Source organism: Gopherus flavomarginatus, chromosome 1, assembly GCF_025201925.1.
Source record: "Gopherus flavomarginatus isolate rGopFla2 chromosome 1, rGopFla2.mat.asm, whole genome shotgun sequence".
NCBI lineage: Eukaryota > Metazoa > Chordata > Testudines > Testudinidae > Gopherus > Gopherus flavomarginatus.
In genome coordinates this window covers 73,412,367-73,661,464 of record NC_066617.1, presented here as the reverse complement: position 1 = coordinate 73,661,464, position 249,098 = coordinate 73,412,367, and the positions used below count along the sequence as shown (strand labels likewise).

Sequence of the window (249,098 nt, the reverse complement as noted above, 5' to 3'; positions counted from 1 at the left end):
TGCAGTATGCTATAGACATGCCCTGTCCCTCTCCTTTCATTCACCACCAGGAGGATGGTGTAGAGCAGAGATTGGCAACCTTTGGCATGTGGCCCTCCAGAGTAAGCACCCTGAGGGGCTGGGCCGGTTTGTTTACCTACCACGTCTGCAGGTTCGGCCGATCGCGACTCCCACTGTCTGCGGTTCACCCTCAGGCCAATGGAGACTGTGGGAAGCAACGCAGCCCGAGGGATGTGGGAGCTGCGATTGGCCAAACCTGCAGATGCAGCAGGTGAACAAACCAACCCGGCCTGCCAGGGTGCTTACCCTGGCAAGCCGCATGCCAAAGGTTGCCGATCCCTGGTGTAGAGATAAGTGAATGAATCTGTGTGACTCAAATGACTATTTCACTTGTGATGAGACTGGCCACTTAATTGAATGAATGTGCATTGATGAGTATGTTTCCCTCCAGTCTAAGGGCTGCAGTGGTAACTGGAATCTTGTGTGGTATCTAATAAAAGCCACATAAACACACACAATATCCTCTCTACCTCTCTCATTAAATGGGAGGGTGGCATCTTGAACTGGAAATGAGAGCTCTGGTAATGAAACCTTAGGAAGCACCATTGGGATAGCTTTATCCATCTGTCAGATACACAGATATAAAATAGCCCTTGTAAGAATTGATGCCAGGGATTCCATGTCAAAGCTTGATCATTTCCTGAATTCTTTTGGTAGTTCAGGTCCAGGACTATTATATTTTTGTATTCTTTTGGGATAAGAAAATGGGACAAACTTAAATACACATTTAAAAGAATTGTGCACCTTTTCCCCCCCTCTAGTCTAAAGGACGGGCACAGGACTGATTATCATGGGATCATGCTTTAAGTTCCTGGGCAGAGGTGATAAACTTGTGGGTGAGGGATTGTAGAAGAGGATAGAACAAGAGGCCAAATCCTCTCCCAAGCATATCCCTTCTTGATGAGCTCAGTACCCAATGATCTTTCTTCCAGGAAAAAATAAAGCCTGCTCTCAGTCTTGTTAACATGAATGCAGGCATGGCATTTTGTAGCCATGTGTTGGATTTTATGGAGGAGAAGGATTGGTTGGATTTTCTAATTCTATTTAAGTTCTTATGCCACACTTATCAGTGTGGTATCTGAATGTCCTGTTGTCAGCCTCTTTTTTTCCCCTCTGTCTGGGCCAGACCCCCTACCCCTGGTAGAGGATGAATCTCTGTCCCTGTCTTTGGCTGTAGGCTTGAAAGGAAGGTCTTGGCTTGTACATTTTTTTTCCTTTTTAAGGTAGAGAGGACTTTGTCCTTTCATTAGATTAAGTAACAACTTTGTCCAAAGGCTCAACAAGATTTGTACCCCCATTACTCACTTTGCAACTTTAGAGACAGAGATAACTATCAGCTTCCCAAATTCTCAGAGTGAGAGACTGAATTCATAGGAAATGATCTTGCTCAAACAAATGAGGCATCTGCCCTGAACAAAAAGGCCAGAAACGTTTTTCTCAGGACTAGTTCAACTTCTTTATCCCTTGAATTTTCCAGACATTTGCTTCAGAAGAAAGTGTGGCAAAAAGGTGCCTACATGTGTGCAGTGGTGTTCAAGTTCTTTGTCCTCCACAGTTCCCTGAGAGGACTAGGATATGTTGAGCAAGGAGCTTAATAAACATAGGAATTTTCTGGCTAGGGAGTTCTGTAGTGTCAGGGATCCGGGCATAGGCATTCTGGCCAAATGATTACTGCTGGGCTGGCATCACAGAGTCAAGGGGCAGCCATGAGGGAGTGGTTGGCAAGCAAGGATCAGAGTAGTTGCAAGAGCCTACATCAGTAGGTAAGAGTCAGGGTCAGAGTCAGGCCAGATTGGAACCAAGAAGTAACTATCAGGCTGTAGTCGGAAACCAAAGATCTGCGAACAAGGTAAAATGAGATAAGATCTAGAGCTGCAGCAAGCCAGACGTCTGGGTGGTTGCCCAGACAACATCCTTCAGCATTCTCCAGGGTTAAACAGTAAGCATGGGCCAATCACTCTGGCCCCTTTGTTGCCACAATGGTCCTTAGATGTGGCTCTGCATGGCCTCCTGATGGTGATGTGAGAATGTCAGCTGGTCCAGGTGCCACAAACCCAAGTTCTAGTCCCCACAGATCCTTACATCTAGTTGCTGCTTAAGACATGGCTCTTTATGTTTGTCTTCACACTATGTGGTGTCAAACGTGAGTGTATTCTTTCTAAAGAAGGATTGAAGGAGGGAAAAAAAGAGAGCCCCAGAGTAGTAAGTAGTGGGGAAAGTGGAAAATCAGGCAGGAGACCTGTGAAAGCTGCAGCAGAAAGGTGGCATAGCTCTGTCTCGGTGCACTAATGGAGCCCATAGTACAAATGGTTCTGTTACAGAAGTTTAATTTTGGCAACTTAGGAGCTGGCCTTGGTGGATCCATAGATTTGAGTGATTCTGAATTGCTTCTGGTTAAACAGAGAAAGTACAAGAATAGCAGGTAAATTCCCAGATGTTTGCCATGGCTGATATCCTATGCCCTATCTATCATTGATGAGGAAAAGAAAGAATACTCCAAGTGAAAGAGGCTTTTGATGCCCATTTCAAAAGCAGACAATATTATATATGAAAGGGCCAAAGTCATTAGGAAGTGCCAGGAACAAGGGGGAAACAGCTGAGACTTTCATTACTGCAGTTCATAGTCTTAATGAACATTTCTTTTAACATTCTTATTTGCAGAAATAAAGAGACAAGAGAGGTGCCAGTATAAGAGACACCAGTTTATTAGCACAGCTTCGGTTAGACCCAGATCTCACTCTAGCAAAAGCTATAGCTGAAGTGAGAATGCAAGAAACCATAAAAGAACAGCAATATGACTTACATGCTAGCCGCATAGGGAAGACAGCATCAGACAATATTGATACAGTAAAAAGAAAAGACTCAAATGTGAAAGGACCAGTGAGGCCAAATTTACAACATAAGAACAGTGCACAACTAAAGAGTGGGAGAACAAAGAACCTTAATAGGAGAAAAAAGCTCTGGAAACTATGTCAAGACACCAGCCACCTCTGGCAAAATGCAAAAAGAGACAGGATGTAACAGTTGCCACAAAATGGGACATTTTGCAGCAGCAGGCGGGTCACCAAGAGAAGCTGAAACAATCCAAGAGGGAGTGTTACCCTGCTATGACAACAAGTCCATACCTCTAGGGCCTATGTCCTCAATAGAACAGACAACACCTTGGTAAACCCGGCATGAATCTCAACAGTTGAAACCTTAAATTTGAAATTGTCACTGGGGCAGTAGTCACTGCAGTTTGAATCTGGGCTGGAGCTCTGTAAAGAGCAAGTAAAATTTTATGTTAGGCTACTAACAATACATTGGATGTTTGTTATCCTGTTCCTTGGAAAACTGGAGAAAGGAGGGAAAGCTTTTAGTAAAATAATATATGTAATACAGGGTATTACAGTTCCCCTATTAGGGCTGCCAGCAATATCAGGATGACATGTAGAAGAGAAATTGGAATTCATTAATGGTAAGAAGCAAAGTATACAGAAGATGTAGCCACATGTCTTCACAGGGCTTGGAAAGCTGTCAGGGGAACAGAAAATAAAACTAGTGCCATCATTGACTTGCTTTGCTTTCACAGCCCCATCCCTTTACCATTGTTAGGGAAATTCAAAGAAAAATTAAAGAGAATGGAAGATATGGGGATTATTTCCCAGATAGAAGAACGAGTTGTAGTACCAAACCCCAATGGCAAAATCCAGATCTGTGTGCACCTTATACAATTTAATAAAAGAGTGTGCAGAGAAAGACGCATGCTTCCCATAGCTGACCAGACATTAACTCTGTTTTAAGAAGTCAAAATCATCTCAAAGTTAGATGCTACAGCAGGATTCTGACAAATCCCCCTTGCTATGTTCATCACACTGTTTGGAAGGTACTGTTTCAAATCATCATCCATTCAGCATGTGTTCAGCATAAGAACATTTCCAAAAGATAATCCTCTCAGACTGTGTCAGATTTGGCTACCATCCTTTGCCATGCAGATGATGTGTTGGTATATGGCAGAGAGAAAAATGAACATGATGAGAGACTACATGCAGTTTTAAGATGTTTCCAACAAACCAGCCTCAACTCATTTTGGGAAATTCTTATCAAATTTAGCTCATATAACAAAACCCTTAAGAGATCTCCTTAATGGTCAAAATATGTGCATCTGGGGTAGCTTGCAACAAAACATTTTCAATAAAATAAAAGAACTTCTGACATCTCCACCTGTTTTGTCACAATATTTGATAAACTATCCAACCACAGTAACAATAGATGCATCTTCCTATGGGTTAGGAGCAGTTCACACACAAGACTGGATAGAAGGTGACCAGAGACCTATTGAATTCACATCAAGAAGCCTCACAGAATCCAAATAGCGGTCTGCTCAAGTGGAGCAGGAAACTCTAGCAGTCATTTGGGCCTGTGAATGGCTCATCTGTGTATATCTATTTGGCTTGAATTTTAACTTACACAGACCACAAACCCTTACTGGCATTATTGAGTTCAAAACCACTGGATGACCTTCCACCTAGGATTTCAAAGACATCAACTGAGGCTGATGCAGTTTTCTTTTGATTTTGAACACAAACCAGGGAAAGCACTCATAGCTGCAGACTTTCTATCCAGGGTCCCAGTTGAGCAGCCACCAACGGAAGAAGAGAAGGCTTTAGAGACAAACGTCTACATTGACCTTGTTCTGGTGGCAATTCGTATCTGCCAGCTGACTTCAGCAAATTACAGATGTACACTTTTGATGGGAGCTTCTGCACCTGCTGCCTGGTGGAGGCAGAACTCCTAAAGCCTTCCTCAGCCTGGTATTTTCTGATTTCACCAGCTCTATATCTCTACAACTGTCCCCATTTTGGCACAGGAGACATTTTAGGATTGGCAGATACATTGAAAGGAGCTAACAGCAGTTTCACTTTTCAGGGGTTTGTGAGACTTTCTCTTTAACCTTTTCCCTCCAGTTTTGTTTGGTGATGTTTCTCACCTCTGCAGTTGGGCTTTGATTTGGACTGAAACTGGTTAATTTACATTCAAAACTATAAACCCAGGACATTTCCATTCTTCCCTGAAAAAGCTTGTGTTCACTCCCCTCATCTTTTTGCTGTATTCTCTGTTTGGGGGGAAAACACTAGCCAATCACTCCATTCCCCTCAACCTCTAATATCCTTTTTGGGAGGAGAGGGGGTTTGGCCTGTTGTTTCCCTCCCCCCACTTTTGGGCCCCTCAGAAGTGGTTGCTGGCCTGATCCCCATGTCCTCTGCCTTTGAGAATTTTGGCTAAGAGGCCAGTTCCTCTTAGGAAACTGACACTTCCAGACTGCACCACACATCAACTATGGAAACCCCAGGCCATTACAGAAGAATGAGTTATAACAAGTGGAAGCAAGAAAAGCTGGCTGAGATGCATATATAATGGCAATATATGCTCTTGTTACTACCTCTGTTAATTAAGTGAATTTTAATGCTTTCTATAACTCACTCTAATTTTGGGCTCATAGTATTTTTCTTGACACGAATTAAATCCTGCAATCAAGCTGATAAAATGATTTTTGGTTTATAAAGTCATTTCCTTGGATGACAATGTTTGCACTGGTGGTGACAATGACTGCAGGTGGCATTCATGAATTCTGCAATTGTTTTTGCTTTTTAGGCCAGTTAGAAATTATTGGATCCCACTTCTTCCTCCTCAATCTTTCAGGACCAAATGGAATAGCAACTGAGATTTGGAAGCTCAAAGCTTAAAGTGCTGACCTAGCATTGCAGGACTTCCTCCAGTGTTCTCAGGATAAGAGGATTTAAAGTACTTGAATGTCAAGCCAATGCTCCAATTTCACTCTTTTTGCAATAGCATGTTGGAAAGGGCTGATAAAGCAAAACCATTTGTACCAAATTATGATACTTTGCTTTTCATGGGCTTAATAAATTTAAGGGACAGGGGAATATTAGTGTTACATAGTTTCAAAATGACCTTAGGGAAATAAGCACAGAGTGAAGTTTTGGATTTTAAAAATAAAATAAAAACTACTGGAAACAGATTTTCCTGTGCTGGCAATTGGCTTTCCACCTCTTTTGTGGATTTCCACTTTCATCCCTGTGCCTTTTTTCCATACTGCCTGTATTCCTGGTGCCCTCTTTTAGCCCATTCTGCTGTGCCTCCTCCCTCTTCTTTTCCAGAGCTAACTTCTTCCATTAAAACTATGAAGTCTAGGCCTTCCCTCAGAAAATGTTATCAAAAGAATAAAAACACAGACCAAACAAAAATAATTTGTGGGGATGAGTGGGTGGGAGGCCTGATAACATCACTGCTCATTCACTTACTGATTGTTGCTTCTCATCTGCTTGGCTCTGATCCAAGTCCCATTGAAGTCCGTAGACTCATTAACTTCAGTGGGAGATGAATCAAGCCCTTTGTCTCTGTGCTTTGGGCTAGATTGGCCCCGGTACTGCACAGGTTCATTGAGTGATGGCAGAAGGAGATTGCAAAGAGTGCCCCTTTGCACACACTTCACAAGGGCCAGGGACAACCCGAGACCTTGTGTTTCAGGTTGGTTCTTGCTGTACCCTCTAGGAACCAAAATCTCTCCAGATGGGACAGGGAGGAAGTGTGGAGATAGTTTTATTCTTCTCCCCCTCAGTAGCTGGTAGATCTGATCAGCAACGACAAAAAGAATACACAACAGCATGCACACTCCCTGCACTTTCTCTCTCTGGGATGGTGTGGCTCTGCACTACCACACAACACAAGCTAGTTTTCAAAGTACAGACTTTGGCCTTTTGTGTTCAGGTTATAGGCTTTGTGTTTCTACTTGTTTGTAAAATATCTAGCTCACTTTTAGCACTATATGAATGAATAATAATCTGGTTTTGGAAACCCTGAAAGAAGGCCCAAGAATACTCTAATCCACTTTAACCATGATCAAACATATTTTATTTATGGGGAAAAACATGGGACAGTAAGTTCAAAGAAACGCATGAGTTCAAAGAAACCCATATTGTTAACATTTTGTACTGGATACTAAATGCAATTTGTATTATGGTAAAGTAGACTCAATTAAAAAAAGTTTAATAGGCAGGTTCTTTTATTGGGCATTATATTTGAACATGTCTGTTCTTATGTAAGAAGTTAATTTGATACATAACGTATTTGTTTAACAGACTGGTTTATCAGATTGGTTTTCTTTTTTTTTGGTTCATTTGATTTGATGGCTTACATGCTATCAGTCTGGCGGCTCCGCCTCGCAGCGCGCTTCGCCCAGCCCGGAGTGACACCCGGCGGAGGGGAAGCCTTTTCTCCTTCCCTCACTGAATCATATTTCTATGGGATTTTACTATGAGTATTAAGTCCTATTACTCCATGATATAGTACAAAGGCATGTAAGCCACCTCACTTAAAAGTTATCTATAGTTCTCAAAATATAGTGCATTCCATACTGTTGCAGAATCATATCATTCTAGTGAAAAAAAAAACATTGAGAAATCTGGCTTCTCCTAGTCTGCTTTCAAGGTATAGGATTTTTATTATTTCTTGCTGCTCTATTTTTTTCCTGCTTTGACTTTAATGAGGCTCTCTGTAGGATGGAGAGCTTCAAGAGTTCTTATCCAATAAGAGACAGAGAGAAAGCACTTGTTACAAGGTGGAGATTTTCTTTCAACTCCCTGTTATACTTAAATCACTGATGGTTCCCATCCCCTGCACAATACTTTTTCCCACAATGAATTAATATCCTATAATAATACTCCAAATTACATAGCACCTTTCATCTAGAAGAAGCAATACACAATGTGCTTTACACACTAATAAGGTTCATTAACTTATTAGTATTTCTTTTTGGTTTAATTCCATTTCTCTCATCAAAATAAAAATATATTAAAAGAGGTAATCCCATTCATTCTTAATAATTATGAACATGAACATTTCTGCATTCCTTTTACTTTACGGACAGTCTTTTGATAACTCCTTATGCTGACTTGCACTCTTAGATTGTACAGAATATTTGATTGCAATAGGTAATATAGACTCTGCATTCATAAGGCATACCTATGAACAGCTGACACATGGAAGCAAAAAGTAATGAGTTCAAAAAACAAACAAACCCCACAACTGATAACAGCATTGCAACTGACAGTTGATTCTAGGATTTCTAACACCACCTAGAAGTATATAAATATAATGAGGAGAAAATATTGGGAATAATCTAGGCAGTAGAACAAAAATGGACATGGTAAGAAATAATTTATTAATCTAAAATCATAAAGACTCTGGTAAGGATGATGATAAAGTCTTTTTCTATTTTAATGAATCTGTGTTATATTAACACTGTATTGTGAAATTGAACTCATTGCTGACAATGCAGGACACAATTCTGCTTTCCATCTAGGACAAGACTGTCATAAAGGACAAAAAAAATTTCCATGTGTATTTCAGAATATATTGTAGCTAAAGAAAGAACTTAAGTATTGATTCTCCTAAACAATGTTTGAAAAGCCATGCTAAGAGCCTAAATCAGTACATTTTAAAATTTGTTCAGTAATGAGCTTGATAAATGGTTGCATTTTTTCAGCGTTTAGTATTACAGTTAATTGTGGTACTGCTAAATTTTGAACTGAAGCTTTTTTTCTGAGTGAGGGTCAATATTTTTTTTTGTAGCCTTTGCAGTAGTGAAAGTGATAGTTCAGGTTGCAACTCCACTTTCATATAATCCCAGTTTTCACTCTGTCTTCCACAAATTTTCTTCTTTTAGTCACAACCCAATTATTTTTTTATTTTATTGTTATAATGTCTTATTGCAGGATCTAGGAACCTCAGCCCAAAATCAGGGTCCAGTTGTGCTAGGCACTCTAGCAACTGGTAACAGGAGATAGTCCTTGCCTTGGAAAACTGAAAATTTGGGTATAAGAGAGGATGCAACAGGTGGAAGAAACAGACAAACACAGATGGAGGATTGGTATGCTGTTAACAATACAGCGAACAGAGGTGAGCATGAAAGCAGAAGTCTCAGTTTGTCCAAACCTAAGTAATATCAGTCTATAGTGACTGTATAATGTTTTGAAAAAAAATGAGCAAATCAGTTCATTGTTGTAGACAAGACATAGACATTTTCTAAATGAAATATCAAAATGGTTTGTTTTATGTAGTTGAGGCCTGGCCTGACATGAGTAATTAACACCTGGAGGGAGGCATCATTTCTTGGAGGATAGAATTAGAGAGTTAGAAAGGTAAACAGATCATGAGGCTAAAAACAGAATGTTTGTATTAAATCAGATAAGTAAATAGGTCAGTAGGCTAAAATTAAAAACAGAATGTCAGAGCCAGCTAAGCTAAGAGTGAGAACTAGGGATGCCAGGCATCTGGTTTTCAACCGGAATGCCCATTTGAAAAGGGACCCTGGTGACTTTGGTTAGCACCACTGACCGGGCCATGAAAAGTCCAGTCAGCGGTGGAGGGCTGAGGAGAGAGTCTGCAGCAGCTTTCCCTGTGGAGCTCAGGGGCGGTGCGAGCCCTGGCAGGCAGGGGGCAGATCCCAGTGGGAAAGGCAACTAGCTGCAGGCTGGGGCCAGCACGGTTGACCCCAGACTGCAGCCACCGTGGTCACTGGGGTCTCCCTGCAGAGCGGGCATTGTGGCCTTTAGGAAGTGCATTCAGCCCCCTCCCTACCTGGCCCACTGCTCCCTGGCTGGCAGGAGCAGAGAGAGAAGCTGGCCCAGTACCGCAGGGGCTGCATGCAGCCAGTGGCAGGGGAGGGGTCCAGGGTGAGCAGCCACCACCTGCCCCGAGGCCCAGTAGCCTGCTTCATAGGGGCTGCTGCATCAGACTTGTCTCAGAACCATGCAACCAGTAGGTAAGGAGCTGTGGGCTGGTCTCCTCCCAGGGATGAATGAACTGCGCAGAACCATGGGGCTAAAGCTGGGCTGCTCTCCCTGGAAACAGGTCCAAGCAGAGTTGGGCAGCAGCTGGGCATGGAGGCCCCAGCCAGTGGCTAGATTCGGTGGGGATGAAAGAGAGGGTTTGGGAAGGTCAGTGCAAAAGGCGGGGGAGGGGGAGGAGCATGGGGCCTGCAGCAGCACTCTCCCTAGAGCTGCTGTGATTTGGGCTATGCTGGGGGTGCAGCAAGCTGGGGCAGCAGTATGGGGGGTTGTCATGGGGAATTCTATCCCTGCCCCCCCAGCATTCCAGAGAGCAGGAAAAACTTTTGTCCTCTGTGGGCTGGCCAAGCCATGTGTCCAGGATTCATGGCTGATAGAGCAGCCTCTGAGGCCCAGGAAATGCCAGGGAAATGCTGGTGTGACTGCTATTTAAGGGGCCACCTGACATCAGTACCTCCCGGAGCCCATGCAAACCACACCAGCCAGGGTCACCTGGAGCCCTCTCCTCTGCCCCAACCTCCTGTCCCAGCTTGGAGTTACTTCTTGCACCCCAACCTCTCATCCCTGGCCCCACCCCAGAGCCTGCACCCCCAGCTGGAGCCCTCACCCTCTCTCACATCCCAACCTCTTGCCCCAGCCCAGTGAAAGTGAGTGAGTGAGGGTGGAGGAGAGCGAGTGATGGAGAAATGGGGCATGGAATGAGCGCATGCGAGGCCTTGGGGAAAGGGTCTTCAGTTTTCTGAAATTAGAAGGTTGGGAACTCTTGTGAGAACACCCAGGGAACTATTTACTAATAATAGACAAGATAAATTAGGAATGGGTAAAGAGTGAGTTGAGCATGGACACTGCATGGACGGAATGTACTGCACAGGGATTGGTTCCTGAAAAGTAACCAAACTAATCCCAAAATATGTGATGCAATGTATAGTAAATGAAATGAAGTGTGTAAATATATATAAAGAAAGAACTTTTTTATGTAACTTTGGATGTGTGGTATGCCTGGCCTACACCCACCTGCTCCGCTTGAGTCTGATCAACTTAGTATAGTTTTGCTGTATGCCAAATAAAGGAACCTGAGAGATGAAATCAGGAGTAGAACTGAGTTTTTTGGATCCCAGAGAACTGGATAAAGTTTCTCCCAGAACTGGAGAAGGTGTTCTGGATACGCCAAGTGGAAGAGGTCTCGGGTGGAATCCCAACATTTTGAAAATGTCAATTTGAAATGTTTTGCCCTTTCTGAATTTTTTTGTTTTTCAGCCAAAACTATTTGCCAAATTTGACTCAAATTCACAAATAGCTTCAGTGCCCCTGAAAAATGATTTTTTTCAGCAATGTACTATTCACTAAAAAATTTCACCCAGTTCTAGTCACAACCCATACTCCTTATTAGCCATCCCAGTGGCCTCCTAAATACATTGGACAGGTGACAGCAAAGATCCCTATGGTGCCCAACAGACCAGAACCCTTGGGTCAGAAGAACAATTGCCCACAACTACCCCTTTGGGTTCTCTCAAAAAAGAAATGAAGTAATTCTATCCACCACCGCTAGGGTTCACAAGCAAGTCAACAAAAAATTGACAGTGTTGTCAAATGCTTCTGAAAGTTCTAAAAGAATTAGCATGGATATGGTATTTTCATCCACTGCTAGGTGGAGATCAATTAACGCAACCGGTACAGTTTTATTCCTATACCCAAACCTATAATGTGATTTGACCAGAATCAAGGAAATCTGAGGACTCAGGAAAATAACTTTCCATGCCATAGCCATCTTGGTGTCATTTCTCCATAATTAGAGATGGGATACCGGTCAGTAGTTAGCCAGACTGTCACAGTCAAGAGTTGGTTTCATGAACAGTGGCCTCATAACTGCTTCTTTAAGAATCATCGGAATCCTGCCATCGCATGAGGAAACAGACAATTCCAATCAACAATGGAACCAGTATGTCCCCACTATCTTTTACCAGCAAGGAAGGACAAGTGTCCACGTCACAAGTTATTGCAGGAAACCACCCTAGCATCTCTATCACCTCAGTGAGCAATACTGAAGCATAAGCAAAGATTCAGTATTTGTCTTCTTGAGAACACTGCTCTGTTTCCATGGCAATAGACAGCTCAGTCAGAACTTGGGCAACTTTGCAAAGTAACATGAAAAAGAAATCTGAAAGAAACACTTGACTATAACTGAATAGAAGCAGCCAAGATTCATCAAGCTTAAATACACTGAGAACAATTCCACAATATGAGACTTTGCAGATCCTATAAAGAAATCTTTCTTTGCTTCCTGCACTGCCTTGGCATTTGATCTTAAATCTGCATGTCTCGATCAGAGAGATTCTGCATGCAATTTCTGCCACCACGCACCACAGAAGGCAGACCATTAAAGCAGATACCTTACCCTGTTGGGATAGATGTACCTAATCCACAAACCAATAGAGCAAGTAGATGAAAAATCTATTGGAGTCCCGTAGAACTTCCTGAGTCACAAAGAAGAGACGAGAGGAGCCTGTCCTAATTATTTGCATCTGTCTTTATGAATTTTCACAACATATTTTTGTGGATTTTGTTGACCTCAGATAATCCATCAGTTTGGGGGGTTATAAATATGGTACAAATTGATCTTTATCCTGAGATCCCACACTTCCTGCATTAGGTGGAACATGAAATTTGTCCCCTGATCCATGAACACCCGAGAAAGTGGTCCAGTTTTTATGGTCTCACTGACTACCATTTCAACCAACCATCTGTGTTTGTTTTTTGCAGTGGAATGGCTCTAGGATAGTGAGTGGCCTTAGGATAGTGAATGGCATAAGCTAGTAAAACTAAAATGTAATGGTGTCCCTTTGTGCTCTTCTCAAAGGACCAAATTATGTCTAACTCAGTTTATTCAAATGGGTGTTAGCCAGTTTCTGAGCCCTTTGCATGGAGTGTCAATGGGTGTCCCAGAAAAAAAAAAACGTAAAGAGATGTTTAGTTAACCTGGTCCTGGGAAACTAAAGGTCCCTTTAAGTTTTTTTTCTGGGACACCCATTGACACTCCATGCAGAGGGCTCAGAAATTGGCTATCTCCTTCTACACCTCTTGCTAATAAAATTAGAATAACAGATGGTTTAGGGTGTTCATCACCAGATGTTCAGCATAGGGCAATTCAGGAGCTAGTCTTAATATCTCTTTTTGATGAGATCATGGTACTAGTAACTAATAATGAACCTTCACAGGTTGTATAATTTAAGCCACCCAATAGAAAACATCCTTTTGTAGCTCAAAGGCTGATATGATTTGGCCTGAACATCTTGGGTAACAGTTGTATTTATTATGCTTTGCATTGCATTGCAGTAGTGCTTAGACGACCTGCCTGATATTAAATCCTTATTATGCTGTATGCTAATACAAAGACATATAAAAGACAGTTCACACTCCAAAGAACATCAGCTAAAATGGCCAAGAATGGATATGGTCTGGAGGGGAAACATAGGCACAGGGATAGTGCTTCTATTTGTAAATAGAATTTCTTAAATTTCCCATCCCTTCATTGTTCATGTGCCAGCTCATGGCATCTGAGCAGAGCTGAGGGTTAGTGGAGTCTTACTAGATTCTAGGCTAGCTAGACTTACAAGATTGTTCAGATGTCATCTCTCAGGACATGACCATCATCTGGCCCAGACCTTCCCTGCTTTCCATCTCTGATCTTCAAGTTTTCTGACAGTGAGGTGAGTCAAATAATCAGTCTACATTAGGAGTTATGGAAGTCTGGCACACAATTGCTGACTCTGGGTTGGAGACACTAATTAGCTGATTTCCAGGTCCCACAGGGTATCTCAGCATATTTGATTAGATCTAAGGCATATTTTCTTATAATTCCTGCTGTGGAAATGTGGAGCTGCTGCCAAGAACTAATTCCATACATTTATAGAACACTACTCTTGACCTAGCCTCAAGACTGGTTGCCTAATTCAGGAAACCAGTACTGTACTCATTGTTTAATTAGTCTTCTCTTCAAACTCACTTGTTCAGAGTTGTGATTGCTTGTCAGTGCCCCAGAAGTGGCACTCTGTACTGACATCACTTGAAGGAGAAAGAAATTATTGACCTTTGACTGGAGTTCAAGCAGATTGTCAGGATAGATCAAAGCTTCATTGCCACTTTTCAGAATTGGTATGGGATACTAAAAAGTGCCCAGTATTGAGGGAGCCTGGGGCTATGCCACCTTGAAATACTTACATAGAATATTCCATAGCTCTAGACAAAGTCTACATCCCACAGATGTAGGTCTTTACTGACAAAACTACTTGAAAAGTTGCAGTTACACAGGTCAGTAAACTTTCCCCCTCATCTTGGATTACTAATGCCCCTGGCATGGGTAATGTATGCAGGAGGCTACAAGGGGATTGTATGGAGGCACACAGCCATTCAGAGCATCAGTTCAATTCAATGCTGCTTTTGAAGAATTAGTTAGCATCAATTAAGGTTTTTTGTTGTTTTTTGTTTGTTTAGAGTTTTTTTTTTTGGGGAGGGGGGGAAATCAAAAAGTATAACAGGGTGATCTGTCCTCTTTAAAGGCTAGTTGTTCCAAGGAATAGCTTCTTTAAGAACAGGCATTTTGGGACTGACAGTTATTGCAAGGATGACCAGACCAAGATGGGAATGGGAGACAGGTGACTGAATGATATGTCTATCTGCTGGGGTTTATACAGGAGTGCTCTTAGCTTGGTCAAAGGGAACCTAGAGAGACTTGGAGGGATGCTCCTCTGTGGTTGAAACTGCATGATGAGCTGGGAAGCCTGCCAGGATTCTAGCGCAGTTCTAAGGAGGGGTGTGGAGACTCGAGACTGTCTAGTAAGGGCAGAAGGCGCTTGCTCCCAGGGACATAGGCTGGGAAAGAGTTTAGGAGATATTTCCAGTAAGACCCAAGATCTGAAGTGGGACTGAGCCCTCCCCTACTCAAAGGGAACAGGTGAGCCAAGAGAGCTGAAGCCCTAAATCAAGGGTAATTGATGATCCCCGACAAAGGAATGGCCAAAGGATTTATGTATGTATCTTGCGAAGGCTTAATAAATCAGTCCCAAGAGGGGGAATATTTTAAATTTCCTTGGTGACTTGACTGGAGAACCAAGAGGGGAAATGGGACAGGGGGGTGCTCTGGACCTGCATCCTGAAACAGAGAGCTAGAATTTGACTGGTGGAGGTCTGGAAAAATACCATTGTGCAGCTCAAGAATCAAAGTTCAAGAATCAGGGATTTTGTGCAAGTAAGTGCTGCAGTTCAGACTTTATGCAAAGCAAAACTATATACACCATACTGCTGAAGCTGTCATTTCTCACCCCCAACCTCCCAGCACATCTTTTTTTCTTCTGAAAAGATGAATTTAAATACAAAAACCTGCATTAATTTTACATAACACTGTTAATTTTTAAAAAGTCAGGAAATGCAAAATGTAAAGTTTAACTAACCCATGTAGTGCAGTATTTTGGATGATTAGGTTAGTGTGAGTAGCAGGATGAGGACTGAGGATATCTGAGTTCATTCTTCTGTGTCACATTACTTCTAACAACATTCTACATTTGCTTCTTGAATTTCCCTTCTGAAAAAGTGTGTATTGATCTTTCTGGTCAAAATTTAATGAGAAAAGAGTTTCTGCATAATTCACTGAGAGAAATTTTACAATGAATTGAAATTTTAAGGGGGGAGTCAGATTACATGAAATGTAGAACAATTTCAGAATCACACAATTTTTTTCAGCAGTTTTACTCAGCTCTAGTTAACATTTTGTCTTCATTGCCCATATAAGACCTGTCTTCACCAATGATGTGCATTAATCAAACCCATTTTGCATTTAACTCTTATTTTTAAAGTCCAAAATATCGACATTTCTTTTTATTTAATCATCAGAATTCCCTCTTGTTTTTCCCCTCTAACTTTGCACAATTTAATCACCTTATGACTTCTAACAGTGCAATTTTATATCTGTTTGTTTAATTTATTCTTCTTCTACTTCCTATACATCAGTCACTCTAAGGAATGATTTTGACCCTAAAGTTTAGCTCAAAATACCTTCTGATATAATGTTAATGATTGTACACTGAGATTCACAACAATAACAATATTGATTTATGGTCTAATGAATTCTGCCAAATCTGTAAAAGATGTAATTATATATAGTTGACATATACACACACACACACACACACACACACACAAATGATCATGAGAAATATGGAGAGGAAGAAACATTTCAAAACTTGATTGAAACTCAATTATTAAACTTTTATTTAAAATCATTAGTGGTATTCATTGCACCCTAGTTTAAATTGATTTAAGATTACATTTTTGATTATATCATACTATTTTCAACTATTACTGTATTTTCTGTCATTCTTCCTGTTAACTATAGCATCTGTGAAATTGGGCAAATGCTGCTTTGCTTTAGAAAATTTAGTAGAAATAAAGGTTTGTGCCTCCATGTGAAATCTTTTCCTCTTTTGTATAGATCATAATTTCAGATAAGGGTACTTTTTTCTTTTCTCCTGTTTGCCCTTTCTTGTATTGATTCACAGTTGGTAGTTCTACTGCGTCTGAAACATGATACTTAAATTTGCAATAGGAATCCTTTTCTGTTAAGTGCAACTCTAATTTGGCTTCTAATTGCCAGAAAGCAATCTCTTCAAGTACAGTTCTATGACTTTGTCAACTTTTTCTGTTTGATAATGCATGATCTGCTTTCCTTTCAAAATATCTATCCTAAGGGGAGTTTTTTGTATTTTGCTGAGATTCATTCAGTTCCTGCAAGCTATCCTGAATTTCCAAATCTTCAACTACAGAAACACCTTTCCAATGAATATTTAACATGAATCTATGTTCTGTTGGTATGAGTGGAAATATTTTTCTATTTTGACTATATTTTTTGCTGTTAAGAATCACTTTGGTCCCAAACCTGAAGCTGCTGTACGCCTTGTCCTTAAACTCTCCCACTTCTGTGGGAATTTTAAGGGTACAAAAATGCAGGATTGGGCCTCTTTCACATTCTACAGTAGAAAGTAAAATGTGATCATCTGGGGGGAAGATTAAAATAGTGTTGCCAGTCAGGAAGAAGCTGATGGTAGAATATTGTTATATTTATTCCATTATTTTATTAAAGTGTTCCCTTCTGGGCTTTGAAATCAACTCTGTTATAATTTCATTCTGTATTTTGCTGTGAAATCTATCACTTGCTAAAAGTACAAGAAGGAATGATACCAAAAGAAATTAATTGTATTATATTTAGAAACTGGTGCACTGTGCAATTTTTTTTAGACTTGACTAAAGCGTTACATTATAAGGTGGACTGATTTTTCCCCACTCTGAAATATTTTCTCCAGCAATAAAACCAGTTTTTAAAAAAATAGACATAATACCCTATCCGGCATGGGATATGGACTGTAGGATTAGAAATCTCAAAAGTTTAGTTTGTGGGGTTCTGTCTCTGGTTTCTGCTGGAGAGATGGTTGTCTTATGAATAGACCCTGCATATGAGATTGCATGCATCCTAGTGGATCAGTAGCAGCCCTGTGACTCCAAGCTGGCTCTGTCTTTGGTGTCCCAGCTCAGGGTTTCCCACCAGGAGGGCGGGGGGAAGGGAGCTGCAGAAATGTATTACAGCTGTAAGCTGCATCCAAGAGATGAATGTAGTGTTTCTCATCTCTATTTACCATTTCAAACAAGAAAGCCTTTTTGCACTGCACCTGAGATCATGTCTGTACATTTTAGCAATGCAGGTCTGTTTTCATATGCTGTATTCGAGAAACGATGCCTCTGAAAGGTCTAAAATATAAATCTCCATCCAAAAAATAGCAAGTATAAAACATATTGGGCTAAATTCTCTTTTCGGTTGCAACAATCAGTTTCCAGTAGCGTTACATCGGATTTACAACTATGTACAGAATACTGATTTTGGCTTTTAGGAGTTGTAATCAGGTAGTTGTATCTGCGATTGGCAAGGATGTGTATAGTCTCAGTTACCGCTATTCCAGTAGAGCCTTCACGGGGTGCCCAGGTGACGACCCCAGACCTCTGCTGAGGTGGAAGGAAACCCCTCTATTGAGGAGGCCGCAGGAGTGACTTCTCGCCTCCCACAATCCTCTGCTGGGGTCTGAGGTATCTCTGCCCCTTGACCAGCCCCCAGCATGCGTGAAAACAAGAAGCACCAGTGAGCCAGGGAGGGAGGGAGGCCGGCCGTAGAAACCTGATGCCCTGTCACAGGGCTCTGCTGGGGTTGCCAGGTGGTGTTGGCGGGGGTGATCACTTTGCTGGGATGTTTGTGGGGCAGCTCCCTGCTCCAAATCCTCCCTTCCCCAGCCGCATGAAAACAAGGTGCGGCTCCCCTTTCCTAGCTGCCCGAAGACATGCGGCCGCCGCCTGTGCGCCTGAAGGGAAGCGGAGGGAGCGGGCTCCGCCAGCCGCAGGTGTATGCTTGGGCTGATCTGTGAGGCCTCCAGTGCCGCGGACTGATCCAGCCCTGCTGCTGCCGCTGCGCGCCATGTGCGTGCCTCCTGCCGCCCCTGGCGAGAGGCTGCTGGCGCGCTGTGCCCGAGAGCCAGGGGCCCTAGGCACAGGCCAGCTGTGTCTCCTGGGTACCTCGGAGAGCCGGCCAACTCTCTCTGCTGTCACCTGTAGCTTAGTGCCGCTTTCCCTGCATCGCTCAGATGAACAACCACTGCCAGCCCCGCTTCCTCCCTGCTGCTGTCCTTAAGGGAACAATTAAGTGTCACAGAAGCGGGGGCGGTATTGCCTTTTTCGGCTGAAGGCGGTATGTGTATTTGCTGCCGTCTCCCCCAGCTCCGCACCCTCAGAGAGGGCGGTGCGCGATGGAGTTTGCGGGAGAGTGGTGCTGAAGGGACAGCTCCCACGCCACCCTCCTTAGGGGAGGGGCTGGGTCTGAAAGACAAACCTGAGTCGCATTGTCACCTTCAGATTAGATTCTCCCCAACCAGCCGCTCGGATTACAGCAGCCAGCACCCAGTCCCTTAGGTGCTCTGAGCAGCCACCCATGGTTTTGCATTCTCTCGGTGATGGTTACTCTTCATTCCGATGTTGAAAGATTGCATGTATCCTGCAAAATGAGGGAAGCGAGATCTACCAGCAGGCGGTGGGGGCTGCTTTTATTCCTTTCGCAGTTCAGCACCAAGGGTGGTGGAATAGCCACCTGAACATGGGGAGAAAAACAACAAGTAGTTCTCGCCTGACAGGTCGGCGGAGGATCCGCCAACAGCTGCGAAGAAAACAGCGTCTGGTGTCTGAAGAGAAGCTTCTCTCTCTCTCTCCTCATTAAGGTATTTGAGAAGCCGGAGGGTAAGGGGGATACCGTGGAAAAATCCACGCCAACCTGGCTGTGATTCCGTCTGGTCTTCCTAAATATGAATGTATAGGTAAAATCCGTGGGGAGGTTAGTGCCTTGAGAAAGTAGCAGCCAGAGCTGCACGCTAACAGCTCCTATAAGGGTGTGCCTGCTGCCTGAGGTTTGGTTTTTCCTCCTAGAGACCAAACCTTCTCTTCTAAGTCCCTAATATAATAAAAGCTGGACCAATAGCAAATAATTTAACCGCTTGCTTTTATTCAGAGCTTGATCCAAGAAGCCCAGAAACGGAGAGGAAAAAGGGGTGGGGAAGGTGACTGATCCGTATCAAGGAGAAGCAGGGTTGTTTGGTTTCCCTCTGCTTTCTCTCTGTCTACATTGGGGGAAGGAAGAGGTGCAGGGGAAGAGTCTAGCTCACTGAGGGGGGAACAAGCCATCTGAAAGCAGGGGAGGCAAGGACTGGTTTGTAGAAGGGGGTGTGGGAACGGCAGTGCTTTGAATTCGTCAAGGATACAGCGAAAGGACGACGAGGTTTGTTTCAGGGTCGTTTGCAAACCAACTTTCCAGTCGCTGGTGCGAAGAGAAGCTCTAACAGCTGCTGTTGTAGGAAAGCGAGGAGGGAAATAGTGGGAAACCGAGGCGGAGACCCTGGGATGCCAGGGGAAGGCAGGTCCTATTGGAGGGGGGTTTGGGAAGAAAGAAAAGGCAGTTCTGGAGATTTGGCTCACAGTGGTGGAGGGAAAGGCGGCAAATTGGGGAAGAGAGGAAGGGTCGACCAAGGTGATGGGCACAGGAGGTGGGAGGAGGGTAAAGAGCAAGGAAGATGCGGGCTGCAGTGGGGTATTTTCGTGTAAGGGGGTAGTCTCAAGAGAATCAGGCTCCCTATCCCCCCTCCCATTTCCCGTCTTCCTCCAGTCCCGCTGGTCTCACGCTGACGGGTCTGTCTGTCTGTCCCCCCAGTCATGTCTGACCCAGAGAGATGGGAAAGCTCGAGGATAACGAGAGGGTGATCCTCAACGTGGGGGGCACCCGGCACGAGACCTACCGGAGCACGCTGAAGACCCTGCCGGGGACCCGGCTGGCTCTGCTCGCCCGCGAGTCCCAGAGCGAGTCCTCTGGCGCGGAAGAGCAGCCGCCTCCGCCGCCGGCTCCCCCGCCGCCGCCGCCTCCCCCCAACGTGCCCCCGCAGGTGCCGGGCGGCTGCCCGGAGGCCAGCAGCGGCGACAGCCCCCGGAACTGCGGCGGCCCCAGCGAGTTCTTCTTCGACCGGCACCCGGGGGTCTTCGCCTATGTGCTCAACTACTACCGCACCGGCAAGCTGCACTGCCCGGCCGACGTGTGCGGGCCGCTCTTCGAGGAGGAGCTCGCCTTCTGGGGCATCGACGAGACCGACGTGGAGCCCTGCTGCTGGATGACCTACCGCCAGCACCGCGACGCCGAGGAGGCGCTCGACATCTTCGAGACCCCCGACCTCATCAACGGCGAGCCGCCGCTCGACGGCGACGACGACGACCTGGCCGCCAAGAGGCTGGGCATCGAGGACGTGGGGGCGGCGGCCGGGCCCCCCGACGGCGTGGGCGGGCGCTGGAGACGGCTGCAGCCCCGGGTGTGGGCGCTCTTCGAGGACCCCTACTCCTCCCGGGCCGCCAGGGTGAGCGCGCGGCCCCGCGCAGGCGCGGAGTATGGGGGCCGGGGGTGTGACCCTGTCTCAGCTCCTTCCCCACCCTGGGGTGACCTGCCTCAGCATCTGAGCCCGGGGTGTGTGTGTGTGACCCTGCCTCAGCTCCTTCCCCACCCTGGGGTGACCTGCCTCAGCCCCTGAGCCTGGGGTGTGTGTGTGTGACCCTGCCTCAGCTCCTTCCTGCCTGGGGATGACCTGCCTCAGCTCCTTCCCCACCCTGGGGTGACCTGCCTCAGCCCCTGAGCCTGGGGTGTGCGTGTGTGACCCTGTCTCAGCTCCTTCCCCACCCTGGGGGTGACCTGCCTCAGCCCCTGAGCCCGGGGTGTGTGTGTGTGACCCTGTCTCATCTCCTTCCCCACCCTGGGGGTGACCTGCCTCAGCCCCTGAGCCTGGGGTGTGTGTGTGTGACCCTGCCTCAGCTCCTTCCCCACCCTGGGGTGACCTGCCTCAGCCCCTGAGCCCGGGGTGTGTGTGTGTGACCCTGCCTCAGCTCCTTCCTGCCTGGGGGTGACCTGCCTCAGCCCCTGAGCCCGGGGTGTCTGTGTGTGACCCTGCCTCAGCTCCTTCCCCACCCTGGGGTGACCTGCCTCAGCCCCTGAGCCCGGGGTGTGTGTGTGACCCTGCCTCAGCTCCTTCCCCACCCTGGGGTGACCTGCCTCAGCCCCTGAGCCCGGGGTGTGTGTGTGTGACCCTGCCTCAGCTCCTTCCTGCCTGGGGATGACCTGCCTCAGCTCCTTCCTGCCTGGGGGTGACCTGCCTCAGCCCCTGAGCCTGGGGTGTCTGTGTGTGACCCTGCCTCAGCTCCTTCCCCACCCTGGGGTGACCTGCCTCAGCCCCTGAGCCTGGGGTGTGCGTGTGTGACCCTGTCTCAGCTCCTTCCCCACCCTGGGGGTGACCTGCCTCAGCCCCTGAGCCCGGGGTGTGTGTGTGTGACCCTGTCTCATCTCCTTCCCCACCCTGGGGGTGACCTGCCTCAGCCCCTGAGCCTGGGGTGTGTGTGTGTGACCCTGCCTCAGCTCCTTCCCCACCCTGGGGTGACCTGCCTCAGCCCCTGAGCCCGGGGTGTGTGTGTGTGACCCTGCCTCAGCTCCTTCCTGCCTGGGGGTGACCTGCCTCAGCCCCTGAGCCCGGGGTGTCTGTGTGTGACCCTGCCTCAGCTCCTTCCCCACCCTGGGGTGACCTGCCTCAGCCCCTGAGCCCGGGGTGTGTGTGTGACCCTGCCTCAGCTCCTTCCCCACCCTGGGGTGACCTGCCTCAGCCCCTGAGCCCGGGGTGTGTGTGTGTGACCCTGCCTCAGCTCCTTCCTGCCTGGGGATGACCTGCCTCAGCTCCTTCCTGCCTGGGGGTGACCTGCCTCAGCCCCTGAGCCTGGGGTGTCTGTGTGTGACCCTGCCTCAGCTCCTTCCCCACCCTGGGGTGACCTGCCTCAGCCCCTGAGCCCGGGGTGTGTGTGTGTGACCCTGCCTCAGCTCCTTCCCCACCCTGGGGTGACCTGCCTCAGCCCCTGAGCCCGGGGTGTGTGTGTGACCCTGCCTCAGCTCCTTCCTGCCTGGGGGTGACCTGCCTCAGCCTCTGAGCCCGGGGTGTGTGTGTGTGACCCTGCCTCAGCTCCTTCCTGCCTGGGGGTGACCTGCCTCAGCCTCTGAGCCCGGGGTGTGTGTGTGTGACCCTGCCTCAGCTCCTTCCTGCCTGGGGGTGACCTGCCTCAGCCCCTGAGCCCGGGGTGTGTGTGTGTGACCCTGTCTCAGCTCCTTCCTGCCTGGGGGTGACCTGCCTCAGCCCCTGAGCCCGGGGTGTGTATGTGTGACCCTGCCTCAGCTCCTTCCTGCCTGGGGATGACCTGCCTCAGCTCCTTCCCCACCCTGGGGTGACCTGCCTCAGCCCCTGAGCCTGGGGTGTGCGTGTGTGACCCTGTCTCAGCTCCTTCCCCACCCTGGGGGTGACCTGCCTCAGCCCCTGAGCCGGGGTGTGTGTGTGTGACCCTGTCTCATCTCCTTCCCCACCCTGGGGGTGACCTGCCTCAGCCCCTGAGCCTGGGGTGTGTGTGTGTGACCCTGCCTCAGCTCCTTCCCCACCCTGGGGTGACCTGCCTCAGCCCCTGAGCCCGGGGTGTGTGTGTGTGACCCTGCCTCAGCTCCTTCCTGCCTGGGGGTGACCTGCCTCAGCCCCTGAGCCCGGGGTGTCTGTGTGTGACCCTGCCTCAGCTCCTTCCCCACCCTGGGGTGACCTGCCTCAGCCCCTGAGCCCGGGGTGTGTGTGTGACCCTGCCTCAGCTCCTTCCCCACCCTGGGGTGACCTGCCTCAGCCCCTGAGCCCGGGGTGTGTGTGTGTGACCCTGCCTCAGCTCCTTCCTGCCTGGGGATGACCTGCCTCAGCTCCTTCCTGCCTGGGGGTGACCTGCCTCAGCCCCTGAGCCTGGGGTGTCTGTGTGTGACCCTGCCTCAGCTCCTTCCCCACCCTGGGGTGACCTGCCTCAGCCCCTGAGCCTGGGGTGTGCGTGTGTGACCCTGTCTCAGCTCCTTCCCCACCCTGGGGGTGACCTGCCTCAGCCCCTGAGCCCGGGGTGTGTTGTGTGTGACCCTGTCTCATCTCCTTCCCCACCCTGGGGGTGACCTGCCTCAGCCCTGAGCCTGGGGTGTGTGTGTGTGACCCTGCCTCAGCTCCTTCCCCACCCTGGGGTGACCTGCCTCAGCCCCTGAGCCCGGGGTGTGTGTGTGTGACCCTGCCTCAGCTCCTTCCTGCCTGGGGGTGACCTGCCTCAGCCCCTGAGCCCGGGGTGTCTGTGTGTGACCCTGCCTCAGCTCCTTCCCCACCCTGGGGTGACCTGCCTCAGCCCTGAGCCCGGGGTGTGTGTGTGACCCTGCCTCAGCTCCTTCCCCACCCTGGGGTGACCTGCCTCAGCCCCTGAGCCCGGGGTGTGTGTGTGTGACCCTGCCTCAGCTCCTTCCTGCCTGGGGATGACCTGCCTCAGCTCCTTCCTGCCTGGGGGTGACCTGCCTCAGCCCCTGAGCCTGGGGTGTCTGTGTGTGACCCTGCCTCAGCTCCTTCCCCACCCTGGGGTGACCTGCCTCAGCCCCTGAGCCCGGGGTGTGTGTGTGTGACCCTGCCTCAGCTCCTTCCCCACCCTGGGGTGACCTGCCTCAGCCCCTGAGCCCGGGGTGTGTGTGTGACCCTGCCTCAGCTCCTTCCTGCCTGGGGGTGGACCTGCCTCAGCCTCTGAGCCCGGGGTGTGTGTGTGTGACCCTGCCTCAGCTCCTTCCTGCCTGGGGGTGACCTGCCTCAGCCTCTGAGCCCGGGGTGTGTGTGTGTGACCCTGCCTCAGCTCCTTCCTGCCTGGGGGTGACCTGCCTCAGCCCCTGAGCCCGGGGTGTGTGTGTGTGACCCTGTCTCAGCTCCTTCCTGCCTGGGGGTGACCTGCCTCAGCCCCTGAGCCCGGGGTGTGTATGTGTGACCCTGCCTCAGCTCCTTCCTGCCTGGGGGTGACCTGCCTCAGCCCCTGAGCCCGGAGTGTGTGTGTGTGACCCTGCCTCAGCTCCTTCCCCACCCTGGGGATGACCTGCCTCAGCCCCTGAGCCCGGGGTGTGTGTGTGTGACCCTGCCTCAGCTCCTTCCTGCCTGGGGGTGACCTGCCTCAGCCCCTGAGCCCGGGGTGTGTGTGTGTGACCCTGCCTCAGCTCCTTCCTGCCTGGGGGTGACCTGCCTCAGCCCCTGAGCCCGGGGTGTGTGTGTGTGACCCTGCCTCAGCGCCTTCCTGCCTGGGGGTGACCTGCCTCAGCCCCTGAGCCCGGGGTGTGTGTGTGTGACCCTGCCTCAGCTCCTTCCTGCCTGGGGGTGACCTGCCTCAGCCCCTGAGCCCGGGGTGTCTGTGTGTGACCCTGCCTCAGCTCCTTCCTGCCTGGGGGTGACCTGCCTCAGCCTCTGAGCCCCGGGGTGTGTGTGTGTGACCCTGCCTCAGCTCCTTCCTGCCTGGGGGTGACCTGCCTCAGCCTCTGAGCCCCGGGGTGTGTGTGTATGACCCTGCCTCTGCTCCTTCCTGCCTGGGGGTGACCTGCCTCAGCCCCTGAGCCCGAAGTGTGTGTGTGTGACCCTGCCTCAGCTCCTTCCCCACCCTGGGGTGACCTGCCTCAGCCCCTGAGCCCGGGGTGTGTGTGTGTGACTCTGCCTCAGCTCCTTCCTGCCTGGGGGTGACCTGCCTCAGCCTCTGAGCCCGGGGTGTGTATGTGTGACCCTGCCTCAGCTCCTTCCTGCCTGGGGGTGACCTGCCTCAGCCCCTGAGCCCGGGGTGTCTGTGTGTGACCCTGCCTCAGCTCCTTCCTGCCTGGGGGTGACCTGCCTCAGCCTCTGAGCCCGGGGTGTGTGTGTGTGACCCTGCCTCAGCTCCTTCCCCACCCTGGGGATGACCTGCCTCAGCCCCTGAGCCCGGGGTGTGTATGTGTGACCCTGCCTCAGCTCCTTCCTGCCTGGGGGTGACCTGCCTCAGCCCCTGAGCCCGGGGTGTCTGTGTGTGACCCTGCCTCAGCTCCTTCCTGCCTGGGATGACCTGCCTCAGCCCCTGAGCCCGGGGTGTGTGTGTGTGACCCTGCCTCAGCTCCTTCCTGCCTGGGGGTGACCTGCCTCAGCTCCTGAGCCCGAGGTGTGTGTGTGTGACCCTGCCTTAGCTCCTTCCTGCCTGGGATGACCTGCCTCAGCCCCTGAGCCTGGGGTGTGTGTGTGTGACCCTGCCTCAGCTCCTTCCTGCCTGGGGGTGACCTGCCTCAGCCCCTGAGCCCGAGGTGTGTGTGTGTGACCCTGCCTCAGCTCCTTCTCCATCCTGGGGTGACCTGCCTCAGCCCCTGAGCCCGGAGTGTGTATGTGTGACCCTGCCTTAGCTCCTTCCTGCCTGGGGGTGACCTGCCTCAGCCCCTGAGCCCCGGGGTGTGTGTGTGTGACCCTGCCTCAGCTCCTTCCTGCCTGAGGGTGACCTGCCTCAGCCTCTGAGCCCGGGGTGTGTGTGTGTGACCCTGCCTCAGCTCCTTCCTGCCTGGGGGTGACCTGCCTCAGCCCCTGAGCCAGGGGTGTGTGTGTGTGACCCTGCCTCAGCTCCTTCCTGCCTGGGGGTGACCTCCCTCAGCCCCTGAGCCTGGGGTGTGTGTGTGTGACCCTGCCTCAGCTCCTTCCCCACCCTGGGGGTGACCTGCCTCAGCCCCTGAGCCTGGGGTGTGTGTGTGTGACCCTGCCTCAGCTCCTTCCTGCCTGGGGGTGACCTCCCTCAGCCCCTGAGCCCGGGGTGTGTGTGTGTGACCCTGCCTTAGCTCCTTCCTGCCTGGGGATGACCTGCCTCAGCTCCTGAGCCCGGGGTGTGTGTGTGTGACCCTGCCTCAGCTCCTTCCTCACCCTGGGGGTGACCTGCCTCAGCCCCTGAGCCTGGGGTGTGTGTGTGTGACCCTGCCTCAGCTCCTTCCCCACCCTGGGGTGACCCTGCCTCAGCTCCTTCCTGCCTGGGGGTGACCTGCCTCAGCCTCTGAGCCCGGGGTGTGTGTGTGTGACCCTGCCTCAGCTCCTTCCTGCCTGGTGGTGACCTGCCTCAGCCCCTGAGCCTGGGGTGTGTGTGTGTGACCCTGCCTCAGCTCCTTCCTGCCTGGGGGTGACCTCCCTCAGCCCCTGAGCCCGGGGTGTGTGTGTGTGACCCTGCCTCAGCTCCTTCCCCACCCTGGGGGTGACCTGCCTCAGCCCCTGAGCCCGGGGTGTGTGTGTGTGACCCTGCCTCAGCTCCTTCCTGCCTGGGATGACCTGCCTCAGCCCCTGAGCCCGGAGTGTGTGTGTGTGACCCTGCCTCATCTCCTTCCTGCCTGGGATGACCTGCCTCAGCCCCTGAGCCCGGAGTGTGTGTGTGTGACTCTGCCTCAGCTCCTTCCTGCCTGGGGATGACCTGCCTCAGCCCCTGAGCCCGGGGTGTGTGTGTGTGACCCTGCCTCAGCTCCTTCCTGCCTGGGGATGACCTGCCTCAGCCCCTGAGCCCGGGGTGTGTATGTGTGACCCTGCCTCAGCTCCTTCCTGCCTGGGGATGACCTGCCTCAGCTCCTTCCCCACCCTGGGGGTGACCTGCCTCAGCCCCTGAGCCCGGGGTGTGTGTGTGACCCTGCCTTAGCTCCTTCCTGCCTGGGGATGACCTGCCTCAGCCCCTGAGCCCGGAGTGTGTGTGTGTGACCCTGCCTTAGCTCCTTCCTGCCTGGGGATGACCTGCCTCAGCTCCTTCCCCACCCTGGGGTGACCTGCCTCAGCCCCTGAGCCCCGGGGTGTGTATGTGTGACCCTGCCTCAGCTCCTTCCTGCCTGGGGATGACCTGCCTCAGCCCCTGAGCCCCGTGTGTTGGGGAGGGTTGCCAATTTTGGTGGGATGGATTCCTGGAGATTTCATCACCTGATATAATCTTTAATTCAAGCTTAATCTTTAACTCCTGGAGACTCCAGGTCAATCCTGGAGGGACCAAATCAGCCCTTGGTTCCCCAAGGTGTTTGTGTGTGTGGAGGAGTGGGGACCCTTGCTCAGTTTCTGGTCTCCCTTTGTGTGTAGGGGCGGGATCCTGGTTCAGGCCCTGGTCCCCTGGGGTGGGGTGTGAGGGTGTGGAACCTAACTCAGTGCCTGGTCCTCTGGGATGAAGGGTGTATGTGGGTGGGGGGCACCCCTGCCTCAGTCACTGGACTCCTGAGGGGTGTGTATGTATGTATGTGAGGGGGTACCTCTGCCTCAGTCACTGGACCCTTAGTATGTGAGTTGGGGTGTATGTGACCCTAAATCTGTACCTGTCCTCTGAAGGGATTGATGTGGGGATGAGTTGACCAAAGTTTATAGATTCCCACAAGAGTAGCAGGATCTGGTCCCTGCTAGAGAGTGACTCTGACTTATTCTTTTCCACCCTGCTCAGGCTTTGATTTTGGGGGTGACACTGTGTTAATAGTGAAGTGAGGGTGACTTGCTCCCTGTGATTTGTGAGGGTGTCCTTAGTTCTCTCCTTGCTTTGGTGTCTGGATCTGAGGGTGATTATACTTTAACAGGTGTGAGAGAGGGTGATCCTAGTTCACTCTAGTCCTTGGATTAGTCCTTGATTTCTGAGGGTGACCCTTACTCATTCTGTGATCTAGGACATAATTCTGAGGCAGTAAGTGATTTTACTAAATTATCTTGATTTAGACTGGAGGTTAGAATTTTGCCACAGATTATTTTCTGTTTTTGAGACCCTGATTTTAGTCTCATATTTTTGTTTCTTATTCAATCACCATGTGGATTCACTATCTGACCTATGGCTTTGGGCCTATTTAAGTCTCTGGAGTTCCTTCTGGTAAGGAAATCAGGTGCAGTTTTTGAAGAAAAAGAAATGGAGGTTTTCCCAGGTTTAATTTTTTTAACCCTTCCCCCTTCCACAACCACCTTCCCCAAACAATTTATTCCTTTTCTGTTTGTTGTAACTACAAGTGGTTTTGTTTTATGCAAGTGGAATAAGTGTTTTGCAAAATATGTATCAGGATTTCTTCTGAAAGGTTCAAACTTGGGCCTCATTCTGCAAATACTTCCAACTATGTTTAACTTAACTGTGGGAGTAGTCCTAGTGACTTCAATAAGATTACTCACCTTTGTAAAATTAAGCATGTGGTTAAGTATGTTGCTGAATCATATTTTAGGGCCTGATCCAGCTGCCATTGAAGTTAATGGGTTAATGCCTACTGACTCGAATGAGGGTAGGATTGGGTCGTTAGTGAGAGGAGAAACTATCCAGGCAGGAGATGCATTTCTCCCAGCTGCTCTGAGGCTCCCCAGTCACTCCTGTTCTTCATTGGTGGTAGCATTCCCAAGGAATCAAAGCTTCTGCCGCAGTTTGCTTTGTCTGTGCCACTGGCTTCAGATAATATTGAAATAAAATATAATAGATGATTAATGATAATGGAATAAATTCTTATTGTTGCTTACTAATGGGACATACACACACATTTATAATATTTCAGCAATATTATTTTGAAAGTAGAATGTGTTCTAGATGTCAGACTAATACCCGTCTTCATCAAAATGCCATTGGAAAACATCTTCAGACTATTCATTACTACATTTTCCTTTTAACTGTGCATTGAATCTGTAGTGGGTTTGTTTGGTTTTTTTGGAGACTTTCCAACATTCTTTGCCAGAGAGCTGACAAATATGAAGTAAAGGTTAAATGGCAGACACCAAGAGAAATGTGGAAAGGCAAATGTTGTCTATAATTGAGTCATAGTACCATAGTTCCTTCACATGTTTTTGATCCGCTTGAATTCCTCAATAATATCTTTCAATGCTGAGGACCAGAACACTTTATCATTAGTTGTTTGGTTGATATTAGTGGATTTGTTGAGTCTTAAAAATGAACTGTGTATTTATATTGTAACATAACATTGTAATCTGCTAATATTAATGTTATAGAAGAGACTGCATTTACTTCTCAGTGGATTTAACTCTTGATTTCTAGTTTTGAACTCTTGATTTCTGACTGGCTGCTTAATACTGACGTGAATAAGCCCATAGCTAGAGCTATAACGACATTGTTTTGCTTTTCTCAAGGCTGCTGTTGTTTATGGTGACCTTTCTGCTAAGAAGGCCACTTTGTGAATTGCTAGTGGCTTTCAGAGAAGAAAATAATTTTGTGTCTAAGTGCTAGTGAACACCTAATGAACGATTTCACTTAATCACCTCCCTGCCACTTTGGGGACCTCAGGCACTGGTACACCTTGGCCCCATATATTCTCTGTCTGTGGTTCATAATAGTCTAGTCTCCTCTGAGTTGTAATATTTTGATTGGTATTGTGTTTAGTATGTGGGTGCTGAGTGGTATTGATGGCCTGTGATATATAGGAGGTCAGACTCGGTGATCTATTGATTCCTTCTGGTCTCCAATGATGATTCTCTAGGTACATCAAGATTGAAAACAAAACAACAAAAACCGCAGCACTCATGGCAGTGAGTCCCAGAGCTTGGGTGAACTAAGTCTATTGCACAGGGGTCTAGTGCTATGGACTAAAAATAGCAATGTAGAGGTTCCCACTTGGGCTAGAGCCTGGGCTTTGAAACTCAGTGAGGGGAGAAGGTATCAGAGTCCAAGCAGATACATCTACCCTGATATTTTTAGTCCCCATAATGTGAGTCCCATGAGCCTGAGTCAGTTGATTTGCCTCAGAGACTGGCTGATGCTTGTTTTCTTTTTTTTCCCTTAGGCAATACAGACATAGTGCAAGACTCTAAGTGATGGCGACCTTACTCTGGAATTGAAATGCTATTGCTAATTTAGACACCATCTTTCCAGAAAGAAAGATAGCTTTCTGACGCTTCGGATAACTGCAATAATAGTTTGTGTAAACTCAAATAAACAATGTGTAAATCTATAAACATTTTAGGTGAAATCTTGGCTTCACTGAAATCAGTTGCAAAACTCCCATTGACTTCAGTGAGGTCAGGATTTCACACTTTGCAGTGTAGTTTATCTAGGGGGAGGGATAGCTCAGTGGTTTGAGCATTGGCTTATTAAACTCACGATGGTGAGTTCAATCCTTGAGGGGGCTATTTAGTGATCCGGGGCAAAAATCTGGCAATTGGTCTTGCTTTGAGTAGGAGGTTGGACTAGATGACCTCTTTAGGTCCCTTTCAATCCTGATATTCTATGATTATTGACCCATGAACCACTTATCTCAGATTATAGAGATACTTAGTGTTAAATGTTCATAATGACTATTATTTTTTAGGATTACTGAAATATGATGAAGAAAACTGGCATTTTATTTATTTTGATTAACAGGATAGTACTTAATATTTATGATTTTTGATTTCTAAATTGTGATCTCTAAACATAGAAATTTATAGAAATTCAAATATAAGTTGTCATGGTAACTTGTTGTGGTGTGTGTGTGAGAGAGATTTTAGCAAGACCATCAAATGATGTTATATAAATAGTGGAAGTAACTAGTTTGTTGATGAAAGATGCATTTGTCTCTATGATTCTAAAAATCTTCAACTTTAATCATAGTCTGATGATAACTGAGATTTATTACCTGATTTTCCAATATTCTGTTAAATGGCCTAAGAATGAGAAAGTATTGATATATTAACCGATGTTCCTTAAGAACTCATGTGTCCAAAATGGTGGTGGTGGGGCTTTGATTTTGTTTTGTTCTTTTAAAGAGATATATTAGTAAAACAATGATAAGATCCAGATATGTTGCAAGATAGAGCATGATCAGTATCATTCCTGCCGCTATATAGATATAAATGTGATATACACATGTGATGTCTTTTAAATGGGATTATGCAGAATACTTTTTTCAAAATTTCCAGATCTGTGCAACTTTTCCTACTGTGGTTCTCTTTTTGAACATTTTTCTTTAATTCCAGACATAAGTAATAGAGCAGGGGTAGGCAACCTATGGCACGGGTGCCAAAGTCGGCATGCGAGCTGATTTTCAGTGGCACTCACACTGCCCGGGTCCTGGCCACCGGTCTGGGGGGCTCTGCATTTTAATTTAATTTTGAATTAAGCTTCTTAAGCATTTAAAAATCCTTATTTACTTTACATACAACAATAGTTTAGTTATATATTATAGACTTATAGAAAGAGACCTTCTAAAAACATTAAAATGTATTACTGGCATGTGAAACCTTAAATTAGAGTGAATAAATGGAGACTCGACGCACCACTTCTGAAAGGTTGCCGACCCCTGTAATAGAGAAATCATTCCCAAAACAGCATTTTGCAAAATACTGTTATGTACATATAAGAAGACACTATGCTAAGACACTAGCATAGAAGGGACCAGTCATTTAACACATCTGTGTCTTGGTTTCCCCAGATGTGAGATAGGTATTATCCCTATCAAGTGTATTATGAGACTTAATTAATTCATATTTGTATCAGAGGGGTAGCCATGTTAGTCTGGATCTGTAAAAGCAGCAAAGAATCCTGTGGCACCTTCTAGACTAACAGATGTTTTGGAGCATGAGCTTTCGTGAGTGAATACCCACTTCTTTAGATGCATGTGGTGGAAATATCCAGGGGCAGGTATATATATGCTAGCAAGCAAGCTAGAGATAACGAGGTCAGTTCAATCAGGGAGGATGAGGCCCTGTTCTAGCAGTTGAGGTGTGAAAACCAAGAGAGGAGAAACTGGTTCTGTAGTTGGCAAGCCATTCACAGTCTTTGTTCAATCCTGAGCTGATGGTGTCAAATTTGCAGATGAACTGAAGCTCAGCAGTTTCTCTTTGAAGTCTGGTCCTGAAGTTTTTTTGCTGCAGGATGGCCACCTTAAGGTCTGCTATAGTGTGGCCAGGGAGGTTGAAGTGCTCTCCTACAGGTTTTTGTATATTGCCATTCTTAATGTCTGATTTGTGTCCATTTATCCTTTTCCGTAGAGACTGTCCAGTTTGGCCGATGTACATAGCAGAGGGGCATTGCTGGCATATGATGGCGTATATTACATTGGTGGATGTGCAGGTGAATGAACCAGTGATGGTGTGGCTGATCTGGTTAGGTCCTGTGATGGTGTCGCTGGTGTAGATATGTGGGCAGAGTTGGCATCGAGGTTTGTTGCATGGATTGGTTCCTGAGCTAGAGTTATTATGGTGCGGTGTGCAGTTACTGGTGAGAATATGTTTCAGGTTGGCAGGTTGTCTGTGGGCAAGGACTGGCCTGCCACCCTGAAACATATTCTCACCAGTAACTGCACACCGCACCATAATAACTCTAGCTCAGGAACCAATCCATGCAACAAACCTCGATGCCAACTCTGCCCACATATCTACACCAGCGACACCATCACAGGACCTAACCAGATCAGCCACACCATCACTGGTTCATTCACCTGCACATCCACCAATGTAATATACGCCATCATATGCCAGCAATGCCCCTCTGCTATGTACATCGGCCAAACTGGACAGTCTCTACGGAAAAGGATAAATGGACACAAATCAGACATTAAGAATGGCAATATACAAAAACCTGTAGGAGAGCACTTCAACCTCCCTGGCCACACTATAGCAGACCTTAAGGTGGCCATCCTGCAGCAAAAAAACTTCAGGACCAGACTTCAAAGAGAAACTGCTGAGCTTCAGTTCATCTGCAAATTTGACACCATCAGCTCAGGATTGAACAAAGACTGTGAATGGCTTGCCAACTACAGAACCAGTTTCTCCTCTCTTGGTTTTCACACCTCAACTGCTAGAACAGGGCCTCATCCTCCCTGATTGAACTGACCTCGTTATCTCTAGCTTGCTTGCTAGCATATATATACCTGCCCCTGGATATTTCCACCACATGCATCTAAAGAAGTGGGTATTCACCCACGAAAGCTCATGCTCCAAAACATCTGTTAGTCTAGAAGGTGCCACAGGATTCTTTTCATATTTGTAAATCACTTTGATATCCTTAGGAGGCAATTGCTATATAAGTGTAAAGTATTAATTGCAGTCAAGAAGAGCAAATTGCAAAGATGAATCTGAAAAATTTATAAGGAAATATTTGAGTCAAAATTAAGTGCTGAGTGTGAAGGAGTTCAAACAGAACCAGCCTTTGGGACCCAGAAAGCTTTTAGTTATCGGACACTCCCAGCTCCAACAGAGACTTACAAATGCCAGGGCTAGTTTCAGATTTCATGTTTAAAACCAAGTAAATTTTCTAGTCCATTTTCTTTTGAAATATAATCTTGAATATGTGATGCAATGTAAACAGATCATTAGGGTTTTTTACTTATTTTTCAGAAACATCCTGGGTTATTCACAGTCCCCACTATGGGCTTTCAGATCTGGCCTCAGGGTCTATTAAAACTGTGGCTATATGCCCCTCATTTTTTGAGAAGCCCATAAGTTCATTCACAGCTGTGGGGACAGTGGCTGCAAAATAGGGAAGTTGAACAATGTGACAGTCAGTATGGCCTATTTCACTAAATATGGTACATTTAAGGCCCTTTACATTCTAATCCTAACCTTTTGTAGCTGTAGTCAAGTCACATAACCCATAGTTTCCTTATCTCTAAAACAGAGACAATAATATTTGCCTGCTTTGCAGTGGGGAGGGTTATGACAGCTAATTAGGTAATGTTCATGAAGTGCTAATATTCATTGATATGCAAAAACTTCTGAGGGTCCTTACAACCTTTAGGAAAGAATCCTGTGGCACCTTATAGACTAACAGACGTTTTGGAGCATGAGCTTTCGTGGATGAATACCCACTTCCTCAGATGCGTGGGTATTCATCCACGAAAGCTCATGCTCCAAAACGTCTGTTAGTCTATAAGGTGCCACAGGATTCTTTGCTGCTTTTACAGATCCAGACTAACACGGCTACCCTCTGATACTTACAACCTTTAGGTCATCTGCAAAAATATTTCTTGCAGAACTTTCAAAGAAAAAAGGTATATCCACCAGCACTCTTGCTGAAGGGGGATGGTAGTCGTAAAGATACCACACTTTAATATAAAATTAGTCAGTTAAACTTCAAAGACTTACCTCACTAACCTTCTCCAAAATCCTCAAGCATTGTGATGTGACTGCAGTGGACAGGAATTAGTTACATTGAGCAAGATGGGAGAGGAGACACGTACAGGGGCAGCAGGTTTGTATAATTTTTGGTGGTGCCAGAACGGGTCCAAGTCCTGCACCCTCTGCCTTGTAAGCCAATATATATATATATTTTAAAATAATGTAAAAATGGACTGGAAACAGTACAGTTTTCCTATATTGCACAATGTGTGGGGGTATAGGGAGATGAGGGCTCTGGCTGAGGATGAGGGGCTTGGGGTATGGAAGGAGCTCAGGGCTAGGGCAGAGGGTTGGGCTGCAGGGGTGAGGACTGCAGGGTGGGATGAGGGGTTCATGAAGCAGGAGGAGGCTCAGGGCTGGGGCAGAGGGTTGGGGTGTAGAGGGTGAGGGCTCTGGCTGGGGATACAGGCTCTGGGGTAGGGCGAGGCTGGGGATGAGGAGTTTGGGGTGCAGGCAGGCTGCCCCGAGGCTGGGGCCAAAGAGGAGGACTCCACAGTCCCTCCAGCCCTCTCCCTGCCAGCAGCACACTCACCAGGCACCGTCACTGCACATGATCCTAGGGGCTGGGCTCTTGTCAGGTCCAGAAAGCCCCCTCGCCTCCCTGTGGTGAGTGCCAGAGGGTGGGGAGGGCTGCCATCACATGTGTGGCTCCTCCCCTCCCCCCTTTGCAGTGGTGCCATTCCCTTTTGTAGCTGTCAGCAGCTGGTGAGGGAGCATAGTGTGGAGCAGCAGGGCAGCCACCCACTGCCCAGGGCGCAGGTAGGGACACTTGGGGGGAGGTGTGCGGTGCAGCAGGTGGGGCCAGGGGAGAGACTCAGCCCTGAACATTGGTGGAGCCAGGCCTCCATGCCCTGAATTTGCTGGAGCACAGGCACTACGGGCCCATATAACTCGCTGCACCTGGACACGTGTTGTTTTGTAGACTCACTTCAAAATGCTAAAGTCCACTTGACTTATGGTATACTAGGGAGCCCTGTTATTAACGGCATCACTGCAGGAGTATCTTGATTCTTTATTTGATGAATTGGTCTCACTTCTGCAAGGTGTCTAATCTATAATAAGGCAACTGAGTACCCTTGGAAATTGTGCTGGTTATATCCTTAGGGTTAGGCTGTTAATGATGTACGAAGCTTTTAAAAAATTTGATTCTGGAAGTAAAATTGCTGGGCTAATCTGGTTGAAACATGGCAAGAAGAGGAGTAGGAAGTATGACAGAGTAAAAAAGAAAATGTTCACTCGCAAGGTAACAAACCTTTTTAATCTCAAATTATCGATTTCTCCTGCAACTGAAACAAATATATTTTCAGATCTTACCTTCTGAGCGCTTATGAGTCATATAGCCCTTTTCCATCTGGACATGATTACAGAAGTATTCTAAGGAAATAAAAAGGATCATAAAGAAATTTTGAGAGCTTTTTTTGTCATTCTGGTGAGCAAAATGCTAGTTTTGTTCAGTGGGAAAACAATACATTAGATTAAATTAGCTAGACCTAACCATTCTGTTTGAAATATTTAGTCTGTAGGGACAGTTGTTGCTTTTAAAGCAACAGGAAGAATTGTACTTTATGCAACAGTGGATGCAGCAGTATTACAGCAATTCATATCCAGCCAACAGATTACTGTACCCCAAGGGCTGATTGAATCATGTTGTAGATGACTCTTACTAGTCATCTTCTGGAATACTATTACAACACTACCACAATAGATTGAGAATGTCTGCTAGCGGGCTTGACTTAAAATTGTTGCTTAATAAATTACCTTACAGCAGCTGATTTGGTCTGCCCTAAATTTGGACCGTTTCTGTTTGTTTGTACCATCATATCAATAAGGTAAAATACGAGATTTCTGCCTGCCTAACTTCTGCCTTCTTTCTACAGCTGTTCTGCCTGCTGCTGCTCTTGTTTCCATGGAAACAAGCCAGCTCCTGACTTCCTGTTTCCAGTGCAAACATTCTTTCTCTTCAACTTATTCATCTTAGAAAAGCATTTTGCCATGGCTCTGACATAAATGCCACACAGATGATCTGTCCTGTCATTTCAGAAAGAAGATTTTATATCTGCATGCATGTGGCCAAATTCAAGTCTCAATTACTCTGGAATAATCTGAAGAAAATCCAGTGAAGTCAATGGATTTGTGAATTCACATTGGTGTAACTGAAAGCAGAAATTAGCCCAAAATATGTGCACTTGCACACCTAGCTAATGATAGTACAGTGTGAGATTTATTTTCACTTGGGTAATCTATTAGACAAAATTGTGTTCTGGTTTTTTTTTTTTAGTTAATACATAAAGGGCAATCACTTGTATTTTGACCTTGGAAAATATTTAAATGACAGAATAATAGTTACTTTGAAGAAGAGTACCCGTTTAGATGGAATGGCTGAAGTAGATTAAGGCAGGAGGAAGACCCTCCCCAGTTTTGGTGGCTGTTGTGATAGGTTTCAATACTATGTGCTGGCACAGTGTTGCATCCTCATATGGTCACAGGATGCAGCCAGGAAAAGAGAATGGGAACACAAGGAGAGATGTATTGGACAGGTGTTTGTGCCCTTAAGCTGCCCCATGGTCAGCTAAAAAGAAGGCTGTGTGAGTATGTGTGTGTGCAGCATGAGAAACTCAGCAGAGGCACCTCCCTGGTGCTACCTTTTCCAGTTTCTACGAGGATGGAAAATCTGTATTGATGCATAACACAGAAAGGTGAGAGGTCAGACAATTCTGAAATCCCTAATGCAGTTTCCTGCATTTAGAAGATTTTAAGATATTTTGCATAACATTCCTCTGTCCAGGGCTGTCTGTAAATTACATAACATTTTTTGGGGGTGACTTTCAAGACCCACCCACCACTTGTACCTCTTTGTAATACTGAAACACACATGCAAAATTAAGGACCCACTCACCTCCTAATGTGTTGTATAATTTATGGAAAGCCCCAGATTCCCTTCCTCACCCCTAAAGAGAGGAGAGGGAGCACCTGTGTGTGACCTCCTCTTCCTGTGAAGTTTTACCAGTTACTTTCTTACACCAGGAAAGGAGGGGAGGAAAGAGGAGTGAGAAATCTTTTAATAATAGATAGTATTTTATAGAGCTTTATATATTCAAAGCACTGTACAGGCATTTTAGAAAAGAGGGATACGCCAGTTCTTCCTGGCTATCAAGCACTGTTGCTGCTCTGTCATTGGTGAAGATGGTCGGGAGCTCCAGAGACTCTAGGTCTTGCTGTTGCTTACACTTCATATTTCTCAACTGATGGAGTGGAGAAGAGGGAAAGCCCTGGGGCCAGGTCATCTTGAGGGAGGGGTTCTTGCTTTCTCTCTCTCTCTCTCTCTCTCTCTCTCTCTGTTTAGCAGATGATGGGGAGATGTGTTCCCTTGTCCTCCTCTGTATTTAACTCCTCTTCATACCATTTGTCTGACGAGATTTATATATGCGCTTTTATAGCCAATGCAGAAATTTGTTTTTTTTTCCCTGGCAATTTACTTTTCATTGGTAATGAATTTACAAATAAACATATATTTAGGTTATAACATTTCATCTAATATAGAATTACAGTATACAACTCTGGTGTTGGGGATTTATATAGTAGCATAACTCCCCCACATAATAGTGATCAAACTGGTACAAAAATGTTTTTAAAATAATGTTAATTGGTTCTGTTAAGGGATTTTATACTAATAGCTTACAGCTCAACATACCGTCCTTATTTGTAAGTAACACCTGTTGGCTTCAATGGGAGTTTGACCCGAGTAAGGACTCTAGCACTAAGTCCTTTCATACAGCAGATACAATTTTAAGTGATGAAAAAATAAAGCTGTGAAATATGTACAAATATGTCAATATTAATAAACTTAATATCATGAATGTCAACAAAATAAAACAGAAATTTAAGTACAAAGGTGACTTGGGCTATTTACTTCATTACCGTAAAATATGCCATAGGAGGTTTTAATAACTATATACTAATTCTGATGGAAATACCTATACAGAAAGGATAACATGAAGTCACTTTTGTTTCTTACCACTTTCAATTTGTTTAATTTAAGTGTATTGCTAATACTTGATAACTAAAAACAATTTTAAAAGCAGTACATTACTGCACTTTTTTCCTTCAGTTAAACCTCTTTAACAATGAAAATATGTCACTTCTTAACACAAAACCAAAATTTCTGCTATTTGCATCTTGTTTTGGAGAACCTTTGACCAAAAAGATGACATTATAAGTGATAACCAAATTATCCATCTATATACCATTACTGCGTGTTATTTTCCTTCCTGCCTTTTAAGATGTCTGAATGCTCTGAGATGTTTCTGCGCATTTGGTTTTCATGCTGGCAGTTTAATTCAGTGTCTGTTCTTATCACAGCCTTCTACAGTCAGCTGGGATTCCAGTTTAATCATACATACACTCTACTTTTCTTCTGAGAATTAACACTGGGATGTTCCTTATTTTCCATTTTTTTTTAAATGAAACCTTGTTCCCTAACAGAGGTAAGTTTTTTTCTTTCTGGAGTGGGAGTATATGCACATGTCACATATATACAGGTGTGAAGGGGTCAGTTTACCACTGGCACCTCCTCGTGGCCAAGCATGGCACCTCTCTTTCCACTGCAGCCTTTCAGGGTGTATCAGAATCTTTCCCTCAGGGAGGGGCCTTCAGGGAATGGTTGTCTGGGAAATTCCTGCCTCCAGTCAGCCCTTTTCTCAGGTTCTCTTCCCTGGTCTGCCCACAAGGGAGCTGTTTTGCTCCATTTTTAAACTCCTCCTCCAGTTGTGCATGCCTTGTAGAAAGGTATTGCAGGGGAGTTGTGTCTGATCCCAGAGCAGCTCCTTAAACTCTTGTTGTCCAGTGTGGGGTTTGTATACCCCAACACATGTATGTATGTATGGGGCGAAATTGTATTTTTTTAATTTAATGGAATTATATTTGTTGCCTAATTTATAAGAGGTGATCTGAACAACCAGTGGTCAGACATTAAGTGTAAGCTCATTTGGAATTTTTTCTGTATTGAGTTTAATAGAACTGAGACTGTTGTCATTTTGGAGCATGTCATCGTTAGTACAAGTTCTTCATATTGCTGGATGTATTGTACATAGTAGCATCCTGCATCTTGGCAGAGGGTTAAAACTAGATGACCCTTGCAGTCCCTTCTAACCATATGGTTCTCGCTCATTGATATGCTACTGGAAAAGTGCTGTAGTCAGATGAGTAGTCTCTCTTAGCATGGTGATGAATACTGTGTACTGAATAATAACATGGTAGTATTTGTTCTTAATACTGTGTACATTACATATTTCACAATATAATTCTGCTTTAAATGAATGTAGTTTCTTAAGGGTATATCTCTGTCATTAGAGTAGTCTACAGCATATTATTTGGTGTGTCTGCTTATTGAACACTTCGTGCTGCTGGTTCAGAACAGCACTAATATGATGAGTTACAGCGTACTGACTGTACAAGAAATAACCTTTTCTTTTGCTATTTAGTTCATATCCTAAGGAAATACTTGTACTACAGAAACAACTGCCATCAAACTGGAATGACTGCCTTGAACAATAGTACAAGGATACTCTAAGCCTGTGAACCGGAATAAGGTGTGGGATTGAAAAAGAAACAGTTATGAGATACTGGAACTCAATGTACTGCTAAGAAAATTGTCCTTCAGAGAATTACCTTTGGGAATGTATGATGTGGAAGTTAAGCAGAGTGAGAAAAAAGACGGTGAGAGAAACTCTATTCAGACACGTGTTGTTACAATAAAAGGCATTGACAGGGCTCCTAATACTTTTGTAACAGTCTTCATCTGTGGCCTTCATTGCACTGAGACAGAATTTGGAGAATGGAGAAAGCATCAGGGCAATAGGTGATCTAAAATTGATGGAAGAACAATTTCCTCTAATCACACTTTTATTAGCCTGTTTAATTTCTCAGAATATAAATGGCTACAAAATATATTAATCTCTTATGGGCTGACTGGTATAAATTTAAGAGAAATCAAGTGTGCAATAACTAGTATTTAATATGACACCTGTTAATCAAAAATTTCACCTTTAAGGAGTGATGAAAATTCTTAAGGAATATCTATAGTGCATTGTTAAGTAAACATGTCTAGCTTAAACTTTGATTACTGCACAATTTAGGAAGAAGTAATTTTGAGCTTCTAGAAATTGCTAATAAAAGGCCATGAGAAGACTTCACCATTAGGCATTCTGAAGTAACATAAAAATACAATTTTTTTTTCAGGGGAGTCTTATATTTTCTGCAGAGAGACTGTGAAAGAGGTTTAGAGAGAGAGGCGCTGATATACTGGGACACCGGGAGAAGGATTTGGCAAAGACCCACGATGGAACAAGATACGAAGTGGTGCAGAGAGGCAGCAAGAGTTCTGGGCTGCTGATTCAGGGTCCCTGGACCAGAACCCAGAGGAGAGGGAGGGCCAGGGTTCAGTTACCAGTTCACCAAGGGAGATGGAATGGAAACTCCATTGCAAGGGGTAAAGACTATTGAAACTCCCTGATAACATGTTTAGAGACTAGTGAGTCTGGAGTTGGATTGAAGGCCAAATGTGAAGTTGATAGACTATTGTTTGGTGGACTATTGGTTTACTTTGGAAGGGGCAGGACTACATGTGACTCAGCTGGAGGGCCAAGTCACAAGACTTAGCAGACCACAGACAGAGCAACTGTCATAAAGATATGTAAAAGGAGAAGAGCCTACTACACCACACCCAACCACAGTGAGCGTGACTCACTAGCTGGTGCCTCCCACAGGAGAGGCAAGGGTTTCTGTTTGATCTTCCATGCACATCTGGAAGGTGGATTTTCCCTGTGCTTTAAATTCAAGGGAAAAGGTCACCCTTTGATTTTCCATACAAATTTCAAGGCATGATGCATTTCAAAGGAAATTATGGGTTCAATCCTGAGCTCTCTGGCTCTGATCCAGAAAAACATATCCATATGAGTAGTTCCTTTGACTTCAGTGGGGCTTCTCTTGTGCTTGAAGTTAAACATGTGCTTAAGTGCTTTGGTGGCTCAGGGTCTGAATCTTCAGCACCTTGCAAGAGAAATCCCTGTAATTCCAACTAATTTTTTTCTTCTTTTAAAGTGGGAAGCTCAATCCTCTCCTTAGTGTTATAGGGTGACCAGATGTTTGGATTTTATAGGAACAGTACCAATTTTTGGATCTTTTTCTTATATAGGCTCCTATTACCCTCTCACTCCCGTCCTGATTTTTCACATTTGCTGTCTGGTCACCCTACAGTGTTATGATGCTCCTTCTCTACATATCATATTGGACTTTTCAACTGAAGAGTGTATATAGCAGATAGACTTCAAAAGCTCTCTCAGCGGTAAAATCCTGACTTCAGTGGGCCAGTATTTCAGCCCTGGTGTTTGGATGCATATTCTACTAGGCACAAACAAATGTTTAGGTTAAGTAGCTGACATTTCTGAGTGTATACATTTCAGACATCTCTCTTCCTAGATTAGTGAGTTGATGGCGATCAGGCTTTGGGGAAATGCTGTATATGTTGTAGATTTGTAGTGGCCTTTTGACAGCAGGAAAAAGCTCTTTCATATCAGCTGGTAAGGTGGCCACACATCTGTCCTGCTTGCAGAAGTGCTGTTTATCATTCATTTCAGAAAAAAGCAAATGAAGCTAAGGTTGCAGTAATCAACAAATGTTCAGCAAAGTAGGTTTGATGCATTGCAGCTACAGGGCCTCTTTGAGAAGTCATTGCATATCTACGTTGATGCCTATATGATGGAACAAACGTGAGGGAGAATGAGTGAAAAAATGATAAATGGGAAAATTATGCCTCAGATAGAAAATGGACAATCTGTGGCTTTCTGGAATGAAGAGAGACTTATGGTCTAATAAATTCAGTTTGTCAAAATAAAGCTAAATCTAAAACCATTAAAAATAGCTTCAAGAGAAATCTTATACCGTATTGCATGAGCTTTTATCTGGTGACATTCGTAGCTTTAGGGAAGATGATGGATGCACTTTTTCAAAGTTGCAGGCTCATCCATGTGGGGCAATAGCTTTTATCATGCTCAACCTCACTTCCCTGACTTCTAAGTGCGAAGGGGGGTCTTTATAAAAGTACCCCTTTCTTTGTTGAATGAACTCATTGGATTTTGGAAGCAGCTAATCCAGCCTATATTCTACAGATAACAAGCTGCAGATCCCCCCAACGTGGTCTGAGTTCTAACGTCGCATTGAAAATTGTAAGTGTTGCTTACAAATTGCCTCTATTGAGGCACAAAAGCTCAACCATTCTTCCTGAATCACCCTTCCGCTGCATATCAGCATCTGGCTCAGCTGCTGAGCTGTTAAGGTCAATGGACTATATTTAATTTTTAACAATTCTGAATCACTGGTATAAAGAAAATCATTTTGTTACAGTTCAATAAGCAATAGCTATTATAAATGTCAGTGTATTGTTAATACTACCTTTTAATTTATTAGCACTGCATTAGCAGCTTTTCTTTGTAAAGCTAATAGCACACACCAGTTACAGATATGAAAAGCCAGTAAAATTTCAATGGCTTTGTAAACTCAAACTATTTAAATCTCGCAGGCATTCATCAGAAGAAATGTTTCCATTAGTCTCTAGAAAAGGCGTGGATTTAGTCAACTTTAGCTTTGTATTTTATCAGAATTGTGCATCACTACACTAGAATTCTGACATTCATATGAGAGAATGCTGCTCTTTGAAGTAACTTCTGCTTTCCCTAAAATATGAAGGGCTAACTTTTAAGAATGGTGTGAGAGAGTACTTATCTCCTGGTTTGTGTGGATACTGATTGTACATGAACTATATTTTGAATTAGCAATTATTGCAAGCCAACAAATATTGAAGGTTTTCTTCAAATTTATCAATAACGTTATTCTAAAACACAAGGTAATTGTAGTTTCCTCATCATCCCATGTCAAAAACCTCCACAGCAAAACCCAACCCCACTGTGTGACAGGGAATGTCATGGCAATAGTGGATGGTAAAATGAGTCAGAGAATTTTTTCACTGCAATTCTCTTACTGTATAGCCAAGTATGTTGCTAACATGGACAAGTGTATACACAATAAGAACAGGTATGAAATGTCGAGCTGTCAATCCCCAGCTGCAGTTGTGTATCTATACCTTTTTTTTAACCTGTAGTTTAAGATGTTAAAGCTAGTTTCCTCTTTATCATTAATGCTTCTGGTGGTCTGTGCTGTGAGCCATTAACACAAGGGGCTGTGTCCAGGATTTAGGACTGCTTGTCAGCAGAATGTACTTGTGCTTGTGTGTCTTGAGTCAAAACTCAAACATTATTTTAAGACAGAGCTTTGTGGTTCATGTGAACACCCTGCTCTATCACTTTAATACCATGATATTTTTCATCCAGGTGGATTAAAGTAATTTTTGTTAATAACAAAATACACTTGTTAATAAATGTGTCTTTTCTTTCTTCCATGTAGTGTATCTTAATAAAAATTTAAAGGAAAAATTTATATGCAATTTAAAGCTCTGATTGAGGAAAGAGCTTAAGTCCATGCCTAAGTCCCATTGAAGTAAATGGTACTTGGGCACATGTTTAAACCTAAGCAAATACTTAAGTGCTGTCCTGAATAGAGATGGACTTCAGCATGTGCTAAAGAGTTTTCCTGAATCAGAGATTCAAATAAAAGCCCTGCAAAGCTCTTAAAACTCATTTGTATCCATATCCTCATCCCCAATACAACAGCTGGGTAAGTGAGATCTGTCCAGCTTCATTTGTGGCTGAAGAAAGGAAATCTTTCCATCATCCACAGGTCTTTGATGTGTCAGTGAAGATGCTTCACAGCTGCTAGTTTAGCCTCAGAATTATAATAGTGTAGTAGTCCCTCTGATCTCCTTTTCATATGGCCTGTAGTTTTGACAGTGGACACCCTCCCATCTCCAAACCTCCTCCATATTACTAGAAGCACTTCTCTGTGGCACCCAGAGTGAGCTAAGACCCACGTCTCAGCCTCCCCCATTCCTGAATACTGGAACCACAGCAGCTTTGCTCTATTAAAGACTTCCATTGCTTGCAGAGGTGGGGCAGGATTTTGTCCTGGATATAATAAAAAATGCCATTAATTTAGTATAAATTTGAGAATTATATGGTCAATTATCTTCATTTCAGAAAATTTGACCCTGTGACATGCACTCTCAGGGAGCCCAGCAGAGAACGTAATGAATTGCTGCCACACTTTCTGCTAGCTCAACAATCAGAAAAAAGAATCCTGAATTTTTAAAAAAGTATAATATATAAAGACCAGGGCTAACATTTTCTGGCTTGGATGCCTATAACTGGCCCCCTAAATAAGTGATGCTGAGTAACTTCAATTCCTGTTAAGTTCAATGGGAGCTACAAGTTGTCAGTACTTTGAATAAAGTGCCTAACTAGGTATCTTCAATGCATACGCAGACCCTTGTGTCCTTGGGGAGTCTCATTGACTTCAGGGAGGTCTATACAGAACAGGAGGTTGTAAATTGCAGGATGAGGACCTACATTAGAAAACTTGGGTAAAGATTTACTTTCTGATAAACCAGTATTAAATCAGGATGGAAACAATTTGCCTGTTTGATAATACACTCCCGTAGTTATCACTGCTGGAGTCACAACTGATGTCACTTCTCAGAGTATATTCTTATTAAACTATTCCATAACAAACTAATGCTTTTTGGTATCCACCCTTATGGAAATGCCCTATACACTTTAATACTGAACAATATCCTTTCTATAGGTTTATTTCAAACCATCATAGACATTTTAATAGAGAATTACATCCCTGCTGTAGAATTCTATTGTGTGGTTTGAAATAAACCTATAGAAAGGTTATATTTCTCTGTAGTTTATTAATTTTTCTAGAACTCTGTGAAACCTATATCTTATTTATTTTCATTTATAATAGATACTGAAAAAGCACCTGTCCCATGGATGCAACTCCCTCTGTTGTAACTGGTGGTGCAGGGCAAGCACATTCACTGAAGGAAGTTCCAGCATAGACTAGACGCCTTGCTCATAAAGTTGAGTTATAATAAAATGAAAACTCATTGTACATACTTAAGGTGTCATAAAATGTCATATCCAGGTTGCAAAACAAAGAAAGGAACAGCTCGAACCTGGCATATGCACATTTGTCTTTTGTTGTGGGAATACAGAACAGAGAAAACCACAAACACCTGAAAACCAACATTTAAGCAGTACACAAAAAGGGAGAGTGCAGGCATTACTTTTTGCGGTGATTTCACCACCTATTAGCAGGGGAAGGTGTCTGGAGGCTGTGTTGGATGTAACAATGTCACTTTTCAGAAAGCTGGAGAGGCTGAAATGATATGTATGTGTGAAGCTATAGGATATTTTTAAAATACGTTTTCCTAGGGTAGAAATTTTGTCAAGTTGTTTATTTTTTTGAGGGGGGGAATGAAAACATCTATTCTGCAGAGACTCAGTGTTGTTAACATTTAATTCACTGTGATTTTCCCCCTTTTTCCTCCTCCTCCCCTCATGATAGGCTTGTCTGGTCCAGGATAGGAAGTGAGATTGGGACAGGGTGCTTGCCAGAGAGGAAGAATAGTTCAGAGGTAGGTGCTAGTGTGGGAGTCCAGAGAACAAGTTTAATTCCTTGCTCTGCCACAGAATTCATAATGCCTCTGTTCCTTATCTGTAAAATGGGGAAACTGTAATAGTACCTCCCTATATTGCTGGGGTGTTATGAGGATAAAAAACATTAAAAATGATACCCACAGTAATGAAAGGTATATAAGTACCTGAGATAAGGGAGCATGTGGGTTCAGTAGCTGACTTAAGCTCAGGACATTTGTCAAATGAGGTATAGCATACAGTTTCTGTCTCTGGGGGAAGGATCAGGCACTTCTCAAGGGAGGCTGGGGGTAATATATTCATCTGTGCCTTAAAGTTTAAGAATATAAACATGAGATGCTCAGAAACTGCATCAAAATAACATTATTATTGTTGCAAAGTTGAACACTCCAAAAGTAGGAAATGATCTACCTTAGCTCTTCATTCCAGCCCCATTCTCCTCCTTACCTAGCCTCTCCCAGTCTCCTTACTCAGCAAGTCCTAGTTTACACTTCCCCATTCCCTGTCTCACTCTTCCTCTGCTCCCGGTCCCTGTCTCCTTTCCAAACCATTCCTACTTCTCCCTACCCCACAGTTCCTTGTTCCCAGTCTCTTGCCAAGCCAGTTCCAAGTTCCCTCCTCCCAGCTCCTCATCTGAGCTGTCTCTCTGCTCCATGCTGTCCTCCAGTCACTTCTTACCCCTTCACCCACACTTCTCATCACCAGACTCTCAGTCAAAGCTTCCCTCCTTGGATTCCTCATCCAGTCTGTCCCCCACTAATATATTTGTCCAGCCAATCCCAGTTCTCTCACCACGTCCTGGTTCCTTGTCAGATCTCTCTGCCCTTCCTCCTCCCCATCCCATTCACCCATTGCCAATCACAGTGTCCTTGTCCAGCCAGCCCCAGTTTTTCCCCCGGATCCTCATCCAATCTCAATCCCCTCCCCCAACGGGTTCCCTGAATTATCCTTTCCTGGGTCCCAATTCCCTTGCTCAGACAATCCCAGTTTTCCTCTGATTTCCGCTCCAGTTCCAGGCTTCTTGACTCAAACTACTCCTCCTGCCCTACCCCTCCCACAGGTCCAACTGCATTTGGATCAGGCAGCTTCCTCTTCCATGCAGCCTGGACTCAGTGTGTGTCTGTGGGAGAGACATTGAGAGCATAGGAGAGACAGCTTCCCCACTTTCTATTTAAACCTAGGACCAGGCATAGCCCACAGCAGCCCATAGCTGCAGTTGCAGAAAAGTCCTGCTGAGTCCTGGGAATCTTCAGGGAAACTAGCTGGGAAAGCTGTAGCAATTCTCTACTGAGCATATATAAGCTGCAGTTTTTCAAAGGCTTATAGATTGGCCAAATTTAGGAGGATTTTCATGTGGACTACAAAAGGAAAATCTCTGATACAGAGGCTACCCCCTGCCAAACTCTAAGTCCCTGCTCCAAAGCATAGGGGGCACGAAAGCTATTCTAAGAAAAGGTCACCGGAATTTAACATAGGCAAGAAATTGTATTTTACTTTAGTCTCTTTCTTGAAAATGTATGAATTGTTGAAGCTGAAATTTTCCAGAAAATCTCACACTGAGACAGACACCCAACATGGAAAATTTCAGGCCAAATGGTTAAAATTTGACAAAGGTACAAGCAACTGAAAATTGGATCTTATAATGTTGAAGTTGCCCAACACTTCCTAACAGGCAGTGCTACCAGCTTCACCTATAATTGATTAAGAAGATGTATATTTTCAAAAATCTCTTGTTGATTGTTAGTTTGTCTTTCTGAAATCACTTTTCAGCTACAGATTCATTCTGACATTCTGTCATAGATGACATGTGGGAATGCCACCCTTGTAATCATCTCGGAGCTTGAAGGTTATATTGGTTGTTATGGCTTGTAATCTTTAAGTCATGATTTGAGGTCTTCAGTAACTCAGCCAAAGGTCAGCAGTCTATTACAGGGGTGGGGATGGTTCTGTGGCCTGCAATGTTCAGGAGGTCAGACTAGATGATCGCGATAGTCCCTTCTGACCTTTGAGTCTGAGTCTGAAACTTGGTACTTACAAACATGCTGTTTGATTTCTCAGCTAGCCTGGAAGCTGAGATGTAGCTAATGTGAGAAAGGCACAGAGCTAGCGAGGACTGTCCCAGGTAAAAAAAAAATAATAATAATCGCAGCAGTTGACTCTCCACACCAGGAGAATTCTGATCAATTACTGAAGGTCAGGTTGGGGACCTGTACAGTTGTGTGCTGCTTTGTAATAGGTCTGTTAACTGTTTTATTAGAGTATTAGAAAATTGATTTGGTTAGCTAGGTGAGAGCAGCAATTGAGTTGATCTAAAACTGGATAAGAAGCTTTTTCAAGGAGTAGGTGTCACCTACACTTCAGTTCTCAAATAATAAATATTTCACATAACAGGAAAGTAACACTCTGTGAATTGCTTAGGGATTCAAGACAGATGCAAGCCAGTTAAAATGCTGTTTCTATGCTGGAAAAATATCAAACAACATTTGGCAAATATTAAATGCTTCAACTGTATAAAGCACACAGCTTGTCACAACTGAGTTTGTTCCAAAAGCTGAGCAAGAGAAAGATGCTAATTAACTAAGTCTTCACTAGTCCTGTACAGTTAAAAGACTATTTCACTCAGCTCATTCCTTTGAACTCGAATCCAGTTTCTGTGCCTACCTGAAAAGGACTGCACCTGTAGCCCTGCTAGAAATAAATGATAGTTTTTGAGAATTTGTTCTCATGCTTTTGAATTTTGGACAGTTTAATCTTTAGTATGTTTTCAGCACTTGACTAGAGGCAGCATATTTGAAATATTTTGTAGAATCCATATATGTAAACTTTCTCATTATGTGAATGAAGCATGACAAAGTAATCTTGTATTTCTCTAGGTTATGCATTCAGTAGTGCAGACTGTATAACCTAGATACGTTTCAAAAGTTATCAATTTAGATTGTCACTCTGTTCTTTCCAAAGGTTGCATTCTCAGCAGTCTTATGAGTTTGAAGTGTCTTTTTGGAAAATCTTTAGTGTCATTCTTTCAGCACTTCCTATTTGTTATGACATCCTCTAAAGCAGCAAAGGATTTCCCAGAACATATAGGGAATCCTGACAGACTGAACCACAGTGGTGAATTGACAAACTAGCACACTAGAGATTTCCAGTGCTTCTATAAATAGCTTTAATTAGGAAACCAATCTGAAAGATATATTAGGACCTAGAGGAAAGACTTTGTTTGAGGGAAAACCTAATGAGTAACCGCTGAAGAAGACTGATGCCTTTGAAATGACACCTAATTAAGAAGAAAGACCAGGGGAGAGAAATGAAAAGGTGGCAGGGGAGGAGGAGAAGAATTTTGAAGACCAAAAAGAGGTTCAGAGGATTAGGGAATAGCATTGCCGTGAAATGTAGGTTATGTTGATTATAGCTACTTCCTGATTTGTTTTACTCTGCTGCCTAGGGAAGAGAAAAATACATGTTAACATTTTTATAGGGTAAAATATTTGCATTTATCATAGACCCTGGGAATTCTTGAGCTGATTAGTAAAAAGCATTTAGGAGGAGAAAAAAATTTAATGCCTGTTAATGTAGAGCTGTAAAGTATTCTTGGACAGAATTATACACACAGAGATTATTGAACATTGAGAAAGCATTTTTTTTTTGAAAAAAATCTTTGTTCAGTGCACTTATGGGCCTGATCCAAAACCATACAGATGTGAATTGAAAGACTCCCATTGACTTCAGTAGGCTTTATATCACTGTCCTGTATGTATGTTTTTTCCATCTTGGCCTCTAGTCATGCCCCCTCCTGAGTGTCCTCATTAGCTATCAGTCAAAGTTTCCTTCCTTGGGTTCCTTAGCTAATCTCAGTGCCTGCCCTCCCTTGGCTCCTTGTCCACCCTTTTGGCCTAGCCAGTACCAGTTCTCCTCCTGCACAGTAGCTCCTCATCAAAACTGTCTCCCCTCCTCTCACATCTCCTCCCCACCCCATACTATGGATTGTCTGTCATATTCTTGTCCCACCAGATCAATCCTGCACCCCAGCTCCTCCTCTAATCTCAATCTTCCCTCCACCTACCGGCTCCCAGTCTCCTTGCCTAGCCAGTCTCAGTCTCTGCTCTGGTTGTCAGTCTCCTCTCACTGCAAAGCCCAGACTCAGTTTCCCACTCCTCTCCCAGCTAGTATCCAGTCCCAGGTTCCACCCTTCCAGCCCCCAATGTCCTTTTCCAAATCCATTCCCTTCACACTCCCTACACGTCCAGCTCTTTTTGCTTCTGCTTTTGAATCAGGCAGCTTTCTCCTCCTCTGTGCTGCTTGGCTCTACCAGTGGTGGTTACTGAGAGCATAGGAGAGACGGTTTGCTTTCAGTTCAGGTGCCTGGACCTAGCATGGTCTGCTGCAGTCCAGAGCTGCAACTGCAAAGAGATTTTTGCTCAGAGCTGGGCTGGAGGATATTAAATAGAAGCTATTAAAATTAGACATTTTAAAATCAGCAGTTCCAGGTGACTTGCACCTCAGAGTTTTAAAAGAATGGATGAGAATCTTGCTGGACCTTTAATGTTGATTTTCAAGAAGTCTTCAAATACTGGGGAAGTTCCAGAAAGATAATGTGCCCATTTTGAAAAAGGGTAACTGGGATAAACTGAATAATTATAGGCCTGTCAGCCTCACATCAATCCTAGGCAAGATAATGGAGAGATTGATACAGGACTTGATTAAAGGAGGATGATGTAATTAATGTGAATCCACATGGGTTCATGGAAAGTAGATCCTGCCAAATTATCCTGATTTTTTTTCATGAGATTACAGGTTTGGTGATAAAGGTTAATTTGACAGGTACCACACAACATTTTGATAATTTTATATTGTTCTAGGTTTTTTTAACATGGTATACATTAAATGGATTAAAATCTGTCTAACTGATAGCTCTCAAAATATAATTGTAAATGGGGAATCATTATCTAGCAGGTGTGTTTCCAGTGGGGTCCTGCATGGATCGGTTCTTGGCCCTATGCTATTTGACATTTTTATTAATGATCTGGAAAAAAACATAATGTCATCACTGATGAAGTTTGCTGATGACACAAAAATGGAGGAGTGGGAAATAATGAAGAGGTCAGGTCACTGATTCAGAGCAATCTGGATTGCTTGGTAAACTGAGTGCAAGCAAACAGTATATGTTTTAATATGGGTAAATGTAAATGTATACATATGGGAGCAAAGAATGCAGGCCATAGTCACAGGATGCGGGGACTCTATCCTGGGCAGCAGTGACTCTGATAAGGATTTGGAGGCTGTGGTGGATAATCAACTGAACATGAGCTCCGAGTGTGATGCTGTGGCCAAAAGAGCTATTGCAATCGTGGGATGCATAAACAGAGAAATCTCAAATAGGAGTAAAGAGGCTATTTCACCTTTATAGTGGGCATTGGTGCAACCATTGCTGGAATACTCTGACCAGTTCTGGTGCCCACAATTCAGGAAGGATATTGATAAATTGGAGAGGGTTCAGAGAAGAGCCATGAGAATGATTAAAGGATTAGAAAATCAGCTTATGGTGGTAGACTCAAAGGGTATGTCTACACTACCCACTAGATCGGTGGGCAGTGATCGATTTATTGCATCTAGTGTAAACGTGATAAAATCGATCCTCGATCGCTCTGCTATCGACTCCGGTACTCTGCCACGTTCGAGAGGCGGAAGCGGAGTTGACGGGGGAGCGGCAGCGGTCAACTCGCTGCCGTCCTCACGGCCAGGTAAATTGACCTAAGATATGCTGACTTCAGCTATGCTATTTGTGTAGCTGAAGTTTTGCATATCTTAGGTCGACTCCCCCCTCTAGTGTAGCCAAAGAGCTTAATGTATTTAGCTTAACAAAGAGAAGGTTAAGGGGTGACTTGATCACAGTCTGTAAGTATTTACACGAGGAATAGATATTTAATAATGGGCACTTCAATCTAGCAGAGAAAGGTACAGCATGATCTAGTGGCTGCAAGTTGAAGCTAGACAAAGTCAGACTGGAAATAAGGTGTACATTTTTAACAGTGAAAATAATTAAGCATTGGAACAATTTACCAATGGTCGTGGTGGATTCTCCATCACTGGCAATTTTAAAATCAAGATTGGATCTTTTTTTGTAAAAGATCTGCTCTAGGCATTATGTTGGGGGAAGTTCTGTGCTATAACAAGTGGTCATATTAGATGATCACAGTGGTCCCTTTTGGCCTTGGAATCTATGAATCTATACTCAGTGTGGAAAGAATCTTCAAGGAATCTAGCTGGGAAAACTCTAGCAAGTCTCTCCTGAACACATGCAAACTGCAAATCTTCAGAGGCTTGTAACTTGGCCAGATTTGGACTGATTGTAATGGAAATGGCAAAAGGCACATCACTGACATGAAGGCCAACACCTGCCAAATTTCAAGTCCCTGCTCCAAACTGTGCATGGGTGTGGGTATGGGGCACGGGGGTGGGAGGGGCAGCACTAAAAGAACGGTCACCAGACTTTTTTATGGGGGCAAACACAGAATTTCTCGAAAACACAGAATCTCTTTGGCTGAAATTTTCCTGAAAAAAATCACCTGGAAGCAGACATCCAATGTGAAAAATTTCAGGCCATGTTGTTAACATTTGGCAGCATTATAAGCAACTGAAAATAGGGTAGTGTAATAGGAATTGCTGGGCAACTTTAATTGGTGCTAATAATAATTTTTATATAATTTTTATAATTTTATAATTATTTCCCCCACTTTCTGCTTACTCTTGTAAAGTTACAGGGCTCTAGACTGCAGTAGCGTGTACTGATGATACCTTGGACTTCTAAAAAGCTGGTTGAAGAGAAAAGAGACTTTGAAATCTTTTTAAACATAGAGATTTTTTTCCTTTCATACCAAGAGGGACTTTAGATGAATCTGTCTTCAGCAGAGAACAAGGTGGAGTCAAGATCTGATTCACAATGCAGGCCAAGTTATTAAAACAGGCCAGGTAGAATCTGCACTTAAGTAAATCAAACTTCAAAGAGGGATGTCTGATGAAGTGGGCATTCACCCACGAAAGTTCATGCTCCCAATACATCTGTTAGTCTATAAGGTGCCACAGGACTCTTTGTTGCTTTTACAGATCCAGACTAACATGGCTACCCCTCTGATACCAGACTTAAATGTTTCTTTTCAGAGACGGCTACCTTTCAGTGGTGAATAAACTGATGTCTCTGAATAGTTTGTGTCAATTAGGGCATGTCTACACTAGAAATGAAAGTCGACCAATATTAGGTCAACTTACAGCAACTGCAGTGGTGCATGTCCACACCTCCCTCCTTGGCTTGGTGGTGCATGTCCTCACCAGAAGCGCTTCCACTGATCTAAGAAAGGCAGTGTGGGGAGCTGAGATCCTGATCTCTCAGCTCTGCAGGCTCCTGGGCTCATTCTGGGCTGCCCCCTCAGGGTCCATTCTCACCCTGGTTTCCAGCCAGGAGCGGGGTCCAGCCCCCCAGTTCTCCAGGGAAGGGGACAACTGGGCTCTAGCTGCCCAGCTTTCTTGTCAATTTCATGGCTCCTGTTGTGAAAGCGACAAGAGAGCTAACAGCAGCAGATGTAAGGGATGCAATGTCTACACAGACACTGCCTTGCCCTAACTACACCGATGTAAGATTCACGCCTCTCATGCAGGTGTTGTTGTTATGTCGGTGTAGTAGGGCACTTACATCAGTGGGACCAAGGCTGTAGTGTAGACACTGACATAGGTTGACATAAGCTGCTTTATGTCCACCTAACTGTGTAGTGTAGCCTAGCCCCAAATTAAACACTTTTGGTTGAAAAGTAATATGTGTTCTATTTTCTATGTACTATTAAACCTGGAAAGAGCTGGAAACTTATTGTTAATGACCTGCTGATGGTCAGCTCAATTCAGCTGATTGTCAGTTTAGTTCTCAAGTTTATCTTTCTAGGGTGCACTAGTCTGTCTGAACTTGGCTTTAGGCTAAGTATGTATGTCAGCCATAGTGCAGTGGTTGAGATTTCAAAGCTGACCAGGGGATTTTGCCCCACTATTAAAATTAAGAAGAATTGTGAAGTGGGGTCCTCTATTTGGCTTTGAAAATCTCAGCCAATCTACAACTCGTGTTTGTTTTTAAAGATGGAAAAGGATAGCAATCAGTTTGTCATTTATACTTCTGTAGCTGATATTTCTTTTAGAGTGTTCCAGTGAATGAAATGTCTAGTTCTTTTGAGGTCAGTGCTCTGAACACCTCAGCAGAACAGAAAAAGTCAAGTTAACAAAGCCAAAGAATCCATGATGGACTGCAGATTACTTCCATTTTTGTCATGCTTTCCTTTATTTTGGTGAGATTCCACAAAGTTAGCTGTATTCTCTTTCTCTTCCTGGGGGAATAAAATATTTCAGTATGTCCTATGGTTAGTGCCAGCGTTCCAAAGTCTATCAATAGAGGAGTTATTTTTGTAAATTTACAAACTTTAAATACAGCTGTAATGAAATGGAGTTTTTACAGTGCACAGATTAAATGGTCAATATTATGATGATGCTGAGAAGCCCTTCTTGCTTTCATCATCTTGTGCTGCACTGTCTTCTCTACACTGCTGCTGGCTTCAAGGCAAGCTTTAATTGCGCTGGTTCCCTTTTACATCTGCAGCACGATTCCAAGGCCAGAAGGAACCATTATAATCATCTAGTCTGACTTGCTGTATAGCATAGGCTTTAGAATATGATTAACATATGCAACAATTTGAATGAACAATTTACTGCAATTTGCCATACAGTATTGACAGAGTTACCAAGGAGTATAAACTAAATGTATTTCAAAGGCTAAACACACTCTTACTATGAAGAAACAAAGTGATAAGAAAAAAAAACAACCTCTGCCTCTTGAGACTGACGGTTCATTTTCACTTTGTTTTCCTAAAGACCATCTTTGAAGCTGGAAGACAACTGTTTGCTTGACTGAATTTAATGGCTTCCCCATTTGAGAGGAAACAATTTGCAGAGCATCAGAGCTTGATTGATTGGTTGACTAAATGTCACTGGAAATGTCATAAAGATAAAAACAACTTGCTTTAAATTTCAAAGCAACAGGTCATGTGAGTGGGGATCTAACCAAGGTCATGCAGTAGAAGCTGTTTGATATAATTTTATTTAATTTGATACTAACATAATATTTCCCATCAAATAAGGAAGGTTGTGAGAGGTGAAACTTCCTGCCTTACTAGCCTGTGATTCAAATGGGGCAAGTTCCCTTATGTGCAGAGGCTTCTTTAATTAAATTTGTTCCTAAATCTGTAGCATTATTGCATTTTCAATATCTGTAACTATTTAGAATTCTATTTAGCAAAGAAATTAATGTTTCATGGTTTTGGCCTCTGGAGGACACACAGACTTTCATGGTTTGCCTGTTGCAGAGCCTGAGTTTGATTCTGGAGTTAAAATAATCTGCTTTGCTGAGTCTGCAGCCAGTCAGCCAGAAACACTAGCATCAAGAGGCATGAACTTCCTCATTCTTCTTAATGGACCAATATCTCTGAAACCCAATTATGATCATGCCTATACCAACATTTTTAATCACTGAACTGATGGTCAAAAGTTTATTGACTATTGTTAGATATTAGTTATTTTATCATATCGGAAACCTTGAGGTTCCATTCATTTGAAGGGCTTGGTGAATAAGGCTAAAATTAAATATACAAAGAGAATAATATCCTAACAGATACTCTCTTGATTAATCAGATACTTGAGATGTTTAATAGTGTACTTAAAAATAACAGTGGTGGTTACATTGCTGCCAGCTAAACCGCAAATGTTTCTGGTGTTGTAGCTTGCAAGATTTTGTGAGATTTCTACAAAACATCATCTCAGAGCAGCAGTAATTAATATCCTAATAAATAAAAATATCTGAATGACTCCTCTTGTGCCATATAATGATATCTGGCATCCCCCACTACTCCACTAAAAGTCTGGATTAAGGCAATCCAGGGCTTTAGGCATGCTATGACATTAGACCTCCATGACTCTACCTCCATAGCTTCACCTCAACCCCACTTGGATTGGTGATGACAGAGAGCTTTTCATCTCAGCAGAGTCCCTTTCTTTCCCCTAGGGGTAGCAGCAAAGTTTCTCCCACTCAGAACAAATATACCTGCCAGCAAAAATTTCCTCTACCCTCCAGAAAAACAGCAGTGGCAGTAGGAGAGACTCCCAATATTTACCCCAGCAGTCAGGCTGTATATACTCGGGTCAGCAGGCTTTGCCTGTTGCACTGTTCTTCTCCAGCCACACAGTGTTCTGCTGGGGTGGTGCTGGAAGAGCTTTCAGGTCAATGGGTCTTGGAATTAACCCTCCCTGGAGATACATGGGACCAGGGCCGTCCTTAGGATTTATGGTGCCCTAGGCGGGATTATTAAACTGTTGCCCCTGTGCCTGTCTTGCTCTTAGCAACACAAACATAAGCTTACAGTATTGGAAAACTTGCCACAGGCATGTTACTAAAACCAGTTTAACTTAATTAAGCACACTGTAATACTGATGAACTAACACTAAAAAGTCGCACTATAGAAAAAATTCTGATTTGACAGAATGATGCAAATATATTTTTTTAAATTTGTCAACATTTTATTGGAAATTTATATGAAGAGGTATTGAAACAAGGATTAGTTTTTAATTAAAAGCAGTCTTTCTGGCTTTTTTGGCTGCAAAATCAGTAATAATGTCATCGTATGACAAAGACAAAGTGATGTCTTGTTCGATTGTAAGAATAGCAAGACCAGTCAAGGTTCCTGACTCATTGTAGAGTGCAGATAGTTTTTAATGAGCTTTAGTTTTGAGAAGCTCTATTCTCCTGATGCTACTGTTACAGGAATTGTCAGTAGAATATGAGTGGCAAGTTTGCTGGTATGAATAAACTGTACAATGTCCATCACTGATTTTGCATGTGGCAACAACTCAGTTCTTCGTACAGTTCAAGTCCATTTAAATCAAAATGATCACCATGCTTCAGGAGGCTCTGTAGGTCAGGGATCCACAATGTGGTGCCCGCGGGTGCCATGGCGCCCACAGGGGCTTCTCAGTGCACCCACATACTGGCCGGAGGACGAGCATCTGCAGAAATGTCGCCGAAATTCGGTGGCATTTTGGCACCAATGCCTCTGGATGACCCTGCTTGCCGTCGAATTTAGGCAGCATTTCTGCGGATGCTCGTCCACCACCACAGTCCTTCGTCTGGTGCACGCCAAACGAAAAAGGTTGGTGACCACTGCTCTAGGTTCTTGCACTTTGTCATTAGTTGCTCTTGTTTTCCTATTTCGTTGAATTTAGTCCCACTCAGCCTGCTGCCAGCTGAGTGAATGGAACCCCAGGCCGACAGCGGGTTGAGTGGCTCAGCTGGGGTCTCAGCCGCCTGCCTGCTCAGCCTGCTGCCAGCCTGGGGTTCCTTGGGTGTCTCCAGGCCAGCAGCGGGTGCTGAGTGGGGCTGGCAGCTGGGACCCTGAGTGGCAATGGGGCAGCAGCCGGAATCCCAGAGCAGCGGCGGGCTGAGCCATTCAGCCCACCACTGCATGTCATCAAAAATCAGCTCATGTGTCACCTTTGGCACATGTGCCATAGGTTGCCGACCCCTGCTCTATACACTAGTAAGGAGATGAGCATATTACAGTTGTTGGAGGGCTCTATTTAGCAGTAACAGGCTATAGGAAAGTCAGTCAACATTTTTTGTTTCTCTGATGAAAACTGGCCCACTCCCTTCCCCATTCCAAAATTGTCACAAATAATTGTCAACAACTTAATTTTCTGTTTTTGGCTAAGATATTGATTTTTTTAAAAAAAAATATATATTGAAATTGAATTCAGGATTCTTAGCAAGCATTTTTAGCAAAAAAAATTTGCTCAATGACAATCAAAATGGCAACACAGTACTGCTTTCATGCTTGGCTCACCCCCCCAGCCTGCTGGTTCAACAGCTGCAGTAGAAGAGGAGAGGTGGAAAACTGCAGGACCCCAAAAATCCACATCTTGGGGTGCAGAGCGGCAACAGCAGCAGCAAATCCTCAGGTCTGATCACACACCAATGGGCACCACCGCCAGCTCAACGGACCATGGTGAAGTTAGCACAGCATCTGATCTCAGGGACAGGGCACCCATGGAGCCACAGCAGCTCATCCTGCCCTGTGCAGCTCCCCCCGGATGAGATGGATCACTGCCAGTCCGGGGGAGAGATGCACTCCCCAGCTAGGGTGACCAGATCCAGATGTCCTGATTTTATAGGGCCAGTCTCAATATTTGGGGCTTTGTCTTATATAGGCACCAATTACCCCCACCTAGGGTGACCAGACCGCAAGTATGAAAAATCAGAATGGGAGGTGGGGTGCAATAGGAGCCTATATAAGAAAAAGACCCAACATATGGGACTGTCTCTATAAAAGTGGGACATCTGCTCACCCTACCGCAACCCTCTGTCCTGATTTTTCGCACATGCTATCTGGCTATCCCCAGCCCAGCCCTGTGTGACCATTCCAATCCTGGCTGCCTGCAAGGAAGTGAGTCACTTTCACTGTCATTCCTCAGCAGGTAGGCAGCCAGCCTCACCTCCCTCCCAGCACCTCACCCAACACAGCCCTGACAGCCCTCACGCCAGGGGAAAGAGTCACACTCACAGGTGAGCATAGGCAGCAAGTTTGTATAATTTTTGGTGGTGCCCAAAATGGTGGTGCCCGCCCCCCTCCCCCCACGCTGTCGCCCTGTAAGCCGATATAAAATGAAGCTACAATGCGTTGGCACCACAAGATTACAAGGGTCAATTAAAAGTGTAAACTCAGAAGCAGCACTTGCCTGCTTCAATATACAGTATTATATTTTGTTGCACTTGTGAAAAAGTGGGAATGTTCTAAATGTTTTCTCTGAATACTGTGTGGGTGCCTCAGTTTCCCCTGCAAGATGCCAATTAAAGGTGCTGGGGACAGAGATCAGAAGAGATCCAGAAGAGACACAAAGGCTAGAGGAGGGAGTGTCAGTTTGGAGCTGGCTGGGGAAATGGGGAGAGGCCCAGAACTTGGGTCTAGGGTCCCCACCCTCCAAGATGGACCTGACTGAGGGGTCCTGTTTTCTGTACCTACAAGCTTTGTTTTAGACTGTGATCCTGTCATCTGATAAACCTTCTGTTTTACTGGCTGGCTGACAGTCACGTCTGACTGCAGAGTTGGGATGCAGGGACCTCTGGTTGCCCCAGGACCTGCCTGGACAGACTTGCTGCGGAAAGCGCACAGTGTGGAAGGGCATGCTGAATGCTCTGAGGTCAGACCCAGGAAGGTGTAAGCATCTTGCTCTGGAGACAGTATGCCCAGAGAGAGGAGGCTCCCCCAGAGTCCTGACTGGCTTTGTATGGAGTAGTTCCAAAGCATCCCAGCATCCTCTTCCACACCATGCACTTCCCGGAAGTCCAAACAGGCACTGACACTCTCTCCTCTGGCCTATGTCTCTTTTCCAGGCATTAGGAGGCCACCAGATTTCTTTGTTCTCCAACACCTTCAGTTGACACCTTGCAGGAGAGCGACCCAGGCCATCAGTTGCCCAGAGACAGGGTTTCAGCCATTCTCTGTGCAAACGGCATCACACTGGCACTCTAGGGCTCTAAAACAATCACACATCCTTATCCCACCATCTAGATCCTTGAGAAATGCATAGGGGAAACTGAGGCACCCACACAGTATTCAGAGAAAACATTAAGAACATTCCCACTTTGTAACACTTGTATACTTTAAAGGGTGTAAAATAATCAAGTATTGTGCTAAACACAATGATACTCCAAACTGACCACCAAATTTAAGTTGCATGTTTTTCCCCTCAAGTGAGGGCTCTGGGATGGGGCTAGCGATGAGGGGTTCACACTGCAGCAGAGTGGTCAGGGTTGGGGTGCTGGGGGCGCAGGCTCTGGGGTTGGGCAGGGCTCAGGATAAGGAACTTGGGATGCAGACAGGTGCCCAGGGCTGGGGCCAGAGAGGACTCTCCCCCCTCCTTACTGGCAGAAGCAAGCTCCAGGGAAGGGACCCCTCCTCTCTCTCCTGCCCCCCACCCGCAGCACACTCACTCTGCACCACAGTCACTGCACATGCTCCTAGTGACTCTCTCAGGTCCAGAAAGCACACTCGCTTCCCCTTGATGGGTACCAGGGCGGGGGGGTTGCCATCATGTGTGGCCTCCCCATCCCTGCTGCTGCCACTGAGTGCTGGGGGGGCGGGGGAGAGAGCTCCCAAGCATGTGTGTGCCTCCTTCCCCCTCCTCTCTTCCTCTTCCCCTCCCCCAGTGCTCCAAGAGGCTGCCTCCCAATGATCTCTATAGCCTTAGGCAAAAGCAGCCCAAACAAAGGAGAGAGGCACTGGCTCTTTTCTTTCAGCCAGGGAAGTTCTGAGGTGGGGGCAGAGGAGAAACCCAGCTCCAAATATTGGTGGAGCACAGCCCCCAGCCTTGAATATTCCTGGTGCTTGAGCACCTCGATCCCCTATAAGCTGCCATCCCTGCAGGTGAGTTCCTTCCCCTACCCCTTCCCAGAGACTTCCCAGCAGCCAATCTCCTCCCTCACACTGTGCTGCATTCGGCTCTCTCTAGGACCCAGCAGCCCTGCTCTTACATTCTCCACTGCTTCCCCTCTGTCTGGGTTCCCTGCAGAGCGGTGCCCCCAGACCTTTTGGTACCCTAGGCGGCTGCCTATTCTGCCTATGGCTAAGGACGGCCCTGTATGGGACAATGCATGCCTTTCTGAGCTATAATTTCTGACTGTCTTCAGACTCAGGTCGACATCTCTGCATTGGTTACACTTGGGTCATATTTCCAAGCTTTTCTCCACAACTATGAGAGAGAAGTCTTTAAGCTAAAAAAAGACGGTTACTCAGCTTTGTAACTGTTGTTCTTCGAGATGTGTTGCTCATATCTATTCCAGTTAGGTGTGTGCGCCGCGCGTGCACATTCATCGGAAAACTTTTACCCTAGCAACTCAGTGGGCCGGCAGGTCGCCCCCTAGAGTGGCGCCGTCATGGTGCTCGATATATACCCCTGCCGGCCCACCCGCTCCTCAGTTCCTTCTTGCCGGCTACTCCGACAGTGGGGAAGGAGGGCGGGTGTGGAATGGATATGAGCAACACATCTCGAAGAACAACAGTTACAAAGGTGAGTAACCGTCTTTTCTTCTTCGAGTGATTGCTCATATCCATTCCAGTTAGGTGAATCCCAAGCCTTACTTAGGCGGTGGGGTCGGAGTGAAATGTGGCAGAATGAAAACTGCTGAGCCAGAGGCTACAGCATCTCTTGACTGTTGAACCAGGGCATACTGCGAAGCAAAGGTATGGACCGAGGACCAATGGAGCTGCGCGACAGATCTCGTGGGTAGGAACACGAGCCAGCAAGGCGGCAGATGAAGCCTGAGCCCTGGTAGAATGCACGGTGATGTGGCTTGGGGAAATATGAGCCAAATCATAACAAGTGTGGATGTACGCCATCACCCAAGATGAGATCCTCCGAGAGGAAAACAAGCAAGCCTTCCCTTTGGTCTGCTACCGTGACAGAGCTGGGGCACCTTACGAAATGGTTCTGTCAGCACAATATAAATGCGAGCACTCTACAGATGTCCAGGGAATGCAGTTGTTGCGCTCATTGCATTGAGCTGTGGGTAACATGAAAGGCCGAAACCACCTTAGGGAGGAAAGCCGGGTGTGGTCATAACTGCACCTTGTCTTTGTGAAACCTAGTGTACGGCGGAACCACCGTAAGAGCTCTGAGCTCGGAGACTCGTCTGGCCGATGTAACAGCTACGAGGAAAGTTGTCGTCCAAGACAGGTATAGCAGAGGGCCAGTCGCGAATGGCTCGAATGGGGGAGACATAAGTCTGGTTAAAACTAGGTTGAGGTCCCAGGTTGGGGCTGGGCGGGGCACCTGAGGGTGCAAGTGCTCCAAGCCCTTGAGGGACCTCGAACCCATAGAGTGCGAGAACACGGAACGTCCACCTTAGCCTGGCTGGAAGGTAGAGATGGCTGCTAAGTGTACCCTCAGCGATGATACCGCCAGGTCCTGCCGCTGAAGACCAAAGGCAGGCCAAATAGAGGGGATCGAGACCTCAGTAGGAGCAAGATCGAGCGTATTGCACCTGTAGAAGAAACACTTCCACTCGGCCAGGTACGTTGACCAGGTGGAAGGCCTCCTGCCACCCCGGCTCAGTTACGCAGCAGCCACACCGTGAGGCGAAGAGGCTGCAGGTCCGGGTGACGAAGCCTGTCGTGGCCCTGAGTGATGAGGTCTGGGTGGGGTGGCAGGGTAATTGGGTTGGTTATTGACAGGCCGAGCAACATGGTATATCAGTGCTGCCTGGACCATGCTGGAGTGATCATGATGATGCGCGCTCTGCCCCTGCGGAGTTTGAGTAGGACCTAATGAACCAGTGGGAACAGTGGGAAGGCATAAAGGAGTTGGCCTTTCCACGGCATCAGGAATGCGTCCAAGATCGATCCCGAGGGGAGACCTTGGAAGGAGCAGAACATCTGGCATTTTCTGCTCTCGCGGTGAGCGAACAGGTCTATGTGAGGAAAAATCTCCACTTCTGGAAAACAGAACGCCTCACATGGGGCAGAGTGACCACTCGAAAGACAGGAAAGACCTGCTGAGTCAAAGCGCCAAGGCGTTCCGAACGCCTGGGAGAAAGGACATCACCAGCTCCATCGAGTGGGCCATGCAAAAGTCCCAGAAATGGATGGCCTCCTGACAAAGGGGGGGAGGACCATGTCCCTCCCTGGTTATTTATGAAGCACATGGTCGTTGTGTGGGCTGTAAACCCCGAGATACCACAGCCTCGCAGCTGCCGCTGGAACCCCTGGCACGCCAGGCGGACTACTCTCATTTTTGGGGCATTGATGTGGAATGCCAGCTCCCGAGAAGACCAAAGGCCTTAAGCTCGGAGGTGACCATGAGCACTCGAGCAGAGAGATGACGCGTCCGTCGTCAGGGGCAGTGAGGGCTGGGGCGGATGGAACCGCATCCCTGCCCACACCAGGGAGGGAGTTAGCCATCACTCTAGGGAGCCTAAGGTGCTCGAGGGAACGGTGACTACCATGACCATTGGCTCCCTGTCCGGGCGGTACGCCGAGGTGAGCCGGACTTGGAGAGGACGGAGGCGGAGCTTGGCATGTTTGGTTACAAACTTGCGGGCCGCCATGGACCCAGGAGACTGAGACAAGTGCGAGCCGAGGTCGTTGGGAAAGTCTGCAGACCTCGGATGATTGTTGCCATCGCCTAAAACCGCGGCTGTGATAAGCAGGCTCCGGCTAGGTCGTAGACCAGGATAGCCCCTAGGAAGTCCAACCTCTGCGTGGGAACCAGAGTGGATTGCTCTATAGTAATCATCAGGCCTAAACCTGTGAATAAGACCGTGACGATGCCCACGTGCTGAGTGGTTTGTGTCTCGGAGTCTCCTCGGATAAGCGAATCGTCCAGATATGGAAAAAACGCATATCCGACATCAGCGAAGGTAGGCGGCGACTATGGCGATATACTTGCTCAATACCTGTGGGGCTGCAGAAAGGCCAACAGTAGGACCGTAAACCAGAAGTACTGATGGTTGGCTAGAAAGCGGAGGTATCTCCTGTGCGGAGGGAAGATGGCGTTGTGAAAGTACGCGTCCTTCATATCGAGGGCGGCATAGCAGTCCCCAGGAGGCAAGGATGGGATAATGGTTCCCAGGGATACCATGCGGAACTTCAACCTTATCCTAAACTGGTTGAGTCTGCGCAGGACTAGGAAGGTCTGAGACCTCCGTTTGAGTGGGGGACTAGGGCATAACGGGAGTAAACCCCCTTGTCCCTTTCGTCTGTTGGCGTCTGCACCTCTTGTACGAGGAATTGCTCGTGAGAGGGTGTCATAAACAGATAGCTAAGGGTTAATGTCTCTTTCACCTGAAGCACCTGACCAGAGGACCAATCAGAAAACCGGATTTTTTCAACTTTGGGTGGAGGGAATTGTGTGTCTGAGTCTTTGTTTTCTGCCTGCCTGCTTTTCTCTGAGCTTTGGAGAAGTAGTTTCTTTTTTCTAGTCTTCTGTTTCTAAGTGTAAGGACAAAGAGATCAGATAGTAAGTTCTATGGTTTCTTTTCTTTGGTATTTGCATGAATATAAGTGCTGGAGTGCTTTGATTTGTATTCTTTTTGAATAAGGCTGTTTATTCAATATTCTTTTAAGCAATTGACCCTGTGTTGTATCATCTTAATACAGAAAGAACATTTGTACTTATTTTTCTTTCTTTTTATATAAAGCTTTCTTTTAAGACCTGTTGAAGTTTTTCTTTACTTCAGGGAAATTGAGTCTGTACTCACCAGGGAATTGGTGGGAGGAAGAAATCAAGGGGAGATTTGTGTGTTGGATCGCTAGCCTGATTTTGCATTCCCTCTGGGGGAATAGGAAAGTACTTTTTGTTTCCAGGATTGGGAACGGAGAGGGGGAGTCCCTCTGTGTAGTTTCACAAAGCTTGTGTCGGTGTATCTCTCCAGGAGCACCTGGAGGGGGGAAGGGAAAAAGGATTATTTCCCTTGGTTGTGAGACTCAAGGGATTTGGGTCTTGGGGTCCCCAGGGAAGGTTTTTCAGAGGGACCAGAGTGCCCCAAAACACTCTAATTTTTTGGGTGGTGGCAGCAGGTACCAGGTCCAAGCTGGTAACTAAGCTTGGAGGTTTTCATGCTAACCCCCATATTTTGGACGCTAAGGTCCAAATCTGGGACTAAGGTTATTACAGAGGGGTCCCTGAAGGGAGACAGGGTTGGAACAGATTAGAGGTGGTACCCATGCTCCACCGTGCGCAGGACCCAGCGATTTGAAATTAACTGGGGCCACGCCAGGAGAAAGCGGGATTGGGATCCCGGCCTGTGACTGGTACACCGCGCTCAGGCGCACCTTGGAAGATTCGTCTTTGGTCCCAGTGGTAATTGCGAGGGACCTTGACCTTGGCTCTTCAGGGGTCCTGACATTTGTCTGCGACCACCTTGGCCTCGCCGTTTGCCAAAGTCCTGTCTCTGGCTAGGCACAGAGTATGGCAGCTGGGGACAGAAAGGTCTGCGTTTGGCCGCTGGCATATGCATGCTGAGAGAGCACATTAGGACCCTATTGTCCATCAGGCTTCGCAGCCTGGGCATGTCTTTGCCGCGAAGAGGCCTCTACCAACAAAGGGTAAGTCCTGAATGGCATACTGCAGCTCTGGCCGGAGGTTTGAAACTTGAAGCCATGAGATGTACCTCATGGCGACACCAAAGGCCAGAGTCCTGGCTGCTGAGTCTGTTGCGTCCAACGAGGCCCGGAGGGACGCTCTGGGTACCTTTTTCCCCCGTCCTCCAAGACGGCAGCGAACTCTTGGCTGGAGTTTTGAGGGAGAAACTCCATAAACTAAACTACCTTCACCCAGGTGCTATAATTATAGCAGCTAAGCAAGGCTTGTTGCTTTGCTACCCAGAGCTGCAGGGCCTCTGCAGAGTACACCTGGCGGCCAAGTAGGTTCATTCGCCAAGCCTCCTTCGGTTTCAGGGCTGGCACCCGCTGGCCATGCCAATACCTCTCCTTAACAGACTGAAAGACTAGTGAGCAGAGAGGAGAGCGGACAGTTGAGTAGTCGTATCCCTTAGAGAGCACCATACCGGGTCCTCTACCTCTGGGACCTCCTCCACCTCAGGTTGTCGGGGAGTGTATCAGAATCGTGGTCCTGAGCATAAGATCTGCGCATGTGGGATGACACGGATGCGTGTCTGGATGGCCATGGAGGTACTAAAAAAAGGCATGGGCAGAGTCTCTGACTCTATCGGACCTTGCCCAACTCGGCACCGGGGACCGGCACCGGGAGGCGTACCGGTACCTGGAACGAGATCCAGACCTGCAACCTGAACGGTGCCGGGAGGTCGACCGAGATCTCGAGGCTCGGGGAGAGGCTACGGGAGTCACGGTACCTGTCGCGGTGCCGGGAGTTGGAACGGTGCCGATAGTAGCGGGTCGGCGAACGGGATACCGACCGGTGCGGCGAGTGCGACCAGTACCAATGAGGAAACAGCACCGGGACTGCAAGCGGTGTCGGGTGTGCCGACGGGACCTGGAGCGTCTGCAGGACCGTGATCATGAACGGTGCCGCTCCGCTGTGCTGACAGAGGACGGTCATATGAAGAGACTGTATTACCCGCACCGGCGGTGCCGGGGTCAGGCAGCATCGACTCTGTCATGGCAATGAGATCCCTCACCGTTGGTAATGTCTCCGGCGTGGAGGGAACAGCAGGCTCGACCACAGTGCATACTGGGGAGCTGTCAGGCACCGGATTCGACGGTCCTCGTGGGACCGGGATCGACGGTACCGAGGTCGTCAGAGCTTCGGTAGGTGTCGGTGCCGGGCGATCCGACTTAGACGAGCTCTCTGGCTGCGGTACAGTTGGCACGGAAGCAGCAGGAGCAATAAGCTCAACCACGGCGCGTGCCGGGGAGCCGTCAGGCACCGGATTCGATGGCCCTTGTGGGACCGGGATTGACGGTGCCGACGTTGTCGGTGCCTCAGCCGGTGTCGGTGCTGGGCGATCCGACTTAGACGAGCTCTCTGGCTGCGGTGCAGTTGGCACGGAAGCAGCAGGAGCAGTAAGCTCAACCACGGCGCGTGCCGGGGAGCCGTCAGGCACCGGATTCGACGGCCCTTGTGGGACCGGGATTGACGGTGCCGACGTCATCGGTGCCTCTGCAGGTGTCGGTGCCGGGCAATCCGACTTAGACGAGCTCTCTGGCTGCGATGCGGGTGGCACGGAAGCAGCAGGAGCAGGGGGCTCAACCACAGCGCGTGCTGGGGAGCCGTCTGGCACCATCAGGAATTGTAGGCTCTCTCGACCTCAGAGGAAGGGAGCGGTGCCGAGTTGACTTCGGTGCCGGCGACGGCCGATGCCGAAAGGCCTTAGCAGTACCGGCGGGGTCCGGTGCCGAGGAGGCGCTTCTGCCAGCCGCTTGATCATCGCTCGGTGCCAAAGGTGGAGGGGAAAGTGAAAGTCCTGCTCCTTTTTGTTCTCGGCTTAAAAGCCTTGCAAATAGGGCACTTAGCTGTCAGGTGTGATTCCCTGAGGCACTTCAAACTGGAGTCGTGTGGATCTCCCTTCGGCATCGGCTTCTGGCAGACCGAGCCCATTTTAAAACCCGGTGAGCCGTGCATGGGCTCTGGCACCGGGTGCAGGGAAGGAGCTACTTCCTGAACCCTGCTAACTATTACTAAACTAACTATGTTAGCAAAGAAAAAAAAACGTATAACTATACAAATATATATATAAAAGGATTATAACTGCATAACTATATACGAGAACTACGAGTAGCTAGGGAAGTGGAGGTCAGCTAAGCCGCGCTCCACTGTTCCAACGACCGACACGGGCGGTAAGAAGGAACTGAGGAGCGGGTGGGCCGGCAGGGGTATATATCGAGCACCATGACGGCGCCACTCTAGGAGGCGACCTGCCGGCCCACTGAGTTGCTAGGGTAAAAGTTTTCCGACGAATGTGCACGCGCGGTGCACACACCTAACTGGAATGGATATGAGCAATCACTCGAAGAAGAACCAGGTATAATAGTATATGTGACCTTTTTTTGGATAGCTGTAGTTTCTGGAGTCATGTGAATAAGTGTGAGTCTTAGGGCATGGCTACACTTGCAAATGTAGAGCACTTTGAGTTAAACCAGCCTTCAGAGAGCGCAGTAGGGAAAGCTCTGCAATCTGTCCACACTGACAGTGGCAACTGCTCTGGCATGGCCACATTTGTGATACTTGCAGTGGCATTGGGAGCGGTGCATTATGGGCAACTATCCCACAGAGCACCTTTTCCCATTCTGGTGCTGTGGCTTGTGGGAAGGGGGAGGGGGTTGTGGGGCATTCTGGGTCCTGTCCCAATGTCCTGTGATGCATCGTTTTGCATCCCAGAAATCCCTATGCTTCCGTCCACGTTTGGCGCCATCTTTCAATATTTTTTGTACTGCGCGCTCTGCCTTCCCTTTTGGTCTGCAGGAATGGAGCCTGAAGTGCTGAGGAATATGCTGATGGGTCTTGCCAGCACATCACATTTGGCAGTCGAGTTACTTCTTAAGCTACAAACTGACAGTGAGGAGTCCAACAATGATGTCGACTCGCGTAATGCATATGACACGAGATTGTTTATGGTATTCATGGACATGCTCACCACCATGGAATGCTGCTTTTGGGCTCGAGAAACAAGCATTGGATGGTGGGATCACATAGTCATTCAAGTCTGGGATGATGAGCAGTGGCGGCAGAACTTTTGGATGAGAAAAGCCGCTTTCATAGGACGGTGTGATGAACTTGTCCCAGCCCTGCAGTGCAAAGACATGAGATTGAGAGCTGCCCAGCCAGTGGAGAAGTGGGTGGCTATTGCAATCTGGAAGCTGGCAACTCTAGACAGCTACTGATTGGTTGCCTACCAGTTTGGAGTGGGAAAGTCTACCACTAGAATTGTGTTGATGCAAGTTTGCATTAATCGCATCCTGCTCAGAAGAACCATGACTCTGGGTAATGTGCATGACACTGTGGCTTGCTTTGCACAAATGGGTTTCCCTAACTGTGGACGGGCAATAGATGGGAGGCATATTCCAATTTTGGCACCAGCCCACCTAGCCCCCGAGTATGTTAATTGGAAGGGGTATTTCTCAATGGCTCTCCAAACGCTTGAGGATCACTGTGGGTGTTTCATTGAGATTAACACAAGCTGGCCTGGAAAGGTTCATGACGCATGCATCTTTCTGAACACTGGCCTGTTCAGAAAGCTGCAAGCCAGGACTTTTTTCCCAGACCAGAAGATCTCCATAGATGAAATCAAAATGCCCATTGTGATCCTTGGAGACCCCGCTTACCATTTAATGCCGTGGCTCATGAAACCCTACATAGGGAGCCTTGACAGCAGCAAGGAGTGGTTCAACAATAGGCTGAGCCAGTGCAGAATGACTGTGGTGTGTGCCTTTGGCTGTTTAAAGGGCCGCTGGTGCTCTCTGTACAGGAAGCTGGATCTGGCCAATGACAACATCCTGGCAGTTATATCTGCGTGCTGTGCCCTTCATAACATTTGTGAAGGAAAGGGTGAAAGATTCACTCAGGCATGGACCTTTGGAGGTTCAACACCTGGAGGCTGAATTTGAAAAGCCCGAGATCAGGGCTATTAGAGGGACCCAGCATGGGGCTGCAAGGATTAGGAATGCCTTGAGGGAGCAAGTTGAGGCTGAAAGCCACCAGTAATGTCTGGTGTTTGCATGGGAGTGAAGTGCAGTGGTTCCAGTGTTTGTAGGAATCTGTGTTTGCTACGCTGACTTGCAGTGCCTGTTTTCCTGGGCTAAGATATCTTTTACTTTATGCAATAATAAAGAATGTTTTCAAAGCCAAAAAATCCATTTATTGAAAATTAAAATTCATTTATTGAAAAGAAACACAACTGCTTGGGAAACAGAATGGGCAAGAGGGTGAGGTGGGAAACGGTACAATCACAGATTTGTGTATGTCCTGTTATCATACTCAGCCTTCCTGTCTGGAGTGCTGTGCAATGAGTGCTGCACTTCAGGATGGCTATACTGCATGGTGATGGGGGTTGAGTGCAATGGGTAAGGGTTGTAGTTCTCAGAGCTGGGTGGTGAAGTTACAAGTGTTGGAGGAAGCTGGTGGCAATAAGAACCCAGATGTTGGGGAAAGTGGGTTGGAGGTGACATGGGGGCACAAGGGAAAGAGTTTTGGGACAAGAGCTGCAGGGGCGGGCTGGCGCGGTAGTGCTCTGCCTGCATGACTATGAGCACCTGGATCAAGTCTGCTTGGCGCTCCATGATACTTATCAGCTGATCCGTGCTTTACTGGCAGAACTCCACGCTTTTGTGCCGGCGATCCGCTTTCCACTGGTGGATCCTCCTTTCACTCTCCCTCCACTCCTGTGCTTTTAGATTCTTGTTAAGCATGTCTTTTTTGCTTCCTCGTGGCCTCTCCTGATTCTTTGCAGTCTCTCAGCCAGTGATAACACAGAAGGCTGAGATCACAAGCTTGCAAAATGCAGCACTTAACAGAGACAGCATTGTTCACACCAGACAGAGCAATGATTTCCCCTGTACTTAAGGAGGGCAAGCACAGTCTACACAATAGCATAATTTGCCCATCCCAAAGTGAGCACACATAACCCAGGGTCAAGGACTGATAGTTTCATGGCTGTACTGGTTTTCTGTGCCTTGGGGCGAGCCAACAGCTGCAGGGGGCCACTATACTGAACACTGTCCCCACATTTCCCACAGGAGTTCATCCTGGAAGATATCTTGCTGCTGAGGGTGACCTGGGAAGCAAGGGAGGGTCTTCTGCTAAAATGCAGCTTCTGCACTGGCCCATATGCAGCTTGCCTGTGTGCAGCAATGGTCCCTCCCCCCACAGCACAGTGGAATGGACATGTTAGCTTGACTGGGACAGGGACCAAGTGGCTGTCCCAAGAAACGTATGCAAGCACATTGCCCAAGTTCTGACTGAGACCTTTGAAGAGGTCACTGAGGCCGATTACCGCAAGAGAGCATATCAATGCCCTATTCTGCATCTAGGCATGCACGTAACCCTAACCCTCCTCGCCCCAAGAGCCCGCACCAAATAACTTCCTTCCCAAAATAAAAGCCACTTACTGAGAACCTCCTCTGGTGTTTGTCCTTCCCCAAGCACCAGCCACCGCAACTGGCTACCTTTCTCCTGGCTTGAGAACAGCTCCTGGCTGCATGCATCTAGGGATTCTGACGTGTCTTCCTCTGCCTCAACACCCTCGCTCCCGCTTTGCTCCTCCTCCTGCCTTGTTGAACTGGTCTCTGAAGTGTCCAAGGTGGTGCTCAGAGTGGAAGTGGGTCGCCTCCAAGTATCGTGTCCAGCTCTTTGTAGAAACGGCAAGTCGCAGGGGCACCAGCGGAGTGATGGTTTGCCTCGCAGGCTTTGCGGTACGTATTCCGCAGCTCCTTCACTTTAACTCTGCACTGCAGTGCGTCCTGGTCATGGCCCTTTCCATCATGGCCCTTGATATGTGCCCGAAGGTATCATAATTCCTACGGCTGGAGTGCAGCTGGGACTGGACAGCTTCCTCCCCCCAAACACTGATGAGGTCCAGCACCTCACCATTGCTCCACACTGGGGATCGCCTGGCACATAGAGGCATGGTCATCTGGAAAGATTCGCTGAGAGCACTCCATGCCTGGCTGAGCAAAGAGGAAGGGGATTTTCAAAATTCCCAGAGAATTTAAAGGGCAGGTCTGGCAGTTGGCCACCTGAGGGCAGGGCAGTAAAGTTCAAACTGATGACCAGAGTGGCTAGAACAGGCATTAACAGAACGCCCACGGTGTTCTCACTGGCACTGTGGTGCTCCAGTAGGGGAGCTTCAAAAGTTATTCCACTTGCCGAGGTGGAGTACCAGGAGTGCTCTAGCTGTGGAATCAGAGCGCTCTATGTGCCTTGCCAGTGTGAACGCGTCATGAGTTAGAACACACTGGGCTGCTTTAATGCACTCTAACTCGCAAGTGTAACCATGCCCTTAGCTTTCATTTGCAAAGAAAAACTGGAAAACACGAACCCTCAAGGCTCAAACACCAGGAAACATAAGGACCTAAAATCTATTCATTTGTAAAATCTAATTATTTTTAAACCAATCTTATGATTTCTGAGTGCTTGGATTTGCAATTCTGGTCTGATATAGTCACGTGGAACTGGGGCTCTAGGGACAGGCCTATATCTCCTATGCCTTAATCTGGCCATGTCTCCCTGTGTTTTTGCCTAAATCCCCTGTAGAAATTTGACAGTTTTGGAGTTCAAGTTTAAGTTGTAAGGTTTACTTTTGTAGTAGGTGAATTATAAGTTAATGGATCACCTAATCTGAGAACTTCTATCTTTTTGTTTTTTGGTTTTAACTGCAATATTCTTTTACAGCCTGTTTTGTAAATGGCTTTCTAGTCACAGAAATTTGAAATAAGTACATGTACAGATGTAATATACTTACAAAACCAGAATGGGGTATCTGTATTATAGATTAAGGATTCACTACACATTGTTCAAGTGTGGATGCTCTTATTCTGGAATAAGAGTACCGTCTTCCTGTAAAATGTAGCTACTAAGAAATACCAATTAACAAATGATTCCATAATATATCAATCTTCTTCAGCTAAGAAAATCTGCTATACATTGTAATTAGACTGAAGTTATTTTTCATTCACATTGGTGCTGCTGTATAACCATGTTGGGTCAGATGAATCTCAGCTGATATAACAAGGTGTGATAGATGAGCAAGACCCACTGTTCCAAAGAAGTATGCATCCCTGGGAAAGGCAGAGAGTTATTCCACCATCATACCATGGTAGATCCCAGAAACAGTGTCTCTTGATTGTAATATGTGTCAACTCCCTGACTGCTTTAGTGTGGCAAATAGCTGCAGAATGCCCATATTTTGTGCATTTATTACATATTTCAGCTTTAGCTGGACACACAACTTGAGCTATGAAATTTTCCGCATCTTGTGCATTTCATTCGAAATGCCTTATAGTTAGTTTGGGATTCCTGCATAGCCTCAGGGCTTTTATGGAAATGACTTTTAGCACTCATGCTGTGTCTGTTTACAGCTTCTAAGCTAGTTTCAAGATTGTCTGGTTTGGAAAGTTTGTTTTTGTGCTGGTTCACAAGTTCAGACTGCTTTGATATTTGGGTAGTAGCATGTAGATTTAAAGCTGTCATATGAAATACATTTATCTCTAAGTCCAATGATTACTCTATCTCTGACATTTTCATGTTTTTCAGTTCCAAAATCACAATTTTCAACCAATGCATGTAGAGCTCCTATAAAAGATCCAGCACTTTCTCCTGGTTCTTGAATTCTCTGATGAAAACATGCTCTTTCATAAACCATGTTTCTCTGTGGTATAAAGTATGCATCAAATATAGCTGGAACTTTTTCACAGTCATCTTTGTGACTGTCTTCATTAAAAGCAAAAGACATAAAGATATCCTCTGTCTGCTTCCCCATAGCATAAATTGAAGATGATACCTGGAGAATTCCATTTTCCTGGTGGAGCTTTGTAGCAATCTTGCAAAATACTTCGTGGAGTCTGTCCATTGTGAAGGTCTATCAGTGCTGAAGTTCTCTGTAGCATTGAGAGTGGCATGTTGTTGAGACTGATCCTGCAGGCTTTGTTGCTTTGTTCTTTCTGTTTGGAACCTTTGTTCCTGTTTTGCTTCTGTTTCTGTTCTCCTCTTTTACTAGTTTACTTCTGAGACCATGTCATGTACACCTTGTACATCTTAGATTGCAAGGCTGCTATTAGTAAGCCAGGTTGTTGTACCAGATATGGACTTGCTACGGAGCATCCTCCCCAGAGAGATACACCAGATGTGTTCACTATAATATCCTTTAATGCATTGCCAGGTATATCTGTATGCACAGCTGAGGTATGTTGCACACGTCACCTAGTGGCTAAATAGTATAATATAGTTTAACATTCTATTACAAGCTCCAAATGTGGAAGGAATCAAAAAATAAAACAATTATGTTCCTTTAAGATCTTGCCTGTGTAACCATGCTCTAAAGATGTAGCATGGAGGAGTGCTGGTAAAGCTGATTTTTATATCCTGGAACTAGTCACACAACATAGGTCAGGTTTACTCCATCAGATTGCAGGATCATTTTAACTGATGACTCTAGCTACTGCTGCAGTCTGCATTGTAGCGAGAATAGGAATGGCCACCTAAGCAGGGTTTTGCCCAAATTAGCCCTACACTTTGACCTTTTGACCTTGAGTTGAAGTTCCAGTTATAGCTGATAGAAATTTTTCATTTGAAATATTTTTCAACAAAAATGGCTTTTTCATGAAAATTCACTGTCCAATTCACTGTCCAATTCACTGTCCAATTCTGGGGGTTGTGAAACCCCAAAGCCCAAAATCTTTTTAGTTATTACAAAAAACCTCAAGCTTCTGAAGAGAATTTTTGTTCAAGAGCATAAACACTTATGTATTAAATATATTCTGAATATGGGGGCAGAGTCTCTGTCTTAATCCTCTGCCCTTAACACTGTCTGCTAAGTACTGGAGCAAAGAATTTGATCCCATTCAGCTATCTGTTTAGTGTTGTAAAGCGTAAACACAAATGCGTATGGAAGAAGTTTGAGGTGAGAGCCCATTGTTGGACAAGAATGTAAGTGGATCAATGTGCCCATCACGTAGAGATTGTTTGGTATTAATATCACTGCTCAAAGGACTGTCAAGGTTAACAGTCTTTAACAGCTGTTCTAGTCGGAGTGTTAAATTCCTGATGGCTGAATGTTTGATCTGACAACTGCGGTGATGTATATTTTCCTAGTGTTCAAAATATTATGGAACTCTTCCTCTGTAAAGCAAACATCTGACCTCACTAAAGGGACAGAGAAATGATGAAATAATGCAAACATGTAACCTGGATGTGTGAGATTTAAAAAAAAAAAAAGTTCCTGTATTGAAGCAGCCTATACTGACAAAGCAAAAAACATAAACTATTTTCACCTGTAAAAGGGGATATATTCTTGTGAGCAAAGTGACCAGGTGTGATTTCTCAGAATGTCCCAGTGTTTTGGAGGTGCCAGGTTTATCCTGGCAATTTATACTGAAAGAGGTGTTTTAGTTTCAGTGTAATCATTCAGCTGGCTGACTTCCCCATGGCTGGCTGTTAGTGACCTGGCCCCTGCTACATCTTCGTTCCCCCATGGCAGCCTTTCTACCTTCCAAGTGAACTTAGGGCCAAGTTGGATCTGTGTATCACTTCCGTGTAGTATCTATAATGGAGTAGAACATGGGATGCACCAATTTTTGACAGACTGTTCTTTCTAACACCCCCAATATCATAGCATTCTAGAGCATGTGTCATTCATTAGGTAGATACTGTGTCAGGGCAGTTGAACTCCAAATTATCTTTTAAGGTATGGAGAGTACTAGTCTTTCTGCAGAGGAAGAGAGGTTATGCCACTTGTGGTGAGAAGAAGACACGAAGGTCCAGACACTAGAAGGCAAATGGATAATCAGGAAGTGTGAGTGTGTGGTTGAAAAGTCATGATCAGACACCTCCGCTAAGATGTCCTCAACACAATCTCTTACTATGGATACCTTTCTATTCACTCCAGCAATGACAAGCACTTTCAACCACTTGCCCTTGAGCTGCCAACACGCTTGCAACAGAAATCCCTTATAACTGCCAAATGCACTCATAGCACCCAATGACAAGCTCACCCATGCAACCCCAACAGCTGCTAGCCTACCCCCACCTAAATACAGTGTGCTAGTTTTCTGTTTAAAATATCTGGTCATGTACCAGTGAATAACTGGTAGGGATATAGCCACAATCAGTTTAAATTATAGGCTTTATTTAGATGGTAAGTTCTCTGGAACAAGGACTGTCTCTTACTATGCATACATATACAGTCTACACAATGAGGCCCTATTATTGGGTGTGACCTCTAGGCACTATTTTAGTATGAATAACACTCTGTGCTATGGAAAAGTGGGGGAGAGGATGTGCTATGGAAGTTCTCCAATCTAAAGGAAAACCAGGACTATCACAGCTGGAAAGTCATAAGTAATGAGGTTGATAACAGTGTATCAGATAGGTTGGGTAGTTCCCTAGAATAACTGACTTTTTGACACTGAAAGGATAACTTGAGCTGGGTTTTGAACATTCACTTCTCTGCAAACATAGACTCTTGCTTATTGAGTATGTAAAGCATTCTGCCACGAAGTAAGCTTTTCACTTTGGTTTAGTAATATGTTTGGGGGGTGTAAAGGGAGTGTCTGGGGGGGGCGGGGAAGAAAGTGAAGAACAGAAAACATACACTAGTTCTATATTCTCTGACTCTTTCTCTCTATGTGTTAATATCTGTCAGTCTTCCTGTCTATAATATATGTGTATGTATTACAATTTTCTTACCCAGGTATTCAGTTACTTTAAATACAAATTGGTGACTTTAAAGGAAATAGGAATTGGCAAATGACTATTCTAATCAGGCAACAGCATTTCTTAACTCCAACATATTTTTCTCTTTTGCTATAATACAATAAAGCTAGTAATCTGAATATATTGTCTATTCAATGTAATGTGATAACTATTATAATAATCAGTGCAGTGCCAGTCACTTAAGGATGGCGTAATCAATCTGAATAGTAGTCTTTCTTCTAAAACAATTTTCACTCCCACTGTAATGTCTTTTAATAACAATATGACATGAAGTTATGCCTAAATGCACTGTAGAAAAAATATTGCTGACACTTTCAAATTAGTTTTATATCTAATTAAATGTCTATCATAACATATCAGGCATGTGGGGATGTCCAATTGGATTCAGGGGGCTGGGGCAAAGCAATTTCAGGGGCTCCTTCCATAAAAAAAAGTTGTAATACTATAGAATACTATATTTTTGTAGACAGTGGCATAGGCAGGTTCTAACATCAGGGGGAATGAACACATAAAAAAAGGTACCACCTAACATATCAAATTACTAATTATATCCACTCCCTCCCACTTCCTACCCCCCTCAGAACACCCAACACCCCCCCCACTCCTTGTCCCCTGGGACCCCTGTCCCTAACTGCCCCCCTAAAACCTTACCTGTCCCCTGACTGCCCCAACCCTTTTCCACACCCCTGCCCCCAGACAGACTGCCAGGACTTCCACACCTATCCAACCATTCCCTGCCCGCTGACAAGACCCCCAATATACACCAAGACACACCCTATAATCCAAACTGTGTGTGGGAGGGAGAGGAACCACACACTGCTCCTGCCATTGAGGGTACATGGGTAGCTGCTTCTGCCCTAGCACCTGGATTTAGTGTTTAGCCAGAAGCCTTTGCAAGCAGGCCTAGGGATACTGCTATCAAAGGGAACACTTGATTTTAAGAGTCTGATCCAAACAGACCTAGCAGAGAACACAACAGCTCTGCCTCTGCTATCCCAGCACAGAGCCCATAAACAAGAGAGGCAGAGACGCGCTTCATACAGTGCATGGAGTGGAGAGGGAGTACAGACAAGGGACAGGGCATGGAGAAAAACCACAGAGAGGGAGAGAAGGAGAAAGTGAGGAAGAAGGAGAAGCCAGGAGATTGTGTCTCTGGAGGGAAGGCCTGGGGAGGGGCATTTGGATGCAGCATGTTAATAAGACTCTTGCAAACACAAGGGAAAGAAGCAGGGAAGGAATTGCAGAGGACAGGCGGGGCTACTCGCTCAGTCTCCCCTGTGGGGCCCTGTGGCATTGGGTAGCAGGACCCAGGAAATGAAAAATCTCTTAACTACACAGAATTGTTAACTGCTCCGAAATCCTTTTGTGCCATGGCTGCAAGCTTAGAAGAGCTTAAGCTGTGAGATGCATGGACTTCCTCAATAAATATCTCTTGTGCAGTGCCTGAAGTGGGTTTGCATTGTATTACCCAGATGAAAAGCCCAGCAGAGAAAGTTTGCAACTTTCCCAGCTCTTTCAGCAGTGTTTGGGGCCTTTAAATCACTCAGGCTGCATCACAGCTCAGGCAAGCAGGCTGGGTAAAGTGCAGGCTGCCCAGGCCATCTGATAGTACTTCCCACTGAAGGCTGCTTTTATATGGTTGTTTTGCTGTTGGTCAGGGGCCCAGACTCCCTCCCATCTAACCCCCCTTGCTCTCTGACTGCCCCAGACCCTCCCCCGAACCATCTAACCCTCCCCCTGCTCCCTGACTGCTCCCCGAGGTCTCCTCTCACCACTAGGCAGCTAGAGCTGCTGGCTGCGTCTGCAGCCCAAGTTAAACACGCTGCCAGCACGCAGCCCCGCCCCCGCAGCCTGCCGAGGCAGCTCGAGGGGGGGGTCTAACTGCTGGAGGCCCAATGGGAGCAGCTCAATCAGGCCCCGGCAGCCAATCAGCAGCGCCGCACTTTGCAGGGGGTATGGGGAGGGGAGAAGAATCCCGGACCTTTCTACCTTCTTACAAATTCCTACTAAGGCCCCACTTAGGGAGAATGTGCTCAGTGGGGGAGTGGCGGTCCCGCCTGTTCTCCCCCTAGCGACGCTCCTGTGGGGGCCCCTGCAAGACACAGGGCCTGGGGCAAATTGCCCTACACCCCCCCCCACGGCAGCCCTGATTGGATTTGTCTGTTATCTTCATTGAGATGCAACGTATGGGCCAGAGGTGTTAAGGTAACTCGCTGTCCAACAATAAACAGTGTTAAACGAGGTCTGGGATTTGGTATACAAAGGACCTCAGCCTCCTTAGTCCACTGACAAATACACTATCAAAAATCTTCTAAACATTTTATTAAACTTACAGAAAAGAGGGGAAAACAGTTAAAGTATTTGAAATGTAAAGCATTAAATAAGGTTTTCATTTTCATAACACTCCTTGTTTCCATTCCTTTTTCCTGTAGCTGGAGAGAGTTTTAGAAGGAACCCCCCTTTCTATGACAGTCTTAGATGGCATCAAAGATGGTAATAACTTTGGAAAAAGAAAAGAAGTTAGCTGAGGTGAGCTGGAGCTCTTGCTGCTGCTGCTGTTAAAGTCCAATCCTATATCATCTCAGGAGGTGTTTGGGATTCAGCTGGAGCTGGTACAGGTAGTGTTTTTTATCTAGGGCCCTCTGCCTGGCCCAGCCTGGTCAGGACATCTTTCAAGATCAGACAAAGGTCTGGCATCCCAAGAAATGATAGGAATGGCAGTCTTGATGGTGAAGCTTGCTTCATCAGTCTCCATAAGTTCTCTTCTTTCTGTACTCTCTCCCCAAAGTCTCCTTCTTTAAGGACACATAAAGGGAGTGATGGATGGAATAGCCCATCCCCAAATTATTTTGTCCACCAATTAGCCCTATTAACTGACATCGGTTTTGGTTCATTAATCTGGTTGCACATCTTCTGTTTTTACCATGCATGATTTCAGCATAGTCCTGAATTATATCAATGTGGTCTTTTTTTGTTTGGACTAATTTAGTTTCCCTGTCTGGTTCTCTTGCACCTGTTTAACATTCATTATAGGAAGCAACTTGACTTATTTTCCATCAACATTTGTTATTATAGCTATTGTATCATTTTATAAACTTTTACATATTTTTTACAATTGATCTCACAATTAGGGCAAATTTTTAGGCCCAATTATCACAATGTGTCTTAAAGAGCAGGTGAACTTCCATTGAGGCAGGGAGATGTCATAAAGCAAATTATTGCATCCATCAATGTGATATGTTTAATGTATCACATTGACTCTTCCTTCCTTACTGAAATGTTAAATACAGAGTTGCCGTTCAGACCAAGACTGAACATTAATAATATGACATTTTTATGTGACGCTGATCAGACGGGATGCCATGGAACTAGATGTGTTAAAGTAGGAATATTGAGTGTGTGAGGTCTGTAGGAGTGGGAGAAGCTCTACATGGAAGTTTATAATAATAATAATCTTTGAAACCTCAGCCTGCAGGCTTCCACTAGGCTAGCAGGGAAATTCAATTGCCTAGATTTTGGGTAGGGATTAAGTATAGATCCTCCTGATGCACATTTTAAAATTACTGGCCCAGGCCTGTGAAGCTCACCATATCCAAACCCTACGGGTGTTTTTTTGGCTAGATTGCAGTTTTTTGAGTGAACAATTCAGTGCTTTGGGCTAAAGGTTGGGGTGTTTGTTGTTTTGCTTTTTGAATTAAAAATGATTTTTCTGTCTGGTGTGCGTTTAATTTCTTATAGGAATTAAATTTTCTTTTAGGACTGAATTAGAAATGGCTATAATACACCTTTTTTGAACACTTGGGGTTGGAGAGGGAACATTTTTGGGGTGAAATTTTATGTGGACCTCACTACGTAGATATAGTGTCAATATAGATATAGATATTGAGTCAATAGTGACACTGACTGTCTTTACAAACCTCTCTAATGAATAAAACTACCTGTATATGAGACTTTCTTTATATTAGCACAAAAGGTCATCTGTTTTTGAGAAGGAAAACAGAGGCAAATGCACCAATCAGAATCCATCTTCCTGGTGCCAATATTTTGTCAGATTCATATGTGTGATTTTCAAAGCAAGTGTATAATAATCTATTTTAAAAGTTGAAGGAACTAAGTGCCAAAATCCTATTGAACATCTATGGGATTTAGATACCAAACACCTCTGTAAGGCTTTTTTTTTTTGACAACCCCAGCTGATTAGTCTAAATTTAATTAAATGTATAGGCTGTGGTGTAAATTGGGACAGCTCCTTTGACATTAATGGCGCTACACTGATTTACAACAGTGGAGAACTTGGCCTTTAGTTTATATGGCTGTATCAGAAAAACTATAATGAAGATTTCATGGTTTATTTTAACTATTTTTCTCACTATCAGTAGCATGTATTAAGTAAAACCTCCATTTTGTAAATGTAAAACACCTTGTCTTTCAATTTTATTATATGCCCAAACACACTCAAAAAAACTAAAAAAGTTTCAGGTATTAACAGGTAGTTGCTTCCTTCAGCCTTTCACTGGAAAACTTCCATTCCTGCTTTGTTGTACTTGGATATGGAGAACATTTTAATTCCTTGACAGAAGTTGTGTACTACTTGGCAAACTCTGAATGTATCTTTTTTTATGCTGTTTTGTACTGTACCAACACAAGTCTATCATTATCAGTTATAGGCAGGTGCTTGAGATGTTGACAATTAATGTGGATTAATAGGTCAGTAAATCATCCTGAATTAATTTAATTTGGGATGGAAGCTGATCTCTTATCATGTTTAATATGACTATGACTAACATTAAGTTTAATGTCAACCTCCCATTAAAAGTCATTGTCGCAACTCATGAAGGCATCTCCTAGGTCTGTTTAGGTTGCCAATTACATGTGCTTGCCTCTTAGCTTGACACTTCCTTTTACAATTCTGTTGTTAAAATAAATCATTTTTCAAGTATATTTTGGTCACGCTGTTTATTCTTTTTCTCCCAAGGAACAGTTAAGAGTTCAAGCCCTGTTTCATTTCACTCCCTTCTCCCACTACAGTCCTATTTTTAGATCAAGCCTAGTCAAAAAGCTTGACGGTACTTCTAACTAAGCCTGAGTGAAGCCAAAGGGACTGATTTAGTTATTCAGGCTAGAAGAGGAGCTGAGCTGCTCAGACTGATGATACACATACTGAAAATAAATAACATGATATATTAGGTCATTACTGCCTCCAGGGATTACTGACAAAGTCTTGCTGGCATGGCTTTTCCATTTTCATGGGCACATAGCTGAGCCAGATCAGGCCTGAACGCAGCTTGAGCCCTCATTGACTTGTCTGCATCAGCTTCTTTTGTCGTTAAGATCCTTTTATATTTTCCCTCAAGACAAGTATACTTATATAGAAAAGTATAATAATCTATTTTAAAAGTATTTTGTGAGGGTTCCATTTGCCCTGCATATTAATATTGGTTTTAGACCAGCTTTCAGGGACTAAAATAAACTACAATACATATATGATGCCATAGGGGGCTATCTTTAAAGCAGAACCTCCCTCTGATTACAATGTGGGGAGGGAAGAGTTTGCTGAAGGTGCTGTTCTACTCTGAAAAATGTCATGTTGTCTTACTGTACAGATCAGCTCCCTGTGTTCCTGATAATCCTAGATGCTTGCTTCAGTGACTAAAATTAACATGGAACCCCACAATGCACTTTTAGAGAGTCACCTTTGTTGGCAGTAAAACTGATGCACAATATGGCCCCTTGGTAATGAGGGCCTGAACAGTTGTACACTCATGTGCTAGTGAATTTAGTTTTTGAGCTTTCTGAGACTAGCAGATGGTTCTAGTTTTCAGTCTGTGGGAGGTTATTTTTGTTTGGGGGTTTTTATTACTATTATTTTCAGGAAGGAAGAAATGCCAGCATGTAAAATATCCAGATGTTTGCTACATATTATAAGGAAGAATCATATTAAACTAACTGACAGTGCCAAATTACGAAGTATCATTTTTCTTGGTTACTATTTGTGTAGTCCTCACTGATTTATAATTACATTATTTCTTTCTAATAAAGTGAACTTGAAATCTCTGTTCTTTGTCACAGAAGGAGGCATTGAAATAATTCTATTTGAACTGTAGTTCAGGTTACACGGGCAATAAAAACCCAGCTTGGATAAATGTGTGTACATTTCCTTGACTCTTAAGGCATTTTTCTTAACATGCAGAAAACTTAAGCAGCATTCCAAAATGTACAAAGAGAAGGAGATTGCAACCTGGCATTGCTGTTAAGGAAATTTTACTGCTTTCTTATTCCCCAATATATCCTGTCTGCTTTGGAAGGTCATATTGTCTGTACAGTTTTCTCCATATGGCAACATTAGTAAGTCATAACCACCAAAATATGTCCATGTTACCCAAGTATGTATATAAAGAATGCTTCAGGGCAAACATGAATTATTGTGATGCTATTTGGATCGCCATATCATCCAGTATGCATCAGCACTTCTGTCCTATTTTTCAGGATTTAACTCAGCTCCATAAATTCATCCTGATTTGAAATGTGACAGACAAGATCTTTGTATGTGAGCATATTAATTTTGTTTAATTGATTTATTTAAATCAGTTGCTCATGAAAATGAGAGTGATGGCTTTGGCTTGCACAACATATGCATTCTCCCCATGTGTGGCTATGTCACTGCACCTCAACCCAGTGCCCTTATTCTGCCATTTGTAGGTCTCTCCTGAGCAACCATTCTGTATTTTGCTGAAAGGAATGATGGACAAAATTCCTTTGAGTATTAAAATATGAGAACAGCAATCTTAGTTTCACCTGTATCATAAGCAAAAATTGATTCGAAATCTACAGAAGAGAAAGACTTATAAAGACACTGAACCATTAGGTCTGCCAGTTTGGCCATTGTATTTGCTTTTTGTAAATCACAATATTTATGATTTAAGGTCCTTCTTGCACTTATCTAATTCAAAACCACATTATGGAAAATAAGTCTTGCAAATTTTTTGTTGAAAAAATCAGGTAGATTGGTGTCTTGAGTATTACTTTGAGGGGAAAATGAGAATAAGATGTTTAGTGGAATTTTCAACAAATGTGTTCTAATCATTCCAAGTATCCAAATTCATCTGGGAGGGTGAGGATTTATCGATAACTTCTACTAACCCTAAAAATTTGGAATGATTTGCCAAGGGTCACTGATAATATTTAAACATCAAGATTGGATATTTTTCTGAAAGATATGCTTTAGAAAATATTTTGGGGCAAGTTCTATGGCCTGTGTTACGTAGGAGGTCAGACTGTATGATCACAGTGCTCCCTTCTGGTCTTGGAATCTATGAATGAATCTAAAGATATATGTGCCTTGAGATGGCTACTGTATACTGTACATATATGCAGTAGATTGTGATGACTGGAGCCATTACTGTCTGAGTTCAGCCTGTATGAATATAACTTATGTGGCTGTTGGCTGACAAAAAGTCTGCAGGTTTCAGCTGTGGAGGACGATTACAATATTTTTGGTGGGGAGGGATATCCGTTTGTTCAGCAGCCATGAATATATGATTAGATATTACAGAGCAGAGTCTCGGCTTCCAGCCAGTCCAGTTACCAGGACTGACAATCAGGTTTTTAATCTGCCTGCTTTTCAATTATGCCTCTCTGTCAGGACTAGAGATGGAGGCAGATGGCTTTCAAGAGCAGAGATATAAGCAGAATATAAGTCAAAAGTAGCTAAAATTTTTTACAAAATACCCCCCTGTGGCCAGTGTAGACAGCTTCTGTGAATGTGAATTTCTGTGTGGTGGGGAAAGGAAGAGAATCTACACTTTATACAAAAATATAAACCAAACTAAACACTCACTGAGTCCATCTGCTGGAATAACTTCCATTTATTGTACAGCTGTATGCAAGGATGCTAAAGGAAACAAGAATCAGGAGTTCTTCTTTGAGTGATTGCTCATATCCATTCCAGTTAAGTGTGCACGCCCCGCGTGCACGTTCGTCAGAAGACTTTTTACCCTAGCAACACTCGGTGGGTCGGCTGGGCACCCCCTGAAGTGGCGCTGCTGTGGCACCGGATATATAGCCCTGCTGACCCAGCCACCCCTCAGTTCCTTCTTACCGCCTGTGTCAGTCCTTGGAACAGTGGAGCACAGCTTAGCTGACCTCCACTTCCCTAGCTACTCGTAGTTCTCTCGTTCATTATTGTGTACGTAGTTGTAAACTTTTTATATAGTTAATTTATCTGTTTATAGCATAGTTAGTGTAATATAGTTCAGATGGGTTAGAGGATTAGCCCCTTCCCAGCACCCAGTGCCAGGGCCCATGCCCGGTTCACCGGGTTTCAAACTCTACTTGGCCTGTTGCAAGCCGATGCCGACAGGAGATCCACACGACTCCTGTCTGAAGTGCCTCGGGGAATCGCACCTGACAGCTAAGTGCCACATTTGCAAGGCTTTCAAGCCACGGACAAAAAAGGAGCAGGACTTCAGACTTAAACAGCTCTGCATGGAGGCGGCTCTCACCCCTCCGCCTTCGGCACTGAGCGCTGGTCAATCGGTGGGCAGAAGCGCCTCCTCGGCACCGGACTGTGCCGGTACTACCAAGGCATCTCGGCACCGGCCGTTGTCGGCACCGAAGTCGACTCCACGCTGCTTCCTCTCCCCGAGGTCGAGAAAGACGAAGACTCCTGCTGCTTCTGTACCGCCTGCACCGCAGTCAGAGAGCTCGTCTCAGTTGGATCGCCCGGCACAAACACCCGCTGCGGCACCGACAACGTCGGCACCATCGATTCTGGTCCCACAAGTGCCGTCGAGTCTGGTGCCTGTTAGCTCCCCAGTGCATGCCGCGGTAGAGCTCACTATCCCATCCACGCCGGAGACATTCTCAACGGTGAAGAATCTGATTGCCATGACAGAGCCGACGCTGCCTCTACCCCCGGCACCGCCGGTGTGGGTAATACAGTCTATAGGCAAGCCAGCCTTGATAAGACCACCTTCTGTCAGCACGGCGGACCGGCACCACTCAAGATCATGGTCCCACAGACGTTCTAGGTCCAGACGGTGCTCCTGCTCCCAACGCCGCTCGCAGTCCCGGCACTGTTCTCCTCCTTGGTACTGGTCGTACTTGCGGCACCGGTCGGCATCCCGTTCGCCAGCATGCTACTCTCGGCACCGTGACTCCCGTAGCCGCTCCCGACGTCGAGCCTCGAGATCTCGGTCAACCTCCCGGCACCGCTCCGGTCGCAGGTCCTGATCTCATTCTGGTACCGGTATGCCTCCTGGTACCAGTCTCCGGTGTTGAGTAGAGCAAGGTCTGCCAGGGATAGAAACTCTGCCCAGGGCTTCTCCGCTCCTCCATGGCCATCCAGACACACTTCAGTGTCATCCCACGCGGACAGCTCTTATGCTCTGGACCGCGATTCGGATGTGCCCACTGGAGTGTTTCAGGAGGCCCAGACCCAGGACCAAGGCCCACATCAGTGGTCCTTCTGGACACCTTGGGCATATCACCAGGCCCAGGGTGCTCCAGTAGTTCCATCTCGCTCTGCCCCATCAGAGCACCGAGTGCCAGAGGCCACAGCTAACCGTCCCCCTCCAGCTGGTACAGAGGAAGCACCAGTCCATCCACCGGTCTCCCCGGTCCCACTGGGGAAGGAGGTGGCTCTAGAGCAAGAGGCCACACAGGACCCGCTCATCCCCGGCATTTCCTCTTCCTCTTCTCTGGATGAGGCGGTGGCAGGAACATCCTCCTTGGGCCCTCCTCCAATCGACCTGAGAGCTCATCAGGACCTACTCAGGAGGGTAGCACTCAATATGAACCTCCAGGTGGAGGAGGTCCCAGAGGTAGAGGACCCGGTAGTGAGCATTCTGTCGGTGGATACCCCCACCAGAGTGGCTCTACCATTTATTCGGACCATCCAAACCAATGCCGACACTATATGGCAATCCCCAGCCTCTATCCCTCCTGCGGCCAGGGGAGTCGATCGTAAATACATAGTACTCTCTAGGGGGTACGAGTATTTGTATGTCCATCCTCCTCCCTGCTCACTAGTAGTTCAGTCCGTGACTGAGAGGGAGCGCCATGGCCAACAGGCGCCAGCCCCAAAGTCGAAAGAGGCTAGGCGAATGGACCTGCTCAGCCAAAAAGTGTATTCGGCAGGCGCCCTACAGCTCCGGGTGGCAAATCAACAAGCCCTGCTCAGCCGCTATAATTACAACACCTGGGTGGAGGTGGGTAGGTTTGCGGAGCTACTCCCTCAAGACTCCCGCCAAGAGTTCGCTGCCTTCTTGGAGGAACGGAAAAAGGTGGCCAGAACTTCCCTCCAGGCCTCGCTAGATGCAGCCGATTTAGCAGCCAGGACTCTGGCCTCAGGCGTTACCATGAGACGCATCTCTTGGGTGCAGGTTTCCAACCTCCCACTGGAGCTGCAGTATACCATCCAGGACTTGCCGTTTGATGGCAAAGGTTTTTTTTCGGAAAAGACTGACCCTAGACTGCAAAGCCTGAAGGACAATAGGGTCATAATGCATTCTCTAGGCATGCATACACCAGTGACTCAACGCAGGCCTTTCCGTCCCCAGCCTCACCACCCATACTTTGTGCCTAGACACAGACAAGACTTGGGCAGGCGGCGCAGACGAGGTGGGCGTAGACGCCAGTCAGGACCCCAAGGGGGCCAAAACCAAGGTCCCTCGAAACCACCAGCGGGACCAAATTCCAACTTTTGAAGGTGCGTCCGAGGACGGCATACCAGTTACAAGCCAGGATCCTTTTCCTCCCTTCTCCAACCAGCTCTCCTACTTCCTCCGGGCGTGGTCCCAGTTAACCTCAGATCTCTGGGTCCTACGCACGGTGGAATATGGATACCACCTCCAATTTGTTTCAACCCCGTCCCTCTTCAGAGACTCCTTTCATGAGCAATTCCTCTTGCAAGAGGTGCGGACGATCCTCGCCATGGGAGTGATACAGGAGGTACCAAACGATGAAAAGGGCAAGGGGTTTTACTCCCGTTATTTCTTAATCCCCAAGTCAAAGGGAGGTCTTAGACCTATTCTAGACCTGCGAGGACTCAACAAGTTTATGATAAAGTTGAAGTTCCGCATGGTATCCCTGGGGACCATTATCCCGTCCTTGGATCCTGGAGACTGGTATGCTGCCCTCGATATGAAGGACGCGTACTTTCACATCGCCATCTTTCCTGCGCACAGGAGGTACCTTCGCTTCATAGCCGACCGTCAGCACTTCCAGTTTATGGTCCTGCCCTTTGGCCTTTCTGCGCCCCAAGGGTATTTACAAAGTGTATGGCCGTAGTCGCCGCATATCTCCGCCGACGTCGGATACACGTATTTCCATATCTGGATGATTGGCTGATCCAAGGAACCTCCGAGACACAAGACACCCAGCATGTGGGCATCGTCAGGGGTCTATTCACACGTCTAGGCCTGATGATCACTATGGAGAAATCCACTCTGGTTCCTATGCAGAGGCTAGACTTCATAGGAACTACCCTGAACTCCAATCTAGCCAAGGCCTCCTTACCACAGCCGCGGTTTCAGGCAATGGCAACAATCATCCGAGGTCTGCAGAATTTCCCGACGACCTCGGCTCGCACTTGTCTCAGTCTCCTAGGTCACATGGCTGTCTGCACATTCGTGACCAAATACGCCAGACTCCGCCTCCGTCCTCTCCAAACTTGGCTCAATTTGGTATACCGCCCGGGCAGGGACCCAACAGACACGATAGTCACCATTCCCCCGAGCATTCTAGGCTCCCTAGTCTGGTGGCTAACTCCCCCCTGGTGTGTGCAGGGCTGCCATTCCATCCACCCCAACCCTCAATGTCCCTGATGACAGATGTGTCATCTCTCGGCTGGGGTGCTCACGTCGGACACCTTCGTACACAAGGCCTCTGGTCATCTCAGGAACTGGCGCTACACATAAATGTCCGAGAGCTGAAAGCAGTCCGCCTGGCGTGCCAGGCGTTCCAGCAACATCTTCAAGGCCGTTGTGTCTCAGTGTTTACAGACAATACAATGGCCATGTATTACATAAACAAACAGGGAGGGACTCGATCTTTCCCCCTTTGTCAGGAGACCATCCGACTCTGGGACTTTTGCATAGCCCACTCGATAGATCTGGTAGCATCCTTTCTCCCAGGGGTTCGGAACACTCTAGCGGATCAACTGAGCAGATCCTTCCTGTGCCACGAGTGGTCAATACGCCTGGCTGTTATTCATTCGGTCTTCCAGAAGTGGGAATTTCCCCACATAGACCTGTTCGCCTCCCGTGCGAACAGGAAATGCCAGATGTTCTGCTCCTTCCAGGGTCTTTCACCGAGGTCAATCTCGGACGCATTCCTAATGCTGTGGAAGAACCAGCTACTCTATGCCTTCCCACTGTTCCTGCTGGCTCACAAGGTTCTGCTAAAACTCCGCAGGGACAGAGCGCACCTAATCATGATCGCTCCAGCGTGGCCCAGGCAACACTGGTACACCATGCTGCTAGACCTGTCGATAGCCAACCCAATTACCCTGCCACTCCACTCATAACCTCATAACGCAGGACCACGGCAGTCTTCGCCACCCAGACCTTCAGGCCCTTCACCTCACGGCGTGGCTGCTGCGTGGCTAAACCAGTCAGAGTTGCGTTGCTCTGCTTCAGTACAACAAGTACTCCTGGGTAGCAGGAAGCCTTCCACTCGGTCAACGTGTCTGGCCAAGTGGAAGCGTTTCTCCTGCTGGTGCGGAACGCAGAATGTTACTCCCACTGAGGTCGCGATCCCTAGCATCTTGGACTACCTCTGGTCTCTTAAGCAGCAGGGCCTGGCGGTATCTTCATTGAGGGTGCACTTGGCGGCCATCTCTACCTTCCACCCAGGGGAGAGTGGCCACTCCATGTTCTCGCACCCTATAGTTACTAGATTTCTCAAGGGCCTGGAATGCCTATACCCCCAAGTACGCCACGCTGCCCCTACCTGGGGAACTCAACCTAGTCTTAAACAGACTTATGTCTACACCATTTGAGCCGTTGGCAACTTGCTCGCTGCTATACCTGTCCTGGAAGACAGTTTTCCTTGTAGCCATTACATTGGCCAGGCGAGTCTCCAAGCTTCGAGTGCTCATGGTGGACCCACCATATACTGTCTTTCACAAAGACAAAGTGCAGTTGCAGCCACACCCAGCGTTCCTCCCTAAGGTGGTATCAGCCTTCCATACCAATCAGGACATCTTCCTTCTGGTCTTCTTTCCGAAGCCACACTCATCTCGACGGGAACAACAATTGCACTCCCTAGATGTCCGTAAGGTGCTCGCATTTTATATTGAATGGACGAAGCCCTTTCGTAAATCGCCCTAACTCTTTGTTGCAGTGGCTGACCGAATGAAGGGCCTACCTGTCTCCTCCCAGAGAATCTCCTCTTGAGTGACAGCGTGCATCCACACTTGCTATGATTTGGCTCATGTTCCCTCAGGCCATCTCACCGCACATTCTACCAGGGCTCAGGCTTCATCGGCTGCCTTCCTGGCTCATGTACCAATCCACGAAATATGTCGCGCAGCTACCTGGTCCTCGGTCCACACCTTTGCTTCGCATTATGCTCTGGTTCAACAGTCTAGAGATGATGCAACCTTTGGCTCACCAGTTTTGCATTCTGCCACATCTCACTCCGACCCCACCACCTAGGTAAGGCTTGGGAATCACCTAACTGGAATGGATATGAGCAATCACTCGAAGAAGAAAAGACGGTTACTCACCTTTGTAACTGTTGTTCTTTGAGATGTGTTGCTCATATCCATTCCAAACCCACCCTCCTTCCCCACTGTCGGAGTAGCCGGCAAGAAGGAACTGAGGGGTGGCTGGGTCGACAGGGGTATATATCCGGTGCCATAGCCGCACCACTCCAGGGGGGCCCCAAGCTGACCCACCGAGTGTTGCTAGGGTAGAAAGTCTTCCGACGAACATGCACGCGGCGCGCACACACCTAACTGGAATGGATATGAGCAACACATCTCGAAGAACAACAGTTACAAAGGTGAGTAACTGTCTTTTTTGGATGCCGGAAGGAGATGAGTCCATGTCTGATGGGTAAATAGATTGTACTATTTTTGTGGGCTCTGGTGGCTGAGCAGTATTGCTGCTGAATAGCTTGGCCTTCGCTGAAGCCAGAAAAACTCATGCCTTTGACACTGAAGAGTTGACATACATGATATGAGGATGCTGTGCCAATTTTGGAAGTTTGTTTCAGGGCAGTTTGATGTCTGGCAACTGTAGGGGTATAATCTACTAGAATGTGGACCAAGGGGATCCTGTGGATATAGTGTACTTAGATTTTCAGAAAGCCTTTGACAAGTTCCCTCACCAAAGGCTCTTACGCAGAGTAAGCACGGGATAAGAGGGAAGGTGCTCTTATGGATTGGTAACTGGTTAAAAAATAGGAAACACAAGGTAGCTACAAATAGTTAGTTTTCAGAATGGAGAGAGGTAAATAGTGGTGTCCCCCAGGGGTCTGTTCTGGGACCAGTCCTATTCAACATATTCATAAATGATCTGGAAAAAGGGGTAAACATTGAAGTGGCAAAATTTGCAGATGATACAAAATTACTAAAGAAAGTTAAGACCCAGGCAGACTGCCAAGAGCTACAAAAGGATCTCTTAAAACTGGGTGACTGGACAACAAAATGGCAGATGAAATTTAATGTTGATAAATGCAAAGTAGTTCTCTGAAAACATCCACTCAATGTGCAGCGGCAGTCAAAAAAAGCAAACAGAATGCTTGGAATAATTAAGAGAGGGATAGATAATAGGATAGAAAATATCACATTGCCTCTATATAAATCCATGGAACGCCCACATCTTAAATGCTGTGTGCAGATGTGGTCATCTCATCTCAAAAAAGATACATTGGAATTGGAAAAGGTTCAGAAAAGGTAAATAAAAATGATTAGGGATATGGAACGGCTTCCATATGAGGAGAGATTAATAAGGCTGGGACTTTTCAGCTTGGAAAAGAGATGGATAAGGGGAGATATGATTGAGGTCTATAAAATCATGACTGGTATAGAGAAAGTAGATGAGGAAGTGTTGTTTACTACTTCTCATAACACAAGAACTAGGGGTCACAAAATGAAATTAATAGGCAGCAGGTTTAAAACAAATAAAAGGAAGTATTTCTTATCACAATGCATGGTCAACCTGTGGAACGCCTTGTCAGAAGATGTTGTGAAGGCCAAGACCATAACAGGGTTAAAAAAAGAACTAGATAAGTTCTTGGAGGATAGGTCCATCAGTGGCTATTGGCCAGGATGGGCAGGAATGGTGTCTGGGAATGAGTGACAGGATGGATCCCTTGATTATTATCTGTTCTGTTTATTGCCTCTGGGGCACCTGGCACTGGCCACTGTTGGAAAACAGGATACTGGGCTAGATGGACCTTTGGTCTGACCCAGTAGGGTCATTCTTATGTTCTTATGTAGTTGTAGAAAGGAGACCATAACTGCATGTGTGGGGATTGGGGGCGGAGGGTTATAGTAAAGCAGTGTTTCCCAAACTTGGGACGCCGCTTGTCTAGGTAAGCTCCTGGTGGGCTGGGCTGGTTTGTTTACCTGCCCTGTCTGCAGGTTCTGCTGATCGCGGCTCCCACTGGCCGCAGTTTGCTGCTCCAGACCAATGGGAGCTGCTGGAAGTGGCAGCCACTATTTTCCCTTGGCCCACGCCGCTTCCAGCAGCTTCCACTGGCATAGAGCAGAACCCGCGGACGGGGCAGGTAAACAAACTGGCCTGGCCCTCCAGGAGCTTTTCCTACACAAGCGGCGTCCCAAGTTTGAGAAACACTGTAGTAAAGGAATAGTAAGGAAAGGGTAGAGGGGCACCCAGCTGCCCATTCAGTGCATGGGATGGATGCACAAAGGGGTAGAATTAAGGTTGCACAGTCAACTGCAAATATGACAATTCCTAACTTTTGAGTGCTTGATTTTGCAATCTAAATAAAGTAGTTTTATGTATTTTTTGTATGGAATATAGAATATTCTGTGCAAAATGATATTGAAAAGAACTGATTATAGAAGGAAAATATTTCAGAATTTCTCAGTTATGACCAAAAAACCCCTCTCACATATGCAAAATAGTTGCAAAGATGACTATCCTATCTATCTATCTATCTATCTATCTAGTGAAGAACCTTCTAATTTTGTCTCTTTGGGTAAAACACCAAAATAATGCAAGTCTTACTGTTCAAAAACTATACTTTCTGTGTCCAAATCTTTTTAGCCCTTCTCCAGATTTAACAAATAAAACAAAAACATGAGAGGATACTATCAGTTAATATAGGAAACCAGCTTGACACAGCTTTAAAGTCTATCATAGGGAATATTTTTCTTAGTTCAACTTTTAGTGTTTTTACATCAATCTTTTCAACAATGAGTATTATCTTTTGAAAAATGCAGCATTTACACTAAATCTTACACATACACAAAATAGTTGTTCGGGCAGTTGTATTCCTGTCAGTTATGATATCTATACCAAAAGCCTTTTGCAGCTTTGAGAGGGATAATTCCCTGAAGAGTTACTTGGTCTTTTTTGTAAATTCTTTCACTGTCTGAAACTAACTAATCAATTCAACATACAATCCTTTATTTAAACTTTGGAATTATCTTTCTGTCAAATAGTCCTGTTTAAAGTATACTTTCACTCTAAAAAAATGACCATGTAAAATGGAACCTTCTTACTCAACAGATCTTTTTTCGGGTTGGGAGGGAATTTTCCTCCAGGGCAGATTGGCAGAGGCTATGGAGGTTTTTCGCCTTCCTCTACAGCGTGGGGCATGGGTCACTTGCTGGTGGATTCTCTGCAGCTTGAGGTCTTAAAACCACAATTTGAAGACTTCAATAACTCGGACATAGGTTAGGGGTTTGTTATAGAAGTGGATGGGTAGGGTTCTGTGGCCTGCTTTGTGCAGTGGGTCGGACTAGATGATCACATTGGTCCCTTCTGACCCTAGAGTCTATGAGATCTGTTCTTCATGCATATTAAGAGACATATCTGTTTACATTAGTGACAAAAATATTTTTTCTACCTTTCATTCACTGCACAGCTGTGAAAAAGTCCATTCTTTTTTGTGCATCAACAGCAGAATTGTTTACTTATATAATCCCAATGGGGCTTACCGTTTGTTGGTGATACTAGTCAGTCTTGCCCAGCACAGCCATGGAGGCTCACGTAGACACAGTTCCCCTTGCAACAGTGACCTCAGGACAAAAACTGCCCCAAAGTCTTCTGACTGGATTGTTGGTTTGGGCTCCCTTTGTCATAGAAAAGAAAACCCTATTCTTCAAGATGTTGCCAGTGGAGACTGGCAAAGTTCTTAGAATACTACCTAATTTCCAATTACTTCACTCCTGGAAACTGGGAGCTTTCAAGTTGCCAGAGGAATAGGAGGCAAGGTGGGACTAGAATGTTTGAAGTATTTCTCTTGAACATCTGTCTAACTTTTCCCAGGATCATTCCTATTTTTAGGTAGCTGTACTAGGAAATCTGTAAGGGTGCTATTCAGTATACACTGCCTGCTGTCCAGTTTCATGAGCTCAGGATCGTCCTGTTTGTTTGTGCCTCATAGGTGACAACCTTACCTTGAGGAGAGCAAGGAGGGTTGGGTGGTTGGGAATGAGATTTTTATCTGGAGGCTAATGGAAACTGAGAGAGTTTGTGTTGTGCACAGAAATGTCCGGGTACATGACTTGAGGCTATTAGGTAGTTGGCAGGGGGATCAATTTGAATACCATTAGAGTGATCAAGTTATGGACAATTATACGTATTCAGTGTTTTCTGAGGATGTCATAGGTCTCATCCCCACTCTGAACTTTAGGGTACAGATGTGGGGACCTGCATGAACACTTCTAAGCTTAACTACCAGCTTAGATCTGGTCTCGCTGCCACCATCCAGATTTCTGAGTACCTGGAAAACTCTCTTCCCCCACAAAAACCTTCCCCTCCCTGGGTAGCCTTGGGAGACTCCTTCACCAAGTCCCTGGTGAACACTGATCCAAATCCCTGGGATCTTAAAACAAGAAGAATTTAACTATCCCCCCTCCTTTCCCTCCCCCCCCCCCCCCGCAATTTCTGGTGAGTCCAGATCCAATCCCCTTGGATCTTAAAACAAGGAAAAATCGATCAGGTTCTTAAAAAGAAAGCTTTTTATTAAGGAAAAGAAAGGTGAAAAAAAACAACCTCTGGGAAGCAGCATACAGCTGACCTCACAGACAACAGATTTAAAACACAGACTCTTCCCCTGGGCAAAAACCTTAATACACACAAGAATACCCAATTTGATAATTCTCCTAATTGCACCAAGACAAGTTACAAAAGAAAATAAACATAAACATATTTATCCCTTTCTAAAACTTACTACTCTGATAAGAGGCTGGTTCCTTGATCTTTCTCACTCTGGCTGAAACTGAAACTCTAAGCAAAGGAAAACTTCCCTCCTTCCTTTTGAAACATTTTGTTCCCCCATTGGTCCCTCTGGTCAGGTGTCAGCTAGGCTAGGTGAACTTCTTAACCCTTTACAGGTAAAAGAGGCATTAACCCTTAACTATCTGTTTATGACAGAGGATAAAGACAGTAGACTGAGAAAAATACATTGGGCTTAATCCTATACTCCTTGCACACTCAAAACCCCCATTGAAGACAAGATGAAGTTTTTATAATTGTAAGCATTACATGAAAAAAGTACTGACAGCTTTTTCTTCTGAACTTAAATTCCACTTTATGAGTGGTTTTGCTGTATGAGTTTTACCTTGTCAAGGTAATATCTTCTTACATTTTAGTCTACTGTGTAATCTGAGTGCTGCTTTTTTAGTAGTGTTGCTATATAGACTGAAAAATGAGAATATTCCCCAAATCCCTTTAATCTGTTTCCATGTGAAATTGTACATTTTGAGAGTCTTCGTCAATGAAGCATTAGATGCATAAAACTGTGAAATACATGAAAAACCTAAAAGCATCATATAAAAAATTGAATCTCTAAATGTATAAAACTCATACTGCACATCATCCAGCTGCACATTTAACAGTTTTCCCTGAGCATTAGGCAGCTACAGCTGGAAAGATCATGAATATTTTATCCTGGGAGATGAAAAGTAACCATGTCGCAATCAGAGGCCTTCTGCATTTTTTTATTTTGTTTGTTCCCTTTTTTGTTTTTTTTTTCTGGATGAATCAGCCTTTTATCCTCTCAAAACTAACTCAATGGGAATCATTTTAGATGGTAACGCATATTGCTGAGGACAGAACTCATCTGCAGTGGGTTCCCTCAGTGATGAACTACGTTAAGATGCAGCTCATGACTGTCCCTAGCAGATGTTTGTTTCTTCAGTCAGTGGGGGCTCTATGAAAAAAATGCCAAGAAAAGGGAGGATTGAAAATGTAACGCTGAATGTCAGAAATAAAATGTTGTCTAAACCCTTAGCGCTGTCTTTAGTTGTAATGATGATCTGCAACCTTCTGATTTGGGCAAAACTACAGGAATGAGAGAGGGTCATAAATTTTGGCTTTTTATTATTTATTATTTTGTATTACCATAGTGCCTAAGAGCCCCAGTGATGGACCAGGACCCCACTGTGCTAGGTGCTGAACAAAAAGATGGTTCCTGCCCCAAAGAGCTTACAGTCTAAGTATAAGACAAGAAACAACAGATGAATAGAGAGAGATGGAGGAATACAAGGAAACAATATTGGTCAGCACAATAGTAAGCTAACTGTTGTCACGTTTTTTGTAGGCCACGGGAGTTTTAGGAACAGATTTGAAGGAGAACTGTGCAGGGGCTCTGCAGATATTTATGGGGAATACCTCCCAAGTATGAGAGGCAACATGGGAGAAAGCATGAAGGTGCTTGTTTGAAAATGTATTAGGTGGGCGATAGAGGCTGTCATCATGGTGAGGCAGAAGTTGACCTTTCAGTACTGAATGAGAGATGATAGGTAGCATGGGGATAAGCTTTGAAAGGGAAGACAAGTTGCTTAAGTTTGATACAATGGAGAAGGGGAAGCCAGTGAAAGCATATGACGAGATGGCTAACTAGTCAAAGCTAAGAGAATGATCTTTGCAGCAGCATTCTGAATGGATATGAGCTGAATGGATATGAGCTGGGCAAGATTGCATGTGTGAAGGCCAGAGAAAAGGATTTTGCAGTAATTGAGACTCAAGATGATGTGTGCCTGGATGAGCATTTTCACTATGTGGATAGATTGGAAATTTTAGAGATGTAACGCAGGAAATATCTGCAAGACTTTGACACAGACCTCTTTCTAAGTCCTCACATTCATTATGAGTCAAAGATGACAATCAAATAATAGGTCTGAGTAATAGCCAGGATGGTGGTGGTGTTCACAGTGATTGTGAAACTCTTTGACAGGCTAATATATTGAGGAGAAATTGGCCACCCACTGAAGATGTCCTTTCTAGTACTGTGATGGGCTAGATTATTCTGAGGAGAAATCATGCTGGTAAACTCTCAGACAAACAGATTTTGTCTGATTCAGCAAGTAGACTATGGTGCAGTACACATTGATAATGCATTATTTTTGTCTGAAGAATTATTTCAGTGCCAAACTGGAGTTTCTTACACAGCTCATCCACTGACAGAGATAACTCTGTTACCTCAGTTTATATTATTTAAATTTATTTTTTTTTGAAGCAATGTTTTGTGGCTTTTCTTCCTGAAGGCACTTTAAGGCTTCTTGCCCACTGTTTTTCAGTCCTTTTAAAATAAAGTTCTTTTTAGCTGTTTTTCATTTTGTAAGTCTGTTTAACTTACAGTCTACTCTTCTTATTCCTTTTAATCTAAGTGTGATGGTATCTTTCTCCAATTTAAACCTTAGAGTCCAAAAGTTGGGGTACCAGCATGAATTCCTCTAAGCTCAATTACCAGCTTAGAACCTGTAGCGCTGTCACCAATCAGGAATTCCAGTGCCTGATACACTCTGGTCCCCCCAAAACCTTCCCTGGGGACCCCCAAGACCCAGACCCCCTGGATCACCAGGAAAGTAAACTCTTTCCTTCACCAGTGCCTTTCCTAGGCTTCCCTCCCTGGGTTACCCTGGAATGTTACTGTGATTCAAACCCCTTGAATCTTAAAACAGGGAGGGATGTTCCTTCCCCCCTCCCCTTCTCCCTCACCCAGAGGCAATACAGATTCAAGCTCCCTGAACCTAAAACAAAGGGATTCCACCCTTCTCCCCTCCCTTCTCTTTCTTCCCTGTTAAGTAAAAACTCAATTCCCTTGAGCCTCAACAAGGAAAAAAAGAAATCATACAGGTCTTAAAAACAAAACTTTTAATAAAAAGAAAAGAGAATAAAGAAAATCACTGTAAATTCAAGATGGAATATTACAGGGTCTTTCAGCTTATAGAAACTGGAGAAAAAAGCCTTCTCCAACAGAAATACAGTTTAAAATATTTCAGCCAAATACACATTAGAACTCTACCAGCCAGATACACATTTGCAAATAAAGGAAAAAAACAATTAAATGTCTATAACCGCCTTCCTTACTAAATACTTACTATTCTGAATATATAAGAGACTGTGGCAGGGAGATTGGCAAGAAACCTGGTTGCATGTCTAGTCCCTTCCAGGACTCAGAGAGAACAAAGCCAAACCCAAAAACACAAACAAAGGTTTCCCTCCCCCGAGGTTTGAAAGTATCTTGTCCCCTGATTGGTCCTCTGGTCAGGTGTTGCAGGTCACTATTTGTTAACCCTTTACAGGTGAAAGAGACATTAACCCTTAACTATCTGTTTATGACACAAAACGTTCTCTCTTTGGGGCTAGATGTCAGGGAAGTTAACTGAGCATGCCAGCACAATCTCCCAAGATGTTATTTCACATACATAGTTGCTACAATAGGAATAAAGAAATGATCTCTGCATGTTGTAGCTAGAAGCACTGGGGAGGAAAGCCTTCAGCAGGTGACAATATTTATTTATTATGGGATGCTGAAATCAGGCAATCATGCTGCAGCTGTAGTTCTAAGGAGGCCATCTGACCTTCTGGGGGTAGAGCAGATTAATATATTTTTAGTGTATTGAACCATTAGTAATTAAACTTTAAAAATGGTTCTTTCAAACAAAGTATTAATGCCTCAAGATAGTGGAGAGTGCCTAGGAATAGCCATAATTGGTGCTCCATTCTCTAGGGGGCAGATCTTCAGCTGGTGTAAATTAAGAATGCAAGAACATAACAGCTACCACACTAGGTCAGACCTAGCCCAGTATCCTGTGTCCGAGAGTGGCCAGTACCAGAGCTTCAAGGAGAGTGTACAGAACAGGGCAATTTTGGAGTAATCCTCCCCATCTTCCACTCCCGGCTTCTGGCAGTCAGAGGTAGGGTCACCTCAAGCATGGGACTGCATGTCTGACCATCTTAGCAAATAGTCATTGATGGAATTTATCTAGTTCTTCTTTTAAGCCAGTTAAACTTTTGACCATCACAACATCCCATGATAATGAGTTCCACAGGTTGTGCATTGTGTGAAAAAAGTATTTCCTCTTGTTTGTATTAAATCTGATGCTTATTAATTTAATCAACTGACCCCTGGGTTTTTGTATTGTGGTGAAGGGTACATAATACTTGTCGATTCACTTTTTCCACACCATTTATTATTTGATAGATCTCTATCATATCCCCCCTTATTGACCTCTCTTTTTTAAGATGAACAGCCCTAGTCCTTTTAGTCTCTCGTTGTTTGGAAGCTCTTCCATCACCTTGGTCATCTTTGTTGCCCTTTTCCAGTTCCACTATATCCAGGATTCAAGGTGTGGGCACACCATGGATTTATATAATGGCATTCTGAAAATTTCTGTCTTATTTTCGATTCCTATCATAATAGGTCCTAACATTCTGTCAGCCCTTTTGCTTGCTGTTGTGCACTGAACAAAAGTTTTCTGAGACCTATCCAGTAACTCCAAGATCTCTTTCTTGAGTGATAGCAGCTAATTTAGAACATATGTATAGTTGGGATTATTTTTTTCAGTATGCATTATTACTTTGATGAATGTTGAATTTAATCTGCCATTTTGTGGCACAATCACCCATTTTGTGTGATCTCCCTGTAACTCTTTGCAGTCAGCTTTGGACTTAACTATCTTGAATAATTTTGTATAATCTGCAAACTTTGCCACTTCACTGTTCGCTCCCTTTTCCAGATCATTTATGGATGTGTTGAACAGCACAGGTCCCAGTACAGATTCTTGGGGGACTCCAAATTGTTATGGTTCCATTGACTTCAATGACAAGTTTAACCAGCTGAGGATTTTCCCCTAGCTCTTGTTCTCCATTGCTCGAGAAAAATGCACAGTACAATTTTGTTCTAAATATATCTTCCCTACCTGTCAGTACAAGGGATGAGCCATGGAACTTCAAACCACATCCACAACTTCTCATTTGAAACTTTGAAACTCAGATAATGCCCTCCCTGCTGTATGCTTAAAACATCCAGGAAAGATGTACTGATTTCTGAGTTTAAAAAAAATTGCAACACTTTGGATACACACATTGCAGCTCAAAAATTTGACCATATTTATAAGGGAGAAGATTAAGATGCCATGTCTCAACCTGAGTATAAGGAAGTCCACAGCTGGGCCACTCTAGGGAATTAATTGTGATTCAGATCTCAACAGGCTATCAGTCACATAATCCCTGTCCCCCTAATCACATGATTTATAAGGAAAATCAGACATGGGTAGAGCTGAGCCTGAACTCCCCTTACTCACCTTGCGGAGGTACCAAAGGAAGTAAATAGTTCGCTCTCAAAGATTTAAATATGAAATCAAAATGAATACACATTATTGCTTACAGCTTTTCCTTTGACTTTTCATTTATACTGAATACCTCTCTTGAAAGGAATAGATCTGATGAGGAAACTCTCCAATATAGCATTGCACAGAATCATTACGTGATACTCTCTTCCAGAGGTGTAGCGAGCGCCCTCCGTACCCTCCGACCGGAGGGGGCCCTGCAAGGAAGGGGCCCCCTAAAAGTGGCAAAAAAATGTAAGGTATAACTAGGTAAGTGACATTTATTGACGCTATTGCACAATCCATGTCGGTTTTACTGACAAAACCGTGAAGTCAGTATGAGACATCATAATGCTATTGCCTACATCAGTTGTCTGTCGGTCAGTTTCGAATTTTAGTTGGACCCATTCAAAGAATGTGTATTTGCGTTCATAATGGCGGTCGGCGGATAAATGTTATTAATTTAGTTGTTTAGTTTTTTATCGTTTCCAACGCAGAAGCGTGCTTTGTGATGTCTAAGAGAATGTATAAGAGCGGAGCTAGTAAATGAAAGGCAGCAAAAGATGCCGAGAAGGAACTTGAGAAAATTCCAAAGTTGTCAACATATTTTGCGCTGCAATCCAACGTACAGGTACAGGCACATGAAACGGACAGCGCTAGCAGCGACGAATCGTATCCAGAAGTATCCAGAAGTGCTTCAAGTGAGGTCGAAGGTGAAGCCAGTTGTTCTACCAAACAAACTGTGACAGATATTCCAGCTGCTACCGGGAAAGAAGTATCTGAATCTGAACTACTGACTGATGATCCAGGAGATTGGCCGTCCATAATATCGGACAGGCAAGTGTGTGACATTGTTGCACGTGGCGCACCGCAGCAGAATGAAAGTTACGAATTTCCATTTAACGAGGAAAGACGGAGGTTCACAAGTACTCATTTCTATCGAACCATGGCAAATGGCGAGAAAATAAGACGTTCATGGTTAATGTACTCAGTTCAGAAAGATGCCATTTTTTGTTTTTGTTGTAAATTATTTGTCACTGGCGACATACCGCTATGTCATGGAACATCTGCTTGGAAAGCACTGTCAAAAAGGCTTCAGCAGCATGAAACAGGCAAAGGTCATCAAGACTGTATGGTGAAATGGTTTGACCTTCGGTCAGGCATAGTAAACCATACATCTATTGACCAACTCGAATTGCAGGCTTTTCTGAAAGAAAGAGAAATGTTGTCAAACGCATGGTTGATGTCGTTATTTTCTTGTCCGAAAGAAACTTGGCATTTCGAAGAAGTAATGAAAAGCTCAGCGATCCTTCGAATGGCAACTTTTTGGGACTGTTTGAATTGCTTGCAAAGTATGAAACTGTCCTCAGCGAACTTTTACTGAGGATTAAGAAGGCAGAGACACATATTCAGTACCTCAGTCCACAGATCCAAAATGAGCTGATTCAACTTGTTGCCAGTAACATTCAAAAGGCCAACATAGTGCAGCTTAAAAAAGCAAAATATTATTCAGTTATTTTGGACTGTACTCCAGACGTGTCACATGAAGAACAGATGTCTGTGGTGTTACGCTTTGTTGAATGCAACGGTGAAGATGGTGTCAATATTCGTGAAGCGTTTGTTGGTTTTCTTAATGTTCATGATACAACTGGCGAGGGCTTATTGGAAGCGTTTCTTGAAAAGGCAAACAACTTAGGAATAGACATTGCTGACATGAGAGGCCAAGCTTATGATAACGCGCAAATATGAGAGGAAAGAATAAAGGAGTTCAAGCCCGCATGCTAGAAATAAATGACCGTGCCTTGTATATACCATGTGGAGCTCACACTTGGAATCTTGTGATCTCAGACGCGGCAAAGTCATCGAAATATGCCGTTGACTTTTTCGGTCTGATTAACAGAATATACGTTATCTTTTCTTCTTCACCTTCACGTTGGGATATACTTCAAGAACATATGCCAATATCTGTTAAAGGGTTATCGGACACTCGTTGGGAGTCGAGAATTGATGCTGTGAAGCCATTGCGTTATCACCTTGAAGAATTGTGCAATGCTTTGTCATCTTTGCGAGAATATGCGCTCGAAAAGAAAGATGGCAATACAGCAACAGAAGCCGGTGCGCTTTTAGACCATGTTACTACGTGGCCTTTTGTTCTGACTGTGTACACGTGGTACGATATACTATTTCACGTCAATAAAACCAGCAAATTAATTCAGTCACCAGATGTGTCAATTGACATACTGCAGGCAGAAGTCAGTGCTACAATGAAGTTTTTGGAAGACTATCGAAATACAGGATATAACTCTGTGGTCACAAATGCATGTGAAATAGCAGAGCATATGGGTATTGAGCAGGTGTTTCCAGAAACCAGGGTGCGACTTAAGAAGAGAATGTTTGATTACGAATGTGCTGATGATTCGAGTCGTCTTTCTGCCGAAGAAAAATTCAAATAGCAGTTCTTTCTTGTTCTCACTGATCAGGCCATATCTTCTGTTTCGTCATGATTTGACCAACTCGTGGAGTGGTATAAGTTGTTTGGACTTCTGTACAACGCTAACAGCCTGAAGCAGTGTCACAGAGAAAATGAACTGGAGAATCACAGCAAAAATTTTGAAAGAAAAATGGGAGACATTGATGCCAACGAACTCATAATGGAATTGAATCGTTTTATTTATGTCATCGAGAAAGAGAGAGGACTTGTCACAGCAAACAATTTTTTAACGTACATATACAAGAACAGCCTTCAGGAGATATATCCGAATCTTTGCATTTGCATCAGAATTCTTCTGACCACACCAGTTACTGTCGCTGGTGCTGAAAGGAGCTTCAGCAGAATGAAACTGATCAAGAATATCCTGCGCTCAACCATGACAGATGACAGGTTTCTGCGCTTGCAGTTATTTCAGTCGAAAACAAGATTGCCAGATCTCTGGACTATGACACATTGATTAACCAATTTGCGGAGAACAAGGCTCGAAAGAAGCGCTTTGCGTAAATACGGAATACATGTACACTGTAGGCCTATGTATACATAATATGAACCCTGTATATTGTATAAAATAAATACCGCATTCCAGTTTCTGCATTGTAAGAGGCCCCGGACATATGTTCGGAGGGGGCCACGTTCTTTGTTGCTACGGCCCTGCTCTCTTCACATCTCTTTCAGAATTTACACAAACCAATCCCATTTGTCTTGGTGCATAAACTTCAGAATATTGCAAATGTTCACAAGCCTTTAGGCTTTTCTCTTATAAACATATGTTTATGCCAATAGAATATCACGGAGTATTCTCCATATTATTACATTCATGCCCCCAATCAACACTGAATCAGAATGTAAAACAGATGGAATTTATTTGCTCATGAATTATGCAAAATTGTAGTTCCTGCGTTTTCACTGGCAAATGAGCTAATGGCTATATGGGTGGGCTGTGTACTAATGCTGGACTATGATTGCTTTGATTCACTATCTCTGCTTTCAAGTACACCTGTTCTCCATTGTGATTTTCAGCTGGAAAATCTGCCATCTGGATTGAGATCAGTTTTTTGAATAAAAAATGAATGGATATAAATTTAGGTCAGAACAATTTTCTCAGCCAAAAAAACCCAACAAATTCGTTTTCTGTACGGAACTTAGTAACAATAAATAATTTGCGTAGAAAGACAACTTACTGATATAGAGTAAATAATTTCATATTGCATGCTAATGGATCATGGAAGCTGAAAATAAAGGATATATGCAAAGCGTGTCAGCAAACTACTTTAAATTTTGCAGATTTCATTTGATCAAAACACATGGCTTGGCTCAAAGTTACTGTTTATTAAAATCCTACTTTCTTTCAACTGAATGGCTAAAAGAAAATTATAATGTTACTACTGTAATTATATTTGATACTAAAGAACTAAATAGAGAATAATGCAAACCAGTAGATGATAGGGCATACCACCTGATCATTACCTAACTTTGCTCACACACACATTTACTGCTTAACTAACTTTATTATGGTTGGGGAAGGCCTCTTTTGACTTAAAAAAAAATCTTTTTGGTTTGGAAAAAAACAGACTCAGATTTAATTTCTCCACAACCCAGTACAGTAGCAGAACAAATACAGGAATTTGTAGTAGTCTGATTTACATAAGTTCAAATAGTATAAGTAATTGGACAGTATACTTCATAGCTGGAAGAATAATCTTTGATCTTGTTTTGTCTCCTCTTGTGAGCACAAACAGTTCCTGATTCTAAATATGATTTATTGAAAGCAATCATTACTATGTACAGAGTAATATGAATATCCAATATTAGGAAAATTAATGACTCTTGCTCTTCCAAGTTCTGAGGAGTTAGACTGCAAAAATGAAGACCTGAACCAAATTATGCCTTTGTTTACACTTGTGCAACCCGTTGCCTTTAGTGGGATTGTAGTTGTGTAACTGACACTGGAATACGGCCCATGATTTAGCCTTAACAAGCAAACTGTGTGATTAAAAATGTTTCCCTGTGTGTTAACGCTTCATTCTAGTCACTGTTCAGCTATGGTCAATATTTCATGTCATTCTTTTATTTTGCTGGGTGGTTGTATTTAGAAGCTGATTGCAATGGGTTTAAAGAAAACAAAGTGTCTTCAAGGGGGACTGTGTTCCTGCCAATATGGAATCATGCATTAATGATGAGCCCCGCTGACAGCTGCTCATTCACATTTGTCTTCATTATGTAAAGCACCGTCTGTCAGGAATGAACACTGTCTGACTTACAGTAGAACCGTTTAGTGAGTATCAACCACTGGTCCTAAACTATTAATAAAGTGAAAAGATTATCTGGTGACAAATACACACAAAAAGAAGAATTAGAAAACTCTTGAGTTTCCCACTGATTTGAAATAAAGAGGCATCAGCACATTCCTACTGTGTTTACTGCAGTTGACTGCTTTCATAGGAAATCTGGTAGGACCCCAATTTAGCAAAGTACATCTGTTGCTTCTCTGAACTACACACTCAGGTTTGGTCTATACAGCAAGCTAGTGTGTGTCAAGCCGAGTTGTTACTCTCCAGTATACTAGCTTGTCATGCTAATGTCCCATGTGGTCATTACTACAGTGCAGTGAAACTCCTGCCACACACTGGGACTTTCACTGAGCTGTAGTTGTGACCACATCGGATGTTACTGCTCAGCAAGCAAGTGCACTGTAGAGTCACACATTCTGTCTTGCCCTGCACTGACCCACAGTGTAGACAAGCCTTAGATAAACATTCAGCATCAAAGCACTAGATTAGTGATACAAGCCAATAGAAAGATGCTTAGGGTACATCTACACAGTATTTTGGAGCCTGTGGGAGCGAGCATCCCAGCCCAAGCTGATTGACTCAGGCTAGCATGACTTGTGCTAGCCCTCTAAAAATGACTGCGTAGACAATGCTTTGAAGTGTTGACTTGTGCTGAAGCTCTGGCTCTGAAGCCCTCTCCCATCCTCAGGTTTCAGAGCATGAGCTCCAGACTCAGCAGCAACTTCAAAGCGCAGCCCATGCAGCCATTTTTAGAGGTCTAGCACAAGCCCTGCTAGCCTGAATTGATCAGCTTGGGCTAGGAGGCTCATTCCCACAAGCTCCAAAATGCTGTGTAGACATACCCTCATTGACTCCAATGGGCTTAGGATCATGTTCATTCTGAGCTATTGTTTTGGTTTTGGAAACAGAGTGAAGATACCCAGACTCCTCTTTCCTAGGAATTCAGGTTGAAATTATTCACATCCATCATTTTGGAACCAACAAGCTCTGAAAGTAAATAATAAAAGATTAGGAAGAACAGAATAGAAAAGAACGATAATGGCTAGTTTGAAATGGAGTAATTATACTGCTTGTTGTTTTATAATAGGAATGTAATGTGGAAATATTTTCAACTAAGGAATGCAAAATAAGTGTCTTTGACCTTAATCTGAGAGATTAATTTGGAGAAAATTCCATGGAGAAATAAAATACACGGAGAAAACTAAATGCAGTGATACACTAGGGTGTTTACAATCTCAGTGTCAGTTCATATGTAACAAGAAGAAAAAAGACAAATTTGCAATAGGGACTTGAATTCCAGTCTTGATCCAGAAGGTTGGGATTCCACATGTGCCAACATACACCATTTTTGCAGTGACCTTTAATGGATACAAAAGAATGTTATTCAAATTGAGACTTGGTAAAATGAAGTAAGGAATCATGACAACAGTGGTTGGAGGAATTGTAAAGCAGGTCATTTTTTTTCACTAGTTGTGAGGGTTGCTATAATATTAAGGATTGAAAGTCTGTACAATTCTTGATACCAAAATATATGAAAATCCCAAATTATGCATCCTTGGGGATGTTAATATAATTTACCTAATCCCAAACTAAGGTGTTACTAAGAACTATAGTATAATAACTAAGAAATAAACACTGCATAATTGAAAACCTTTCTCATGACTAATATAGCTATGGATGTCTATAAGAAGTACTATATGCATATAGAAAAAGTATCCTTTCAGCTATCTGAAGTAGTCTACAGTGCTAAGGTCACCGTTTGTAGAACAGAGTTACAACAGAACCTCAGTTATGAACACTTCAGGGATGGAGGTTATTTGTAACTCTGAAATGTTCCTAATGCTGAAGAAAATGTTATGGTTGTTCTTTCAAAAGTTTACAACCGAACATTGACTTAATACGGATTTGAAAACTTTACTATGCAGAAGAAAAATTCTGCCTTCCCTTTATTTTTTTTAGTGGTTTATGATTAACACATTATTGTACTGTATTTGCTATATATATATTTTTGTCTCTGATGCTGCCTGATTGTGTACCAAGTGAGGTGTGTTGTTGTGTTGTTGACTGGTCAGTTTGTAACTCTGGTGTTCATAACTCTAAAGTTCTATTGTATGTGAGTCCCTAGAATTGGAATTTCTAGTACCTCTCCTTCCTTGGTGAATTTTCCAGGTCCTTGATGAGATGCATCTGTGCTCACTTTTTCTTTGGCATAGTCTGAGTCAAGAACCAGGATAATGATACTTTTTGTAGTGAGAGGAATGGAAAACAGAGCCCTTTTGTTAGATCATTTTTATCCTGGCAATGTGCTACCAACAGTTCTGGTGGTGGCAACATGGTAAACTGTGTCCTGAAGCAACCTTGAAACCAAAACAGGAACAAGATGACTCAGCAAGTGAATATGCTAGTCATAAAGCATTCAGTGTTTCTAGTCCTTTCAGAGTCATCAGTTACTGTTCACAGGGGATTTAGGATAAAAAGGTAAAGAACAGGGTGGCTGAGGCAGAAATGTGAGTCATTTGTGAACTACTATTGTTGCTGGTTGCCTTCATTTAAGGAATGTGCAAAATACCGATCTCCCTTCACGACAAGTGATTCTATCACATTAATAGTTACTCAAGCTATTCTAGCAGCACTTTTCCAGTATTCAGGATGGACTAATATGCTGTTTGCTCTCTTACAATACATCTAAAATATGAATTTTTTTCTTTGTGATGATTTCATATTTTTCACATTTATGTTCACTCTCCTTTGCTTAGTTTAGCCTTGCCTGACAGTTTTCATCTCCTGATGCAGATACACAGAATTAGCTTAGTGTATTGACATGGATCAGCCATGGTATTCAGCGCACAAATCCTCTGGGCACATAGGTATTTCCCATGTTGCTTTTGCTGCTGAGTTTTCATGTATTTATTTTTGCATTCAGCTAACTGAAAAATACTGTTTAACACAAAACTTCAAATGTTGGCTCACATTCCACTTATATTACTCACGTGAGTAGCCCACTGAATTGGGGCAACTTTAATTCTGGAATTGTGTAATTGTAAGGTTGCAAAGTTAAGCACTCTGAAGTTCTTTTAATGTAGGTTTTCTGGCTGCATTTTAATATAAAATACTGGTTTCTGCAAAAAATTTTCATGCCCTCTCACTTCATCTCTTTCTGGTATGATGTGAAACTTGTTTATCAGGCTGCTTCTCTTCCCAATGGTAGCTACACTTTGCTGCTGAAGCGTATCTCTACACAGCAAAGACAAAGCCCATGCCAGTCGACTCAAGCTCAGGGGGCTTGGGCTGAGGGGCTGGTTCTTGCTGTGTAGACTGGGCATGGAAGTCTAAACAGCAATGAAACAGCCCCGCAGCCTGAGCCTCATGAGCCCAAGTCAGCTGGCATAGACCAGCCAAGGGTTTTTCTTTGCTATGTAGACATAAACATACAGGGCTTGATCTTGCAATGATCTCTGTGCCAGTAGATCCCTGCACCCATGCAGAGACCCATTGACTTCAACTGAAGTCAGCAAGGTTCTGCATGGCAACATTGAACTTGTTGCAGATTCATGTGCTTAAATTTAATTATTATATGTATAAGACTTTTAAGAATGAAGTCCATAGTGTGTGTGAGAAGTTTTAGAATCCTTTGCAGTGAAATAGTATATAAATATAAAGGCATTATTCTGAGAAAGGGAACATGACAAATACTGTATGCATTGTTTTTAAGGGTGTAAATTGTGTAGACTGCAATAAAATCCATTTGGGGGAAAAATCTTTACCAAGTTTTCTGAAACCATAAAAAGACTTATTCAGTGAGCCTTTGCCTTTGACAATTCTTCATATATTCCATGGCTTAGTAACTAAATTAGTGTTCTGTGTTTTAGTTTGTTTATTTTTAAGCAAGAGAAAACCCAGAAAAAGTTATAACAAGGCAGAGAGAAAGAACTCTCAGGAGAAGAGAAAAAATTGTCACCAGATCATCAAAGATTTTAATGTGATGATGAGAAGTTGTGACTTGAATAAAGAATAAGGTTGGGTTGTAACTAACAGCTTTCAGGATAGTGTTTGTCTGCTGATATAGAGCTAGAGGAATGATGTACTTTGCTCACCCTTTATTTATTCTCCCAGTATCTAATTTTATTCCATATTTTAAATGTTTTCTTCTGTTAAAATATTTTATTTGGCTCCTTTTTCTTTCATAATGTTATTTTTAGCTTGAAATCAACAGGAAAAAATGCAGAGACTGCTACAAAATCTTAGATGGCTCAACAGAGCAGGTATGAAGAACTTCTGTTAACAAGTCTGTTCCTTACTTATGCTTTAGATACATATTATAAGAATATTCTCACTAATTCTTATCAAAGAAGATTCTTCCCACTGTGGGTGCTATGTTTGGAGGATGGTTTGTTTCTTTTGTCCTTCTGAAATGCCACTGCTAAAGGGTGGGTTGTAGAGAGGGTATTCACTTATCCCACTGGTCTATTCCAGCATCTAGGTGAGAAACACTCACATAGAAAATGTTATAAAAATGTCAGCATTTGAAAATGGATACCACAATTATTTCTTATGCTCTATTTAAGAGAAACATTAGGATTTCAGATACTGCTGCATGGTAACTATTAATAACTCCTACACAAGGTACAGTTGGGCAATGCCTGTATTTGAGCTAGGGATGTGATTTCCTGCTTCACGCACTCACTCATGCCCGTCACCCCAATCGGGGTATGGGCCACCAACCACAGATCTCCAGAGTCCTCTATCCTGGGCCATTCCAGGTATAGCCCATTTTTTTGCTATCAGCCTGAAGGTCGCGTCGCCAGGTGTTTCTTGGACGGCCTCTTTTCCGCTTGCCTTGGGGGTTCCACCGCAGTGCCTGTCTGGTGATGTTAGTTGGCTGCTTATGTAGTGTATGTCCTATCCAACCCCACCTTCTCCTTCTGATTTCTTCCTCTGCTGGGAGCTGACAGGTCCTCTCCAAGAGGTGGATGTTACTGATGGTGTCTGGCCAGCGGATCTGGAGAATCCTTCTGAGGCAGCTATTAATGAAGGTCTGGATCTTCCTGATGGTTGTTTTGGTTGTCCTCCAGGTTTCAGCTCCATACAGTAGGACTGATTTCACATTGGAGTTGAACAGTCGAATTTTTATTGCCAAAGACAGCTCTCTGGAGCTCCAGATGTTCTTGAGCTGTAAGAAGGCTGCTCTTGCCTTACCAATCCTTACTTTGATGTCTGCGTCTGTGCCACCCTGCTGGTCGATGATGCTACCTAGGTAGGTGAAGGACTGCACTTCTTTCAGGGGGCTTCCATTCAGTGTGACTGGGTCATTGCTGATGGAGTTAATCCTAAGGATCTTGGTCTTGTCCTTGTGAATGTTGAGGCCAACCTGTGATGACGTGGCTGCCACTACGTTGGTCTTCTCTTGCATCTGCTGTTTACTGTGCGAAAGGAGTGCAAGGTCGTCAGCAAAGTCCAGGTCATCAATCTGGGTCCACAACGTCCACTGGATTCCATTCCTACGCTCGTAAGTGGATGTCTTCATAATCCAATCGATGACGAAGAGAAAGAGAAGTGGTGACAACAAGCATGCTTGCCTGACTCCAGTTTGCACCTGGAAGCTGTTAGTAAGCTGCCCTCCATGGATCACTCTACAGTGTATACCGTCATATGAGTTCTTGATCAGGTTGACCACCTTTGCTGGGATGCCGTAGTGCCGAAGAAGCTTCCAGAGGGTCTCTCGATCCATGCTATCGAATGCTTTCTCATAATCAACAAAGTTGATGTACAACGAGGAGTTCCACTCCATAGACTGCTCGACTATGATGCGAAGCATTGCTATCTGGTCCGTGCATGATCTATTCTGCCGGAAACCTGCCTGTTCATCTCGTAGCTGTGGATCGACGGCATCCTTCATTCTGTCTAAGAGGACTCAGTTGAAGACCTTCCCTGGCACCAACAGGAGTGTGATTCCTCTATAATTGGCACAGTTGCTAAGGTCTCCTTTCTTGGGGATTTTGATGAGATATCCCTCTTTCCAGTCTACCGGAATCACTTCTTCTTCCCATATCTTCTCAAAGAGGGGATACAGCATTTCCACTGAAGCATCCAGGTCTGCTTTCAGGGCCTCTGCTGGGATGTCATCAGGTCCAGCCGCCTTCCTATTCTTCATCATGGTGATGGCTTTTCTGATCTCATCTCTGGTTGGTTTATTGCAATTAATTGGGAGGTCCTCGTTGGCTGGGTTCATGTCTGGTGGATTTGGTGGTGCTGGTCTGTTCAGGAGTTCCTCAAAGTGCTCCGCCCATCTGTTCATCTGTTGTTCTATTCCTGTTATAGCCTTTCCCTGCTTGTCTTTAACGGGACGTTCTGGCTTGCTGAACTTTCCAGACAGTCGCTTGATAGTATCATACAGCTGTTTCATATTACCACTGTATGCTGCCTGCTCCGCTTCTGCTGCCAGTTCATCCACATACTCTCTCTTGTCCTTCCTGATATTCCTCTTCACTGCTCTATGGGCTTCAGCATACTCTTTTTGACCTTTGGCCTTTGCTGCTCTAGCCTTGCTGTTATTGACTGCTGCCTTCTTCTTCTTTCTGTCTTCTATCTTGATCAAGGTCTCTGCTGTGATCCACTCTTTCTGCTGGTGTTTCTTAATTCCAAGCACTTCCTGGCATACTGACCTAAGTGTCTCTCTCACTTTCTGCCATCTGTTTAGTACACTGTCTTCCTCTTCCTCAGACCGATCCTGTAATACTGAAAACTTATTCTTCAGCGTCAGTCCAAAATCTTCCTTGGTCTTATGGTCCTTCAGAAGGCTGACGTTGTACTTCACTCTTCTGTCTGACGCATCTATCCAGTTCTTTTTCAGCTTCAGCTTCAGTCTGGCCACCACTAAGTGATGGTCGGATGCCGCGTCTGCTCCTCTTCTAACGCTAACGTCCTGCAAGGATCTTCTGAACTTCTTGCTAATGCAGACATGATCGATCTGATTTTCTGTCATGCCTGCTGGTGATACCCAGGTACTCTTGTGGATCCGCTTGTGAGGAAAGATGCTACCTCCTATGACCAGGTTGTTAAGTGCACACAGATCCACAAATCTCTCTCCATTCTCACTCATCTCTCCCAGAGCATGGGTCCCCATGACTTGTTCGTATCCTGTGTTGTCAGGTCCAATTTTGGCATTAAAGTCTCCCATAAGGATGATGATGTCTTTGTCTGGGAGAATCTCTAACATTTTCTGGAGTCTGTTGTAAAAATAATCTTTGTCCTCCTCTTCGCTGCCATTAGTTGGAGCGTAGCACTGAACAACATTCATCTTAATCCTCTTCATTTTAGTTCTGAAGGATGCTGTGATGATCCTGGGACCATGTGCCTCCCAACCAATCAGTGCTCTCTGTGCCTGCTTGGACAACATGAAGCCTACTCCCTGTGTGTGGGGTGCGTCGCTCTCTTCATGTCCTGAATACAGCAACAGCTCTCCTGTCAACAGTCTTCTCTGCCCCGCTTGTGTCCATCTTGTCTTGCTAATGCCTAATAGGGTCAGGTTGTTGCTTCTCATCTCTGCTGCAACCTGCGCCGTCTTTCCTGACTCGTACATGGTCCTCACTTCCATGTGCCTATGGTAATCCTCCTGGTTGCAAGAAGGGTAATCGGCTTAGTGGCTTCCTCACGGCTTTTACCACCCAGCGTCATGCATCTTCGAGTTGAAGACCGTTCTTTTTCCAGGGTAAAAGTCTCTGTTGTCTCTATTGTTGGCATTTCTGTAGCAGGTTGATTTTTTACAAGGTGGAGTTGCTAGCCCCACGCCCAACCCTCCTCCTTTATCCTGACTTGGGACAGGCAGATGGCCCCAAAGGACCTCTCTGGTGGAGTTATTTCCTGCTTGCTTAGACATATCTGCCCTAGCTCTGCTCAAGCTAGTGCACTAAGAATAGTATGGTAGCTGCGGTAAGTGGCAGCCTGGGCTAATTGCCCCAAGTACATACTCACAGGTCCAGGTGGGCTTGTACTTGGGGCAGCCCATGCCGTTGCTTGCCTGCTGTGATACTGTAGCTACACTCCTATTTTTAGCACACTAGCTCGAACAGAGCTAGTGTGGATATGTGTACACGAGCTGGGAATCACACCCCTCAGGTATCATGTAGTTGTAGCCTAAAAGAGAGGCTGTGACCCTGCAAAGGGATTCACCAAGTTGAGGGCTCTGCCTCAATAAGTGTAAAGGTTCGATGGTTCAGAGTGAATGAAGAAGTTGTATAGCATTTATTTTCAAGTAGCTATTTAGCTAAATTTCATGTGTTTTATTGTTCCTCATTCTGTGGGCCACTGCCATCTGTTCTGTCCACCTGTTGCATGCTGTTTGTCATAAAAGTGGTGAGATCTCTGGAGCAGAGACTGTCTTCTTTGTTACATGTTTGTTCAGTGCCTCACACAATGGTGCACTCGTCTTTGGGTGGATTCCTAGGCGTTAGTGTAATAGTAGGTGAAAAGGAGACTGCACACAGTCAATCTTCCAGCACTTTAAAATAATTTATTTAAAAATGTTATTTGAAAATCAGTATTTTATTTCCACAGAAAAAAATTACTTATTTGCAAATAGAGGATTACATTGTGGTCAATCTAGCTTAGTGGTGCAGGGCATGGTCTCTGAGCAGAAAGGATGGGAGCAGAGGGACCCCATCACACATAGGTACTTGTTTGGATCCTGCATTTATCCATGCAGATGGAGACCCTGATGGGGGAGCTGCTGTAATGGTTCGACAGGCTGGGAGAAGGAGGAGATATTACAATGGCTGGTGGAACTGCATAAGGAAATGCAGAAAACCTTGTAGACCTTCCTGTAGTCCCACAATTTGGAGAGACTGTCTATGCTTGCATGGCAGGCTGAGCAGCAAAAAAGCCTGCAGGAATTTATAAGGGAGTGAGACCAGGTTCAGCAACAACTACTATAAAGTGCAATCAGCCCTGCAGCTGGGATCAGCAATCAAGCATGGGGGTAGGCCTCTGCAAATGACCCCAACACAGTTTTGGTCATATATGAGAGAGGCTATTGGGTCAGGATGGAATAAAAGAATCTGGTCCCTATGGCAAACATCCTATTTAATAGGGGAAGCTCAGGTTGCTTACATGACTCTCAGTGATGAGCAGGCAAGGGATTACAAAGTGATGAAAGTGCCATCCTAAACTTGGTTGGCTTTTCCACAGAGAAGTATCAGTAAGGATTCTGAACCGTGTAGACTGGGGGATTACAGCCCTGAGCATTTGCCTGAAAATTGGCAGCCTGGGCCAAATGTTGATTGAGGCCGGATACCCAAAGTGTGGGTGATATGATGGATGCTGTTATTCTTGAACAGTTCATTTAGTATCATGGAGAATACCCAGGTATGGGTCAGGTGGCATAAATCCATTACCCTAGATGCAGCAGTTAAATTAACAGAAGAGTTCATAGAGGTGGACATTCCCAGTGGGGGACAGCAGTTTAAAGGACCAGATGTGGGAAGGAAGACCAGAGAACTTACGGTCAGAAAGGGTGCCAAGACTAACAGGGAAGGGCCCAGGGAACACCAACTGGATTGAGGGCTGTCATGTGTTAGCTGTGTGGGTGGCAGAAACATATACAAAAAGATTGCTGTATATGGAGTGTGGGTTTACAGAATTCTGTGGTTGGGTTGGGACTTCTGAGCAGGAAGAAAGAAGGAAATTACTGAACATTTCTGTAATGTTGGGGAGGAGGTATTAAAGAGGTGTGGTGGACACAGCCTCACTCTGTTCACTAATAAGGGGAAAGTTGGCGAAACCCCATTGGATACTTACTGGAGCAAAACTGAGGCTTGAATATATATATGGGGACATGAAATTCTGCCCCATGGCATAGGTGCCCCTTGAAGTTTGAGAGAAGCTTAAAAGGAAGTGAGTTGGATAGTGGGTGGGTCGCTGCCACTCCCAATTAATGCACAGGCGGTAAACCCTTCCCATTAGGGAATTAGAGGGGTGTCCAGGATCCCCAGAGGGAACTAATGAAACCCATGGCAAAGGAAAAAGAGCCGTTAAATATAGAAGGGTTAGAAAATATTACACAGGAGAAAACAAGCCAAAGAGAAAATAAAGAAAGGGGAGTACCCCTAGAGATGAAGGGAGAGGAAAAAAAAGACAAGGAAATAGGTTCGGGGTAAAGCTAACCTGAGCTCATTAACAGCAGTCAAGTGGCTGTCTAAACTCCCACCTGTGGAATGCCAGAGGAGGGTATCCAAAAAGGAGTTAGAGGATTTGCAGGACAAGCGACCACAGGTAATCAGGAGGAGAAGGGTCACCAGCAGACCCCTGAATAAAACAGAGGGTGAGAATGTGGGGAGGGGACTCCAGGTTATCCCTGGTGTGAGGACCTCTGGACCAAAGTGGTATTATGAGGATGACCTCCACTCAGGAAATGTGATTTTTTGTGTGTGTGTGGGTGGAGAATGGGTGGACTCTAAAAGGGAATCTTAGATGATCACCCTGTGGGCAAAGAAAGGCTGAAGCTGAATAGCACCTCTGGTAAAGGCAGAAGAGTCTGGAGAAAGAAACACCTTTCTGACAGGCAAGGGGAAGAGGTGTGTGACAACTGAACCAGGACGCTGGTCACTTTTTAACCAGTTAGGCCCTGGGGAGGGCTAGATTCACCAGAGAAGTTCCTGATTACCTTCCCAGACCCATCTGATCTGGTAATGTGCTAATTATCCCACTAACAAGGAGAGGAGCGAGCGGGTGAGGTTGGGTGAGGGTGAGAGCCGGCTGGCTGAGCTCTGTGGGAGGAGACACTTTCCCTGCCTCCCTCTTGTTTTCTGAGAAGGAGTAGAAAACCTGGATAAAATTGTAAATACTGATGTGATTGCCCTAGTATGTAAAAGGTGGTGGAGGGAAATGCTGTAAATAAACTGCATGGTGGTATCTATGAGAGAGAAGGTCACTTAGCAGTCTGTGCAAGGCAAAGAGGAGGGGAGTAGAAGAACCCCATCATAGAGGGGAAGAAGGCTCCAAAAAGCTGCTATATCTCCAGCAGGTAGGTGGAAGGGGATGGAGCTACCCCAACTCACCAGTCAGTATAGCTGTCCCAGTGTATGTATGTTGTGCTGGGCATAGACTCAGTGCATTTAACTCCCTTTCTAGAGCAGTGGGGGAACTGGGACGGAGATTCTAAGGTCCAGAAGTTATGTGCATGTGACAAGAATGACTGGGTGAAATTTCATGGTCTATGTGTAAGGGGACTGTTATCCCCTTACTAACATTCAGTGGGGGTGTTTGGTTGCTAGCTCCCAGCACTAAAAGGGGAGGGATTGATGGCAAATCAGGACCCTGAGACTGACAGTCCCCAGGAACAATGGCGAGAGGCCAATGCTCCAGGTCAGCCTGATAGACAGGGCAGGCAGGCTAATCAAAGAGACAGAAGGCCAGGGTGGGTCCCGTCCTCTCTGTGAGCTGAAATTGCCTGGGTCAGACAGAGTGGGGCTGAGCTAAAGAGAGAGCAGGGGCCCAAGCTAAGCTGCTAGGAGCAGAGCTGCAGCCCAAAAAGCCAGAGCACAGCCCAGAGAGAGAGACCCTGCCCTGGGAGGGGAGCTGCAGCAACCAGAGCCAGAGGGGCCAGACAAGCAGCCCAGGAAGCAGGTGAGAGCTGAGAGAGAGGCACAGAAGCAGCCTGCAGAGCAGACCTGCCCTGGGAGCAGAGCTGTAGCAACTGGAGCCAGAGAGGCCAGAGAAGCAGCCCAGGGAGCTGAAGGCAGAGCAGCAGCAGCAGCAGCCATGCTGAGGCAGTGTGAAGCTGGGGCTGGAGCAGTCGGGAGCTGGGTGTGGTGAGCAGCTGGGGAGTGCGAGGGGGACCCTGGGCAGTGGGCCCAGCACAGGGAGATGCCTCAGCCAAGAACTCTGCAGGCCAGACTTGGAGGGGGATCATAACCCTGACAGAGCGGGGGTGACACTGGGGAGAAGGGTCCCTGCCACCCAGAGCCTGAGAGTGTGTGGCCACCGCCAGAGCAAGAGTCCAACCCGCAGTGTCCCTGCAGCACAGCCAGGGCCTGAGAAGGAGGCCTGGGACCTACAAGGAACAGACTGTGAACTGCCCTGACATTCCAGAGAGACAATTTGTAATGTTCTCTGCCACAGAGCAGGGTGATGTGTTTTCCTTAAACCTTTTCCATTTTTCCTTATTCTTTTTTTTAAATTATTGTTAATTAAATAACTTGTATTTGCTTTAAATTGTATGATGTGATCAGTGGGTCAGGGAGGTGCACAGTGCAAAGAGAGCACCCCGGAGTGGGGACATCCTAGCTCCTGTCCTAGGTGACCACAGCAGGGTTGGGGGTTGAGCCTCTCAGGAATCCTGGGCCCAGCCTTGTTGGGGTTACAAGGACTCTGCCAGACAGGAGAGTGGAAGGGGAGTCCTCAAGGGCAGGGAGGCTTCTGGGTAAAGGAAGTGGGAGTGAGGACTCAGATCCTTTTGCCAGCCCACTTCACCGGGGTAGTGCAGAAACCAGGAAAGTTCCCCACAATAGCCAGACAATTCCACCACTTACATATATTATGCAGGTGATCAGACTAGATGATGATAAAAGTTTTTTCTGTCATTAAACTCTATGAATTGTGACTCTTCAGTCATAATCTTCCTCCCAAACTGTTCTTGGGGCTATGCAGTAATATACGACCTCTTACTGTGGGCTCATCCAAAGGTCTGAATGAGCCCTTAGTTTTTAAAATACATTATTTTTCTCCTCCCTGTTCAGTGAGTATACCACTGCCTCACTCACTGCACATCATGCAGTTAGTGTGCCAAGAGCCACAATTTCCTTTTGGTTACAATAATGTAAATCCAGATGTGGAGTTGCTCTGGATTTACTGTACTGTAATTGTGAACAGAACTTGGTCCAGAGTGGGACAGAGAATCTCAGTATTCCTGCTTCATGCACCATGTTGTCCTGTGAACCTGTTTATGGTCAACCTGTCTACTGAAGGATAGGGGTCCTGGAAATAGTAGTATGCTATCTTGAAATGAAAAATTACACCATAATGCCTACACATACTAATCTCTACAGAAACCCAATACAGCTACCATGTTAAGGGCTTCATTCTAATTTATAATAAGGCCCTTATACATGGCACTTACAGTGAGAGTAACACAGTACAGTGCCAGAGTGGTGTAAAGGGGCCTTAGTGTAACAGAAAATGCAGCCTACACTTATGGTATGCTGCTGCTTAGCTTTTGAGGCATTGCAGCAGGAATGGAGTGTTTCTCCACTCTGCTGGATGTAAACAAGGGGCAGATACTCTCTGACTCCCTTCAGATCATTAATTGAAGGGGATGGGGAAGAGGTCCTTTCCTGGCATCCTCATCTTCACAGACAGAAGATATAAGAACAGCCTTCCTGACCCACAGTGGTACATGGGGACAGGTCACACTCGAGACACAAAGAAGGGGTTGGAAGTGGGGAAGGAGCAGGCCTTAGGGAATTTGGGGGCAACAAAGGTGGCATTTTGGAAGGGTGGAAGTTCTTTGATGATTGGACTTCAATAGAACTTGAACTGGAATGTAATGTGCATTAGGTGGCCTGCTTCCAATCCCTGTGAATGAATTCTGCAAGGTCAGATTAATGGATTATGTGAGATAAACCCTTCAAGGTCCATTCAGTTCTAATTGCTCCCACCCAATGTAGAATGCTGACTTAAACTTGTCTCCATGAAATCAAATAGGACCAAATGAATGGCTTACAATGAATACTCAGAGTGGCTGTAGCATGCAAGCTTCCTGTGAAATGGTTTAGAGTGAAGCAAAAAAGCAACAAAGGGGAAGGAAAAGCCCTATTGCAATGGGTTTATATGATCTAAACAGCATTATAATATCTGAATGATTTTAGGCAGAAGTGGCATGTGGAATTGGAGAGATTTGCATAAGTACTAACTTGCCTCCAGTGTTAGCTACAGCTGACTAAACAATTAGTATGGAAATACTGTAATGTCAAATCTATGGCCACAAACTGTATGAAAATGTTTGCATATAAGTTCATGAACTGTTCTTTTTTGCTGTCCTTCTGAGCCTGTTTTCCTTCCATTCTCCTTGTCTCTGCATTGCCTTGCATTGAAGGGAGCACTGCACTTGGAGGCTGGACTCTTTAAATAAAATCTTTCAGTCCGGAATTACTTTACTTCTGAAATAGAAAAACTTTAATGTTGGCAATGGAAGAAAACTAAGGCAAAACATTTAGGGCTTTCCCAGTCTAGAGAGAAGCCTCGTCCTCTCTGAATAACTGTGTATATGATGATACATCTGAAAGCCTATTTTAGAGGAAAAAGGAAATGGCTTATTATTAAAGTGAAGAAATGGGAGTCAGATCTGGCTTTACTCCCAGCTGTGCCACAAGTCTCAGCTTCAGGTTTAATTTTTTGTGTGTCTGTTTCCACATCTGAAAAAATGAGATAACACCACAGAGTGCTGTTGTGAGGCTGAATTCATTCATGTGTATGAAGTGCTCTGAGAATGTTGGATGGTATTGGGTGGGTATAACCTGTAATTTAGTTCAGTGTAAAAGACTACCTTATTAAAACTAGAGTGTCTGACTAGCATGATATAATCACTGAAGTTTTACCAGCATCTCTACATATGTTATAATAATGATCCTTTATATATAAAATGGAGAAGAGTAAGAAATAAACTTCAATCCAATCTCACCCAGGAGAGGTCAATTTTTATAGGAAGGACTGCCCCTTTGTATATGTTATGCTAATGTTGGAATCCTGTAGTCAATTATATTATGAATGTCCCAATATTAGTAAGAGAGACAAGGTGAGGGAGGTAATCTCTTTTATTGGACCAAGTTCTGTTGGGGGTGAGAGACAAACTTTGGATCTTGTCTTTCCCATAGACAGAAGTTGGTCCAATTAAAGAGATTACCTGACCCACCTTGTCTCTTTAATATCCTGAGACTGATACTGTTATTGGATGCAGTGTTGTAGGAGTAACATGAACTGTAGTGCATTTAGCTGCATAACTGTTAAAATGCTTTTTCCCGTTAAATTTCTAAGGATGCTGTTGTCTATAGAGACATGCAGCCATTTTGTGTTCAAGTCATTGCAGACTGTAAGAGTGGAAAAGCACCCATGCTTGACTTTTGTTTTTTCTTTCTTTGGTCCTCTGAGTCTGACAAATTATCCGTTTGCTCTTTGTGGTATGAAAAAAAATAACATTGTGGATATGGTAAATTCTTCTTGTTCCTTATAACAAGAACATAGCTGCTATCTAAATCTGATCTAAAATTTTCCAGTTACTTATTTTTCTGTGTGAAAATGCCAATTCATCATCAAAACTTTCTCTGGGAATGTGTTGAATTTGATGAAATTTTGTTTTGGAATACAAATGGGGAAAAATTATTTTGATAAGATCAAAATGTTGAAACTTATCAGAATGGAACATTTCAATTTTTCATTTTGAAACAACTTTTTGAAATTTATTTTATTTTTTTAAAACTTTTTAAGAATCGAAATCAAAATGAAATGTTTAGAATTCATCACAATGTTTAGATTGACTCAGTTAAAAAATGTTGTGAGAAATTTCAAAGGGTTTTTTGTCTTTATTCCAATTTGGACAAAAACATTTCAAAATGTTGGAATTTCCTATGGAACAGAAATTAAATTTTGACCAACTCTGCTGCTGACCCTTGATGGTACCTGTTCTGACAACACAAAGGGTGTATATGTTATAAAATTATATGCTGCCTGTTGAACTTCAGCTGAAGCCTACCTAAATTTAATCCTTCTGTATTTGAATATAGCAGTTCTCTTCACGTCTACGCAGGTATATCACTTGGTTTCTCCACAGCTGCATTATGCTGGGTATTTATTACAGCTGATTAAACATTCGATTTTGTTTTTCCATGCAAAACTTGGACTTTTTGGCAAAAAACAAACAAAAACAAAACATCAAAACCAAACACTGTAATAATTTGGCCAAAACCAAATATTTCAATTTGAAAATGCTGCCATGATTTATAGATTCCAAGGCCCGAAGGGACCATTGTAATAATCTAGGCTTACCTCCCATATAACACAGGGCAAAGAACTTCCCCTACATAATTCCTGTTTTAGACAAACATCCAATCAAGATTTAAAAAATTGCCAGTCATAGAGAGTCTACCACAATCCTTAATAAACTGTTTCAATGGTTAATTACTCTCACTGTTAATTTTTTTTACTTTTATTTCCAGTCTGAATTTGTTTAGCTTCAACGTTCAGCCACTGGATCATGCTATCCATTTGTATGCTAGACTGAAGAGTCCAGTGTTAAATATTTGTTTCCATATAAGTGCTTATAGATGTAATAAAGTCACCTCTTAACCTTCTCTTTGATAAGCTAAATAGATTGAGCTCCTGGAGTCTGTAACTGTAAGGTATTTTTAATCTTTTAATCATTCTCATGGCTCTTGTCTGAACCTTTTCCAATTTATCAACATCCTTTTTGCATTGTGGGCACCAGAACTGGACACTATTCCAGCAATAGTTGCACCAGTGCCAAATACTATGCCTCATAGGTGTTGGTTTTGGATATCTTATGCTCCCATTTTTTACTGTGGTCTGATCTCTGTAGGTGGTTTGCATCTCCATGAAGCACCATAGTCTCCATTCATAGTGAGGAGAGGTGCTTGCACCATGGGAGTCCCTACCCATGGTGTGTTATGGAAGATATAGTCCAGCTGTTCTCATACAGGAGAATGGGGACATGAGGAAACTGAACTAAATTTCTTATGCAACATCATAGTGGGATTTCTGAAATGAAATATTTTGAGTTTGGGGCATTTGGTTTTTCAATGAAAAATTTAAAATTTTCAGGGAAAGCAGATACTCTTCACACATTAACATGTACACACAAAGACCCAGAAAAAGTGTTTACCTGAAAACTCAGTTTTCCATTGAAAAACCATTTCAAAGAAAAATTTTCAACCAGCCCTAGTATTAAGATTAAATACACCAGTGGCTATAATTTTCTTTGAATTAGAACATTTGTTAAATGTATCTTCTACATTATCCCAATTCCCAGTGAAATGGTTAATGGCAAGTCTATGCAAATGAAACAAACAACTACAAAATATTCGGTTAGCTGTAAATTAATAGAATGCATATTAGTTGTTAAACCTCTGGGAGGTTATTACCATAGGAAAAGAAGGATGGAATGCTATGTACATTATCCTGGGCACTGTGTGGGAAATCTACTTCATGTCTGACCTTGCAGAAGAACAAATACAGAGGAAAAAAAATCTGAAGGCAACTCTGTTTTTACACCTAGGAAGGGATTTTCAACACTCATCATTAGTCTAGCTTTGTTCCCCTTGAATTCAATGGTAAAGCTCCTTTACTCTTCAGTTGAAGGTGGAGTTAGGCCACTACTTTGTGTTTTCAAAAATTCTGCCCCAAACACGTGACTTATTGTAGGTGTTTGCTAATATTGTTGCACCCAAAAAGTTGGAAATATAGAGTGAGTGTAAGGAGGAAGATGTTCTGAGTGAGGAGGGAAACTCTTAACATTTTTTAAAAATTGTGTAAGTGCCTAAGGAGCTTTATATGTGTGCATGATAATACTGTAAGTCAAAATAAATAAAGAGGTAAATAACCTGAGCATGTAGGCTTTTTGAATGCAAAATAATTCTATTGATTTCAAGGAGAACCAGTAACCATATTTATTATAATCAGCTGCTATAAAAAGTCCTGCATGCATTTGGTAGATGAGCCTGCTGTACAAGTTCCAAGAAGTATGAAATGAATTCATACAGATAACTGACTCAGCCTCACATTGATAGGCATGGCAGGTTGTGCCAATCATTCTATTCTTTAGGGATCAGATGAAGACATGATTTCGGATGTCATGCTTTGGGTGTATAACCAATGTTCCTATTATCAATCATCCACAAATTATATTCAGATAGGTATTATTATGTCTCTGAGTATGATCTGTGAGTTGTTGGAGGACAAATAAGCTAAAAACATGCCAAACACTTCTGGGACATTTTCCTAAACATATTTTATTAATAAAATATATTATGTTGCTTGTTGATTCGTATTATGGCTGGAGTTACAGACTTTAAAAATCATGTCAGTATATTGACCACACATAAATCAACAGTAAAAGGGATTTTGTAATATATGAAGATAACTGCCATATCAGGAGCCTAAAGCTTAAGAGCTGAGTAGAACTGCAACTAAAATAGTCTTCTGAAGATTCAGAGTAACTAGCAGTCTAAAAACGGGTGATTGCACATCTACCTGGCATCATAAATATACAAGAGATGAACACAACTTCCAGAACCTTGGCCATTTGCTTTGGCTGTGTGAAGGGACACATACTAATTGGGCTGCAGGACTTGCTCTCCTCCTTTTAGATCTCTAATCCTAAATGTGCAAAGGAGGGAAATTATTTTAGGAAAAGCTTAACCTGTATTTTAACATATGTAAAGCCAATGATGAGAGAATTAATTTTGCCTTATTTAGAATCAACTTGAAAATCATGGGTTCTAAATTTAGATAAGATCTCAAAAGAGCTGAAGTTCAAGCAGGTTCTAACAAAATGGGAGTCTGAAGTGCCTAGCATCAGGTGAAAAACTACACTTTGGCTTTGCCGTCGCCTTCACCTACTCCCTGTATTCCTCTTCCACAGACATACTCATTCCCCCTGCCCTCATATTCCTCTCCATTCCCATGGTCCCTCCCCAACCCATCCTAAGGATTGTGAAAGTGGCTCTCCTGCTGACAAACCACAGGAAACTTCTTCCCAGATTGTACCTCTTCCATTGTGGAGATGCAAACTGGCTTTGTCAGCCCAGTTTGGCTGCTACTTTGCTCTCTCTTTGTTCCTTCTCACCATTTCTTGGCACCTAATAACAAGGGAGATCAGGACGAGGAGTGGCTTGCTGCTGAATTATACTAACAAACCAAGTTTGAACCACCCCTGTGCCTCCCACACAGGCACTGTGTGGATCTGATGAACCTCATTGTAGTGAGGCGGCCTGGTTCCCAGGCGCCCCGGAGGACCAAGAGCCCAGCCGGAGGCCAGACTGGGCGGAGCTACGGGGCTCTGGGCCCGCCCCACAAAGGGTCAGGCGCCGACCCGGAAGTACAAAGGCGGGCCCTCCGAGCTCAGTAAGGCCCCAGCCGTCAGCCAGGCCAGACGTCCGTGACCGAGCTCTGGCTGGGGAGGCCGCAGAACGCAGCAGCCGACCCAGCCTCTCCCTTGCTTGCTACTCGGAGGAGGACTGGCCAAGCCTGCCCCGCTCCTGCTACCCGGAGGAGGACTGGCTGAGCCTGCCCCGCTCCCGCTATCTGGAGGAGGAGCCGACCCCGACGGTGGCCGTCTACCCGGAGGACCCACTGAGCCCACCTTTGGACACGTACTCTGAGGACCCGATGGTGGTTGACCCCTCTGCCGACACGACGACGACTCAGGTATTCGAGGAGGGGGAGAGTGGAAGTAGCCCGGGGGCAGCCGACCCCAGTCTGGCTGCAGCACTGCCAGAACCGATGTAAGTGTGTTGCGGCCAGGATCCCCACTGACCCAGCAGCAGACTGCCTGCCGCTGTTAGGCCCCCGGGCTGGGACACAGTGGAGTTGGAGGGCCTGCGCCCCCCCCGCCACCCTTCCAAGGATGGCAGACTCCCCCTCCCTCTGGCCTGAGGAGGCCTTTAAACCTACTTGAACTGCTGCTCAGCCCTGCCTGAGGGTCTGAGCCCTGTACCTGTGTTTGTTGCCTGCCCTGAGTCAGGGCTTGGGCTTTATAGACTTACAGACTTGAACTGCTGGGTGTATAGTGAGGCGGCCTGGTTCCCAGGCACCCCGGAGGGCGAAGAGCGACCCTCACCCTACAGGGGAACCCTTACACTCATGCTCTTCACTCTGCAGAACAGCTGCTTCACTAGACTGTGGAGAGAAAGAGGTGTTGCAGCACACTAGATAGTTCTCTCAGAGCACAGAGAATCCCCTCTCCATAAGCTAGAGCAGGTGCATCAGGTGGCGAGAGCAGGGTAGCACTGGTGTTCCCTGTTGCCACCACCATTTTAATGTGCATACCCTCAATGCCATCCCATAGTCCAGTTCACACACTGCTTCTCCCAGCATCTTCAGTCCCTCTCCGGATATCTCCTGCCTCCACTCTGACCACCATGTCCCCGCACTCCAGCTCATTCCTTTATTTCTATTTCTTCCCCTCTCCCCTACCAATGGCACTTTTTAATTTTTTGGGTAAGTCTTGTGATTTGTAGAAGAGCATGCCATTGACAAAATGTCTCTCTTCTCTTGGCTTCCTTTGATAAAACTCAATTTAGTTATGACAAATTACAGCAATAATTTGTAAATTACAGTAATAATTTTGTTTATTCAAGAGATTGTAAATATGAGATATGGGGTGAAATTTGAAGACTATGAAACATTTATATTTTAAGAAGCATGAGGAAAAACTAATCAAAATTCCAAAAAGGTAGCATTTAAATGTTTACTCTGCTGAAGCTACTAAACTTTTTTATATAATTAATATTATCACATTTAATTGTCCCTTGAAGATTTATTCTACTAGGTTTGGAGATTAATAATTAAAGTACAAAAGAGTGAGATTTTTAATAATGCTTTATGTTGAAATCGCAGTAAAACCTTAACTTTGGAATCACTACTAGTACTTCCAGTACTATTCTGTATTTTTATTAATGACTTACAGAATTTGCAGATGATACCAAGCTGGAAGGAGTAGCAAGCACTGTGGAAGAGAGGTTTAGAATTCAAAATGACCTTGATAAACTGGAGAATTGGTCTGGCATCAACAAGATGAAATTCAGTAAAGAGAAACACAAAGTACTTCACTGAGGAAGTAAAAATCAAATGCACAACAAGACTGGGAATAACTGACTAAGTGGTAGTACTGCTGAATAGGATCTGGGTGTTATAGTGGATCACAAATTAAAGATGAGCCAACAGTGTAATGCAGTTGTGAAAAAGGCTAATATAATTCTGAGGTGTATTCACAGGAGTGTTGTACGTAATACATGGGAGGTAATTGTCCTGATCTTTTTGGGAGTTGTGAGGCCTCAGCTGGAGTACTCTGTCCAGTTTTGAGTGCAACACTTTAGCAAAGGTGTGGATAAATTGAAGAAAATCCAGAGGAGAGCAATGAAAATGATCAAAGGTTTAAAAAACTTAACCTTATGAGGAAAGGTTAAAAAGAATCTGGGCATGGTTAGTCTTGAGAAAAGAGGACTGAGGATGGACCTGTTAAGTCTTCAAATCTGTTAAGGGTGTTATAAAGAGGATGATGATCAATTACACTGGTCTACGATTTTTGAGAAGTCGTCTGCTTCAGAGATAAAATGTGCTATTTATTATGTATTTTGATGTGCTGAATTCAAATATGACAATTAAAACAACTGATTAGCTACTGTTTCTAAGATATTTAAGTTTTTACATTTTATGTCTATGTATAGACATGTAGATAGTAGAGTTTTAATCATAAATTATAAACCTAGGTCTTTTCAGGTGTTTATGGTTGCTTTACATGATAATATTTCACCTGTCCTGTTTATGTAACACTTTAAAAATCAGCAAAAGGGTTATATAAATAAAATTTATTATGAAACAAAAGGCAAAAAACTATTATGTAGATAGTTTAGTCCTATTCAGTGTCTACTCGGCGCTTCTTGGCTTGTCTCTTGTATTCATTAAATGGAGCATCTCTTGTCACTGTCCAGCAATAGTCTGCAAGCATTGATGGGCTCCATTTGCCCTGATAGCCTGCCAGGAGATTCCACTGCTGTAGTCTGGAGCCCAACAGCTCTGCCTTACTCTTGGGTAGTTCCAAATCCCTGACGAGGTCATTCAGTTCACCTTGTGTTATGAGGTGTGGTTCAGAGGAGGAGGATGGGAGAAAATGTGGGTTCTGTGACATTGATGGTTCAGGACCAGAAGTTTCATCCTCTCCTCTTCCTCGTCTGACTCAAGTGAGAAGGATTCTGGTGCATCAGGAACTGGCAGTCCTTCTCCGTGGGGTACTGGGCGTATAGCTGATGGAATGTTTGGATAATGCACAGTCCACTTTTTCTTCTTTGACACACCTTTCCCAACTGGACGCACCATGGAGAAGTAACAATTGCTGGTATGATCTGTTGGCTCTCTCCAAATCATTGGCACTGCAAGAGGCATAGATTTCCTTTTCCTGTTCAACCACTGGCAAAGATTTGTTGCACAAGTGTTGCAGCATATGTGTGGGGCCCACCTCTTGTCCTGATCTCCAATTTTGCAGCCAAAATAATGGTGATAGGCTTTCTTAACCATAGTGGTTATACTGCACTTTTGTGATGCAAAAGTCACTTCACCACAAACGTAGCACTGTTCACACAAGTACGAGGCATCGCTGCTCACTTTGGCTAAACAGAAATGTGTCCCTTTGCAAAATCAAACACTGACAACTAAGAGAGCGCGACACTGTATGATTTCTAGAGCTGATATAGGGCAATTTGTTCAGCAGAGTGATGTAAGCTTTGTTATGATTGCATCATCCATGACTTCTAGGAATAACATGATGCAATTCATATCATGTATGACGCAATACCAGCTTCAGATTGCATCATTCATTGTTTTGCCTAAAAAGCAAGTACTGTCCAAACCCAGTCATAGATTTATTCATAGATCCAGTCAAAGATGTATTTTAGTCATTTCTGGTTTAAATTGAGATCCCTTCCCTTTATAACTCACTTATCCTCTGCCATTCCCAAGTCAAGGGTCGTATATACTGACCCAATAGCATATCTTGAAAACTAGAGCCAATCAACAATTTTAAGCATCATTTTCGTTCTCAGTGACCCAGAATTAGTAAAGTTAGACTACATTTATTTCAGAAGCATTTTGGCTGTAGAGCACTGTTATTCTCCATGTCCACTGAAGGTAGGACAAAAAGTAATGGACCTAATTTGCAGCAAGGGAGATTTTAGTTTAATAGGAAAAACTTTCTAAATGACCTCTTGAGATTCTTGCCAGCCTATATTTCTACGATTCTATAATGTGACACATGAAATGGGCTTTCTTCCATCTGATTCACAAATTGTGTAGAAAATGCTCTAATTATTTAGTGAAACAGGAAAAACGGCCCCAAAAGTGAGAAAAAATTGCATTCTTTGCCCCAGATACGCTACTCCCCCGTCACTTGAACGGTAAAATCAAAGGGCAAAAAGGAAGTGACTGTTTGACATGGCCCCCTCATTGAAATACTGTGTTTAGACATCTTCCATCTGACTGCAGATACAGATGAGTTTATATAAACATTAGTACTTGTGAAATGTTAATTAGAATTGCAATTGTAATTTAAATACATAACATGATGCATTTTAGCCTGAGAAAAGTATAGATAATTTTGGCACAAATCTATTTTTAGAGTAGAGTGGAGTATTTACAAAGAAGCAAACAAAATTAAATTGGTAATGTTAGCTATTTTTGAGAAAATTATAAAGCAATGTCATTTCCATAATTTATCTCAAAACTTTCAAAAAATATACACCAAGCGATATTACAGTAATTCGGATATAATCTATAAATCCATATAATCTAATCTGTTTGCACAGGCAACACATTGTATAATTACTAAGTATTATATTACAGGGCCTTGACAAATAGATATTCTAAAACTCTGCCTCCCATCAAGTTTGGGCATGTCAAAATTAAAACTAAATTGACATATTTCAATTATCCAGGTTGATACAAGTAGAAATAGTTCAGTTATACATGGTTCTCTAATATTTTCCATGAAGTAACTAAACAATATTTGCATTAAATACACTACAGTTCATCTTAGAAATGTCTTCACTGATTTCATGTGATGACTAGTTCTTTTCCAACAAATTCACAAATCCAGTTTTTATGAATTCAAATTAGATTGTAAATTCTTTGGGGCCAGGACCATGTCACTTTGCAAAATGCTGCCCCAATACTACTTTGTTTCCTCAGATATTATCCATTTTTCATCAGTATAATGAAAACTGATACTTTCAGCTCTCTGATGCAATACTTGTATTAGTAATGTGCCATCACATTAAATTAGTTTGTTTATATGATCCTGTACTTTAAAAGAGCCTTCAAAAAGCTCAAGATTAGTGTTTCTCAAACTGGGATTGCTGCTTGGGTAGGGAAAGCCCCCGGCGGGCCGGGCCGGTTTGTTTACCTGCCCATTCTGCAGGTCCGGCCAATCGCTGCTCCCACTGGCTGCGGTTCGCTGCTTCGGGCCAATGGGAACTGCTGGAAGCAGCATAGGCCAAGGGATGTACTGGCCCCTGCTTCCAGCAGCTCCCATTGGCCTGCAGTGGCGAACTGCGGCCACTGGGGGCCGCGATCGGCTGGACCTGCGAATGGAGCAGGTAAACAAACTGGCCTGGCCCACCAAAGGCTTTCCCTACACAAGTGGCGACCCCAGTTTGAAAAACATTGCTTAAGATTCATGAGTCAATATATTTGTGAATAAAATCAACTGAAGCAGAAATGTCATTTTCTCAGAGATGCCTTTTTCTTTCAATATTTAAAATATTGTACACTGATGTGGGGGAAAAGCCCTTTTAAATTTAAGGACAACATATAAAAAGTAAAATGAATAAAAGCATAGAAATTATTTAAACAAAAATCTTGTGATAAATGCCCTTGTACTCGAGTACTTGTAGTATTGAGAGAGAGCTAAATGATCGTTTCTGAAGCTTTAAGTATTTGATCAAAGATAATTTATAATTCTATTTTTAAGAAATTGAGGACTGCAATATTTGAGTCCTTTTATTGCTTCTTCTGTTTGCTTAGCAGCAGCAAAAAAATGACAAACTAGCAAATTGAATAGATGTCACTCCTAGGCTACCCCTAAAATAGCTGCCGAAATTATTTATTCAATATAACTAATGCTGTAAAGTATATGGGCTTGGCTACACTGGAGAGTTGCAGCACTGGTGGTGGATTTACAGCGCTGCAACTTAGTAACTGTCCACACCTGCAAGGCACATCCAGTGCTGCAACTCCCTGGCTGCAGCGCTGGCTGTACATCTGGTCTGCTTGGGGTGTAATGATTGCAGCGCTGGTGATGCAGCGCTGCTCATCAAGTGTGGCCACCAAAAGCGCTGTTATTGGCCTCCAGGGTATTAGGAGGTATCCCAGAATGCCTGCTCACAACAAACCGGAAGAATGGCTGAACTCCGAGCTTCCCCGAGCTGCTTATCTAAAAAACAAACACAGCTGCTGTTTGCTCCAGTGAGCGAGTGGAGGCAGGCAGGGGAATTGCTTTGGAAGGTTCACAGCTGTTTGCTTGAAGAGAGAAGTCACACGGCAGAGTGGGAGGGGAGAGTCCGTGTTGAGCGGCTGCTTATATGGTCTGAAAGCTATTTAGGAGTGCATAATTTGCATTTAGTGAATAAGAGAGGGGTAGGGGAAGGGCTCGAAACTTTTAAATTGATTGCAGGTTGGTGATGTGTATGTTCTAATCCTTAGAACTTGCAGCAGGGAGCTGACAGATGCAAAAATCCACTCTCTCTCTCTCCCCCACATTCCCCCTCATCCCCCTCTTTTGAAAAGCACGTTGCAGCCACTTGAACGCTGGGGTAGCTGCCCACAATGCACCACTCCCAACAGCGCTGCAAATGCTGCATATGTGGCCACACTGCAGTGCTGGTAGCTTTCAGTGTGGCCACACTGCAGCGCTTTCCCTACACAGCTGTACGAAGACAGCTGTAACTCCCAGCGCTGTACAACTGTAAGTGTAGCCATACACTATGTTTAGTATTCAGTATTTTATTAGATTAGCATTTCCTTGGGGAATGAAGTGATTCCTACAATTATACATGGGGCCTGTTGCTGATCACATCTTGATTGTCTGGAGTTTATATGTGCCCCAAAAGGTTGTATAAATCAGCTTTACACCAGGAAGGTTGGTCAGATATACAAGTAGGGGAGCTGTACTGATTAGCCAGATGCATAAGGAGAGTTGGATGTTGTAGGGCTGCTTAGGAGCCAGGAAACTCATAAAACTGAAGTCCCTACTAGCCTAAGCAGCACTGCACACTTGAAAGGTCTGTAGCAAATTGCTCCTCCATCCTCCCAGCACAACTGAGGAGCTCTGCGGCCAACTATTTCCTGATGCTTCCCCATTGTGGTGTTGATTCTGCACCATACCCAGTGTTGGTCTGTGACTAAGCACAACTGAGCTTAGAATCTATAATTTTCCAGCTTTGCCTAGTTTATATAAAATGGGAGGAAAATCACTGAGATTGTAAAATCTCTTACAGGAGAAACTTGTGGCTGCAAAATCTTGATAAGAACATTGGTTGATTGTTTATGTCCTTGTTCCCCATCTTTATGCAAATTGACTGATATGTAAGTGTGTTGTGATTTTTCTTCAGGTTCCAAGTGTGCTGTATGTTTGGCACAAACTACCCAAACATTCCAATGGGTCCACGCCAGCACGCTGGCAGAGTTTAGGGGCATGTACATAAGGGCATACTTCTGTTTTCAGGAGAATGTGAGGAAGCAAAAATCCTTCTGGGATTCCCACTGTTCTTCCTGTCCATATTAATCTGTTTTAACAGTGAAGCTAAGTGAATGTTTATGACTCAGGGTGATTTCTGTGGAGTAGCATAGAAATGACGCTCCAATTATTTCTGCTGACATAAAGCTATCACTCCCTAATAACACTATGTCAAATGCATTGTTAAAGTACTATTTGAATTACCTTTGCCATTTGGGTAGAGTTTAGATTTGTCTGCACTCATGCATAGTTTAAATGAAAAATTATTTGCAGACCCTGAAAAGACATCTCGTGTGATGAGCTTTATTTATTCTGGAATATTCTTGGGAAAATTGTATCGGAGGCATTCTTTTATTCTGCTTTCTCTTATCAGCAGTTAAATAGGAGGGAGAGCAGAACCCTGCTGCTCCTTTTATAATGATGTTGACCCCGCCCAAGCAGTTAGCCAATATTTGGGGCCTTGCCAGGTTTTTTCCATTAGGAGGAGAAATTGATGATACCAATCAAGTATTTTTTTGGTGCAATCCTATTTATTTACAAAAAATGTACATACAGCCCTGTTTCCCTGAACGCAGTAGAATCATACAACAGTGGGCAGTTTCCTTGCTCAGAGCCTGCCTTTCCAGCACATTCTGTGTCCAAGAAACTCTGTCTCTCTTCTTTCTATAAAGGTCACATGTGAGACTTCTCCTCTTACTGTCTGCTGGCTTTCTTCTGTAGCACACACCCACAGCTTGCCAAACCAACCCCCAAATCCCTTGCGTTTACAATCAAGGGCTTGGCTACACTTGTGAGTTAGTGCACAATAAAGGAGCCCTATGTGCACTAGCTCACTCCCCGTCCACAATGGCAAGGCACATAGAGCGCTCTGACTCCACGGCTAGAGCACTGCTGGCAGGACTGGCACCAGGGTTTCTCACGCCCTAGGCACACGGCCATTTCGCGCTCCCCGCGCTGATCCCGCGGCTCCGGTGGAGCTGCCGCAGGCATTCCTGCGGAGGGTCCGTTGGTCTGTTGTTCCGGTGGAGCTGTCGCAGGCATGCCTGTGGGAAGTCCACCGGAGCCGCAGGAGCAGCCGACCATCCGCAGGCATGATTGCGGCAGCTCCACCGGAGCCGTGGACCAATGGACCCTCCGCAGGCATGCCTGCGGCAGGTCAACCGGAGCCGCCTGCCGCCTCCCCTGGCAAAATGCTGCCCCCTCAATAATCCTGGCAGCCTAGGTGATTGCCTAGGATGCCTAAATGGTAGCGCTGGCCCTGGCTGCTGGCATTCCACCTCAGTGAGTGGAATAATGTTTGATGCACCCCCGCTGGAGCACTGCGGCACCAGTGTGAATGAGGTGTTGCATTACTGTGCTCTGTCCCATAATCCCCTTAAGTCAAGTGGCCACTCTTGTCATTGTTTTGAATCGCTGCAGGAATGTGGATATGCCCTTTGAAAGCTCCATTTCTGACAGCCGGCTGCTTACCTGCTCTGAGACAAAGCAACCATTAGTGTGGAATGCTTTGTGTGTGAGAGAGATGTGGGGTGGGAAGAGGGAGGTCTGCTGCTGTCTGAACTTACAAGATAGCATGCTGACATGCTCTCAGCCTCCCCCAAACCCACTCTCTCTCCCCGCCATACACACAACACACTCCCTGTCACACTCCACCCCACCCCCCATTTGAAAAGCATGTTGCAGTCGCATGCTGGGATAGCTGCCTATAATGCACTGCTCCCAGTGCCGCTGCAAGTGCCGCAAAAGTGGCCACGCCAGTGCTCTTGCAGCTGTCAGTGTGGACAGACTGCAATGCTTCCCTTACTGCGCTCTATGAAGGCTAGTTTAACTCAAAGCGCTCTACATCTGCAAGTGTAGCCATGCCCCAAGTAACCTTTTGGCCCACATGCTTAGCTCCTGATCAGGCCTTTTCATGCAGCACCAGTGACTTGGGCAGTGGCTTCTATTATTTCCAGCAATGTTGCTTTATACAAAGGTTTAATTGCTTCTTGCATTTAGCCTGAAAGAAGAGTATTTAGCACACTCATCAGCTTTAACCTGGTCTGTGACTGTCTATAGATCAAAGACCTGCTTGATGGCAGCTATTAGCACTTTCCAGTATAACAATAACATTGCATTTTAATATGTGTGACGTCTTCATGAGAATGTAAGGTGATCATCTGCAGGAGTCAGGAAGGAATCCTATTTCTCCTCTTCCCCAATGTAGTGTCTCATAGCTGTATAAATGTATTCTGTTTTTTTTTACCTTCCTCTGAAATATCACATATTGACCTCTGCTACAGAAAGAGTTTAGAACTCAACTGACTAATGCCCTGACCCTGCATTCTTTTATGAGACCGTGTTAGCTTCTTAATTCCTCATGTATACATTTCTGTTGGTAGCAAAAGGGAAATCAGTAACAGTAAATCACTTTCTAGTTCATATTTGCCACAGGCATCTTTCCCAGCTTTTCTTCTGATGGATGTAAGTTTCAGAAAGCCTCATGTTAACTGAGTATCTTAGGATCTACTTCATCTTGTTACAGACCATTCTCTGCAGAGAATCTGGTTGTAGTGATAGTATCTCCCTTTTCATCTCATCATGCTCATGTTGTAGCTGAAACAGAGCACATTTCAAAATGTTTGGAGATTTGGTTAAGTTTTTGTTAGCTTATCCAACCCTTATCTGAAGTTTTCTGGTCTATCAAATTCATATGGAAATTTACCAAGATTTACATTAGTTCAAGAGTCCAATCAGGCTGAAAATAACAGCAACATTTCTTAACAGCATTTCAGGATTTCTGGTCCCATTTGTAAACAGAAGAGCAGAGAATAGACCATATTTTATTCTCAAGGGCTTTGGAGGGAGTGGGGGGGTCTGTCAAAGGGGAAGGTGCAGACAGACTGACCAGTGAACTTAAATGTTAGGCACAGAAAGTGGAGTGATAAAGTTCCTGATGCATTTTGACTGGAATTGTAAAAATATTGCACATTTCCACTTTCACTGAAATTATTAACACTACTGAAGATTTCAAACACAAAAACTTCTAACCTATGAGACTGGTTCTAAGCTGGTGCATAGGATCCAATGGATTTTCATATTTTGCCAACCTATTCATGACAATACACTTCATAAAGTTTTGGGTTGTAATACCTTTGAAAAGATTCCCATTAGCCCACAGAGCTACAACCTGTCTGCTACAAGCAAGTCTGGTAGGTGAAGCCATATAATAATGATGCTACATTGGGTCCCTAATGAATATTAGTTCCATTTCACGGTCCTGATATTAATCTTGGAGACTTTCAGTGGCTTGGATCTAATGTACCTTATGGACTGCATCTCCATGACCAGAAACTTCCATGACAGCTACACTCAGGAATGGTGGGGTTGTCCACGACAAGAATTATCTGTGCGAGTGCTTGAGTATGGACTTTCTCAGTGGCTAGCCTATGGCTATGTAACTCATTTCCTTAAGATATTAGAGTGACTCCTAATCTTCCTGCCTTCAGGATGAAATTCAAGACCAATCTCCTCACCTTTTACTTTCCAGTAATAACCACAAATCACTAGTAATCAGTGCCAAACCCCTTTCTATACCTTTTAATTGGAGGAAGGGTTTCTTTTTTTGTAAAGTGCTCAGATACCATAGTGATGAGTGCAGTATAAATACGCAGACAAAAATAAATATGGGCCAAATACCTATCCCTGCAGTTAAAACCATATTCACATTCATTATAAAAATATTTAGGTCTAATTGTCCTACACTCCTTATGGAAAAGTGTTGTAGAATTGAATAGCAGTCCATAGAATTTAGTTAAACATCAAATGGGCCTCCATTTCAGATTTTGGTACCCAGCATGAGAAATGGGCTTTTACCAGAGGTGCGGAACACCCAGAGCAACCACAGTTATGGGTGTTCAGCATTTCAAAATACTGGTTCTAGGTGTCTCAAGTTTGGCACCCAAAATAGTGGATACTTTTGAAAATTAAAACCATGGATTTTAATAGTGCCTGTGTATATATATATATCTCTATATATTGCATATGTTAAATGTTCTAGTAAGACTACTATTTTCTTTAAATTGTGTAGGACTTTGCCATAAGAGTCAATGCTGGAGCTAAGGTTCTGGGCGAGCACTCAGAGGATCTGTGTGATCTTGAGCAAGTAACTTCCTTATTGTTTGTGCGTCAGTTCCCCATCTGACCAATGGAGATAATACTTCACTACTTCACAAGGATTGCACAAAGATACGTTCTTTAATGTTTGGGGAGTTCCATCAGGTGAGGGAGACCAAATAAGAACCTAGACAGAAAGAAAAAATATTTGCAGCATAAAGTGCTTCTGACCTTTTTCATTGAAGTGTGAATACTATTTTCTATGTTCTGGGAGAGTAAATGGTGATACTTTAAAATATACATTTTTATCATTTGTATGATGCAGTAGGTATATTTTCTTTAACTTGCCAGAACCTCATACAGGCATAACAGTCGTAGCACTAGGGCAGTGGTTCACAACCTGTGCTCTGCGGACTCAGTGAAAGTCTTAGATTGAAAACTGACGGAACAGAATTAAACTATATATACAAACAACAGAAAAGGGATCTGCACCTCCATTCAAAATTTCCAAAGGGGTCCGCACCTCCAGTTGAAAATGTGTAGGGGTCCACCCATGAAAAAAAGTTGAGAACTGCTGCATTAGAGTACAGCAATAACTGGTTTGTGGTATAAATATCAAAATGAAACTGATGCACTGGATAGCCACAAAAGCCAGACAGACTTGTGGTAATCCAAAGCCTCTGGCTTGATTTGGCCATCACTACAAAAGCCATTTTTTGCTTTGAATATCCCAACGCTATGAATGGAATTCCTGTTAGACCACAAGATTTAAAAATGATGGGGACAGTAACACATAGCGTAAAATAACTGATATATTCTTCTTGAATGGTGGAATGAAAGAGTTTGGTTTTTAAGATTTCCAGAGAATTCGTATTGGAGGAGGTGGCAAATATGTGTATGTGTGGGGGAATAAACGAGGGGACAGAGAAAACAAAAAAAAAAGAAAAGGAGTGAGAATAACACCACCCCAGGAAGTAGAAAAGGAAAAACGGGCAGGATGATAAAATGAGTGATGAGAAGAAGACAAGGAAATAAAATGAGAGGCAGAGAGATAAAAGGAATTAAGGAATGTAAAGACATTACAAAAAATATGCACATAGTTCAGGTTAGAAAACTGTTCATTTTATTTACTATACAGTGTATTTTATTTCCAAGACACAGAATGGAGAATCCAGTTTAAGCCCATTGTGGAGTGGGAGAAATTCTTGACAGAGGTGGATCCAGGAATGAGGGGCAGGTTACTTGACCACAAATGTCCAGCAATAGGACATACCAGCACCTCATCCACACCCCAATTAGAAAATTTACCAATTTATTTTTATGTGACTTTCAATCCCCCCGGAATTTTGTTTTTCACACATTTTGAGGGTCCCAAAAGCCTTTGAAAATTGGTTTGTGAAATCTACTTCTAGCTCAAAATGTCTTAATTTTGCCATTTGAGCAATTTGAAATTTGGCACAAAAGTACTCGCAGAGTAGTGGCCATCTTTCACAGCTTAGGCTTGTGGACAGAAGATGAGATTCCACAGTATTCTTTACAGACAGAAGAACTTCCAATTTTCTTTCGATTGTTTTCTATTTCACAAATGTGTTTTAAATGCACAAACAGGCACATTTTGAGACCCCTGAAACTTTGCACAGTTGTAATGTGCTTAAAATATACCGCAGTATAAAAATGAGCCTAATACCAATATTATTTGAAATACTATCTTTGCTACTTGTTTTAATCCTTTATATAGCGGCATGTAATTTTAGATGTAAAGCCTTTCTTTAGACATAGATATGAATATATACCTAGCTTTCAGGCTTAAATGTATTTCTGGTGTGCGTGTGTGTGTGTGTGTGTGTGTGTGTGCATATATACATATAACAATTCAGTAAGACAAGGTGGGAGGAAATGTCAGTATAATATCATAAATCAATAGAAGTGTACCTGACCACTGAAATGACCACTGAATGTCCCTGGATTTGATAAACAGAGATCAATCACATATTAAATCCATTTTCAAGGGAGGGAAAAAGAAATCTATTGCATTGCAATAAAGTGGGCAGTATTCAGTCAATGAATTCTGTGAGTGAATGTTCCTGCTTTTGGGCTTTTTAATATCTATAAATCTAGACATTTTCATATTGATGTGATTGTTTAGATTTTTGATCTGTTGATAACAGGTAAAAAGAGAGAATCTGGCATATAGTTATACTGATCTAGAAAATGACAAGAGAGCCTGTCATTCCGTCTTAGTTTGAATTAGTAAAGCACATTCCAAATCAAAATACTTAGCATATTTTCAGGATATCTTCCCACCTAAATGTTTGGCTTGTAAATGTGAGATGTGGGGTGCTGAGAATTTTGAAACATATGCCCCCCCCAATTTTTCAAAATCTCCTTCTTTCTAAAGGACAGTCTATTGAATATATTTTCAAATACCAAGGGAAAAGATAGGGGACAGATGGGGGTGTAAACTAGTTGTGTTTTCAGCAGAGAGTGAAGTGATTCCCATTGATGAAACCAGGCAGTTACACACAGGGAGAAAGCACTGTATACAAGTAAATCATTCTCGACATATCCCTTCGGCACTTGGCTTTCTCGTGTTGTTCAGTGCATTGGGATATGCTATTATTATTTCACATGTGATGATGTGTGTGCCTGTGCTGTCACTTTCCATTGCTGGAATAAGCAGTTTGAGCTGAATTATTTGTGTTTAAATATTCCTTCTTTTCTCCCTAAATGAAAAGTTGTTCTTATGCAATTTCAGGACTTATTGAATTTGGTCAGCGAATAAAAACATGATTCTCCCTTCTCTTCCCCCATCTCTTACTCTAAAATTAAGAAATGCCAATTACATTGTGGACTGTTTCTGACATGTATTGGGTACTGATAGTTAAGTATAAAGTAAGGTGGAGAAAATGCAGCTCTACCTTCCAGTCCGTTCATTTCCAAATGCAGGGCCTGCTCCTGAAGATACTGAATGTGGGCAACTGCCACTGATGTCCAAAGCAATTCTGGGTGCTCATCCTCTGTTCAGATCAGACCCAAAGAAAGGTGTAGTATATGAGGCAGTCCTAACAAACTGTTTTAAAGTAATCATGTGGCACTTTGCCTTGTATTTTTCAAGGTCATTCTATTTGTAGTACACACATTTCTTTTACCTATTCATGAACATAGTAGCATAATGCTGTTTGTCACCATTTTAAATCAGGACTAAGACCTCTAAATCGTGATCACAATCTCAACTGGCTGGTCCTGAAAGGAAAAAGACTCTTGTGTTGTTCCCCCTCCACTCCCATATTCTTTTTGCCACTCCTATTATTCAGTAGTGGCTGTGGGTTTTTTAAAGGTGGTAGGAGAGGCGAAAGCACACTGTTTAGCATCCCTGTCAGTATACATAGTGTAATCACTGTCATAAACAGATAGCTAAGGGTTAATGTCTCTTTCACCTGAAGCACCTGACCAGAGGACCAATCAGGAAACCGGATTTTTTCAACTTTGGGTGGAGGGAATTGTCTCTCTGTGTCTTTGTTTTCCGTCTGCCTGCCTTCTCTGAGCTTTGGAGAAGTAGCTCTACTTTCTAGTCTTCTGTTTCTAAGTGTAAGGACAAAGAGATCAGATAGTAAGTTATATGGTTTCTTTTCTTTGGGATTTGCATAAATATAAGTGCTGGAGTGCTTTGATTTGTATTCTTTTTGAATAAGGCTGTTTATTCAATATTCTTTTAAGCAATTGACCCTGTGTTGTATCATCTTAATACAGAGAGAACATTTGTACTTATTTTTCTTTCTTTTTATATAAAGCTTTCTTTTAAGACCTGTTGGAGTTTTTCTTTACTTCAGGGAAATTGAGTCTGTACTCACCAGGGAATTGGTGGGAGGAAGAAATCAAGGGGAGATTTGTGTGTTGGATTGCTAGCCTGACTTTGCATTCCCTCTGGGGGAATAGGAAAGTACTTTTTGTTTCCAGGATTGGGAACAGAGAGGGAGATTCACTCTGTTTGGATTCACAGAACTTGTGTCTGTGTATCTCTCCAGGAGCACCTGGAGGGGGGAAGGGAAAAAGGATTATTTCCCTTTGTTGTGAGACTCAAGGGATTTGGGTCTTGGGGTCCCCAGGAAAGGTTTTTCAGGGGGACCAGAGTGCCCCAAAACACTCTAATTTTTTGGGTGGTGGCAGCAGGTACCAGGTCCAAGCTGGTAACTAAGCTTGGAGGTTTTCATGCTAACCCCCATATTTTGGACGCTAAGGTCCAAATCTGGGACTAAGGTTATTACATGAGTGGCAGCTGGTGGGAGATAGACAGAACCCAGAAGCCAGTAGAAATATTATATTTTTCTTTTCTCTGCTAAGGGCTTTTTAGCAGAGAGAAACAGTTTGGTTTTAAAAGGGAACCAGAGAGAAATTTTTTTTTCTGCTCTCTCTGGCAGTTTGTGGCTTGCATGTTAAGCAGAAGTCGTTAAGGACTATTAACAGTCTTTTGTCACACAATAGCACTCCCATTGAGAGTCGTACCAGCACTTATAGGCATGCAAATAAAGTGGTTTTTCTGGTTTCCCTTCATTGAACATTAGCTAGAGAGAGAAAAAGAAAAAAGCACTGTTGCTAGGCAGACTCCAGGAGGGAACAGAGCCTGCAGTTCAGAAGATAAACACCGGAGGGCACCCCAACACAAGAAAACAGGAACCATGACTTCTAAGGCAAAAATTAAGGCCGAAGAGCAATTCAAAGAAGCTGAACACAGGCGACAAATGGAGATGAAAGAAAGAGAAGAACAAATCAAAGAGGCAGCACACAAAAGAAAAATAGAAGAAGAAGAGGTGGCCCACCGAAGGAAGCAAGCAGAAGAAGAGTTGGCCCACAGAAGGAAGCAAGAAGAAGAAGAGGTGGCCCATAGAAGGAAGCAAGCAGAAGAAGAGGCAGCCCACAGGAGACAGATAGAACTCCAAAGGGAAGCCCACCAACAGGCCATGGAATTAGAAAAGGCTAAGCAACAGACTCCAGCCAACCCTAACAACCCGGCGCCCATTATTGCTCCACAGCACAGGAAATTTCCCACCTACAAGGCAGGTGATGACACCGAGGCCTTCTTGGAAAATTTTGAAAGAGCCTGTCTTGGGTACAGCATTCCCGAAGACCAGTACATGGTAGAATTGAGGTCACAGCTCAGTGGACCTTTAGCAGAGGTGGCAGCTGAAATGCCTAAGCACCAAATGAATGACTATAAACTTTTTCTAACCAAGGCCAGATACAGGATGGGGATAACCCCAGATCATGCCCGTCGGCGCTTCAGAACCCAAAAGTGGAAACCAGAGGTGTCATTTCCCAAACACGCCTACTACATTGCAAAAAACTATGAGGCCTGGCTAACAGGAAACAACATTCAAACCTTGGAAGAACTGAACCTCCTCATACAAATGGAGCAGTTCTTGGATGGTGTTCCTGAAGACATCACACGGTACATACAAGATGGAAACCCCAAGAATATCGCTGAGGCGGGGGAGATTGGAGCCAAATGGATGGAACTGGCAGAAAGCAAGAAAGCTACTGTCAAGGGGAACGATTACAATCACATGCTGAACAAATAACAGAAGTAATAATAATTACAGCTGGAAGGGAAAATGTTTTCCTATCCCATGAAAATGTTTAAGATTCTGAAACTATTTCTTGTTCTGCAACCTTTCAAAGCATTTTGTGAAAAATGTGTATGAGAGTGTGTGCAAGAGAGTCTGATCAACAGTCAAGTGATTAGGGCACTCACCTTGGATGTAGAAGACCCCAGTTGAAGCCCCTATCTGCCTGACCTGGAATTCATAGATTTCCCCACCCCCTGCCTTGTCTTGTTTTTTTCCTGATTTATTCACAGTCAAGGATCAGATCTGTGACCACTGTCCTTTGATTGAGAGGAGTTAGATAGAGCACCCTTCAGGGTCCCCCAATAGAGCTCTTGATTTGTGTCTGAGAATGCTGCCCTCATACTGTTCCCAGCTCTGAGCATTATTTTAAACAAGTTTATTTAAAATGTCCTTGACTTTAACAAGTTGCACATGCATATTTGGCTATCAGTCAGTGAGATGCAATCACTAGTCCCAGACCTGAGAAGCTTATTCCACTGTTTTATTATCAGATTACACATATTCAGGACTATGCTGTGGCTTTGAGCCACTGTCCAAGGTTGGCAGATTGTCAGTAGGCACTTCCCTAGCAGGAGCACAATGCCTCAGAGCCAGAGAATGCAGCTCTTCCTACGTCCTTTGAAAGGATGTGGAGGTGTAATTCTTACTCTTATGTATTATTAGTGCTTGTCTGATGTCCCCTTTCCCATCCCACAACAGAAAATCAATACTAACTGACTTCATTAAAATTGTATGATCCCACCTCTGAGGAAGAAAGTAAGTTATCAGTTGCACGAGTAGCAGATGGAACATAACAGTACCTAACAGCTATTGGGGGAGAGTGTAGCTCTATTCAAATCAATGGCAAAGCTCCCAGTAATTTCAACTGGCCTTGGATTTTATTCAGTTTTCTTTGCCTCCTCTTGTAAGCATGGACTCCATCCTGGGGGATCTGAAGAAGGAAGTTGTCTGATGCACAGAAAGAGGAAACTGTTCCTGGCTCAAGTGATGACCTTATGTCAACAGCATTGACTAGAATTTGGTCATATTTGCATGCTTATCTCCATTCATATGTTTTAAATTAAAACAATTAAACTGGTACTTCAAAATGTAAACTTTCCACTACAAAGCTTTCTATACAGGGAGGTCCTTTTTTAACTCCAGATGTGTGTCTTGAGTCATTGTAGCAGAGGTGTACGTGGTTTGTCCAGTTCAGAATATTAAACAAGGCAATAGTAGCATTATGCAAAGTGACAATTTCATCACAAAACATTAAATATATCATCAACAGTTGTATCCAAGCTTCTGCTTTAGTTCTTTATTTGTGTGGGGAATAGAGCAAAAGTGAAATAAGTGATATTTGTAAAAGAGTCAAGCAGGGTTGAAGCAATGTCAACATGATCTGTTGTCATGAGAGAATATCTTTAGATGAAATTTCATATGTAACCTGTGTAGTCAAAGTCAGAAAAATTTCCATATGACCTTCTGAGGCACAAAATATGGAATCCTGCCATTGGCCAGCTGTAAGTCAAATAGCCTTCACAAAGGCTCATAGATAAAACTGTCCTCTAGAATAATTTGTACAGGGTCTTACTGTGAAATACCATTACAGTGAAAAATATCCTGCAAGTGTGCAAGAATAAGTGTGCACATAATGAATCATTACAACCTTTGGATTGTACAATGCTGATTTTTAAGTCATTTGTTACTTGCCACCCTTTTAGTAGGTGATATAAAAATAAAATGTCAGCTCAGCTAATTAACAGTAAATTACACTAAAATAATTAACCAGAGAAAATGTCACATAAGCGCATGGTACTGTTGTCTGTTTAAAAGTTTCTTTAGTTTCACTGTCACAGATCAGGTCAGATGCCCCTGCTGGCCACCTACCAGATTTCTCTGCAGATTGTGCGGAGTCCATAGGTACACTCTTGGGGTTGAGATCTGCTTAATAGCACCTCATCCCAAGAGCTGGAACCTGCTGCAATGGTGACCCTTCAGCCTCGTACTTAAACACACCCTCTCCTTGGACTCCACTCCAAGGGCTGAGCTTTCTAGTTTGTACTTTCTCTCAGGAAACTCATGGTAGTTGTGAAGCAGATAATAAACAAACACACACACTTTGCAATGAGTTTAACATCTGAATGCTCTTATTTAATCAAGTAAAGCACAAGAGAGTAGAGATCATTTAGAAAACAATAAGCATCCTAGCTGCAATCCCCCTCGCTAGCTCACCCATCCCTTGGGAGTCTTTGGGGCTCAGAAAAGCAGGCAGGGCCTGAGAGAGGCCCCTACATACTGGGTTGCTGCTCTCTTCTTTTGAGCTATAGATAAAATGTCCACAATCCCTAAATAAATCTGCTCTTCCCTCTTTGCTTTTAGCTCTCTCTGTCAGGTGATACCTTTACCAGCTTCTCCTCAGCAGCACAAACCCCTGCCAGGTGACTTCATTGCCAAGGCAACCTCTCCCTTGCTAAACCATTTCTGCTACTTATAAGCCAGTCTGCTGTGCAGAGCTATTACATTTCAATGGTAGAACACTTTAAATCAATGGCTTTCTTTCATTGTTCTTTTGCCACCAAGCTTTGGAATTTCAGCCCAACAAGGAGCCAAACAGACAACAGAGGAGGTAAACGGCTGCACATTCAACATGGAGTTTGCGGCTTGGCACAGATGCGTAGTGTTCATAATCTCACACAGCATCCATCAATTATAAGACAGATTCCCAAAGTGTAACAATGACATGTTGTTGTCTCTTTTCTTTTCAGTTTCAGACTATTGTCCAGTTATGTAGCTGGAGAATGTTTGCAATTGTTCTCACTCCACATGCTTCACAGCCCAATTTCTTACATTATAGAATTCTTGCAATGAAGATTGCAAAGAAAGGATTGATCTTTCCTTATGAGAAGAATTCCAGAGAGAGAATATAGTCTGATGGTCTAGAATACTTGAAAAACAACTCTATACAAATAAAACTCACCTAGCCATGTCATGTGATAAATATGCTTTATAATCAGCAGCAGATTGTAGTTGTAATCCAACAGTGGGATTTTTGGTCCCTCTCCATCCAGTCCCAGTTTTACCTCTGCAGACCTTCAGGTGTCTAACCTTATGCTCCCTGCCCATGATGCTCTTCATTCTCCTCCTGTCCTTTCCCTGCTTCTTCCTTTCCCTTTTCGCCCTCTTTCCATTTCTCTTTGCCCATTTCCTTCTCACCGCAATGATCCCTTCCTTTCCTCCACTTTAATCCTACACATGTCACCAAAATAACCTCCAACTAAGTTGTTGTAACATAAATGAAACAATTTAAAAGAGATTTTCAAACTGTTGTGATCTGTGCTTGCCATCACCGTATTTGTATGTTGTAATCTTTTCTCCCATGGCTTATATGTGGCAATTTTTGGGGGTCTTCTTAGTTTGTCAGCTACTTTGAGCAAAGAACAGCACTTTACAAATAAAGAGTAAGTAACATTTTTTTTCTAGCTAATATTTTAAATGGAAATGGAATTTCCAGAAAAGCAATAACACACAATTTTCACGTAGACATTTTTAGTAAGGATTCCACTCTCAGCTGTATTCAAAAACAAAACACTGGCAGGACATTTACATGGATTTCAAACATATTCACAATTAGGACACAATTTGCACAAGCCAGTGGAATCTGTAAGTCCTTTGACCCAAAGAGATTTACTAACAGACTCCTGAGACCCTGTTTAAAAAACACCTCAACAATGCCAGTCCAGATAAAATCCTGTAAAATCACAATTTTATTTGACACAATAAGAAATAAATGAGAGATGAAGGCTCTTTGAAAGCAGGGTGGGAAACAAAGGGAAAAAATAGCAGAGGTAAGATTAATTAATTAATAGAATTTTTAAATCTTAGCAGAGAGATTTCACTGCCCTATAATTCCAAAAAAATTCTTTTTCCTAATATTTCACAGCCATCGATACTATCTCATATGTTTTCCTTTATATATGTAAGTCTTGTAAATATTCTTGTGGCCTTTTCATATACTTCTGGATGCTACTTGAAAAGAGGACAACTGTCTTTCAAACCAGTTGAAACCTATGACAGCTCTAAAACCCTGCAACTGGTTGTGCTCCATTCCCGTTGTACAATACAAACTTATGGACCATTTGAAAAGACTCAGCAAATTCTAATGCTGTGTAAACCAAAATTGCCATTTAGAACTTGGATGGAAAATCTATTGCACAGCATTACAGAAAGGCACACCGTCTTTGCCTTTCTCGTAGTCTACTTCTGGGGCTACTCATGTGAGTAAGGATTATGGGGTAATGCCTAGCATGCTTGGCTATATATTAAGTCATTTAAGAAAATCCAATTTGTATTCCAGGTTGTATGTAAAGCATGTGTACAAGCTAGCAGAGGTAAGGTTGAGTGGTAAAGTTTAACTTCTGGAACTTCTGGAATTTTATTTCCCCTTTGTTAGGGTCAGATTGTCACCTGTCCTGTTCAATTATAAGTAAAGATGTAACGCATCCCTTACTTTTCTGTCCTCTTATCACTCTACCCTTCACAGACCTTCTTTCCCTCTGGACACCTCCACTTCACTCACTTTCTGCACTCTCCACATACACTCACTACTGTCCACACTTCTGAAATTCTCTTATCACTAACTCAGCTCTTCTTGGACAATGTACTCTGCTGCATTCTTTCTTGGTCCCTGCTATCTCAGCCCCTCTACTCTTTGCTGCATTTCGAATTCCTACTCTCTGCTGAGTCCCCTGGCCAGGGCCGGCTCCAGCTTTTTTGGCACCCCAAGCAGCTAAGCGGAAAAAAAAAAAGCTGTGATTGGCGGCAGCTCTACCACACTGCTCCATTCTTCGGAGGCAATTCGGCGGTGAGTCCTTTGCTCCGAGAGGGACTGAGTTGCCGCCGAAGATCCGGACGTGCCGTCCCTTTCTATGGGCCGCCAAAAGCACATGCTTGCGTCACTGGTGACTGGAGCCGGCCCTGCCCCTGGCCTAGCAAACACTGTTGATGATTGAAAAGACCTGCCGGGGAAAGTGGTTAGGAAAGGGACTCTATGGTGGGCAGGAGTTAGGGACCAGGGAAAGCCATTATAGTAAAATCCTAGAGAGTGGCCCTGGAGTCTCTTTCTCCTCCTCTCCCTGGATTTCAGAGAAGACATGCCTGAAGCTGAAGATCATAAGAGAGGTAGCAGGGCCAACAATGGATAGATCTTCTTCTCCCTCTTCTCAGAGGGGAAAAGGACAAGAGAGGTTCAGTATGGCCTCTCTTCTGAGCCCTTTGTTACTTTGCACAGTGAAACATAGAGTCCCTTCTGCTCCTCTGAACAGCTGTGAGCTGTCAGGAGAGGGGAAACAGGAGGCTGTTCAAGTACCATGTGGTATGTGAGAGAGGTATTTGCTTCCAGAGATTATTCCTTTTGCTACCTTCTGACAAAATGTGGCTAGTCAAGGGATGCCACATTCAACCACACAGGTCCCAGGAAAGACTAGACTTGGAAAATGAAGTTTGTTTATAAAAGTGTTAGCCAGTCATGGACAATCCCAGTGTTAACAAACTTAATTTTCGTAGGTTAGAGAGGCATAGATAGCATGACCCAAGAACCCATCTGTAGCAGCAACTATGGCAAGGAGCAACAGAAGGTTTCATCTGTTCTCTTCTGGAGGAGGGGAAGGTACAAGTCTCCTAATCCTGTTGCTGGGGGGAGTTAAATACTCCTCAGTGGAACCTGTTTATGCTGTAGCAGTGGTTCCCAAACTTTACTGATTCATGGCCCATCTTCTTTAAAAAATGATGTTTGAAGCATCCCGGGAAAATTTATCTTTTTATGCACATTTATTTTTGGCCTTAACAAAGTTAAGTTAAATATTTCCTAGCTCACTAGTCAAATAAATGCCTAAGGAAGATTAGAATGTGTGCATATAACCAGGCCTGGCTGGAAAACAAGAATTTTCTTTTACAAAAGTTTTTAAGGTTTCTGCATTTTGTTTTTGTTCCAGTGTGGAATGAAACCAAGAGAAAGGTAGAGAAAGGGCTCTCAAGCAATTACAAAAAATTGTGATTAATCGCATGATTAATCGTGCTGTTAAACAATAATAGAATACCATTTATTTAAATATTTTTGAATGTTTTCTACATTTTCAAATATATTGATTTCTATTACAACACAGAATGCAAAGTGTACAGTGTTCACTTTATTTTTTATTACAAATATTGGCACTGTAAAAAACAAAAGAAATAGTATTTTTCAATTCACCTCATACAAGTACTGTAGTGCAATATCTTTATCATGAAAGTTGAACTTACAAATGAAGAACAATGTACAAAAAAACTGCATTCAAAAAATAAAACAATGTAAATCTTTAGAGCCTACAAGTCCACTCAGTCCTACTTCTTGTTCAGCCAATTGCTCAGGCAAACAAGTTTGGTTACAATTTGCAGGAAATAATGCTGTCTGCTTCTTGTTCACAGTGTCACCTGAAAATGAGAACAGGCATTCACATGGCACTGTCATAGCCGGCATTGCAAGATATTTACGTGTCAGATATGCTAAAGATTCATATGTCCCTTCATGCTTCAACCGCCATTCCAAAGGACATGCATTTGTGCTGATGATGGGTTCTGCTTGGTAACGATCCAAAGCAAAGCAGACTGATACATGTTCATTTTCATCCTCTGAGTCAGATGTCACCAGCAGAGGTTGATTTTCTTTTTTGGTGGTTCGGGTTCTGTAGTTTTCGCATCTGAATGTTGCTCTTTTAAGACTTCTAAAAGCATGCTCCACACCTCATCTCTCTCAGATTTTGGACGGTACTTCAGATTCTTTAACCTTGGCTTGAGTGCTGTAGCTATTTCTAGAAATCACACATTGGTACCTTCTTTGCGTTTTGTCAAATCCGCTGTGAAAGTGTTCTTAAAACAAGCAACATGTGCTGGGTCATCATCCGAGACTGATTATAACATGAAATATATGGCAGAATGTGGGTAAAACAGAACAGGAGACATGCAATTCTCCCCCAAGGAGTTCAGTCACAAATTTAATTAACACCTTATTTTTTGAATGAGTGTCATCAGCATGGAAGCCTGTACTCTGGAATGGTGGCCGAAGCATGAAGAGGCATATGAATGTTTAGCATATCTAGCACATAAATACCTTGCAACGCTGGCTACAAAAGTGCCATGTGAATGCCTGTTCTCACTTTCAGGTGACACTGTAAACAAGAAGCAGGCAGCAGTATCTCCTGTAAATGTAAACAAACTTGTTTGTCTGAGTTATTGGCTGAACAGGAAGTAGGACTGAGTGGACTTATAGGCTCTAAAGTTTTATATTGTTTTGTTTTTGAGTGAAGTTATGTAACAAAAAAAATCTACATTTGTAAGTTATACTTTCAGGATAAAAAGATTGCACTACAGTAGTTGTTTGAGGTGAATTGAAAAATACTATTTCTTTTGTTTATCATTTTTACAGTGTAAATATTTGTAATAAAAATAGTATAAAGTGAGCACTGTATATTTTGTATTCTCTGTGTTGTAATAGAAATCAATATATTTGAAAATGTAGAAAAACATCTAAAATATTTAATACATTTCAATTGGTATTCTATTGTTTAACAGTGCGATTAATTGTGATTAATTTTTTAATCACGATTAATTTTTGAGTTAATTGTGTGAGTTAACTGCGATTAATTGACAGCCTAAGACCTTAGAATAGCCAGTAGCACTCACTGAGGATACAGGAGACTCCTTGGTCTGAAAGTAGGAGACCTTTATCTGGACATCAGGCAGCTTCTTCTCAAGGAGGTGTCTTGCTCCTCAGCAGTGCAAGCCCACTCCCAGTCAGGTCCTCTGGATGTCTGGGCAAACCACACAGCTGCTTTCTTTGCTGTGTATAGGTTCAAATTGTGTATAGGCTCTGTAGCTGCAGAGTAAGGCAGCTCTTTTTAGTTCTGTCACCAGACTTTTGTCTGCTGCACATGATCAACAACCCCCACACTCAACTTCCCTGTGGAGACAGAAGGAAATTCTGTGACTGCCCTCTGCCTTGCAGCACTGCAAGGATTGCAGTGGGAGTTCCTGCTTTGCAGCAGCATTCTGTGTGTGGGGGTCCTTGATTTTTGGGCTCCCTTTGGCTGCAGGTTTTGCAGGAGAGTGCACTGAACCGTTATTGCTGGTAGTGTCTTCTGTCAGATCTTTCAATTATCATTCTTAAACCCTGATTGTCACCATGAAAGATGCAGATAATTAATCCCCATTAGCCATGATAAATCCAAGGGATGAAAGCTTGTTGCACCCTCAAAACGTCTGTTTGAGTAACTTTCATAGAAACCTGCCTGTCATGACTCTCAAGATGCTTTCTAACCTTATTACATTGAGTTTGGAGATGAAAGACAAGAAAAGTAAAGTAACTAAGTGCTGTAAGAATCCTGAGAATTCCTGAGGCCGTACTTCATAAGTCAGACATCATTTTCCCTTGGGATGCTCACCAACTGAATGAAATGAGAAAAGAAAGCGCTGTCTTCAATGGGGAATCTCTTGCTTTTAAAATGATCAGTAAAGCAGTTCATCAAGAAAGTGCTGAGTTTTGCACTGGTTTTGTTTTTTCAAGGCAAGCAAATTTTTTTTTTTTTTGGCCTTTTTTTGCTTTGCTGTCTCCTTGGTAAGTCAATGGACAGGTTCAGTGAAAATTTCAAATGAGGAAGAAAGCAACTTAGGGGTCTTTTCAACCACATCTTCAGAGTTGTTTACTTGATAAATTCTTGAAGGAGGAAGTTGCCTCAGTCTTTAAAGACTTTGGTAAAATGTATGCTTTTTACTAGTATTTTGTTGGTTAAACGGTGCCATGATTGTCCTTAATTACTTAGCAATATATGTGACATTTTACATCTTCAAAGCACAACATCCTAAGTATTTTTTTAGAAGGTTCATTATTAAATATTTTAATTTGTGCCAAACCAAATGGGAAAAATAGTCTGAGGGATGCAAGAATAAACTGAAAAGCAGGAAGCATTGAGGCATGTATGCCTTAAACCCACACATATAAATAAATTAATAATCATTAATTCAGAAGATCATGAGGGGGAACAAAAGCTCCACATTTTAGCATATGGTGTTCTGTTATTCCTGATAGAAAGTTTTTTCCATTCACACAATAATCAATCATCTGTTCTGTGTACACTGAATAGGTAGAGCTTTTCTATTAATAGAATTCTTTTGCTACTATCAGTGCTATATAAAGACCCACTTAAATATACACAAGAAAGGCTAAGAGAGCCCATAAACCTAAAGGTGCATTACTTCATAGAAGGTATCAATGACAGCACCTCTAGGAATATGATTCGTGTGATACATTAATAAAATATCACTAAGGGAAATGTGAATGTACTGCTAGAGAGTCTGTCTGTGTGTGGTAGCTATTTATATGTGTTCTCTGGCCGCAGTTCAGCAAAACATGTAAGCATGTGCTTAATATTAGCCATTGACTTCAATGGAATGTAAGTATGTACTTATGCATTTTGCTGAATTGGGGCTCCATTAAGCATCCATATAAACAGCCTGGGGTTAAATATAATAATAATACTTAGAACCTATACAGGACTTTATATCTTCAAAGCACTGTATGATCATTAATAATACAATGGAAGAGGCACAAATAAATGTATTGAAAAAATCTTAAAAGGTAACAGGTGCTATGTTACCTGCATTTATCTCTGACTTTGATGGAATTTTGCCTGGGTGCAGGTTGCAAGATTGGGTCTTGTGTTAATAGCAACCCAGCCACTAAGGAGTCAGCCAAATCCTGATTTAATGTAAGTGAATTGGTTTTAGGTTATCCAGAAGGTTTGGTGACAGAGTCAGGCCTTCAGTTGAGCTCTTTAGAAAAATAAAATAAATGACAAGCTGAGATACTAGTGCTGATTACATATCTATGAAAGGGAAAATGGACACAGCCTGCTAAAACCCAGGGTTGTAAGTTCAATCCTTGAGGGGGCCACTTAGGGATCTGGGGCAAAAATCTGTCTGGGGATTGGACCCCTTTGAGCAGGGGGTAGGACTAGGTGACCTCCTGAGGTCCTGTCCAACCCTGATATTCTATGATCATGAATAAGGCACTGTGCTCTTTTGGAAGTAAAGCCATTTGCCCTCTCTGTCTTTGTCTTTACTCATCTATAAAACATGTATAACAACGAACAGCTGTGTTGTGAGGATTCACTAATGTTTATAAAGAGCTTTGATACCCTTGGAAGAAAGTTGCTATATGAAAGCCTGACACAAGTCTATTTAAGTTGATGGGATTTTTTCTCAAGTGCAAGGCATTGTTTTTATTTGCATTTAGTGGCTTGTCTTCATTCACGGACAGAGACAAAACTAGAACCACACTCAGAGGTTCATGGACTTATCCATTTCTACACTGAACTTCAATAGGTAGACAGTCACTTGGAAAAAGGAAACTGTCTGCATCATAACCCAGAATTTAAAATATAACAGATACAAACATCTTGCAAGTCAAATATAGCATTTAAAAACTTTGGGTGGAATTTTCAAAAGTACCTTATTGATTTATGATCAAAAAACCATTAATGTTTGTTCCTAAGTCATGTAGGCTCTTTTGATGATCTCACCCTAAATGCCCAGATTTTCCAGTGTTCCTCAATTTGAGGGTGCCCAACTTGAGACTTCTTTAAGGTTTTAGAGGGAAAATTTTTCAGCACTTCTGGAAAATCAGGCTCCTTTAAAGTGTCTCAAGTTGGGCACCCAGAATCACTAGTTACTTTTGAAAATGTAGGCCTTAGCTCTTTCCATATGTGTGGGTTGAGCAGTAGCATGCAAACCCAAGTGCTACATCTTGGTGCAATGGGAAATACTATTTGTCCTTGAAGTTAAAAATATATTTAAAATCAAATTATATAAAGACCATTTGTATGAAACCATTTCCTGAATATTAGTCTATAAAGCAGTATATTTCATATATAATATGAAAATTAGGAGTCCTTGGTCACTAATATGATAATTATTATTATAGTGTAGATTTTTCATTTTGGGACTTCTAGTTTGTTTCTCTGTTTCTAACCCAGGTTCTGTTTCTGTATTTTAAACAGAGAACAGCGAATGGCCACCCGTTCAACCAAATATAACACATTTAAAGGTCAGACAACTACTGCACAATTGTTTCATGACCTAATAAAATTGCAGTGTTTTTCTTTAGATAAAATATTGTTATGATCTGAGATATAGTATATTGAAGAATAAATTATGCTGAAACCTGCCCTTATTTTATAATTCCCTTTACTGCCTGAGTTAGTGACACTGCAACTTTTGCTCACTGAAGGCATAATTCTTCCCCCTTTTCTGCAGCAGTGTAGGACCCAAGACACAACAGAGCTCAAGCAATGCTACTGTGCCAGGGGGGCCAGGAATATTTTTCTGCAGCCCTGTGAGCAATTCATACTTTTCATGAGCCATGAAGCCCAGATGGAAATTAGGAGGGTTTAGAGGGAATTTGAAATCAAGTAATCAAAGACAGTTTTAAAAAGTCTTTGTTATTTGTTCAAGACTGTCAGAACCAGGAAGTTCACAAGAGGAATAGCAGGTCTGCTGGACTACAAGGCAGTAAACAGAGCAGTTAAGGAGAATATTGTGTGGCATAAGATGACATTCATTGAATGTTACTTACCTGGTTTTTCAGTTGATCACTCTGTTTCTTAGTTAAAGAGTAGCCAGTTTTGTATTTTAAACACAACTAGATTTAATGTGCTTGTAGGGGTGAGGGTAATGGGCTAACGCTCCACATCAACCCTAACATATTAATTAGAGTGGGGTTTTGTTTTTTTGAGTTTGTAAAGAATTAATCTGAGATGTTCAGTTTCAATGCTTGGGAGAGGCATCAGATTTTTAGAAAGAAAATGATAGCGGATCAGTTTTTTGGTTGGAAAATGCTTTTTGACAAAACTAAAACATTCCATAGGAACATTGCTTTCATCAAAACTTTTGATGAAATTAGTATCACAATAATTCTTTTCTATAAGGTCTAAATATTTATTATTGAAACATTTAGACTTTTGTTATCTGTAATCATTAAAGTCAAAACATTTTAACTATTGTGTTATGTCATATAATATTACACTCAAAAAATTTTGACTACTGTATCTAGGGCTCTTCTTTTTGTAGGTTTAATTATTAAAAAGCCTCCCCCAAATGAAATTAATGGTTATGTAATTTGCCCTTCAAAAACCCATTTTTTGGACGTTTTCTTTGTAAAAACTGTTGAGTAATGTATATTATATACATTACAGTAGTATGTACTGTTATGGATAATCTCTTTGTAATGTTCCTTAGTGCACTTTAACATAGTGCGTTTTGAAACAGTCCTATCTTAAAGTGCACTTAGGGAACATTTAGTGCACATCAACATATTAGTGAGCCCTTGAAATCACGTCCCAGTAGTCCGCATTACTCCTCCATATAGAGAAATCTTTAGATATAAGTAGCTATTTCTGGTATCTTCCTGGTGTTTATCAGATTAACTCAGATTTTATTTTTATGAGGGTGTTTTATTTGTTAAAACCAAAAATCAGAAGCCCTAAATACATCATAAAAGTCAAATCAATCAATTATATTTAGACTTTATAAAAATGAAACATTTTGACTTTATTGAAGTGAAATGTTTTTTGATTTTCTAAAACCAATTCATTTTCATTCTAATTTGAAAAAATCCCCACAATTTTGGAAATACCCGTGGAACAGCAATTCTGGGTTCTCACCAGCTTTAACCCCTCCCCCTCATCACAAAAAATCTAGAATCAAACTCATCCCTGGTATAATTTCCTTGTATTAATTTGATTCACTATAAGTAAAACACATCACATGCAGTCAGCTTAGTTCACATAGATTTGATGGTCATTTCCAGTGTAAGTAGGCCCTGAATTTTATTAAATCTGTGACTAGAACTGAGAAACACTGTTAAAGCTGTTGGTCTCTTTGCAAAATTTAATGCCATTTAAAACATTTGTGAAGTCAAGAATGACAAAGTTTTCAGTCCATGATCCTCTCACTATGGGAAAAAGCTGTTGTGAAGCATGGCCTTATAAGTCTGAGTCCAACAAGTGTTGGCATAATATAATTTATCAGCCAAGGAGAAAAGTCTATTTTTAATAAGAAAAACATATAGGCCCCAATTTATGAGAGCATTTAAGCACATATTTAACTTTGAGCACATGCTTAAGTCATGTTGATTTCAATGAGATTTACAGGACCTTCTTGAGCAAGAAGTTATGAAGTTAAATGCTGCTTGAAAATAAAGGAGCTTTGACAAGCGTACCAGAAGACAAGGGAGGCAAACAGTTGCTCTGGTTCTGAGCCACAGACATGGTGCTTCTATGAGGAGCTCTGTGTGATTCTTGGCAGCTACTCCACCACTACCCCAAAATGCTCCATGGATACCTCCCAGGAGTCCTATGTGACCTCGAGCAACAAGGAGGAGGTCATTGTTGATGAGGAACAGGAGGAGGAGAATGCAAGGCAGGCAAGTGAAGGATCCATTCTCCCCAACAGCCAAGAACTGTTTTTAACCCTGGAGCCCATCCCTTCACAGGAACAGTTGGTGGCGGAGCATGATGCTGGGGAAAGCACCTCTGGTGAGTACGCATTTCCAATCAAACTGTAGGGGTTACATGCTATTATTTTTAATGTTGAATCTGAACAAAAAGGTAGGTGTAGTGGTTACTGGTGGCCGCTCTAGCTACGCAGAGGGTGCTCTCTGAAAAAAGACTGTTTATGTGCACTGGAATGGCCCTGCAATCCTCCATGGAGATCTCTAGGAAGCATTCATGGAGGTATTCTGCAATCCTTTGCAGAAGGTTTCTGGAAAGGGCTGCCTTATTTTGTCCTCCAAAGTAGGACACTTGCCTGCATCACTGCAGTATTAACTCTTCTGGCATCATTGCAGCACACAGCATTGCAGCATAAGGACCAGGTCTGTACTCAGATGCTTGTAGTATCTGCTCCCTTGCTGCTTCTGTTATCCTCAGGAGAGTGATATTGCAGATGGTCACCTAGGGGAAATGGGGGAAGTTTTAGATGCTAGTCCTTAAACCGCAAGCAATTCAACAAGTAATCTGCCCTTGTTTGGTGAATTCTGGGTCACACAACCACATTTTCCTGAGCATGCCCTGGTTGTAGTTGGAAGGGATCACCACGTATTGCAACCAGCATTTAAAAAAAAAGAGGGGAGGTGACTCTTCTTGTTTGTCTCTGTTCCACCCCAACCCGGTGCGGTTTTTGTAACAATCAAACTATTTGCGGGGCTTTATATTAGTGTCTGTCCTCAAACACCATTCAGATTGCTAGGGGAAAGGAGGCTGTGCTGAGGCTGGAACATGGATCCCAAGGATGTCTTAACAAAAGCTGCAGGAGAAGACCTCTCGTCCAGGCCTCATGATTTTACTCATCATGGTTGTCGCAGCAAACCAATTCTTGCAGTAGTCAACAGTTGTGATTATGTTGTGGCTTGCAGGGGACTGCATTGAGGGGTGTTTCTTTTAAAAAAGAATTAACCTCGGCCCAGAAACAATGTATGCACTGTCAATGCTACCCTTGTGCTTTGTATTCTTTGCAACTGAAACCTTGCCCATCAGCGCATCCTCCACACTGGGACAGAGACTTTTCCAGATTAGAAGGCAGAGAAAGAAGACTTGGGAGGACATGTTCAATGAGTTAATGTGCGCCTCCAAGAGTGACAAGATGGAGCTCGGTGCATGGAGGATTTCACTGTCCAGCAGCCTGGATGCTGGAGTCCCTCACAGCTGGAAGCTAAAGTCCCTCTACAGCCTATGCTGAACCTGCTGCCATTGTCACTCAGTTTTACATCCTCTTCTCCCAAACATCCTAGGATGTGGAGGGAAAAAGTCCAGTATTCCTTGCACTCAACACCAGGTGAGGGTACAAGGACCAGAAGGCACCCATTCCCACACTTTTGATTGTTATTGAAGTGCAATTGTAAGCAAGCTTTCCTTGTCTCCCCCGCCTCCCACAGTGTTATCAGTCCTTTTGCCCCAGGTTATCTTACTTTTCTTTGCTGTCTCTCAGTGTTTGTGAGCATAATAAAACTTAATGGATTGAGGAGAAAAGGCTCTTTATTCTTTCAGCGCATAGTGGTTAGGGAGGTGGAGTTTACAGGGGAGTAAATGAAATGAAGAGGACAGCTTGGTAAGGAACAACATGTATGTGTCACATTACTGTGGGTCATTTCTGAAATGAATTTTCAAAGCCTCACAGAGACACAGAGTCCCTCAATGTGCTCTTCTGATTGCCTTAGTGTCCGGCGGCTCAAAATTGGCTGCCAGGTGATCTGCTTCAACCTCTCACCCGGCTGCAAATGCTTCTCCCTTTGTTTCACAGATATTATAGAGCACACAGTAGGCAGCAACAACAATGGGGACTTTGCTTTCACTGAGGTCTAACCTAGTAAGCAAACAATGCTAGCCAGCTTTTAAACATCCAAAGGCATATTCCACCACCATTTTGCATGTGCTCAGCCTATGGTTACAGCTGTCCAAGCTGCCTGTGTATGGATTCATGAGCCATGGGAGCAAGCAGTAGGCTGGGCCTCCCAGGATCACAACTGGCATTTCAACATCACCAGTGGTTATTTTGCAGTCTGGAAAGAAAGTTCCTGCTTGCAACTTTCTGAATAGACTGGAGTTCATAAAGATGTGAGTGTCATGCACCTTTCCTGACCATCCCACATTGATGTCAGTCAAATGGTCCTTGTGATCCACCAGCACTTGCAACACCATTGAGAAGTACCCCTTTCGGTTTACGTACTCTTTGACAAGGTGGTCTGGTGCCAAGATAGGGATATGCATCCCATCTATTACCCCACTGCAGTTAGGGAACCTCATCACAGCAAAACCATCCACTATGTCCTGCACATTTCCAAGAGTCACTACCCTTCTTAGCAGAATTCTATTTATTGCCCTGGCAACTTGGATCACAACAGACCCCACAGTAGATTTACCCACTCCAAATTGATTCCCCACTGACTGGTAGCTGTCTGGCATTGCAAGCTTCCACAGAGCTATTGCCACTTGCTTCTCCACTGTCAGAGCAGCTCTCATTTTAGTATTGCTGCCCTTCAGGGCTGGGGAAAGCTCTTCACACAGTTCCTGGAAAGCGACTTTATGCATTTGAAAATTCTGCAGCCACAGCTCATCATCCCATAGCTACATAACTATGTGGTCCCACCAGTCAGTGCTTGTTTCCTGGGCCAAGAAGTGACCACTGTGTCAAGGTGATGCGTGACTATTGCCAACATGTGCAAATTGCTCCACTCCATGGCTTCCAGCAGGGCTGCTTGTGTAGCATCACATCATTCCACGTGGTGGCTCCTGCTTCGGCTGAGTAAATATTGCAGGATAAGGCCTGAGGTGTTTGTAATGTTCACAACAACAGTGTACAGCTGAGCAGGGTCCGTGCTTGCTGTGCTATGGTGTCTGCATGGTAACCCAGGCTTAGGAAAAAAGTCACGAAAAAGGCTTGGTTTCTTTGCCATTGATTTCAGGGAGGGAGGGAGTAAGTGCATCACGGGAGGCTAACCATGTTCCCATAAACACAGTGCAAATGTTTTGGTCCCATGAAGCATTGCAAGCCCAACCCAACATTCCCCACTCGACTCCATGCACTGTGGGATAGCTACACACTGTAGTGTAGGGTAGTGTAATGTAATGTAGTGTGGGCATGCTCTTAGTTTCTGGCCAGGAAGCTTTATTTCTCCAAGCATAACAAAACACAGAAAAACATTTCTTACCCTGGGCTACCACTCCTAGGGGATTTCCCCCTCACCTCTCAATGCTTCCTGCAGGAATCTTCCATGCTCTCCCCCTCCCGCTTCAGGTTTTCACAGTCTCTGCTCCTAGAGGATTCTGGCAGCCTCTCCCATGGAGTTTCTTGGAGCTATCTGGCTCTGACTCCTCTTGTCTCTCTCCCTCCAGGGCCAGGTGCCCTCTTTTAAATCAAATTGGGGTCAGTTGACCAGGCACAGGTGCTTTGGCCCTGCTCTTTCTTAAAGGGGCAGTGTCACCCAGTGACTCTTCCTCCTTGTAAATGCTTTTTGAATCAAGTTTCATCCTGCATAAGTATGGAAAAATTCCCAATCAGAAAAATTTTGCATGCATGACATTTACATTGACCAGTAAATTGACATAGCACTGTGTGTGATGTTTCAGCTGCCTTGACCCACCTCCTTAAAAATGTACATCAGAGCATTTTAAATCCAGCCAAAGCTCTGCTTCTCTCCCCCCATTCGGAACATAATTAAGTTAATCGTTCAAGGGAGAGTTGACACATATAGTGATTGGTCACAGGGTTTTTATGGTCATATTTCATATTCTTCTAAAAGGATGGTAACCATGTTGCAGTTTTACTTGGTGAATGTCCTGAATGCAGTGAAAGTGCCTTATTATTCAGCATAAAATGTTTATGTGCTGATTGACTGCTGATTAAATCCATTCTGTATGGAGCACTACAGCTGAATTATACAGACACTTTCTTTCCCAACAGAATATTAGAAGAGGAAATATTTCACTGTGGTGCCTACAATTCCTTTCAAGAATATGGTGACTTGAATATTAATATCCCCTGGTTTGCAGATGTTGACACTATATACCATAATAAAACGTAGTTATGTTCCAGTTTGATGTAGTTTTGTTCACATTTTTAATGCTTTTGGGCCATTATGAGTTCAGGACTGAGAGATGCAGGCACCCTGAATGCCTGAGAACTTCTCAGCACAATGTGGGAAACCTGTTTTTAGTGACCAATCTGATGTCATGTTGACTGATGTGTTGCTGTGCTAAAAAAAATGTGACAGTAAATAAACAAGTTTACTGATGAGAGGAGAATCTGTAATTGGGAATTTGACCAAGGTCAACTGGACATTAAGGAAAAAGTCATATGCAGCAAATTGGTTCGGTGATAAATGGTATAATCATCTGCAGAATGCAATCAGGGACTTGAAATGAGTAATTGCTAGAAGTGAGAATGTGCAATGGTTTGTAGAAAGATCATAAGAGATTTAATAACAGCATAGTTGAAAGATATTGGTCAAATTCTGCTCTCAGCTATACCAGTGTAAATCCAGAGTAAGCGACAGTCAGATCCCTGGCTTCCCACTCTATCCATTTGGACCATGGAGAGTTACTGTAACAGGACAGCCGTGAATTCTCTGTTGATGGGGAATCTCTGAGAGGCAGAAAAGGCTGATGTCACTTGGTCTACTCTGTTTCTGAACCCCAGGGTTAGGAGCATCCCTCATAGGTGCGCCTGGAGGAAGAGAGGGGTGGTGGCCAGAAACCCTTTGTTTTGGTGATTCTGGGCCAGCAGAATGACCCCCAGAGAGTCATTCCAGCTGGTGCAAATTGGAGCAGACCTGAGAATTTGGATCATTGTCTTCAGTGGAGTTACTCCAGATTTATACAGATGTAAGCAGGCGCATATTTGGTTCATTGTGTACAATAGCAGGCCTCAGGTCATCCTGATAAGAGTGAAACAAGATCTAAACATTTAAGATGCAAGATTATTTACCTTTTATTTAGGAAAGCTAAGAAAGTAAATATGGTGTTGTAGGGGATCTGATAAAACAATATATTTCTTAAGTGTTCTTGATAATATCTAACTCTCTATGAATGTACTCCCAAACCATCCTAACCTGAGGAACTGACATGGTCTGTAGATAGATCAGTGGCAGTGACATATTTGCAATTGTAGATATTTAGCCAATACGGATTCTATTGTGTTAACAGCATCTCTTTATCTCCTTTTTTTTTGCTCTTTTGTGGGAGGGAGTTGCACTGATAGGGGAGTAGTTCACTAATTTTGTGTTCTTCCAGTGATGTTAGGCTGCAGTATGTCTGAGTGTGGAGTCCTCTTTCAAGTATTTTCAGTATTCCAGTTAACTAGGACATCATCAATGAGCATGTGAAAAGCTGCTGACACAGTGTGCGCAGAGACAGTGTGATCAAACTTAACTGCACATATTAGGCCAATTCCTCAGTTCTGGTCTTTCTGAGCAAGGAGCAGACCAGGGTAGGTGGTGATGACAGGTCATGGCAAAGCATCTCCTTGATCCTTGCATTGTGGAATGCTAAGGCAGTTTCAGGGGCCCATTGTATTAACTAGGGATTGCTGAGCACAACAGTGCTCTGCCCAAGTTTCCTATCTCCCTGGGAATGAGGAGGTGGCATAGGAAGCATTCTACTTTCTATTGCCAGGAAAATCCCAATGTAGACAACAGCCTCTGAGATCAGGCACTGTAAAAGTGGCTCAGTCACTTTTGTCTCCTGTCTTGCACTGAGTACAGCTCAGTTTGTCTTGAGAATGTGAGCCACAGACTCCAATCTGTTGAGATTTTTGGAAATCAAGGGCATGCACAGGGGAAGGGGGGGGGGGCAAGCAGGGGCACACCCCCAGTAATTGGCAGGGGCACAGAGTTCCTCCAGCCCTAGGGATGTGGTGGGGGCACAAAATGTGCCCCTCCAAAAGGGGTCAAATTTAAATTCCTGTACACACCCCTGGATAAGCTAAATTCCATACCTTTATTTCAGCATTGAGTAAGTGTGTAGAGTAGCATATGGAGGGCCCTCCCAGTGTGTTCTTCGTCCTCTATCTCCTCTTTTTGCTCAACATTTGAACAAATAAATAAATATACAAGGTTTGAGATTCACCATCTAGCAGGTTTCCTAACCAAACCTGAGTTAGCATGATCCAGAGATCATGTGGCTAGTAATTTTTATTAAGATTTATCATTAAGTCATAAATATAAGACTATAAGAAAATATAGAATGCACAATGGAAAACAAATTAGGAACTGAAATGGCAAGGCTGGGTAAGTAACTTGTAAAGGTGGTTTTGAGACTTTCACGTCAGAACTGGACTACTTGTTCAAATTACTCAATGCGTCTAAAAGGTAAAATGGTGGTAACAAAATATATGCTCTAACTATGGGTCTCTAAATATCTCCTGCACTGGCAGTTCTGTAAAACACTTGCAGACTGCTGAACCAGACTGAACCATCTCTAAATGGAGCATTGGACCTACAGACTTGTTTAAACATTTAGTAAGCTATTGAACTGAAGAAAATTATTTCAAATTTAGTGACAATCTGTGGACATCTAAATGTGCAAAGGCATGCCAATCAAATTTGCAATAAAAGGACAGGTAAACTGGTTTTGAGCAATCCATTTTTCAGTGCTTTGAAATTGGGTAAGTGCCTCTGTCACGTACACCATTCTAACCATGGGGATTCCTCCAGCCTCCTCGCTCTGATTTACTCAGTGCACATACTGTAAGTAGCCTGTCACAGAGCTTTTGTTCTTGAATACAGCCAGAGGCTGTGAGTAAGCTGCAGCCAAAAATCAAATTGTGGCATCTAATGAAATGGATGCCACTAATTCAGAAGCATCGGTACTGTCAGTTAATCCACTTGGTTACTTCCAGGATAAGAACATCAAGGGGTTGAAAATGAATACATTTACTTTTTCCATTGCATTTAGCTACATCATTTGACCTGGTTATTATTGCTCTTCCTAGAATTTCAGTAATCCGATTAGAGAACAAGGTGTTTTTTCCTGTGAAATGAGGAAAGCATTTTATGAACTATCATATTTTCATGAACTGTAGGTTGGAAATGGAATCTGATTCGTACAGTCTGCAATAAAATATTCCATCTAATTATCTTACAAATGACAATGTAAAAGTTTAGTTGGAACTGCTTTCCATTTGTGAGACAGATGGGTAAATTCTGTTATAACGGATCTTCGAAATTACCCAAAGCCTTACCAAGCTAGCCAGCGTAACTAGTAACTTGACCCACCTAACACCTGAATAAGTGCAGTTTGGTACCTGAAGTTAATTTAAAATATGTTTTTTCATGTGGTTACACCAATTTAGAGTGAAGATTTTCTCAGATGTGCTGTGAACTCAGTGATCTTTGTTTCAACCTATCTTTAGGCTAAGCCAGTACTGGGGTGTCAGTGGATGGTGCAGAAACAGCACTATACTGTGGGTCACATATCTGAAAGCATTTTATTTGATTTGATTTTTTCCAGTTAATCACCCTTAAACCTATTTATTTATTTATTGTGGACGAAAAGAAGACAAGAAGCTCTGCTCCTTTGTTAAGCTGAACAAGTTTTTAGAACAGATTTATAATATGCGAACCTTTGCACATTCATTTTTAAACAAACCAAGGTGCTCAAGGCTTTTTACAACAAGCTAGATCTTTTAGCATGTAACAATGGACTTTGGGTGTTTGTTTTACTTAATTTATTAGTTTTTTTAAAATCTGGCATCAGGTAGCTGCTGCCAACAACTAGAAGTACACCTCTACCCTGATATAATGTGACCCGATATAACACGAATTCGGATATAATGTGGTAAAGCAGTGCTCTGGGTGGGGCGGGGCTGCGCACCCTGGCAGATCAAAGCAAGTTTGATATAAAGCGATTTTACCTATAACGTGGTAAGATTTTTTTGGCTCCCGAGGACAGCGTTATATAGAGGTAGAGGTGTATATCAATTTTGTAATACAAACTTTGAGTCTACTTTTCTTGGTTCCCCCTCTGATTCTTTCAGCATAACACCTCCAAGTTTGATTCTTATCTTAATTACACAAGCATTTCCATTGCACATGGATTTCCATGGAGTTAGTCTGGAATTACAAGCACATAACTGTGATCAAATTGGATCGTCTATAGCTCTACTCTGTTGCTGAAACAAACTATGTCTCAGCTAGCTTAGATTTTGATGTCATGTCTTTGATACATATTTATTTCCAACATCCTTTGCTGCAGACTGCTGCCTGCCTCATTGTGCTTGATTTTTCTTTAGAGATCAAATTTTCAAGTTGCTTATGCAACTCTGTATATGCAGACCAGAGGCATCCAAATCTTGCACAGGACATTTTTATGCAATGTCACTGCACACAATCACAGAATGTGAACACACCCATTTACATTTAATTTGTGTTTGCTTTACTCTCATAAACGGGAGGTTTTGGCACATACTGTACGTTCTTTCATTTGTGGGCACAAGGATTGCACGTGCAAATGAATGAGCTGCAAAACTTTAAGTATACAAATAGAAATAATGTTCTGAAAATTTGGCCCTACAAATTGCTTTGAATTTGAGTGTTCCAGAGTACCCTAGAACCCAAAAAACAAATATAATCAGAATCTGAATATTTCACTGTTTGCATATATTACTGCTAACAGCTAAATGAGGTTCTCCTTTAACTCAAATAGTGTAGTACCTGATTTTTTTGAGCCAGTTTCTATCACCAGTGCCATATATGTGGTGTTTATTTGATGGTTACAACAACACATGAATATATGAAGCCATGGATTTGTTACTAGTGATGATCATGTAGTAAAATAACTCCCTCTCCCTGCAGTGCAGTGGGAAGGTTTATGTCCAGAGGTACACAAACTTTTCCAAACCAGCTTTGTCCATCTCCAGTTTCCAACATTAATGTGCTTGGACCATTTACAAACTGCAGATAAAAAGAGATTTCATACTTTTCTGAGAGAACGTTCCATAATTACGTCAGTAGCTCTGAATTGAAACAGCAGCTCTACGGGATGTAAGGAAAACATATATAAAGATATCTATAGCTGTAGATAAATAGATAGACATAGATATAAAAATGTATATATTGCTGTCCATCATTGTAATACCTGAGCACAATGTGTATATGAAGCATTACCCTTCATAGCCTACAAGTGGCTAGGGAGTATGTCTTTAGTTAACTGCCTATAAGCAACATGAGGGATAAAGCTCACATCCCTTATCCTTCCAACAGAGGCCTCTACTCAGTGAGCTTAAAGAGTGGCTCCTAAGTCAGTCTGGGAAGGGAACTGAGCTGGCGTGACAGATACTGCATTCTGTAAAGGTCAGTGTTATAGTCACATAAGCCTTTTCTTTCCAGAAGCACTCTTGAAACCCATTGCATGTTGGTAGATAGTTTGCTAAAATAGTACTGAAGTTTAGCTGCAGAAAACATGCTTTTAGCAACCAACGTTCTTAGCACTTGCCCCTTATGGTCTGTTTCAAAAGTATGACGCAATGCTTTACCCCATAATACTTATTACATATTCATTGGAGTTTTATGGCTAAAATCAGATGCACTTAAAATGTATTAGTAATATAGTAATAAATACTTTGCACTTCAAGAACCTTTCATCCCAGGATCTTAGAGGGCTAATAGATAATTTTGCTTATCAGAAATGAAAATATTTTCTCTCATCAACTATATGGCTATATGAAGAAATGACAATGAATATTTAAAAGGGGATAGTCCCAGGGTAGGGACACACATAGTAACTGTTCTAGGAGTCTTTTGTATTTGGTAACCCAGAGTAACAGAGACGTTCCTGGATCCCAGGCAACAGATAAAGACTGGGCCAGGAAAAGAAAGCTGTCACTGGAACAGTTGTTAATGTAAGAAATGCATTAATCAAAAATACACTGAATTAAAATACAGCAATAGGAAGATTATGCAAGAAGATATGAAAGCAAAACATCATCTATATAAACACGAAAGTTTCCGCAGAATATGTGGTAGTTGAAATTCTGAGAGCATCCTAGGGTACTGTGCGCATACTGGCACTTCTATGATTTTAATTTTCCATGAACTAAAATAGCATTATCAGACTAGAACATCCATATTCTGCCTATGGGGATCCTCAGCAAACAGCCTTCATTTAGAGTTTAATTCTGTAACGTGCTTAGCATTTGCTGCAGTGTATTGAATATCCTACGTTCCCATGTCAGGAGGTGCTCAGCACTTCACAGGACTGAGCCCTAAAACCCCACATAGTAGGCTCTAAGCCTAGAATAGTATTCTTTTTTGGTAGATGCAACATGGATGCCAGCTTTTCTAAACTGAAAAACATGCCCCATCCATTTTGTATTTGATTTCTTTTGGAGATGGAACCCTCATGTTCATTTTATGCATGGCCACTCAATTTGTCTCAGAGCCAGTTTTTGTGCTGGATTGGCACAGGAGTATTTCCTAAACTTCCCCCCTTACTATCACAGCAGCTGCACCTGGCAAGGGGAAACCACCCACAATCTGAAAAGCTCATCAGAACAATACTGTCTGATTCTCTCTTGACAGGTTAATTAATTGCATGACATTCTATTTTGTGTGATTTTTGGATGGTTTTGATACTTTTATTTTAAGTGTGGTTCCTAGCAGAGTTTGAAAAGGCTGATACATTGTCTGCCTCTCTGTCAGCTTAGCTGGTGCTTGATAAAGGAAAAAGAGAGAGAGACCACAAAGGAGATTCTGCCATTTGAAGTTTTAAACTAGGAACCATCCAAAATAATCCTGTGTGTTATGAAGAAATTTCAGTCTGAAACCGTACAAGAGTAAAATTAATTACATGACAGCTAAATAATAGACTGTATCCCGTTAGCTGCATTAATTATGATCAACTGTATATCTTGTTTGGTAGTGGTAAGGGGATTATGTGTTGGTTCCATTGCTTTAAGCATGTTGATAGTTCCATTGAAACCAAGCGTGTAAGCAGAGGTGGGTGGAGAGAGGTAAATCATTTTCATGGATGATATTGATATTTTGAAATTTTGGTTTTGTTCTGATTTGTAAATGAAAACCAAAATTCAAAATGCTCTGTGAAAGTGAATTGAGCCTAGTCCTGGGGCCTTCCATCTTGTGGGCTGTCATGGTGCCTGTTCCCCAGAAGCCAGACAAGGGAGCTGGCAGAGAAACTTTGTTGACATTGAACTGTCTCCATCAAGATTTTGATGAATCAGTAAATTCCAATGGAAAAACTATTTGTTGGCATTTCTGTGACCAGCTCTAAATGTATGTCTTTCAAGGTCTGTGAATTGGCTGGTAATGCCTGGGAGTCTGAAAATGAGACTCATTTTTTTATGATTAGTATTGTTTTGCTATTTTCACTTGAAATTGGGGTACTTCCATAAGAAATCCTAAAGATAAACCTTTCGTATGAGAACAGTGAAGGGACAAAATGGGATATGTTCACATTCAGTGAAACAGTATCAACTTTCCTACATCTTTTTTCATGTAGTCAGTGATGGTGAAAGGTTTTGGATTAACAATGCAAGTTATTTAAAGCCCTCTCAGTGACCATGCAAATCTCTCCACACTACACAATGGAGTTTGAATTGCTCAGATTCCATTCCCATTCAAGTTTTAGCCTGTTTTCTGTGACTGTCAGGGCACTAATCTGTGCCATTTTTTATGTTAGTTTCATTGATGTGGTCACGTGTCCACGGGGAAAGATTTGGAACACTGATTCATAAAGGATCCACCACAAACTAAACCTTTGGGCCAAATGAAACTGTTGAACTAGGATACCCCTCCCCGCCCCAGTATCCCATTCACAATCTCTTGAGACACCCAGCTCTCCCATTAAACTGCATTACTAGAGAAATTTAAGAATTAGCTCATGAATAATGGAGTGGGTTAAGTGAATTGACCAGATATTATAATTTTCAAATTGAGACAAATCCAGAGGTTTCATAATGCTCCCCACCTCCTCGTGCCTAAATATTTGTTTACATTTATGGGATGAAGAGGATTTTGTAGTTTTCAGTGCATGCTGAGGCTCTGAAAAGCCATTGCTGAAGAAAATTTTAAAAGACAAAAATCCCTAATTCATTTATGGGGACTGACCCAGACAACCCAGGATGGCATATTACTTTGTGTCAGGCAAGTACAACTAAAGAGACTTCTAAATTCTTCAAGTGAAGACGTTCACTGAAATACGTTGTTGACCTGGAAGTGTGTGGTTTAGAAGAGCCAAGAATGGCCTGGCTAGACACAGAAGCAGTGTCTGCACTTGAGCAGTTTGCTATTGTAATCCCCTCACGCCTGTAGCACACTGTGTCCACACATGCAATGATGTGTAAACATGCACAGCACTGTTGTAATTGGTAAGCACCGTAGCATCCACCACCATGTCATTCTGCACCATTGTATTACCAGTGTAGACAGCAAGTGTTGGCTTAGAAGTTTCAGTTGATCTTCCCAGCACCATTCCGTACTGATCAAGAAATGCTTTCAGTGGCATTTCCAGTTGAGTTTCTGTACTTTCATGCCCCGAGAACAAGTCTTTCAGAAGTCACTCAACTATTCAAAATTCCTCACAAACCTCAATCTCATAACACAAACTCTTCCACCAGCATCCACTTTTGAGACTGCTGAGTTCCAGTGCAAGCTTCTGAAGCCTTTCATGCAGCACAGTTCTCTTCTTTGTCTCAAAAAAGCATCCTGTGATCATGCAGCTGTATGAACAAAGCAGATGCTGGAGGGCTTGTATCAATTTGGGGCAATTAGATCTGAGTATGGTTGAACTTGACTCTGAAGAACACACTCATTTCTGACTGGGTGTCAGAGCATTTGAATTACTATACGGTGTGACAAACCCAGGCCAGGGGGGTACAGGAGTCTGGTAGAGGACAAATATACTGGTCACTGGGTGAGTAGTTTTCTGTTCCCTGAGTGACCAGAGCAGGGGCTGCACTAGAATAATCAGGAACCTGCTAGAACCAATTAAGGCAGACAGGCTGATTAGAACACCTGCAGCCAATCAAGGCAGGCTAATCAAGGCACCTGGATTTAAAAAGGAGCTCACTCCAGTCAGGGAGGGGAGAGCCAGAGGAGAGGAAGTGCATGTGAGGAGCTGGGAGCAAGAGGCACAAGGAGCTGAGAATGAGAGGGTATGCTGCTGGAGGACTAAGGAATACAAGCGTTATCGGACACCAGGAGGAAGGTCCTGTGGTGAGGTTAAGGTGTTTGGAGGAGGCCACGGGGAAGTAGCTGAGGGAGTTGTAACTGTCATGCAGCTGTTACAGGAGGTGCTATAGACAGCTGCAATCCACAGGGCCCTGGGCTGGAACCCGGAGTAGAGGGTTCCCCCCAAACCTCCCAACTCCTGATCAGACACAGGAGAAGTTGACCCAGACTGTGGGGAAGATCACTGAGGTGAGCAAATCTGCCAAATAAGTGCAGTACCCACCAAGGTGGAGGAGGAATTTTGTCACAACAGGTGTTGTGCACTGAGAACAGTAATGTGAGGAAATCCATGGCCTGAAGGTCTGGGATGCAAATGTCCACTCTGGGGCAAGGTGGGAAACCAGCCCTTTCTCTTGAGAGTTCAAGAAAATTTTCTAATCATGGGGCACAGCAATAATTCTTGACATCACAAGACACCTCAACCTGTGCTGTTGTGGACCTAGAAGGAATTGGCTGCCCTTGTCATTCTAAACCCAGGCTGACACCAGGATCAGGGAGCACCTGCCAGGGTCCCTCCCAAGACCAGATTTCCTATCAAAAACTGTACAGCTGGTTCCTGAGCTAGTTCTGGAAGAAAAGGAACCAGTAGATTGTGGGACCTTTTATACAAGGTAGGTTGCTTTTTATTGGATGTTTATTAATTTGTGCCTTTTCTGTGTATTTAGGGCTGGAAAATAGGTTTTCTTGATCTGCACATGCACTATAGTTCTTGTGAAACAGAGTTGTTTAGCCTTGTGTGAGGACAGAAATCCCCCTAGCTGCAGATGCTATCACTGTAGCTGATTGGGCAGCACCTCCCCACCTAGTTTAGTGGCTGGGACGCTTTGACAACTCCTTCAGTGACTCCTGTGACATTCTTACCCTGCAGTAATCAGTCCCCTTGGCCATTCTTCCCCAGGAACACTCACGAAGGTGAAACTACCCCGTTAACCTTGCGCAGAGATTGTCTGAAGCATGTCATGTGACTGTTTTCTGATAGAGGTCATATACAGAAACATTTAAGAAGTCACATACTCAGTAGTGCTGGAAATTGCAAAGCTGGATATGGCCAGATGTAGCTTACATCATAGACTTAGTTTGTAAATTATGTTGTTTAGGTCAGTCCATGTGCTATGGCTGGATAAAGGCAGCTATCTAGTCGGGATCAAAATTTTCAGTATGCCACACTTTTATACACACAGAAAAGGACATTCACAGTACTAATCTACCTAGCAGTTAACTAAGAAAAGGGGCGGTGATGGCAGTAGAAGCATGGCTCTGTTCATTCCCCCTGTTGTCAGTTAATCTAACTGGGACAGGAATCTAGTGAAATTGTTTATTTTAGCCCTAATCTTCCCAGTCTTCAGGGATCACCTAAAATAATCTCTCAGCAAGTCACTGCTCTAGTTTGGCAACTAAATTCAGCAGAAATACTGCTTTCTTCACATCCCACACCTTAAATACTTCTCTGCATCCTGCAAGAAGAAACTTTATGATAGACTATGTGTATTGAATACCACCCCCTACTCATTCCAACTCCAAAAAAAAAAAGGTGAATATTTAGTTAAGGGGTGCTATTTTGGTGCTGCTACTTACCATTTTGAAACTAGGCTCAGACCTACCTATCTTCTGAGACAGAAGAATGTGAAAGTTAAGATTCCTTTGAGAGGAACAGATACAATGGTTGTTATTAAAAAGTATGTTGCTGCAAAGCAATGCAGTGTTCATTAACATTCCTGCTAAATCTTTGTTTTTCCCTTTTCACTATCACTAGTGCAGATCCCATTGGAGGCCAGGGTAGTGAGCTCTTATCCAGACCCTGAAGGGACAGAGCACCTTGCAAATCTATTGTTAAAATGGAGAATCAGGGTCTACATCGTCTAGAGATGCATAACAAAATCAGAAGATAGACTGGAAGATCAGGTGAGAGGGAGCGGAAGAGACAGAATTTCAAGGAAGAAAAAAAATCAAGATGCTTCCAAATCACCAGGACAGATACAGAGATGAAGATCCCAAACGCCTGAGGGAACATGTATAGATGGAGAAGGCAGCAAGACTAGGAATTCCATAGGGAAGGCAGGAGATAATTCAGGTTGACCGTGCTATCCATAAGTGCCTCAGCATGTCTCCACTCATACCTCTCACCCTGTATGTAGCAGGAATCCGCACCTTCCTCAGTAGCATGTCACAGAAGAGCAGTACCACATTTCGGAATGCTCTGTTTTTTCCTGTCTTCTTGCAGTCTTACCTAAGGCACTTTAATCCTGAAGATCTAATCCATGATCTGGAGAACATTAATCTCAAACGGACCTCATTTCCACTCCATGGAGTGCCTGCCACTGGACTATCTTTTGTATTTTGATTGCAGTCTGATATTTGTGCCGCCACTTTTGTTGTTGTTAAATAAAATTGTTTTTTTCCAGCATGTAGCTTTCTCTCAAGATGTTATGACACTGGAAGCTGTTATACTGTCAATGATATATGAACAAAAGGAATTGATTCAAAATCATGAAGCACCAAATGAAATATAGAATTCCCCAAGGCATAGTTCACTTTTCCATCACTACCATCAGCCACCATCTTTTATTGGTCTGCCACATGCGTATTTCAGCAATGACAATGCTCTTAAATTTATGTAAAAGGAGATTAGTCCTTCTCTAAGTAAAAAGAGGTATGCATAACCAATCTTGAAAATAACATCAACCACCAGTAAATATACCATGCAGACATCAAATCTGACATGGAAACAACAAATTGTGCTTTGTTCAGCCCTCTTCTCACATTACATAATGCTTATTTTGCAGAGTATGTGAAGCAACTCTAATGAGCATAGCATGCCTTATACTGACATCAGTGGCCATATTGTTCTCCAAAGGTTCTCTGGCTGCATGATCAGCAGCAAGATTTTCAGTCATGTCAAGAAACACATTTATTAAACAATTTTATAACTGAGCAATTTGCTACAGACACTGTCCCTAAAGAACTGTGCTCCATTTGACCTCAATTTACATTTAAAATAAATGTTTGTGGCCTGCATTATTGTGAGGATAACTTTGAAAATATGAACTGAGCATATTACAATGCAGTGTTGTGTTCCTGAGTCTTCAGACTGCCTGAAATGATAGTTCTGAGAGATGTGAACTGACCCAGGCATCTCAATGACATGTTAACCCTGCAACATAAAGGTGCATTTAAATGTCAATTCTATATCACTACTGTTCATTTTAGCAAGAAGTGTCCAGCAAATCCAAATGCTTACACCAACCCTAAATTACCTCCCATAGCTCTTCATGTAGGGAACTTAAATATACTTCTTTCCTGCCCCCAAAAGCTAGCAAACAAACAGACAAAAACCTGAAAGGAGCTACTGTACTGATTCCATTATTCATATCCACATTTAATGTATTAGCTTCAGTTTTCCAAAATAAATAAATAATAAATATATGGGAAATAAAAGGAAACCAGAAAGGGGATGAAGATCTTTATTTCCCCATTGCCAGGTTACTTAAATGAGATGTAGACACTGTGCTAACCATTGATACTGCTGGGAGAAAATACCTTTCTTAAATAATTTTAATGTTCATCTTAAATATGCTGAAGTGGGAAGATCATTCTTGTCTGTCTTAGGAGACAAGTGAAGACTGCACAAATAAATTTGATAGATTTGATACAGGAAGTCATTCCTTGTCTCTCCTGAGAATACCATCGGGGTAATGCATTGATTCCCTCCAAATGTTTGCAGGCTGTTGCCCAACAGCAACATGCTCCTTGGACAAAGAAAGATTCAGCAAGATGATGTCTTGTGCATGACAGCACTGATATCTGTCATTACACTAGTTAGTCCAATCTTGAGTATAAGGATTAATGTCAGACCCTTGGGCAAAATAGTGAAAAAGCCTTAAGAGAAGGGCTAAGCTAAGCCACATTTTGCAATGCAGACACCTTGAAATAATGGGAATATATTTGAAGTGATACTGTATGGGGCTTCTTGGCTAACACTTGTAATGGTGATAGCATAGAACATAATTTATACAGCAAATATAATGTCTAATTTGAATTTTGAACTTTGGAATATTGAGTTGTTTGACTTTCTCTGTGTAATTACTTTACTAATTCAGCACCAGCAAGACTATTTTATCTGAGAAAAGGGTGGGGATTAGTGGATGGTAGCTATATTAGGATTTAAAAGTTGCTTATAATAGATTTTAACCTTCTCTTTAAAGGAAAGTATGAGAACATAAGAATGTAAGAACGGCCATACTGGGTCAGACCAATGGTCCATCTAGCCCAGTATCCTGTCTTCTGACAATTGCCAATGCCAGGTGCTCTGGGATTACTATGACTGTTATAAAGTAAAAAGGTACATCCAGGGCCTGACCCACCCACCACTGGGCCCTAAGCAAAACCCCCTTGAGTCTGTCCCCAAGGCTCCCTGCCATCCTTCTCCTGGCTGGCTCCCCCATGTGGGCACTCACTCCAGCTCCCTGTACTTGTAGCAGGTCTATGAGCCTGTCCCTGAGTTGAGTCCTGCGGGCAGAGCAGAGGGAATGGGCTGCTGGAACGAGGACAAGGCCAGACATGCCCCCAGGGAGGGAACCCTGATGCCAGAGCTGGTCCCATGGCAGCAGCAAGGAGGAGCAGCACTGGCCACCCCACTGCTCACTCAGATTTGTCCTTGTGGCCCCGCTGTCATGTTGGGGTGGGGAGAGGGAGGATAATTTGAGTGAGTAGCATTGCGGTTGGATGGACAGGGTCCTGGAGCCACTCCGGTTGGGCCCCCGTCATGAACTGGGCCCTAGGCACACACCGTAGGTTGCCTGTGCCTCAATGCATTTCTTATACCTAGAAATCAACATCCATGTATCAAATAAAGTTACTTGACGGTTTGCTCTGCCCCAGAGAGTTCACATAAACTTAGTTGCCTATTGTTGTTGCAGGCACAGAGGGTGCCCGAGGCAAGCAACAGTGGTTCGTGCCTGGAGTGCTTAGCGCCAATGAACACACACCAGGGTGGAGAAGCAAGCAAAGTTTATTTGAGATCTCAAAGCGGTGCTGGGAGACTTGACATGCCTCAGATCCAGCACCCCTACACAAGCGGCTTTTCCCTTTTTATAAGTTTTTTTTCTCTTTCTTCTTTCTTCCCCCCTCCTCCTCTTTCCTCCCCGTGTAGCAATTATGTAAGCGCAGGTGCATTAAGTAATCTTGGCCGAGGCAGCTCGTTAGTAAGTTTTCCTTCTGCAAGTTATCTTGTCCTTCTGCTAAAGGTGCACAGGCCTCATTATTTCTGCTTTAGACCAGTTAGAACTGTTGCAACTGATAACGGCTGTTACCCCTGGCCTTTTAGGTTGATTAAAGTTCAAACATGGAGGGACTCTTGTCTGCTGGGGCCTAAAACCAGGAAGGCTCCATACCCTTGTGGCCTTCCACCCTCCTGAGTTACTTAGGGTTATGCTTAGTGACACCAACATTGTTGCAAAGAATAATTCACTGTCTTCTAAATTTAGCTTTGATCTATGTAATTGTGTAGTGCGTTTGGGAAAGAGGCTTTAAAACAAAAAACCAACCAAATAAAAAGAGCTTTCTGGCCTGAAACTGCTCTTTCAGTGCAATTGTTCAAGTACTTCATTAAGGTTGCCAGAAGAACGAATCAGTTCATCAGTTTAGATTTTTATGTTAATGCACTTTCCTTGAAGGATTTTGAGCTGCGCTTGTTGATTCATGGAAGAATACCAACAGTCATATCTTGTCTGGCCTAGTAAACAAGCTTAAGCTGAAATACTATTTTCATTTTAAAGATCCATCTGTTATTTCATCATAGGAAGACCTAAATCCTCAGCTGAAGAGGAGATACTTTAATTATATTAGACAATGGATTTGTTTAATTAAGTATTGCATTCCTCTTATGAGCCAGACTCTGTACATTGGAATAAATCCGAGTCTTGTAGAGGTGATGCTAATGCTTCATAGAACATCAGAGAAGGCAAGGTGCTTACCTGCCTTGTGGATGGCGCCTGAGTGGAATGTGTCTAATCTGTGTAAGTAGCAATTTGATAGATTTACATTAATATCTTGACAAATTTATGTTGTGATGCTTTTGTTGCTTAAAATACAGCTTATTATGTATTTTAAAGACTCCTTATTGAGGTTGCAGGAACAAACCATCCCGATGTGTAAAAAGAATAGTAAATATGGCAGGCGACCAGCTTGGCTTAAATGCTGATCTTAAACGCAAAAAAGAAGCTTACAAGAAGTGGAAGATTGGACAAATGACCAGGGAGGAGTATAAAAATATTGCTCAGGCATGCAGGAGTGAAATCAGGAAGGCCAAATCACACTTGGAGTTGCAGCTAGCAAGAAATGTTAAGAGTAACAAGAAGAGTTTCTTCAGGTTAGCAACAAAGAGAAGGTCAAGGTAAGTGTGGGCCCCTTTACTGAATGAAGGAGGCAACCTATGACAGGATGTGGAGAAAGCTAATATACTCAATGCTTTTTTTGCCTCTGTCTTCACGAACAAGGTCAGCTCCCAGACTGGGCAGTACATCATGGGAAGGAGGTGACCAGCCCTCTGTGGAGAAGGAAGTGGTTCAGGACTATTTAGAAAAGCTGGATGAGCACAAGTCCATGGGGCTGGATGTGCTGCATCCAAAGGTGCTAAAGGAGTTGGCGGATGTGATTGCAGAGCCATTGGCCATTATCTTTGAAAACTCATGGCAATTGGGGGAGGTCATGGATTACTGGAAAAAGGCTAAAGTAGCGCTCATCTTTAAAAAAGGGAAGGAGAAGGATCCGGGGAACTAGAGGCCAGTCAGCCTCAACTCAGTCCCTGGAAAAATCATGGAGCAGATCCTCATGGAATCAATTCTGAAGCACTTAGAGGAGAGAAAAGTGATCAGGAACAGTCAGCATGGATTCACCAAGGGCAAGTCATGCCTGACTAACCTAATTGCCTTCTATAAGGAGATAACTGGGTCTGTGGATGAGGGCAAAGCAGTGGATGTGTTATTCCTTGACTTTAGCAAAGTTTTTTATATGATCTCCCACAGTATTCTTGCCGGCAAGTTAAAGAAGTATGGGCTGGATGAATGGATAGAAAACTGGCTACATCATCGGGCTCAATGGGTAGTGACAATGGCTCAATGTCTAGTTGGCAGACAGTATCAAGTGGAGTGCCCCAAGGGTCGATCCTGGGGCCGGTTTTGTTCAATATCTTCATTAATGATTTGGAGGATGGCGTGGACTGCACCCTCAGCAAGTTTGCAGATGACACTAAACTAGGAGGAGTGGTAGATACTTTGGAGTGTAGGGATAGGATACAGAGAGACCTAGACAAATTAGAGGATTGAGCCAAAAGAAATCTGATGAGGTTCATCAAGGACAAAGGCAGAATCCTGCACTTAGGATGGAAGAATCTCATGCACTTCTACAGACTGGGGACCGAATGGCTAGGCAGCAGTTCTGCAGAAAAGGATCTAGGGGTTACAGTGGATGAGAAGCTGGATATGAGTCAACAGTGTGCCCTTGTTGCCAAGAAGGCTAATGGCATTTTGGGCTGTATAAGTAGGGGCATTGCCAGCAGATCAAAGGATGTAATCATTCCCCTCTATTTGACATTGGTGAGGCCTCATCTGGAGTATTGTGTCCAGTTTTGGGCCCCACACTACAAGAAGGATGTGGAAAAATTGGAAAGAGTCCAGCGGAGGGCAACAAAAATGATTAGGGGGCTGGACCACATGACTTATGAGGAGATGCTGAGGGAACTGGGATTGTTTAGTCTCCAGAAGAGGGGGGGATTTGATAGCTGCTTTCGACTACCTGAAAGGAGGTTCCAAAGAGGATGGATCTGGACTGTTCTCAGTGGTAGCAGATGACAGAACAAGGAGTAATGGTCTTAAGTTGCAATGGGGGAGGTTTAGGTTGGATATTAGGAAAAACTTTTTCACTAGGAGGCACTGGAATGGGTTACCTAGGGAGGTGGTGGAATCTCCTTCCTTAGAGGTTTTTAAGGTCAAGCTTGACAAAGCCCTGGCTGGGATGATTAAGTTGGTGTTGGTCCTGCTCTGAGCAGGGAGTTGGACTAGACACCTAAACAAAAATGGCCTGATTTTCAGTCAATGTGAGCTGCAAGTGTTTACACTATTTGAAAATCAGGCAGGTTTTTTTAGGTGCCTAAGTATTGATTTAGGAGCCTAGATCTAGGGTATGTCAATTATTTCCCAAATAAAGCATTTGTGTGAGTAAAGCCTCGATTGCTTAAAGCAAATACAAAAAGGGGTGTGACCAGGGCTGGAAAAAAGTAATTTCTAAATTAGTGAATACTTGCAAGAATATTTATTTATTTTACAACATTTGCCCAGCTACCCTGCCTACAAAGCTACTGTGTGCATTGAGGGTTCAATTCTGCCAGGGGCAGAATGCTCTTGGAAGGAAGTGCTGAGCATGTGGTGATGAGTGCCCTCCACTCTCACTGAATTAAGAAGACACAAGAGCACAAGAAGAAGAACTCCACATGGACTCCTCCTGAAGGTCGAAATGACAGTCTGGACCTATATATTGAATGCTTCCGCCGGCGTGCACAGGCAGAAATCGTGGAACAACAACATCGTTTGCCTCACAACCTAAGTCGTGCAGAACGCAATGCCATCCACAGCCTCAGAAACCACCCTGACATTATCATCAAAGAGGCTGATAAAGAAGGTGCCGTTGTCATCATGAACAGGTCTGACTACCAAAAGGAGGCCGCCAGACAACTCTCCAATACCAAATTCTACAGGCCACTTCCCTCAGATCCCACTGAGGAATACACTAAGAAACTACAGCATCTACTCAGGACACTCCCTACACTAACATCAGAAGAAATCAACATACCCCTAGAGCCCCGACCAGGGTTATTCTATCTACTACCCAAGATCCACAAACCCGGAAATGCTGGACGCCCCATCATCTCGGGCATTGGCACTCTCACTGAAGGACTGTCTGGATATATGGACTCTCTACTCAGACCCTATGCCACCAGCACTCCCAGCTATCTCCGTGACACCACTGATTTCCTGAGGAAACTACAATGCATTGGTCACCTCCCAGAAAACACCATCCTAGCCACCATGGATGTAGAGGCTCTCTACACAAACATCCCACACACAGATGGAATACAAGCTGTCAGGAACACTATCCCTGATGATGCCACAGCACAACTGGCTGCTGAACTCTGTGACTTTATACTTACACACAACTATTTCAAATTTGATGACAATATATATCTCCAAATCAATGGCACTGCTATGGGCACCCACATGGCCCCAGAATATGCCAATATCTTTATGGCCGACCTGGAACAATGCTTCCTCAGCTCTCGTCCACTCACGCCCCTTCTCTACCTACACTACATTGATGACATCTTCATCATCTGGACCCATGGGAAGGAGACTCTGGAAAAATTCCACCACGATTTCAACAGCTTCCACCCCACCATCAACCTCAGCCTGGACCAATCTACACGGGAGATCCACTTTTTTGACCCTACGGTGCAAATAAGTGATGGTCACATTAACACCACCCTATATCGAAAACCTACCGACCGCTATGCCTACCTTCATGCCTCCAGCTTCCATCCCGGACACATCACACGATCCATTGTCTACAGCCAAGCACTGAGGTACAACCGCATCTGCTCTAACCCCTCAGACAGAGACCAACACCTACAAAATCTCCACCAAGTATTCTCAAAACTACAATACCCGCACGAGGAAATAAGGAAACAGATCAACAGAGCCAGACGTATACCCAGAAGCCTCCTACTGCAAGACAAACCCAAGAAAGAAACCAACAGGACTCCACTGGCCATCACATACAGCCCCCAGCTAAAACCCCTCCAACGCATCATCAAGGATCTACAATCCATCCTGGACAATGATCCCACACTTTCACAGGCCTTGGGTGGCAGGCCAGTCCTTGCCCACAGACAACCTGCCAGCCTGAAACATATTCTCACCAGCAATTGCACACCGCACCATAATAACTCTAGCTCAGGAACCAATCCATGCAACAAACCTCGATGCCAACTCTGCCCACATATCTACACCAGCGACACCATCACAGGACCTAACCAAATCAGCCACACCATCATTGGTTCATTCACCTGCACATCCACCAATGTAATATACGCCATCATATGCCAGCAATGCCCCTCTGCTATGTACATCAGCCAAACTGGATAGTCTCTACAGAAAAGGATAAATGGACACAAATCAGACATTAGGAATGGCAATATACAAAAACCTGTAGGAGAGCACTTCAACCTCCCTGGCCACACTATAGCAGACCTTAAGGTGGCCATCCTGCAGCAAAAAAACTTCAGGACCAGACTTCAAAGAGAAACTGCTGAGCTTCAGTTCATCTGCAAATTTGACACTATCAGCTCAGGATTGAACAAAGACTGTGAATGGCTTGCCAACTACAGAACCAGTTTCTCCTCTCTTGGTTTTCACACCTCAACTGCTAGAACAGGGCCTCATCCTCCCTGATTGAACTGACCTCGTTATCTCGAGCTTGCTTTCTAGCATATATATACCTGCCCCTGGAAATTTCCACTACATGCATCTGAGGAAGTGGGTATTCACCCACGAAAGCTCATGCTCCAAAACGTCTGTTAGTCTATAAGGTGCCACAGGATTCTTTGCTGCTTTTACAGATCCAGACTAACATGGCTACCCCTCTGATACTGAATTAAGGAACACTCAGCACTTTGTAGGAGTGCTGCAGTGTTAGACTGTAAATATGCAAATCCTATCTGTGTAAGGCAAGAATATTGGTTGTGTTATCAAGCAAATCTTAAAGAGTATTTTGTTTAAGAAACTCTTTCCACACCCCCTAATTTTACTATAAGGCTACCAAGGCTGGTAAGATCTTTTTTTAACTTTTTTTCATTCTAGATGCATAGTTTTACTGCCAGATTTATGCATCATTTCAAATAATGTGTAATCTGAATATATTTCTTTGGAAAGAGACTTTTGTTTTATGTTAAGTCAGCACTGAGCTCGCACTAGAAAATATTAAATGTTGTACTCCAAGGGCTTATTAAATATTCAACACCTGGCTTTTTTTTCCTAGTCAGTGCATCAGAGGTAAATCTTGTAAGGCCTGCAGTCGAACTAAAGTGAACTGAACCGTAAGAACTTCCAGTGAGTCCTCCTGTTAGAAAGTATACATTTCACCAGGGGTAGGTAACCCATGGCACTGGTGCCGAAGGCGGCACGTGAGCTGATTTTCAGTGGCACTCACACTGCCCGGGTCCTGCCACTGGTCCAGGGAGGCTCTGCATTTTAATTTAATTTTAAACGAAGCTTCTTAAACATTTTAAAAACCTTATTTACTTTACATACAACAATAGTTTAGTTATATATTATAGACTTATAGAAAGACCTTCTAAAAATGTTAAAATGTATTACTGGCATGCGGAACCTTAAATCAGAGTGAATAAATGAAGACTCGGCACAGCACTTCTGAAAGGTTGCTGACCCCTGCATTACACAGTGGGGGGATTTGGAGGAGGAAGTGATGGGAGCCAGCCTCAGAGTAATTTATACTTGGGCAAAATGCAGAATCTTTTCTGGAAGGATACTGAGAAGTTGGCAAAGATTTTATCCAGATTTTAGTAAAGTGACTTTGCCCCTGCAGAAGCTCTAAATTTGTGTTCTATTTTTCAGCATTGACTTAATCAGAATTACATGTTTTATGAGCAGGATATGTAGCTATATTTTAAATCAGTCTTAAAGGGAAATAATCTTTGGATTGCTATAGGATCTCTCACTGGAAATTATCATTAACGATAGGATGCATCATTGTGAATCACACATTTATAATAAAAAATGCTGTTGAGGAGCAATGCATTATCTAAATATGTCAAAGCACTTCTTAAGTGATAACTAAATAAACCACATAACAACTCTGGGAGGCTGGTAAGAGGTAGCAATCACCCACCACTGAAACATAGCACCTATTTAATAGCACAGCAGCACGCAACAATTTAGGTCTGGAAACAGAGAATATAGTGTCCAATTGAAACTGTGGGAGACTTGAAGTAAGTACAATATTATTACATGATCTGGATTTAAGCCAGGGCAACACAGTTAAAACCTTTTTATGAGCAGTGCAATGAGTATTGCTGCATGAAAATTTTCTATTGAAATTGAACGGAAGATGCCTTCTTGACTAAAGTGAAAGTGTGAAAAATTAGCATTTAATTAGAAATTTTTCATTTTTTGACCAAAAAAAGATTAAAACAAAAAATTTTTAAATATTCTGAAAACTGTTTTGTTTCAGTAGGAACACCCTTCTTTCTCCCTTTTTAAAAACCTTTATCCCCCAGTAGAAAAAAATATGAGTGGTGTTTTTGTCCCCCTGGCTGAAACAACAAGGGAGGAAAAGAGAAGAGAGAGAGAATGCTTTTGAACATTTTCCAAAATCCTTTTTGAAAACGTTTTGTCAAACTCCCCCCCAAAAGCCTAGAATCATTTTAAAAATTGGAAAAAAAACCCATAATTTTCTCCTTTTTCATGAATATATTTATCTTTTTTCATCAAGCTTAAGCCAGGAGATTTTACATATCCTGGACCAGATGTAAAAAAATGAAGTCAATGGAGCTATGTTGATATACCACAAGTGAGCATTTTGTCCTACAAGCAGTCAGGATCTCAGCTGCATAGACCTTCCTGAAACATACTGCCTCTCTAATATCACGATAGAACAATAATTCAGTAATCTCTTAGATTAAAAGTGATGTCTCCACTTTCTGCAGCATGTATGCATTCCTTGAATTTTGACCAGCCCAATCTTTGTGTAGTGTTATGAGCTATGTTAACAATCAAGATCACAACTAAAGTACCACTATCATTTATTTGCATGCTGGGCTACAGGTTGGTTTGGTGATCTCATCAATTACAGAAAAACGGACTAGAAACCTATGCTGACTTCATCTGAAATCTGATGCTTACCCATGCAAACAAATGGGTGTTTCATTTTAGAGGCTCATTGACTTCAGAATGAAAGCAAATGGAATTAGACAGAGGAGCAACATCACACTTGATAAGTAACTGGAGAGAGATAAGAGCGTGTGAAAATATCCTATATTTTCTAAACCAATTTGTTACGTTACAAACGTTGTAAAAAGGTTGACAGGCTCCGTTTCAGTATGTAGCCTCAGCTTACATGGTACTTTGTTGAGGAAAAAATGTTAAATGGAAAATGTAAAGGAAGATTTTTCAGTGAGAATATGTACTTTCATGCCATGAACTAATTTTCATTTGCTGTAAAGTGGCTACCAGAAGATTCTGATGATTATTACAATAGCACCTATAAGAGCAACAGGTCCTAACTAGAGTTGGGGCCCCATTGTGCTAGGTGCTGTACAAACACAGAGTAAATGATTCACTGCCCCCAAAAGCTTATAGTTTAATTAAGAAAAGACACAACAAATGGGCATAGCAAACAATCAGGAGTGGGGGAGGTGGCAGGGGTACTTAAATCAAGTTCTTCCTTGCCCAGTGACATGGAGAATGGTGTGTATGCGTGTGTGTAAAACTTCTGAATTTACCGTAATCTAAATGGGGGTTGCAAGGTTATGAACCTGTCACTAGCACTAGAGACATATCACAACTATGTCCTATCTTTTTTTGCTGTGTGATGCCCACACTGTGGATAGCAGAACAACATGCTCAGCCTTTTCTGAAGGTGATTTGAATGCCTCTTGCATTTCCTGCTGTAGGGGCACTGTAGCTTCCTTGTGAAAACTGAAGGTACTACCTGAATGGCTATCCCAGTCTCTGGACAAACACAAGCAATACATACAGTGTGGCATACATCATAGCCTCATGACCCAAGCCGTTTCCCTGGACATACACAACCTGGTATCTCTGGCATCCAGTGGAATTTCCAAAGGCTTTTTAGTGAAAAATAATCTTGGAAGTAAACATGAACTAGAGGTGTTCAGGTTGCTGAAAAACTGGGAGGCTGTGGAAAAAGTCCAAGCTCCTTCAGCATTTTGACAGTGATACTCACATTGGGGCCTTTCACTGTGAACATCATACAAATTACAATAATAAATAGCATGCAATACAGTCTTGCCTGCTACTAAACTTCCTTGTTGTATGGCATATTTTTTTTACGAAGAATCCTCATTCTTGAGCTGAAGAAAATACTCTTACTGAAACTGGGTATTTTAGTAGGTGCTAATTATTTGCTAATTTGATTACTAGAGGATGCTGATCACTGCTGAATGCTAATTTGTTCCTTATTTTGTCATGGGGATTCTGTCTCTAAGTTCTTAACAAGATCACTTTGGGCTAGGCTGGAAATAACTTCTTTTCTTGTCTTTTAAGAAAAAAAATTGCCCACCATTGCAGTATATACAACAAGCAGAAATGGAGCACCTAAAATAGTGCTGCCCAAATTTTGGAGGCCCATAAAATAGAGCAGAGTAGGATAAAAATGAGGCTAGCCAAGGGCAGAGTTGCAGAACTCCATGGATCCAGTTTTTGGCCACCATTGGCTTAATTAGCAATACAAGCCATGTCAAAATTACAGAGAATTTGTAGCAGTTGATGAGGTGAGTTCACTTGACAAATGCCCTGTACTTCCAGTCATCCTGGTCAGTTGGTGTTACTAACATCATCACATGAGTAAGGAGGGCAATGGTGCTGGAACAATTTATAGAGTGGAGGTGCTGAGAGCCATTGAACCAAACTATAAACCATGTATATGGTGGAAACCACTTCAAGCCAGGTGGTGCAGTAGCACCCCTAGTTCCAGCACCTATGAGTAACAGGGGGTTGTGTGTGGATGGGGGTTGATTTAACAAGAACAATTGCTCTATAACAGATGGTAAATTTGTAGTTAAGACAAGGACAGGGAACCTGCCTGATAAGAATCAGGAAGGCTGTATAAGATTGCTGTGTCTTAGTTTTTCAATTAAAAGTCAGAATAGTTGATCGGTATCCATGTTGGCTTTTAAGGTAAAGCCTAGTTGTAGATTTTCAGATTCAGAGTGTTTAGTAATTTCATTATTACACCAAACCCTTCAATTTAACTGATTGGGGAAAGGGAGGCAATAATAAATAAGCTGCAAGTCTCTGATATAAAGTAACACAATGAATCGAATATAATTGTCAGGTCACATTACAAAATTAATCTTGTTTTCTAGAGTCAAATTGATTTTTCCCTATTACTCATGCATACAGCATTTTCTCAACAGCAAAAAATAGCTTTTTAGATTAGCGAAGAAAGAGCATATAGTTTTGCACCAGTGCAATTTGAAATTAATGATTTATTTATTAAATGCACAAAATTGTGTTACAATGATGTTAAGGTCTGGCTTAAACTAATAGAATGGAAAAATTCCAAGTTAAGGCTGCCACTGTCCTTAACTTATCCCATTGTACTTAAATTCTTCACAGAGTTTCTAATGGATTGTGATACAATATACTGTTGTCATAGCTTCACTTGTCTGTACTACTGGGACCTAGGACCTTTCCAGTAAACTGGCAACAGGGAACAATTATTCTTCTGCTTTACCAAACATGTAGTGTTTTTCTGTACCTGTTGGACAGAATTTGAGAGAATTAATTTCAAGTGGTAGATTATTGGATAAACAAACACTAGCTTGTGTGATTTGTAAGCAATATTTAAACAGCAATAAAATGTTCAGTTTTATTTGCTAAAGTAACTCAGAAAAAAAAACATGCCTCAGAAGATTTAAAGGATGTTATATGAACTTCAAAACTTACTTTTCCTTACCAGGTAAGAAATGAGTATTTATTTCTAGATAGAAAAGTGAAAAGCCAAAAGAGAGAGCATGAAAAATCACTTTAATGAAGTCATTTTGTCATACATCTTTCTGGGCAAATACAGCCACTAATCACAAAGGACCAGATTTTCAAAGGTATTTAAGCAACTAAAGCTGCAGCTAAGTGCCTAGTGAGATTTTCAAATGCACCTGAGAGTTAGTGGTCAAACTTGCTTAGGTACTCTTGAAAATTACACTAGGAGCCTATGATAAATGAAGGGTGAAATAGCTTCCTTTTATGGACACCCAGCCAGGCAGTAGCTATAAAATCCCTCTCAGTAGCTGTTCTCTAATTGCTCTACCTGCACATCCCTTGGCCTGCGCTGCTTCCCGCATCCTCCATTGGCCTGGAGCAGCGAACCACGGCCAGTGGGAGCCATGATTGGTCGAACCTGCGGACGTGGCAGGTAAACAAACCAGCCCGGTTCGGCCCGGCCCGCCTGGGTTCTTACTTTGGCAAGCCGCGTGCCAAAGGTTGCTGATCCCTGAGCTATGCTGTGAGAAGCTTGGGCCAGGAAAGAAAAATCATCAGTATCATACCTAGAAACTACTCATTTAAAACCCCAGATATGTAAGTAGATCAGGAAATGTCTAGGAAGATGTGATTAGGTTTATCCCTTTTGTTTTGTTATGGCTTGTGGATTCCTCTGTGCCTCTATTTTGTTTTGCTTGTAACCTTTAAGTTGGACCTCAAGAAAGCTATTCTTGGTGCTTAGTTCTTGTAGTTGTTCTTTTAAAATCTAGCAATAGCCTGAGTTCCCACATGTATTTTTTATTAATAAAATTTACCTTTTTCAAGAACAGAATTGGATTTTTGTGTATTAAGAGGTTTGTGCACATGTTTAATTAGCTAGTGGCAACAGCTGTTTTTTTCTTCATCTTCTTTCTCAGCTTTTCCCCAGACGGGGGCATGAAAGGGCTTGAGGGTGACAAGAAAGGAATTCCCAGCTATGCCTTCCTAGGCTCTCAAATGGGTTCTGCACTAGGGTGGTGGCAGGGTCTACCTATCCAAGGTCAGAGAAAAGCTGTAACCTTGGGAGTTTATTACAAGGTCAAGTATTAATTTTTAGAATCCTTGCAGGCACTCACCTTCTGCACTCAAAGTGCCAGAGTGGGGATTCAGCCTTGACAGCACCTATCTGCATCTTTATTGAAATTCTGGCCTAATACTTCAGAAACCTACGGGCCTTCTCCAGCTTCAAAAAAATCTGCCCTGCATTGTTTGCTTTGGAGGAAATCCAGACTTTTTTCAAGTATCTGCAGCCAAGACTAACAAACAAATTGCCACCATGGTTTAGGCCCTGATTTAGAAAAGCACTTAAGCACATTCCCTATTGAATGTACTATGAAATCAAGTGCTAATATACCCCTGAAATATTAAAATTAAAAGAAACCCATCAAACAATAACCCCGCCCACTTTCAGCTACAGGCAAGTCTCATCTTACACAGGAGTTCCATTCTGCTGTTAGCGCGTAAAGCAAAAACCACATATAGTCAAAATTACATTGAGTTGAATGGCAAGCGGAATCACCCACGCTACAGGCACAGTATTAAAATTGTTATTTTTCTTTTTGTTTTTGCCGACTACGTAAAGCTGAAATCGTGCATGTTAAATGTGCATAACATGTGACAGACCTGTACAACAGGGAAGTCTCCAAAAAACACCTCTTCATTCTGCCCATTGCACTGGACATGGTGACCCATTTATCTCTCCCTGCTTACCTCAAAGTTAGTTTTCATGGGCTCCCATGCAGAGAAGCTTTACTTTTTGCTTAAGTATAATGGTGGGAGAGAATCACAGATAGAGAGACTCCATACATTTAAGTCCTTAACAATCCCTGGTGAGTATTGTGGAATCACAAAAAGATATTTAACAGTATTTTATCTGTTCCTCTGTCTCCAGTAGTTCACTGGTATTTTGATTTCCATTTGAGGCATTTGTCCTGGATTTGATAACAGGATTAGTGGCATATGAGTGTTAAAGCTGGGAGTACTTCTGTAAGAGGAGGTTTGTGTATGGCTGAAAGAGCATTGTGGATTTTATACTGATGATTATCTATTACTTTGTGCCCTTTGTGATAGCAAGCAAGATCATTAGAGGTCTGCAACTGTGAATTAAAATGCAATTAAAATGTGTCTAGTGCAAGAGAGACAAATTTTTATGGTTTTAAGGTATTATAAACTACAGGATTTCCTTGTAGTATACCTATCTACTTCTACATATTGTCTCCATCTCTATAGCACATGGGGTGCCTCCCAAGTATTTAAATAGCAGTAATAACAACCTCTCTCTTGTTCTTCCTTCGGAGCCTGAAAGAGAAATGTCTTGCTAAGTTTATAAGTTTACTGTTAGTGCAGAGTGCTAAGAACTTGGGTGTGATGCGTCGTTAAGCTGGTAGGACACTGCATTTTGTACCAGTTGGAGCTTTTTCAGGGCATGTAGCTTCTTTCGTAGATAGGATGAGCTGCAATAATCAAGCCTAGAGGTCAAAATGGATGGATCACCATGACTTGCTCTGTGTCTGATAGAAGGGAAAAAGTTCAGTTGTTTGGCAAGTCACAGTTGGAAATGTGCGTCTTTTGCTGCTATGGTTATTTGGCATCCACTAACACTTAGGAGATCAAAAGACCCCAAGATACAGGCTGGCAACAGACTGAGGGCACTGCCATTGACAGTGCGGAATATTACAGAGGAGCCAAGTACTTCAAAGAGTTTTCCTTTGCCTACGAGCATCATCTCATTCTTGCCTGCGTTCATCCTTTGCCAGCTGTTCTTCATCCATTAGGATGAAAAGTGGAATTTTAAGAAAAGTGGGATTTCATTCTGGTTACATTTCATGTAAAGGAGATGAATGGCTGAGTGTCAGCCATGCATTGCTGCGTGTTCAGCCTGTGTTGTCTAACCAGCTCTCTCAAGGGTTTCACCTAAAACTGAAAAATACAGAGGAGAAGACTGAGCATGTGGGATGCTGCAGATGAGCAACCTCCAAAGCCCTCATACAGATCCTCTGAGTTCAATCTGGGAAGGAAGACCCAAGCTATTTCTCTTTCTCAACCTATTGTGTTTATCTGTGTGTCTGATAATTCTGATCTTTGCTACAGTTTCAACCAATTTGCCTGGTACTGATGTTAGGCTTACTGGTCTATAATTGCCAGGATCTCCTCTGGAGCCTTTTACAAAAATTGGTGTTATATTAACTATCCTCCAGTCACCTACTACAGAGTCTGATTTAAGTGATACATTACAGACTACAGGTAGTAGTTCTGCAATTTCATATTTGAGTTCCTTCAGCACGCTTGGGTGATACCATCTCGTCCTAATGATGATGATTTATTACTGTTTAATTTATCAGTTTGTTCTGAATACCTCAATCTGGGACGGTTCCTCAGATTAATCACCTAAAAAGAATGGCTCAGGTAAGGGAATCTCCCTCACACCTCTGCAGTGAAGACTGATGCAAAGAATTTATTTAGCTTCTCTGCAATGGCCTTGTCTTCCTTGAGTGCTCCTTTAGCATCTTGATCATCCAGTGGCCTCACTGATTGTTTGGCAGGCTTCCTGTTTCTGATGTACTTAAAAATGTTTTGCGGTCAGTTTTTGTGTCTTTAGGTAGTTGCTCTTCAAATTCTTCCTTGGCCTGCCTTATTATACTTTTATTTTTGACTCTCCAGAGTTTATGCTCCTTTCTATTTTCCTCAGTTAGATTTGACTTCAAATATTTTAAAGATGTGTGTTTGTCTCTAAGTGCTTCTTTTACTCTGTTGTTTAACCATGGTGACATTTTTTTGTCTCTCTTACTTTTTTTTTTAAATTTAGAATATGCATTTAGTCTGATCCTCTATTATGCTGTTTTTAAATATTCTCCGTGCAGTTTGCAGGCATTTAACCTGTGGGAGTGTTCCTTTTAATTTTCATTTAACTAGTTTCCACATTTCTGTGTAGTTCCTCATTTTGAAGATAAATGCTACTGTCGCAGGTTTCCTTGACATAATTCCCCCTACAACGATGTTAAATTTAATTATATTATGGTCATTATTATCGAGTGGTTCAGATGTGACTTACCTCTCCTCAGTCTTTCCCTTTTCCCTTGAGGAGTGGCGAAATAGTATACTTGCCCCTGGCTGAAGTCTAAATTATATCTGTCTTTTGTAGTCTTTGTTTATGCTGTACCTTTAGGTTTTCTATATTAAGCGTTTAATAAAATATGTATATATGATCTAGCATAATTTTCCTACAGTCACCATTCATTCTCCCCTTTCTGTCCCTCTTTACCCTCCCCTTTTCTCTGTATTTTGTTTCTAAAGATTCCCCCATCTGAGCTTGTCAAGCCCAGTCAGAACTAGAATTTAAATGAGACAGCCAGCTTGAGCAGCTGTTGCTAAAAGTTCTGTGAAAATCTCTGTAGAAATCTCTATAACCACAAAATTAGGCATGCTTCAGAATAGATTGTAAATTGATTGTTTTTCTTCTGATCATTATAAACTACTTGTAAAAGACTGATGCCCATCTACTCACTTTTTTTGTTTGAGCAGATAGCAAGCATAATTTCTCTTTAAAGATAATATTGAGTCCTTGGCATTTGAAATGAATGGAAATATACATTTTTAAAAATGTAACGTGCAAACCCTCCACCCCCAAACACACTTAAAGAATGTTAAGGTTACAAAGTCAAACACTCAAAGGTTAGGGATTGTCAGAGTTAAGGCTGCCTGGGCAATTAATTTGCCTTCCTTGTACATATGCTTTACAATACCATGTTTAATTACGAGATCACATAATTTTTCCACAGGACCATTCCCCCTAACTCCCCTGGCTCTTCAACTGATCTCAGTCTCTTCTACAGTTCCCATGCCCATGCCCCAACCTCCTTCCCAGTTTCCCCACCCTGCACCCAGTCCCAGTCTCCTTGCCTAATCAATCCCAATATCCCCTGCACCCCAGTTTCCAATCTTACTTTCTCCTCCGAGCTTCTTGTTCCAATCTACTCTGTCAGCCCACTTTCCCCTATTGCAGAGGTGAACAAACTTTTTGGCCCGAGGCCACATCGGGGTTGCCCAACTGTATGGAGGGCTGGATAGGGAAGGGTGTGCCTCCCCAAACAGCCTGGCTCCAGCCCCCTATCCGCCCCTCCCACTTCCTGCTTCGACTGCCCCCCTCAGAACCCCAGACCCATCCAACCTCCGCTGCTCCTTGTCCCCTGACCGCCCCCTCCCGGGACCCTCACCCTCTATCCAACCCCCCTGCTCCTTCCCTGACCTCTATCCACACCCCCGCCCCCTGATAGCCCCTCCAGGACTCCCATCCCCTATCCAACCACCCTCTGCTCCTCATCCCCTGACTACCCCCTCCCAGGACCCCCAGCCCCTAACTGTCCCCAGGATCCCACACCCTTATCCAACTCCCCCTGCTCCCTGTCCCCTGACTGCCCTCCCGACCCCTATCCACATCCCCGCCCCCTGACAGACCCCCCCGAGACTCCCACTCCCAACTCTCCCTGTTCCTCATCCCCTGACTGCCCCCCAGAACCTCCACCTCATCCAACTGCTCCCTCCTCCCTGACTGCCCTCCAGGACCCCTATTCCCCTACCCAATCCCATTACCAGCATCAGGAGCTCGCAGGCGCGACACCCGGCCAGAGCCAAGTGCACTCCCCATACTGCCCAGTGGGAGCAGTGGCCAAGAGTGCAGCCTGTGTGGCTGCGGGGAAGGGGGGACAGCAGGGAAGGGGCCGAGGACTAGACTCCCTGGCTGGGAGCTCGAGGGCCAGGCAGGATGGTCCCGCGGGCCGTAGTTTGCTGCATCTGCCTTATTGTCTCTATTGCATTCAAGTCAGGGTGTTTTCTCCTCCTCATGGGCTGGGAGCCAGAAAAGGGGGATATTGAGAGTACAGGAGAGACAGTGTCTCTGCTCTCCATTTCTGGTTCCTGGTGCCACAGTGGTCCACAGCAGCCAGGAGGAGCAACTGTAGGAACAGCCCTGCTCAGGCACTGCAGCCAGAGGCTGGAGCATACTCAGTACAGATGGAATTTTTGGAAAATTTAGCTGCCAAATGCTAACAAATCTTTACTGAGCCTGTGAGAATTGACATTTTTAGAGGCTTATAACTTGGTCAAACTTTGGCAGTTTTTCACAGGAACAGCAAAAGGAACATCTCTGACACCGGGGCAAATCTCTTGCCAATTTCAAGTTTCTGTTCCAAGGAATGGTGGTACTAGAGGTTTTCAATGAAAAGGTTTTTGTAACATGGTCTAAACAACGTATTTTCCCATAATCCTGCTTTTGGAAATGGCTGAACCTCTTTTGGTGAAACTTTCCAAAAATATTCAACCCAAGGCAGATAATCAGCATGGGAAATTTCAGCCTGAATGGTTAAAATTTGGCAAAGTTACAGACAACTGAAAATAGAGTCTAACAATGGGAAGTATTGGACAATCAAATCGAGAGAGAGCCATCAGTTCTGTGTATAACAGAGAACATTTTCTCTAATGGATGACCTGCATCGATGAATTGACTGTTTACAGCTAATTTTTTTTGGTACAAGAAATGTTTATAGCACCTCCTCTCCACTCGGTTACCTTCTTTAATGCCAATCTGCTTACAGGTATTGATGGACAAGTCTGGGTTCTTCTGGATCCCACCACCCACTCAGCAGGGTGTATCATCTTTATTTTTTCCTATGAATTTATGTGGAGGTGCCTCCACCCCCTCATTCGTCCCTGGCAAGGTCACCAGGTAGCTTGGGAGGAAAATTCTAACCACAGGATAATCCCCACTTACTTGCCAGATAGCGGGAGACTTACAAGAAATAACACAAACACAAACAGTATATTCAACACAATAATTATATGAAACAGGAGACAAATATAATATAACAGGGTAAAACACTATTTTTAGGGTCACTGGTGCCCACGCTGATAATACCCATGATTTTCCTCAGTCACGTGACCTAATGTAGCAAATATAAGATTAGTGTCCCATTGCTACGCATACTTTGTTGCGGCCCTTGATGATCTGTGACACCAAATTCTTCTCTGCAGTGGTTTAGCAGTGTGGCTGACTGGGTTCAGTACAGCCCAAAGGACTCACAAGTAGTAGGAGGTAGTAAGTCCCTCCACAGGTTTAATATGCAGCAGGCTATAAAATCTCCAAACCCTCACTTCCTGGCTTGAGGACACAATTCAGGGAGTAGGGGGTCCCCAAAACAGGTTTCATGATTGACTAAAAGCTGGTGCACTCACAAACTCCATGAATGATTCTCAGGTTCAGAGATGACTCTGGACTCCTCAGTCACTGCAGAGAGGCTGATCTCTGCTGTCAGGGATCCTCTTCAGGCAGGAATCAGGCTGCTTCGGTCCCAGGATTTCCCCTCTCTGCAAAGGAGTGCAGGGCTCAAGGTGCAGATTACATAACTGTACTAAAATCCAAACTGTAGTCTCCTAGCCCTGCATCCAGACACACACAGCAGGCAGCAGCCCTGGACTAGCAGACAGAGCAGAGCTGACCCCATGTGGTGACTGGTCTCACTTAGGGAGCTGGAGGACTCACTCAGCCTGGCTGGGGGAATTTCCCAGCAAAACTCTACAAACTGGGAATCATCAGTGGAGAAGGAAAAACCCAGCTGAAGGATCTTGCTTTCAGATCCCTACAGGCCAGTTCTTAGGGGGAACCCTGCATGCAGGCCTGGGACTCACCAACCACACAGCCAGTCCTGCCCTTGCCCTGGCTGGCTCCAGACTGGCTCAGAAATGGCTTCTCCCCTTTCCTGACTTCCCTGGGAAGGGCATCTCACTCCCTATTCATTGCTGGGCAGACTCTGAGTCTCCCTTGTCCCCCCTTACTACCAGGGACAGTGTGCATCTCCCTGAGCTGCCAGCAGACAGAACCCCAGGAATCTAGGTAATCTCTTTGGAGGTTACATGCTGATGACTTACTCAGGGGATATAGCCAATATTCTTAGCAGCATGTATGAATTTCATGAACCAAAGCCTCAAACTTCATTAGGATCAGCTCAACCTGTTCTACCTCCTTCAGAGATTGAGAGCCGTGGGGGTGGAGGTGCCTTTGACATTGGATTTTTGATATCCACATGCAGCAGGCAGGACTTTACTTTTCAAGGCATAATGTCACTTTTTTAATGATGCCCTTGATGAACAGTTCCCCTGCTCAAGGCTGGTGCAACCATTTAGGTAACCTAGGCGGTCGCCTAGGGCACTGGGATTTGGGGGGGGGTGCCATTTTCTTCGACAGCGACCGCGGCAGCCGAATCTTCAGCCGCCCTGGTTGCCACCGGCATTTAGGTGGAGGGAGCTGGGGTAGGGGAGTGTGGGAAGGGCTGCCTGCAGCAAGTAAGGGGGGGGGGGCAGCGGCACACAGGGGAACTCCCTGCCCCAGCTCACCCCTGCCCCGCCTCCTCCCCGAGCATACCGTTGCTGCTTCACTTCTCCCCTCTCACAGGCTTGCAGCGCCTAAGTAGATTGGTGCCGCAAGCCTGGGAGGCAGGAGAAGTGAAGCAGCCACAGCATGCTCAGGGTGCTCGTGCGCGGAGTAGGGGTGAACTGGGGCCAGGGGGGTGCCTCAGGGCAGAGGGTAGGGGGTGGGGAGTTGCTGCAAGAGGGGCACCTCAGGGCGGAAGGGGGGTAACTGCGAGGCATGAGGGGGCGCAAGGTGGAAGTTTCACCTAGGGCACGAAACATCCTTGCACCGGCCCTGCCCCTGCCACCATATTTTTGTTTATCATGCTGTGTAAGGGTTGGCTATCACTCTCCACCTCAGGGATTGCTTCAGTTTAATGTTTCATGTGTATTAGTCTGTGAATCACTTTGGGAGTCTCTGTAATTAATTGTGCTATACAGTGTAAAAATAGAATGTAAAATGTATGATTGATTATGATGATTATTTATTAGTAGGGCCCTACGAAATTCATGGTTGATTTTGGTCAATTTTACAGTCATAGGATTTAAAAAATAGTAAATTTCATGATTTCAGCACTTTAAATCTGAAATTTCATGGTGGTGTAACTGTAGGAGTCCTGACTCAAAAAGGATCTCTGTGTGTATGGGAGGGTGTCACAAGGTTACTGTAGGGAGATTACGGTACTGCTATCCTTACTTTTGTGCTGCTTCTAGTGGTGACACTGCCTTCAGATCTGGGCAGCTGGAGAGCAGCGGCTGCTGGTGGGGACCCCAGTTCTGAAGGCAGAGCTGCTGCCAGCAGCAGTGCAGAAGTAAGGGTGGCAATACACCATACCATGCCATCTTTATTGCTTCTTGCAGAGCTGGGCCCTCAGTCAGCAGCTGCCACTTTCTGGCTGCCCAGATCTGAAGGCAGCAGCACAGAAGTAAGGACGGCACGGTATGATATTGCCACCCTTACTTCTGTGCTGCTGCTGGCAGGGCGCTGCCTTCAGAGCTGGGCTACCAGCCAACAGCTGCTGCTCTCTGACTATGCAGCTCTGAAGGCAGCACATAAGTAAGGCTGACAATATTGTGCCCCCCCCCCAAATAACCTTGTGACCCCCCCCAACTCCCTTTTGGGTCAGGACCCACAGTTTGAGAAACGCTGATCTCCCCTGTGAAATATGTATAATATAGGGTAAAAGATGAGACCAGATTTCACATTTCATGATGCATTTTTAATGGTCATGAATTTGGTAGGGCCCTACTTATTAATGTAAAGTACTTTATGGTTCTGATTTCCTTTTTCTTTCCTTTTTTTGCAGTTCATTGCTTTTGCCTCTTTATTCTTCATCCTAGTTTCAATCACAACCTTTTGTTTGGAAACCCATGAGGCTTTCAATACTATTATAAACAAAACTGAGCATGCCATCAATGGCACAGAGGTGGTTCTACAGTATGAAATTGAAACAGATCCTGCTCTGACATATGTGGAAGGAGTCTGTGTAGTGTGGTTTACATTTGAATTTTTAGTCCGTGTTGTTTTTTCACCCGATAAACTTGAATTCATCAAAAATCTCTTGAATATCATTGACTTTGTGGCCATTCTGCCCTTTTACCTAGAGGTGGGCTTAAGTGGCCTCTCCTCCAAAGCTGCTAAGGATGTGCTTGGCTTCCTCAGGGTGGTGAGATTTGTCAGAATCCTGCGAATCTTCAAACTCACCCGGCACTTTGTAGGCCTCAGAGTGCTGGGTCACACACTCCGAGCTAGCACCAATGAGTTTTTGCTGCTGATAATATTCCTGGCACTAGGTGTGTTGATATTTGCCACCATGATCTACTATGCTGAACGAGTAGGGGCCAAGCCCAATGACCCATCTGCTAGTGAGCATACACAGTTCAAAAATATCCCCATTGGCTTCTGGTGGGCTGTGGTCACCATGACGACCCTTGGGTATGGGGACATGTGCCCTCGGACTTGGTCAGGCATGTTAGTGGGTGCTTTGTGTGCTCTCGCTGGGGTGCTGACCATAGCCATGCCCGTGCCTGTCATTGTCAACAATTTTGGAATGTACTATTCCCTGGCAATGGCGAAGCAGAAACTTCCAAGAAAGAGGAAGAAGCACATCCCTCCTGCTCCTCAGGTGAGCTCCCCTACCTTTTGCAAGACAGACTTGAATATGGCCTGCAACAGCACACAGGGAGATGTCTGCCTGGGCAAAGACAACCGGCTGATGGAACACAACAGATCAGGTAGGACACAATCTCAAATGCATGTCCTCTAAATACTTTATAGACCAGTATGTTTGTTAAGTCTCAGAAAGCATTAAATCTTTCTGCAACTGAAAGATATAGTTCCCTCCCCTCTCCCTTCACTCCAGTGTTTGCTTGTGCCAGTCTTGTAGATGGCAAAATAGTTACAATGACATTCCCAGGTCTGTGCATAGCTGGTCTATACAGTTTGCTTGCTATGTTGTGAATGCTTTCCTGCTGATGACATCAACCATTTGTTTTGCTTCTTGTTTGTTTCATTGTACTGATGTTCTTTTGTTTTTCCTGCATGACTGTGACTATCTGAACAGCTAACTGTGTTCCATACCGTTGAACTCCATGCTGTTCTGCTTGGTGTTTGTCTCTTGTGTCAGCTTTGCCTATGGCGCATAGTGGCATATTATGTAAGATGCAATACAAGAGGAAGTCATTAAAAGAAACAGATGCTTTACCTTATAAAGGAGAGCACTCAACGGAAGAATATAGAAAGCTGGCTTCCAGCTTTCAGATTTCTTTCCGTTCAGCACTCCAATTCCCTGGCAAGAAGTACTTCCCACATCTGTGTTATATGGGACATCACATTGTGTTTTTACTGTTAGTTTGATAATATGATCAATATTAAGTTGAAATAAAGCTTCTTGGGAAAAATGGCAATCATCAGCACCACTCTAGATGTCATTTCCCAGCACACGCTGAATATCTTTTGAGATTAAAGAACAAAGTTAAGTAGCATTTAGTTTAATTACTGTAGATTTGCAGTCACAAGTAGGACCGGTCAGAAAGCAAGAATTCTGTTTTGCACAAAAGTTTGAGTTTTAGCCACTGGGTTTTAGAGTTAGTCTCTCTCTCTCTCTCTCATATCTCTCTTGTTGGAGCTGTTCCACTTTGTACAAATAATTAAATATTCATTGGGAAAAAGAAAGAGACTGACTCTGTAGCCTGATGGCTAAAGCACTCACATGGCATGTCAGAGACCCAGCTTCAAGTTTCTGATCCAAATTAGGCAGAGCAGTGACTTGAACCAAGATCACCTATATTCCCTGCGAGTGCCCTAATTGCATGACTGTTGAGTGTTCTGGAGTTGGGTTCTTTCCAGAAATTCCATCGTGGACCTGAAAAACATTCCAGATGAAAGTTTAGTTGAAATCGACAAATTTCTGGAAAAGTTTAGTTTTCAATGAATCAGCATTTTCTGGCAGAAAAAAAAATTCTCAAAAAAACCCCTGACCAGTTCTAGTCACAAAGCATTTTTTTCAAATCTGTTAACTCTTATGCTGAACACAATTATATTGCAAAGCTTCCATATAAATCATTAGGCTCCTTTTGTAAAGTCAATAAGTAATAATAATGCAAAAAACATGCCTTTCAGTGTTGGAATAGCTGGATTTTGCTCTTAGAGGTAAGAAGCTGAAAACTGTGACCGTGAAAAGTATCTTAATTCTGTTCTGACATTATATCACTGCTTAGTCTTAGGTTAAAAGAAGATCAATTAAAGAGTGAGTTCTCTCTTTGAGAGAGAACTCTGAGAGAGTTCTCAAACAAAGATAACACAGATTTTTTTTAAAATTCTAAAGATATCAAAAAAGGGAGAGAAACTTTCAGGTGACTGTGTGCTGTGGGTGGAATATAGTTAGTTTACAGTGCTTGACTGATACACTTTCTCAGACAGCATCTTCAAAGTGTTAATGACAACAGCTTTTCTGTGTCATCAGGTCCTGCTAAAGGCATTCCAGAAGAGATGAGGCTCTGTGTGACAGCGCAAAGAGATAGTTCTAGTGAGTCTGCAGATTTATTTACAAGGTGTTATAATTCTTGAGGTTAGAGAAAAAAATCTTAAAAGTGATTGACTTCTGGGTTTTTTTTTTCTCTCTCTCTCTGATAGCACCACCATTTTTGCTCCATAGCTAACTTCATTTCTTATGTAGTTATTGGGATTGTTGTGCATAACTTCAAGGTAGAATATTGCCATTTGTGGCCCCAATTCAGGAAAACACTTAAGCATATGGTTAGGTGCTTTCCTTAATAGGCATGGTTTCTTGAATTGGGTCCTGAAATAGTACATATTTCTTGTTTTTAAAAAGGGTCTTTTGGGCCATAAAAAGTGGGCCATGTAGAGATTCTGTTGCACACTGAATCATAACCACATTGACTAAGGACCACATTTAGCCCTCAGGTATATTTGATTGATTTCAGTGGGAGTTACATTTAACATTAATTGTGTATTTCAGAGCAGGCTTTGGCGCTAAACGTTTATCATTTAATTCCTATATCGAAAGTTCTTTTAAAAATTATTCTACAGCAAAATGATCAACATAACTTAATTTTTAATAAAGAAGAAAGGTTAGTGTCTATAAAGGCATGTAATTCAGTAGAATAGCCTTTTATCTGATGGCATTTTATTTTATGTTAAGCTAGCCGAACATTAGGAGATATCTCAAATGGGATATTCAAAAGATGATTTGTTCTTAAATAAAACATTTACTTTTGCCCTTTTGCTGAATTTTGCAGTGATTAATGATGAACTGCAATCTTTTTCTTTATTCTTATCATGATATTATTACTGTTTTTTGTACTTGAGTGATGAGAATATCCGGCATTCAACGTAAGCTCTTTGTGATGTCTCATTTCTGCATTCATTATTGTCTGTAAATGGGCATGGTGCTTTAACCAGTGTTATCAGGTGAAGACAGTGCAGGAAGTGAGCAGCCACTCTCACCTGGGGAAAGGCACCCACCAATCAGACGCTCTAGTACCAGAGACAAAAACAGAAGAGGGGGAACATGTTTCCTACTGACAACAGGTGATTACACGTGTGCTACTGATGGAGGGATCAGGAAAGGTATGGACTTCTTTCATTAGATTGTAAAAGGTCACTCAGCAATGTACTTGTGAAAAGCAAGCTTCAAGTAAAATAAGATGTGAACAACTGCGCTATTAGGAAAGATTGTAAATCAGTTCAGTGCTTCCCCCCCTTTTCTGTTTATCCTTTCCTCTTCTGGTCCTTCCTTTTAGAAAACATTCGTTATTTTCCTCACTCCCCTTTGTGGTATATCTGACAGTCATTCTTCTTGTGTTTTCATTTGTCTGTACCCTACAAACAAGACTGCACTGTAGCTCTTTCTCATTAAGTCACTCATGTGCTTCTTTAAAACATGCTTAAGTCTGATTGTTCAGCATTTTGTAGGCTCTTGGGTGGGATTTTCAAAAGTGTTCAGCATTGGCCTCTCTCTACTTCCATTGACTTCAGAAGGACCAGAGTGAGGCCAAGGTTGAGCACTGCTGAAAATCTTGCCCTTAGATCTGTATGCAGAAATGTGAATGTAAGTGTGCACAGCTGCATTTCTGTGCATAACTACTATAATTGGAGAATAATATGATTATCCATTAATGCAAGATAATACATATCATATGTAGGTGTAGGTGTTCAACTATATATTTTTTGCTCACAGATCCTAGGCCTCTGCCCATTGAGAATTAGAATTTGTAATATGTACTAGATATTTATAAGGAACTCTTGCAAAGTGCTCATTATCCTTAACTCCTAATTACTCTGCACCTAGCAAGATCAAGTGTATAATTTCAATTAGACATTTCAGTGTAACAACATGACATTGGTTACTGCTAACCACAGTAAAAACCGCAACTAGAACAAGTCAGAAAAAACAAACTTTTCTTTGCAATACATTTCAAATGAAAATTCTTTATTCAAAAACGTTCATCTGAAAAATTTGGGGTTTTCTGTGGGAAGTTTCAAGCTGATGCCAACAAAAAAATTGTTTTGCTATAGTTTAAAATATTTTCTTTCAATTTTTTTGAAACAAAAAAATCTGAAAGAACAACATTTTAAATTTGAAAGTTAGATATAAAAATATTTCAGAATTTCCCCAGGAAATCTGAATTATGTTATTGAAATTGAAATTTTCCCATGGAAAATATTTTGTTCTAATGTAATCATATTCTTTGGTGGGAATATTTTTTATCTGTAAAATTTTTGCTGTCTCTAGCCATAAGCTTCACTATAAGCAAAATACTTTGACCATTGGGCCTGAAGTTTATTCAACACAAATTATGTTACTTCATAATCTGAAAGCACTCTCAGGATATCATCAAAATAATCTGAAGATCTGAAATTTAATTCACACATCAAATTCCATAGTTTTGCATTTTTTTTTATTTTGAATTTCAGTGCTTTTTCCTTTCCTTGCAGACTCTCGCTGACTTCAATGGGTTTTGGATCAAACTTTTACCCCATGCTTTCATCCATCTTGTGTATTTTTTCCCCCACTCTTAAGATCTCATTCTCTTTGTCATAGCATCTTTGCCTTCCCCTACCTATCAGTTCTCCTTTGCTTTTGTCATTAAAAAAGGGAAAAGAAAACATAACAAAATATTATCTTTCTAAGCTGAGTAAAAGACATCACCTAATTTTTTTGAATCTCTCTACCTTCCCATATTGCCAAGACAATGTTTCCAAGGAATTTGGACAAATATGAATAAAAATAGATTTTTTTTCTCAAACTATCTCTTTCTAATCTGTGCAAATTCCAACAGAAGCTCCTAAAATGAATCTGAAATGAGTTGGTGGTTTGTGAAGCATCACAATCCAACCTGCCCTTACAATCTGTAGATAATACTGCACAATGTATTAGCAGACTCTGGATTATAGATTTGCTTTTAGCAAATGTTCTCAGTACAGCAGTCAAGAAAGTTTGAGATTGAGAGAAATATTAATTATAATTTCTGTTATATATTTGTGTCCAATATGGTTCATAATGTGCTAGGCCTTGTACAAACACAAAAGAAGACACTTTATGTTTCTGCCTCGAAGAACATTATTTTGGAGAGACCCTAGCACATAAGACCAGATTTTCCTAAAACTGCTAATCATCTCTTCCCAAATATGATATAAATACCACCAAAATTATCCTATGTAGAAGATGAACAAGTAACTGCTCATCTGTATTTTCATCTACACATTTAATATTCTTCAGCAAGAATCTCATGATTTCATTGCATGTACCTTACATGCAAATATCCTAGTCTTGAAAACTGCTTAGATATCTGCTTAGCTTTAAGCTGGTAAGTAGCATCACTGAGGTCAGTAGGACTATTTGTGCTTACAATTAACATGCACATAAGTATTTGCAGGTTTAGGGCTCACATCTTTTAGTATAAGGCAAAATTTGAAGTAGAATGTGTGAAGAATCACCCTGAAGTGTTTGTACTGTGTGGTAGTCTTCTGGATGCTATCCCTGAGTATTTTTGTACAAACCAATGGAGTTCACTCATTGCTTCATGGGTAGAATTATTCAGGTTTTATTGTGTAAGTGGACTTCCTCTATTTGAGTTCTAAGATAGTGAGACAATAATGAGCAATGTTTTCTGTAAAAGCAGCAAAGAGTCCTGTGGCACCTTATGGACTAACAGACTTATTGGAGCATGAGCTTTCCTGGGTGTATACCCACTTCTTCAGATGCATCCCACGAAATATCCACAAAAGCTCATGCTCCAATACATCTGTTAGACTATAAGGTGCCGACGAAGTGGGTATTCACCCACAAAAGCTCATGCTCCAATATGTCTGTTAGTCTATAAGGTGCCACAGGTCTCTTTGCTGCTTTTACAGATCCAGACTAACACGGCTACACCTCTGAATGTTTTCTGGTGATTTAAAAGCACAGTCTCTACTAAATTCAGACAAATCTGTACGCAGCATAAAGTGGGTAGATTGAACTGACAGTATATGTGAACAGAAATGTTTGCAAGTGCAATGTTCCATCCGAATTGTGAGTTTTTAGATGTTACTACCTGATTTCAGAATTAATTTTTCATCATGTTAGACTTATAAGCAGTCATATTGGGCTTTTCATTAGAATCAGTTAAATAAGTACTGTAAATAATTGTGATTTAACTTTGCAAATCAGAAAGAAATTGCAAATTTGCAAACTTAGCTATCTTATACTTTTATATTAGATACAAAATCTGAGCCTTAACATTCCTGAAGATAGAGCCTCTTTACAACAACATTATTTCATCCTCTACATGAATAAGTATAAAATTACTTTATTTAACTATGTAGTTTTCTGTAATTTTAAGAAAAATCTGCTCATATTAGAAATTGGCTTTAACACAGATTATATCTTTCTAACACTTTTTTACAATCTGTTCTTTTAAAGACCTTGAGTATATTACCCAGATGACACAATCTACAGCGATCGGTCAATAGTACTCTATGAATGACCAAATCATTACTTGATTTGCACTTAGCTGAACCCTACTAAACCAGTGGAGTTGAACTGAAAAGTAGGTCGAAAAGTATGTAGCAATTATGATTTGTGATGGCTTTGTTTATTCTCATTGGAAAGGACAGCTATGTTAAGATCCCATTTTTTTCTTTTTTTTCTCTTTTGTCTCAGCATTGAGCTCTTTGCAGGCAAAGTCCCTTTGAACCCAAAATAGCACATTTGATTACATTGCATTGTATTGTTTGTCTTTGTCTATTTTCTGGTTGAATTCAACTGATGTCTGTGCATTTTCTCATAAAAGGATACGAAAAATCCCGAAGTTTAAACAACATAGCTGGCTTGGCAGGCAATGCTCTGAGACTGTCTCCAGTAACATCACCCTACAGCTCACCTTGTCCTCTAAGACGCTCTCGATCTCCCATCCCATCTATCTTGTAAACCAGATGGCATCAATCGGCTACATAGCATTAATTCAAATACTGTTTACCACATTATGGAAATAAATGTAGCATTAAATGTAGGTTCCATAAATACAATATAAATTCTGCATGATATAAATGTCAGTAGTAAGAAATGCCACTTGGATAGCTGAAGATTCCTATCTTGGCTTTTAAGATTGTCTAAAGTAGTGCTTCTCCTTTTATCGACTATATTGTCCTACTTTACCATGGCAATAAAAGGACAGCTAGTCGACTCCATTGGCCAGTATAGTCAATAAATAAGTGTATTTTCAGGGAGATATATTTAAAACAATGTGCTTCCAAATGATAATCAATCACTCCATTGGACCTTCATTACTTGTGACTCTAGCCCATTCTGAAGATGTCTGGAATCTTGTCTTTGTCGCACACAATGTGATTTGGGTCTGATCATTTGCATGGACCATACTGTCTCCATCACCTGACAGAAGTGTTACAGATTCCCGGGACCATAGATGGCTCTGGATGTGTGTCCTTGCATTGTACCATCCTGCTGAAATGAAAGCACTGATGAAATGGTCTGTATGTGGAATTGTTTTTTGTTGTTTAACCTTTTACATTTCTTTAAATTATTTGTTTTTAAATGGTTTGATTTCTTGATTAACTTTGGTACTAGACTGCTGTATCAGAGTTCTGAATGTCTCCGGTTGTTTGCACACAGATAACTGCAAAGAGGTTGTCATTACTGGTTATACGCAAGCTGAGGCCAGATCTCTTTCTTAATGGCATGGGGAAGGCACAAAACATGAAAGAAAGGTAAACACCATCCAGGCTTGCAATTTTAAGCTAGCAAGTGCTGCTTGGTACTGTAGTCATTTTTCTACTCTAGGGTTCTTCAACATTTTCAGAGGCAGAGAGCCATGTAAAAGCAAGAAGATTATTGCTTTTATCTGTATAAATATAGGAGGATGGTAGTTCTCAAAAGGGGTTTGACCAGTCTTAAATATGATTCATGAGCTTCATAAATTTCTTCTGTCAGTGTTTTTTTTTGAGGTGCTTTGTTCTATATATTTTTTCGTCTGTCTGTTTTGCTACGTGTTTGTTGTATTCTTCATCTGTCTCCATAAAGCACAGAAGTACCTTTAAAATGTCCCCATCTTTTAAGATTAACTGTTGAGTACGTTTTCTCCTTTTCCCCCTTTTTGGTACAGACTATACATTTCAAGTGTAATTAATATCCTTTAGCCTACCAAATGTGGGAACTTTGAAGATCTTTGAAATGTGGGATTTAGCATTGATTTTGCCATTCTAACTGGTTGTCTACTGCAGCCGCATCTATCCTGCTACCTAGCAACCAACATTCATTACTGTATTCAAACTGTATCCCCTCCAGTGGCTTTTTTTTTTTCAATTTAAAAAGCAAGAACCTGTTTACACAACAGTACAAATGCAATAGTAGATTTGATATTTTGGGCTGGTGAGGGAAAAAGAACACCCAACAACATAGTCTTAGGGAAGAAAAAAAAAAGCTAAACTAAATCTTAAGAGATCCTTGAGATTGTTGAATAATCCTTGACTGTCATATGTTTATATATTTTGTTAGGAAGAGAAATAACTTATTGTTGACCATGTAATATATTCTTCTGTATATAGCCTAGCTCTATAGCATGACCTGCATGTCAGACTTCTTGTACTATAATATATTTATCAAAGTATACATTTCTGATATTTAGAGATGTACAATGATTTAGTTTTGGTAAAACATTGCCAATAGAGAGAGATAATTGCAAACAGCTTTTTAGCAAAGGAATTAATATAATATCTGGTGCTGCTGTTATATTGACTACAGTGTTGTACAGAATTTATCATGGATTTTTGACTGCTGAAAAAGGGACAATGGAATTTAGCCATACCAAGGACTGTACTGGAAAGAGACTACTGCTGCTGAATGGGCCATGATAAACAACTCGTGCATTGAACAGGTCCTTGAGCCGTCACATGGGAAGTAGAGATTATTATGAAGATGAAGGACTGATTCAATCGCTGCTGCCAGTGGAAGAGGTGACTCGTCACTGTTGATGAGTCAGCTGTAAATACAATGTGTGTGCATGGAATATCAGCTTTTGCCATCTGTGTCAGAGGAAGCTGAATTCAAAGTCATCAGCTCTCAGACGCCATGCAAAGAACCACGTGCCTCTCTCTGTATATTCTCCCTGGTTCCCGCAATATGGTTGTGCTGTGGATCATGCAAAGGCACACATCTATAACGATAGTGATGTAAACTACATCTGTCTTCACTTCCCTCATAACAAAGGTATTTTTTTTTGCGAGGGTCATGACCATGGACTGAGGGGTTTTGCTACAAGTTCTTGCTTTCTCAGTTTGCCATATCTATATTTTTATGAATTCCAGTGTACATGACAATTTTTGTTTACTTTTCACTTTGATAAGAGAAATGTGACTGCAGACAAACATCCCAGACTTTGTTCACAGTACGCAGTCTTTTTTCATTGGTACCTCAGACTATAAGTATTATGAGAAATAAAATTCTGGCAGCAAGAATATTTGGGCTTTTTTTATTCAAACTATCACAGAAGCAACATCAATAAATATAAAATACGTATTAAAATTATATCCTAAAATGTATATTTTGCATAAGAGAGATATTCTTTGATCAATTACTTTTTGTGAGTTTTGTGGTAAATTGATCTAGTCTGTTCTGTGTCTTTGATGCATTGTAGTTGGTACAGTGTATTAATTATGTTCTCCCCATCCTATTTAATGAGAATTTCTCCAGAATATGTTTGTCATCTTGGTATCCTGAATGTAGGGACTATCCCAGTTGTGAAACTCTGTATCGTGAAACTTTTGTGAACATGTCAAGGTGCATGCACAATCCTGGTGGAAACTAATAGAAATGTAACTAACTGAAATGGAGAATAAAAGGCAAATGATTTGGGGATGAGCTTGGAACATACCTTATAATGTGGCTCATGCACTTTCTTTAGGTTAATGGCCTTTGAACATTCTTACAATTTACATCATTCCCCAGACTTGTCTCCTGGGGCACATACAAAGAGCTCATTCAGAGAACTGAGTTTGAAACAATCTAAAAATCTTTCTCTAGGAATCTTGTTTCCTTCTTGTTACTGATCCCAGGGCTTGTGTGGAAATAGGCACTGGGCTAGTTAATTATAGATTAAATAATAGATCACTGTATCCTGGAGTGTACTGACACAGAAGAATGTAGTGGTCATGGTTGGTAACCAGCTGAACACGAGCTTCCAGTGCCATGCTGTAGATAGGATGGCAAATGTGATCTTTGGACATAAAATCAGGGGACTATCAAATAGGAGCAGAGAGGTGTTACTGTCTCTGTATGTTGTATTAGAGAGTCCTTTACTGGAATACTTCGCCCAGATCTGGTTCTTCACGTCAAAGGGATGTTGAAAGAGTATGTGGGATTGTTTTTGTATTGTTGTTTAAAAGGTTTCAGAAAAGACCTACAAGAATGAATCAAGGTCTAGAGATTTGCCTTCTAATGAGAGACTAAAGAAGCTCAAATGCTAAGAGGCGACTTGGTCTACAAGCAACTACACAAAGAGATTTCTGATAGCAGAGGTCTGTGTAAACTAGCAGAAAAGGCATAATGAGAGCCAATGGTTGGAAGCAAAAGTTCAACAATTTCAGATCTGAAGTGAAGTGCAAAATTTTAACAGAAAGGGTCATTATTTATTGGAACAATTTACCTAGGGGTGTGGGTTCTCCACTGCTTGAAGTCTTCACAACAAGAATGGATGTCTTTTCTAAAAGCTGTAGCTCAAACAGAAATTCCCAGTCTCATGCACAAATTGCTGGAGGAGGTTCTCTGACCTGTGTTATGCAGGGAGTCAGTGTACATGACCATAATGATCCATTCTGGCCTTAAAAGCTATGATATTATGAATAAATTTCTCCATATTTTTATAAAATTGCATTCAGCATCAGATTAACTGTGTTACTTTAACTAATACACCTCTATCCCCATATAACGCTGTCCATGGGAGCCAAAAAATCTTACCGGGTTATAGGTGAAACTGCATTATATCGAACTTGCTTTGATCTGCTGGAGCACGCAGCCCCCCCACCCCAGAGCTCTGCTTTACCGTGTTATATCCAAATTAGTGTTATATCGGGTCACGTTATATTGAGGTAGAGGTGTACTTATAAATATTATAATTGAGATATCCCTGTACCACAAGTGCACTATGCAAACTGGAGTTAGAATTCTTAAGGATCACAGAGTAAAAAACTAAATAGCAAGTAATATGCCATGGAGCTTTTTCTATCTGTGAAAAGGGTTATTGCTGGTAAAGATGGTATTAGGACCCTCAGAAGGAGAAATGATGTAAATGAAATTAAACTATTTAAAGAATTGGGATCATAGTGGTAGCATCATGCTATATGGTTACTGAAAAAGAAGAGAGAGGAGGGAGAATCAATTTGACATGAACATAATCATATGAAGATATGAACTAAAAAGTCATGAATGAACTAAATTATCTGAAAAGGAAAGACATTGATTTATCATCAAAGTAAATCAGGCAGAAAGTCAGATAAAGGAAATGGGAATGGAAAACTAATACTAGAAAGAGAAAATGAATATATTAATAGAACTTATTGCAAGTCAGTGATAGGAGTGAATACATAATAGATATATTGAAGACTAATAGAGCTAGAAGAAATTCTGAAAAAGCAGAGGTTACTATTAAGTGAAAGTTATCAAAAATATTAGCATTATTCTGCAATCCATTCTTTTGGTTTTTTAATGATTTTTTAAAACTTTTAAATCTAAGAATAGTCCAATTATTGGAAATTATTATCTCTTAAATCAGAGATGATTCATGAATGAACAAGTCTGAAAACTTGGTATATGCTCTTCTGTTTTGCATTTGTGTCCATTATGTCATGATCAACATTTCCTTCCATTTTAATTTTGCAATCATTTTTCTGTTCTGTGTTTAAAATGTTCAAAAATTGGCATCTTTTTGTTTGTGCAAATAGTAGTAAATAATTCCAATTGAGCATGTAACCATCTGATTTGCTGCCTCAAGTAAGAGAAAGAGCTGAATTTTTTTTCAAAGGAGCTACATCTCTGACTATGTTTTTGAGAGTGCAACTTTGCACAAACAAACACTGTGGCTTGCATTTTTGATCACTTTTTGTGTGTAAAATTGACACATGCAGTTGACAGATTCACAGATGGGGAGATTCCAGCATGCAAAAAAATTTGAGAATACTTTTTGAAAATTTAGTACCTAACCGCAATAACCTGTGGTCATATTTAATTCCCCACAACAATGCTCCTGCGATTATTTGCTGATGCAAGGAGGGAGAATGAATTTAAAAACTGGGCCCTAAATGGATTGCATCTAATTTTACAGGGCCTGGCCACATTACGTTATGTTAATGTGTAAGGGAACCCAGCAAGGCCAGATTAAGGCAGGGGCTTTAGGGACTGCAGCCTAAGACCTGGGCTCGAGGGGGACCCTGCAAAAATAAATCACAGGCAGTGATCTCCAACTCCGGGCCACTAAAAGTCCCATGGTGCAGCAGGGCGCTCAGGCAGGCTCCCTGCATGCCTTGGCCCCATGCTGCTCCCGGAAGTGACTGGCTTCTAGTATGTCTCTGTGGCCCCTGGTGGGGGGGACAGGACAGCTCTGTACACTGTCCCCTGCCCCAGCACCATCCCCAGAACTCCCATTGGCCTGTGGGAGCAACAGGGGCGGCGATTGCAGGTGCTGGCAGCGCACGGAGACATACTGTCCCACTGCTCCTGGGGGCCACAGAAACGTGTGAGCAGCCAGCTGTTTCCAGGAGCAGCAGGGGCCACAGCATGCAGGGAGCCTGCCTGAACGCTGCTGCGCCGCCAGCCGGGAGCTGCCTGTGGTAAGTGCCTCCTGGCTGGAGCCTGCACCTTGCACGCCCTCCTCCACCCCAACCCCCTGCCCCACATCAGAATCCCCTCCTGCACCCAAACTGCCGCCCAGACCCCGCACTCCCTCCTGCACCCCAATCCCCAGCCCCCTCCTGCACCAAACTCCCACCCAGGAAAAAGACTTGTACACAGGGCCCCCACAAAATCTAATAGCCACGGGCCCACAGGAGAGTTAATCCGACCCTAGAACCCAGGTATAACATATCCCAACCTGGTTATAACCTAGTTGCATTTAGAGAACTCCAGCCTGAATTCTCTAAACCTGTAGCACAGTTTGAAGAATGTTGTTAAGTCCCAGCTACGTTACAAAATGGAAGTGTATTATAAGATGATCTCTGATATGATTGTAGCTGTAGGTTGGATGACCTTAAAAATTCTCACGGTTTGGGAAATATTTTGAGTACACAAAGGTAAAACCTGCCTTTGTGCTGCAGGATGGCATAGGCACTCTTTCGTAGAGAATAAAAAATAGAGCATTTCCTACCAGTCAGTTCAGATGTCAGGGGCCTACAGATGTCAGGGGCTGTTAAAATAATAATGTGGAAGTTGTGTCTTGCCTGTAGACTGCTTATTTGCAAAACCAGCAAGCTCAGATTTTTTTTGTTAAGAAGCTTCTTCTTTAAAATGAAGCAATACAAATTTCCATCTGTCTGAATAATAATAGACATGCCATATTATCCTATTAGGCTGATTCTAAATATAGCTGGATTCTGTTTCTTATAAGGATTTTCTTTCTTTGTGAAAAAATAAAGCACTAAGGTTGTATGAAGATCTTAACAACTTCTTTTCATGGATATACATGGCTTTGGGATAATGTAATGCAGCATTTGCCATTTTGAAGGTGAACATAAACTAGTGAGTTGGCAACTAGCATTTTTCTATACTCTGCTTGCATGAACAGAGATCAGGCAGGGCCGCTCATGAACTGAATCATTAATGGGAGTTGGAGCAGATGGAAAAGACTGGAAATCATAGCTCTGTACCTCTTGGCAAATCTGCTGTTCGCTTACCAATACACTTTTGAGTTGTGGATCATGCAGTTAGGTGGAAAATGTAATAACCTGAAAAGCACTCCTGTCATTCTAATGGTGGAAAGGTTAAATTGTACAACTTTTCTTTAAGCAATGCCTTTTCATTCTCTTGCTCTATTCTGTTTAGAAACAGTCCCAAACAATTTTGATTGGAGTTCATAGGCAACAGAAAGAGTTTAGTAAGTACTCTTTTGAACTACAACTTAACACTTAGCAATTTTGCTTTTTATTTGTGAGGATTGGAGAGATACAAATGTTAACAATCTTAAACTCCAACTCAGCAAAGCATTTAAACACATGCTTTAACTTTAAGAATATGAGTTATCTCTGCAGTCCGTTACTGGATCAGGGTGTTACTAAATGATGGTCCCAGGGTGAAACCCTGGCCATGCTGAAGTCAAAGGAAAACTCTAATTGCATCAATAAAAGAGAGGATTTCACCCCCACTCGAAGTCTTGAGAAACAACTTCTGTCTAACTTAGACTTTTCCAAAACGTTTCACCATGGCCCCCTAGTAGTAAAACAAATGTAAAGTGAAATCAAACAGAATGAGGCCTGATCTCAGACTCTAAAATTTGAGAGAAACTGGGTGTACACAAAAAAACTAGAAGGGAAACATCATTTTTGCTATTTTAAAGCTTTAAATCTTTAAGTTAATACAGCTTGGTGAAGAGTTAACACATAAACAGTGACTAAGGGCAAGACCATTATGTGGGAGATATAGAAATAGTAGGCAAGTCTAAATGTCAAAGAGACGCATCACAATCTTATTGCATTTGTCAATGTTTGTATATAAATGTTGTCTGTGATACATTTGTTTTTCCTGTTAGAAAAGAAGGATGCATTGTACTAAGTACCCACACTGACAAAATGATCTGACCTTGAAAGACCTGTTTTGAAAATATGAGAGAAAAAAGGAAAAAAAAAATCTTACACAAAAAATTAGGCGTTTTGCAGGGGCATAACTGTCAATACTTACATCAGCTGCTATGAAACTGTTGGATAAACTGTGTGAGCAGACATTGCAAACGTTTAGCTGTTAAGATCTTTTCTGAATAAGTAGTTTTGACCAGATCAGGAACAAGAACCGTGCAATTTTTTTTTTTAAGACAGGTCCCCAGCCTCTTCAGTTTTAGTAGGGCAAACCAGCATGTGCATAAGAAGAGCAGAGCCCTTTAGAGGGTCTTTGGGAGAAGGCTTTTTAAAGTGAAATGAACATGAATATATAAATATATATTTGTATAGATAATATTATGAATAAAAATAAAACTCATTATTTTCAGCTTTTTGTGCGTTTTGATATGTGATGCTTGTTTCCTAAGTTTTTAATCTCACTGGTCTTCACTTACCCCTCCCACAGAAATGCCGAATTGATCTCTTGGCATTTCCACTGAATTCTTAAATGTAGAGGGAGCTTCTCCCAGCCCCACTGGAAAGAACAGAAACTGATCCTCCAAACCCTTCAGATGCCCCAAGGTCCTTTGGAGGCATAGAGCCATTTAAAGGAAAGCACAGTATTGCTGTACTGGCTCCTGGGCCTCTGGTTGCTTTCCCGGCTTCCCTGGTAGTGGAAATCTATTGAAGCCAGACTGTTAGGGCTTCTCATCTGATGGCTGCTTCTGAAACACTCCTTGGAGTGGCTTTATTCACTTGGAAAACTTTTAGCACTCTGACTTTCCTTGCTTTCCTCTATGGATATGTCTGCACTGTCTAAGAAGTGTGGCTGCAGCATGTGTAGACATATCCAAGCTAACTTTGAGTTAGCTGGCTTGAATAACAGCAGCAAACGTGGCATGCACTGTACAAGCCCACCCAGGGCCCTGGGTGCATATCTGAACAGCTAGCCCATGCTGCCATGGCTTCACTGCTACTGTAACTTGAGCTAGCTAAATCCAACTAGCTCAGCTATGTTTACACATACAGCAGTTATGCCTCTGAGTGCAGTGTAGATGTATAGTATGTCTTCTCAGGTCCCCTGTACATATGTACACACACACACAGGATTATTTCCCAGAACCCGTCTTCCATGCTCCTGTTCCATGCCACCTCCTCTATGCTCCAGAGGTCTCCTGTACTCAGTAACCCCCCCGCTTCCCAGCATGTCCTGCCCATGTCTATCAATGTACCTCCTAGTCCTGCCTCCTCTCAGACTACCTATATTGTGTGTATGTGTCTGAGGGAAGGAGTTATTGATAGAGAGCCACACTGAATACATGAATTTTGAATTTAGTTCTAAAAGTGGTAGAGTGCAAGGTCACCTTTTGTGGGAATGAATTTCCTAGTCTGGGTCTAAGTCTGGAAAAAATTCTGTCTTCCACTCTGACAAGCCTTCCTCTTGATAGTTTCACTGTGTCATTGTCTCTTGCTGTTGTGGGAGGTCATGGTTTTGGAGGGAGAAACACAAGGCAGCTGGGGCTAGTTGCCTGGAGGACTTTGAATATCAGGACAGAAATATTGAACAGAACTCTGTTCAATGGGAAGCCAGTGCGGACAGCGGAGCACCAAGGTGATGTGTTTGCAGAGCAGATGGCCTTCTGCTTTTGTTTACTAACTAGAATTTTTTCTGGGTTTGAGGCTTCATTCTGAGACCTGAGTTACAAAAGCGCTGGAGGTTACAAATTCATGGGGCACTGTGGCCAGGTCTGTATCCAATAGCAGGGGGTCGTTTTGTTTGTTTGTTTGTTTGTTTGTTTTTTTGTTTAAAATATATACATCCTATATAACCCTCCTTTCACACTTGGATTCAGTCTTTAGCCTCGCTGTGAGACAGATTTCAACAGCACCTTTCTCATGGCCACAGAAATGAGGAGCATTAAACAATTGTTCATTTAATTTTTGTATTAAAAAATGAAAGTTAAGAGTAGCACAGCTGTGAGTGGAGGGCAACTGGAACCTACTATCACGTTAGACTGGAGGAGTCTAGCAGAGGCATAGAAGAGCATTCAAAAAGCCTAAAAAGGTAACTACTCAGAAATTTAATTTCGAAATCAATTCCCAAAACATATACATGGATGTATTAATATGTCAAATATAATGATACTGCATAGAGAGAATTGAGTCCCAAAAGTACTGGAGTGTGATGAAAAAGAATGGAAAAAAGGATATATGGTTTTGCCTATTTTATTTTTGACCAGATTGCAATATTGAGCTAACTTTGCAATTCTAAAATACAACAAATTAGGTCTGAGAACATTAGCTACTTGTCAAGGGAAAACCACCCCCTGGGTAACCGTAATAATTTAATTTAATTTTAAGAAACATTCTGAGATGTGGATGTGGATCCTGGACAAAAGTAGTTTATTAACAGTTACATCTAGTACGTGATTATTGCAGAAGGTCTTCTGAACTAAATCCTACTGTGTATTTTACTGAAAGATCAAAGATTGTATGCAATTCACTCTTACGTACTTCAAAGCTCCAGTGCAATATTTGGCTATTTTACATTTAAATCATAAATGTCTCTTATAAAAGACTGGTTCACGTATTGGGACACACATGGTTCCTACTTGTGTATCCCTAGGAACATATCACTTGCCTGCTACTCTCTTTGAGGCCCAGAGTGGGTATGTGTAACAAGTGTGACAGCACTCACAATTGAATGTAGATTTGTGTGATACCTAAACCAGTAAACCAGATGACTCTTTTGTTGTCCTTACAAGAAACAATGTTATGTGATAAGCTTATCTATCACAAAGTTAGCAATACATTTCTGCCAAAGGAAATATTTTTCTCCTTTAATTAAGAATAAAACATATAATTTTGGTGCTGTGCAGTGAATTTTACTTATATTTTTACTTTTATGTAAACAGAACTCTTTGTTACAAGCACTTTCATGTGTCAGGACTCTGTCTCTCCCTGCACTGCCTTGCATAATGAGTTGTACCCTCACAGAAATATTCATTTTAGAATTATATTACTTCTCTGCTTTTGCAAGGTCAAGTACACTGAATACCATAAATTGTATTCTGTACAGCATAACATGAAGTGTACACATGGGGGAAAGTCTGGAGTACATCTCATTGATGGTATTGAACTTGCGGGAGGTAGGCTTCTACTCTAAGGAAACTGTTTAGACACAGAGACCTTGAAGGGACTGCATGAGGAAACCTAAGGGACAGGAGATCCTCTTATTCCTGCACCCCAGCACTCTCACAAGCTCATAGGATAGCCAGGCTGACTTGAGGGATGGAACATAGTTACAGCAGGCAATAAACAAATGCTTACTGAGGCCTACATTCACATGCTGTTGCTGCCTGCTGCCCGCAACTGAGGAACCAGTGAGCTCTGGAGGAGAAGACAGCAAGAACCAAGAGCAGCTTAACAAAGGTAAGTCTACATTTTTTAAAATGTGTTATCCCTCATCTATCTGGGCTTTGGAGAAGGAAGGAAATTCTGGCTCAGGGACAGAACTCTGGTGTGCAAAGGGGAAGCCCATGACAGAATGATAGTTTGAAAGGGAGAGTTTGGATCAGAAATGTGGCTTTAAAGGAGGAAGGGGATACTTAGAGGTGGGCACAGAAAGGAGCCCAGGAGTGGAAGGGGACTGTGAAAGAAGGGGGATTGGGTTCAAAGAAGAGGAGTACATCAAAGAAGGGAGAGTGGGGAGAAGGAAGAAGAATTCATCATGACTACAGAGGGAGAAAGAATCTCAAGATTAGGAGGCAGGACTCTAGCTTTCAGGCTGGAGAAAGAGGTTGGTAGAATAAAGTTTCCATGTAGGAGGAAATGTCTGGGAGGGTCTTGACATTTCTCTGTGGGATAGGGGCCAATATTTTGGTGTTTCTGGTCTGTGGTCAGCATTAAAGGTAGTCCTGTCACCAACAGAGTTCAGAGCTGCAGAAGCCCATCACCTCCCTCGCATATGTAATCCCAGGCAGTATCGTAGAATAGGGGGAAGCCCTGTTTTCCCATACAAGGGTTTATAAATGTTAAGTTCATTTTGTTCTTAGGTAGAAAAGGCAAAAGTTAAAATAATGATAATGCCCCCCCCACAAAAAAAACAGGCAAGGGCTAAAATATGAATAATAAGAAATAAAAAATAAATGGGTCAGACTCTGATACCATCCATCCCACCAAGGAGCTTATTACTCTGAGAGTCATCCCATTGACTTCACTGACAGCAAAGGAATCAGAATCTGACCTTGAAGAAATGAGTGAAGGAGAAAGAGAGGCCAGGGTTAAAATGCCAAACAAGGCACACTAAGTTAGGTCTAATAACCAACAAAATCCGAGAGCAGCAGTGGCTATAGGGTCTGGAAAAGTTGGACTGCTTTTTGCCACATGTACATCAGCCTGAGACTTTGATGTCACTATGGAATGAATGGGCTTGTGCAGAAACCACTCTTGGGAAAAAAACTATGTTTCAGACGATAGCAGACCCCCTCCCATCCTGATCCCCCCTATTCAGTCAAATTTAAACATCTTAATTTGGTTCTACATAGAGAAAATGTTAGGTTTTCTTTTGAAATGCTGTTTTCTTTCAATTGCCACTTCAGCCCAAGTTGCGGCAGTTTCAAAGAGACATCAAAAGCAGCCGTCGCTAAGGTTGAAGCACAAGTGCTGGTATACAGTCTAGCTGGTGCATGTTGGCTGGAGAATTAACAGGATTCCAAGGCCCTTCAAATTCATTTTATATAACTTCAAATGAATGTGCATTTCAATTACAAAACTAGGTCATTTAAAATAACACATTAATATGCCCCCCCCCAAAAAAACAAACCCAAAAGAAAACAATTGAGCACTAAATTCCATCATCACATCCATACAGTTGATCTCAGATAAGGGGATTTACTGACAAAGGGTGGGTTGTTTTGTCACACATTTAAGTAGAGATCCATGGGATTGCCTCTTCCTCCAAATAACGTTTGAGGCTGGCTCCACATTTCTTCTGTTTCAAGAATAATAGATCCACAGAGCAGGATGTGCTTTGGCAAAAACAAGACACTTTTAGTATTAGGTGACATTACACCAGAGGCTTCTGCCCTGATGCTGGCTTAAACAAAAGGCTAGTTCCGTTGAAGACATTAGACCCTTTAGGTGGCATAAAGGAAGCAGCATGGTGTAGTGGCTAACTGGCCAGACCTTGGAGCTAGAACCCTGGGGCTCTGTTTCAATCTCTGCCATTGCTATTGTATGATCTTGGGGAAGTCACTTCACTGTGCCTCAGTTTGCTCATCTATAAAAAGTGGATAAGGTGACGTGTCTGCTTTTGAAAAGCATTGTGTGAAATTCACTTCTGGTGCCTAGATCTTGCTTGGACTTCTGAGCAGGGATGAATTTCACCCCTCAAGATCTATATCTGAAAAGTGCCATAGATGTGCTGCATATGAGTACTACAACAGATGTGCTTCACCCTCTTCAGAAGTAGATTCAAGGGGAAGATGAGTTAATATAGCCACAGTATTTTTCACACATAGATCTGCTAATGAAAAGCAGCACTGGCTCTAGCCATTTTGCCGTCCCAAGCATGGCGGCACGCTGTGGGGGGCGCTCTGCTGCTCGCCGGTCCCGCGGCTTTGGTGGATCTCCTGCAGACGTGGCTGCGGATGCTCCACCGGCACCGCGGGACCAGCGGACCCTCCACAGGCACGCCTGTGGGAGGTCCACCGGAGCCGTCTGCTGCCCTCCTGGTAACCGGCAGAGCGGCCCCCGCGGCATGCCACCCCAAGCATGTGCTTGGCATGCTGGGGCCTGGAGCCGGCCCTGATGAAAAGGTCCCAGTGGAAACATCAGCACTGAAGAAGATTATCAGTAGTTGGTACACTGAGGAGACTGTTGTGATAGCCTGGCACAGAACTTAATCTTGCTCCCTAAGTGGGCCATGCTTTTTGAAAGGAAATTACTGTATATCCATTTCCTTCAGACCAGCATATACTGACATTTCAATAAACAGAAAGCACTTTCCAGCATATATGAACTGAGGAATACATATGCAAATTAACTGGTTATATCAGACTTCTGTATTAAAAAAAATGGTGCAGTTTTCCTTTGCTTTTCAGTAAAATGTATACGTGAGAGGGAGAACTGAAATTGTTTATCCACAGTGAGATGGGAATTTGTGTTATTTTATGTACAGCTGCATAGAAATGAGAGGACTCTCACAACACATGATTTTTACATGTAACAAACAAACTAGGCTCCACCACTCCATAAGCCAATAATGGTGTGGTACGTATGTTCTTTCAAATTAATGACATGCCTGTCATCAAATATTGCAATCACATTTTTTTTTTTAGAACCTCCTGGCTTCGTGATTGCGAACATGATTTGTTGGATGAAGATACATCACAGGCATTACTCTAATAACCTCTTTGACCCTTTTGGGAAATAGTGTGTAGGATAATCCAGTAGTACAGAATCTTTTTTGATTTTTGTATTGGGAGTCAGACCCTTGGGAGTCTGACCTTTGTATTGGGAGTCTGACCCTTGTATTGGGAGTCTGACTCTTGTCTTTCTCCATCTCACAAAAATACAGTTTAGGCAGTTGTTGCCAGGTGGGAAGATATCCTCTGCATATTTAGATTAGAAATGAACTAAGAAGACTCTTCTGTTTGTAGCTGGAAAAAAAGCAGCTTGAAGCAATACACACACATCTAGTTCCACAGCAACATTCTGCAACCTTGCTCAGTGCAGACTTGTAAAATTGAGAAACTGTTATATTATACTAGTGATGATACTGTGACTATATAGTCATAGTACGTGTCTTAAAATCCCAGAAAAAGTAAAATTATAATATATGGGAACAACATTCATCTAATCTAATGAATATACAATAGCAAGCTTTCTTCACTACTTTTTATAAATTTAACCATAACATTACCACCAATACCTTTTTCTATGTATTTCCAAGTAACAAACCTCGTACTTCTGTCACTATCAAAATGGGTTAAATGTTTTAGGTTTATTTGCTTTTTAAAGTTTTCCCTTCTTTCCATTTCATTTTCTCTTTCCATACTGGCTTCAGCCCTATACAGGATTACCCCATTGTATTATCCTTCCTTCTATTACACAGCTCAGAGATTTTTATGCAATAGAAACTAAAATTTAGCCTTTAATGTTCAATAAGATATTAATACAATATTTTGTCAAGTAGTAGTAATACTTTTTATGGTGGGTAGCCATATTGTTTTCAAGTACTTTTCCAGTGTGGAGGGAACTTACCAATATTGTGAGTGCCCCTGTCATATTTATGCCCATATTTTATGTCATTAAATTAATTTAAAAATCTGTTATATCAGTTTTATAAATTACAAATTTACATGGCAACCATAAGCACAATGAGTACTACAATTACTTAAATAGTATTTACGGAACTTAAGTTTCAACAAATTATTTTGGACTAGTCTCTTTAGCCAAGAATGTACATTTGTAAGTACTTGTTGAATATTTTGAACAAATAATTGTTTCATGTTGGGTGAGCTGTTCATTTTGACTATTCAGTGGAGTGGGGCATATTCACTCCTGTGCAAATGACCTGCTCAAGAGCTGTGCAACTCTTAATTAATGGGTACATAACCTTAGCATTGCTCTCTGCTCAGGGTGAATTTCATTATGCAGTGAATGGTGAACAGCAAATACCCCAAATGATGCACAGCTGTCACAAATTTATGAAATTTGCAAATATTTCCATAGAAATACAGTAGTCGTTCAAATAGTTGCAAATAAAAAATAGCATGCCCTCTCCCCCGCAACACAATCACTATTCATCTAGCTCTAATAGTCATACACACCTCGCTGTCTCATCTGTTACTCTAGTCACAGCATGGGCGTGCTCTTTCAAGAACTACATGTCTTTATACCAAACATGATCACTAATATTGTGCACACTGTTACATTTGAGTGTTCACAGTCTGTTGCTAAAAAGTCTCATGAACATTATATGTTATCATGTGTATGACATCTGCCTGGCTGCCTCCATGAAATGAAGGTACAAAATAAATAAACGTCTAAAACCTAGATGTGCATGTGTCATGGAGTGTGGGGGAGTCCGGTCCTGCACTCCTCTTCCTGGGACTCACAGTGACTCTCAGCCAACCACTAAAACAGAAGGTTTATTGGACAACAGGAATGCAGGTTACAGCAGAACTTGTAGGCACAGCCAGGACCCCTCAATTAAGTCCTTCTGAGGTTCAGGAAGCTTAGTCCCCTGAATTCCAACCACACAGCCCAAAACCGAAACTACACTCAGCTCCCTCCAGCCGGCCCGTTCCTTTGTCCAGCTTCCCGGGCAAAGGTGCTGACACCCCCCACCCCCCCCCGCTCCCTGGCTCAGGTTACAGGCTTAGGTCCTAGTCCCTCACCTAAAGTAATCCTCGGCTCTCCCATCCCCCACACAGACAGTCCCTACTCGATCACATCTCTCCCCACTTTGAGACTGAACTGAGCGGGGTCACTCTGCCCAGTGACCTGGGGAAGTTCAGGGCCCCCTCTCTGGGACAACACATCCGCTATCAAGTTGGCACTTCCATTCACATGGACCACATCCATGTCATAATCCTACAGGAGCAGGCTCCACCTCAGGAGCTTGGCGTTAGCTCCTTTCATCTGGTGCAGCCAGGTCAGGGGAGAGTGATCGGGGCACAGTGAAGTGTCGCCCAAAGAGATATGGCTCTAGTTTCTTAAGGGCCCACATCATGGCCAGGCATTCCTTCTCGATGGCCGCGTAGTGCTGCTCCTGGGGTAGCAACTTCTTGCTCAGGTACACGATGGGGCGTCTCTCTCCCTTTTCATCCTCCTGCATTAACACCGCCCCCCCGTCCTGTGTCTGAGGCGTTGGTGAACACCATAAAGGGCTTGTCAAAATCTGGGTTTGCCAGAACTGGGCCACTAACCAGAGCCTCCTTCAGTGCCTGGAGAGCCTGCTGGCACTGCTTGGTCCAGACCACCTTGTCTGGCTTCCCCTTCTTGCACAGCTCATTGATGGGGGCGGCTATGGCGCTAAAATGGGGCATGAACCTTCGATAGTACCCTGCCATCCCAATAAAGGCCTGGACCTGCTTTTTGGTTTGGGGAGCGGGCCAGTCTCTGATCACCTCCACCTTGGCTGGTTCCAGCTTTAGGCAGCCGCTCCCCACCCGATGGCCCAGGTAAGATACTTCAGCCATCCCCACCTTGCACTTCTCAGCCTTTATGCTTAACCCAGCCTCCTGGAGTTGGTCCAGCACTTGTTTAACCTGGGACGCGTGGTCCTCCCAGGTCTGGCTAAAGACGCAGATGTTATCAATATACGCCATGGCAAAACTCTCCATCCCCCTCAGTAGCTGATCCACCAGGCGCTGGAAGGTGGCCGGCTCTCCCTTGAGGCTGAAGGGCAGGGTCAGAAACTCGTAGAGCCCCAGAGGGGTGATAAAGGCTGATTTCAGCCTGGCATCTGCGTCCAGCGGCACTTGCCAGTAGCCCTTGGTAAGATCCATGGTGGTGAGGTACCGAGCGCCTCCCAGCTTGCCTAGGAGCTCGTCAGGCCTGGGCATGGGGTAGGCATCAGATACAGTGATGGCATTGAGCTTTTGATAGTCCACACAGAACCGGATCGACCCATCCCTTTTGGGGACCAGCACCACTGGCGAGGCCCAAGGGCTGGAAGACGGCTGGATCACCCCCAAAGCCAGCATGTCCTTGACCTCTCTTTCTAGGTCCTGGACAGTTTTCCCTGTGACCCGAAAAGGGAAGCATCTTATGGGGGATGTGACCCAGTCTCCACCTGGTAGACAATCAAATTAGTGCGTCCAGGCTGGTTGGAAAACAGCTGTCAATATAGATGCATCACCCCTCTGATCTCAGCGTGCTGGGCCAGGGTCAGCTGATCAGAGAGGGGAATTGCCTCCGGGGGGAACCAGCTTTTGTCCCAGGGAATAGATCCACTAAAGGGTCATCTCTCTGCTCCTCCCAATGTCCACACATGGCCAACACCACATTCCCCCTGTCATAGTATGATTTCATCATATTCACATGATACACCTGGCGGTGATGAGCCCAGTTAGACAGCTCCACCACATAGTTTACCTCATTTAGTTGCTTGACAACCTTGAAGGGCCCTTCCCAGGCAGCCTGGAGTTTGTTTTTCCTCACGGGGATGAGAACCATCACTTGATCCCCTGTGGTGAAGGTGCGGGCCCGCGCCGTGCGGTCATACCAGACCTTCTGCTTCCTCTGGGCTCAGGCCAGATTCTCCCTGGCCAGGCCCATGAGCTTGGCAAGTCTTTCCTGGAAGGTCAGGACATACTCCACCACTGACTCTCCGTTGGGAGCAGCCTTCCCCTCCCATTTGTCTCTCATCAGGTCCAGGGGCCCCCTTACCCGCCTTCCATATAACAGTTTGAAAGGCGAAAACCCAGTAGATTCCTGGGGCACCTCCCTGTACGCGAACAGCAGGTGAGGTAAGTACTTGTCCCAGTCCTGCGGGTACTGGTTCATAAATGTTTTTAGCATCATCTTCAGCGTCCCATTGAACCTTTCCACCAGCCCGTTGGACTGGGGGTGATACACTGAGGCCCAGTTATGCCGGACCCCACATTTCTCCCACAAGCACCGGAGCAGGGTCGACATGAAGTTGGACCCCTGGTCCATTAAGACTTCCTTGGGGAACCCCATCCGGCTGAAAATGGTCAGCAGCGCATCTGCCACGGTGTCTGCTTCGATAGAGGACAAGGCCACTGCCTTGAGGTAGCGAGTGGCGAAATCTACCACCACCAGAATGTATTTCTTCCCCGACAGGGTCGCCTTGCTGAGAGGTCCCACTATGTCCATGGCCACCTTCTGGAAAGGTTCTTCTATGATGGATAAAGGCCTCAAAGCTGCTTTCCCCTTGTCCCGGGCCTTCCCCACCCTCTGGCAGGGGTCACAGGATTGGCAGTACTGTCGGACATGGGTAAAGACCCCAGACCAGTAAAAGTTCTGTAGCAGCCTCTGCCTGGTGCGCTGGATTACCTAGTGCCCTGCAAGAGGGATGTCATGGGCCAGGTACAGTAGCTTGTGGCGAAACTTCTGGGGAACCATCAGCTGCCTCCTGATCCCCCATGACTCCACTTCCCTTGGGGGAGCCCATTCTTGGTACAGGAACCCCTTCTCCCACAGGAACCTCTCCTTGCAACCTCTCCTCATGGACTGTACCGCAATGAGGTTAGCCAAGTCCCTTGGCCTCCGCAAGGAAGGATCTTTCTGCAACTCAGCCTGGAACTAAGCAGCTGGGACAGGGATGGGGACCTGCTCTCTCTCGCTGGCTGGGTCTGAGGCCGCAGCCTCTCTGAGCCGTGTTCCTGGGCGTTCCCTCTCCACTAGGTTAGGGTCCTGCGACTCGGGCAGAGTACCTTCCCCGTGGTCAGGGCGCAGCGCCCTTTGCCGACTCTGACTATGGGTCACGACCAGGGTACCCTGGGCATTGCTTGGCCAGACCTCCAAGTCTGCCCCCATTAACATCTCTGTGGGCAAATATGGGTGTACCCCCATGTCCTTGGGGCCCTCCTTGGCCCTTCCCACTTCAGGTGTACCCTCGCTACGGGCACCTTGAATGGGGTCCCCCCCACACCCATCAGGGTCAGGCAGGTGTCGGGCACCATCCAATCTGAGGCCACCACCTTGGGCCGGGCCAGCGTCACCTCTGAGCCCGTGTTCCAGTACCCAGTGACCTTCCTCCCATCTACTTCCAGGGAAACAAGGCAGCCCCGCGCCCACCCTGTAAACCAAAAACTCGGAGCCTGGAACATCCAGCCCCCCAGAGGAGCTGACCTGGGGCCCTCCTCCCTCCTTTGCCAGTGGTACGTGGCCAGCCCCCCTTTCCTGCGAACGCTGCCCCTCGTCCAGCTGGGTCTCTACCAAGTTAACCCCTGTGTGGGATCAGTCTGCTCAATCTGTCCTTGAGCCTGGGACACTGGGACCGTATGTGGCCCTTCTGGCCACATTGATAGCAGCTCATGTCCTGTTGCTCCCCTTGAACTGGTTGGTTGTCCCTGACGCTGGGCATTCCCCTTGGGAAGGGGTTCTCCCTATTCCCCCTTTGGGAGGTCCCAGGATGACTCTCTCTCTGCATCGCGGCGGGCCTGTTCCTTTGAGACTCCTCCCTGCCACCCCCCGACCGGCTCTTCACAAACTCATCAGCCAGCTGCCCTGCATGTCGCAGGTTCTCTGGCTTTTGGTCCCTCAACCACAGCCTCAGGTTGGATGGGCACTGCTCATACAGTTGCTCCAGTACCAGCAGTTTAACCAGGTTCCCTCTTCGTCTGGGCCCCATCTGCCCACTTGCTGGCGTATCCCTCCATGCGGACAGCTAGTTGCAGATATGAGACCTCAGGGGTTTTATACTGACTCTGGAACCTTTCCCGGTACATCTCAGGAGTCAGCCCAAACTCAAGCAGCAGGGACTGCTTGAATAGTTCATAGTTCTCTTTCTCCTCCTCTCTCAGCTGGCAGTACAATGCCCCGGCCTTGGGGTCCAGTAAGGGGATGAGAACCCGTAGCCTGTCTGCAGGACCGACCTGATGCAGCTCGTAGGCCGTCTCAAAGGCATCCAGGAAGTCATCCATGTCCTCCCCCTCCTTACGCTGGGCCAGGATGCACTTATTAAAGCTCCGCACAGTCCTGGGCCCCCCCTCACTCACCGCAGCCGGGGGCCCGCTGCCCCTCAACCTCACCAGTTCCAGCTCATACTGACGCAGTCTCTCTTTCTCCTCCCGGTCATGTTCTCTCTGTCTCTCTTTCTCCTCCAGTTCCCGCTGTCTTTGTCTCTCCTCATGTTCTCTCTGTCTCTCACAATCCTCCAACTCTTTCAGTTTTAGCTCTTTCTCCCATTCCAGCCACTTCTGCTCCACGGATGCCGAGCGTCGCCAGGACGATCCCCTGCGGGGGCGGGGGGGTGAGCTTCGCTGGGAGGATCCCCTGCTGGCCAGGGGTGTCATGGTGCCCTCGGTATTCACTGGGCTCCTCCCCACCCTTCCCCTAGGCATAGGAATGGGGGGTCTTGGGAAGCCCTCAGCCGCCGACTGACCACTCCCAGCGGGGACAGACACTGGTGCCTGCGCTGCATCTGCCAGGCTGCTTCCCTCAGACACAGGGATTAGTTCATTCAAGCGGTCTCCCTCCTCCAGCTGGGCAATCAGCTGGTCTTTGGTGAGCCTCCCACTGTGCAGCCCCTTTGCTTGCACAGCTCCACCAGGTCGCACTTAAGCCACTTGGCATACATCTTCCTGCTGGCCACTCACAGGCTGGGGTGCTCCCTGCTCCCCATGGTTTTCAGGGAGACCCCTAGTGCCCTTCTTGAGGTCACCACCTCTCTGCCAGGGTCGAGCCACAGATTCCTCCGCCCCGGGACTGCTCGCTGCAATCCCCTGGGGGACCCTGTTACTGCAAAGTCCTTCTCACTGGGCACACACTCCCAGGGGTTAATCACCCCTAAAATTGCCCCTTTGTTTTACTGCTCCCCAGTCACTTACTACAGGAAGCGCCGTCCACGGGGTGCAGTATCTCCCACCACTGCCACCAGTCATCACGGACTGTGGGGGAGTCTGGTCCTGCACCCCTCTTCCTGGGACTCACAGTGACTCTCAGCCAGCCAGTAAAACAGAAGGTTTATTGGACAACAGGAATGCAGGTTACAGCAGAACTTATAGGCACAGCCAGGACCCCTCAATCAAGTCCTTCTGGGGTTCAGGAAGCTTAGTGCCCTGAATTCCAACCACCCAGCCCAAAACCGAAACTAAACTCAACTTCCTCCAGCCGGTTGGTTCCTTTGTCCAGCTTCCCGGGCAAAAGTGCTGACACCCCCCCCACCCCCCAGCTCCCTGGCTCAGGTTACAGGCTTAGGTCCTAGTCCCTCACCTAAAGTAATCCCCGGCTCTCCCATCCCCCACACAGACAGTCCCTACTCCATCACAGCATGTTGGAACAAAGATTAACAGCCAGCAGCTACATTAGTGCAGGTATATTTTCAACAAGCCCAGCCATATGAGCTGAAAAAGTATAATTGGGAGGGCCATGATAAAGTTTTGCTATTCCTAACAACCACACAGAAATGTAACCTGAATGTTAGGGAGTGCAGTGGTTCTGAACCATTTCAATACCTTAACCCCCTTTGCCTTATTGGCACCACCCTGGGATCACCCAGGCCTCTAACCAGGATCCCTCCTCTCATTTAGAAATATGGGAAGGGCAGGATAGTCACACCTCCCCAATATCTGTTCACAACCCTCCTGAGGGTCACAATGCCCAAGCTGAGCACCACTTAGCTAGTATTCCCCAAGCTTTCCAACTTCTAGTTACTATATTATGGTAGTGTCCATGGGCCTCAGTGAGAATAGGGCCCCTATTGTTTTGGATGCTGTGCAAACAGTTAAATGACTTCCTTGCTGAAGACAGCTTTCACTGTATATTTATCTTAAGGTGTATTTGTGAATCTATTGTATATTTCATTTTTTTCTTCTCTAGGGATACTGTGTGCCAAAGGGGAGCATCTAGACTTAAAAGAAGGAGTGTTAAAAAGGGCCTGTGAGATGGAGTGAGGCGTTAAACACATCACTGGATTGATTTAGAATAAAAGTAAAACAAGTTTATTTAATAAAAAAGTGAGTTCAAGTATAAGGGATAAAGTTAGAAATGCTACCAACAAATAAAAGTGAAAAATGCTTCATAAGTGAATACAATTTAACAAAATTTTAGTCTTGGTTCAAGGTTAGATTCTTACCCAATCTTTTTCTTTCCAGTCATGGCTTTCTCTCAGGACCTTTCTCAGACATACAAGGTTCTGGTTTCCCTTGTCATCCTAGGTGAAAGATCTTTGCCCAAGCTGGTTTCTCTCCTATATTCAGTTCCCAGAGACCTTAGCCCCTCTTGGCTGATGGGTCTATCTTTCTCAGCTTGCAAGAGCTCGGGACCCAGTGTCTGTCCAGTGATGGATGACAAGATGGATTCTTTTCACTTCTTATATCTTCCCAAACTTGCTGTTTTGTCTCTACCCTCAGGATGACCTCATTCTGTTCTTCTCTTCCTGTGGACTTCCCCTACCTCTGCTCATTCATATGTAAGTGAGGCTTCCACTATTTCTGGCCACATATTCATTGGAGACAGGTAGATAGCTGCCTTCCTGTCTGTCTGGGAGAAAAACCTTTGAAATAAAGTGTTTTTTAGAATGTCAGTAGAATTATTCACCTTGGTATCCGCAGTTCTGACTAGTCATTCAAAGTCTGATTCTGAAGAGACAAAAGATAAATGGTTTTCTTAATGTATTTGTTTTTGAAACAAATCAACAAAATTTATTTCAAGTAAGAAAAAAAGTCAGTGGTTTAATCTTGACTGGACACCACAAGTATTTGATATGCACTTTGAACCAAATCCAGCCCTCGATAATGGCCTTAGAACCCCTATTGAAGTCACATACAGATATTGGGCCAAATTCTGATCCCCTTAGGCATGGTCTACACTTGGAGGTGGGGGTGGGTGAATCACGCTAAGTTATACAACTTCAGCTACATGAATAACTTAGCTGAAGTCGACGTACTTAGACCTACTCACCGCAGTGTCTTCCTACTCACTGCTGCTGCTCCCCTGTTGACGGGAGAGCACTTGAGTATCGATTTATCGTGTCTAGACTAGACACGATAAATCGACCCCTGCTGGATTGATTGCTGCCTGCTGATCCGGCGGGTAGTGCAGACATACTCTTACTTGTGTTAGGTACTGTGTTGCTGCTCAAGTAGTCTCAACGTCTTTAATGGGAATCTTTGTGGAGTGAGGCCTAGAGTCACAAAGGTATTTAGGCTCTGAGCACCCACTGAAATCAAAGAGTGTAAATACCTTTGTGGATCTATGTCTAAGGTACTATTCAATATGAGCAAGGGATATCTGACCTATTCTGATTACACTACTGGTGAGGTTCCATGGGAGAAGGGGAAGACATTTGGTCCTATTTTAGCTGTTTGGGTACTTGCAATGGATCAGACAATTCACACTGCTTTGTGTATGTTCCCTGATTGGATAAATGCACAGGCATTTCTGGAATAAATATTGCTCTGTGCAGATTTAAAATTCCATTTCTACAAAGGCAACTTTCAAATTTGCTTTCTGGGTGAAATCCACTTCTCTTTAGAGGGCCAGCGCAAATCTCTGCATCACCTAAGTGTAGGGTGACCAGACAGCAACTGTGAAAAAATGGGACAATAGGGTAATAGGCACCCATAGAAGAAATAGTCACAAAAAATGGGACTATCCCTATAAAAATGGGACATCTGGTCACCCTACCTAAGTCCCACTTGAGCTCTATTTTGAGGACTTCAGTGGTGCATAGGCCTTCTGTTGGTGTTCTGCACAGGAGGGAATTTTACCCAAATTAAACTGAGGTGCCAGTAAAACACAATCCCATAAGTATTTACCTAAAGTAAAACACAAGAAGAGTGTGAACATGACTGGAATGCATGTATTTAAAAATAAATGATTACTTATATCAAATGTTTTACAGCTTACACCCAGCTCTAAAGAACAAACTCTTCTGTGTTATAAAATGGATCTAATGAAGAACCATTTTATGGAATCAAACTCACACTTTTGAAAAGAGAAGAAGCAAGTATCTGAGTGCCCGCATGTATTCCCTCAACTCTGACCTCCTCACTGCAGGGATAGGGTGTGTAATTACATTACTGCAGGACTCAGTGTCACAAAGACTCCATTTGAAGATTAATTCAACTCCTAACCAAGACCCTGGGAATCTTTATACTGACTTAACTGGGAATTGGATTGTGCCTTAGTTACACACAGAGGATTTGCAGAAGCTGTTAAACCCAGGGCAGCTGTAAGTTTAGGCCCTTAAAGGTGATATTTCATTGAGTGACAGTGTCTGTCAATCAGCATTAGGGGAACATACACTGTGATGTCATTCCTGGAAATATTAGCAAGAGCAGCATGTCCATGAGAGAGGTCATTCAATGTTAGTGCTATAGCACAGGGATGCAAGACACTGGATAAATACTCATGTTATCAGAATTATGCCTGGAACTGTCCATCATTAGGACTAACCCTGCTTGCTTCACTGATACAAGTAGCCCCACGGAAGTCAGGGATATTGCTTGCCTGATTAAAGGCTGCCAGGTCTAGCCTTTAGTCTATGTATATATATTTTCCCCATAGTCAGTAAACACATACACTTTCCACTGTGTCATTGGTGTACTATGTCATTCTAAGCACCTTTTAAAAATCCTTACAGCTATTAAAATTAAATGAAATTTTATTTCTGATAAACATTGTCTTTGCAGAGCATTTCTTCTCATACTAAACTTTAGCTGAAAAGTAATATACTGAAATGATTGATAACAGAACAGAGGAACACAAAGAGGAATAAAAAGACTTCTATGGCTTCAGACTGTTTAGTTAAATTTAGGGCTTTTTTTTTAATCGGGGCCATTTTATCTCCTATCTTTCATGTGAAAATGTTACTACTACATCATGATTTAAAGCCTTCCTCTTTTTTCCTTAAAGAGCGGAATGCCAAATGAGATCAGAAAAGGAGGATTGTGTGCTCAAGGAATTCCAAATTCTGTGACCTTTAAAAAGGAAAGACAGAGAAATCAGTGCCTCTATGGTTTTCTTCCTGTTTCTGCCTGGGATCCATTCTTATTTCAATACCAAGATGATAAGTACTTAGATATCAAAGTGATAGATGCCTTTTACATATAAAATGAAGTAATACAGTAATGTTCAAAACCACCAACCTTCTATAGCATTCCTAGAGGGGTTTGGACAACTAGGAGAAAATAATGTAGATTTTTGTCATGTCTGCAGCCCCTATCATGATGGGGGACAGCTGGATTTTTTGTTTCCTAGGCATTTCCGTGATTATCTCTCTTCATACAGGAGATTAGATTTCCATTAGTACCTTAGCCTACATCAGTGGTAAAATGGAAAAAAAATGGAGGTGTGGGGAAATCTGAACCCCCTCCATAAAAATGGAAACATTTGAAAATTTCTCATGAACAAGTGAGAAAACAAACATTTCAATATTTTTGCAAATACTATTTTTCAGCCAGCTGTGTTTTAAAGATAACCATATCACATCAAGAATTTCTTTCTTAAAATGTCTAAATATTGAATTGGTAGTTGCCTTTATGCAGTACATTTTTTGTGGCCAGACACTCTCTAGGCATGATCACTGATGTCCTTCAAAAGGATGGCAGAGCGCTGATAGCTAGATGATAAATAATATAAGCCCTGATTCAGAAAACCACCCCATCCTGTAAAGCATTTAAACACATGCTCAAGTCTCATTGACTTTAAATGGATTTAAGAACAGTTTTGACTACTGGTCCTACAAAATTTACCCCTGTTGGAAGATCAAATATAAGAAGCAAATGAAAGTTCATAAAATGTTACAATAACCTCACATTTTTGCTTCTGTGGAAATTATTCATGAAAAAGAGGTTGGGTGGTTTTTAATAAATGAAAATTAAAAACAGGTGCAAGAGAACCCGAGAAAGATGCTGGATTAGTCCAAACAAACAGGACCTGCTGATATAATTTAAGAATTGTTGGAATCATAGAATCAGAGACTATCAGGGTTGGAAGGGACCTCAGGAGGTCATCTAATCCAAGCCCCTGCTCAAAGCAGGACCAATCCCCATCTAAATCATCCAGCCAGGACTTTGTCAAGCCTGGCCTTAAAAACCTCATGCTTGGTAAAAACAGAAGTTGTGGAATCAGAAGCTAATAGACCAAAATTAGTATGATGGCTATCAGGTCTAATTGATGGATAATATAATGAGGGGGATGAACTATGTTGCCCACTTTCCCCCTTTTTGGATTTCTTAAAAAAAAGACTTTGAAAATAATTTTTTTGCTCCCTCTCTCTCTGAACGCCATCCCCACCTTGCATCTCAGCTAGTCTTGTCTCATTTCATCTTCCTGCACCCCAAGAAAGAAGGAGAAAACCAGACTGAAGACCAACTTCCAGGTGAAAAGCTGGCTGACCTTCCTCTTGTTCATAGAACTTTTTCTCACTTGTGAGTTCTGAAAACCATCATATCGTCCTGACATCCAGTCCTCAGCCCCTGAATGGGATACCCAATTACTTATGTCACAGAGACCTGTAAGATCTCATTTTGTCTTCCTTCCTTGTTGTGTTATTTTCTGCTCCTCTGTTCCTTTCTGCCTATCCTATCTCTCATTCATTCTCTCAGCTTTTCATCAAATCATGAAATCAGCTGGATTGCATCATCACAGCAAGATGTGATGACCTCAGTCTTGTCTTGTCTAAGGAAAAAAAGACCCAACCAGATGACATCCCTGACCAGAAAGTGAACTAGGGTTCAAGCAATAGTATGTTATCAACCTACCTGCCAAAGCATCCATTATCGATTGACCAGCTGTCCAGTGTTCCAAAGTCATCAACAGCCATATTTCTCCCAACTTTTCTAGCTGATCTCTCCTCCACCTTATATTTGTCTGTTTGTTAGATACAGAAGAAGTAAATACTCTTTAGGCATCAGGACTGAAAGTAAAATTAACTCTTTCCTTTTCATTAAAGAAAGATTTTTTAAAAACATGAGTCATACTTTGCCTCCAAAAAGAGAGTGACACTAAAGGTTCTGATCCTTTGTTCTGCATAAACACTCAATTTCAGTCTCAATATACATGCTTGTTTTAATTTCTTGTTCTTTCTTATATTTGATCAATAAACTTTTAATTTTAGAATGAGTAACATTTGGATGTTTGCCAAGAAATCAAGTAACCTAACGTTTCAGTAGAAAAAATAAAATAAATTCCAGACCTCTTCATATCATTGTTTTTATGTTGAACAGTGAAAGAATTTATTATACCTTTAACTCATTGGACCCTTGACATTATAACAGCACTTAATGCTTACATGCTTTGCTGAAGCAGGATTATAATCTGCACTACAACACAAAGCAATGCCCTTTGAAGAGGTAAAGATCTTGTAACATCTCTTTAAAATGTCTAAAATCTTGTTTAACACTCTCTTCCTCTCCTATCTATGCTGTTGAGGTCAGATTTACCATCTGTTCACTAGATTTAAGTCTGGATTTAAGGCTGGATAACCGTACTCAGAGAGTAGTTATTAATGGCTCCCAATCCTGCTGGAAAGGTATAACAAGTGGGGTTCCACAGGGGTCTGTTTTGGGACCGGCTCTGTTCAATATCTTCATCAACGACTTAGATGTTGGCATAGAAAGTATGCTTATTAAGTTTGCAGACGATACCAAACTGGGAGGGATTGCAACTGCTTTGGAGGACAGGGTCAAAATTCAAAATGATCTGGACAAATTGGAGAAATGGTCTGAGGTAAACCGGATGAAGTTCAATAAAGACAAATGCAAAGTGCTCCACTTAGGAAGGAACAATCAGTTTCAGGCATACAGAATGGGAAAAGACTGTCTAGGAAGGAGTATGGCAGAAAGAGATCTAGGGGTCATAGTGGACCACAAGCTAAATATGAGTCAACAGTGTGATACTGTTGCAAAAAAAGCAAACATGATTCTGGGATGCATTAACAGGTGTGTCGTAAACAAGACACGAGAAGTCATTCTTCCGCTCTACTCTGCGCTGGTTAGGCCTCAACTGGAGTATTGTGTCCAGTTCTGGGCATCGCATTTCAAGAAAGATGTGGAGAAATTGGAGAGGATCCAGAGAAGAGCAACAAGAATGATTAAAGGTCTTGAGAACATGACCTATGAAGGAAGGCTGAAAGAATTGGGTTTATTTAGTTTGGAAAAGAGACGACTGAGAGGGGACGTGATAGCAGTTTTCAGGTACCCAAAAGGGTGTCATCAGAAGGAGGGAGAAAACTTGTTCACTTTAGCCTCTAATGATAGAACAAGAAGCAATGGGCTTAAACTGCAGTAAGGGAGATTTAGGTTGGACATTAGGAAAAAGTTCCTAACTGTCAGGGCAGTTAAACACTGGAATAAATTGCCTAGGGAGGTTGTGGAATCTCCATCTCTGGAGATATTTAAGAGTAGGTTAGATAAATGTCTATCAAGGATGGTCTAGACAGTATTTGGTCTTGCTATGAGGGCAGGGGACTGGACTCGATGACCTCTTGAGGTCCCTTCCAGTCCTAGAGTCTATGAATCCGCTGGAAACATTTTTCACTGAGGACAGGATAGTTCTGGTTCCAACTTCAGTGTGAATCTGATTTACAGAGGTAACTTAAATTCACCAGCTATAAAATTAAATCTGAAAAACAACAACAGTTAAAGTTGAAATGCTCTGGAGACTGTATATCATTTGGTTATTCAATAGCATAATTACACTTCTTCTTCGAGTGATTGCTCATATCCATTCCAGTTAGGTGTGTACGCCGCGCGTGCACATTCGTCGGAAAACTTTTACCCTAGCAACTCGGTGGGCCGGCAGGTCGCCCCCTGGAGTGGCGCCGCCATGGCGCTTGATATATACCCCTGCCGGCCCACCCGCTCCTCAGTTCCTTCTTACCGCCCGTGTCGGTCGTTGGAACAGTGGAGCGCGGCTTAGCTGACCTCCACTTCCCTAGCTACTCGTAGTTCTCGTATATAGTTATGCAGTTATAATCCTTTTATATATATATATTTGTATAGTTATACGTTTTTTCTCTGCTAACATAGTTAGTTTAGTAATTGTTAGCAGGGTTCAGGAAGTAGCCCCTTCCATGAACCCGGTGCCGGAGCTCATGCACGGCTCACCGGGTTTTAAAATGGGCTCGGCCTGCCAGAAGCCGATGCCGAAGGGAGATCCACACGACTCCTGTTTGAAGTGCCTCAGGGAATTGCACTTGACAGCTAAGTGCCCCATTTGCAAGGCTTTTAAGCCGAGAACAAAAAGGAGCGGGACTTTCACTTACCCCTCCACCTTCGGCGCCGAGCGATAATCAAGCGGCTGGCAGAAGTGCCTTCTCGGCACCGGACCCCGCCGGTACTACCAAGGCCTTTCGGCACCGGCCGTCGCCGGCACCGAAGTCGACTCGGCACCGCTCCCTTCCTCCGAGGTCGAGAGAGCCTACAATTCCTGCTGGTGCCTGACGGCTCCCCGGCACGCGCCGTGGTTGAGCCCCCTGCTCCTGCTGCTTCCGTGCCACCTGCATCGCAGCCAGAGAGCTCGCCTAAGTCGGATTGCCCGGCACCGGCACCTGCAGAGGCACCGATGACATCGGCACCGTCGATTCCAGTCCCCCAGGGCAATTGAATCCGGTGCCTGACAGCTCCCCGGCACGCGCCGTGGTAGAGCTTCTGCTCCTGCTGCTTCCGTGCCAACTGCACCGCAGCCAGAGAGCTCGTCTAAGTCGGATCGCCCGGCACCGACACCTGCTGAGGCACCGACTACGTCGGCACCGTCGATCCCGGTCCCACAAGGGCCGTACAATCCGGTGCCTGACGGCTCCCCGGCACGCGCCGTGGTTGAGCTACTGCTCCTGCTGCTTCCGTGCCAACGGCACCGCAGCCAGAGAGCTCGTCTAGGTCGGATCGCCTGGCACCAACACCTGCTGCAGCACCGACGACGTCGGCACCGTCGATCCCGGTCCCACAAGGGCCGTAGAATCCGGTGCCTGACGGCTCCCCGGCACGCGCCGTGGTTGAGCTACTGCTCCTGCTGCTTCCGTGCCAACGGCACCGCAGCCAGAGAGCTCGTTTAAGTCGGATCGCCCGGCACCGACACTTGCTGCGACACCGACGTCGGCACCGTCGATCCCGGTCCCACAAGGGCCGTAGAATCCGGTGCCTGACGGCTCCCCGGCACGCGCCGTGGTTGAGCTACTGCTCCTGCTGCTTCCGTGCCAACGGCACCGCAGCCAGAGAGCTCGTCTAAGTCGGATTTCCCAGCACCGACGCCTCTGAGGCACCGACAACGTCGGCACCGTCGATCCCGGTCCCACAAGGGCCGTAGAATCCGGTGCCTGACGGCTCCCCGGCACGCGCCGTGGTTGAGCTTATTGCTCCTGCTGCTTCCGTGCCGACGGCACCACAGCCGGACAGCTCATCTAACTCGGATCGCCCGGCACCGACGCCTACTGAAGCTCTGACGACCTCGGTACCGTCGATCCCGGTCCCACGAGGGCCGTCGAATCCGGTGCCTGACAGCTCCCCAGTATGCACTGTGGTTGAGCCTGCTGTTCCCTCCACGCTGGAGACGTTACCAACGGCGAGGGATCTCATTGCCATGACAGAGTCGATGCTGCCTGATCCCGGCACCGCCGGTGCGGGTGATACAGTCTCTTCATGTGACCGTCCTCTGTCAACACAGCAGAGCGGCACCGTTCATGATCATGGTCCCGCAGACACTCCAGATCCTGTCGGCACGCCCGACACCACTTGCAGTCCCGGTGCTGTTTTCCTCATCGGTACTGGTCGCACTCGCTGCACCGGTCGGTATCCCGTTCGCCGACCTGCTATCGGCACCGTTCCGACTCCCGGGTCCGCGACAGGTACCTTGACTCCTGTAGCCTCTCCCCGAGCCTCGAGATCTCGGTCGACCTCCAGGCACCATTCTGGTTGTGGGTCTGGATCTCGTTCCAGGTACCGTTACGCCTCCCGGTGCTGGTTCCCGGTGCCGAGTTGGGCAAGGTCCGATAGAGTCAGAGACTCTGCCTGTGCCTTCTTTTAGTACCTCCATGGCCATCCGGACACGCATCTGTGTCATCCCACATGCACAGATCTTATGCTCAGGACCACGATTCTGATATGATGGCCAGCGGGCGCCAGCCCCGAAACCGAAAGAGGCTTGGCATATGAACCTGTTTGGCCGCCAGGTGTACTCTGCAACGGCCCTGCAGCTCTGGGTAGCAAAGCAACAAGGCTTGCTTAGCTGCGATAATTATAGCACCTGGGTGGAGGTAGTTTAGTTTATGGAGTTTCTCCCTCAAAACTCCCGCCAAGAGTTCACTGCCGTCTTGGAGGACGGGGGAAAAAAGGTACCCAGAGCGTTCCTCCAGGCCTCGTTGGACGCAGCAGACTCTGCGGCCAGGACTCTGGCCTTTGGTGTCGCCATGAGGTGCATCTCATGGCTTCAGGTTTCAAACCTCCGGCCGGAGCTGCAGTAGGCCATTCAGGATTTACCCTTTGTTGGCAAGCGGCAAGGACAGCCCCAGGCTGCCAAGCCTGATGGACAATAGGGTCCTAATGCGCTCTCTCAGCATGCATATGCCAGCGACCAAACGCAGGCCTTTCTGTCCCCAGCCGCCATACTCTGTGCCTAGCCAGAGGCAGGACTTTGGCAAATGGCGAGGCCAAGGTGGTCGCAGACGAACGTCAGGACCCCTAAAGAGCCAAGGTCAAGGTCCCTCGCAATTACCATTGGGACCAAAGACGAACCTTCCAGGGTGCGCCTGAGGGCGGTGTACCAGTCACAGGCCGGGATCCCAATCCCGCTTTCTCCTGGCGTGGCCCCAGTTAATTTCAGATCGCTGGATCCTGCGCACGGTGGAGCATAGGTACCACCTCTAATTTGTTCCAGCCCGGTCCCCCTTCAGGGACCCCTCTCACGAGCAATTCCTCGTACAAGAGGTGCAGACGCCGATGGACAAAAGGGGCAAGGGGTTTTACTCCCGTTATGCCCTAGTCCCCCACTCGAACGCAGGTCTCAGACCTTCCTAGTTCTGCACGGACTCAACCGGTTTAGGATAAGGTTGAAGTTCCGCACGGTATCCCTGGGAACCATTATTCCATCCTTGCCTCCTGGGGGCTACTATGCCGCCCTGGATATGAAGGACGCGTACTTTCGCAATGCCATCTTCCCTCTGCGCAGGAGATACCTCCGTTTTCTAGCCAACTGTCAGTACTTCTGGTTTACGGCCATAGTCGCCGTCTACCTTCGCTGATGTCGGATATGCGTTTTTCCGTATCTGGACGTTTCGCTTATCCGAGGAGACTCTGAGACACAAACCACTCAGCGCGTGGGCATCGTCACGCTCTTATTAACAGGTCAAAGCCTGATGATTACTATAGAGCAATCCACTCTGGTTCCCACGCAGAGGTTGGTCTTCCTAGGAGCGATCCTGGTCTCCTACCTAGCCGGAGCCTGCTTATCGCAACTGCGGTTTTAGGTGATGGCAACAATCATCTGAGGTCTGCGGGCTTTCCCAACGACCTCGGCTTGTACTTGTCTCAGTCTCCTGGGTCCATGGTTGCCCGCAAGTTTGTAACCAAACACGCCAAGCTCCGCCTCCGTCCTCTCCAAGTCCGGCTCACCTCGGCGTACCACCCGGACAGGGAGCCAATGGTCATGGTAGTCACCGTTCCCTCGAGCACCTTAGGCTCCCTAGAGTGGTGACTAACCCACTCCCTGGTGTGGGCAGGGATGCGGTTTCATCCGCCCCAGCCCTCACTGCCCCTGACGACGGACGCGTCATCTCTCTGCTCAAGTGCTCATGGTCACTCCGAGCTTAAGGCCTTTGGTCTTCTCGGGAACTGGCATTCCACATCAATGCCCCAAAAATGAGAGTAGTCCACCTGGCGTGCCAGGGGTTCCAGCGGCAGCTGCGAGGCCGTTGTATCTCGGTGTTTACAGCCAACACAGCGGCCATGTGCTTCATAAATATCCAGGGAGGGGCATGGTCCTCCCCCCCCCCCCTTTTTGTTGTCAGGAGGCCATCCATTTCCGGAACTTTTGCATGGCCACTCGATGGAGCTGGTGACGTCCTTTCTCCCAGGCGTTCGGAACGTCTTGGCGCTTTCACTCAGCAGGTCTTTCCTGTCTTACGAGTGATCACTGTGCCCCATGTGAGGCGCTCTGCTCTCCAGAAGCGGAGATGGTTCCTCACATAGACCTGTTCGCTCACCGCGAGAGCAGAACATGCCAGATGTTCTGCTCCTTCCAAGGTCTCTCTTCGGGATCGATCTTGGACGCATTCCTGATGCCGTGGAAAGGCCAACTCCATTATGCCTTCCCACTGTTCCCACTGGTTCATTAGGTCCTACTCAAACTCCGCAGGGGCAGAGCGTGCATCATCATGATCACTCCAGCGTGGTCCAGGCAGCACTGATATACCACGTTGCTCGGCCTGTCAATAACAGACCCAATTACCCTGCCACCCCACCCAGTCCTCATCACTCAGGGCAACGACAGGCTTCGTCACTCGGACCTGCAGCCTCTTCGCCTCACGGTGTGGCTGCTGCGTAACTGAGCCGGGGTGACAGGAAGCCTTCCACCTGGTCAACGTACCGGGCCAGGTGGAAGCGTTTCTTCTACAGCTGCAATACGCTCAATCTTGCTCCTGCTGAGGTCTCGATCCCCTCTATTTGGCCTGCCTCTGGCCTTCAACGGCAGGACCTGGTGGTATCATCGCTGAGGATACACTCAGCAGCCATCTCTACCTTCCAGCCAGGCTAAGGTGGACGTTCCGTGTTCTCACGCTCTAAGGGTTCGAGATCCCTCAAGGGCTTGGAGAGCTTGCACCCTCGGGTGCGCCGCCCAGCCCCGACCTGGGACCTCAATCTAGTTTTAACCAGACTTATGTCTCCCCCAGTCGAGCCGTTCACGACTGGCCCTCTGATATGCCTGTCTTGGACGACAACTTTCCTCGTAGCTGTTACATCAGCCAGACGAGTTTCCGAGCTCAGAGCTCTTACGGGGGTTCCACCGTACACTAGATTTCACAAAGACAAGGTGCAGTTATGACCGCACCCGGCTTTCCTCCCTAAGGTGGTTTCGGCCTTTCATGTTACCCACAGCTCAACGCAATGAGCACAACCATTGCACCTCTTGGACATCTGTGGAGTGCTCGCATTTATATTGCGCTGCCAGAACCATTTCGTAAGGTGGCCCAGCTCTGTCTCGGTAGCGGGCCAAAGGGAGGGCTTGCTTGTTTTCCTCTCAGAGGATCTCATCTCGGGTGATGGCAGACTTCCACACTTGTTATGATTTGGCTCATATTTCCCCAAGCCACATCATCGTGCAGTTTACCAGGGCTCAGGCTTCATCTGCCGCCTTGCTGGCTCGTGTTCCTACACATGAGATCTGTCGCGCAGCTCCATTGGTCCTCGGTCCATACCTTTGCTTCGCAGTATGCCCTGGTTCAACAGACAAGAGATGCTGTAGCCCCTGGCTCAGCAGTTTTCATTCTGCCACATTTCACTCCGACCCCACCGCCTACGTAAGGCTTGGGATTCACCTAACTGGAATGGATATGAGCAATCACTCGAAGAAGAAAAGACGGTTACTCACCTTTGTAACTGTTGTTCTTCGAGATGTGTTGCTCATATCCATTCCACACCCGCCCTCCTTCCCCCACTGTCGGAGTAGCCGGCAAGAAGGAACTGAGGAGCGGGTGGGCCGGCAGGGGTATATATCAAGCGCCATGGCGGCGCCACTCCAGGGGGCGACCTGCCGGCCCACCGAGTTGCTAGGGTAAAAGTTTTCCGACGAATGTGCACGCGCGGCGTACACACCTAACTGGAATGGATATGAGCAACACATCTCGAAGAACAACAGTTACAAAGGTGAGTAACCGTCTTTTATCCTTCTCTGTCCAACAACCTTTTCCCTGGAGAGCTCAAACCTCTATGCTTCTTAATGGCAAAATCTGTCAAAATTGACATATAAAGATTTGAAAATTATTCTCTGTCAAAGAAGCTGGATCTCAGAAGTGCCTTTCTGAAGTTTCTAATAAATCAATATTGTTAAGTACATTAATGTAGTTGTAAGTTTCCTTCTGAAAAGGAATATTGTTTCAATGGAAAATATTTATATAGTAACTAAGAAAAGTCAGCCTAATTCTCAACTGTTCTGCACTTTGTGTTGTTGCTTATCCTAGGGCAAAGTGAGTACCAAAACCCTCCATTTTGCTTTGGTGCAGTGTTTTATATCCCTTTTGCACTCACTTTGAATGTAAAATGAGTGAACAGTGGTGAACTGGACGGTAGTATTACAGCTGGAAAAGTTAGAAATGAGGACATTAATTTAGGATGTTGGTACAACAAGCAGAAGAACTGACGATGTTATTTCATCAAATGAAATGTGTGGTATACTTATAGTCTACAATGCCACTTCTCAGAAATGTCAAGGAGAGTGACCTTATTTGATCTCATCTGAACTCTGGTGAGGTTGCCAATTTACTAAGAACACCTGAGCAATGAATAGTTTCCAGGAACAAAAATGTAAACCTGGAAAGAAAGATAAAGGCTAAGATGGCTGGATCATATTGGGGAATGACAAGCACCCCACGGAGTGGATATACAGTCATCTGGAAAATGTGTGACTCATTGTTTGAAGGAGTAGGATCTGTCCATTGTCACACAAAAAACTCATACTCCTGCCCTTTCTATTTCCCACGTTGATTAGTGCTAACTCCTTCTTGCTGGCCTTGCTTGACTATTTGTTTGATTCTTCTAGAGCTATTCTTGTGTTTATTTCACCTAGACCCCCACGTACAGAGCTCCCTTCCTGAACTGACTCCTCTTCTCATTCCTGTATCTCCTTAAGGTCTACTGTTGCTGCAATATTTACAAAATATTAGTTGACTAAAATGTCTATTTCCATTGGATGTAATAATAATCTCTCTCCCTTAGTCCATCATGCTGAAGACTAGCTTTCACTGCATAGACTCATAATCTTATTTATAGTACTGCTGTCCTCTCTGCTTTACTCCTTCCTGTCTGTCTGGTTACTCACTCAGTCATATCTACTGTGGGGCCTTGATCCTGGGAATTTACCTCTGAGAGTCAGTGCATGTGAAGGTGTCTGCCTATGCAGATCAGCTTCCAGAACTGCATCTTTAAGGCCTCAATAGAAGATGTGATCCCAAAGATAGTCAGTGGGATATTCACAGATCTAAATTAAGCACATGCATAGTTTTTTTGCAGGATCGGGGCATTACTCTGCAAGCTCCTGTGGGCAGTGATCATGTCTTCTGGGGGTTTTTTTTGTTTGTTTTTTTGGGGTGGGTGGGTGGGGGAAGTTCATAGCACAACTTTGGGCACCATTGGAAAAAAGAATAAGGAGAGCAAACATGTATGCAGAGGGAGAAAGCATGGTTGGGTGTAAAGAGAACTAGGAATTAGGACACTCAAGATCTCTTCCCAGGTCTGTTAATCACTTGCTGTGAGATGTGGTCACCTAACCTCTCCTCAGTTTATCCTTCTGGAAGATGAGTATAAAACTAGCCTGCTTCATCAGAGGGATGGGAGGTCTGAGAATGAATTAATGTTTTCAAAGTGCTTTGAGCTCTTTAGATGAAAGCTCTTTGCAAGTGCAAAGAGGATGATTGTTATTATTTGGCCCAGTAATTTCTTAATCACCACTCCCTCCCACTGCAAAACAAACAAAATAAAAAATAACGTCCCCCCCAAAAAATTAAATAAAAAACAACCAACCAGGTTACAGCAGAACAAAACAAAAGCACACAACAATCATTGATTACTTTGTCTTCAATGATTTAAAAGGTTGTTTGGGTTGTGTGTTTCTTTCGTGTAAAGCAAGCTTAAGTTTACGGTAATGGGCTATCAAATTATTCAGCTATTGTATTACTATACTATCCTGAGATTGCTGTTTTCAAAGCACGTTCAGAGAGGGGCTTTTAAATAGTTACGGATTTCTTCTAAGTGACGTGTAACAAGCAATGCTGGAGTTTTTGTTGCAAATCATAACTCTGTATTTTAAAAAAAACTGGACATTTTACTATTCCCCGCTGCCCAAACGAATAGCCTTAAAAGGACAATTGCCATATATCAAGTATGCATGTCAACAGCAAAATGCTGTGCAGTATATGTGAAAACTAATCACATGTAAAATCTAAACCTTCTGTACAGCTAGCCTTGCTTTTATTAGTAGAACTGTGTAGCAGCTGAGTTCCCTCTGGCTTTATACTTGTTTCCGCTCAGCTTCCAGGGGAATGTTAGAGAAATCCCAGTTGTTTCCTGTAACAGAGGGCTGCAGGGCTTATCTGTTGATCAAGAACTAGAATCCTGCTTAAGTCTGCTAAATTTTGATGACTCCTTGTGGCTAATACAGGTTGTTAACTCCATCAGGGTATAAGAGTTGGAGTTGAGTCTCTGCCCAGAGGACACTATGACAAATGCAAAGTACTCCATTTGGGAAGGAACAATCAGTTGTACACCTACTAGGAAGGACTATTGCGGAAAGAGATCTGGGGGTCATAGTGGATCACAAGCTAAATATGAATCACCAGTGTACCACTATTGCATGAAAAATGAACATCACTCTTGGATGTATCGGCAGGAATGTTGTAAGCAAGACATGAGAAGTAATTCTTCTGCTCTACTCCATGCTGATTAGGCCTCAACTGGAGCATTGTGTTCAGTTCTGGATGCCAGATTTCAGGAAAGATATGGACAAATGCAGAAAGTCCAGAAAAGAACAACAAAAATGATTAAAGATATAGAAAACATGACCTGTAAGGGAAGATTGAAAAAATTGGGTTTGTTTAGTCCAGAGAAGAAAAGTTTGGTGTGTGTGTCGGGGGGGGTGGGGGGGCATAACAGTTTTCAAGTACATGAAAGGTTGTTACAAGGAGGAGGGAGCTAAATTGTTCTCCTTAACCTCTAATGATTGGACAAGTAGCAATAGGCTTAAGTTGCAGCAAGAGCAGTTCAGGTTGGATATTAGGAAAAAAATCCTGTTAGGGTAGTTAAGCACTGGAATAAATTGCCTAGGAAACTTGTGGGCTCTCCATCATTGGAGAATCTTAAGAGCAGGTTAGACAAATGCCTGTCGGGGTGGTCTAGATAATACTTAGTCCTGCCATGAGCACAGGGAACTGGACAAAGTCCCTTCCAGTCCTATGATTCTATGTAGCTCAGTGGAGAACTGGGCCACGTATAAGAAAGGACTGGAACAATATATAGTAGCTAATGGTTAACTGATGAGTAAAGATGGCAGTTTTAGTGAATATAATAGGAGTTAAACTTTATAAGCTCCTGTGTAGTTTAATATCTCCTGTTAAACCTGCACACAAAACTTTTCCTGAAATAGTGGCAATCCTACAAATCACCTATTCCCAAAGCCACTGCTCACTGAGGAGTGCTTTCACTTTTGTAAACAGGAAAAAAAAGGAAAAAGGAACATAAAGTCTTGCAAGTCAAATGGAAAAGTATAATTAGGCAGGCAAAAAAGAATTTGATGAGCAACTAGTAAAAAAAAACAAAAAAACCCTAACAGCGATTTAAAAAAAAGTACATCAGCAGCAGATGCCAAACAATCAGAGCGGGCAAGTGGATGATCAGGACACCAATGGAGCACTCAAGGAAGAAAAGGCTCTTGTGGAGAAACTAAATGAATTATTTGCATTGGTTTCCACTGCAGAGGATATGAGGGGGATACCCATTCTTTTTAGGTGACAAATCTGAGAAACTGTTCCAGATTGAGGAGGTTTTAGAACAAACTGATACATTAAACAGTGTTCAGCAAAGCATGGGGTGGACTAAGGTCTAAGGTAAGGTAATGTCACAAGGACCATATGGTGTTCACCCAAGAGTTCTGAAGGAACTCAAATATGAAATTAGAGTTATATTAACTGTGGTATGTAACCCATCACTTAAATCAGCCTCCATAAGTGATTACAATAGCTAATGTAGTGCCAATTTTTTAAAAAGGCTCCAGAGGAGATCCTGGCAATTACAGTCCAGAAAGCTTAACTTTAGTACCAGGCAAATTGTTTGAAACTATAGCAAAGAACAAAATTATCAGACACATAGCTAAGCACAATCTGTTGGGAAACAGACAACATGGCTTTTGTGAAGGGAAATCATGCCTTACCAATCTATTAGAATCCTTTGAGGCAGTCAACAAGCATGTGGAAAAGGGTAATCTAATGCATATAATGTACTTGGACTTTCAGCAAGTCTTTGACAATTTCCACACCAAAGATTCTTAAGCAAAATAAGAAGTAATGGGATCAGAGGGAGGGTTCTCTCATGAATTGGTAACTGGTTAAAAGGTAGGAAACAAAGGGTAGGAATAAATGGTCAGTTTTCACAATGGAGAGAGGTAAATAGCAGGGTTCCTCAAAGATTTGTACTGGGCCCTGTGCTGTTCAACATATTCATAAATGATCTGGAAAAGGAGGTGAACAGTGAGTTGGCAAAATTTGCAGACGATATAAAATTACTTAAGATTGTTAAATCCAAATCTGACTGCAAAGATTTACAAAGTGATCTCACTCAGCTGGGGGATGGCATAACAAAATGGCAGATGAAATTCAATGTTGGTAAGTTCAAAGTAATGCACATTGGAAAAAATCCCAACTATACATATAAAATAATGGGTTCTAAATCAGCTGTTACCACTCAAGAAAGATCTTGGAGCCATTATGGACCATTCTCTGAAAATATCTGCTCAATGTGCAGCGGCAGCCAAAAAAGCTAACATAATGTTAGGAAGTATTAGGAAATAAGACAGATAATAATAATAAATAAATAATAATAAAATAATAATAATAAAAAAAATTAATAATACAGAAAATATCATAATGTCCCTATATAAATCCATGGTATGACCACATCTTGAATAATGTGTGCAGTTCTGGTCATTCCATCTCAAAAAAGATAGAATAGAATTGGAAAGGTACAAAGAAGGGCAACAAAAATGATTAGGGGTATGGAACAATTTCCACGTGAGGAGAGATTAAAAGACTAGGACTGTTCATCTTAGAAAAGAGATGACTAAGAGGGTTTATGACAGAAGTCTATAAAATCATGAATGGTGTCAAGGAAGTGTTACTTACCCCTTCACATAACAGAAGAACTAAGGGTCACCCAATGAAATTAATAAGCAGCAGGTTTAAAACAAAATAAAGTATTTATTCACACAACGCAGAGTCAACCTGTGGAACTCATTACCAGGGGATATTGTGAAGGCCAAGATTATAATGGGGTTCAAAAAAGAATTAGATAAGTTCACGGAGGACAGGTCCATCAATGACTATTAGACAAGATGATCAAGGATGCAACCCAATGCTCTGGATGTCTCCACACTTCTGGATGTCAGAAGCTGAGACTAGATGACAGGGAATGGATCACTTGATAATTGTCCAGCTCTATTCATTAGCTCTGAAGCAACTGGTGTTGGCCATTGTCAGAAAACAAGATATGGGGCTAAATGGACCATTGGTCTGACACTGTATGGTTATTCTTGTATTCTTAAATAATTTCTGAATATGTGGCTGAATTAAGGAAATTAACAGAGAATTGCAGTTTTGAGATAGTTTAAGTGATGTATTAAGGGGCAAGTTAATGTGTGTTATGAAAAATGAAGCAATTCAAAATGAGCTATTACCCGAGGCTGACTTGACCCTAAAACATGAACTAGACATTATTGTATTACTAGAGAAAGCAACTAAGGATGCCGGGGAACTGTGCGCACATATGCGCTTTCATTGTGACAGTCTCACAAGGCAAATCATTATTGATTCAAGGACACACTATATAGCAACTGCAGGAAATTTGGGTACACAGAGAAAATGTGCAGGTTTATACATGGCTTACATTTTCATAGATGGAATTTGATAATTCCAGGGATATCTCATGGATGAGAGCTCCATGGTTCCAGCTTTACATTTAAACATGACAAAAAGATTTTAAACAGATGTCAGTGTCTAGTCTTGTGTCTCAGGATTCTGCATGGCCTTTAGTGAAGGGGACAGTGAACAACATGGTAGCCAGCAGCAGGTTGTAGTTTGAAGTCTTGGACTTCATGGTTGTTTGAGAATTCCTTAGATCAAGCCCTAGAAGATATAGTTGCAAATAAGGAGTTTTTGCTCACCAACCTTACAAAGCAAAAAGTTACCATCAGTAGATCAGCAGTTGCGACTCCAAATTTCTTCAGCTTTAAGAGTGATGACACACTTTAAGAGAACTTTCCTACGACACTGGAAAGATCAAGATTTTCCCTGATGTTGGAGGCAGGAGTTACCAACAGCAGTGGTTCTCAAATTAGGGCTGCCACTTCAGGGAAAAGCCCCTGGCGTGCCGGGCCAGTTTGTTTACGTGCCACGTTGGCACGTTCGGCCAATCACAGTTCCCAGTGGCTGCGGTTCACCGCTCCAGGCCAATGGGAGCTGGAGGAAGCGGCACGGGCTGAAGGATGTACTGTCCGCGACTTCCCGCAGCCCCCATTGGCCTGGAGCGGCAAACTGCGGCCACTGGGAGCTGTGATCGGCGAAACCTGAGGATGCAGCAGGTAAGCAAACTGGCTTGGCCCACCAAGGGCTTTCTCTGAACAAGTGGTGGCCCTAGTTTGAGAACCACTGACCTACAGCACACATTGGAAAAGCATGCTTAAACAATAACAAACTGGATAAATTCTTCTAGTACAGTGGTTCCCAAACTTGTTCCGCTGCTTGTGCAGGGAAAGCCCCTGGCAGGCCAGGGCAGTTTGTTTACCTGCCGCATCCACAGGTTTAACCGATTGCAGCTCCCACTGGCCGTGGTTCGCTGCTTCAGGCCAATGGGAGCTGCTGGACGCAGCGCGGGCCGAGGGATGTACTGGCCGCCACTTCCAGCAGCTCCCATTGGCCTGGAGCACTGAACCACTGGGAGCCGCAATCGGCTGAACCTGTGGACGCGGCAGGTAAACAAATCGGCCAGCCCACCAGGGGCTTTCCCTGCACAAGCGGCGGAACACGTTTGGGAACCACTGTTTTAGTAGTTTCTGCAACTTATAACTCAGGGATGCACTCCTTGCCACAAGGCCCCTTCCTTTCCCTTCCCTGTCTCTTCAGGTCAGTCCCGCTACTCCACCAGTTCAGAGTTCTGTTGCATACACAGTGTGTCACTTGAAGGTTTTTTGTGTTGAAAGCTTAAGAAAATGAAGCTTTCTGTAGCCACACAGAATACTTGACATTTTCCCTTCATTTACTCACAGGCCAATTTTTCCATTGAAATCAGTGAGAGTTACACATCCATATACTGTACTTCTGAGGATCAGGGACTTGGTCTTCTTAAGAGGCAAGCATACTTAGAAAGAGAAGTTGAATTGGCTACCCAAATCACAGAAGTGTGGGAGTAATTCATGTTCTACCAGGTCCTCACTTCAGCCATCTAAAGAAAAAGAGGGAGGAGACATTGCCATGTTTGTTGGGGTAAAATGAAGCTGTCTGTTGGGATAATGATGGAGGATGTCTGGAAAGAAGATTCTTGGGTTTTGTGTGTCTATGAACAATTGTAGCATATTCAAAAACTATTGTAAGCATAGGCTGAAGTTTGAGAATATACTGAGGTGCAGTAGCAAGGTTCAGATGGGTACATTAGAGGGGAATATTTTCCTTAGCTATTGTTCAAACATTCATAGTGGGTATAAAATAAAATCCCAGGGGAATATCTGTATATCTGGTGGAAATGTGACAGATCACTCCTGTAGTTCACTGAATTTCAAAGTGCAATGTTACAATCATACACCACATATTAAACTTGTGCCAGACCCTTCTGTGTTTTCTGTGGATGACGTATTGTTCATCAAGCACTGTCTAGTTGACATTTTTATGACAATGGCAGAATGTGTAAGAGGTCTGAGTTCTAACAGAATTTTCTTATTGTAACATTTTTCTACTGGTATTCAGTTTTTCTTTTCAAATGACTTGTACAGACTGTCCTCATACCTGCTTTATTATTCCCTTAGATACATTCTTAGCATAGTCTTGGTTTGTAATTAAAAAGAATAATGAAAGGTTAATGTAAAATATCTACACAACAGTGATGTTGTTCAAGTAATTGCAACCATTTTTAGTCTCTAGTATTTCAGCAGGGACTTTTAGCCACTTTAAGTTATGCTTCACAGCTATCTATTATAGTAAGTGCTTCCTATTATTGAAGAGCATCATTATATTAAGTCCTAATTATTATTACTTTGAAACTCTGAAGTGTACAGAGAAGTGAAAGCAACCATAACTATGTTTCTTTAAAAAGACAAGTTGCCAAGCTTGTACATTTGAAAACCCCAAGTTATTAATAATAAATTAAATAATGTTACTGAAGGACTAAGAAAAATATAAAGCTGTTTCAGGCTGTTGAGAGTCTTTTGTTTTACAAGCCGTTTTTAGCCCCCTCTAAAAATTGGACACACATCCTTTTAATACGGGACTCTAAAATATCCTTGAAGAAAAGTGCCACTTGAAGCTCATGTTAATCACTTTGGCTATCTATTTATGTTGGCAAAAAGCTTGAAAGTTCTGTACATAATTATGGTAGTCTAGGCAACTATGTGATTGTGACATTACCCAGGGTACAATCTGGACTGATGGACAACTGTATCCCCTCAGTTCTCCAATCTGGTGTGCCTTGTACCCTGCTTCACTATGAGAGCAACCACTTTTGGCCTGCTCACCAACAGCCTCCAGCATGTAAATCACTCCCAGCTATACTGTATAAGTGCTATAGCCAGCCACTCATGAATTACACTGCAGAGCAATACCAGCAAATGCCTGGTCCCAGACTTTCCTCCAGAACTGTGCATCCTGTACTGCCCAATTCTCCTGGACAATACAAGCTCATATAAAACTCTATCATTTATTAATAGAAAAGAATATGAACAACTCTTGAAGTTTCCCAAACACTTCAATCCAAACACCTGGTGCAGATAAAACAATGAAACAAATTTATTAGCTACTGAAAGATAGATTTTAAGTGACTACAAGTAATGAGGAATATAAGTCAGAATTGGTTACAAGGAAATGAAAGGTAAAACACAACTAACATCTAACTTAACAAGCTAAAAGAATGCAAAGCAAAGATCTCTCTGACCATATGTTCCAGCAGTTTTACTGGCTGAACTGCATTCAGTCAGGATCTCCTCCCTTCCAGGTCCAATGCTGCTTCCTTAGTTCGTCAGGTGTTGATGATGCTGAGAGTAGAGAGGAAGGGAGAGAGATTTGGGGCATCTGCCCTCTCTTCTTATAGCCTTCTTTTGTGCAAAATCATCTCTAGCTGATGTTCAGGAGACAGAATGTCTGTGTAGTCAGGAACCTTAAACTGTTTCTTTGTCAAAATGAAGATATTTTGCCCACACCCTCTCACCTGCTGAAGAGTGGCCACTTAATCAGGTGATGGTCCCTTTAATCTCACTGACCCCTGTCTGAGGCATTGGCTAGCCTTTTGTCTCTGGGGAACTTGTTTGTGACTGGCCTCCAGAATATGTTGAAACATGCCCTAGAAATATCACAGACTGGAATCTTATATCTTTACAAACAATGTTGCCACCCATATTTTACCAGGACAATCACAATCAGCAAATCATGAGTTTTCAGATGATACCTTACACAGTATGCTTTGCACAAACTTTGACATAATCTTTTAAAAAGGGAGAACATGGGGGTACAGACTGTCACAGTGATATTACCACTGTTGTCACACTGTAACTCCCTCCATTTGTTTGTTACACCTACTGATTGTGTCTTGTCTTAATTTAGAGAGCAAACTCTTTGAGGCTGGAATGATCTTTCACTAGATGTTTGTATAGTGCCTACTCCCCAGGAACCTCGTTGGAACCCTCTCCATTGTTGAGTGGATCTGGTTCTTCACATTATTCCTCCAGGTCTCTAAAACTTCTCCTTGCCCTTTCTCTTGTTCCCATTTTTCCTCCACCAATTTTTTCCAAGCTCTTTGAAGGTATATTGGATTTTGGTACTTAAACTTTCATAGTGGTGATTTTCATACAAGACTAATCTGGCATGGTCACTTTAAGCTTATCTCTTATTTCCATTATACTCAGGGCTATACAATTTGATAGAAATTCTGCAAATAAAGAAATAAAAATTAACTAAATATAATAATTCTGCAATATATGCAAAATATTTTATTGAATTTGGCTGCTTCTTTCACTCCAATCATTAGAATTGTTTAAGGACATTTCAACAGCACAAACTGAAATTTTGATCTGTAGCATGACTCATCAATAATTACAGTCTTTAAAGTATTGGAAATACAACTATTTTTTTAAACCTTTCCTTCTAGTTACAAGCTGTACCCTCCTATTTCTTCCTTCTGAAAAAGACCGTTCTCTGCTATCTCTGAGACTGATATACAACACTTCTGTTGCAAAAGTCTAGCAATTGCTTTTAAATATCATATTTCAACAACCTTTAATGCTCAGAAATTTTGCTTAAATTGTTCAGTCCATCATGCCCAGTTCCTGAACTAATTAACTCCTTACAGAGTTTATTGGAACCAATTTATGCCCTTTATTTTCAGGGTCATTTATACTTCTGTGAGGTCTCCTATTGATTGATTTTCTTCCTAACTGACATATAGGCCACTTTAGTATTAAAGGTGCTATATGAAAGTAAAAGTCAATGGTTTGTGTGCGTGATATAGAGGTGTTTTGCAATAGAGAGACGCAGCTTCTTCTCTAGGAGTACTTTCCTTAGCTATTGTCTGGTCTTCACTAATCCATCTTGTTGCCAGTTTGCCTTCTCATAGAAACTCTTCCAGCATTTTTTTTGGGGGGGAGGCGGAAAGGGGCATGGGGCTTGGACATCTAAATGTCACAGAGACCAACATCTGGATCTCTAAAGTGGCCATTTTGCTGATGCCTTCCAGCAGGCAAGTATTAACTCCTGTTTTTCCTTTCTTATTTCTGAGAAACTTGCACATTCACTACTATAACTATGCTATATTACATTATAACTATACTACAGTGACACTATGCTGTTATTTAATAGAGAGCTGCAGTTATTTGATCCAGTGACATATACTCTTCTTGAAATACAATATGGGCCTGATTCTCTTCTCAAGCAGGGGTAAATCAGAAGTAACTCCACTGACGCCAATGGAGCTGAAGTAGTGTATATCTGATGTAAGAAAGAACAGATCCCTGATAACAGTCTTCAAATCTGTTAAGGGCTATTATAAAGATAACAGCAACAAATTGTTCTTTATGCCTACTGAAGGTATGATGAGAAGTAATGGGCTTAATCAGCGGCAAGGGAGATTGAGGTTAGATATTAGGAAAAACTTTCTAACTTTAAGACTAGGTAAACTCTGGAACTGGCTTCTAAGGGATGTTATAGAATTTCTACCATAGGAGGTTTTCATAAAATCATAGACTTTAAGGTCAGAAGGGACCATTATGATAATCTAGTCTGACCTCTGGCACAATGCAGGCTACAGAATCTCACCCACCCAGTCCTGTATCAAACCTGTGTCTGAGCCACTGGAGTCCTCAAATCATGGTTTAAAGATTTAAAGATGCAGAGAATCTTCCAGCAAGTGACTCATGCCCCGTGCTGCAGAGGAAGGCGAAAAACCCTGGACAAACACCTGTCAGGGATGGTCTAGGTTTACTTTGTTCTACCACCGTGCAGCGGGCTTGACTCAATGACTTCTTGAAGTCCCTTGCAGCTCTACATTTCTGTGATTCTATGATCAGAATTAGAGCTGGGTGAGTAACTGATTTTTTGGTTCATTGGCAATTCTGAAATATTAAAGACAAAGATTGTCAAATTGGCAAATTCATGAATGGTTTTGGGCTGACCGAGAACTGCATTTTTTTTGGTGAATAAATAGTTGTCCAATATCTTCTATTCAGCTGCAGTCTGAATTCTATCTTCTTCCTCTCTTCCGCTCAGGGAGGATGTCCTAGCAGAGTGACCTACACCAACTATAGGATGACAGTAATGTTGGAGCTATCCTCTAGCATATTTTTCACCAGGGATAGTTTTTGCTTTTGATATGCAGTGGTGCAGGATGTGCTTTGGGTTTCCTCAGTCTCCTACAGCCAGGGTGAATATCCTAACCAGTAGGCTACTGGTATAAAACCACTATCGCTTTTCATGAGGTGCCTTCCTCTGTAGCTGTGTTAGGTACCTAACTCCCTAAGAGGGGCAGGGTATAGGCTTCACTCCATCCTACTGACTAACCTAGCCAGCTCCCCATTCATCTTGGCTTCTTCAAATCCCATTCTTAGGAGCCCAACTCTCCCCACACATTATACAGGAAATTTGAGTGCTTAACTCAGGACTGTGAATTCCTCTAGGTGGCAGGGCACCTAAAAGTTACGCATTACAATGCTTAGGCCCCTTTGTGGATCTCATCCTTGGAACGCAAGCCTCCGTCCCTTATATAAGTGAATACATGCTAATGGATTTACTCACTTAAGGAAAAAGCTGCAGGATCATGTTCACAGCCCTTAACCTGCAGAATTGTTCACACATTTCTCTGGATGTTTTTGGTTGAAAATGTAACACTACAATGAGTCCGTTCCATAACAACAATAACACAACACAATGTGGACTATGTTATAGGAACTACCTTAGCAGATCAGACTAGCTGTCCATCTAGTCCAGTATCCTGTCTGTGATAGTGTCCAGCAGCAGATGATTCAGAGGATATTCCTTTCCCCTCCTACTCCCAAAAAATAAATAACCTTCCCAGTCATGGCACTGTACATAGATACTTCAATAAACTATTTTTACTGTTTATCCCAAATTAGAATGAGAAACGAAAG

The 249,098-nt window shown here is 43.6% G+C and overlaps 1 protein-coding gene across 14 annotated transcripts; it reads left to right on the top strand.

Moving 5' to 3' along the window:
* Positions 1–19,146: 19,146 nt before the first annotated feature.
* Positions 19,147–203,710, top strand: KCNC2 (potassium voltage-gated channel subfamily C member 2). 14 transcript variants are annotated; one of them, XM_050935366.1, is made up of 7 exons: positions 19,147–19,210; positions 20,194–20,884; positions 193,132–194,059; positions 195,790–195,852; positions 196,749–196,916; positions 201,463–201,557; positions 202,591–202,686. In XM_050935366.1, exons 2-6 carry the CDS (start codon positions 20,213–20,215, stop codon positions 201,522–201,524), a joined length of 1,893 nt encoding a protein of 630 aa, XP_050791323.1. In that variant the 5' UTR covers positions 19,147–19,210; positions 20,194–20,212; the 3' UTR covers positions 201,525–201,557; positions 202,591–202,686. The 14 variants fall into 14 exon arrangements, with proteins under 14 accessions (XP_050791323.1, XP_050791291.1, XP_050791338.1 ...); XM_050935334.1 differs by lacking the exon at positions 201,463–201,557 and having other exon boundaries at positions 202,591–203,710; XM_050935381.1 differs by having other exon boundaries at positions 196,749–196,877; positions 201,463–202,678.
* Positions 203,711–249,098: the final 45,388 nt, after the last annotated feature.

What these genes read in the sequence shown, in the direction of transcription:
- KCNC2 (XM_050935315.1), top strand. Translation starts at nt 20,213, where the DNA reads ATGGGAAAGCTCGAGGATAACGAGAGGGTGATCCTCAACGTGGGGGGC. An exon ending in AGCGCAAAGAGATAGTTCTA is followed by an intron (nt 195,853 to 196,748) that starts GTGAGTCTGCAG and finishes TGCTTTAACCAG; the next exon opens with TGTTATCAGGTGAAGACAGT. An exon ending in TGATGGAGGGATCAGGAAAG is followed by an intron (nt 196,917 to 200,623) that starts GTATGGACTTCT and finishes TTCTCATAAAAG; the next exon opens with GATACGAAAAATCCCGAAGT.